Below are 230,822 nucleotides of genomic sequence, written 5' to 3' on the forward strand. Positions count from 1 at the left end.
ACGGGACCTTGCCTGGCCTGCTGCCCTAACTCTGCCTTTACAGTTTACAGTGTGGCATCACTGCATTCTGGTCAGTGAGGAACTGCATGTACAACAGTAGTCCCATAAGATTATAATGTAGTTGAAAAATTCTTATCCCCTAGTGACACCAAAGCTGCCCAGACATCATAAGGCAAGGCATGTGTTTATGGTGATGCCGGTGTAAACAACCCTACTGCACTGCCAGTTTCATAAAAGTATGGCACATATGATTATGTACAGTACATAATACTTGATAATAAACAACTATGTTGCTGGTTTATGTATTTACTATACTTTTTATTCTTAATTTATAATGTACTCTTCCTACTTACTAAAAAAAAAGTTTGGCACAGGCTCTGTGACTCAGTTGGGATGTCTTCCCTCACACCAAAGGGTTAAGGATTTGATTTGAAGTTAGGGCACATACCTAGGTTATGGGTTCCATCCTCACTTGGGGCATGTACAGGAGGAAAACTGGTAGATGTTTCTCTTTTTTCTCCTTCTCTTAAAACACACACACAAAAAACATTTGGACCCAGGTAGCTCAGTTAGAGAGTCATCCCTGATACACCAAGGTTGTGGGTTCAATCTCCATTTAGAGAACATAAAACAATCAACTGATGAATGCATAAATATGTGAAACAAATGGATGCTTCCCTCTCTCAAATCAATTTTTTTAAAGCAAAGAATTTGCTATAAAATAGCATGCTGTTACACTGCTCATACATCTCCTGTTTACTGCAACTCTTTTTTTATTTAATCCTCACCCGAGGATATTTTTTCATTGGCACCTCGACCTGAGATCTAACCTGCAACCTAGGTATGTGCCCTGAATGGGAATTGAACCCTCAACTTTTTGGTGCATGGGAAGATGCTTCACCCAACTGAGCCACCTGGCCAGGGCTATTGCAACACTTGATTGCATGCCTCATTTTCTCTTGTGCTTGGTTTAATCTCATGTTGCTTTATAAATTTGGTGTAGCCTAAGTGTATAGTGTCTATAAAGTCTACTGTGTGTAATGTCCTAGGCCTCCACATTCAGTCACTACTCTCTCACTGACTCTGAGAGCAACTTCCATTCATGGTAAGCACCCTATATCTTTTATATCATATTTTATTGTACCTTTTCTATATTTAGATATGTTTGGAAACACAAATACTTACCATTGTGTTACAACTGCCAACAGTATTCAGTAGAGTAACATGTTGTATAGCCTAGGAGCAATAGGCTATACCAGCAATTTAAAAGCGCTGTGCAGCAAGAATTTTTACATATACATACCTGACTACTTAGTCATAGGAACTGACCTCTTGTCCCTTAGATAGTCAAATAAAAAAATGACAACAGGAGATACCAAGATGGCAGCAGATTCAGTGGAAGCTACACTGACACTCTCCCGGGACCAAACTGGAATTACAACTAAAACATAGAAAAACCATCCTGAATAATCAACTGAAGACTGGCTGGAGAGAACCCTCATAACCAAGGACGAAAAGTGGAGATCACATAGAGGCTGGTAGGAAGTATGGAAGCCCGAAAGGGCTGGCTGGGCTCCCACAGGCAGCAGCTGAAGGTCCGGAGGATATCTCAGCTGTGGGCAGTTTCCACTTAGAATTCTGGGGTCTAAACCCCAAGCTGAGCTCCCCTGCCCAGAGCACCAGAACTAAGAAAGGTGCCCACATTACTGGCTGTGAAAAGCAGAGGGGTTCCTGTCTGCCAAGGGGAGATGGCTGGAAATGCAGGCACCCTATTAACGGGTCAGTGCAAAAACTTTCATGTGCAGCCACTCGCCTTGGAATCCAGCAGAGGGAGGGCACAGTGGACTAGAGTGGTATGAGGTGAATCTAGGGTTGCAGACTTGGAGCTAGAGCTCAGAGAGTGCCCCTCTGGATTCCTGTGCTGAGTCATTCCCCCATATGGCAGAGGACATCTTTCTCAGGCAGACATTTACCATCCAGGCAACTTTTGCCTAGGGGGAAGCAATTGCCCCATCTATTGAAAACCTCTCACCCCTCTCTGTGGAGTTTACTCCTTGCTGTGGTCTACAGCCTAAGGATCATTAAGAGACTATAAATAACAATCAGCCTCTGGGTGCTTTCAGTCTTTGCCTGATCTGTTTTTGGACCCAGGGCTTAGAAAAGCAGAACTTGGTGCACATCTTTGTTCTTTCCAAACACACCTAGCCCCAGCAGAGGGAGCCTCAAGCTGTGGAGTGCTAATACCTCCAAAAAGGGTACTGAAGTCCAGTCACAAACAGTGTTTGACATTAGCCTGCACAAGAGACCATCCAGAAAAACTGGGAGTCCTAGCAGATCTACCTAATACATAGAAACAAACCCAAATAGGTAGCCAAAATGGGGAGACAAAAAATCAAGCCCCAAATGAAAAAACAAGAGAATTCTGCAGAAGAAGAGATCAATGAAATGAGGATAAGCAATCTATTAGATATAGAGTTCAGAATGCTGATCATAGGGATGCTCAACAGCATGAGAAAAGAAATGGAAACTATGAAGGAAATTAAGGATGACATAATAAAAATAAAAAAATGCATTGGAAGGCATAAACAGCAGATTAGGGGAAGCTGAGGATCAGATCAGCAAATTAGAACACAGGGCAGAAAAAAATCACTCAATCAGAGAACCAAAGAGAAAACACTTAAAAACAGGAGGGAAGTTTAAGGGAGCTGTGGGACAACATGAAATGTAACAATATTTGCATCATAGGAATGCCAGAAGATCTAGAATGTAAGCATGGGTTAGAGACCATGTTGAAGAAATAATGGCAGAAAATTTCCCTAACCTAGTGAAGGAAAGTCACACAAGTTCAGCAGGCACAGAGAGTCCCAAGCAAGAAAAATCCGAAGAAGCCCACACCCAGACACATCATAATTAAAATGGCAAATATTAAAGACAAAGAATCTTAAACAAGAATCAAGACAAGAGAAAGGCAATTTGTTACCTACAAAGGAACTCTCATAAGGCTGTCAGCTGTTTTCTCATCAGGAACTCTACAGGCCAGGAGAGTATGGCATGAAGTATTCAAGGTAATGAAAAGAAAGAATCTAAACCAAGACTATTCTGTCCAGCAAAGCTATCATTCAAAATAGTTGGTGAAATAAAGAGCTTCCCAGACAAAAAACACATACACACAAAAAAACGGCTAAAGTTATTTATTACCACCCAACCAACATTGTAAGAAATGTTCAAACGACTACTGTAATAAGAAGTAGAATGCTTGGTGTAGCTCCCCTGTGAAACCATTGGGACCAGGGCTTTTTTTGGCGGGGAGTGTTTTGATTGTTGCTTTAATTTCTTCAGTTATTATTGGCCTATTCAGGTTTTTTGATTCTTCCTGATTCAGTTTTACATGATCTCACTTGTATGTGGAATCTAATGAACAAAATAAACTGATGAACAAAATAGATCCAGAGATATAAAAGCATGGAACAGACTGATGAATCTCAAAGGAAGGCAGGGGTGGGGGAGTGGGTGGGGAGAGATTAATCAAAAAACTTAGTTGCATATAGGCATAGCCCATGGACACAGACAATAGCGTGGTGAAGGCCTGGGGGTAGTTAATGTGGGGTGCAGAGGATCAGTGGGGGAAAAAGGGAGACATCTGTAATTCTTTCAATATTAAAGATAAAATTTTTTAAAAGAATCAGAAAATAATTTTAAAGAATAAAACAATAACCTTAACTATAAATGGGTTAAATGCTCCAATAAAAAGATATAGGGTAGCTGACTGGATAAGAAAACATGACCCAAATATATACTGTCTGCAAGAGACTGGCCTCAGAACAAAAGACTCACACAGGATGAGAGTGAAGGGATGGGGGAAAAAATGCCATGCAAATGCAAATGAAAAAAAAGTTGGGGTAGCAATACTCATATCTGCCAAAATAGACTTCAAAATGAAGACCATAATGAGAAACAAGAAAGGTCACTAGATAATACTAAAGGGATCGATCCAACAAGAGGCTATAACCCTGATAAATGTACATGCACACAATATACAAGCACCTAAATTTATAAAAAATGTTTTGGAGGACTTTAAGGGAGAAGTAGACAGCAAAACAATCATAGTAGGGAATTTTAACACCCTACTGACTTTACTGGATAGGTCTTCCAGACAAAAAATCAACAAGAAAACAGTGACCTTAAATGATACACTAGATCAGATGAGTTTAATTGATATTTACAGAGTTGCAGAATATACATTCTACTCAAGTGCACATGGGATATTTTCAAAGATAGAGCACATGTTAGGACACAAAACAAGTCTCTGCAAGGTCAAGAAGATTCAAATCATATCAAACATCTTCTTGGACCACACTGGCATGAAATTACATATCAACTATAATAAAAACACTAAAAGACATTGAAACACATGGAGGCTAAATAGCATGTTATTAAACAATGAATGGGTTACCAATAATATCAAGAAAGAAATAAAAAACTTCCTGGAAACAAATGAAAATGAACACACAGCAACCCAAAATCTATGGGACACAACGAAAGCAGTCCTGAGAGGGAAGTTCATAGCACTACAGGCGTACAAGAAAAAATTCTAATAGACTCTCCAACTGTACAACTTAAAGACTGAGAAATAGAACAACAAGGACAGCCCAGAGTAAGTAGAAGGAAGGAAATAATAAAGATCAGTGTGGAAATAAATGGCATAGAGACAAAAACAAAAAACAAACAAACAAACAAAAAAACAGTACAAAAGATCAGTGTAACCAAGAGCGGGCTCTTTGAAAAGATAAACAAGATTGATGAACTTTTCACCAGACTCATCAAGAAACAAAGAGAAAGGACCCAAATAAAGAAAATCAGAAATGAAAGAGGTGAAGTAACAACTGACCAAACAGAAATACAAAGGATTGTAAGAAAATGCTATGAACAACTACATGCCACCAAGCTGGACAACCTGGGCAAAATGTACAAATCCTAGAAAAATACAACCTTCCAAAACTCAATCAGGAAGAGTCAGAAAACCTGAAGAGACTGTTAACTGCTAATAAAGTTGAAGCAGTAATCAAAAAACTCCCAGCACTTGATAGCCCTGGTCTGGAAGCTTCACAGGGGAGTTTTATTAAACATTGAAAGAACTAAAAACTGTCCTCAAACTATTCCAAAAAATCCAAGAGGAAGGAAACACTGCCTAACTCTTTTTACGAGGTCAGCATTAGCCTAATTCCAAAACCAGGTAAAGACACTACAAAGAAAGAGAATTACAGGCCAATATTCCTGATGAACATAGATGATAAAATTCTCAACAAAATATTAGCATATCAGATCCAGCAATATATTAAAACAATCATACACCATGACCAAGTGGGATTTATTCCCAGGATGCAAGGCTGGCATAAGATTCACAAAGCAATAAATGTGATACATCACATAAACAAATTGAAAGACAAAAATCACATGATCATATCAACAGACCCGAAAAAATCATTCAACAAAATCCAACACCCATTTTTGATAAAAACTCTAAGCAAAGTGGGAATAGAGAAATCAAACCTTAACATAATAAAGGCCATATATGACAATCCTACAGCCAACATCATACTCAATGGGCAAAAAGTAGAATCATTTCCCTTAAAAACAGGAACAAGACAGGGGTGTCCCCTTTCACCACTCTTATTCAACATAGTACTGGAAGTCCTTGCCACACTGATGAGACAAGAAGAAAACATAAAAGGCATCCAAATTGTAAAGGAGGAAGTAAAACTGTCATTATTTGCAGATGACATGATATTGTACATAGAAAATCCTAAAGACTCCAACAAAAAACTACTAGATTTAATAAATGAATTTGGCAAGGTAGCAGGATACAAAATTAACACCCAGGTGTCGATGGCATTTTTATACACCAATAATGTACTCTCAGAAAGAGAAACTAAAAAAAAAATTTTTTAATTACTATTGCAACAAAAAAATTAAGATACTTAGGAATAAACTTAACCAAGGCGGTAAAATACCTGTACTCAGAAAACTGTAAGATGTTGTAAAAAGAGTTAGAGGAAGATATAAACAAATGGAAGAATGTACCGTGTTCATTGATTGGAAGAATTAACATCATTAAAATGTCTGTACTACCCAAAGCAATCTATAAATTCAATGCAATCCCTATTAAAATACCAAAGGCATGTTTCACAGATCTAGAACAAACATTTCAAAAATTTATATGGAAGCAAAAAAGACCCTGAGTAGCCACGGCAATCTAGAGAAAGAAGAACAAAGTTGGAGGGATCACTTTACCAGACATCGAGTTATACTACAAAGCCACTGTAATCAAAACAGCCTGGTACTGGCACAAGAACAGGCATATAGATCAGTGGAACAGAACAGAGAACTCAGAAAATGACTCATGCCATTATGGTCAATTAATATTTGACAAAGGAGGCAAGAACATTAAGTGGAGTAAAGACAGTCTCTTCAATAAATGGTGCTGGGAAAACTGGACGGGTACATGCAAAAAAAAAGAAACTAGACCACCAACTTACACCATACACAAAAAAAAACTCAAAATGGATAAAAAACTTAAATGTAATACCTGAAACCATAAAAATCCTAGAAGAAAACGTAGGCACCAAAATCTCAGACATCTCTAGTAGCAATATGTTTCCCCAATACATCTCCTAGGGCAAGAGAACCAAAGGAGAAAATAAACAAATGGGACTACATCAAAATAAAAAGCTTCTGTACAGCAAAAGAAGCCATCAACAAAATGAAAAGGGAGCCCACTGTATGGGAAAACATATTTGCCAATGACACATCGGATAAAGGGTTAATATCCAAAATATATAAAGAACTCATAAAACTTAACAAAAGGAAGAAAAACAATCCAATTAAAAAATGGGCAAAGGAGTTAAATAGGCACTTCTCCAAAAAGGACATACAGATGACCAAGAGACATATGAAAAAATGCTCAAAGTCACTAATCATCAGAGAGATGCAAATTAAAATGACAATGAGATATCACCTCACACCTGTCAGAATGTCTACCATCAATAAATCAATGAATGACAAGTGTGGTGAGGACGTGGAGAAAGGGGAACCCTAGTACACTGGTGGTGGGAATGCAGACTGGTGCAGCCACTATGGAGACCAGTATGGAGTTTCCTCAAAAAATTAAAAATGGAACTGCCATTTGACCCAGTGATCCCACTTCTAGGGATATATCCTAAGAAAACCAAAACACCAATAGAAAGAACTTATGCACCCCTATGTTCACAGCAGCACAGTTTACAATAGCTAAGATCTGGAAACAGCCCAAGTGCCCATCAGTAGATGAGTGGATAAAAAAGCTGTGGGACATTTACACCACGGAATACTATGCAGCTGTAAAATAGAAGGATCCCTTACCCTTTGGGACAGCATGGTGGGACCTGGAGAGTATTATGCTAAATGAAATAAGCCAGTCAGGGAAAAACAAGTATCACATGATCTCACTCATATGTGGAATCTAATGAGCAAAATAAATGGATGAACAAAATATATGCAGAGACATAGAAGCAGGGAACAGACTGAGGGATCTCAGAGGGAAGGTGGGCGGGGGGGGGGGGCGAGGAAGTGGTGGGGAGAGATTAATCAAAAACTTATAGGTATATAAGCATAACCTATGGACACAGAGAATGGTATAGGGAAGGCCTGGGGGTGAGGCAGATGGAGGGGATCAATGGGGGGAAATAGGGAACATCTGTAATACTTTCAACAATAAAGATAAATTTTCAACATATGTATATACTTAAAGAAAAAAAAAAATTTAAAGAACATGTAATACTGGCTATTCTAACCTCTTCCAATTAGTATACCTACTGGTTTCTGGTAGGTATACTAATTGAGCAAAAGCAGCGAAATTACTAAATAAGTTTAGAAAGAAAACTCCTATAGAGAAGTCTGTCCACTTAAAGGATTATAGGAAGCTGAAATGAGATTTAAAAAAGAAAAACAGAAACAAGCATAGGGCTGCTCTGAGGACTACAAGAAGGTGTTTTCCCTCCTTATTAATGGTTTAGGAGAAATTAAAATTACCATAAAAAGTGGGGGCTTATAATTCCATATATGAGCCCCTGTAATTCTTCTGTCCTTCCAATAAAACAGCCAAATGGAATAAGATGGAGATTTTTACAAAATCTGAGCTATAAATAAACCAGTTATTCCCAGACATCCTGTGTTTCCAAATCCACATACATTATTATCAGCCATTCCTGTAACTGCCAATATTTTTCATTAACAGATTTGCATAATGTCTTTTTCAGCATTCCAGTAAAAAAAACAGTTAATACCTCTTTGCTTTCACCTGGAAAAATTACAAGTTTACTTGGCCAGTAATGCCCCAAGGATATACAAAGCATTCCGTCTATTGTCTTAAATTGATTTAAATAATGTTAAATTTCCTAAATATTCCACTCTAATCCTAACTGTGGATGACTTAGTTTTATGCTCTAGAAAATTATTAGACTCCCCAAAGGAGAAAATATACCTATTGCAACAGCTAACTATAGAGAGACATGGATATCAAAAAAACAAGCTCTGATTCTGTTTACCTGAAAAATGCAGAGGAACCCTACCTTTTCCTCCCCCCCCCAAAAAAAAACCCACAAACAAAAACAAGAAAACAGCTTAGAGGATTCTTGGGTTTGACTGAATATTGTTACAATTGAATTCCAAATTTTTCATTAATGGCCCAGCCTCTATATGTACCTAATCCAATTCAGTGGAACTGAATTGGAAACAAACTATAAAATCTCTAAAAAATTATCTAAAGCTTCCACTCTGGGACACCTTAATTATAGAACTTTTAACTCAAAAATAGAGATCATCATAGACCTGTAGGCTATTATAATCAGCAACTAGACTCCGTAGCCAAAGGGCTCCCTCCCTGCATGAAAGCCATTTCTGCTACAGATATATTATGCAGACAAACAAAAATAGTTATGGGCTCTCCTTTGTTTATATTCCTCATTCTATTAAATCTCCACTGAATTCTCATTGCATTCAACACCTCTGTCAGCCTACTGGCTCTTGCCTTCTGCAACTAATTTCGCTTAAACTCAATGTAACAGTCTTAATCCAACAACTTTGCTACTTTCTTTGCAGAATGAAAACATCCACGATTACCTTTTGCTTACTGACCACCTTATTATTCCTAGGAATGCTTTATAGGAAACTCCTTAATAATGTTGTTTTAATTTGGTTTACAGATGGATCTTTTAAAATATATTTTTATTGATTTCAGAGAGAGGAAGGGAGAGGGAGAAAGAGACAGAAGCATCAGTTATTAGAGAGAGTCATTGATCAGCTGCCTCCTGCACGCCCCCTGCTGGGAATGGAGCCCACAACCCCAGGCATGTGCCCTGACAGGGAATCAAACCTCTATCTCCTGGGTCGTAGGTCAATGCTCAACTGATGAGCCACATCAGCTGGACATAGATGGATCTTTAAAGGATAAACAAAAATGTTACTGAGCTGGATATGCAGTAACTTCCACAGTGGACATAATTGAAGATTCTTATTTACCTGCCCAACAAACCTAATTATTCTAATTTGGGCTTGTGAATTGGCCAAAGATCAAATAGCCAATATTCACACTGATAGTAGCTACGCCTTCAATGTAACTCACTACTTTAGAATGTTATGGAAACAGCAAGACTTCTTAATTTTCTAAGGCAGCCCATAAAGAATGGAAAATATGTTACAAAATTATTAAATATCATACAAAAATTAAAACAATTGGCATTTATAAAAATTCCAGGACATTCTAAAGCTGCCACCATGGAAGGAAAAAAAATTATTTAGCTGATGCTAGAGCTAAACCTGTTTTACCATTCCCAAGGGAAATAGAGGTTTCATATATCCAAGCCTTTATGGCTCTCAGAGGCAACCCGAAGCTATATACTGTCTATAAACTTAAAAAAAAAAGTACTCAAATGGGAAAGAAACATTTCAAAAATGGATGAATAGGTTTGTTAGTCTGTCATCAACATTTGGGTGGCAACCCAATTGTTAAGGTTTAAAAAAAAGCCATATCTGAATAAATCAATTTAACCTATTTCAGTTATTCCTCACTAAATTAGTCAATTTAATAAAAGTTATTAAATATCTAAATATTTTTAAATAACATCAAATACTAAGACATTAGTTGCTAGACAAGTCTTAGGTTCACTTGCTTTTGGCTTTTGTCGCAGAGGGGCTGTGGAATAAATTTGGAGCTGTTAATAAATTTCCAGTGCTTAGAGGTGTGTTTCTTAAGAGTGTGTTTGTCAATAGAGAAACCTGTTTCTAAAGGTTATGAAATATGTTCATAAAAGTCAACCAATACTGGTTACTTACTTTTTTGGTTATCATTGGAAATTGAGATTTCTAAAAGTTAGAAATTCTAATTAAATTAAAAAGAAATTATACAGCCCAGCCGGTGTTGCTCAGTGGTTGACTATCAACCTATGGAACCAGGAGGTCACAGTTTGATTCCGGTTGGCACATGCCTGGGTTGCGGGCTCCATCCCCAACAGGGGGTGTGCATGAGGCAGCCGATCAATGACTCTCTCTCATCATTCATGTTTCTATCATCTCGCTCCCTCTCCCTTCCTAAACTCTCTGAAATCAATAAAAATATATTAAAAATTTAAAAAAAAAGAAATTATGCAATTTTGGTAATGGAAGACATGAGATATTGAAATTCACTTTTGAGGGAAAAGGAAAAAAGTGAGTTGTTCTAAGAATAGCTGTGTTTGAATGGATAAGGTTTGTAAAAAGTTGTAAAAGCTATAAAAGTTTGTGAAAATTTTAAATTTATAAAGAAAAGAAACCCAGCCTGGCTCTCTCCTGTTGTTTAATTCCTTAGATTAGAGCAAAGACTTTGTTTCCACCACTCATTCACAGCCCTTGAGGCTTTTACTGAGAGTCTCAATAGGTCTTGGTAATTAGGACCTTCCCTCCCTTTTTCCAGTCTTCTTAAAAAGTATCAAGGGCAAATTAAAAAAAACAACAACTTGAGTTTTCTGCAAAAATTAGTAATTCAAATTATGTGTACGGACTTTAAATAATGTGTGTCACCTATGTATTATATGCAGTGAATTTTCACCTCCGGATGGCATTGCTACGATATTATCTTTAAAAAAAAAAAAGTTTTTATTGATTTGAGAGAGAGAGGAAAGGAGAGGGAGAGATACAAACACCGATGAGAGAGAAACATTGATCTGCTGCCTCCTGCACAGCTCCTGCTGGGGATTAAGTCCGCAATCTGGGCATGTGCCCTGACTGGGAATTGAACTGACAACTGCCTAGTACATGGGTCGACCCTCAACCACTGACCCACACTGGTTGGGCTAGCGTATAATCTTTCACTGGCCTAAAGAAATTAAATACTTATGTAAATTAAGCAAAATTCTATAGTCTGGGCAAAATATTTAATATTAAAATTTTTTAAATTTAATTGGTCACTTTTTAAATTATTACCATAAAAATGTTTATTTCACCTAGGTTTGCAAAATTTATGTCATAATCTTTTGGTTAAGTTTGTTGGACAACCTTCCCAAAGTTTGAATTTTTTTTTTTAACAACCTCAGGTTATTTTTTCCATCACTTTTCAGAGAGAGTGAGAGTGAGAGAGAGAGAAACACTGATGTGAGAGAGACACATCAATTGGTTGCCTCCCACACTCACCCTGACTGGGGCCCAGGGATCAAGCCTGCAACCAAGGTATGTGCCCTTGGCTGGAATTGAACTGAGGACCCTTCAGTCACAGGCTAATGCTCTAACCACTGATCCAAAACAGCTAGTTTAAATTTTAAAGTAGTTTTTTACTGAGAGATGACTTTTGGTTATTCCAGTGGGCCCTGGAATACCTCAAGGATTTATTCTCTCTCCTCATGAAAGTTTTTAAACTAATTAGGCCTATTTAATATGCTTAAAGTTACATGGAAAGCTTTGCCAAATTAAAAAAATAACTGTTATATATATATATACATATATATATAAGTATATATGTATATACTTTTATTAAAATGAATATTCTAAAGATTTCAGCCTGCCATAGGGAAAAACTTGCAAAAATTCAAAGCCAAATTCAAACAAAAAGCTCCCAGGGGTAGCAGATGTCTTGTCAGTGACACTGGGCAAGCCAAAAGTAATGGTTCCCTGTGGGGGCATCCAGCAGTAATACTTAGGACATTGGGAGTTTATGAATTATTTCCAATGCTCAATGCACACTGATAACCCATGTACAGAGTTTTAAAATATTGTATATTATTTATTCTTTATATATTGAAATTATATATTAAATCTAAATATATATACAGACATATAGACTTTACATTATTCTCTATGTCATTTTATTTTTTTTAATTTATTTTTTAAATATATCTTTGTTGATTTCAGAGGGAGGGAGAGGGAGAGAGAGACAGAAACATCAATGATGAGAAAGTCATTGATCGGCCACCTCCTGCATGCCCCCGACAGGGGACTGAGCCCCCAACCCAGGCATGTGCCCTGACTGGGAATTGAACCCCGATCGCCTGGATCCTAGGTCGATGCTCAACCGCTGAGCCATGCCCGGCTAGGCCTCTATGTCATTTTAAACGGATTTCATATAGCCCACTTGTGTCTTCTCTTTTTATTGTAATATATTTTTTAAAATGCAAAACTGTCATTCTCTGGAACATTATCTCAATCCATTGAAATTTTGCTTCCTGACAATTGTCAACAGTTTGGCTCAAATAAACTCACAAAAATTCTCTATAGGTTTGAATGTTTCTTGACACTTCCATTCTTGTTTATGCCTGAGTTTGCAAACCCACTGATGGTGGGCTGCATTTGAGCAGCCTTTTGATTGGAAATATTTTTAAATGTGGATGAAAAAGGAGGATTCTAGGGCAAGTAACTTCACAGGGTGATCTGATCATAAATTGCTAACTAGGAAGGTCCTGGTGGGTAGTCACAGCTCAGGCATACAACTTCTTTAGTGAAAGGTTTATCTTTGCCTTAAGCAAGCCCTGCCCATTGTTTGTGCATCTACGGTTAACACACCTTTGAAATGACTCTTTTCAAAAGAGAGCAAATAATGTTAACTATCCTGTAACCCAATCCCCAACTTTCTTTCTCCCACCTCCATGTAATATTCCTTACTTCCCTTCTTAACTCCAAATGCATAAAAGAAGCTGCAAACTGTTATTCTGAGAATTTTCTCAGTCTGTTGACATCTTGCTTCCAAGTATATCCTCTGTTAGCTAAAATAATTTTTATAAAATTTTTCTACATCTTTGGAGGTTCTTACATGGACAAATGTCAGATTTCACAAGAAAGCCAGAAACCCGGCCTCAGGATAAATAAAGATCGAACAATGACCCTCCATTCCTCCAAGGCAATAAAATAAATATGAAGACTATAAGCATATGTTCACCTTTTGCCACTTCCCAGCCCACTTCAGTCATTTTTACATTACCTATCTGGCCTCGGGTGTGATGAATTAAATGCTTGGTCTTTCCACTGGATGGTCGTGAATACGTATGGGCTTTGGAGTCAAACACGAGTTCTGGACTTGACTGCTGCATGATGAAAGCCAGTTACTTCTTTTTAAAATTTTCTTTTTAATATTTTTATTGATTTTTAGAGAGAGAGGAAGGGAGAGGGAAAAATATCCATGTAAGAACAAAACATTGATTGACGGCCTTCTGCACGCACTACACTGGGGATCAAGCCCACAACTTGGACATGTGCCCTGATCAGGAATCGAACTGGCGAAGTTTCAGTGCATGGGAAGATGCCCAACCAACGGAGCCACACTGGCCAGGGCAAGCCAGTCATTTCATTTTTTTAAAAAATATGTTTTTATTGATTTCAAAGGGAGAAAGGGAGAGGGAGAGAGAGAGAGAAACATGGATTGGCTGCCTCCTGCATGTCCCCTACTGGGGATCGAGCCCACAATCCAGGCATGTGCCCTGACTGGGAATCAAACTATAACCTCCTGGTTCCTGGGTTGACACTCAACCACTGAGTCACATCAGCTGGCAAGCCATTCATTTCTTGAGCATCATTCATTCCAGCCACTACGTGATGGTAAAACGTAACAGGATCCCTGTACCCAGAGAGTAGCGCGGAAGTCAGACATTAAATAATAACATAAGCAAAGTTTATGAAGAAACAGTTCACTGAATAAGAAATACAAATGATTGTTAAACATATGAAAATATAACTTTGAAAAGAAGAAAACATGCAAATTAAAATTTCCAAGAAATACTTTCCACCTCATACATTGACAAAGAACTAAAATTTTCACTGGCATAGTTATGAGGAAACATGCATTCATCATCTGTGGATAGTGAGAATGTGAGTTGGTACAGCCTCCATCGAGTGCTGTTTGGCAATAATTACCAAAATTAAGAACACGCATATCCTTTAACTCAATTAGCTCAATTCTAAGAATTTATTCTATAGGTAAAAATGTGGGAAATGACTTTACAAAGTTATTCAGTGCAGCATTGTTTGTAATAACCAAAGCCTAAAAACAACCTAAAAGCTCAATAATTGAGGTTAAATAAATAATCATAAGCCCATACTATATGGTACATGAAAAAGAAAGAGGCAACTATATACATGTTGATATAGAAGAATTGTCAAGATATTAACAGATAAAAAAAAGTGCAGAAAAATGTATTAGTATCTGTGTTAAGAGAAGGCAAAAAATATAGAGCAATATTATGTACATAATCACTTATATACTTAGAAAATATCTCTGGAAGGATATTCAAAGCCAGATGTGGTTACTTGTAAGGAGAGATGGGTAGTAGAGGAACAGGGAAGGGAAGAGGCTTTATATTTTGTGTGCAATTTGAATTTGTACTATATGGATGTGTTACCTCTTCCATAATAGAGAAAAATTTAAAAGGACAACATAATTATATAATTAGAATTATGGTAAATGCGAAGGGGAAACATAGAGTAGTATGAGCAAATAACAGGGAGATTCAATCTAGACTTCTTTGGACAAGGAAATTTCCCTGGGTAAGACATGCTTAAAATGATACCTAAAAGATAAAGCATTAGTTTGGGGACTAGGGATGAGAAAGTGAGCAGGCCAGGAAAGAAGTCTAAGGCAAAGGAAGAGCTTGTGCAAAGGTCCTGAGGATGGAAAATTTGGGCCAGTTTGCAGCACAGAAAGACCAGTGTAGCTTGAAAGAGATGTATGGGGGAAAGTGTTGGTTGCAATAGGTAGAGAGGTAAGGAAGACTAGTGGTGCAGATCCACAGAAGCCATGTGAGCAATTTTATTCTAAGGACACTGGGAAGGGACTGGAGTTTTCAGCAAGGAATGACATGGTCAGAATGAACCTTTAAAGAGTTTGTGTTAGCCCTACCTGGTTTGGCTCAGTGGTTAGAATGTTGGCCCGTGGACTGAAGGGTCCCGGGTCTGATTCCAGCCAAGGGCACGTACCTCGGTCGCAGCTCGATTCCCGGCCCTGATTGGGGCACGTACGGGAGGCAACAATTGATACAGCTCTCTCACATCGATGTTTCTCTCTTTCCCTCTCTCCCTCCCACTCTCTCTGGAAGGCGATGGGCAAAATACCCTTGGGTGAAGACTAAAAAAATAATAAAGACTTTGTGTTAGACAATAAGTAGAGAATGGATTGAGAGGGGGACAAGAATGAAAAGATGCTGCAAATGGGATGAAGCAGTTCAGTTGACTTGCACTAGAGTGATGGGAAAAGAAAAAGTGAATGGATTCTCAAGAAATTTAGGAGGTAAAACAAACCTCCTATGGTGAAGAATTAGATATAAGGAATGAGAGAAAGGGAGATAGATATCACCAAAAGATCACTAGATTTCTAACTTTAAAAGCAATTGGATGAATCGTACAGTGAATTACTGAAATGCAGAGCCTTAGGGAAGGTGTTGGTGGACAGCTTATGGGCATTTTCCCAATATGTAAAATCTCCCTGAAAGGGTCCTGTGAGAAGTAAATGACATTGTTTATGCCTATGTTATTAAATAGAAGCTATTGTTGTTATCACTTGTTTTAAAACTTTCCTTTGACCCCAGATTTTAAGAGAAAGACAGAGGATTTTCTGTGCATGGGCCTTTTTCATAAGAAAGCATGTTGGTTTCTCAAATTGCAATAACCAGTGTGCTTTAATTATGTAGGTAATTAGAAAAATCTCCTAAAAAAACATAACATCTTCACAGAAAAATTGCAGAGTCACAGACAATGTTTCTTGTGTGACACATGATTCTTAATTTCCCTTAAAAAACCTCTTTGGAAGTAACCTTGCTGTTTATCAGGATCATTCAAGTCATACAGCTGGGTAAAAGCATTCTAAATAAAATGGCACCCCCCCATGGTAGGCGCTGAGAAAACGGAAGAGGAATTATGCATTAGTAACCTTTCAACTCCCTCAATATGTATATAAAGAAGTTACCATTGAGTTCCTACATTTTAAATATTTTAATATGTCATTCCTACTCTGGTAGGGTCTACAGCCAGTTCTGTTCTGATACACCTGCTAGGCATAAGGTACAGGGAGATTCAATCTAGACTTCTTTGGACAGGGAAATTTCCCTGGGTAAGAGATGCTTAAAATGATACCTAAAAGATAAAGCATTAGCTTGGGGACTAGGGATGAGAAAGTGAGCAGGCCAGGAGTGAGCAGTACCTTATGCCTCTTTGCGATATCCAGTCCTCCCACACCCTTTCCAAAACCCATACCTGCTGAGAGTCCAGCCAACACCTTGGGAAACACTTTAGAAATAACATGAAGCTCTAAGGGCCTTCATGAAGCACTTAAAATATTCCCATTCATGATACTATAGATATAGTTAACAGTGAATGTGGGCAAAGTTATATACACTGCATTGTTTGTGAGAAAAAAATACTGAAATGTCCATTACCAGGGATTGTTTAAATAAGCCAAAGTATATCCACCCTAAGACATGTTTTGTAGTCTTTAAAAGATGATGAAATAGTTATAAGAGAAAAGCAAAGTGTAGAAAATTTAGTATGCTTCTATTTGTGTTAAAAAAAATAGCAGGGAGATATTCATGTTTTACAAATTAAATTTTAAGAAGACATTGCAAGAAACTGGTAATAATGTTTATCTTTGTAGAGGAAGCAGAAAGGGCTAGAATGAGAATGTGACTTGCTTTTCACGGTTTAATATACTATCAAATTTAACTTTTTATTATCCATGTATTTTTAATTTTAAAAACTAATTACTAAAATATGTAAATGAAACCATTTGAAAATTCCCATTCATAGAACTCACTTCCGATTTGGATGTAGAAAAGAATATAGCACCCACTCTAGCAAACAAAGAAAAGGCCAGATTAACTAGAAAATAAAAATAAAAATTTTAACTCATTAGAAAGCTGGGGACATAAAGAAACCTAAATGAATAAATCTCCAGAAGTGCTAAGTAGTCCTTCATAGGCTAGAAGAGACCCATGGCTACTCAAAGTTCTAGTTGAAAGAGGAATACGTTATAGGGCAATAAAGATAAACCAGTAGAAACTTAACAAAATTTTAACAGCCTCATTAAGCCTGGCATGACATTATAATCTAGAGGACCCAATACCACAGAAAAAGCCTGCACCCACCAATCAATCCTACCTTTTGGATTGTAACCAAATACAGTGAAGTAATAGATCAAAAGTGTAAAGGGGATGGGTAATAGAAGAGTTGAGACAGATCACTCCTGCCCGTGAGGTGAGTGGAGCCTCTCCCAAGGGCAAGATACCCTTTCAAAATGAGGGGGCAAGGCAGGAATGCTGAGAAATCCATCAGAGGTACTCTTGAAGGCTAAGAATGGGGTTGGAGAGCTGAGAGACCCACTCCCAGGCACTGTAGGCATTCATTTTCAAAAGAGTAAGTGTAGGGCAAATACAGGAGCTGAGAAAAATACCTCCCCGCTTCTCTATCCCACTGACAAAAAAGAAAACAAAACAAAACCACCATCAGAAGAAAGAAACTTGGGAGCTAGGCTGTAAAGCAGGGAGATATCTCCCACATTTCCAAAAGCTGACAGCTTAGCTATGAAGCAAAGTTGTATCTCTGACACCTTGCCAATGCCCAAAACCAGGCCCTACTGAAAGTAAAGTTCATATTCTGCCTTCAAAATATTTGAAGCTAGTGGTTAACTGAATCAAACTAAAGCAGCAATAGAGCCCAGATATAGGCCAAATATACATCAGATTGATTGAGCCACTACTCAAGTGTCTGAAAGAAAAGTGGGCATGCCTCATTTAAAGGTAAGTAATATCTACTTGCCTGTTCTGTTTTTCTTTTTTTAACACAAAATGTCCAGAATTCAATCAAATATACCAGACATCTACAAAAGCAAGAAAATGAGATCCATGGTCACAGAGGAAGGGTTCAATAGAAGCAGAACTAGAGATGACCCAGATGTTGACTGAATTATCAGTTGGGATTGTTAAAATAGCTTTGATTAAAATGTTAAAAAATCTTGTGGGAAATGTTAACAACATGCATGAAGAAATGGACGATCTTAGCAGAAGCATGATAATTATACAAACATAATGAAATGCTAGAAATTAAAAATACAATGTCAGAAATAAATAATTCATTAGATAGGTTTAAAAGGAAAATATTAGGCAACTTGAGTACAGCTAAATGGAAAGTATCCAAATTGAAAACAAAAAGAGAAAAGAATGGAAGAAAATCATGTGAGATCTGTAGGATAACATCAAATCATCTAATATATGTGCAATTGGAGTCTCAAAAGAAGAGGAGAAGTGACAGAGTATGGAACAAAGAAATACTTGTAGAGATAATGGCCAGGAAATATCCAGTATTAATGAAAGACATCATAGATCCAAAGATTCAGTAAACTTCACACAAAGGAAAATATACCTATGCATATCATAATCAATCAGCTAAAAACCAAAGATAAAGAGCAGATGTAACCTTGGGGGAGGGAGGATATGAACCACATTTTGGATAAGTAAGCAAATAAAAATAATGGATGACATTTCACCAGAAACAAATGAAACCTGAGGACAAATAAATGACTTATTTAAAGTAGTGAGAGAAGAAATTAAAGACCAACACAGAATTCTATATCCAACTAAAATACCCCTCAAAAATAAAAGTAAAATATATTCTCTAATAGGTTAAAGCTAAGAAATTTATCTCTAGAAAAACTACAATAGAAGAAATGCTAAAAGAATTTCTCCCCACTCCTCTATCCCACTGACAAAAAAATTTGTCAGGTGGTACCTCAGATTTGCTGAAAAATATGAAGAGCAATAATAATGAAGTATTGTGGGGAAGAGAATAGAGCGCTTAGAAATAACTATACACACATATGGTCAATTGATTTTCGACCAAGATGCTAACCAATCTAATGGGTGAAGAAAACTTTTTAAACAAATGTTGCTGGAATAATGGAATATCCATGTTCAAACAAAATAAACCTCATTCTGTACACAAAAATTAATTTGAGATGGATCATATACCTAAATGCAAAGTTCCAAACCATAGATGTGAAACCTAAAAGCATTGAGATATATAATAGACCATCTATGATACATCATAGTAATAAAATCTCGAACCATAAATTTCTAGAAGAAAATATGTTCTTTGTGACCCTGGGGTCATAAAACCATAAAAGAAAAAAATTGATAAGGTGGACTTAATCAAAATAAAAATTCTTGCTTGTCATTAAAAAAGTGGATAAGCTATAGTCTACCAAAAAATAAAAATCAAAATCACAGCACGTATATTTGTCAAAAGACTAATATCCAAATTCACAGAATAACCACAATAGACAATCCAATTTTAAAATAGGAAAAGATGTGAAAGACATACAAATGTAAAATAAGCATATGAAAATTGATTGTCATTAATCATTAGGGAAATGTAATGTAAATAAAATCAGAGTTAATTCATACCCACAAAAATGACTAAAATAAAAGGCACTGACAACAGTAAATGTTGAGAAGGACAAGGAGCAATTGGAACTCTCATATTTCATTGGTGGGAGTAGGAAATGGTAAAAGCACTTTGAAGAACAGGAATGCAGTGGCTTAAAATGTTAAATGTACACTTACCATATGACTCAGCAATTTTCTACTCTTAGTATCCAAGAGAAATGAAAACATGTATCCATAAAACAAAAACAAAACAAAATCTTAGGAGAATTTATATAGCAGTCTTATTAATAACTGCCCCAAGTTAGAAACAACATAAAAAATCCATCAATAGGGGAATGAATAAACAAACTGTGGTATATTTATAAAATGAACTGCTACTCAGCAATAAAGAATAGTTTACCAATAGATAAAATACAGATGTCTTTAAAATATTATGTGAAAGCAGCCATATGCAAAAGACTAAATATTATGATTCCATTTATATGAAGTCCAAAAACAGACAAAATTAACCTTTAATGGTAAAATCAGCAAATGATCATTAGAGTAGGGAAGGGAACAGGAATGATTTGAAGGATGCGCAAGAAAACTTTCTAGATTAATGGTAATGTTCTATATCATCTTTTGGGTGGTTATAACAAGGTGTATACAGTTATCAAACTGAACACTTAAGATGTGCGCAGTTCACAATATATGTGTTGATTTCTATATAGAAACTTAAAGATGAGTGGAGGATTTCTACTTCAGGAGCATCTTTCCCCAATCCTTCACTGATCTGTTCTGTGATATTTGGGCTCTAGTCTGTTCTGGGCTAGGACCTTAATTATGAAATTTATCTTTGAAAGCACACAGTCCAGTGTCCTATTGAAACAGCATTTAGAGATCTGTGAAGCAATTTCATTTCCTCTGAAATTTGTTATTCATTGGTTACTGAACGAATTTGACCATTGTGTAAGGCACTGTCTTGTACAAATGTTGGATTTAACATGAATAGATTTAATGAGAGTTAACCTACTCTATTGCAAGCTAGTCAAAATAATGGAAAGTTAATTCTTCAAAGGCATGAAGAACACTATCACTCTTCATTAAACCCATTCTCTAGTATTTGCTCCATGACACAATGCTCCAAACCAGTCAGAGGAGTTTTGAATACAAAAATCATTTCCTATTCAAAGCAGGCATCTTTTCCAGAGCAATTAGACACTCAGGTCATTCCTTCTCCTCTGTTAGAAAACACTTTAGTATTTGCCCTTGTTATGTAGAAATGGACCACAAGTCAGGATCATATGGTAGAAATTTATACAAGCAAAACAACTTTGTTCATACCAGGAAGACTAGCAATTAGGTTATACAGTGGTACCTCGGTTTTCAAATGTAATCTGTTCTGGAAGACCATTTGAGTTCTGAAACATTAGAAAATTGAGGGATCAACAGGCGACAGCTAGGCCTCAGGATCTTGCACTGAGCAGAAGCCATGTGGCATGTTTGACTTCTGAGGCGTGTTCAAAAACCGAAGCATTTACTCCCGGTTTACGGCGTTTGTAACCCGAAATGTTAGCCAAAGGAGACGTTTGAAAACCAAGGCACCACTGTAAATGACTTAAGAGCAGATGTAAGAACTTACAATTTTAGAGCATTCCATTAGAATGTCTACTGCCTAAATGGGCCCACAAGAGGTCCTCCATAAATGCCGGTTATTTTATGCTGCACTCCTTTTGAGAAAATGCTGTGACCTGCAGAGGTGGAAGTACACATTGGGAGTCTCCTTGCAAGAGGAAACTGGGAAATTCAATAAACACTGGTGGTTTTGGGTAGGGTCCCTTAGAAAACTTAGGATGAAATCATGCTGTGTTTACTCCTCAGGAATCCCACCTTGCCAATTGATTCTGGAGAGCCAGATCCTCACTGCACAAGCCCCAAATTCCCAATTCTAAAAAAAAAAAAAAAGCCATTTAATGTGCAGCGAAGTGGCTCCTAGGACACTGCTCTGTTATGCATACAGAAACCAATTTTAGGCATCAGAAGGAAATCTACTATAGCGACTTGATTTTGTATTCTATAATCACCTTCCAAATTCCCACCCTGAATACTCCATGGCAAAAGGCATGCAGCTTGAAAAGACCAAACTTTTACACAGGTGTAGTCAGTGAGGCGGGATATACAGGTGCCAAGTAAGACACCAAGTCAGGAACTGTTACTTTGTGCAGAATATGAAGTCAAGTCATTAGTTTGAAATAGGTAAGACTGGCCCTCTGAAGGAGGTTTGGAAATGAGGTTTGCTTCTTAACTGTCATTAAAATGCTAGGGTGGCTCTCAAATGTAAGGTAGAAAATGTATAGGCATCTGAGGTTAACGAGACATGTTTTGAACAGAACCACCAAAAATAAAAATTGGTCAAGGAGTCTCCAAGGCAATCTAAGGCTGTAAGTTCCACCTAACCAACCTATGTAATTTTAGAGGGTGCTGCTGGAAAGCTGTTTGAGAATCAGCAGCTACAGTGTAATGAAAAGATTATAGCATAGTGGTCAAAATGTGCCTCCAGCTCTGCCATTAACTGGCTGGGTGACCTTGGTCAATCCGAGTCTCAATGTAGAAAACAAGGTTAAGAGCTTCAGACAAACCAACAGGCCCTTTTTTCACCGCTGTACCTCCAGTGTCTAGATCAGTGCACAATAGCATGGGTGTTGTCTGAAGGAACCTAGGTTTGAATCTTCATTCACCACTTACAAAATGATGACTTCTGGGAAATCACCTTCAAGCTTCTATTTTTTTATTTATAAAATGGAGATGTTAACTATCTCATAGGATTGTGATTTTTTAAAAAGATGAACATGAATATGCACAACCCAAGGACACGAACAATGGTGGGGAGATGGACTGGGGAGGGGGAAGGAACGGGGTGGAACGGGTCATTGGGGAGAAAAAGGGACATCTGTAGTACTTTACACAAAAATAAAATTATAAAAAAATGAACATGAAGCATTTAGTAATAATTTTAGTTCAGAATTATCTATTATATAGTATTCCTTACATTTATTTCATTTCAGGGCATTTTGGTTTTGTCCAACACAGCTTTTGTGATGTGCAGCCAACAAACCATGATCTCTGAGATCTGCCTCCCAACCCACAGGGTTAAGCCCCCCAAGAGCCACATTTTTATCAATGAGCTGGACCCAAGGGTCTGTTTGGTTCTGTCTACCTGTGTCTGGAACAGTTAACATGAAACACCTCGAGTTATAGGGTAGCTACAGGGAAAGCAAAGGCTGTCAGAATGATGTGGATGTACTGATGGCAAACAATGCCAGTTCAGGAATTCAAAATGGCTTTCTATGCATATATGCGTAACCCATGGACACAGAGGATAAGTGTGGTGAAGGCCTGGGGGGGGGGGGAGCGGGGTGGAGGTGATCAATGGAGGGGGACATCTGTAATACTTTCAACAATAAAGGTAAATGAAAAAAAAGCAAAAAAAATGGCTTTCTAGTTCTTGGACCCAATCTCATCCTGCCTTTGGGAGTCTATGAGACAGTTCTGTATCCTTATTTGTTGCTCAAATTAGTCCCAGTATTCTTACTGCCTGTAAGTAGGCTATTTTCCTATTGTTTTTGATCCTCACAATAGAACGAACATAAGGAATCAGACAAGCATGACCTTGCCATATATTCTCTGTAACTTCTAAGGAAGTTAATAGCCTACCAACCTGTTTCTCATTTATAAAATAGAATACCTACTTTGTCACAGGGCTGCTTAGAAGATACAGATAATATAAGGCATCTAAGCAGCAGCACAACCAATTATAGCTCCTATTACTATCCCCATTTTACAAAAAGGAAAACTATGGCTGAAATGTTGGTATCTTTCCACTATACCATACTGGGGATAAAAACAGGAAAATAAACTGTCTTAACACACAAGACCATTAAAAGAATTAAACAGTGAGAAACTTGTAACTTAAGTGCTCTGATTTGACAAATACTTAATGACAGCTTTGCTTATAACCATACAACTATGTTGGCTCAGACTACACTAATTTAATTTCCCAGCTAGATTTCTCTCCGTTGGGCAGAGAATACATTGCTACTTGATGTGGACATTCTACTCTGCTTGTCAGTCTTACAGTTCTCATAGTTTTGTGAATTTTCTTCAAAGTGGACCACTTACTGGACAACTAACAAATTAGACATTTCACACTAGACCCTTATAAGGCACCATTCCACAAACCCCATTGTTAGGGCCTGCAGTGTGGCCCTTTCCTGAGCATGTGAATTTGCCACGAGTCGATTGATTTTCCCTTGTGTTGAGTGCACATCTATACTCTTTGAAACTACAGAAGTGTTTTGATAAATGGCCTGAATTGTCTGCAGGTCTGCAACTGCATTGTACAATCATCAGGGATGGGGGTGGTGATAGGGCTTTAAAAAATTAATGCCCAGGACACAACCCAAAGCAATTAAGTCATAATCTCTATGGGGTAGGACTCAGGCACTCGTTATTTTGTTCTTGTTTTCTTGAAGCTTCTTGGTGACTCTAATGTGTGTCAGATGGACAGTAGCCTAAGTTGCAAGCTAAGACTAATGCAAGTTGAAAAATTCTATGGCACAAGTGCAGTTTTAATTTGACCCACATTTAAGAATATTGTAAATCAGTTGCCAACATTTCAAAATTGAGAGAATTCACAAAAAGTGTATTTCACAGGCTCCTATCAGAGCCCATTTGGCCAAGGATAGTCTAATAAAATATTTACCTCACTCTTGCAGACATCTGAGTTTGAGACTCCTGAATTCCTGTGGTAATAAAGTTGTGCTTTTGGCATTGTTGTAGTTGCTACATATCAATGTGTGATCAATTTATATACTAATTGGCCCCTACTCTAAAAATGGCCCTAAAATGCATATCTATGGTTTAATCATAGTCTGAAAATTGCTTTTCAAAAGAATCTATTATTTTCCCTCCCTTAAATGCTACTGACTAGAGAAAGATTAACAGTTGCCTTGAAAATTGGATTTAATTCCACAAAAAAGCAAAAATGTAAAACTCAGTTGTCTTAACTTTACTTCTACACTAGGCACAATTTGATTACTTCTAGTTGACCACTCGCAAGTTAGCTATTTCATCTTGGGTAATTGAGTGGAGAAGCAAATTCTCTAAAATAAACCAGAAATACACCAAAGAAATCTGGGTGTGTGTGGGGGGAATCTTAAGGGCCTACATTTTTTCCTTTTTCTGAAGGAGTCAAGATTTCCTCCAAATGCTTACTACTTATCTTCTTAAAGTGCCATAGAAGAAATGCTGAGAACAAATGGATAACAGCTGTTCTGTGTTTTACCAGTTATAAAAAAAATTCTGTAACAAGTACCAGGTGACTATTCAAAATTCTTTTTATCAGAAATTCATTTGTATACACACACACACACACACACACACATATATCTTTATGAGACAGACAGAAAGTCTTTGATGTGGTTTAACAGCACACCACCATAGCCAAGAACCACCTTTCCTGGTACTGAATGTTAGGTCATTCTGAGATCAGATTAAGAAAATATAATACAAAGCGGTAATGCAATGTTGATTGAGTCCCAAATAGAAGAAATTATGAAACCTTGGGCAAGTTACTTAACATCAGTGAACCTTATTTTCTTCTGTAAAAAAGAGGAATTCTTACCCCACTTGCTTTAGATAAGTTAAAGTGCTTTGAAGATAAAAGTGATAAATGAACTCTCATTATAGATCCAAATAAGACCAAGTTAAATTGTCCTAAAATCTGGACTTGGCTAGAATATCAATGACAACAATCTCCAACCTGGGACCTTCTTTAAGACAACTCTCTCCCCATTCCTATGGGAGATAGCTTCTAAGAGTGAGCTAAATGGAAATAACAGGAGTTTTGAGGTTGAGAATAACTTTTAAATTATTTCTTTAAAAAACTGACAAAGATATACTAAGCATCTAATATGTATCACTGTTACAACACAAATAGCAATCTAAATTCAACGTTCAAGACAGAGAAATTGGAAAGCTTTCAGAAAATGCTCTGAAGGCTTTATTAACGAAGTTAATTGTTGGGATGGTCTCATTCACAGTTCCCTGCAAAGAAATGAAACCAAATCTTAACATTTTATATTAAGTAGGAACAGTGAATAAGGCACATAATACAGGTGATTGTTAGACCACCTGTATGTCTTTTTTTAACTATAAAAAACATAAGTAACTAATGGAATAACAAAATAAAAGTTTATTTTATTAGAATTAGGAATGTTCTTTCCCTCTGGGCAACCTGAACAGTCCAGTTACAATGAAAATCTAAGAACAGTTATTTTTCCACAGCATAGGGTGCCTATGCACAAAATTACAGGGTTAGGAGCATTTAATCAATTTAGCGATCTGATTGTCTCACCAACCCGCCCCCTCCCATCTTCCAAGTGCTCTATACCCAGGATTTGTAACTAAAAGAATTGGTTATATTAAGTCCTTTTCTCTCTTGTATTAAATTTCAGTTCCTAATCATGGCTGAATCACATTTTACACTGCACATTCAACCATTTCAAATCAAGTCAGTCAATCTTGGATCTGTTATATATGTGTTTATGTATACATGTGTATTTAATATATTTATTTAAACGCACATAAAACACATACAATCTGGGTCGCAGCAAGTTACACAGAATTTAGTTTGATAATATTATATGCTACTCAGTTTTACCACTGTGGTTTGTATCCTGAGCTTTGGATCAAAATTTTATTATAAGTCATTTTAAGTCCATCTACTGCTCAATGAATTGTTCAAATGAAGCATGCACTTTTCAAGACAATGTAACTGCCCTCAATAAGAGGGAGACCCTGGTGCTAACGTGAATAGAGCCCTCTTGATAGAAAGACTTAGACAAGTGAAATGGGGAAGCTGTCATACAATATGGCTTGCCTATATCCCAGCTGGGGTAACAGAAGCTACTAACAATGAAAGCAATTAACTCAGGGAATACTGTCAAATATGCAGATAGTTGTTAAAAGATTGGAAGTAGAAAAGGCCAGTTCACCTTGATCCATACAAGTCAGGGAATGCACCCATAACTGCAATACCCTCAGAAAATATGCCAACACTGAAACTAGAAAGTATCTTTAAAAAGCACTGTTCCTCCATGGGTAGGGGCTGATATTACGAAGTGCACACACAGTTTTTGGATACTTGTTGCAAGGGGAGCGTGTAATGACACTCAAAACTAGATACTGCAGTTATCTGGTTAAGATTTTTAAAAAATATCACATATACACAAAACATTCTGATTAAGGGGCCCACATATATCTAGATAGCAACTCTGGCTGCTTTTCAGACACCAGGGAAAGGAACTTATTCAAGCTTTCTTAAAAAAAATCTCCTTAGTTTGATAAATGCCTTTTAAGATTGATGCAGTCATTTAAAATAAAGTTAAAACGTGGGAGAAGAGGACATCGAAGAAGCAGACACTGCATTCAGATTTGCACCTGAGGTGGCAAGGGAGAGGGGATTAATGGATACAGATAAAGTTGATCCTAAAGCAACAAGTGGTTTAAGGAAGCAGCATAATGTACTCAGCAAACATTCACTAATTTTTGATGGGAAAAGAACAGTTACAAGTACATCTCATGTAACAATCTTTTCTAAAAGGAAAAGTAGGATGATTCAGCAAAGCCTAACTTAGGCAAAAGGCCAGAGGAAAGTGAGCCTACTTCTCAATGGAGTAATAAGATGTACAATACAAGAGTAGACAAAGCTGCCTCACAAATGGTAAACACTCCCTAGGCGCAAGACATTTAAAGGAAGACAAAGAGGTCCTCAACCCAAACTGGTATTTAATATTAAGACCTCTTAATCTAGTTGCCTAGTTCACTCTGCACTCCTGTATTAAACTGAAAAGATTTAGTTAGGGATGCTGACCTGCTGAATACCACACCCAGAATGGCCTAAACAGGTATATAATTAATAAAACCACCACCATCCTTTACTTTTAACATAGCTCTTAGTAGAAATTTCATAAAAATGGGTATCACAGCTAAAATGCATTATTAATTTTCCTCTAAAATGCATTATTAATTTTCCTATTTGTTGACAACAGAAAAGAAGCACAGTCAGTGATTTCTGTTTAAATGCACTAGATGGGAATATCATGTTCTAGGGGTGTTCACCTTCAAACTCAACCCACAGCAACACACACAAGCAATTTTAGTATTTGCCATTTTAAATTCACAATCTGAAACTAAGTGAATGGCTATTTATTTATATTTATATTTAAAGCAAAAACATTCTATTTGACACCCTAATGTAAAGAAAGGGTGAGAGGAGAGCCACAACTAAAATCTTAAAGGCTCAAAGCAGCAATTAAAGGGGAAAAAATTGAAATGTTTCCTCTGGATGGATAGGGAGCCTAGGAAGCCTTTACCGGTGTGCATGACGTGAGCACACAAAGGCTGACATAGATGCATGAGGCCATGAAGGGGAATGAGGCTGAGGAATGGGTCTCTCTTGAACTGCAGCAACTAAGCCCTCTGTTGTTGCAGCCCTTACCAGGCCATGGTACTGTCAGAGCTTGACCTCCCTGGCCCTGATCAAAGCACTGGGAATTCAAGGCAAGAGGCCCATGACCAGCAACATATCAAAACCAGAAAGGGTAAAGTAATCTCAGGAAAGGAAAATCAAAGAGCTCTTGTCTTCCAGAGGTGCTAAACCAACATTTTTTTTTTTTTTATCCCAACCTTCAACACTGGAAAGATAAGAAAACTGAGGGGGAGAAAAAAGGGAAAAAAAAAAAAAAAAAAAAAAAAAAAGCACAGCAAATAGACATAATCTTGGAAGATTTTTAAAGAATAAATATTTTTTTGTAATTAAACATTATGCAAACACGTGCCACGCTTGCTTTGTCCATGCATATGCGCTATATACAATTTTGAAAAATACTGTGTTGTCCTCTTGTTTTAAAAGTCATATACAAAGTTTTTTTTTTGTTGTTTTTTTTTAATTCCGCCTGCTGCCTATCCCCTTCCCACCCCAAGAATTTTCTTTACAAGGAACTAATCATCATTCACTCATTACCTTGGGGTATGAGAGAAAGAGTCAGTCTCTGTGTATAGGTGTATTTGTATGTGTAGGGGATGAAGGGGAAGAGGTCCTTTACCAAAGTACAACAAAATGGCTGGTTTGGGCATGAAAAGCAGTGTCAAGGACCTGTTTTAAATTTTAACTGTACTATACTCAGGGAAAAGAAAAAGAAAAAAAACGAGTCAGCTTTGAGAATGAAGCTACAAGTTAAAGTTGGAGGGCTTTCAGTGTGGTTGCCACACTTTTGTTGGCGGCCTAGAATACTGTTGTACAATGGTTTATCTACCTTTTTTTATTACAATATAATTTACTTAAATTTTCCGTTAACAAACAGAATTCTGGTACTATAGACCAGCAGTGTCAGAATGGGCTTAGTGCCTCCTTGTTTGTGTTTGTTTTGTTTGTTTTAATTGCATGAGCACTCTAGATGGTAAAGTTTTCAGAGTTCATTTTATGCAGGGCCATTCTCAGTCCTCAATGTACTCCCACAGATCTTTTTCATAGCCTTCATGCACATGCTGTAACAAAACCCTTCGTCGACTCTCACAGTATCTGTAATCAGAGAGAAAAAGAAAACGTTGTCAGCCTCCAGTAATTAAAAAAAAAAACTTATTCTTTAGGTTGCCCCTACATTTTATCAAGACTTAGAACTACACACCTGTTTTTAATAGCACATTTTCAGGTTTAGATGTAAAGACACAACAAACTGTTTCTAATTTTAAAAAGGTATTTTTTAAGAGCCATGATTCCCAGTTTGGGAAATTTTAGAGCAATAAAATGTTAAAAATTCCTAAGGACCTTAGAAATCATCTGATTCAATTCTGTCATTCTACCTAGAAGTAAACAGTTTCAAGAAGTAGTAATTTCAAGGGTTATTTATTCACACTTATAAAATCTTTGTTAACTGTGAAAGTACCATAAACACAATGTAGTAGCTATAGTTGGCTAAGGGATGTAAAAATATTACTTAGGACTAAATCTCCAAGTCTTCCAAATTCCCAAAGGTTTCTACTACAATTAAAAAGGTATTAGTATTTGCCAGATAACAACTTTGGGGGAAAAACCTCCACATGGAGAAAGCAAATATTTTACATTTTAAGCTTAAGAGAGAGCATATCTTGAAGTGCTATCTACCCCTGCGACAAAGTAATCTCTCCTTAGGGCGGAAAAAAAAATCTAATAAAAACTCTAAAGAAAACCTGGGTAGTTCACTTGTCAATAACCAGGATCCCCAGGGTAAGACCAGCATCATAATCTCATCACTCATCCTAATGGCCATTTGCCCTTTTTAGGCTCTTCCTTGCAGGGCAGCAAATAAGTTGAAAGGAAGAAGCAAAATCAGCTGGCAAGATACTGCTGAAATGGCTGCTTTCCTCTGCTAAATTTAACTAGCACTACTATCTGTAATTTATTGCCCAAAGGACAGAAGTAACCTATGAGAAACATAGCAGTAGCTTAGTTAAACTGGATATGCTAAACCCAAGTTTCACTATTACCTAACTTTAGCACTAAGGCATACCAGACTACCAATGGCACAATCTTTTGCTCAAAAACTATTAAAAAATCTCACCTGTACTTATCTTGTACCTTCTGCTTTATATCCTGTAGAGAATCTTGGGAAATATCTCTTTCAAGGTAGCCCGAAAGCACCTCTGTGGCATTCTCTAGATCTGCTTGGTTATTCTGCAAGAGGAGGAAAAATATATAGTAAATTTTGGCTTTAAAAAAAAGCTGAAAGATAAACCATCTTAGCTGCTTCCTTACCTAGAGACTGTTTTCAACACAGATGCCATAATGTTCACTGGTGGTTTTAACTGCACCTGTAAAGCTCTTTATTGCTTTTGCCTCTAACAACTTGTTCTCTCTTTTCAAAGACAATCTGTTATGCCCTAGCTGGTTTGGGTCAGTGGTCAGAGCTTTGGCCTGCAGACTGAAGGGTCCTGGGTTTGATTCCGACCATGGGGACATACCTCCATTGCAGGCTCGATCCCTGGCCCTGGTCAGTGTTTTGGTGGGAGGCAACCAATTGATGTCTCTCTCTCTCTCACATTGATGTTTCTATTTATCTCTCTATCTCTCTCCTCCCACTCCAAAAAGCAATGGAGGGGGAAAAATATATATATCCTCAGGTGGGGATTAAAAAACAATAAAAAAAAAAGAAGACAATAAAGACAATTTGTTCTAAGTTAAAAGAACTAAAGATTTACCCATTACCTCTGAAAGAATATCAAGGACAATTTGAAAGGATTTGAAAAAGTCTTCAGGAATCTGCTAGTTCTGAGAATTGTTATTTGCTAAAACTAACAGGGAAACTTGAGGAAGAAACAGAAACCTATTCTTGCTTAGGTCTGGCCGCTCCTACTTCTTTTAAGAGAATGCTGTATGAGAGATTAAAACCTTGTTATCTCTTACTACAATGGCTAGTTCTATACATTCATCCACCTAAATTCCCATCTGCTAGTCAGTATTACTGTCTAGTCACCTATCGACACCAATGTTTCTTGCATCAATTTTAAACAAGCATATCTACTTGAAAACCTTTTACTGCTTAAAGCCCCCTTTAGTCATTAAATAACCACCATATTATCTTCTAACACCACATATTAGTTTTGCCTGAAAAAAGGCTTTTATTAAGAGCTATGACATACCAGGTGGTATAGAAGCAATATATATGGATTGCCTCACTTAAAGCTTATCTATAACATCCTAGAAAAGTATTATTTCCATTTTAAAACAAATATAGAAGAGGTTAAGCAATCTGCTTCAAGTCAACAGAGCTAACAAGTGATGAAGTCAAGATTCAGGTTCAGGGCTGACTCTAGAGCCTGCACAGTGAATTGCTAGCTGGCTAACACACATCAGTTTGAATGTAGTTTAGGACAAGAAATCTAAATTTTTTGTATTTTCCCAACAAATACTACATTTTATATCCATATTTTCTGAGCAGATAGGAACCTTTAAAACTCTCTCTATATAATCTTATCTATGAAAGACCAAGTAGTCCCTATGACACAGGTGGGCCCTTTCCCCCACCTGTGTAACTATTCCTACCTCAAAGATAATGGACTGGTTATTCTTTTTGAGGTAGAAAGCGAAGACATAAGTGTACATGAGTGTGGCACGACACTGGCAGAGGACATCAACTGCTTTCTTCAGGAACTGCACCTCGATCCAGGACATGTTATGCTGCTGCATCTCTTCCATTTTTTGCTTCACCTGAGCGTACAATTTGTGCTCAAAGCGTAGACTCTGCATGTGGTTCATATAGCGATTGCAGTAGAACAGGTACCTCTGCAGAGCTGCCCTAGATCGCTGGCCCATTAAGAAAAATTAAGGTTATATAATTATGACAAATGTAGTATATATAAACAAAAGCGAACAATCAATTTACTGATGAAAGTATAGGAATTTGGCTAAAATCAGGGACAGACATTTACTGCTAGCTTTGTTATTTAATATTGCTTTGAATGTCCCATAGCTGTACTTTCCAATATGGCAGCCAATAAAATGTGGCTACTTACATTAAAATAAAAAATTCAGTTCCTCAGCACTTAATGGCCATACATAGTGGCTATCAAATCAGACACTGATAATAAAGCACATTTCCATCATTACAGAAAGTTCTACTCTTCTACAGTAAGCAATAAAGTATAAAGCAAGAAGCATCACATTTTTGAAGTAGAAAACAGAGACACAGCCCTGGCCAGGTAGCTCAGTTGGTTAGTGTTGTCCCAATATGCCCAGGTTGTGGGTTCGATCCCTGGTCAGAATCAACCAATGAATGCATAAATAAGTTGAACAACAAATTGATGTTTCTCTCTCTCTTTCTCCCTTCTCCTCTCTAATATCAACTTTAAAATAGATTTAGAAAACAGAGAGACAACCAGACACCATATTGCTCCTGATATACTGCAATACACAGTTCCACCAGCTAAGAGTTTTATGTCCTTTCCACACCGTGCCTCCCCAAACTGAGACTGATTTCAAGTATCTAGAATTAACCACCAGGTTCAGGAAATACAGGGATAGAAGAACCTATTAAATGACACCAGGGAGCTGCAATCAGCAAAATGCGAATATGGGTAATTCTGTAAGACAAAATAACTTAGTCTCTTCAACAAATAAATGGAAAGGAGAGAAAAAAATAAATAAAAAATAAAGGAAGGACTTAAAGATTAGAGGAGACTCAAGAGGTATCAAACCCATTTTGTGGATCTGTGTGGATCTTGATTTAAAGCAACTATTAAAAAAATTTATGCCCAGCTGGCATGGCTCAGCAGTTGAGCATCGACCTGATACAGGAGATCGTGGTTTGATTCCTGGTCAGAGCACATGCCCAGGTTTTGGGCTCGGTCCCCAGTAGGAGGTGCACAGGAGGCAACTGATCAATGACTCTCTCATCATTGATGTTTATCTCTCTCTCCCCCTCTCCCTTTCCTCTCTCTGAATTAAGACATATTTGAAAAAATAAAATAAAAAAATAATGAGATAAATGGGGACATATCTGAACATTGGAGAGTTGACGATATTAACAAAGTATTGCTTTCAAACTATATACAGTATAATTTAAAAATAATGTTATAATATATAATAAATATATATATGGCACTGCAGTTAACAGTAAAAATTTTTAAAGATAGATGAAGTATCACCAAAGAAACAATATATCTGGTCTATATTTGTTTTATATTATTTATCACACTGCAAAAATAATTTACATAGCTCTCTCCTACTACAATGTAAATCTCCAGAGGAGCCAGATTTTTAAAAAGTAATCTTATTATGCCTACCTAATATGTAGAAAATGATTAATAAATGCCTGTTAAATGCTACCACTATGAAAGGGTTTCTTACAATATACATATTTCTTTTCTTTTACATCACCCCCTTTTCCTGTCCTCATGCCTTAAAGCCAACTAAGAACACAGACACTACTAGAAAATACTAACTCTGAATCACAAAATTAGCCAATCGCATGATCCAGTATCAAACATCGAAACATTTGAAAAACCTATACAAGCCAGTTACTTCAATAGTCAGATAGGTATCAAAACCAATGCTTATACGTTGGAAAATTATGCCAATTATATCCAATCATTATATTAAAAATAGTTATATGTTAATAATCTAAAAATTACAGCAATTATATGTAAAAATATGTCTGTGAAAAATAATCTGCTCAGCATTTTATCTCCCTAAAAAGCACTAATATTTTCAAGCCTGTCAAATTCTCAAGATGAAATGGAAAACTTTAATTACCATATTAAAATGTATGATATTAGAGGACTTGCTTTAATATGACCAATAATTCTGAAACAGCTTATTAAAATAGGTCTAAAATTCAACATGAAAGAAAACCCGTAAATCAAACACCACAATCTGGATAGAGAAATGTAACCAGTAACATGAAAATAAATACTCTAGAAAACAAACAAAAAAACCTGACTGCTTAGATCAGCTAGGCAAAGACAAATCCAGCTGCTGGCTGTTTTTTAAATGAAGTTAAGTCTGTGTTCTTAAGATACTTTAAGTTTTTATCAGGAAAAAAATCCTTTATTCTTTTTCTATATTCTTCCTGCACTATTCTATTTTGGCACTTGAGAATAATTGGCTTAAGTAAGGATCTCTTTGCCCGTAAGTTTTGCTTTATTGATTCACAATACACTTATTGAAATGTAATAAACTATTCATAAACTAGCAAAAACAACAACAAAAAACAACCAACCAACAAAAAAACCAGCCATATATAGCAGTCCATCAACAGTAATTCCCCACCCCCCCCAATTGGTTTTTAGAGAGAAAGGGAGAGGGAGAGACAAACATTAATGTGAGAGCAAAACATCAATTGGCTGCCTCCTGCACACCCCTTATCGGGGATCTAGCCAGCAACCCAGGCATGTGCCTTGATGGAAATTGAACTGGCAACCTTTTGGTGCACGGGATGTGCCCAACCAACTGAGCCACACTGACAAGGACTCAGTAATTTAATTTAAGCAAACAACATCTGTCAGATCCATTTTAACTTGAGTTTCACTAGTTTTGGAGTTCTCTTGGTTTGGTTGTATAGTTGTATAAAAGCGTAAGGGTTTACGGCTGGTTTCATGTTTAAATATATTTAAAGAAAATTATAATGAATATAATCTAAATCTACAATGGAATTTGTGGAAGTCTTTTTCCCTTTAAAAGGGCCACAAATATTGTGAAAATCTGTGTACTACTACTCATCAACAAAATATAATTTTCCAGTCTTAAAAAAAAAAGATACAGAACATTCACTTCTAACAGTATAACAAATTAAGAGATTTTATATACACATACACACACACACACACACACTCTTCTGTACTTATGGTATTTTTAATTGGAAATAAATTTTAAAAGAATATTTAAAAAGTAAAACAAGAAGCAACAGATCACGTTTTGGATTACATCCTGGTAAGGAAAACCACTTGGAAATATTTTGGGGACAAACTGAGGAATTTCAATAAGGGATGGATGGCATGTAAGGAATTCCAGGAGTCTACACTTATGACAGAATCACAGGCTGAAAGGAACTCAAAGTGTTGTTGAATCAAAATCTACACCTAGTGCTTGAATCCCTTCTATAATAGTGGTTGTGTTCCCCAATTCTGTGACTGGGAATTCCCCACCTCCTGAGGCAGTCCATTCCAAAAGAGCTTCTTGATGAACAATGAGGTTTAAAAAAAAAAAAGAATTAAAAATAAGTGAGACTGCATATAAATAAGAGCAGAGCTATTTAACAATTACTGTTCTCTAGTCTCCTTGCTGGGGAGGGAAAACCTTGACACCACGACTACTGAAACCTGGAATGTCTAGATTAAAAGAAAGCAACAAATCTATAAATAGAAATTCTCCTAATATGCATTTTGGATAAGATTCCTTTTCTAAATGTACATTCCCCCAATATTTACTGGAGTATATTTCCATAAATCTTTCAAAATTGAAAACTCCTGCTAATATATTCCCTAATAAACACAATGCACATCCTGTTCAACTGTTACCTCAAAATAAGTGTACTTACCTCCTGTGCGTCTCTTGCTGCCTTTGCGTCATCCTCGTTATAGCGGTTACAGTTGTACCTTAAAGTAAAGTAAGAGGATTCCATAAAGCCATAAATCAATAAAAAGGGAACAGAATTTTAGCCTGGATTGAGACTATCTAGAACCAATATTCTACTTTATACAGATATAGATAAACTAAGGTGTTAAAATACCCAGGGTTTTATAATTATAATGATAGTTACTACACTGAAAGATACTCAGTGTTTTGAATCTAATCCACACCTAGTGCTTGAATCCTCTTTGTAATAGAGTATCAGTCCTCTACCTAGTAATAAGGAAATTCCCTATGTCCTGAGGTAGTCCATTCCAAATCAGCTCACCTATAATCATTAGAAAACACTGTCATTCTAGAACTTCTATTTACTGACTTAAGTTTGAACTTCTAACTCAATTTCTGAAGAAAGAGATCATCTCATCTCCTAGGCTGACTATTATTTAGGTCAAATATTCCCAATTTTTCCAGAGTTACTCACCTCCTAATCTTCTCTTTTATAGACCAATGAACCAACAGTTGACGGAACACTACATAATAGACGCTGTGCTATATGTGCTCTCTATGCTATTACAGTTTAAAGAGTCACTGAAAATGGAATGGTAAACAAGGTGAGGAGCTGGGGGAAACCCACCCAGAGAAGTCAGCTCAGAGTAGCAATGGAAAGACTGGCACTTCCCTCATCCTGCTTACTCTCTACCTCTTCTTTTATGGGAGCTTAATTATGGAAACAGCTCGTATTTATTGAGTGCTTACTATATACAATACACTTACTACAAACTTTAAATGTACTATCACATTTAATTCCTGCAACCATCTTATGAAATGTTTGCTGTTATTATCCTCATTGAACAGACGAAGAACTAGGTTTTGAGAAGATAAGTAACATTCAAGGTTGCAAAACTAGTTTCAGAGCTGGGAATAAAACTCATGCATTGTCTGCCAACTGAGGCCCATGCTCTTAACCAGTGAATACACTGTTCACATGCTGTTGTCGTGACTCCAGAATCTTTTAACAGTGATCTTTGTAAAACTAAAGAAAATCTTGTTAAACTGGATAACTGTTCCAGCTTGCCAAGTTCTCCAGGATTTTAATGCTCTATATATTCAGCATCTCTCTTTGTGTATGTAAGGTTAATTTTAAGAATGTCATCAACAAGAGGAAAACACACACACACACACACACACACACACGAGGACGAAGCCTTTCAGCAAACCAATAAAGCATTCCATTAGGCTTAGAAAGGACACAAATCCAGTATCTGTACTCCTATTCAATTAATCCCAAATATCCCTCCTTCTCTGTATTCACAGCCTAAGCCACAAACTTTGCAGTTTACAATGAAGTATCTTGTTGAGATCTATAAAACATTCCCTGCCCTAGCTGGCTTAGCTCAGTGGTTAGAGCGTCAGTCCGTAGACTGAAGGGTCCTGGGTTTGATTCTGGCCAAGGGCATACACCTCGGTTGCAGGCTCCATCCCCAGTCCGGGTCAGGGTGTGTGCTGGATGGAACCAACCAATGTGTGTCTCTCTCACATCAATGTTTCTCTCTCTCTCCCCCCACCCACTCTCTCTGAAAAAGCAATGCAAAAAATATCCTCGAGTGAGGATTAAAAACAAAACAAGAACAAAAACAAAACAACATTCCCTAATCCATCATCCTAATACCATTGGATTCTGGGATTTAACAGAAGGGAAAAATTAAGTTATATGGCTCATATGTAGTTTATAGAATCACAAAATTTGGAAATTTGGAATTACATTTTATCTGCTTCCAGTCTTTGCTTCCTATTTTCCAAAATTACTCAAAAATGACTCACTGAGCTCATCTTCAAGTTTTTAAAATATCCCAGACCACAATTCACCTAAATCAGGAGATTTATTAATCTCCCCCCAGCTTGGGTTATAACCTTCTCTTACCAATAACTACTCAATTTACCCCAAAGATCACCTCCCCTTGTCCTCTACTGGTCAAATATTAACACCTCCTCTTATCTGATAGCCCCTAAAATTTTTCTTTCATTTTTGAAAAGGTATTTATAAGCCTCAATTAATTCTGGGCTTTACTCTGCCAAGATTATTAAGGACTTTAAAGTAGAAAAGCAAACAGGATTCATTTATACTTCTAACTCAGAAAACTTATGGTACTACTTGAATACTATTTTGAGGCTTCTGAGGCATTTTCAGATTTAAACAGAGTATGAATCATTTGCAGTCCTAGCCATGAGTAAAGGAAAGACACAGACAACTTTTCTGATACCACTGATCCAGGCCCTTCTTTATTCTTCTGTATCCACAATTTGTTTTGTACCTTTCTTAGTTTTCAATACAGCTCATTTCAAATTTACGTTGTGATCAGAGCTTACCTTACACACAGAAATATATCTCTTTAATAACTCTTCTTCCATATTCCCTCTCCCCTTCACTAGGCTTATTTAAATATATTAGAGTGAATTTAATTTCTGAACATTCTAATCCTCGTTTGCCTTCTTAAAATCCAGAGTACATGTCTGGCAAAAACCCAAACATCCTTTCTTGGCTCTGACAGTGGCAAAATCACTTTCTTTACTTCCAATTAGATTTTACCTGGCTCAGAATTAATTTCGGACAAGTAATCCCTCATACTATTCCTCTAACTAATGAAACTAATGAAAGTTCCAACAAAACTAATAGGGAAGACTTACCATTGTCTTCAGTTCAGATCCTCATCTTGTCTTGAACCTACAATTTATTCCCCTCCCATCTACTCTCTACAAAGCAGCCACAATCATGAGACAATATATGAAAGAACATAACAGGAACCTTCTCATCTAAATTATAGATCCGATTATGTCACACCCTTAAAATCCTCCTGATACTGTTCAAACTATTTTAGGTCCCAGTTTATGTTCTTTTCCTTTTCCCCACAAACTGAAAGGCCAATAGGGGACAGGCAGGTAACTCAAATCAGTGAAACAGGTCATTTGCATATTATAACACTCAGAAATAGTTTCACTCTTACCAAGAGATATGCTAGCTCCCATTTTTCTCAAAATTCAAGGCATCCTCAGTCTAACTTGCATTTTTCCAAATGAATAAGAAATATGCACGGAGCAAAGGTATATATTTCAACTAAATGTGCCATCATGATATATGCAAATGCCATTAAACTTCAGTCTTGGGGAAACATAAACTGAAAAGGAAAGGCTAGTAATCAATTCCAGATGATTGCTGCCAAGCAGAAATGCAGGCCTGTTCCAATGTTTCCAAGAGAAGCTAAAAATCTGAACTGCACTGGGCAATTTTCCAATTTTCAAAGTTTGGAACAAATTTTTTGTGTAATGGTGGGCAGGGTAAGTAAAATACAACTGCATGCTGGGTTTTGCCAGTAGTCCTTTAGTTTTCAATTACTGCCTAGAAAGAGACATATTAGACAATGCAACTCTTCTCTGAACAAGTAAGTCATGCACATTCACATCATTTTACCTTTGTTCATGCTGCTCCTTTTGCCCTGAATGTTTCTGTAACACTACTTCAACCAATGAACTCTTAGTCCTTAAAATTTATCTCAGTTACCTCCTCTGTGAAATATGCCTAACTAATCCCTCTCTCAGGGTATCTTGCATATATTTCTAACACTAATTACACACTGTATTCATTTAGCCAGCTCCATGAAGTAGAAACCTTATTTATAATATGCAGCATATATCACATACTTATGTGAACATATTTTCCCCTTCATTTCCCCAACCTACCAGGCAGATCCATGTGGTTCCCAAGGGCCAAGACACACCCAGCAAAACTCTGCTTTACAGTTCTGGTTACGACAGACCATGTGATTACAACCGCCATCCTTTTCAATTGTGACATGGCATTTGGGACATTCCTATGAAGAGAAACTATAAAGTTGGTGTCAATGCTACACTAGGTTGTATTACTAGTACTGAGGAGAAGCCAGTTCTACAATTGGTTTCTTTTTAAATACCACATTTACTGTGATTAATACATGTAAAAGCACTTAGAACAGCATGCAACAACAATTAATAAGCACTACTGAAAATGAGCTGTTATCATTATTACTGGCTTTTAAGATGAATAACAATTTAAGGGTTTGTTTTAGTGGGGTTGGAGGACAAAATATTTTTAAAATACTTTTAGCCACAGATGTGGTAATAATAGTTTTATGGGAGGTAAAACAGTTTGTTCATGTAAATATAATTATCTCTCTAGTGTCATCTAAAAATAATTACTGAGTACTTCCTCTGTCTCACATTGTTTCAGTGTTTCATATGCATTAATTTATAATCCTTAAAGTAGTGCTATTCTTATTTTCATTTTTCAGATGAATTAAACCAAGGGAGAGAAAATAAACAAACTAGTTCAAGATCATACAGGTAGCAAATGGTAGAGTAAGAATTCAAACTCAAGCAATATGGCCTCAAGAGTCAGGCAAATAGAATTGGTAAATCCTTTTTGTGGCTACCGAGTTTCCCAACTTCTTTCTGCCAAATATCCTTGTTTTAAATTCTCATTGTGGTCCATTCACACTGTGCTACAGAGATGATGATTTTTTGCCCCCAGTCTGTATCATTTTCTTCGTTGCTACTGAGCCAAGGTTATTACCCTGCAGGCCTATTGTTTTTCTCTCTTGAAAAATCAGAAAAATCAAACATACTCATTATTTAAAAGAAAATAATAAAATATAAAGCTTATATTTTTGCTGTATTTATTTGTGTTTGATGTTTGTAACTACCACAAGGGGGAAGTAGTATCCATAATATTATTTGTACAATTTAGCCTTGTGAAACAGACTACACTGCCCATAAACTACAGTAATTTGAAAAACATGGCAATTTGGTAACTTTAAAATATGGCAAATTTTAAATGAATTTTTTGAAATCACACACATAAGAAATTTTACATTTTCTCAAAGAAACAAATTCCAGGCCTAAAATATGTTTCACTCTACATTTCTTGTATATAATTAACCAAATAGTATTAAGCTCTCAATAGGTTAGGATACTATCAGCAATCTGCAAATCTGTTTCAAGCGCTGATAACAATAAAAGTTTCTGAAACTTCTCAAGAGAAAAACTCTTTAGCTTCACCCCAAAACTATCAAGTAGGTAACTTTCTTATCACAAATTGCCATTCTTCCTCAATAATTTACTTTCTAAACAAAGTCAAACATATTCGAGCCTATATTCCCTACTTAAACATCTTGGGGGTTTAGAGTATTTGTAATTTCTTTAGACTACAGAAAGTGGGTGAGAGAGTAATCAAACTATTTAGTGAAAATATAGCTACCCTATTCTAAATACTAGTTTTACAGAGCAAATTGGATTCTGGGGCCTTAACGAACATAGGAAATTTTTTAAAATAACAGAAGTAACCATATTTCCTGACATTACAGCAAGGTTTTCATGAGTGACAAGACAGACTTATGTTTATCATGATGGTTTTAGAGAGCACAAAAATATTTCAACCATATAGTCCTCAAAGATGTGGGCACTGTACCATGTGAAAAGACTCAGTTTCACTGCTAATGCTTTATGGGAGACAGAAATAAATATATATTTTTTAATCTTTTTGGGTAGAGCAGGATACTAATGGTATAAAATCATGTGTTAGCCTTCATTATTTAAGCACCCCTTATTACTATCTTATGATTGAGTGATGGAACTGTGCAAAGCTATAACTAACACAAGTTAAACAACTCAGTATTATTTAAAGCATCATCTTACATGTTAAAGGCAATACTAAAACTGAATAGCTCACTAATAACCCTATCATTCATAGCCCAAGTCACTTCCTATTTGGATGGGATATAAGACTGAATTAAATAAAAACTAGATATTTATATAATTTTCTATTCAGAGGTTGGTTGATACACAGTTGGGATTCAAATGCTTGCTTACTACTTAGTGATAGAAAATAAGGGTGTTCAAGATTAAAGTACTGTCATTTGAAAGATTTTTATCTAGTGTTCAAGAAGTGGTTCAGGGTCATAAAGAGACTGAATCTTAAAACTAGTATATTCTGAGCAATGCACTTCAAAAAATAAAACACACACACACACAAAATCAAGGGATACCCATATTACCCCCAAACTTGTATTTTCTCAAGTCTCATAATATCATATTATAGAAGTTTAACATGTTAAAGATATTTTATATATTAAAAAGTTACAGTCAAATTACTCTGATTGAATGCTGTTGTAAAAATGATCCCTTAAAAGTTAAACCCTGGGGACTTTTAAAGGCAGGAATACAAATTAGCCTAACAAAACCAAGTTAGGTGGAGTAAACTCAACATTTGTATACTAAAAGGAAGCCAAGAACTATATGAAAAGGCATTATAGCAAATGTCAGGGTAGGGAAAATTATCAGCCTTTTCTTCCATAGGAAACTCATGCTTTTCCAATAAAAGAAAATTTCTAAAGTAGAGTATGGTCCATATTACAGTATAGAACTCAATAAAATAAAACTCAAAAAGTAAAATAAAGAAAAATTATTAATAGACAGTCATTTTGGATAAAACAAAAACAAACCTTAATCGAGAAAATTTACCCTTAACCAGGTAAATTTACTGGGTTTTTTTGCTAAAGCTGCCTCATTACCACAAGTTTACTGAAGGAAAATACCAACCTTTGTGTTGGCTGCAATCCAATTAGAGGTTTCACTGTCATCATCACACTTTTTAATCCATTTCTTCAACCACTGTTTGGGGAAAAAAAAAAAAAACAACTGTTAGGGTACAACAAAAGACTTAATAATAAGGATAGTAAATTACTTCAACACTTAAATTTAGTCAAACTTAAATATAAAAGCCAAAGGACAAGATTATCACTGGGTTTACTTCCTTTTAAATCAAGGAAATCCTGTAGTTCTCATATCAAGTATATACAAAAATAAACCAAAGGAGGACTTTCTCTGGCTTGATTAGAATGCCTGCTCCAAGGTGGCTTCTCCTTAGCCAAATATAAAGCCTCCTGAGGAAGGCGCCTTAACTATAATTATCCTGATAATATCAGGAGCTGGCTTATTCCTAAGGGATGTTCTGAATACTTGTAATGATCATCTGAAATAAAAAGGGCAAAATAAAATCTTTTATCTATTGATGGGTAAATAACAAAATTGTCAGCTGTAGTTTTCAGTCAACAAATCTTAGAGGTGCTGTATATTAATTAAAAATGAAAATGCCAGACAAACTTACCTTACATTTAACAGGATCATGCCAATTTTCTCCACAGTTAAAGCTGTTAAGTGACAGAAGAGTTAAAAGAATTAAGTCCCACCTACTGTAAGTATGTAAACAAACAAACCACTTCCATGCTTTACAGTTCTTCAGTATTTTCACCAGTGATTGGCAAATACAAAGGCAGGAACCATGTCTACTTTATTCTACAGCAAAATTATTTAGAATTTAGTATTAGGGTCAGCATGTATTGGCTGTGTGTGAATGAAGTATGACCATAAGCACGAAGACATGTTTAGATGACCATTCCATAACAAATGACTATCTAAACAGCTATGAAACTGTTAAAGCAACAACAAAAAATCAGTTTAGTTAGATCTACATTTTTCTGACAGTTTTTAAGATGGCTCCTTGCTACAATCATTCTCTGAAGCCAAACTAAAATCATTTTCACAAATTTCAACTTAAATTTCAATGATGCTTCATTAGCATATACTGTCTTTTACTTAACACCTCAAATAAAGAAAGAAATCTGACACTGTAGGGTAATATATAATTTAGTACTGATGCACACGTGGGAAGCAAACAGGCCACATATCTGCATGATCCAAATGAGCATCAGTCCAGTAGAGGTAAATTGTAGCAAACAAGTTGTAAAACAAGAGTGTGACTAAATATTCTCTAAGAATATAGTAATTGCTAATGACTTTCTGTTTTCTAGGCAAATGGTAGTATATACATTTGTGAAAAAAGTATAAATTAAGAATAAACACAAAATGCCTGGCCAGCGTGGCTCAGAGGTTGAGCACTGACCTATAATCTGGGAGATCGAGGTTTGATTCCCGGTCAGGGCACATGCCCAGGTTGTGGGCTCGATCCCCAGCAGAGAGCTTGCAGGAGGCAGCTGATCAATGACTCTCATCATTGATGTTTCTCTCTGTCTCCCTCTCCCTTCCTCTCTCTGAAATCAATAAAAATATATATTTTTTAAAAAGAATAAACAAAAATTTTATGAAAATGTAATCATGGAATGGCTAAGTTAGTTAATCAAGTAATTTAGGAATGCCAAAAATCCTTTGCAAATGAGAGGAACAAAGTGCTATTCATTTAAATGAAGTCAAGATAATGGTTACTTCTGGAAAAGATGAGGAATGGGATGGAGAAGGAAACCAAGGGGGTTCAAACATGTCCCACTTAATAAAAACAAAATACTGATTTTGATTAAGCTGGGTTGTAGTTACTTAGTAAGTATTCATTGCTGTCATTTTGTATATTTAGTTGGTATTCAAGGTATTTCGTACTAAAAATATATTTGAAAGTAGGTATGGAATCAGAATCTACCCTGTCTACCTGATAAACTATAAACAATAATGTATATTTAATAATTACCAAAACAACATGTATTTTACACATATTTAATGTCTGTAAGTTTACCTGCCCTTTTTGGAAATATTTAATATTAATGATGTGTAAGTCTAATTCTGTAGGTGTTAAAAAAAAAAAAAAAAAAAAGGTATGCAATACCAATAAAGTGTCTAAGGACTACCTCTAGAGCCCCTTGGATTGATTGGCTTCTCATTCCTAAAAGATCAACAAAGGAATGGAAGATCATCTTAGTTCTCTAATATGTGGTATTATTGGAAGTTTCCTGGTAAGCTGAGTCTAGAACTCAAAGACTGAAGGGTATGCAAGAGAACTCCAAGAACCTAGGTTACCAGAGGGGCCACAGGAAAACTCAGTTAAAAAAGCACATCTAATCAACCATGTTTTACCTTTCCAAATTTACCTGAACATTTTCTTCTTAGGAGTAATTAAACTTGTAAGAGCAAAGGAAATTCTAAAAAAGCCCTAACTGTGTATTTTATTCCTAAGAGATAACTTGAAAACAGAGCAAGAGCCATAAAGGAACCAAACATAATCTGACAAAATAAGCAGTCAATCAGAAATGAGAGTAATTGAATTCTTGTCCCAGATCTGTAAGTTTGCTCCCATTTAACTTCCACTAGAACACACAAGAAAATGTGATAGCTGCACTTTTCCCCATAAGAAAATATATCTGAAATTTAGGGTGACAAGGAAAGAGGAATGCGACTTTTTAACTCTAATTGTTATTTAAAAGAAATACACACTATTTTAAACCAGTATCACCTCCCTTCCTCCCTACCTGAGGTAAAATATTTTTTCCTATTTTACTACTAAGAATAAATAGAAAAGCTATGTGCACTATTTCAATTTAAGAAATCACTTGCTTACCAAAACTGGCGCCCACATTTGCAGCGAACAGGCTTAGCATCAGGATATTGGACTTTAACAACATGGTGGCAATCTGGGGCAGGACACCACTTTAACAGTCGATTGCACTGAAATACAAGTTAGAAAATAAAAAATGACAAATTAAATCACTATTCAAGATTTCCTAGCACACCAACCAATTATTTATATTGCTTCCCTAGTATAAGGGGCAAAGAGGGGGTTGGTGAGACAAGCATATAAAAACCTGCCACCAATACTCAGTCCTTTACAGCAGTGCCTTTTGGATGCAGTTTTTCCTTCTCTTTTCTTTACTTACTAGATTACCAGTTTATTATAAAAGTATACAACTTAGTAAGGAAAGAGCGAAGAAATAAAATGGAGTCACTATAGTCAAGCTGCTATATTCCTAAAATCAAGTAGACTGAGGCATTAGGAAATCATGCATTGTTTTTCTAAGATTATAGATCCCCTGAAGAGCTGGTTTTATAAAATATATTACGTACTTCTTGTTCTCTTTTCAAAATACCAGAGAAAGTCTAAAATAATTACCTATTATGGGACCATTAACAAGTATCAATTTCTCTATGGTTCTATTTCAGGGCAACTTTGAAAGATGCAGGAAAACAATATATTCTCCAACTCAGGAATGGGGTTTAGATGACAAAGAATAGTTTGAAACAAGCAAAGAGATATACATGTAATTTCTCCATTTGACCATTAAAAACCCTTCTAAGAACAAAAGGAAACAGAACTTCTGGAGCATTTTTTGTTATGGAATAAAGCATGGCAAAACACTCTGACCAGAATTGAAGTTTATCGACCATTTCAACAAACAAACTACTATGCCTAAAATATGCTGTTTTCTAGAAGATCTGACCTTCAGTTTAATCACTAATAGAAATAAAAATTACTACAAAGTAATGTAACTCTAGAAAAAGTTAAAACATCAAGTTACACTGATGCTCCTATACTGGAGCTAGCAAACTTCTTCCATAAAGATCCAAAAAGTGAAGATTTTTGGCTTTATGGGACATAATGTCCTCTCCCACAACTATTCAAACTCTGCCACTGTAGCACAAAAGCAGTATAGAACAAATGAGTATGGTCAAATATGTCTTTATTTAAAAAAACAGGCATGCTCTAGTTTGCAGACCTCTGTTCTGATAAAAGAAAGACATTGATAAAAACATATAACTACAGGATTATTTATTAACAAAGTTTATTGGTAATGGAAGCTAAAACAAGCAGAGTTAGAATATCAAACGTGATTAAACATGACATCATTAATTCTCTGCTACAATTCTCTGCTAGGGATTAAGAAATATAAAGGAAGAATACTATAAAAATAATTTTATTATCAAAGCTCAAAATGTATGAAGAGACATCTATTTACTGATTTGTCACATTTCTTTGAGAATAAAGGTGTTTTGGTATGCTTCATACAAAAGTCTATAACTCATGTTATCGTAAAGGTGTCTCTTATTGTCCAGAGTACTTTTATATAAAAAATTAATACTTCTATTATAAAAAAGAATTCCTCTTATTAAAAAAGGAAAAACTTAAGAGAAATCACTTACCTCTACAAAGCTATTTGTTATTAAATGCTGATACTTTAATTTAACTTTTGAATCTGTGATGAGGCGCCTGAAAGCAAGAATAAAAATAGTTTATTGGGGAGTTTCAGCCAAGAGTATTTTCTCCATTTATAAAATAAAATTTCAATGCTAATGCTATAAAACTTCCCTAAATAGAAAATACTAAAATGCACATAGATTATCAACAAATGTAACTGGAGTAATCAAAACAATAATTTCAAAGTTTCTAGTTTTATTTTGGTAGACTTTCCCCTCATATTTCTTGTACTCTAAATATTCTATTTTTACCCAGTTTGTATTATGATCTAATGGCTTACCAACTACTGCCAAATTTAGGCCCCTTTCAGAGTCTTCTGACTATGATATCTTGCCCAGTTTGTATTATGATCTAATGGCTTACCAACTACTGCCAAATTTAGGCCCCTTTCAGAGTCTTCTGACTATGATATCAATGAGAAGATAATTTCTCATTGATCTTCCATCAGACTCCCTCCCCCAAATCAGTGTGTGAAATAAGAGATTTTGAGAGGAATGTTAAGAAATGGATCCAGGCTGTGCTATATATAGTTTTGAGGGCTTCCTTCTTCTTAGATCTCTCGGTAATTTACCAGAAAAACTTACTGATAGCAACCTGGCTTCTCTTGTCCACTTTGAATACTATAATTCATAACTATTTCTAAAAAACACAGGAACCCATCAAAATGAAAGATCCTGAAGCTTAGGTTTCATTAGTTTCAATGGTAAAAACTCCTGCAAGTACATTATTAAAAAATGGTGTTGCTGCGTCCCTGCAGAGCTGACTGCTCAGCAAACATGCTGCTGAATCCTGACCCTGCACAGTGACCCAGAGGCCCACCACCCAGGCGCACACAGAAATGCATTTTAAAGAAATTAAACAAGGGATTCCAAGATGGTGGTGAATGAAGTGGAAGCTACACAGACATTCTCCCAGAAACAAACTGGAATTACAACTAAAATATAGAAAAATCATCCTGAATAACCAACTGAAGACTTGCTGCAGAGAACCCTTATAAACAAGGAATGCAAAGAGGAGGCCACAATGAGACTGGTAGGAAGAGCAGCAGTGCAAGAGGGCTGGCTGGGCTCCCATGGGGAGCAGCTGAAGTTCTGGAGGGATATCTCAGCTGTGAGGTGTTCCCCCTGAGAACTTTGGGGTTTAAACCCCAAACTGGGCTCCCCAGAACAGAGTAACAGAACTGGGAATGGTGCCCACATAACACCTGACTGTGAAAAGCACTGCAGGTTCTGTCCAGCAGGGAGAGATGGTTAGAAAGGCAGGCAACCCCTTAAAGGGCCAACACACTAAATTTCATTTGCAGCCACTTATGTGGGCTCTGGCAGAGGGAGGGGCAGAGAGAACAAGAGCTGCATGAGGAGAGTCTGAGGTTGGTGGCTCTGGAGGGAGAGCTGAGAGGACAGCTGATGGGATCCCCTATGTTGAATAATTTCCCCATGGTGTAGCAGCTATCTTTCTCAGGCAGAGTTTTCCCATCAATGAAGCTTTAGCCGGGGAGGGGGGGGGGGGGGCGGTGGGCAATGGCCCCACCCACTGGGGTTTACACCCTGCTGAGGTATACTGCCTGAAACTCACTAAGTCACTGAGACTAACAATCAGCCTACAGGCACAGGCAGATCTCAGGGTGCTTTGAGTCTTTGCCTGACCTCTTTCTGGGTCCAGGGCTAGGAAGAGCAGACTGTGGTGTGCATCTCAGTCCTTTCTACAAGCACCCAGCCCCAGGAGAGGGAGTCACAAGCTATGGATGGCTGATAGCTCAAAAAAGGGTACTCAAGGCCAGTCACAAAGACCATCTGATATTAGTCTGCACCAGAGACCCTCTGAAGAGGTCCAAAACCAATAAATTCAGTAGCCAGTTTCAGACGACAGAGCAGGATCCAATAAGTTTCACAAACAGTATATCCACAGGGCAATGTTGGCAGGCTCCAAACCCTGCTGAGGTAAATATAATTTCCTGTAATAATCACCTGCAGAGCAGCCTGTACCCTGTGTTGGGGTTGAGCTTCACTGTCAGCAAGCCTGAGGGGTGAGCCCATGCACGAATCAGCCAATAGTAATCAGGACTCAATTACAATGGGAGGGCCCACACAATGTGCAAGAGAGACATTATTAGAGAATCCAGATCTGGTGATCAGGGAGACTGCAACACTGTGTCCCACAGGTCACCTACTACATAAGGCCACCCTACCAAAACTGAGAGTCATAGAAGATCAACTTAATACATAGAAACAAATTCAAACAGAGAGCCAAAATGGGGAGACAAAGAAACAAGCCCCAAATGAAAGAACAAGAAAATTCTCCAGAGGAAGAGCTAAATGAAATGGAGATAAGCAATTTATCAGATACAGAATTCGGAGTAATGATTATGAGAATGCTTAACAGCATGAAAAAATATAAAGAAACTATGAAAAACAACCAGTTGGAAATAAAGAATGAAAGCAGAAATAAAGAATACACTGAAAGGATTAAACAGCAGATAAGAGAAAGCTGAGGATCAGATCAGCGAATTAGAAGACAGGGTAGAAAAAAACTCAATCAGAGAACCAAAAAATATAAAACAATTAAAATACAGAAGGACAGTTTAAGGGAGCTGAAGGACAAGATGAAAGATAAAACTAACTATATGATAGAAGAACCAAAAGGAAGAGAAAGCTTCCTATCACTACAATAGGGAACCTGTTTAAAGAAATAATGGCAAAAAACCTCCCTAACCTGGTGAAGGAAAAAGTCACACAAGTTTAGGAAGCACAAGGTCCCAAGCAAGAAAACCCCAAAGAGGCCCATGCCCAGACACATAAAATAATTAAAATGCCAAAAATTCAAGACAAAGAGGGAATCTTAAAGGCAGCAAGAGAAAAGCATTTGTTACCTACAAAGGAGCTCCCAGAAGGCTGTCAGCTGACTTTTCAACAGAAACTCTAGAGGGTAGAAGGGAAGATCATGAAGTATTCAAGGTAGTGAAAAGCAAGGATCTGAAAGCAAGACTACTCTATCCAGCAAGTATATAATTCAAAATAGATGGTGAAATAAAGAGCTTCCTAGACACACACACAAAAAAGGCTAAAGGAGTTTATCACTACCAAACCAGCATTGCAAACAATGTTAAAGGGACTGCTGCAATAATAAGAAATAGAGAATCATAGAAAGAATAAAAATGGCAATAAATAAGTACCTATAAATAATAACCTTAAATATAAATGGATTAAACACTCCAATCCAAAGATGAAGGGTAGCTGAATGGATAAGAACATATGATCCATATGTTGTCTACAAGAGACCCACATTAGAACAAAAGACTCACAGAGAATGAGAGTGAGGGAATGAAAAAAATTTCCCATGAAAATGGAAACAAACAAAAAGGGAAAGGTAGCAACACTTATACCTGACAAAATGGACTTCAAAGCAAAGACCACAAGAGATAAAGAATGTCACTATCTAATATTAAAGGGATTGATCCAAGAAGAGGATATAACCCTGGTAAACATCTATGCACCCAACATATAAACTCCTAAATATATATACAAAACTCTTGGAGAACTTTAAGGAAGAGATAGACAGCAACACAGTCATAGGAGGGGACTTTAACACCACACTGACTTCACTGGAGAGACCTTCCAGACAAAAAAACCAACAAGGAAACAGTGGCTCTAAATGACACCCTAGATGAGATGTATTTAATTGACATTTACAGAATATTTCACCCCAACACTGCAGAATATACATTCTTCTCCAGTGCACATGGGAAATTCTCAAAGACAGACCACATGTTAGGACACAAAAGATGTCCCTACTAGTTCAAGAAGACTGAAATCATTTCAAGCACCTCCTCGGATAACAATGACATGGAAGCAGAAATGAACTACAATAGCCCGGCTGGGCGTGGCTCAGCAGTTAAGCCTCGACCTAGGATCCAGGCGATCAGGGTTCGATTCCTGGTCAGGGCACATGCCCGGGTTGCAGGATGCAGCCGATCAATGACTCCTCATTGATGTTTCTCTCTCTCTCCCTCTCTCTGAAATCAATAAAGATATATATTAAAAAAAGAAAAGAAATGAACTACAATAAAATCACTCCAAATCATTCAAACACATGGAGGGTAAACAGCCTGTTATTAAACAATGAATGGATTACCAATTAGATCAAGGAAGAAATTAAAAACTTCCTGGAAACAACACAACAACCCTTTATCTATGGGACACAGCAGAAACAGTCCTGAGAGGGAAGTTCCTAGCACTATAAGCCTAACTCAAGAAACAAGGAAAATCTCTAATAAACTATCTAAATCTACAACTAAAAGAATTAGAAACAGAAAAACAAGAAAAGCCCAGAGAAACTAAAAGGAAGGAAATAATAAAGATCAGAGCAGAAACGAATGACATAGAGACTAGAAAAAAAAATACAAAAGATCAATGAAACCAAGAGCTGGTTCTTTGAAAAGATAGACAAGATTCACGAGCTGTGAGGCACAGAGGACTTCCAGTTTCTTGGTCCAATCCATTCTAGAGGCACTTACATTAGTCAGATGTGTCTGGGTCCTTAGAATACATGTTCCCTGCCCTTTTTTTCTTTTCCTTAGGATAGATCAATTAAGTTTCTGAGTTTTTACAACAAAAACACCCAAACCAATACAGATGCTGAAAATAAGGTAAATCACAACCTCCCACTGATAGTAACAGAGAAAAATGGGGTGAGACCAAAACAACTGCTATCCAGTTGGAGATCAGCTTTAACATTTTTCCCAAAAGATAAACCTGGTGAAAGAGAAGAAAAAAGAAAATATTGATGAGCCACTAGCCAATCAAGAAACAAAGAGAAAGGACCCAAATAAATAAAAATATCGGAAATGAAAGAGATGAAATAAAAACCGACACCACAGAAATACAAAGGATTGGAAGAATATATTACAAACAATTATATGTAGGCAAACTGGAAAACCTGGGTGAAATGGACAAGTACCTAGAAACATATAATCTTCCAAAACTGAATCAGTAAGAAACAGGAAATCTGAATAGACCAATAACAACTAATAAAATTGAAGCAATGATTAAAAAAAAACACCTCCCAGCAAACAAAGTCCTTGATCGGATGGCTTCACAGGTGGATTTTAGCAAATATTCAAAGAAGAACTAACACCTATTCTCCTCAAGCCATTCCTAAAAATTCAAGAGGAAGGAAGAGTTCCAAGCTCTTTTCAAAGGGCCAGCATTATCCTAATTCCAAAACCAGATAAAAACACTACAAAGAAAGAAAATTATAGGCCAATATATCCCTGATGAACACAGGTGCTAAAATCCTCAATAAAATATTATCAAATTGGATCTAGCAATGCATTAAAAAGATCGTACATCATCACCAAGTGGGATTAATTCTAGGAATGCAAGGCTGATACAATATTTGCAATTCAATAATGTGATAATATCACATAAACAAAATGAAGGACAAAAATCATATGATCCTATCAATAGATGCAGAAAAAGCATTCAACAAAATCCAGCACCTATTTCTGATAAAACGGCCATAAATGACAAACCTACAATCAACATCATACTCAATAGGCAAAAGCTAAAACCACTTCCCTTAAAAAAAGGAACAAGACAGGGATGTCACTTTCACCACTCTTATTCAACATAGTAATGGAAGTCCCAGCTACAGTAATCAGACAAGAAGAAAACATAAAAAGCATCCAAATTGGAAAGGAGGAAGTAAAACTGTTACTATCCGCAGATGACATGATATTGTAAATAGGAAACCCTAAAGACCCCACCAAAAAACTACTAGATTTAATAACTGAATTCAGCAAAGTAGCAGGATACAATATTAACAACATCCAGAAATCGATGGCATTTTAACACACCAATAATGAACTCTCAGAAAGAGAAACAAACAAACAAATCCCACTCCAACAACAACAAAAAAAGATAACTTGGGGTAAATTTAACCAAGGAGGTAAAAGAGCTGTACTCAGCAAACCACAGGACACTGAAAAAAGAAACAGAGGAAGATAAATTATATATATATAAAAAATATATATATATTTAGAATATATGTATTCTAAATATAAGAATATACCATGTTTATGAACTGGAAGAATTAATATCATTAAAATGTCCATACTACCCAAAGCAATCTATAGATTCAACGAAATCCCTATTAAAATATCAATGGCATACTTCACAGATCTAGAACAAATTCTCCAAAAGTTTATATGGAACAAAAAAAGATCCCAAATAGCCACAGCAATTTTGACACAAAGTAGGAGGTATCACAATAGGGGATATCAAACTGTACACAAACCATTGTAATCAAGAGAGCCTGGTACTGGCAGAAGAACTGGAATAGATGAGTGGAACAGAAGAGAACTCAGAAATCAACCCACGCCTATATTGTCAATTACTATTCGACAAAGGAGACAAAGCCTACAATGGAGTAAAGACAGTCTCTTCAATAAAAGGTGCTGGGAAAACTGAAAAGGTACATGCAAAAAAATGAAACTAGACCACCAACTTACACCATACACAAAAATAAACTCAAAATGGATAAAAAGACTTAAATGTAAGTCACAAAACCACAGAAATCCTGGAAGAAACAATAGGTGGCAAAATATCAGACATCTCTTGTAGCATTATGTTTGCTGATACATCTCCTAGGGCAAGGGAAACAAAGGAGAAAATAAATAAATGGGACAACATCAAAATGAAAAGTTTCTGAACAATAAAAGAAACCATCAACAAAATGGAAAGGGATCCCACTGTATGGGAGAACATATCTGCCAATGATAGACCTAATAATGGGCTAATTACCAAAATATATAAAGAACTCATACAATTCAACAAAAGGAAGAAAAACAATCCGATTAAAAAATGCACACAGGACCTAAACAGACACTTCTCCAAAGAGGACATACAGATGGCCAAGAGACATATGAAAAAATGCTCAAAGTCACTGATCATCAGAGAGGTGCAAATTAAAATGATAGAGTGGTGTCACCTCACACCAGCCAGAATGACTTCCATTAACAAATCAACAAACAACATGTGCTGGTGAGGATGTGGAGAAAGGGAACCTCAGTACACTGCTGGTGGGAATGCAGACTGGTGCAGCCCCTGTGGAAAACAGTATGGAGTTTCCTTAAAAAATTAAAAATGGAACTGCCGTTTGAACCAGTGATCTCACTTTTGGGAATGTATCTTAAGAATCCTGAAACACCAATCAGAAAGAATATATGCACCCCTATGTTCATAGCAGTACTATTTACAATAGCTAAGATCTGGAAACAGTAGATGACTGGATAAAAAAGGCTTTGTATATTTACACCATGGAATACTATGCAGCTGTAAAGAAGAAGGATCTCTTACTCTTTGGGACAGCGTGGATGAACCTGGAGAGCATTATGCTAAGTGAAATAAGCCAGCCAGAGAAAGACAAATAGCATATGATCTCACTTATATATGGAATCTAATGAACAAAATAAACTGACCAACAAAACAGATCCAGAGACATGGAAGCATGGAACCGACTGACCAATTTCAGAGAAGAGGGAGAGGAGTGGGAGATTAACCAAAGAATTTATATGCACATATACATAACCCATGGACACAGACAACAGTGTGGCGAAGGCCTGGGGCAGGGTGGAGGGGTCAATGAGGGGAAAAAGGGGGACATATGTAATACTTTCAACAATGATGATAAACTTAAAAAAATAAACAAGAAAAAAATGGTGGTAAAGCAGATACAGATTAGGCATTAACAAAGCCAGTAAGAACTGTATCAAACATGCATACAGTTCCACCTCATTAAAATCGTTTAAATGAAGAACAAAGTTTTGTACAATCTGGCCTCATCTAATTTTTGAGCTTCTTATCATTCCACTGCTCTCCCATTCTGAACTGTGACACTTTCAGTGTACTCCTGTCTTATCTGTATTCTTTCAAAATAGTAAGTACCGCCCGGCCGGGCGTGGCTCAGCGGTTGAGTGTTGACCTAGGATCCAGGCGATCGGGGTTCGATTCCCGGTCAGGGCACATGCCCGGTTGCGGGCTCAATCAATGACTCTCTCATCATTGATGTTTCTATCTCTCTCTCTCCCTCTCCTTTCCTCTCTCCGAAATCAATAAAGATATATTTAAAAAATAACAACAAACAAAAAAACCCCTACAAAATAGTAAGTACCAGTATTCTTCAGGGGCTTTTGCTAGGAAAGAAAAGGAAAGAATATAATGATGGTAGGACAGCCTAGGTTTGCATACTGGCTTCACAATTTCTCTGACCTCTCCATTTTTCAGTACACTAATCTGTAAAATGGATAGCAGAAATAGAGTTGTGAGACTAGAAAAGTACCTGGCAAACTGTAAGCACTCAATAAATATTAGATGCTGCTTTTATTATTATTATTTTACTTCATAAAATACATTTTCAAGGAAGCGTTTTCTGACAATTCCTCACTCCAGTCTAGATACAGACCCCCTTAGTTCTCATGGCACCCTATACACCTCTCCTTTATAGAATCTGCCGTAATTTTCATTAGACAAATATCTATATAATATTTTAATATCTCCCTTCCTGTTCCCCTGTCCCCAACTAAACAATAAGATCCACGAAAGGATCCTTTGTGTCCAGCACACTGCCTGACCTGCAGAAAGTGGTCAATAAGTATTTTTTATGTGAGTAAGCCTCCATATTTCACAGATGTTGAAAAAGAGGTCTAAAAACAATGTACTTGGTGATTCCTCAAAAAGTTAAACACAGAATTACCACATGATCAAGCAAATCCACTCCTAGTTATATATATCCAAGAGAATTAAAAACAGGTGTTCACTAAAAAACCTGCACACAAATGTTCATATAATAACACCAATGTTTCCACAAAAAGCGGAAATAGACCAAATATCCAAGAACCGATGAATAGGAAAACAAAATATGGAGTAACCCTATATGGAATATAATTTAAGCATAAAAAGGAATAAAGTATGGATACATGCTACAGCATGGATGAACAATAAAAACATTGTTAGGTAATAGAAGCCGGAGACAAAAGATCATGCATTGTATGACTCATTTAAAATGAAATGTCTGGAATAAGTTAAATCCATACAGAAAAAAACCAGGTGAGTGGCTGTCAGAGCCTAAGGGGGGAGGAAATGGGGAATAACTATTTAATGGATATGGGATTTCTTTTGGGGGTGGTGAAAATGTTCTGGAATTAGGTAGTTGTGATGGCTGCACAATATATACTAAAAGCTGCTTAACTGTATACTTTAAAAGTTAAAATACGTGAAACTTACGTCACTTAAAAAAAGTTAAGGAAAGAACCATGGTACAAAGTCAAAAGCCTTGATTTCCAAACACACCTTATTTCTATTACCCATAATGATTTCTTATAGTTGACTCTAGCCTAAGCAGCTGTTTAGGCCTTGCTTGACACACCAGGACTGGGGAGAACAGGTAGCTATAGTTATGAGGCCAAGGTTATCAGGTCTTAGTCATTAGGCCATAGTTTATCTGGTGACAGGGAAGAAAAAAGTGACTTCTCATCCTAGAAAGTAAGTATACAAAAGAAGGCAAATGTCATCCTGACTATATTAATAAACTAATTCTCTTGATAAAGATCTGCTGCCATCATTTACGTTGAATATAGTTATTATGCCAACTCTCATAGGAAAGGCAACTCTTTATAAAGGCAGACAAAATGACTTCTACTGAATGCTTACTATACATTGTGAACAGTGTCAGATGCATTTAACCAGCCTTGAGTTTTGGGATAATTCTCCGTTTTTACAAATGAGATAACTGAAGAGCTATGATTTAAAACCAGGTGACTTTAACTACAAGAATTTTTTTTAATTAAATTTACTGGAGTAACATTGGTTACCAAAATTATATAGGTTTCAGGCATACAATTCTATAATACATCATCTGTATACTGTATTGTGTGTTCACTACCCAAGTCAATTCTCTTTAAGGATATTTTTTAGTATGCCAGGTACTAAACCATGCTTTCTGCTCATATAGCACCTTAAATATATCAATAATATTATGCTTAAATTTAGGAATAATGATAAAATATTTTCTTTAAAAAGTTTTTTCTCTCTCTTGACATAACAATTATAAAGTATAAAGGAACTAAAAATCACCTGTAAGTCTATCACTCAAGAGAAATAGCTACTCAACATTTTTATGAATCTGGATCTTTTCTCTCTTTTTTTGTATAAGTATAACATTTAATTTTAAATAGAGAACTTACTACATGTAATTTGATATCTTAGTATTTCACTAACATTATTATAGGCATTTTCTAATTGCATTAAAACAATTCACAAATCTTTTTAATGGCTGTTTTGCATTCCATCCTCCCCTACTGTTGGGCATTTGGATTGTAGGGTTTTGATAGTGTGATTAACATCTGTATAATAAATCTTTGCTCAAATTTCTGGTCATTAAAAATGAATATAGCTTTTTGCCTCATTGCAACTGAGAGAGCAAGATGGGTCACCAGAAGCTATACTGGAGTCATCCAAGAAAACAGCCAGGGTTCTCAGTCTTAACACATATGCTCAAACCAGGAAATATGGCCTCAATATGTGCAGCCAGTGTTTCTGTCAGTGCATGAAGGATACAGGCTTCATTAAATTGGACTAAGTGAACTTCCTTAAATGGGCCATTCAATATATCTACCCTGCCACAGAAATGAGGCTAGTTCTTTGTATAAAAAATTTAAAACAAACCAAAAAAACACTTCAATGAAAAAAATGTAATATTTACTAACACCTGAATTCCACTAATCACAATCAAAGGTAAAAATGATCTTACAGTCATCTCTACCTCATCCATCTCTCTCTCTCTCGTATCCCATTATCTAACTCTGACTTTACCTACTGCCATCATGTCTCACCAGAACTGCTGTACTAGTATCCCAATCTCTCTACTCCAACTTACAGTATCCTTTTATTTAAAAATTAAATTCATTGGGGTGACATTGCTTATTAAAATTATATAGGTTTCAGGGTTACAACTCTATAATACTATATGTTTGTATTGTGTTTACCACGCCAAATCAAATCTCCTTCCTTCCATCACCATTTGTCCCCACTTTACCCTCTCCTACCCCCCCCTTCCCTCTGGTAATCACCATACTGTTGTCTGTCTATGAGGTTTGTTTGTTTATTGTTTAATTGCTTCACCTTTCACCCCCTCCCTCCACCCTCCCCTCTGACATCTTGTCAGTCTATTCTCTGCATCTATGAGTCTGTTTCTATTTTGTTTTTAAGTTTATTTTGTTCATTAGATTCCCGATTTAAGTAAAATCATATGGCATTTGTCTTCTTCTGATTGGCAGCCAGAGTAACCCTCTCTGACCATGTCACTCCTCTGCTCAAAATCCTCTCATGGCTCTATCTTAGAATAAAAGCCAAAAACCTTATAATGGCCTATAAGACCCTACACAATCAGCTCCATGCATCCTTTCCACACACTTTTCTGCCTCCAATCTATAAGTTTACATTTATAGTTCAAAATCATTTTTTAAAGGTTTAACCTTTATAGGATGAAAGGGAACTTTAGTTCCTGGCGAGGAGTGGGTCCCACTGGCCAAATGGGAACTTTTGTTCCCACTTCATTTGAGTTATTTCTCGCTCCTTCTATGATGATGGTTGGAGTGCGTAATGATGTCAGGACTATATATCTCTATTGTTTGTTTATTTATTTATTTATCTCTTTATTTATTTATCTCTATCTGCCGTCTTTTAAAGGTTAAACTAATAATTATCAGTAATTTACTCCTACCTAGTATACACTTTGCCTCACTACTAAAACTTGACAAATCATTTCATTTTTCATGTTGATAATTTCCTATCAATATAGCAAATTATTTCAGTATAAACTTGAGCTGTGATCCATTAAGCATGTATTTTAAAACAGTATTCTACAGTTTTTGTGCTACATTTTCTACCTCGAATACTAAAGTAGTGCTTTTGTTTCATTGTGGAGAAAGGATGGGGGCATTCAATTTACTCCACTATGAGACAAAAACTCCAAAATCATGTCATTAAAGCAATCTCCACAAACTCTCAGTACACTGCCTTAATAATAAATACAACCTGATTGATTCCAAAATGGCAGCAGATTAAGTGGAGCTACACTGACACTCTCCCAGGACCAAACTGAAATTACAACTAAAATATAGAAAAACCACTCTGAATAATCAACCAAGGATGTAGTGTGGAGACGGCATAGAGACTGGTAGAAAGAACGGAGGCACAGAGAGTTGACAGGGTTCCCACAGGCAGCAGTTGTTCTGGAGGGATATCTCAGCTGTGGGGGGCTCCCAATGAGAACTCTGGGATCTAAACCCCAAGCTGGGCTCCCTAGTCCAGAGCACCAGATCTGAGAAAGGTGCATACAAAGCATCTGGCTATGAAAAGCAGAGAGGTTTTTGTCTGCCAAGAAGAGAAGGCTGGAAATGCAGGGACCCTCTTAAAGGGCCAATGCACACTTTCGTGTGTAGCCACTCACCTTGGGCTCTAGCACAGCAAGGGCACAGTGGACTAGAGCGGCGTGAGGAGAATCCAGGGTTGCGGCTCTGGAGATAAACCTCAGAGGGCACCCCTCTGGATTCCTGTGCTGAGTCATTCCCCCATAAAGCAGAGGACATCTTTCTCAGGCAGACATTTAGAATCCAGGACACTTTTGCCTGGGGAAGAAGCAATTGCCCCACCCATTGAAAACCTCTCACCCCACCCTGCTATGGTCTACAGCCTGAGGCTCATTAAGAGACAGAGAATAACAATCAGCCTCTGTGTGCTTTGAGTCTTTGCCTGATCTGTTTCTGAACCCAGGGCTTGGAAAAGCAGACCTTGGTGCACATCTTGGTCCTTTCCAAACACACCCAGCCTCAGCAGAGAGAGCTGCAGCTGTGGATTGCTGATAGCTCCAAACAGGGTATTCAAGACTATTCACAAAGAGCGTCTGACAGTGGCCTGTACCATATGCCATCCCAAAAGACAAGATGCCCTAGCAGATTTACCTAATACATAGAAACAAACTAAAATAGGCAGCCAAAATGGGGAAACAAACAAACAAAAAAAAACCAAAAAACAAGCCCTAAATGAAAGAACAAGACAATTCTCTAGAAGAGATCAATGAAATGGAGATAAGTAAATTACTAGATAACAGAGTTCAGAATACTGATCAAAAGGATGCTCAACAGCATGAGAAAAGATATGGAAACTATGAAGGAAATTAAGAATGACACAGTAGAAATAAAAAGTACACTGGAAAGAATAAACAGCAGATTAGGGGAAGCTGAGGATCGGATCAGCGAATTAGAAGACAGGGTAGAAAAAAAATCACTCCATCCGAGAACCAAAAAGAAAAAACAAAAACAGGAGGACAGTTTAAGGGACCTGTGGGATAACATGAAATGTAACAATATTTGCATCATAGGAGTACCAGATAATAAAAATTTTTAGAAAAATGTAAATGGTTTAAATACTCCAATCAAAAGATATGGGTAGCTGAATGCATAAGAAAACATGACCAAAATATAAACTATCTACAAGAGACCCACCTCAGAACAAAAGACTCACAAAGGTTAAGAGTGAAGGGATGGAAAAAAATATTTCCATGCAAATGAAAATGGGGGGGGGGGGGGGGAGGTGTAGCAATACTCTTATCTGACATGCTAAGCAAAATAAGCCAGCCAGAAAAGACAAATATCACATGATCTTACTCATATGTGGAATCTAATGAACAAAATAAACCAGTGAACAAAACAGGTCCAGAGTCACAGAAGTATGGAACAGACTGAGGAATTTCAGAGGGAAGGCGGGGGTGGGTGGGAGAGATTAACCTAAGATTAACCATATATACATAACTCATGGATACAGACAACAGTGTGATGAAGGCCTGGGGGGATGGGGGTGGGGTGCAAGGTGGAGGGGATCAAAGGGGGAAAAAAGGGACATCTGTAATACTTTCAACAATAAAGATAAATTAAAACATTAAAAATAAATAAATACAACTTTGGGGTTAAGCAAAGATTTCTTAAGTACCTAAAATAATAAATGGGGAAAACTGATAAATTAGATGCCATTTAAATGAAAACTTTTATTCATCAAAAATCACTGAACGAGAAACGGGAACCCATACACTGGGGAAAACAGTTGTGATACATATATTTCATAAAAGACTCATATCAGAATATTTAAAGAATTCTTATAAAGGTGATTAACAAACAGACAAAGGAACGAAGTTTTAAAAGGGGGCATATATCTTGAATGAGCACTTCAGAAACAGGAATATCCAAATGGCTAACAGAAAGGCATTCAACATTATTACCCACCAAGGAACTGCAAGTTACAACTGCAATGAGATATTCATACACACCCACCAGAATGGCTAAAATTATAAAGACTAGTGATACAAGTGTGGGCAAGGACTAGAGCAGTCATACATAACTAAGAGGGATATAGGTACAAGTACTTTGGAAAACCATTTGGCTGTATCTAATAAAATTAAAAATGTTACTTATGATTATACACCCAAAAGAAATTGATGCATGTCCATCTAAAGACATAAAGAAATAGTCTTTGTAGCTTTTTCACAGTAGCCAAAACCAAACAAGTAAAAAACCTCCTAATGTCTGTTATGAGAATGAAATTACTATATAGCAACAACAAAAAATAAAGCTAAAACGTATGGATATATTTGGCAACATGCACATATCTCAAACACATTAGTTAACAGAAGCAGATACTGATAAAAAGAATACATGCTATATGACTCCATTTAAATGAGGCTCAAGAGGCAGGAAAACTGACAGTAACAGAAGTCAGGATAGGTAGCCTGGTTAAGATGGATACTGCCTGGGAAGGGGCACAGAATGAGCATTCTGGGTACTGAAAAGTTCTATACCCTGATCTGGGTAGTTAGTAAAACAAACATACTTGCAAAGTAAAAATTAATACGTAGCAAGCCGAGCCTATTATACAAATAAGAATGATGTTTTTCCATTGTAAAAGATGAGATGTATACTACACTGTGATTAACACACGTATCAGAAGTTTAGTTTGTCTCTTGCCTCATACAGTAAAAATCATATGACTTCATGTAAGGGTCTAAAGTAACCCTATTTGTGATTTTTAAGATACCAATAGAATGTAAAAAATAATCATCTGTCTTGGATGTTTGAAGTATTCTTCCTGGAGCAGTACAAACTTATTGAACTATATTTACTCTCTCTAGATCCATTCAAGTAGTTGATTTTAAGTAATATTTACATAGCTATAATATTATAAAATTACCAGATTACAATTTTGTGACTAGACTTATTGACAAAACAAAAGAATCTCTTCCAGAATAAAAAGTAATATGAAAGGATAAATTTAGGCCCTAAACAACTACATAAAAAACTAACCAACTGCTAGGATAAACAGAAATAGATAAACAATTATTTGGTATGAAGTGATAAACAATTTAGAGAAATAAATTTCATTAATCTTATGAAAGCATCAAGGTCAGATCTTGGCACAAAGAAAAATCCTCAAAGTATACTGTTACTCTCCTGACTTTGGAAGGATAACTATATTGAGGCCATAGTGTAGGGAAGGTCCACTTAGCCAAGTAGCCTTGATGGTACCATAGCACAAATCAATCACTGAAGTTTGTAATGCTTATGAAAGCAAGAGAGAATAATGTATTTCCAGTTACTTATTTAATGAAACATGCCTTATTACATATCTGTTACTAAGGAATAAAAACGCAATCCATTGGCTCACTAATCATAAGAATTCATGACTCTAAGAAGCATTGAGAGTCAGTGAATAAAGACATTCAGTGTAGTGTTTCCAAGGTTAGAAGCCACACATCCTGAATCAAAGTAAAAAAAGGATTTAGTCAACATAAATAGGGTACCTAGGGTCATACAGCTTACAGCCTAAGAAGGAATACAGACAAGAATATGGGAAATCACAAAAGTGTATGGTAAGGAAAATATGGGGGAGCTAAGGAGCACACAGTATGTCTGTCCAAACCAAAATGAAAATCTAAACGAAGGCCTGAAGAATGACTAAGAGGATGAGTAGGTTAAGAGAACTGAAAAATAAAACAAGGGAGTACTGCATGGTAGAAAGTCAGGACACAATAGAGAAAAAAGTAAAAAACAAAAACAAAAAACAAACCAAATGCAAATAAAATGCAAAGTACTTTCTTTTTAAAAAAATAGTTTTGGGAAGTTGTCGGCACTGTAAGCAGCAGCACAGCGCCCCTGCTCCCAGCCATGGACACAATTTCCTCCTAAAAACTACATAACCAGCTTGAAAAAGACAGAGAAACACACGAGTGGACATACTGCGCATAGGGAGCAATGAAGAAACATCATAGAGCCTGGTAAGAGAGGGGGGCATAGAGAGGGGAAGCCCCCTAAAGCCTGTGCTGGGCTCTGAACCCCGAGGCTTAGAGGCTGCAAAGTTCCCTCCCTTTGGGAGTGTGGACCGGCATCCAAAAGTTGGGTTCTCGGACCTCAGCAGAGGAGAAGGGAAGGAGTGCCCCATGCGGAAGGCAGAGGGACCCAGGGCAGCAGTGAGTCAGCGAGGGGATGGCACCTTCCTAGCAAAACAAAGCTTCTAATGGCGGCTGCGACCTGTGTCTAATGCTCAAGGTGCTGGCCACAGGAAAGGCTGTCCTGGGGTGTGTGGCAACTGAGTAGAAAGGGACGAGAGGTCTGCACTGAGAAGCCATACACAGGGACCCTCTGCCTCTGCATTCCTGTAAGGCACTGTGTTGAGCCCCAGAAAGCATTTAATCTGTGTGGAGTGGGGAAGGGAAGGAGAGCCTTCCCGCCCTGAGCTCTGGTGCCGAGAGTCTGGGATTTGTGACCAGCCATGAGGGTGCCAGGGTGGCACGTGGAGCCGTCCCAGCTTTACTGAAATCAGCGGTTCTGACTTTGGGTCCCGGGCGTGCGAGCAGTGGGATCTTGCAGGGCGGACTCTCTGCTTGGGTGGTGCTTTGTGAGTTTTTGAGTTTCTGATTCACTGAACTGGCTCCCACCTTCCCAGTGTGCATTGGGAAGACAGACCAGCTGAGGCTGGGATTTGTGTCTGCACAGTAGACTGTTTGAGGAGCCTGCCTGGTATGACCAGTCAACTAGATCTGGATCTGGGAAGGGAGGGGCGAAGCAAGCCTGCCTCTCCTTCAGCCAGGGAGCACCACCCCCAACAGGAAAGGGGCTGGTCCAGATCACTGAGGCCCCAGATACCTCCCACAGGGCAAAGTCCTGAGGGGGTAGGGAGAACAGCTCACAAGAGGATATAACAAGAATAAGACTCTAAGGGACTGTTGTTTGAGATCTGGAGGAAAAGCAGAAAACCCCTGCTGGGGGTGGGGCAGGCAAAGGGCTCACCAGAATGTTTTTTTAATTGAACCCACTGAGCCCAGGCTGCTGAAACGGCCCATACAGAAAAGAACACCGGTTGAAATCAATCTGAAACTGTAGCAGGCCAGAGCATGGGGAACTAGAATCTGAGGACAGCGTAGGGACTGAGGAGCTGGCTATGGAGCAGTGACTAACTCCCTCACAGTGAGTGCTTGACAGGGAAACCTCTAAGTAAGGGGAGTGATACCCTGAGCTACACTAGCCATCCTGCACCCTAAAGACTCTACAGAAGACTCTGGAGTAAGACCAGGCAACTACAAGGTTGCAAAATAGCTGACAAAAGGAGGTGGTCCACGGAGAGCCTCAGATGAACAATCTACCTAAGGGCGCCAGAGCCAAACATAGACAGCTCCTCAAACTGGCTGATAAACAAGTACCTCCCAGGAGAACAGAAATCAGCACACACCAGAGAACCTCAGACAACATAAGCTGCCCAGATAGAAACTCACCTGACTTTCTTTATTCTCTTTTTCCCTTAAGAAGAGAAAGGGGGAGAAAAGTTTTTTTCTCTTCTTTTTAAATTTTATAATAAAAAAAATTTATTTTTAATTAATTTAAAAAAGTATATATATATATCTTTATTGATTTCAGAGGGATGAAAGGAGAGGGAGAGAGAGAGAGACAGAAACATCAATGATGAGAGAGTCATTGATCAAGCCTACAACCCGGGCGTGTGCCCTGACTGGGAATCAAACCCCGATCTCCTGGAGCCAAGGTTGACGCTCAACCACTGAGCCACGCCCGGCCGGGCTTTTCTTTTTTTTATTTTAAAGATTTTGTTTTGTTTAGCTTGTTTTTTGTTTTGTTTCTTTGCTTTGTTTTGTTTTATCCTTGCTTCTACTATCCAGAGTTTCTTGATATTCCTGCTTAATTGCTGGGACTTTATTATTATACCCAACAAGTTTACTGCTTTTCTCTGTATTTTCCCCAAAATCTCTTATTGGACTCCATCCCTGCCCAGGCTTTCTCTCCGTGTCTCCTCTCAATCCACTGGCATAACTTTCTTCTTCTTCTTCTTTTCTTTATTTCTTTTATTTTCCTCCTTTTTGTCTTCCTTTTTGTTCAATTGTTAGTTTCTCTTATTCTCTTTATTGTATTTTTATTTTTTCATTTTCAACTATTATCCTATTCCTATTCTCTCCCTTAATTTTTTCCTGGCCCTTCTTTCAAAATCTTTTTTCTCTGCCTCTTTTCTCTACTAGTAGCTTCTCTATTTTTTACATTTTAGTTTAGTTTATTATTATTATTTTCTAAATTTTCGTCACTATTAACAGCAATATACTTTTGTCTCTCTAAGCTTTACTTTTCTTCTTTTTTTTTTTTTTACTTTTTCTTTTTTCCTCTCCAAAATTTGTGTTCTCCCTTAACTCTCCCAGTTCTATTTTCACTTGGGCTGTTTTCACTGTGACTGTCAAGATATTTTGTAAGATATCCTTTGCTTCCTGGAAGTTTAGTTGTATATTGTCCTGCCCTGCCAGGACCCATACAACAGCTTACATGACGAGGTTGGGGCTGAGACACAGTTAGCCAACCTGAGAGTCGAGTCCTCCCAAGGACAGGTCAACAACAATCTAGACCCAACCACAACAGGAGGGACAAAGAACCCACAAAGGGACACCCACAAAAGAGACACACCTGGAGCAAATACCTCTGAAGTATAAGGAAAACACGCCTGTGGGCTCCAGGGGACTCAAAATACAAAATCCCTCCCCACGAGACTGGGAGACAATAAATATATTTAATATATAGATACAAACACTAAGAGCCACCAAAATGGGGAGACAAAGAAAAACCTCCAAACTAAAGAAAAAATTGCGAGAAAAAGACTTTGAGGAGATGGAGTTAAGCAAGTTATCAGAAACAGAGTTCAGACTAATGAGTATAAAGATGCTCAAGGAAATTAATGAGAAAAACAAGGCACTAGATGATAAGGTCGAGGATCTTAGTGAAAACATGAAAAAATAGATACGTAACATAAACAAAAATCAGACAGAAATAAAGAATGCTGTATCTGATATCAAGAATACACTGGAAGGAATTAAAAACAGGCTCAATGAAACAGAGACTAGAATAAGTGACTTAGAAGACAAGGTAGAAAAAAATCACTCAAACAGAGCGCCAAAAAGGAAAAACACTTAAAAAAGCATGAGGACAGTCTAAGGGAGCTTTGCGACATGAAGCGAAAAAACATTCGCATTATAGGAGTGACAGAGGGGAGGAAAGAGAGCAAGGGATAGAGAACTTGGTGGAGGAAATGACAGAAAACCTCCCTATGCCGGCAAGGGAGAAAACCACATAAGTTCAGGAAGAACAGAGGGTTCCAAACAAGCAGGACCCAAAAAGACCCACTGGAAGACACTTCATAATTAAAATGGCAAATGTCAAGGACAAACAGAGAATATTAAGGGCTGCAAGAGAGAAACAAGCAGTGACTTACAAGGGAACCCCTGTAAGGCTGACATCAGATTTCTCAACAGAAACCTTTCAGGTCAGAAGGCAGTGGCATGAATTTCTCAAAGTAATGAAAAGCAGAACATGCAACCAAGACTGTTTTATCCAGCAAGGCTATCACTTAAAATTGAAGGTGAAATAAAGAGCTTCCCAGACCAAAAAAAGGCTTAAAGGAGTTCAGTACCACTAAACGAGCATTCCAAGAAATACTAAAAGGACTGCTCTAAGAAAAAGAAGGAATAGTGAGAGAAAGGTACATTAGCATAAAGGGGGAAAACGGGATTAAATAAGTATATATCAATAGTAATCTTAAATGTAAGACAGAGTAGCTGAATGGATAAGAAAACAGGACCCTAATATAACTGTCTATAAGAGACTCACCTGAGAGGAAAAGATTCACAACGGGTAAAGGTGAAAGGATGGAATAAAATATTCCATGCAAATGGAAAGGAAAATAAAGCTGGAGTAGCAATACTTATTTCTGACAAAATAGACTTCAAAATAAAGACCGTAACAAGAGACAAAGATGGACACTACATAATACTAAAGGGAACAATCCAACAGGAGGAAATAATCCTTACAGACATTTATGCACCCAATATAGAAGCACCTATATGTATAAAAAATTTCTTGGTGAACTTTAAGGGGGAGATAGACAGCAACATGATCATAGTGGGGGACTTTAACACCCCACTGTGAGCACTGGACAGATCATCAAGACAAAAAAATCAATGGGGAAACACAGACCTTAAATGACTCATTAGACAGACCTAAAGGATTTAATTGACATTTACAGAACATTTCATCCTAAAGCAGCAGAATACACATTCTTCTCAAGTGCACATGGAATATTCTAAAAAATAGACCACATGTTAGGGCACAGGGCAAGTCTCTACAAATTCAAGAACACTGAAATCATACCAAGCATCATCTCAGATCACAATGCCATGAAACTAGAAATCAACCACCATGGCATACTAGGCAGCTGTAAAGAAGAAGAATCTCGTACCCTTTGGGACAGTATGGATAGACCTAGAGAATATTATGCTAAGCGAAATAAGCCAGGCAGAGGAGGACAAACATCACATGATCTCACTTACATGTGGAATCTAAAGAACTATTTAATAAACTGATGAACAGAATAGATTCAATTACATGGAAGCATGGGTCAGACTGATGAATCTGAGAGGAACAGAGGAGGGTGGGTGGGTGAAAAGAGAGAGATTAACCAAAGAATTCAAACACATATATGCACAACCCAAGGCCACGGACAATGGTGTGGAGAGAGACTAGGGCAGGGTGGGTCAGGAAGGGGTGTAATAGGTCATTCGGGAGAAAAGGGGGTATCTGTAATATTTTAAACAAAAATAAACACACACATAAAAAATAAAATAAGTTTTTATGGATTTTTAGAGAGAGAGGAAGGGAGAGGGGTAGAGAGATAGAAACATCCATTAGCCACCTCCTGCGCTCCCCCACACTGGGGATCAAGCACACAACCCTGACCAGGAATCGAACTGTGACCTCCTGGGTCCACAGTCAATGCTCAACCACTGAGCCACACAACCTGGGTGCAAGGTACTTTCATTCAACCAAGTTCTACATGGCTAGAATAGAGGACATGAGAAAAGGTGAGGCAAAAGATGAAGCTGCACAGATGAACAACATAAAATAGAAGTTATTTGTGAAGAACTGGAAGGCAATAAAAGTGGGTATAAGGAAATCATGAGCCAGTGGTGGATTCTCACCTAAAAGATGATGATGACCTGGATTAGGTTAATGGAAATAGGAACAAAGAAATGGATGGATTTAAGGGTATTAGGATGTGGCATTGACAGAATGTGGTACAAGGATTACTCTGGGAAACAAGAAAAAAAATGAATCAGGGATGTATCATCAAGGTTTCCTTAGGCAAGTCTTTAACATCCAGTGGTGCCATTCTTTGATACTTAGAAGCAAGAAGAAAGAATGAGTTTGGTGATGGTGGAAGTAGTAGGAGGGTTAGCTAGATAAGGCCTGAGGAATATACATACGAAGAATGCGTGACAAAGAGTTACATGGGTCCCAAGCTCAAAATAGAGTTGATCTAGAGATATAAATTTGGGAATTTCCAATGTATGACTAGGAATAGTGCATGAAGTGTATACAGGGAGAGGAAAGAGTGGGTTGAACACAACTCTGAAGAGCAATATTTTAGGAAGAGGCAGAAAAAGATGATTTTGCAAAGATCTACTCCATTAGAATAGAGCTGGAGTAGGCCTAGGGTGGTGGGCTTAGGGGTAGGTGTCTAGGATGAAGGGGATTTCACTGGAAATGAAATCATGGAAATAAAAGGCTATGGCAGTGGCTCTCCAACTTAAATGTGCATCAGAATCACACTAAGACAGATGGCTGTTCAGATTGCTGGGCCTCATTCCGGAGTTTCTGATTCAGTTAAGTTTGGAGTTGGGCCTGAGAATGCATTCTTAAAAAGTTCCTAGGTGATGCTGATACTACTGGTCAGCGGACTATATTTTGAGAACTAGAGGATTATGGTATAGAATGGACTATACATATGGACACTGAAATCCTACTGGATGATAGTAAGTTTTAGGGGAAGAAAAGGTAGTGAGTGAAGTATGAGCCCTACGAATAATTAAGTGGGAGTGACCAAGAAATCAAGTTGATAAAAGCACAAAGGGCTGTGATATATTGGGATGACACAATCCTCAAAGGATATGGATTTTTAAAACTGAAGTGAAGAAAAGGTCTGAAGACAGCATTTGCAACTAATGGGGACAATGACTTCATCTCCTGACCATAAGGTATATAGGGAAATATTTCTTCAGGAAAAATTGGGTTTCAATTTCAATGCAAGTTCCAAATGATCTAATTCAAATTAAAACAAACAATTTTTAATCTATCAAACTGGAAATTAAAAAATAACACCACCATGATTGGGACACATTCAGTTTCTTTCATACTAAACTGAAAGCTTTTTACAAAAATATTTTTATTGATTTTTATAGAGAGAAGGGAGAGGAAAAGAAACATTGATGTGAGAATGAAACATCAATTGGCAGCCTCCTGCACGCCCCCTACAGGGGATCTAGCCTGCAACATGGGCATGTGCCCTGATGGGGCATCGAACCAGCAACCTTTTGGTGTATGGGATGATGCTCAACCAACTGAGCCACACTAGCCAGGGCAAGAAAAAAAATTTAAGCACATTCCAGTTTCTGGACCTTAACATTAAACATTTAAAAAACATATTCTCTGATTTAGTTAAGTAACCCTTTAAATTCTACAAGTATTTATTTAAAAGAAAATGGAAGATACATAACAATAGTATACAATAATATAAAGTGAAAAGTAAAAATCCCTCTTCTTAATCCCCAACCCCCAGCTGATATCACTATTAAAATTCTCTTATAAATATTCTCAAAGTTTACTGTACATGTACCCTGCTGCATATCCAAAGAGCTCAAGAAACCCTAAAGAAGATAAACACAAAGAGAACCACATCCAGGTATATCATAGCCAAGCTGCCTTAATAAGGCCTAAGACACAGCAATTCTTGAAAGCAGCAAATAGAAGACAACATGATTAATAGCTGACTTATCAGAAGCAATGAAGGTAAAGAAGGCTGTAAAATAACATATTCAAATTGATGAAACTATTGGATGAGAGGTCAAAGAGCATACACATTTATAGAAATTGCCAAACTGCATTACAAAAAGCCTGCAACAGAGTTTATACTCCCTATTGTACTATATTCTCACTCACATTATCAAAATTTTAATCCTTACCAATATGAAATGTAAAAAGTTTTTTAAAAAGTTGGGCCCATGTTGCTCACTGGTTAGAGCGTCACCCCGCACACTGAAGGGTTGTGGGTTTGACCCCCGGCCCCTTGGGGCATGTGAGGGAGGCAACCAACTGATGTGTCTCTCTCATGTTGGTGTTTCTCTTTCTTTCTCCCCACCCTCCATTCTCTCTAAAAAAAAAAAAAAAAAAAAAATCAATGAAAAAAATATCTTCAGTTGAGGATTAACAACAAAAATAGCTGGACTATCTAATTCTGATTTACATTTACGTAACTAGGCATTATAGTTATTGTTTATAACCATTTACATTTCTTTCACTGTGCAACCATTTAAATTTATTTCACTGTGAACTGCTTTTTCATGTCCACTCCATAGAATTTTCTTCCTAATTTGTAAGAGCCCTTACAATATTAGCCATATTTGTATTAGGTGTTGGAAATATATTTTCTCTATTTTCCATCTAGTTTGCCCCCAAATAGAATTTCATGAAACAATAGCCTTCTTAACCACAACTCACAGCCCAAACAAGCACTGACTAAGGAATTAAGCAACTTGTGACTTTACCCCAGGGTCCGGAACTAACTATACTTGTTTCTTCCTCCCTTCAAAAGAGAACCTTTCACAAGGAGAGTAGATAGCTAACAGCCTCCAGCTGCAGTGACCTTGGGAGCTGTAGCAGTGTTCTAGCTGTGTATTGAAGCATTCCTCTGTGCTCAATCTAAGTAATGAAGCTCCTCACAGGGCTTCAGAAGACTCACAGCTGCATCATAATCTGAGTCTCTTCCTACTGAATTCCCCTTCCTTCTTTCTCTCCTTTAACACGTGTCCGACAGGCATAAAGGTCTGTCTACTCCTGCTCTTTCTCCACTTTATCCTGTACAGATGCTATCCCACAGTAAATCTCTTTCTCTTTTAGCTCTTTCTTGGCATCTGCTTCTCAGAGGAACTCACTGACACATTAACATATCTTAATTCCAAGGTTTACTGAAATCTCACTATCATGTATGGCCAAGTTTGCCAGAATAGTGATTGGGCTCTAAACCAAGTTTCAAATGGGCCTTGGTACTACTACAAAGGAATATAGATTAGAAAATCTCCTCACACTTTAAAAATTCCATCTCCTTTGAGGTGCTGAATAAAAATCAATTTGGTTGAATCAACTAATCAATATTTAACATGCAGAATCTATCAAAAATACTTACATAACTGTGTTGTCATCCACTAAGATATCACAACCATGAGCAGGACACGAAATAGTCTGAAAAAGATTGAAATTTATACTGTCTTCATTCAACAAATATTTACTGAATGCTTACCATCACCAGGCACTTTGCTAGGTTCTAAGGATACCTCAACATTTATAGGACCTTAATCATTCCCTTTCTATTAAAGGAAATATATGTGCACAAATGTGTTTATCACTGTAAGGCAACTAGAACTGCTGACCTGAATCGGTTTTTCAATATAAAACTTGAAAAGCAAAAGCAAGAGATCTGAGAAAATTGCTCAAGTTTAGCCTGATATACACCAATGTTAATGCCTACTGAGAAAACATTACTGAATTGGATCTTTAATTGGAATTTCACATTGGTAAACAGAAAAAAGTCTCAATTATCTTTTACTTGTTTTAATCTAGAAAAACAGCTCTCATGCAATTCTTAAAGCAGAATGCTTCACCTATTTATATTTGTAGAAGAGTCTAAACACTGTAGGAAATTCAACAAAAAATAAAATTTAAAAAATGGCATCTTTACCTGTCCCATGCCTTCTTCCATTATCTTAGTAGTTAAATATTCACTCCAGCACTGCATACAAAACTTATGTCCACATTCAAGGCCAGTGAAATACTGCAACAAAAATAATACATGGACCTTTAAAGGTATTATCAGAAAAATCACTATATTACATTGTGATTTATTAAGGCTTTTTTAGGTCACATCTGTCATAGCGGCCAAAATGTCCAATTTCACAAGACTAATCGGCTCCTAAAATGAACTTCTGGGTGGTGAATCTAGACATGGAAATACACTAAACACAAAACAATTAAGGAGAAATGGATCTATAGTATATATTTATAATTTTTTAAAACGACAGACAAGTTTGTACTAAATATAAGAATATACCATGTAGCAGTAAACATATGAAAAGATGCTCAATATCTTTAGCCACCAGGGAAATGTAAATCAAAACCACAATGAGACACCACTTCATACCTACTAGGACAGCTATAATAAAAAAGACAGATAACATCAGGCCAGTGTTGCTCAGTGGCTCAGTGTCGACCTATGCACCTAGAGGTCACTGGTTCAATTCCCAGTTTGGGCACATGGCCCGGTTTTGGGCTAGATCTCCAGGGGTTGTGGGCGGGCTCGATTCCCAGCAGAAGGTGAGCAGGAGGCAGCCGATCAATGTTGACATTTCTCTCTCCCTCTCACTTCCTCTCTCTCTAAAATCAATAAAAACATATTTAAACATGTGTGGTTTACTATGTCAGTCATACCTCAATAAAACTGGAAAAGTACTGTGCCAAAAAAAAAAAAAAGGGACAGATAACAAGCGTTGATAAGCATGTGGAGAAATCAGAACCCCCAAACACTACTGTAGGAACGTAAAATGGTGCCGGAGCTTTGGAAAACACTCAAGTAGATTCTCAAATTGAACAGAGTGACCATATGATCCAGCAATTCCGCTTCTAGGTATATATCCAAAGAAATGAAAATATGTACATACAAAAACTTGTACACGAATGTTCATAGCAGCATTATAGGGTCCCCAAATGGAAACAAACCAAATGTCCATCAACAACAAATGGATAAGCAAAATGTGGAATATCCATATAATGGAATATTATTCAGTCATAAAAATGAATAAAGTATTGATGCATACTATATAACATAAATAAACCTTGAAAACATTATGGTAAGTGAAAGAAACCAGTCACAAAAGACCACATATTGTTTGATTCCAGTTATATGAAAGGCCCAGAATGGGCAATTTCATAGAGGAAAAAAAGTAGGTTAATGGTTGCCTAGGGCTGGGGGGTTGGGGGAAAATGGGAAATGACTGTAAAAGGGTACAGGGTTTCTTTTCGGGGTTATGAAAATGTTTTAAAATTATCTGTGGGAATGGCCGCACAACTGTGGCTATACTTTAGGTGAATTGTATAATATGTGAATTATCTCAATAAAGCTGTTATAAAAAATATGTCACACAAACACAGAACTTAATGGAGCTACCAGAATGTAGGAAACCTAGAAAATAAAATACTACGGAAACCAAAGGATTTATTCAGACAGCTAAGAAAATAACATTTTGGTCTAATCATATATGATTTGAAATACTATTAATTTGAAGGATGCCTAAATAAAGTATGCTGTATTCTATAATAGATATGAAGCAAGTACTTTAGTATTAGAGAGTCTAGAGAACTGTATTTTAAAAAGACAAATGCCCGGCCAGCGTGGCTCAGCGGTTGAGCATTGACCTAGGATCCAAGAGATCGCGGTTCGATTCCCGGTCAGGGCACATGTCTGGGTTGCAGGCTCGATCCCCAGTCGAGGGTGTGAAGAGGCAGCTGATCAATAACTCTCTCTCTCATCATTGATGTTTCTATCTCTCTCCCTCTCCCTTCCTCTCTCTGAAATCAATAAAGATATATTAAAAAAAAAAAAAAGATAAATAATGGTTACATATTATAGATTAAGAATATTTTATAATAGCCCTGGCTGGTGTGGCTCAGTTGGTTGGGTGTCATCCTGTGCACCAAAAGGTGACTGATTTGATTACCAGTCAGGGCACATGTCCAGGTTGTGGGCTTGATCCCTGGTAGCGGGGGGTGCAGGAGGCAGCCAAACAATGTTTCGTCTGACACTGGTGTAAAAAGGGAATATTTTATAATATTTGCTACTAAATTATTTTTAAATGAATAAGTAATATAGGCTCATGGTTAAAAACAATTATTTAAAAGTATGAGTTTATGTTGGAAAATACGTTTCCCTCATCTTCATTCTTGACCTCTCCTTCTCTACCCAAAAGTAATCACTATTTCCAGTATCTTACATATTCTTCCAGAGATGTTCTAATGTACACAGGTACACACAGTAAGAGTACCACACACTCTATCCTGCATCTCAGTTTTAAAACATTATTATTATTTAATAGACTTAATGGGCATTTAGACTATATTTCGCCTACTATGCTACTGTCCTGATTATATATACATTGTTGTGACCAAATAACTGTATCTTAGGACAGATTTGTACAAATAACATAACAGGTATATATATATTTACGATTTGATAGATTATCAAACTTCACGCAGCAACTGATAAGGTTCATGACAACTTGGTTTCTCATACCCATATCAACATAGTATACTATCTAACTCCTTAACTCTGCCAATGGAACAGGTGAAAATAAACCAACATCATTAGCTTTTATTTTATTTAATTATGAGTGAAGTTTAAACATTTGAAAAGAGATTTAAGGCTATTTTTTTTCTGTGTACTCTCTTTATCTATTTTGCCCATTTTTGTCCCTATGCATTTTTTCTTAATGGTTTAGTGGGGATTTTAACTTATTTAGAAAATAAATATTTTCTTCCAGTTTACATTCTGTTGTCATGCAGATCTTTATTTTGTAGCAAAATGTACTTTCCAAATTTGTGGCTTCTAAATTAATTAACTTTGCTATAAGGAGTTAGGCAGAAATCTAAGTTTTCACCCCAGAATTGTTCCAACACCATTTACTGAATAATCCACCTGATCTGAAATATCTCCCCTCTAATACACTAAATTCTCTTAATGCATATTAGACTTTATCCTGTTCTACTGCACTGTCTACTCTTGTACTTGGTAGGGCTAATTCTCCAATCACTATCAATCTGTTTTTCTTTTTCAATATTTTACTATTACTCTACCTTTCCAAATACTCAAGTCACTGTTTTATTTCCCTCAGTATTTAAAGTTTTCTTCATATAGCTCTTTCACATTTCTTGCCAAGTTTATTCCTAGCTCTGTTGTTCATTTTGTGGCTCTTATAAGTGGTATTTTTAATTTCATTACATTTTCTAATTAGCTGTTATTTGAAATATTCCTATGAAATTTCTACAGTTGCTTGCTTATAATAGATGCAAAGTCAGAATATAAAATTCTGTATCACAGCACATCAACTACATTAAAAAAATGCCCAGAAGCAACCATGGAAGAAATGATATCAGAGTCTTGGGACTAGTTTTAAAGACCGAGTGAAATGGAAAACATTTATCAAGTTTAAAATACAGTGCCATTCAGATTGACGACGAGTCTAACTCATTCACAAAACAAATGTAGTGTTTTCTGCCATTTTTTGGTGCCATCATAATGGTGTACATGAATGTCCTTGGCTGATGCTCTCAAGAGCATAAACGATGCCAAAAAGAGAGGCAAACACCAGGTTATTATTAGGGCATGCTCCAAAGTCATCATTAGGTTTCTAACTATAACAATGAAGCATGGTTACATTGGCAAATTTGAAATCACTGATGATCACAGAGCTGGAAAAATTGTTGTGAACCTCACAGGCAGGTTTCAGCAAGTGTGAAGTGATCAGCCCCTGATTTGATGTAACTCAAAGATGTAGAAAAATAGCAGAACAAACTGTTCCCATCTAGTCAGTCTGGTTTCACTATACTGAGAATCTCAGCGGACATCATGGACTATGAAGAAGCAAGAGGGAAACACACACGAGAGATAATTCTGGGGTTCTTTTTCTATAGATGTAAAGCATACATGCAAATAAAATGGCTCAATGGAAAAACAAACAAGTGAAGCTAAATATTTGGGAAATGAATATTCTCATCCATGAAAAAAAGATCTGGGAAACAAAAGAATCTATTCTCATACTCTCCATCAGTGAAGGAGATGTGGCACTAACTTGTTATCAGATCACTAATGCAGAGTATTTGATTTTCAAGGTTATAATGAGAAGGGGCATTCTGTAAAGGACAAAATATAGTATAGTATTATATCAACAATTCTAAAATGTTTTATTCATATTTTAAAAACATATGCATTCTCATGTGCTTTATTCTTTATTTCAAATAAGAGTCCTTAAGACAGAGATTAAAGGTCACAATGTTTACTAAGTAATGACTACAAGCAACATCTCTACCTTTGGGACTTCATACCAGGGCGCATAAAAGCTCAAAAGATAAAAAGGAACTTTTTATCCTTTTAAGACTTCTTTTCAATAACTTTTCTGATTAAATAGATAAGACTAAAGATAAATAAGAAAAATAAATTACACATGCATGTCTAAAGATAAAGCAAAAACTAACCTGTGGTAAAAAGACATATTCATTGTGCTTAATAGTTGGGTACCTTCCGGTCTGTCTCATTTCCCTTTCCCCCTCCACCTTTGACATACTTGTTCCCTTACTACCTTATGGTTACTAACTTGGTTCCCTGAGACTTTCCCTGACCCAGGTGATCAAATTTTCTATTCATCAACTTATCCCTGTTTATATCATAAATAGATATGACCAAGAATACACTAAAAATATACGAAATATTGTCTACAATAAAAATTAATGGTCCTGGACAGGCCCTGGCTGGGTAGCTCAGTCAGAATGTATGCCAAAGTTGTGGGTTCAATCGCAGTCAGGGAACATATAAGAATCAACCAAAAATGCATAAATAAGTAGAAAAATAAATTGATGTTTCTCTCTCTCAAATCAATAAATTAAAAAAAATTTTAATGGGCCTGGCAGGCATAGGTTGGTGGTTGAGTGTCAACCTATGAACCAGGAGGTCACATTTGATTCCCGGTCAGCACACATTCCCAGGTTGTGAGCTCAATCCCCAGTAGGGGGTATGCAGGAGGCAGCAGATCAATGACTCTCACCACTGATGTTTCTATCTCTCTCTCCCTTCCCCTCTCTGAAGTCAATAAAAATATTTTTTTAAAGTTTTTTTTAATGGTCCTGAAAAGAACTGAAGGAACAATACACACTCTTAAAGGTTTCATTTATCTCTACCATTTTACACACACGGCAACTAATGTCAAACAGTATGAAGAACATTAAGAATTATCTTTCCTCAATCAGAAGTTGCCCATATAATCTCTAAAACCGAAACGATTGTTTATAAAAACTAAGCAAATAATCAGAATATCAGTTCCCTCATCTGTAAAATGGAATGTGTTAAAAGGAAGAGAGGGCTGGACTTAGATCATGTTTTCAGTGTTCTCAGGAGAAAAAAGATTCAGAGGTACTCGTGTTGGGGATGAAGGGTAGACTATACCTTCTCAATCTTCAACTTTGCCTTTATCTGTTTAACAAATCTTATTCTTAGAAAATACATATTCTTTACTTCATAAAAATGAGATATTGTAGCCCAAGCTATCTACATTTTCTAATAGAGTAAGGGTTTGGTACAGCTAGATCTTATTGATTTAAAACAACATTATTATAAAGTTGCCACAGGGTAATGGGGTGGGGAGAGAGAGTTTATCCTAAAAAGTGCTCCAAAGTCTCAGATAATTGTTTTGACCACCAAGGATAGTTAACCAAGCCATCAGAAGCATTTAGTAAAATGAGTCCTGTTTTCATGTGGCACCTTATAAAACTAAATTTGCTTTCTAGAAGGATAAAGGTATTGAAGATATACATTAATAATTAAAGGCAAGTATTAGTGTTTGAACAGAGTAGTGGAAATGGAAACACGGGAATTACAGAAGAAATCACCCAACCAATTAAAGCTTCAACGAAAAATCTCAGGTAACACTTCGTTCCAAAACTGAAGAGGTTAAAATTATCCTTCTATAGTAGTCTAAAAACTATGAGAAAATAAGTCCTAGTTTCATCATGATTATATTTTTCATAATGCTTGGCAGTTTCCAGAACTCTTTAACTTACTTTCCAAACCATATTGCTCTGTCTGCTTGCTTGTCCTGCCACTTACATAGCCAAACTTTCTTTAAAAGAGTCGTGTTTACAGTTACTGCCTCCACTTCCTTCCCCACCTTCAAGTCAATGACTCTGCAGCTAATGCAGTATGGTTTTACATCTTACCACACTATTCACACACTACTAAAAATAACTTCCCAAGATCATCAATAAACTTCATGTTAATTCACCTTTCAATAATTTTCACTGAAGCTTTTAGCACTGTTTACTATTCTTGGAAGTATATTTTCTATTCTCTTCTTTGGCTTCTGTATTGCTTGCTACATTCCTAACTATCAACAGCACTGGTGGTATAGTGATAAGCATAGCTGCCTTCCTCCTACCACACCTTCAGAGCTTAGTTCAAATGTCAATTTGTGTGTGAAGTCTTTCCTGATCCAAAATGAGGTTAGGAGTCTCTCCAACATGTTCCCACAGTATCGTGCACTATCAAATCACTTACCATACTTATCTGCCCAGCTAGCCTGTATATTATCTGAGGCAGGCATTATACCTTTACTCTCCATTGTGTTTCTAATAGTGCCTGTGTTGAATGAATGAATAGTGGGTTCTCCATCATTGGTTACAAGAGCGAACAAATCTCCCAGTCCTGATTCTCAGTTCTAATTGGCTGAGACTGTTAAGACAATACCAAAGGCACTGAGAAAGTTACAAGGGATATTTGTAAGCAAGTTAACTTCAGTACTCAAATTACATTTAAGATTTAAACTAAGGAGGAGGTGGTTATAATTGAGTAGGAGGAGAAATGCCAAGAAGTAAGGAAACCTTGTATAACCTGGGACAAATTAGTTGGGTCTAAGTATTACCTCACAGACATTTTAAAACTGTAACCACTATATAAATGTCAACTGGCAAAGAGAATCTGTTAAAAAAAGATAATAAAATGATCAAAACATGATTTTAATGAATTTTTAATACTAGTGCTAATTGTTTAATACTCAAGGTAGGGTTGTGATTTAAGGATAGGGAATACATACAATTCTCAGGCTAAACGATTTAAAGAATATCATATTCAACCCATTTGAAAGATAAACCTGAAACCCAATGAGATTAAATTATTTACTACCCAAAGTCAAATACCTAATGTTAGAGCTATTATAAAAACTTGAGAATTTGAAAACTCAATTCAGTACTTTATCAACTAAATATTTTAGCACATGATTTTTCTATTTTTCTAAGAGTTCTCAATTAACTTTCTCTTGAAACTTCTTTTCTAAGTACCTATACAAGTAAACAAATTAGTTCCCTTCAAATAAGTGTTTAGAAATACACATATAAAACTCTACATAGTAATTATTAGAAAGAGATGCTTAACTATTAAAGCAAAGAATATAAACAAGATAGTTATAATTATTGTAGAATTAAGTTATTTCTCAGATATCTTCAAATATCTTAAGAGGTAAATTCCAAGTAACTAAACACATCTATGCCACAAATATAATTTTTCTATGGTTACTAACAAAGTAAGGCCTTCATAGAAAGATGTTTATTTAACCCTAGACCTTCTTTACTAGACACGCTAAAGTAAATCATCTAAATTCAACAGATTTTAAGAGGGGTATTTTTACTTAAGAGGAACATCAATTAGTCCTAGAATCTCCTCCAACTCTGTCACTACTTGCTGTTTTTAATAATCTCCACTTGAATGCATCTGTGTAAGTGAAAGCCTTTTGTTATGAAGAATCCAGAAAGCTCCCTAGTGAAACAGTATTAGAGACATTTTATAAGTGTTTAGTATATATAGTTTAAAAACTTAGTTTTAAATCTGTTTTAATTTGGATGAAAAATAATTCTAATCACTGCTACCTATTACACAATTCTCCCAAGGTAAAATTAGCTCAGAAAAGATTGAGATGTGTAATGAAAACTAGGATAAATTGCTGCTTTAAAAAAAAAATGGGGGAGAAGGGGGCTCTAGAACAGGGTCTTATTCTTTCTCTTCCTTTCCATATCCTTCATATATTTACAGGTTACTGCTTTATACAATCCCAGACTCCCAGATATTCCTTTGTTTAAGTAATGAAAGATGATTTACCCTCTGAAATAGAGTTAGTGCTAGCCTTAAACTACCAGATACTCACCGAGTTAGGGTAGTTCAAGTAGCAGATCTGACAAGGCATATCCTGTGCTGATGACCTTGTATTCATCTGGCGTGTTCGAGACTTTTTACTTGGATTAATTACATGACACTCAGCAAAGAGCTTCTCCAGGTTTCCATCAAAGTACCTGCATTATTTAAACAGAAAGGATGAGAGCCCAGCAACAGCACAGTTAGAGCTCTCCAAAAACCTGATTTTCTATAGGGAAAAGTAATGAACTGAATTAAAACAAACCAAGATAATAACCAAAATTTTTGCTCAGAGGAAATGAGTTGTGTGGCTACAAACTGTAGCAAATGAAGGTATGTAAGTATGAAAGCAGGTTGAGTTTTTGTTGCTATTTTGATATTTTTTATTTTCCTTTTATCCTGAGAATTTAAACTATTAGTATTTTAATAGTACTACAACTAAAACTTAAAGATGAAAGTTGTACTATCTCTAGTGGTATCTTATGAGTAGCAACACTATTTTAAAAGGCTAGGCTATATTTTTTTACAAGGAAATTCACTTTATTAATAATTTTATTTATACTAGTTTAAATATATTAGCAAGTAAACCACCAAGCACACATGCCCCTCCAAATCATTTAAAAAATGAATTACATGACTCATTTACAAAACAGACTTGCTTTCTGAATATTTTTTTAAATAGTTTTAATTTACTAGGAAAGCAGAAAACAAAAAGTACATTTTAAAATGCTTCTATATCAAATAGTTTATATATTAGCTCTTCATAAAACATGTATGTAAATATATAGTAGTTCGCTACTTAAGATATCAAGAAGCGTGACATGACATGCTAAGTACTACCTACAGAGTTTCAATTAAACTGCAAATGGCTTGACAGAAGACAGTGGTAAATACTTAGCACAATATTTCCCATTAATCCCGCTGAGTCATGCTCCCTGTTCTCCTTAAATACCTTAATATTCTAAAGGGAAAGCAATAGGTAAAACACAACCTTTCAATCTGTCAATCAATATAAAAAGCAAAAATATTAATGTGGAATCTGGTCAATTAGTTTTTAACTTGTAAAGATTAGATTTCAATAACTACAATGTTCTTTACAAAGTTCTCGGGTTAAATAAAAAATAATCGATACTAAAAAAAGATTTCCAGTATTTTTAATGAAGATATTGTTCAGGCTTTGTGGCAAAGCACTTACTCTATCTCCAGAAAAAATCATTCAAATGAGAACAAATGCTCCTAAGACTAATAAATATATTTCTATAAATACATACTTTGACTATAGTATGTTTCAATAAAATGATCAAGTTATCAATCAAGATGTCAACACATTATAAAAGGGGAACTCATATAAAGTTAAAGTTGTTCCTGATAATTCAGCTAAACAAAATATATGAAGTGGACTATCAAATGCTTTCCCACAAATTTTATCTCTGAGAAAGCCTAAGATGCTAGGTTTTATCTAAATAGAAAGCATGTGAAGCTAACACTAAAAACAGGTAAATCAATTAAACAACCTTTTATAAAAAATATGCTCATAAGACAAGACAAACTTCTGTCATCTAAAATATGACTATACAAAATTGGTGACTGCTAATACTCCGGTGAACACTCTAGAGAGCATTCTATGCACACACAGCAAAACAGACATGTGCCTATAATTTCATAAAAATAATACTGTATTTCAGATTTATAATCTGCTTTCTTCACTAAACAATATTAACAGGTATCTTCGTCAATGAACATAGGTCTACATTGTTTTTTACCATTGTTGCACAATATTCCTTAGTAGGTATGTACTATAATTTACTTAAAAAACCTTATACTGAGGGACATTCAGCTGTTCCACATATAAACAATCCCACATTAAAGTCTTGGCCTGTCTAACAGGGGAAAATATATCTAGATTTGAGTAACCCTCTGTCTCATGGATTGGTTTCGTCTCTCAGTTTCTAACTTGCCTTTCAATCCTGTTTAATTGCCACTTTTAGTTTTTATGTAGACAAATTATCTTGCAACCTGTTGTGATTTCTGGATTTCACATCAAGCTTTAAAAGATCTCTATACCCAAAGATTATAAAAATTCACGATTTAGGACTTTCTATCAAAACTGTTTCTATCAAAACTGTTGATTCACATGGATATTATTTTTGTATAAAAAGGACTAAAGAAGGGATTCTATTTCATTTTAATCCAAATGGCTAACCATTTTACTGAAAGGTGTTTCTTCTCTTTAGGTCTCAGTTTAAACCTTACTTCCTCAGTAAGTCTTCTTTTGACAGTTCCTCCTACCCCTTATTCCCCAATTAGCCCAATTAGGTAAGATTCCCTAGTGTTACATCCTCTTGGTACTACTTTGTATTCCTGCTAATACTACATTACCAACTTTGTAATCCACTATTTTGTTCTCTGCTAGAATGTAAACCTCACGACAACTATTTTATTATTGTTGTAGCCTTAATGTCTAGAATAATCTTATTATATAAGCATTCAATTTCTTTTAAAAAAGTAATGAGAGTAACTTCTTAAACGAGAGTAATAAATCTGAATTCCTTTGCTTTAGAAATTTCCTTTAAGATAGCATATATTGGAGTTTAAAGCTTTTTGACTCATTCTAGAAGGTACCCAAGAACTTTCAAAAAATGCCCAGATAAACAGAATGGGGAGTTTACGAATCCACTCATATTGTTGGGCATAGTAGGCCTAGAAATCTTTTTCCTTTATTAGGTAAAGTTACATATTACAAGAAATGTAACATTTGAAAGTCTGTTTTTGTTTTGCTTTTATTTTTATTTATTACATGATCTGTCCAGCGATGACTCTGCAATAGTTTTATGGGACATACTGAAATCTAATTTTTTTACTGAACATAACAAACTCAGTACTTAAACCTATTTCTTAATTTGTCAACTTTAAATAATATATTGATTGTCCTTATATTAAATGACCCTACACTTAACTCTTGAGTTTTAGATTAGACTTCCTGTACCTTTTCCCAGCTAATTGTAAGTTCATATAATTTTTTCACTAATTACATCACTTTTACATTATACAGCTTTCTCCCACAAAATGAGTAACACCTTTTGTTTCCTAAATTTGATTATCCTAATTACTCAGACATAATTCAAATGTTTAAATGCATTCAAATGCTCACTTTGGCCAAATCCCCCACCCCACCCTTATATTCTCCCATCAATATTCTCTATATTGGCAGCATCCATTTTCTTCTGGTAGCTGTTGTTACTGAAGTCTGTGGTCAAAATAATTTTCATTTTATAATTCAAATACTTTTCAACTGGCACATATATATAGGTTTCTTCCTTCATTCTTTAAATTTTTAGTAGTTCCACAGGGTTTACTGTAGCATTTAACTCTCTCTTTTGAAATGCCATTCAGGTCTTACTTAAAAATCCTTTAGTTATTAAGACTGTGTCCTGCTTGACATGTACCCAACCCAGTCTTTGTTAATTTGCCCACTCTGTCTACCATTTGCTAATTCTTTCTTTGTCCTTTTCCTGTCTTACATGTCTCTATTTTTTCATACTATTTGCTCTATTTCTTGCTGCTGCCAATATAATTTTAGCTTCTGCAAGATTATTATCTGACCCTTCATTCCTTTTTTTTTTTTTTTTAGTTCTGTGGGCTTTCCTTTTAATTGTGTTCTATTGTTTTATCAGTTCATCTTTGATCCCTCATCTCTTAAGAGAAGAAGTCCCCCGCCCCAATTATGATAGTTTAGTTAAGGACTACTATGCCCAAGAACATAAGTGGACTCTCTTTTTTTTTAAAATATATCTTTATTGATTTCAGAGAGAGGTAGTAAGGAGAGGGAGAGAGAGATAGAAACATCAATGATGAGAGTCATTGATTGGCTGCAGCCTGCAACCCGGGCATGTGCCCTGACGGGGAATCAAACCCAGAATGCCTGGATCCTAGGTCGGTGCTCAACTGCTGAGCCACGCCAGGCTGGGTAATGTGTGGACTCTTAACTTCCCATACACTGCTCACCTCATCACTATCTTAAAGTTCCTTCACTTTGCTGGCTTTTATGTACACATTTGCTTGTGAAAAACAGGCCAAAATGAAGGGAGACTGATTCAGTGTGAAGCACTGTAGTTCCGATACCTTGTTTAATGAGCTAACATTCTCTCTGCTTCACTGACTTTGGTAAACATATGCAAAGAATATCCTGGGGCATTGCTTCCCTCCTTTCCAGCAACCCTTGCCCATCCTTTTAAGAAAACCATATTGATGAAAATAAATACAAAATGGCAGTGTGGTTTTTCCTTCAATTCAGCCATTCCTCAGTGGGGGAAGAGCATAGAGTGTCCTCATTGCTTTGATGGCCTAGATTTCTCAGCAGAGATTATAAATCCTCTTCTCTCTCTAGGGCTCTTTCTGTTCAGTTAGTACGTTTACAGACATATAGTTAAGCAAACCTGCACCTAAATCAGTCAACTTTCCAGAATACCTAGAACTTAATTTTTCATCTTTTGGCTGCTCAACAGATATAAATCAAATAATACAAATTAAATTTCAAGTCAGGAACAGTTACAGCCTAAAAACTAAGTATCATTGTGGGGAAGGGGGAGACTGATCCATAGGGTACATCACTAGCTAGTGTTTCTATAAAATCATTGTTTGCATGAAAATCAATATTTAATTTCACCATTAAGAATTTATCTTAAAAGCCACAAGGGCTTCATACTTCATTAAAAGGCCACCGTTGGAAGTACTTACTTTCACAAAAGAATCAGAAAAGGAGAAATGTTAAGCAAATTTACATAGTGGGCTTTTCTACTGTGTATTCTTAGGTTATCAGAGTTCAATACTCCTTATAAGTGTTTAACACTCCCATTATACATTTATAAAAAGTCAATAGTCTTTTGCTACAGCCATGAGAGGAGACAAAAATATGCCCCCACACTAAAATTTTTAAAATACATTATACACTATATAATATGCATGTATAAACATGCAAATATACACGCTTTTATTTCCAAATAACCAAATAATTTTTAAAATATATATATTTTTAAATTGATTTTAGAGAGAAAGGCAGGGAGGGGGGGAGATACAGAGAAACATCGATATGAGAGAGAGGTTCCACCCTGCACGTGCACCTAACAGGGATTGAACCTGCCACCTGGGTATGTACCCTGACTGGGAATCAAGCCCATAACCTTTTGGTGTATGGGACGATGTTCCAATCAAGCCAGACTGGCCAAGGCCCTAAATAATTTTTATTTCAACATTCTCGTGTGGCATTTTATGGGTATCAGACTTCAATTTCAAAAGGCTATGAAACTGTCACAATTATTCTATACCTTAATTATCATTCTGACAAAGCACTAAAAGAGATCTGTGACACCAGCATCTCTTCCAGAAATTGACATTTCAACTATCTTTTAGACTTACTGACCTGCTTCTAATGGCGTAATTTTTTCCACTTTTAACAAAAATGTCAAAGGAGCACAGGAACAGATTAAGTAGATTTAAACCATATGAATAAGAATTACCATCATAATCGTAAGAACAAAAATAACAGATAAGGCACGAAAACAAGTCTTAAAACAGCACAAAAAGAACAAGAGAAGACACACTTAGGTAAGGAAGATTTCTCCAGTCTTTACATATAGACATTAGTTTCACAGCTTAATCCTTATTCTATAAAAGAGATAGTAGATATAGTACAGCGGTATAGTATAGTGGTATTAGCAAGTTATCAAGAAATACTGAAGTAAACAGTTCTTTCTCTTGCGGGGAAAGACTGGAACTTAGGGTTTAGAGCGCTATTTTTCATTTGTAATCCTTGTAAAACTATCAAGACTGGTAAAAAAAAACCCATTATAATTGCATTACTTTGGTAAAAATTATAAAAAGGCTCCTAAAGTAGAATGTAAATTTTCATACAATTTAAAAGATTCAGTGCATCTTTTGTGGTTTTTAAAGCTATTCTTTCAAAAGGACTAAAACTATTATGTAAGATGACTGGCACACACATAAACCATAGAATTTCATAGAACTAGAACTATGGACCTAAGAATAGAAAATCTTTTTGTTTCTAAGGAAGACTTCTGACCATTAAACAAAAAACAAACAAACAAACAAACAATAAATTTTATTTTATTATTATTATTTTTTACAGCTGCTTAGTATTGCAATGTGTAAATGTACCAGTTATTTTATTCATTCCTCAACTGATGGGCACTTGGGCTGTTTCCAGAGCTTAGCTATTATAAATAACACTGCTATGAATATAGGTACATATATTCTTTCTAACTGATGTTTCAGGCTTCTTAGGACATACTCCTAGAAGTGGGATCACTGGGTCAAATGGCAGTTTGATTTTTAATTTTTTGAGGAAACTCTACACTCTTTTCCATAGTGGCTGTACCACTCTGCATTCTCACCAGCAATGTACTAGGGTTTCTTCCTGCCAATGATTGTTGTTTGTTGATTTACTGATGGTAGCCATTCTGGCAGGTGTGAACTCATTGTTGTCGTCCTCCCCCCCCAAATATGTTTTTATTGACTTTTAGAGAGAGAGGGAGGGAGAGGGATAGAGAGATAGAAACAACGATGAGAGAGAAACATCACTGATTGGCTGCCTCCTGCACACCCTCTACTGGGGATTGAGCTGGGAAACCGGTTATGTGCCCTAACCAGGTTCCTGGGTTGACACTCAACCACTGAGCACACAGGCTGGTCTCATTGTTTTAATTTTGTTATTTCTCTGATAGTTAGTGAGGGTGAGCACTTTTGCATGTCTCTTGGCCATTTGTATGTCCTCTTTGGAGAAGTGTCTATTCAGGTCCACTGTCCATTTTTCAATTGGGTTGCCTTCCTTTTGTTGAGTTGTAGTTCTTTATATATTCTGAAAATTAACCCCTTATCAGATGTATCACTGGCAAATATGTTCTATACAGTGGGTTCCCTTTTCATTTTGATGCTAGTTTCGTTTGCTGTGCAGGAGCTTTTCAGTTTAATGTAGCCCCATTTATTTATTTTATTTTATTTTTTCCTTTGTTTCTCTTGCCCATGGGGATGTATCTGTGAAAATTCTGCTATATGAGATGTGTAATACTTTGCTGCCTACGGTTTCTTATAGGATTTTTATGGTTCTACGACTTACATTTAAGTCTTTTATCCAGCATGCAGGGACCTAGAGAGTATTATGCTAAATGAAATAAGTCAGTCAGAGAAAGACAAATACCACATGATCTCACTTGTATCTGGAATCTAATGAACAAAATTAACTGATGAATAAAATAGATCCAGAGACACTGAAGCATGCAACAAACAGACATATTTCAGAGTGGGGGACGGGGGAGATTAATCAAAGAACTTATATACATAACTCATGGACAGACGATAGAGCAGTGAAGGCCTGGGGAGGGGTGTGGAGGAGGGTCAATGGAGGGGAAAAGGGGACATCTGTAATTCTTTCAACAATAAAGATAAATTTTTAAAAATCTAATAAGGACTTATACAAGCCTATAACTCTCTTTTAAAAAGCTTTGGGTTTCTCTCAAAGTGGATTAAAGACTTAAGACTTGAAACCATAAAACGTCTAGAAGAAAACATAGGCAGTAAAATCTCGGACAATTCTCTTAGCAGTATTTTCTCTGATATATCTCCTTGGTCAAGGGAAACGAAAGAAAAAATAAATGGGACCACATCAAACTATAAAGGTTTTGCACAGCAAAGGAAACCATCAACAAAAAGATAACCTACTAAATGGGAGATGATATTTGCCAATGATACATCTGATAAGGGGTTAACATCCATAAATTATAAAAACCTCATAAAACTTAAACACATATGCACACACACAAACCAATCCAATTAAAAAATGGGCAAAGGACCTGAATAGACACTTCTCCAAAAAAGAAATAAAGATGGTCAATAAACATTAGTGCTCAATGTCACTAATCATCAAAGAAATGCAAATTAAAACCACTATGAGATATCACCAGTAAATCCACAAACAGTGCTGGCAAGGATGTGGAGAAAAGGGAACCCTCATGCACTGTTGGTGGGAATGCAGATTGGCGCAGCTACTATAAAAAACAGTATGGAGGGTCCTCAAAAAACTAGAAATAGAACTGCCGTATGAATAAGTGATTCCACTTCTGGGAATATATATCCAAAGAAACCCAAAACACTCATTTGAAAGAATATATGCATCACTATGTTCAGTGGAGCATTATTTACAGTAGCCAAGATATGGAAGCAACCGAAGTGCCCATCAATGGCCAAGTGGATAAAAAAGTTGTGGTACAAGCCTGGCCGGTATGGCTCAGTTGGTTGGATGTCATCCTGTGCACAGAAAGGTCGCCAGTTCGATTCCCAGTCAGGGCACATGCCCGGGTTTGGGCTTGATCTCCAGTAGGGGGCATGCAGAAGGCTGCCAATCCATGCTGTTTCTCTCTCTATCCCTCTCCCTTCCTCTCTTTCTAAAAACAAACAAAACCAAACAAACCAATAAAAACATTTAAAAATAAATAAAAATGAAGAGAAATAAAAAATAAAATAAGTCATCTTTTAATCATCACTAAAAAAGGTTTTGGGTTTTTAATGCTAATCTAAAAAACAAATTTATTTCACATTTTACTATTAATGTATATGTGGTTTATAGGTAAGTAAACATAAGGATCACGTACTTTTAAGAAAATGTAGAATACTTTTTGAGATCGATATAAAACACAACATAACAAAGTCTCCTGAACTTGCTAAGCAAAAGAGTACTTGGACAAAGAAGCAACTAAATACTAATACTTTTAGTTGCAGAATACTGCTTTTATTGCATAATTTGAGAAACCTTCTGCAATTTGTTCCTCCATTCTTTAAAATCCTTTTTGGTTCTGAGCCATGATGAAAAAAACTGTATTAAGAAACTGATCACAGTGAAACAGAGGTAAGATAATTCCTTCTAGACCTGAATTATACTGTCTCACAAAAGGGCTCCCACACCCATTTATTACAGAAAAACTTAAATACAGTCATCCCTCACTTTGTGTGAGGGATTGATTCCAGGATCCTCCATGGATACCAAACTCTGTAGATGCTCAAGTGCCTCATATAAATGGCATTGTATCTGCAGATAGCCTACACACATACTCCTATGTACTTTAAATCCTCACTTGATTACTTATAATACCTAATGATTTTCTCATGAATTTGTTCAAGTGACCAATAATACTGAATTCTTTCAGGTTAAACCAATCTAGCATTCCTGAGATAAATCTGAGTTGGCCAAGCTGGTTGTTACCCTTTTTAAGCATTGCCGAATTCAACTTGCAAACATTTTAGTTTTTTGTTTCTTTGTTTGCATCTATGTTCATGTAAATTTTTCTTTGGGTTTTGGTATCAAGGTTGTAATAGCTATTTTCTAAAAGAATATTAACATTAGAGAATATAAGGATGGAGTTACTGTCGCATTAAAGGTTGGTAGAACTTTCAAGTAAACATATCTGGACTTAAGACTTTTCATTATAGAAAAATTCACTTTATAGTTATAGCCCCATACAGGTTTTTCTATTGCTATGTGAATTTTGGTAAAGTACAAATTTCTTTCTTTTTTAAAAAAATTTACTTATCTTTATTGTTGAAAGTATTACAGATGTCCCTCCTTTCCCCTTGATCCCTTCCTCCCTGCACTCCTCCCCACAGGCCTTCACCACATTATTGTCTATGTCCATGGGTTATGCATATAAGTTCTTAGGTTGATCTCTCCCAACCCACCCACCCCTGCCTTCCCTCTGAGATTTGTCAGTCTGTTCCATGTTTCTATATCTCTGGATCTATTCTGTTTGTCAGTTTATTTTGTTCATTAGATTCCAAATATGAGTAAGATCATGTGATACTTGTCTTTCTGTGACTGGCTTATGTCCTTCAGCGTAATACTTTCCAAGTCCCACCATGCTGTCTCAAAGGGTAAAGGATCCTTCGTTTTAACACCTGCATAGTATTCCATGACGTAAATGTCGAAGATCCTTGACACGATTTTAGTCTTCTTGAATTTGTAGAGAATTGTTCTGTGTTCTAACATGGGGTCTATCTTTGATAATGTCCCATGTGCACTTGAGGAGAACTCATATTCTGCAGCTTTGCAGTGAAATGTTCTGTAAATATCAATTAAATCCATCTGATCTAGTGTGTCATTTAGAATCACTGTTTCCTTGTTGATTTTTTCTCTGAAAGACCTGTCCAGTGAAGTCAGTGGGGTGTTAAAGTTCGTGACTATATTGCTGTTGATCTCTCCTTTAAAGTCCTCTAGAAGTTTGTTTTTGTTTTCAAGCCTGTGAGTCTTTTGTTCTGAGGTGGGTCTCTTTTGTAGACAGCATATATTTGGGTCTTATTTTCTTATCCATTCAGCTACCCTATGTCCTTTGACTGGAGTGCTTAATCTACTTATATTTAAGGTTATTACTGACAGGTACTTATCTATTGCCTCTTTCTCTCTCTGTCTCTCTCTTAAATCCTCAGTTGAGGATATTTTTCCATTGCTTTTTAGAAAGAGTGGAAGGAAGAAAGAGGGTGGTAGGGGAGAACGTCAATGTGACAGAGACATACTAACTGGTTGTGTCCCATACACACCCCAAGGGCCGGGCCTGCAACTGAGGTACATGCCCTTGGCTGAAACTGAACCCGGGTCCCTTCAGTCTCAGGGCCAACACTCTTAACCACTGAGCCAAACCAGCTAGGGAAACCATTTAATTTCTTTATGCCTGTTTCTTATTCTCTTTATTTCAATTTCTTATTACAGCAGTCCCTTTAACATTACTTGCAATGATGGTTTGGTGGTGATAAACTCCTTTAGCCTTGAAGCTCTTTATTTCACTATCTATTTTGAATGATAGCCTTGCTGGATAGAGTAGTCTTGGTTTCAGATCCTTGTTTTGTATTACCTTGAATACTTCATGCCATTCCCTTCTGGCCTGTAGAGTTTCTGATGAGAAGTAAGCTGACAGCCTTATGGGATCTCCTTTGTAGGTAACAAATTGCCTGTCTCTTGCTGCCTTTAAGATTCTTTGTCTTGGATTTTTGGCATTTTAATTATTATGTGCCTGGATGTGGGCTTCTTTGGATTGTTCTTGCTTTGGACTCTCTGTGCCTCCTGAACTTGTGTGACTTTTCCCTTCACCGGGTTAGGGAAGTCTTCTGCCATTATTTCTTCAAACAGATTCTCTAAACATTGCTCACTTTCTTCACCATCTGGCACTTCTATGATGCGAATAGTTACATTTCATGGTGTCCCACAGCTCCCTTAAACTGTCCTCCTGTTTTTCAATTCTTTTTTGTTTGGTTCTCTGATTGATTTTTTTCTACCCTGCCTTCTAATTTGCTGATCTGATCCTCAGCTTCCCTAATCTGCTATTTATTCCTTCCAATATATTTTTTATTTCTACTATGTCATTAATTTCCTTCATAATACCCATTTCTTTTCTCATGCTGTTGAGCATTCTTATCAGTATTCTGAACTCTATACCTGACAGACTGCTTATCTCCATTTCATTTAGTTCTTCTTCTGAAGTATTCTTTTGCCCTTTCACTAGGGCCTTTTTTTTGGTACCCCTATTTTGGCTGCCTGGTTGAATTTGTTTCTATATATTAGTTGGATCTGCTAGGACTCCCAATCTTTTGGATGGTGTCTGGTGCAGGCCAATGTCAGATGATGTTTGTGGTTGGCCTTGAGTACTATGTTTGAAATTTTGTGCACCTCACAGCCTGTGGTTCCCTCTGCTGGGGCTGGGTATGTTTGGACAAGACCAAGATGAACACCAAAGTGTGCTTTCCCAAGCCCTGGGTCTGGAAGCAAATAAGGCCTAAACTGCAAATTTCTAACAATTCTGACACAGTTACCCACAATATGTCATGAGTTTTAAAAAAACATCTGCAGGATTCAAAGTGACTTTTTCCCCCTATCCTGATACTGGTTTTTGTGTCTTTCTAATCTCACCAGTGTGCCAATGTTATCAGTTTAAAAATACATATTTTGGCTTCTAGATTCCCTTCTACTATATGTTTATTTTATATTTTATTAAATTCTGTTCTCTGTTGTTTCTTCTTGTATTTTGTCTGCATTTATTTTGTAGCTCTTTTTCTATCTTGACGCATCCAGCTCATTACTCAAGACTTTTAAGATGAATTCTTAGCTCATTACTTTCCTCATATATGCATTTAAGGTTACAAACTCCACCCTTAAGTACATCTTGGTCTGCACTCCACATTCCTTCCCCCCACTTAACATCCAAATACTTGCTTGCTTAAATAATTCTGAGTATATGAAACACCAATTAACATTGATAGAACTTTAACAAAGTGCTGCCTTAAAAAACACACACTGAGGCTAGGCACAACATAAAGCTGTTTATATTAATTAAAAGATAGCACTGTTTCTGAATACATTTTCCACGGACATAGTATTCTAGGTTGGTATTTGTTTTCCCTCAACTTACTGAGGTACCATCCAGCTATCATGTCCATTGTTGCTACTGAGAAATCAGCTGTTCTCTAGAAGATTGTAAGTATAATATATACTCCTTTATTTTTCTCTGTATACATTATATATACACATACACTTTTCTTTGTATCTTTATTTGTGCAATTTTACTATGATATAAAACGAGCGTTTCTTTCTACCATATTTCATAAGATCTTAAATGTGTTGGTACTGAAACTTCATGATCTTACCAGAAAGTGAAATGGAAAAATTTCTACATTAGTCAAAATTTCAATCTTGTTGGACTGTGAGGTGTCATTAATTGAAAGATACATTCAGATTTCAGACATGTCAAAATGTGAAAAGCACAGTGTAGGATTAATGAAATCGTATTTATTATATAGTAAAAAACAGATATAACGGACCAATTTGAAGTAAGGGGTGTCCGTTAAAGCTCAAAGTCCATTATATAATAAAGTAGGTTTCCTAAATGTTTATATTTTAAAAATTGACAGTTTAGTTTACCTATTTTTACTTGTGCAGACACTTTTGTGTAATTAAAATTATGTATGAAAAGTTTAATTTAGAGAAAAGTTTTCTCTATGTATTACAGTAACTTTAAATTTATACTGAATAGGTCTAGTACATGCATGCACTCACCAATCACCGTAAGTAAACAAATCCAGATGGCTGGGGCGTTGCTCAGCACACACTGGAACATTGGCCCACACATGTTAAAACTGCTGTCGAAATCACGCCACAACAACAGAACCAATTACCAGGAATAATGTGATCACAAACTAATCATTCTAATCATTCAACCAGCATTGTGCTTTTTTAAATGTTTTTACTGAATTTTAGAGAGAGAGAGGAAAGGAGAGGGAGAGAGGGGGAGAAACATCTATGTGAGAGAGAAACATTGATCGGCTGCCTTCTGCACAACCCCCCACCTGGGATGAGCCTGTAATCCTGGCATGTGCCGCGACCCGGAATTGAACCAGAAACCTTTTGGTGCACTGGATGACACTCAACTAACTGAGCCACACTGGCCAGGGCTGCCAAACATTGTTTATGAGAGGTGACTCTTGGGTTTAAATATGTAGACTACAGTTATAGATATGTAATATGTATGTTGGCCAAATTACTACAGTGCTTTTTCCAATATGAGATCTATTCATTAAAATTTGTTAAAAAATAACAGCGAATTAGTAACAACAAAAAAAAGCCTATTAATTTAATTATAAACAAGTCTTGGTTAAAAGCATTTTAAAATTAACAGGGTGTTAATTTTCATATATGACATATGGCCCAGAAATTAAGTTTGTTAAATAGAGGTCCACAAAATCGAGGGTTTACTGTAATGCATGGGAACTGTTTGGCTTCTTGAATCTGTGGCACTTTCATCTTTTACCAATCTGGAAAACTATCAGCTATTATATTCTTCAAATATTGCCTCTGCCTGTTACCTCCTCTCTTCCTAAGACTCAATGAAATCTCATTGAGTCCTGTATATTTCTTAACTTCCCCTGTGTATTTTTCATCTTTTAGTACATACACTTAATTGTGGATGGTGTTTTGCTCTTCTAATACACTAAACCTCTCTTTAGGTGTCCAAAACTAATTCACTAAGTTGGTTTTGCTTATTTTGTTTTGTAATAGAAATTGCCCCCCTCACCCCCCAAATCTGTATGACAGCTCATATTTTGTAGTTTCCTGCTAACAGCATACCCATTTTAGACAAGGCCTGATAATTCAAATATCTGGACTCCCAAGTTGGTATGTTTTAATTAGAAAACTAATTTGACAAACTAGTTTGAAGCCTTAATGGTCTTTCCCTAGAAAAGATACGCATTTGCTTCTGTCAAGTGCCTGAGCACATTAAAGTGTGGGATCATTATCTTAATTCAAGTTCAAGGCTTGAGTTTTCTGGGCCATTCAGATGACATGAATGCTATCTTCAGTCTTGGGGATTTTGGTTAATCCTCACCCAAGAATATTTTTCCATTAATTTTTAGAGAGAGTGGAAGAAAGGAAATGGGGAAGGGGAGAGGGAGGAAGAGAGACACATCAATTGGTTGCCTCCAGCATAAGCCCCAACCAGGGCTGGGGATCCAACCTGCAACCTAGGTAGGTGCCCTTGACCGGAAATTGAACCTGTAACCCTTTGGTGCTCAGGCTGACGCTCTACCACTGAGCAACACTTGGTGAGGGCCTATCTTCAGTCTTTAGACTGGTTTACCTAATCCTCACTCTTTGTGGGCCTAGACTCCAACTTTTCTTCATACTAACCAAAAGGCCAACAAAAAGGTCATATCTTAGTCTCTTCTGGATCAGCATATACTTCCAGGGCAAAGCAGAGTGGAATGCTTGGCTCATTATCTTAGATTTCCAGATTCTCTTAGGCCTTAATCTTCTAATTCCTAGTTTACTAATTCTTTGATGTCTTGATTTTTAAAAAGATGTTTCAATAGTCTTATCTATTTAGTGCACAGAATGATCCAAATTATTAAAAGTTTCCCAGAGTTTCCTATATTTTGTGTCTTCGTTAAATCTCTACCTTCACATCTCTCTCACCTATACTCTGTTTTTAGTTAGTTATCATCCTAAGCCACGCTAACATTTTTTTTTTTAAGCCTGGATTATTAAGATAGTTTTCCAATTGGTCTTCCTGCCTCCAATCAGCTCATACTGTTACTAATCCATGTCCTCCCCCACCACAATAATGCTCTTACCTCGCATTTCTCCTTAAAGCAACCTTCAAGGGCTTTCCACTTAACAAGAAAAATGTCCAAATTAATTTGCTTAGAATTCAAGGTCTTCCATAATGTGCTTCCTATTAAACATGTCCAATCATTTCCCCTTTATTCTTCATGTATTCCTGCCTCTTTAAGTCTCATTTCCGGTTCAACATATGCTCCTTAAACTTCCCACATCATTTGTTTTCTGAACCTGAAATGACTAGTTTCCACATCCCCCTGCCCTTTTAAGTCCAATCAAATGCCATCTTATCAATAAATCCTTTCTCACCTAAGCCAGAAATAACCTTTAATATATTCTCATGAAGCTTTATCTTTAAGTATGTTGGGAGTAGAAACTGTATATGATACATTGTTGTGTGTACCTACGTCTTCATCACCAAACCTCTGCTCAGTGTCGTACACATAGCTAATATTGAAATACATTCTTGAAATTTATGAAGTACTGAAATAGCAGGGAGACTAGAGACAACAGAATGGATAAAATAAAAATAACTTCACATGAGGTAACTAAGGGAGCATATTACTCCATGATTCAAACAGGCTAGTAGGTAGTGGAGCAGAGATCCCAAGTTCTTAACCACTACAGTATAATAAGACAATACATTTGCCACTTTCCATACACTGCTCTCCAATAATTCCTAAACTGTTTAAACAGGAAAAAACACACACTACACTGTAGAAGAACAGTGATGAGTGCCATCACAAAGGCCAGGCTTCTGTCAATCAAATTTACTTTCACATCTTAGAAGTTAATACGTAAAACAATATATTATTACTAATGTGGCAAAGAAAAGCTCCATACATATTGTCATAACAACATATAAGTGCTAACTCTAGTACCTATTCACTAAATGGGTATTAATGCTTCAGAATGAAAAATGAAAACCTATTTGCAACAAAGTCTTGGAAAGCTTGAAATCAGTCTTTAAGATTCTTTGATTACACCTGTCTATTAAAATTAGTAAGTCAATGACTACCTGTATTCCCTCCCACCTCAAACATGTCAGTTAAGTCATTAACAGTCACCTTATATATTATCAACTAAAATGAGTCTTAAAATTTTTATTAAAATAGGCCCATAAGGAAAGAAATCTGAATTGCAAAAGAGAAGATACTGAATTTTTACTTGTTACCAACTTGAAGAGCTCAATTTTGGGGGATTTGTCTCTAACTCCTGCCAAACCAAAATCTAATTTACATCCATGTCATAATTTCAATGAGAGGTCTATTATAGAAATGAAAATCTAAAAATGGCTGAACTTAATGAAAATATTTACTGAACACTGACTATGTATCAGTTATATTATGTTCTAGGAAGAAAAATGAGTACAATAGTTCCTGCATAAAGAAATCTAATATAAGTGGTGAAATAGTAAATCAAATACATATTAAAATGCAAAGGAGAGAGTGATTAACTTTCTTGAGAAATAATAAAAGCCATCTTAGAAGTAAAGTTTAAATTGGGTTTTGAAAGACAATTAGGGAAAAGGAACTTACATGACGGTACAATTTCAAAGGTGCTCCCTACATTGAAAACCACAGAAACTCTCTGTCAGACAAAGGAAACATTCCTAAAGGTTAGATGACACAAAAATTAATTTTGTGACCACCTTAAAAGTTTTATACTACTAAAGTGTAATTATGAGAACAGAAATAAAGATAAGATGCCAGAAAGGCAAAGAGAGAGGGATTTTTAATTCTTGTCATAAAAAAGAAAGGGAAGAAGGGACAACTCACTTTCCCAGTGTCTCCTGCTGGGAGGATTCATGCCTAGCAGGAACAGGGTAACCTATAGTTTATGAAAAAGCATAGTACTTGAAGAAGGTTCAGTGAGGAGTTCACTCTACACCAAAGGGGTAAGGAGGTATCCAGTTTTCAGAGGCTGCAGTAGCAGAAGTATTAGTCATAGTGTCACGTGCCCAATATTCATGATACTGTGATGCCTATGCCCAATAGCAGCAGCAGCAGCAGCAGCAGCGCTTCCATTGAAATAGTTTCACACTTGTGATTTTGGCATTTTTCTGGCTGCACAGCCTACATGGCTGATTCTTAATTTTTAATGTAACTTTCACTTAACCCAATAAAATTAGTTTACAACTAAAAATTCTGATTGATAGGAAAGGAAAAAGGTTCAAGATAGAACAGATGAAATAACAGAAACAGTATCCCACAAAAACTGTGATAGGATCAAAGCCCAGATGGAAAGGTTGGCATTAAAAAGTAGAAGGCCAGATACAGTAATTGCTGCAGTTCTGATTCTCTGATTGCTTCATCTGAAGGAGCATGAGAATAATCTAGTAGGTAGAGGAAATTCTATTTAATTTGCAAAACAGAAGAGAAATTAATCTAAAGTAAAAAGGCAGAAGGCTGGGTAAGAATGAAAGCGGCAACGGTCAGATAAAAGGGACCAAAAAATACAAACAGTCCTTTCTCCACCAGCCAGCCCCTCCTCCACCCTACCTTCACCAAAACTCTTAAAATATAACAAATCACTCATATTTAGGGTCAAGAGAAATTTGTTTAAACTGTTTGGGAGCAAATAAGAGGAATTTCTTTACACCTCTATTGCCCTCACGGACCAGGAGCTTCCAGGATGTTGGTACTGTTTAAAAGTTCTCACTTTAATAGTCTATCAGTTGATTCTCTTGCGTTCCCTAGGTAGATGATTATACTGTCTATATAAAACTTTCCCTCCTTTCTAATCATTATACTACTTTTGATTTTAATGGGCATGCTTCTAATGTTTCAACATTAAGTATAATTTTGCTGTAGATTATTGACACCCCTTATTCAGCTGAGAAATTACCTAAAAATTGTTTTTTTTCTAAATCATGGATAAATGTAAAATATTATTAAATGCATTATTGGCATTTATTATAATTACCTTTTGGTTTCTCTTCATTAACCTGGTAAAGTAGTAAATAATCGAGATGAATTTTTCCCCCGCTGGTGACCTGTTTTTCCATTCCTAGGAGAAATCCTGTTAGGCCATAAATTCATTCGATTCAATTAATTAATGTTTTATTTATGAATTCAACAGCTATGTTCATTATGAAAATGGTTTTCTTATGCTTTTCTTTGTCATTTTTTGTCAGATTCTGTAACCAGGGTTATTTTAATTTGGCTAGCATGAATTAATAATGCCTTACCTTTTTCTAGTTTGAAATAACTTTCAATAGGACTGGAAGTCCCCTTGAAGGTTTATTAGAAAGAACTTGTCCTTAAAAATCATCTAGTGCTTTTTGGGGAAGGAGAGGTATATATCTTTTGGTGTATTTATTACATTTTTCCATGATTATTTTTCTACTTCATCTTGGGGGTGGGGGCAGTTTAGATAATTTACATTTCTCAGCTTTCAAGTGTATTGGTAAAAGTGACACACAGTATTCATTTGTAATTTTGAAATATTTTTCCTATCTATAGTTATGCATTATTCCCAACAATATGCTTTGTTTATTTGTACCTTTTCCCTCTATACTCCCATTACATTTGCGAAGTTTATTTCCCCCCTTTTTCAAAAGACTTAACTTTTTAAAAAAGTTTTAAGTTAACAGCAAAACAGCAGAGAGCAGAGAATTCCCATATACCCCCGACTCCCACATGCACACAACCTCTTCCACTACCCACATCTCCCAAGAGAGTGGTACAATCAATGAACCTATGTTGACACATCATTATCACCCAAAGACTATCATTTACATCAGGGTTCACTTTTGGTACTGTACATTGCATGGCTTTAGACAAATGTACACTGACATTTTTTTCCACCATTAACAATTTTATACAGAATAGTTTCACTGCTCTAAAAATTCTTTTGGTTCCGCATATTCATCTTCACCACCACCTGGAATCCCTGGTAACACACACACACGTCTCCTCACCTGAGGATATGTTTATTGATTTTAGAGAGGAGGAAGGGGGTAGCAAGAGAGAAACATCGATCGGTTGCCTCCCATAGTGCCTTAATTGGAAATAGAACCAGGAAACTTTTGGTGTACAGGATAATCCTCCAACCAACTGAATCAACTGGCCAGGGCACCACTGATTTTTTTTTATTGTCTCCATAGTTTTGACTTTTCCAGAATGGCACACAGTTGAGATTATATAATATGCGGCCTTTTCAGATTGGCTTTTTTTCATTTAGTAATATACATTTAAGTTTCCTCCATGTCTTTTGATGGCTTGATAAGTCATTTCTTCTTAGCACTGAATAATATATTCCATTGTCTGGATGTACCAAACTTATTCATCCATTCATCTATTGAAGGATATCCTGATTGCTTCTAAGTTTTGGCAATTATAAACAAAGTTGCTATGACAATCTGTGTACAGGTTTTTGTGTGGATGGAAGTTTTTAACTCATCTGGATAAAAACCAAGAAAGCTGACTGCTGGATTGTATGGTAAAAGGTTTTTTAGTTTATGAAGCAACTGTCAAACTGGAAGCAAAATGGCTGTACAATTTTGCATTCCCTACCAGTAATGAATGATAGTTCCTATTGTACCAAATCCTCATCAGTATTTGGTGGTGTCAATGTTTTGAACTTTGGTCATTCTTACAGGTATATAGTGGTATCTCATTTTAATTAGTAATACCCAAATAAAATGATGTTGAGTAACTCTTCATATGCTTATCTGACATCTGAATTTCTTCTTTGGTGAGATATCTATTCAGATTTTCGCCCATTTTAAAAACTGTATTTTTTCCCTATTATTGGGTTTTAAAAGTTCTGTTTCTATTTATCAGATGTCTTGTGCAAATATTTTCTCCCAGTCTGTAATTTAGCTTCTCATTCCTGTGTTAATTCCTTTTGTTTTATTTAATTTTGTTCTCAATTGCATTAATGTTGCTTTATCATAAATACCTATCCTACTCTCTTTAGGTTTATTTTGTATTTTTCTAACCTCCTTTCAAAGGTTTAGTTCCCTACCTTTTTCTTTTTCTGATAAAGATACAAAGACTGTAAATTTCCCTGTACCTCTCCAGCCACATTCCTATTGTATGTACTCTCATTATTTAGTACTAATTACTTTATTAATTTCATTTTTGGTTTATAAGAATTATTTGGAAGTATGAAAATAAATGCGTATCAACTTAACTTGAAATTTATGTGACCAATTTGAAAATAATATACTCTGAAGGGTACCAAATACCAATGCATACTTTAAACTCTGTTTATTTACTGATAAACAGTCTAAAAGAGAATAGTGTAAGAATAGTTAAACGCCGAGAGAGAGAAGAGAGCTAGCACCCTCAAAACAATAATAAAGTTATTAAAATGAATAAAGTTGGATACTGTTAAAAAAATTGAAAATGGCTAACTAGGAAAATGGATGCAGAAAGACTAGCAAGTTAGTAATAATAATAAAAATAATTCAGCAGTTTAAACATTTCTCTGTAAAATGGTATATTCGTATCAGAATAAAATTTCTGATGCGTTTTTAAAAACTTAGTGAATTAAAGGCAAGCCTGAGGAACTTTCACAGACCAGAGCAGAAAGACAAAGATGATAAGTACAAAAGAAGAATTTTGAAAAGAATTAGGAAGAGTGAAGTCAGAGGATTGGCAGCATGAGAGATCCCCTTTGTCTGTTCTTTGAAGTTTCAACAATTTGAAAGCTATAATTCAACAAAGGATTCCCTGCTCAACTCACAAACACATCTGAGCAATCTGGGCACTGAAATATCTAAATTGGGCAAGTGGGAGCGAAAAGGGAGAAGAACTCAAAGGCACCACAGAGGCAGCCCTGCAGCCAGGAAAGAAGAGGAATCAGGCTGTGAATGGCACTCCCTTCAGCCAGGAGGCATAAAAAGATTTAGTCAGCATTCTGCCAAAATGGGCAGTAAGAGTTGCAGCTGAGACCAGTGATCTGGGCAGGGACGAAACACAAAGGTGTGGTCATGGTTGTCTGGCAATTGACACTGTAGACAAAGAAACAAAGCCACGGATCCTGGCTGCCTTCCCTTAACCTCCCAGAGCCTGCTTCCCCTCACCCTTCCAGTCGGGTTGCAGAGCACATTACCTGCAAACCCAAGAACCGGTACTATAGAAACACTTTTTCCAGGAGCAACAGGTGAAGTCTGCAACTAATCTCAGGGTTGGGTGGAGAAGGAGGGCAGATGTTGTGAGGTCCGAGGTCGCCACTGCTGGGAGGGCAAAGCAACAAAGGAGGCAGCTGAGTTCCCCCAGCTCACTCCACTCCAACACATCAAGGCTGCTGCACTGCCTGCGGGAGACAACACTGGGATTTCATGGATTTGGAGCCCCAACACCCACTGTTTCCCCTGCAGGGTTGGTCTCCTGGGACAAAAGCACCCACCCACCTTCGCAGGGAACACAGGTCATTTTCCAACACCCCACAGAGAGCTGAAAAGCCAGAGAAGTGCAAGAGAACTAAAAAAACCCACAAAACTTGTGATGTGGCACCACCTACTGGAAAATAATAGAAAGAATTCTTATCAATCTACTAGAGAAATGTCACTCACACACAGATGCCCAGACAGAGAAGGAATCCATGGAATACCATGAATAACAAAGCTAATGAGGCAGCTCAGAAAGAAAATGAAAAATCTACAGAAAATAAACTTAAAGACATGCAAATATGTGATTTGAACAGAGGTGTAGCCATGGCTGTCTGGAAATCGACATTGTAGACAAAGAAACAAAGCCATAGAACCTGGCTGCCTTCCCTTAAGCTCCAATAGCTTGCCTCCCCTCACTCTCTGAGTCGGGTTGCAGAGCACATTACCTGCAAACCCAAGAAATGTTGCAGTTCTTAAAAAACTCAGAGAGATGCAAGAAAACAGACAGGAAGTTTAATGAACTCAGAAAACAAATCAATGAAAACAAAACGAGTACTTTACCAAAGAGACTAAAACTTTAAAAAAGAATCAAATAAAAATTCTGGAGATGAGGAACTCAATAAAAGAGATCAAGAATGAACTGGAAAGTAGTGGTATCAAAAATAGAAATCTAGAAATGATGCAGAGGGAAGAAGAGACTTGAGCATAAAAAATATATAGAACTCTACAAGAACTATCTGACACCATCAGAAACAGCAATATAAGGCCCACAAGAACTATCTGACGCCATCAGGAAGAGCAATATAAGGCCCAAGTTGGTGTGACTCAGTGCTTAGGGCATTGGCCTACACACCAAAGGGTCGCAGGTTCAATTCCTGGTCTAGGACATGTACCTGGGTTGAAGGTTCAATCCCTGGCCTGGGTTGGGGCACGTGCGGGAGGCAACCAATCAATATGTCACTCTCACATCAATGTTTCTCTCTCTCCCTCTCCTCCGTCCATCCCTCCCTTCCTTCCATTCTCTAAAAATCAATGGAAAAAATATCCTTGGGTGAGGATTAACACACAAAAAAGAAGCAATATAAGCATAATAGGCATACCAGAAGAAGAGAGGGAGAAGAAAACAGAGAGCATGTTCAAACAAATACTTCAGGAGAACTTCCAAAACCTATGGAAAGAGCTAGATCCTCAAACCCAAGAAGCAAAGAGCACATCTAATTACCACATTCCAAAATGGCCTTTCCTAAGGCACATTGTATTAAACCTGTCCAAACTTAAGGCAAAAATAAATGAATGGGCCCATAGCAAACTAAAAAGATGCACAGCAGCCTGGCCAGTGTGACTCAACAGTTGAGCATGGACCTATGATCCAGGAGATCAAGGTTCAATTCCCTGTCAGGACACACGCCTGGGTGGTGGGCTCGATCCCCAGCAGGGGGAATGCAGGAGGCAGCCAATCAATGACTCTCATCATTCATTGATGTTTTTCTCTCTCTCTCCCTCTCCCTCCAAAATCAATAAAATTATATTAAAAAAAAAAAGATGCACAGCAAAAGAAACTGACAACAAAACAAAAAGGCAACTAACCAAATGGGACATGGTATTTGCAAACAACAGCTCTGACAAGGGGTTAATATACAAAAAATATAAAGAATTTATACAACTCAACACCAATCGAATTAAAAATGCGAAGAGGACCTGAACAGACATTTCTCCCAAGACGACATACAAATGGCCAACAGATGTATGAAAAGATGTTCAACTTCACAAGCTATTAGGGAAATACAAATCAAAACTACAATGAGACACTACCTCACATCTGTGAGAATGGCTATTATCAACAAGACAGATAATAACAAGTGTTGAAGAGGTTGTGGAGAAAAGGGAACCCGCATTCACTGCTGGTGGGAATGTACACTGGCACAGCCACTATGGAAAACAGTGTGGCAGTTCCTCAAAATATTAATAGAGCTACCATATGACCCAGAATCCCTCTGCTGGGTACCAACCTGAAAAAGCTCGAAAACATTTATTCACAAAGATATATGCACTGTTACGTTCATTGCAGCATTATTCTCGGTGGCTAAGACATGGAAACAACTGAGTATTCTTCAACAGATGATAGGATAAAGAAGATGAGATATATATACACACACAATGGAATACTACTCAGCCATTAAGAAAAGATGCAATACTGCCATTTGGGACAACGTGAATGGGCCTTGAGAATATTAAGCTAAGCAAAATAAGTCAGTCAGAAAAAGCCAAGAACCATATGATTTCACTCATATGTGGAATATAAAACTGAAACTCAGACATAGACAACAGTATGGTGGTTACCAGAGGGAAAGGGGTGGGGGCATAGTGAAGGGTAAAGGGGGCCAAATATATGGTGACAGAAGATGATCTGACTTTGGGTGGTGGGCACACACTGTAATATACAGATCATGTATTATAGAAATATACACCTGAAACCTATATATTAATCAATTTTGCCACAATAAATTAGAAAAAAGAAAAAAAAAATGTAGGAGACTTGGAAAAGAGATCCAGAAGTTTCAACGTTTGAAAAGGAATTCCTGAAAGCATTAAGAGAATGGAGAGAAGGTAATACTGAAGCAAGAACAGCTAAGATTTTCCCCAAACCAAAAATATGAGTCTGAAGAGTTAAAGGGTCCAAAGGGTATGTTTTCAAAATTCACCCCTAAATCTCAAAACATTAAGGATTTTTCTTTAGAGCACATGAATGATTATCACGTGTGAAATTTGACTTAATGACTAAAGGATCTATTCTAGAGTATAAAAGATAAATTTGGAGAAAACAGAATGCAATAAACAAATTAGAAAAAGAAGTTAAACACAAGTAAAAATACTTAATATCAAATGAAAATTTCAAATATTAGTTTATCAAGCTGAGAGGAGAAAAGGAAAGGATAGAGAAAAAAAGTATGCTATAATTTTTATCTTGTGCAAGGCATGGATATAAATACTATAAATATTATAAACTTATAGTTTTGTGGGATTTTTTTTGTTAGTCCTCACCAGAGGATTTTTTTCCCATTGATTTTTAGGCAGAGAGGCAGAGAGGGAGGGAGGGAGGGAAGGGGGAGCGGGGGAGGGGAGGAAAAGGAGGGAAAGATACATGTATTGGTTGCCTCCAGCCCATGCCAGGACCTGGGCTGCGGATTGAACCCTTTGGTGCTCAGACCAACGCTCTAACCACTGAGCAAGACCAGCCAGGGCCAAACTTAACAGTTTTAAGTATCCATACACAAATTCTAAGGATGGCTACTAAAAATAAAATATATAACTTAAAAATTATTCAGGGGTGAGGAGGCGGGGAGAGGAAAACTTGATGACAGCAACAGAATAACCAAAGACAAGACAAAGTAAATGTAAAGCACAACTTACACAGGCAGTAGTTTAACCTAAGAACATCAGTAATCATAAAATAAAATATGGTAGTGATAATATTAGACAATATAGGATACAATGTGAAACTCATTAAATGAGACAAAAACAGTACATATTTTAAAACACTACTTAAAAATTAATAGGTATCCAATAACATATCTTCAGAATATAAAAAACCAAAATTGAAATTAACAAAGGAGAAACTGAAAAGTTCACACAATCAGAAGTTTCCCAAAAGCCACCTACTTTTTTTTTTTTTTGTTAATCCTCACCCGAGGATATTTTTTCCATTGATTATTAGAAAGTGGAAGGGAGGGAGGGGGAGAGGAGATGAGGGAGGGAGGGAGGGAGGGAGATGAGGGAGGGAGATGAGGGAGGGAGAAACATCGATGTGAGAGAGACATCAATTGGTTACCTCCTGCACCGAAACCCAACTGGGGCAACGGAATGAACCTGCAACCCAGGTACATGGGCTTGACAGGAAATCAAACCCGAGATCCTTTGGTCTGAGGTCCAATGCTGTATCGCTGAGCCACACCAGCTAGGGCAAAGCCGCCTACTTTTTATTCATACTTATCGCACTTAAGCATAAAATTTATTTGAAATGTGTTTGAAGAAAAGCATTACTAAGAAACAAACTGTAAATAAGTCTAGTTCACTAGAAGAGTATCAGATATAAATAAGAAAACCCCCTTTCCTAATAGGGGTGCCATAAAATAAGCCTGAAAATAAATGTGACCAATTTAAAAACTATCTCTGACTTCAAATAAGATGGTGAGATCCATGGGGGAACAAAAACAAAAACAAAACTAAACTAGTCAAGGAACATTTTATTCTTTATGAATCATGGGAAAGGTGTACAGCACATGTTTAAGAACATAAGTTTAGGAGTCCAAAAAACCTGAGTTTGAATGTTAACTCCTTGTGTTACAAAACTGAGATTTAATATATTATTAAATCTAAGTCTTAGTTTCCAAATGAATTAAGTGGGTATAATAGTTTCTTAGCCCCATAAAGCTATCAAGATGATAAAATGAAATAATGACTGGCAAAGAGGGCTCAATAATTGATAGTTATGATGGTCACTATAAATTGTAGTTGTGTAAGAAATTGGGTGATATTCTTAATATTACCTAATGTGTTTTACAAAATGCTTTCAGTTTTCAAATCAAACGGGAAATATTTTTTATTTTTCACCATATTTGAGTTCTTAGTTCCCAATAACTAGTTGTAACTTTTTACTAAAATTAGGATTGTTAATTTTAGACTGAAAGAATAAGGCTGAGAGAATAGAGGCTATTAACCCTACTCCACCTTAACAAATGTTCTGAATTTCCAATCTAAGGAAGAGAAAAAAATTAAGAATGGCATCAGTACTGTTGTTCTCCAGTCCCAGTGATTTCTTCCCTTTTAAAACTAGAAACACTATCTGAGAGAAAATATTTTTAAAGTCTCCAATGGAATATAATCTTGCATCAAAACTAGAAAATTAGTTCAAATGGCTATTTTGGTGGCCAGGATAACATGAGCAACTTCTTTATTTTGTTTTACTGAATAAATGTCATTAACATACCTAACAGAGAATTAAAGGTTTATGGGCAAGAAATTTTAAATAGTTTTAAGATTTTATTCTTGTATTCCAAGAACGTATCAAGTGTTTTTGAAAACCTACTTTTAGTTCTCAGTACTCAAAAGGATATATATATAGAAGATACTAAAGCAGAGCCCCCCACTTCACCTCCAAAATAAAATAAACATTAAACCTGATTTCCCTTAATACTGAATTACTGCAAAATTTATGGATGAGGAATATAAGAGATTAAAGCAGATACTACTTGCACACTGGTTTGTTCACATACTGGCATATAAATCAACTTCCTTACTTGCTTCTTATAAATTCTGTTCAACGGGCGTTCTGTGTTACTTTTAAGTACAAAGCTGACATGATAGTTCCTTACCTTTCCATTAGCTTCTCTTTATCCCAATTGAAGTGGCTAAGGAGTATTCTTGTGATAGTTGCTGGATTCTAAAGAAGGGGGAAAAAAAGTCATTTTAAGGTAATAGCACTTCATTGACATTTAGTGACTTTTTCGGTTGAATTTATAACACTCCACCCCAAATTTCCTTTCCTAAGATATTTATCCCCTTAAAAAATACAAATTTTTAATTATAAGATCAAGATTATTTAAAAATAGTAAGCCACACCAATAAGGCAGGTTTCTATAGGATTCTAAAGCAGAATTCAAAATAAGCCAAAAAGGAATTAAATGAAAAATTACTGTATTATATCAAGCACTAGTGAAAATTAACTTTTTTGCTATTAAAGAGTTAACATCTGCCACATCAGCACACTATTAATCAATAAAATTTCTAACACCTTATGTATCAAATAGTTCAAATGATTCCAAACCATTTTTAAACCAGAAAGTCCTTCAAAGACATTTAATGAAAAATGACCAAAAAATCTGTACTGTGTAATAATTTATAGAGTATAATCTTAGGTTGGTATTTCTTTCCAGAAGAAAAGGCTAATGCCATGAAATAAAAGTTTTACTGCCTTATCACGATGCTGTCACAAATTTTTCCATTTCCTATAAAATTAGTGAGCTTACTGTCTGGGTACAGAATTTTGACTTAAAATGCAATGAGGGCTAAAAGATGAGAAAAGTCTGACTGGCTCAAAGATACTGGAGCTAATTACAGTATCAGAGTCTACTTATTTGTATTTAATGTATAATTTTATTACATCATATAGCATTTCAAAGAAGGTCTCTGTGCATAAAACTTTAATTTCACCAGTTAGACTACAGTATTAGTTAGCTAAAAAGTAACCCTATATAAAAATCATGTCACAATACAGACAGACTCGTAGAGACGAGGTTGACAGCTATGAGAGGGGCAAGAGGGGAGAGGGGAGGAGAGGCAGGAGGGAGGGGAGAAGAGTGGGGAGGAGAGAGGGGGAGCAAAAAGGAGAAAGTACTCATGGAGACAGACAACAGGTGATTGAAAGGGGATGGGTGGAGGTGGAGGAGGGCATAGAGGGGATATTCGTGAGGGGGAAAAATACAAAATAAAAAAAATAAAGGGGGGGAAAATCATGTCATGAAATAAATCTCTGTCCATTATTCTCAACAATACCATCCATCACAGGAAAATACACACATATTCATACCCCCAAAAAAGCCAAAGATGCAGCCATGGCTGCTCCCATACACCCACCACTCCAGGCACGTTATAATCCATCTAGTACTCCTTACTTCTAGGACCCAGACTTCCTCAAGAATCCTCCTTTAACACAGCACTACAGATAGACACCAGCAATCTACGAGAGTTATTTAATATGTGAAAAGAAACCTATTAACTGATCCTCAATTATAATGTGTTTATTTGTACAGAATATTTAGACATTGTCATGCACCCAGCTTTTTCTTAGAAATGTGATTCAACATTAAAAACAAAACAAAACTGAGTTTGGTAACAGGGTTTCACAATCTAAATATTCATTTAGATTTAGTAATATGTAAAATAAGGGCAATAATCCTATCAATTGGCAGAAGTCTAATAGTATTCACTAGAATCGTGTGACTAACTTTGTGGCACCCAATACACTATATTCTGTGCCACTAGACAGAGTGCCTGAAGGAAAATGTTTAGGAATTAAGTCTCAACTAAAAATGGGGGAGGAAGGCAAATGCCCTCTCTAACTTTATGCTGCTGGTGCCTTTTTGTTTGAGTTCCAGCATCAAAAATTGGTCCCACCCTAGCTGGTGTGGCTCAGTTGGTTGGAGTGTCATCCCATATGTAAACTGAAAGGTTCTGGGTTTGATTCCCTGTCAGGGCACATACCTAGGTTGTGGGTTCGATCCCGTCAGGGTGTGTCTGGGAGGCAATCGATTGATGTTTCTCTCTCTCAAATCAATGAACATGTTTTTGGGCGAGGATTGAAAAAAACTGGGCCCAGCCAGAGGTTCCCAAACCTATTACAGATCAAAAATTATTATGAAAAGTTCTATTAAAACATAGATTCCTAGGTTTTACCCCCATATATTTATTTATTAGGTATGGGGTAGGGCCTCTCCCATCACGAAAGGGATTAAAAAAATCACATCAGTGGTCCTCCAGGGTGAAGAAAACATGATTTCTTTTCTCTTTTTAGCTCATCCTTTAAAAATTTGTTTGTTTAATAATGTACATTCTATATTGGAGGAACATGCTCAAAAGTTTTCCCAACAGGATGCTACTGAAAAAAATTTGTCTAAACCACAGTGGCATGATAATGCCAAAATATATTCTGTCAGAGCTCTGAGCTATGGAACAGGGGATATTTCACAATACTAATGAAATATAATTGGGTTACTATTTCTGTACAGATGGTTTAAGTCATTTATGTGCATTGCATATAAGGAAAGGTGATAGGAGAATAATATTTACTGTGCATATACTGTATGCCAGGCCCTGTACAAGGTACTTTATACATCTCGTTTAATTCTCAAGGCACTCAACAAAGTCTATATACTTACCTCCCATTTTTAAATATGAGAAAACTATGGCTAGGCTTCAAAAGGTTACAAAAATTACCCAATACCATGCAATTAAGTGGAACAGCTGTGAATTCTTGCCTAGGGCAATCTGGATGTAATATTCCCTCAATTATTCCATTAGTAGAACCTAAAGGAATATTAAATATCTCATATAACTACTACTCATATGTCTAAATATCCTTTACATCCTTCACCAAAGGGTAATTCAGGGCAGAACGAGAAGAGAGCGGCAGAATGCAAAGAGGCACAAGGGAGTTTCTGAGGGACTGAAAGTGTTCTACTTTTCTTGTTGTTGTTAATCCTCACTTGAGGATATTTTTTTCCACTGATTTTTTTAGAGAGTGGAAGGAAGGGAAAGGGGGGGGGAGGGAAGGGTAAGAGAGAGAGAGAAACACTGATGTGAGAGGGACACACTGGTTGCTTCCTGCAGGCACCCCAATCAGGTTGGGGATAGAACCTGCAACCTAGGTACGTGCCCTTGACCGGAAATCGAACCCGCAACCCTTCTGTGCACAGGCCAATGCTCTAACCACTTAGCCACACTGGCCAGGGCATGTTCTATTTCTTAAATGTTTTCTCTTGTATAACCAACTATCACATTCATCAAAATTCAAACTATACACTTAAAATGGATACATTTAGTCAAAAAATTATACATCAATAATGTTGATTTATTTAAAAAGAAAACAATCTGACTTCTGATACTGGCAAAGATGAAATAATATAGGGTAATAAGCTCACTTTAGTGTCTCTCTCTTCCACTGATTATAACCAAAAACTCTGAACAAAATACAACTAACAAAGTACTCTAAAAAATAACAGCAGGCAGATCAGAGAGGGAAGTAAAGAACAACTAACAAAGTAGTGCTGAGTATCCTGGATTTTTGGTTTTTTTTATTTCTTGTTTTGACCCAAGGGTGAGCCAAACGGAAACTGCAGCAGACAAGATCAGCAAAAAGTCAGAGAAATTCTCTCTCTCTCTCTCTCTTTTTTGCCACAGGACTAGAGCAAAAGGCTCCTGGAGAATGTGGGGAGAATACATTTTTTCTTTCTCTTGTTTCTTCCCACCATGTGCTGAAGCTAGCCCCAGCCATCAAACTCCCTTCCTTGCTGCAGAGTGACCACTGAAAATCAAGAGAGAAAACATTGTTCTGAACAGAGGAAACAGTCAGAGGGTCCCTGCTGTGAAAAGAAGAGTGTAGAAGAGTCTGTTCTTTTCTTTTTCTCTCTTGCCACTTCACCTCAAGATACAGCAGGAAACTAAAACTGAGAGAACTTCATGTTTCTGGCTCTAGGAATGAAGAAAAGGGTCCCCGGAGCTAGAGAGTTCAGGGAACATCACAGAGAGAGAGGGAAAAGTAGATCTCTAAGTATGTGAACCAAGTTCTCACCTGTAAGTTGAGAACACAGCCAAAGAAGTACAAGAACAGAACTATGATATGAATCACTGTGCCCAAGTCCTAGACAACGTAAATGGGAATGGAAGGGGCAAATTCAACATAGCAAAGGCTTTGCAAACTGAAGAGAAAATGGAACCACTGCCTATGTAAAGTGAGAAAGAGCTTGAACTTATAACCTCACTGGGTTGGCTTGTGTACTAAAATTAAAAACCCCTCACCATCTCTAAAGGATTTTAATGGGATAGACTCTTAAAACATAATAGTCAAAATGTCCAAGACAGAATCCGAAATTATGACATAGCAAGAACAACAAAAAATCTCACCAGTTCTCAAGGGAGAAGACAACAGATATTGACCCCTAGATAACCCAGATGTTAGAATTATCAAAGACTTTAATAGCAGCTATTAAAAACATGATTTATTAGGTAATGGTAAAAACCTTAAAATGAATTTTAAAAATTCTTAGGAAAGAAAAAATTCTAAAAAAGAACCAATAGAAATTTTAGAACTAAAAAACACAGAAGTTCATTTGATGGGCTCAATAGGAAAAAGGGGATGACAAAGAAGTAAGTGAACTTAGAGATACATCAATAGAAATTATCCAATCCTAGCAATAGAAAAGGAAATTTTTTTAAAGAACAGTCTCCCGGGGTCCTGTGTGATAATTAAGTACCTGTCAGACTAGAATTCTACATTCAGTGCAAGTACAGTTCAGGGATGAAGAAAAAGATACTCTCAGACAAAAGAAAACTAGGAGAGCTCACTGCCAGCAGACTTGCTAAAGGAAATGCTAAAAGAAGTTCTTTAGGTGGAAAAGAAATGATAGCAGAGGAAAACTTGGATCTTTAGGAAAGAAACAATAGGAGTGGTAAATGGGTAAAATATACACTACTTTTATCCTCTTAAGTTCTTGAAAACATAGAAAACTGCTGAAACAAAAAATTAGAACGTGTCATGGTGGGGGGAAGGGTTAAAGGCATATAGATACAACACATAGCACAACTATAATATAAAGGGACTGGGGAAAAAATCATCTATATAGTTGTAAGGCTTCTATGTTTTACTTGGAGTGGTAAAACACTAATTCTAAGTAGAATGTGAAGACTTAAATATTTTTATTATAATCCCTAGAGCAACCACTAAAAAATAAAACTTTTTTTGTTTCTTTGTTTTTAATATATCTTTATTGATTTCAGAGAGAGGAAAGGAGAGGGAGAGAGAGAGAAACATCAATGATGAGAGAGTCATTGATCGGCTGCCTCCTGCATGCCCTCGACTGGGAATAGAGCCCTGAACAGGGCATGTGCCCTGACCTGGAAATGAACCCCAATCGCCTGGATCCTAGGTCGATGCTCAACCGCTGAGCCATGTCTGGCTGGGCTGAAACTGTTTTAAAACAAACAAAAAAAAAACCAACAAAAAACCACACCAAGATATGCCAATAGGTATATGTAGTAGAATATCTTTAAAATTTCAATCCAAAAGAAGTACAAAGAAAAATACTCAGAAGGCCTAAATCCAATTACATCAATAATCACATTAAATGTAAAATTATGTTGTACACCTGAAACTAATGTGATATGTCAAGTATACCTCAATTTAAAAAAGAAATGAAATGCTGCTAAATAAAATGAAATAAAAGACAAGAGATAGCTTAGTGTTTTTTTTCCCACAAAAGAAAAACTGTATGTTGTCCATAACAACCCATTATCAATGTAATGATATACAGAGATTAAAAAGGTCAATTCACCAAGAAAATAAAACAATCTTAAATGTATGCACTTAAACAAAGCCTAATAATAAAGCAAAAACTGATAGAAATTAAAGAAAAATAGACAAATACACAATTATACTTGGAGATTTCAACACCTCTCTCTCAGTAATCCAATAAACAAGAAGATAGACTATTTGAAAATTAAATCATCTTCTAATAACGCAAGGGGGTTGAGGAGGAAGTATTGAAGGCAATTAGAAAACATCTTGAACTGAAGCAAATGAAACTACAACACATCAAAATTTGTGGGATGTAGCTAACATTGTTTAGAAAGAAATTTATTGCATTAGTTAAAAAAAAGTCACAAATGCTTTTTAAAAAGGGCAAACTAAACCTGCAGCAAACATAAGAAAAGAAATAATAAAGATAAAGAGAAGTCAATGATACTGAAAACAGAAAGTCAATAAAACCAAAAGCCAGTATTGAAATCAATAGAGCTTTAGCAAAGACTAAACAAGATAAAAAACAAAAACACAAATGACCAATATAAAAAACGAGAGGGAAATATCAGTACAGATCCTATAGGCATTAAAAGGATAGTAAGAGAATACTTCCAAACAGCTCTTTGCTCATTAACTCACAACTTAGATGAAATGGACCAATCTCCTTAGGGACACTATTAAAATTCACTGAAGAAACAGATAACATGAATATTCCTATATCTATAAAGCAAATCAAATGTGTAGTTTTAAAACCTTTCCACAGCCTGGTCGGTGTGGCTCAGTGGTTGAGTGGCGACCCATGAACCTGTCGGATTCCCAGTCAGGGCACATGCCTGGGTTGAGGGCTAGATCCCCAGTAGGGGATGTACGGGAGGCAGCTGATTGATGTTTCTCTCTCATAGATGTTTCTATCTCTCCATCCTTCTCCCTTCCTCTCTCTCTAAATATAAAACAAAAAAACACACCACCTTTCCACAAAGAAAACTCAAGACCCAAATGGTTTCACTGGCAAAGTCTACCAATCATTTAAGGAACCAAAAAAATTTCTTCAAAAAAAAAAGAGGAGGAAGAAACACTTCCCAATTACTATTATAAGACCTACAGTGCCCTGATGTAAAAATCAGACAAAGCAACTACTATATAAACAAAAGTGTAAAATTCCACAACAAAATATTGGAAATCAAATCTAGTAATATATAAAAAAGATAATTATACCATAACAAAGTGGGGTTTATCTTAGTATTAAAGGCTGGTTAAACATTTTTTTAAAAAGTCAATGTTAACTGCCCATATTAACAGCCTAAAGAAGAAAAACCACAAGACCGTATCAATAGGATGCATACAAAGCATTTGATAGAACTCAATATCCAGTACTCATAAAACCTCTCAGCAAATTAGGAATAGAAGGGAACTTCTTCAATTTGTTAATCTAAAAAATACTCTGGCTTCTCTTCAGATGGCATAAAAGTTACAACTAACATCATACTTGATGAAAAACTATGCTTTTCCCTTTGGATATGGAACAAGGCAAGGATATCAATTTTCACCACTTCTATTCAACACTGCACTGAAATCCCACAAATGCAATAAGGCAAGAAAAAGAAAAGGCATATGCCATGTCCTCTTCCAACCATGTTGTCTGACAAAATCCGGACGTGGAGAGGAAGCTTCAAGGAAGGCGTCTTCTGGGAAGAGGACGTGGCATGTGGGTGGAAGTAACTGGCTTAATGGAAATATCCCTTCTCCTCCTTGGAGGGGGATTTTGGGCCATAAAATCAATAACTAACCTGGGAATGGTAAACAACGTTCTCACTTCTGAAGAAATCCCGACTTCCCCAAGTCCAGTCACTACCACATGTGCCGGATGCTTTAACAAATTGTTATTAGAAGTAGCCAGGAAAACTTCCCCTGGCGCCACCAGTAAGGAATTTATGGAAGAACTAGAGAAAGCTGAGCTCACGCAGCCGCCTATACTCAAGTGCCCCCGCCTATGAATGCAAGATTAGTCGAGGACAGGAAAAAGGCCATCGCCCCTTGCCTACTGTACAAGGACCACCCTGGGTAGCATATAGAATAAATGGCAGATTGTGGCATCCCCTGAAAGGGCTAACAGTATGGAAAGGCTACCAGACCCTCCTCTGCCTTAGACAGATGCTTAGAATGAAAACGGTATCAGAATAGTTAATGTAAATGGAAGGCATGTTCAGTATGAGAACTTGCCCTTCATGAAACGCTTGGCAAGGCAGTCGCCACGCTGGTGCTTGCTCCCAAAGAAACAAAAGAAAAGCATTCTTAAGCAGTTAATCAATAGCTATGGCAAAAGGCACTCTTTTCTTAGAAGAAAATGGCAAGAAGAATATAATAACTTATGAATAGGTCCATAGTTAAAATATAACCACAAGAAGTAGTAACCACAGGCAAATATTATATAAAATATCTGTCTCACAAGCTAATATATTACTGCTGCAAACAAAGCCGCATCTATCACTCTATAGGTCACTGATTTTTCCTTTCTCCTCTATTCTAAAAAATAAAAGTGAAAATTGTTCCGTTCTGATGAAATCAAAACTTGTATTGTTTAACCTGTGAATAATATTTCTTGCTTGCTAACCGAAAAAATGTAATCGTAGCCAAAAAAGAAAGTATAAAAGATTATGTTGATTCTCAATAAAGTGGAACAGTGTCACACCATCTCCGAGTCGTGTAGTCTGCTGTCTCCCAGCGCCAACGCCTTGCCCACCTTCGGGACCCCTGACTCCTGCTGCGGCTGGACCACGGCAGGCATAGAGGTCAGAAAGGAAAAAAATAAAGCTGTCTCTAGTCACATATAACACAACTGTCTATGTAGAGTATTCCATGGACATACAAAAAGTTCCTAGAACTAACAAATGAGTTTTACCAAGGTCTCAGAACATCAATAATATTTTTTTAAAAACTCAGCTCTGTTTTTATATACTAGCAATTAATAACTGAAAATTTTTAAAAATTAAAGTACCATTTACAAACACCACAAAAATGTGAAATATTTAGGTATAAATTTAACAAAATATGTGAAGTATCTGTATGCTACAAAATACCAATGAAGGAAATTTTAAAAAACTAAATAATGGAGAGATATACCATCTTCATGGATTTGGAACCAATATACAGTAGTCCCTCGGTATCCGTGGGGAATTGGTTTCAGGACCACCCATAGATACCAAAATCTGACAATGCAGGACCACCCACAGATACCAAAATCTGACAATGCTCAAGTCCCTTGGTGTAGAACAATGTATATAGTCTGCTCTCTGCATCCAGATTCCCAACCATGGACTGAAAATACTGTTTTCAAACCTTGGTTGGCTGAATCTGTGGATGCAAAACCTGTGGATCCAAAGGGCCAACTGCAGGTAAAATATTAATTCTTCCCAAATTGATCTATATATCCAGCTCAGTATCAATCAAAATCCCAGTTAGATTTCAAGAAAATGATTCTAAAATGTATATGGAATAGCAGGGAAACTGGAATAGCCAAAATAATTTTGAAAAGACCACCACCTGATTTCAAAACATACTATAAAACTGCAGTATTGGGGGGGGGGAAGGTAAACCCTCGACTTTGTGGACTTCAATTTAACGAACAACATTTCTAGTCTGTATGTCATATGTGAAAATTAATACTCTATTAATTTTAAAATGCTTTAAACCAAGATTTGATTACAATTAACAGGTTATTTTTTGTTATTGATTCACTGTTATTTTTAACAAATTTTAGTGAATAGGCCATATGTTGGAAAAAATACTGTAGTAATTTGGCCAACACAAATAAATATTACATATCTACAACTATAGTCTACATATTTAAATCCAAGAGTTGCTGCTGTAAACAATGTCTGGGGAATGATTGGCATGTGATAACACCACATGGCTCGAGGTCATTGGTTCTACAGTCGAGTGGTGTGACTTTCTACAGCAGTTTTAACATGTGCCAGCCGATGTTCCAATGTGTGCTAAGCCATGGCCCAGCCGTCTGGATTTACTTGTGGTGACTGGTGAATGCATGCATTTTACTAGACCTATTCAGTATCAATTTAAAGTTACTGTAATACATATGGAAAACTTTTCTGTGAAATTAAACTTTTTGTACATACTTAATTTTAATTACACAAACGTGTCTACATGAGTAATAACAGGTAAACTAACTAATTTGTGAATTTTTTAACACACACATTTGGAAAACCTACTTTATTATATAATGGACTTCTGGCTTTAACGGACACCCCCTCACCCAAATCAGTCTGTCACATTGAGGTTTTACTGTATTAATCCACAGATTAAAGGAGTAGAAGAGAAGCCAGAAACAGATCCATATAAATATGTCAAAGTGATTTATTACAAAGGTACTAAAACAATTCATTGGGCTAATCCAAACTGTGCTGGAATAAAAAAATCTTTATCTTTAAAAAAAAATTTAAAAAAAAAAAAAAAAATCAACTTTAACCTATATCTCAGATTTCATCAAAATTAATAATAAATCAGGCCTAAATGTAAAACCTAAGACTATAAAACTTCTAGGAGAAAATATTTGTGACCTTGGGTTAGGCAAATAGCTCTTAGAATGAAAAAACATGCCATACACTGGGAGAAAATATTTGCAAATCACGTATCTGACAAAGGACTTATTCGTGGAACATATATTTTAAAAATTTCTTGAAACCTAACAAGAAAACAAAAACTCAATTTAAAAAGTAAATGATTTCAATGTACTTCACAAAAGAAAATCTATGGAGAGGCATAAAAAATACATATGAAAAGATACTCAACATCATTAGTTATTCAGGATACAAAAAATTAAAACCACAAGTGGTACTACTACATGCCTATTTGAATGTGTGAGGGGGGTAGCAGGGCAATCTGACAATCCCACGTGCAACAGAATATGTGGTGCAACTAGAACTCTCTCATACACTACTGGTGGTAATGCAACAGTACAGCCAATAAGAAAAAGTTTAGCTGTTTCTTCAGTTAAACATATACTTACTACAACCCTAATATCTCCCTATTAGGAACTGACCCAAATGAAATGAAAACTTATGTTCACCCCAAAATCTGGAAGAGATTGTTAACAGCTTTATTTGTACTTGGTAAAAATTGGAAACAAAACAAACTGTGCTACATATCACCACAATGGAATACTATTCAGCAATAAAAAGAACTATTGATACATATAACAATATGAATAATCTCAAGTACAAATTTTCAGTAAAGAAGCCAGACTCAAAAGGCTACATACTGTATGATTCCATCTATGTGACAAGGTGGAAAGGCAAACTATAGGGATAGTGTAAAAATCCTTGGCTGCCAGGGATTAAGGGTAGGGGATGGTTTAAACAAATAAGGTATAAAGAGGGAATTATATAGGGGGTGATAATGGAACTGTTCTTGATTGTGGTGGTGGTGGTGGTGGTGGTCACACAACTCTAGGTATGTGTCAAAATTGATGGAATTATGGAACCAAAAGTATAAATTGTATTGTATGAAAATTAAAATATAAATTTTAAATATTAAAGAATAGTAATCTAACCCTCACTGGAGCATCTATAATGGAGTTCTGACTGTTAAAAGTACAAGTGAACATAGATGTGAAGTTATTTAGTGCCAAGCACTTTACATACATTTCATTTAATCCTCACATCAATACTTAATGCAAGGTAGGCACTATTTATACCTCACAGATGAGGTTAGAGAAGCTAAGAGACAAAATAGGTAAACAGGATTTGAAAATTAGAGGAAGTTTATCAAAATGTATGCCATAGCACCACCCTCAAAGATTCTGATTTAGGTTGCATTAGGTTGGGGCCTGGTAAAAGGAGAGAAATCCACCTATGTCTGCTATCAAAACTCATAATTAGTTTAGTGGAAAGCCAATTCAAGCTCTTGGCTGAAAAATATACCTCTTCATCTTGTTTTTGTTGATATTCCTCATTTTTTAAAGCCATAAACAATCCAAACAAAAATAGTTAATGAGCAAAATAACTAATTAGAAAACTAACAATAGCAGCTGTACCTTCAACTTTTAGGACAATAAAGCAACCTATAATCGCAAATCTTCTCTAGTTATAAGCTCTAGAACAATGGTTTCCCCATTCTGGCTACATATTAGAATCTCTGATTGTTTAGGGTGGGACATGAATATCTGTATTTTTCGCCCCAAGTTTTTACCTAAAGTTCCTCAAATAATAGTCATATGCAGCCAGAACTAGGAACTACTACTCTTAGTTTCCCCATTATGGGGGCTCTGAAAATTAAAGTATATATATATGAAATCCCATATGAATATAAAAGTATAACATTTTAGTAATTTGAAGATTATTACATTCTAGGGATACAGAAGCAGTGTGTTTTGAAAGTTCTGGTTCTGCTTTTTATAAAAAGTGGGTCTGAATATGCCAAATGTCCCAGCAGAGGCTTTAATATCAATGCACTATCATCCTCTAATCCTTTGATCAAGTAGTTGTTAACTTTGGTAGCACATTAGAATCATCTGAGGAGCTTTTAAAAAACTAATGTGCAGGACACACCCCAAGCCATATCAGAACCCTGGGGAGGGGCGAGGGATTTTTTTTAAACCCCAATTAATGTACACAGAAAGGCCTCCAAAGCCAGGCTTTTTATTTATCTCAAAGGTTGATCAGAAAAAGAATTAAATAAGTTATAGACTCCATCTAAAAACTCAGTTTGATAATTTTCTTACAGAATAGACTCATGTTTCTACATTATGTTTCTATTTAGCTTAATCTCTGAGCTCCATAAGAGAGCTGCTGATGGCCCAAACTTTATAGATTATTGTTCTGTAAAGCCTTCTTAAAAAAATATTAGAAACCCAAAAGTCATAAGGTACAAAACTTCTGTACAGATATGTCTGCAATAAAAGGTAAGTAAAAATAATATCTAAAAAGACAATCCAACAAAAATGGACAGTTTATGAATTCACACAATACACCTGGCTGGAAAACAAGAAAATACTCATCCTCCTTAGTATGACTGTTTTTAATCTCTGGGAATGGACAAAATCTTAAAAACTGATAATATTCAGTGATAAAGAAATGGGAAAGTGGCCCATAACATGTTAGTGAGATGGTTGGAACCTTTGGTAAAAACTTCTGTGAGAAATTCGGCAGAACTGCTCAAAATTTAAAATGCACATGACCTCAAACCCAGAGATTCCACTTCTAGGAACCTACCCAACAGAAATTTGCAAATGTACAAAGGTAAGACTAAGAAATTTCACATGCAAATTATTTGGAAATACAATTTGTTCACTTTGCATTTCTATGTTACATTTTGGTAATTCTCACAATATTTCAAACTTTTTCATTACTACTATTTGTTTTGGTTAACTGTGATCAGTGATCTTCGATGTTACTATTTTAATTGTTTTGAGATGCCATGAACTGTGTCCATATAAGATTTTGAAATTAATAAATGTGCCCGGCCGGACGTGGCTCAGCGGTTGAGCATCGACCTAGGATCCAGGCGATCGGGGTTCGATTCCTGGTCAGGGCACATGCCCGGATTGCGGGCTGCAGTAGATCAATGACTCTCTCATCATTGATGTTTCTATCTCTCTCTCTCTCCCTTCTCCTTTCCTCTCTCTGAAATCAAAAAAGGTATATTTAAAAAAATAAATTAAATTCAATAAAAAATCTTCTAAAAAATAAATAAATAAATGTGTGCTGACTGCTCCATCAACAGGCCTTTTCTCTTTCTGCTCCCTCTTCCCTGCCCCAGGTTCTCTCTTTTTCCCTATTACCTGGGACTCGACAATATTAAAATTAGGCCAATTAACCCAGTAATAACCTCTAAGGGTTCAAGTGAGTCACAAGTCTTTCACTTTAAATCAAAAGCTAGAAATAATAAAGTTTAGTGAGGAAGGTATGTCAAAAGCCCAGATAGGCCAAAAACTAGGCCTCTTGTGCCAACTAGTCAAGTTGCAAATACAAAAGAAGTTTTTCAAGGAAATTAAAAGTGCTTATTCAGTAAACACATGAATGATAAAAAAGCAAAACAGCCTTATTGTTGTTACTGATATGGAAAAAGTTTTAGTGGTCTAGATAGAACCTGTGACATTCTCATAAGACAAAGTTTGATCCAGAGGGAGGCTCTAACTCTCTTCAATTCTATGAAGGCTGAGAGAGGTGAGAACGCTGGAGAAGAAAATTTGGGAGTAGCAGAGGTTGGTTCATGAAGGGAAAAAAACCATCTTCAAAATATAAAAGTGCAAGGTTAAGGAGCAAATGCTGAAGTAAAAGTTACAGCCAGTTATCCAGATCTAGCTCAGAAAATTAATGAAGGTGGTGGCTACACTAAACAGATTTTCAGTGTAAACAGAACAGCCTTATACTGGAAGACTCCCATCTAGGGTTTCCTAGCTAGAAAGGAGGAGTCAATGCCTGGCTTCAAAGAATAGATTGATTCTCTTGTTAGGGGCTAATGTAGCTCCTGACTTGAAGTCAATGCCCATTTACCCTCAAAAAGTCCTAGGGCCCTTAAGAATTATGTTAAATCTACTCTTCCTGTGCACTATAAATGGAACAACAAAGCCTGGATGACAGCACATCTATTTACAACATGGTTCACGGAATATTTTAAGTCCACTGTTGAGACCTACTTCTCAGAAAAAAAACCACTCCTTTGAAAGTATTACTTAATACTCACTGATAGCGCACCTGGCCATCCAAGAGCTCTGATGAAGATGTACAATGAGATTAATGTTATTTTCATGCCTGCTAACAAAGTATCCATTCTGTAGCCCACGGATAAAGGAGTAATTTTTACTTTCAAGTCTTATTATTTAAGAAATACATTTTGTGGAGATTCCAAGATGGCAGCAGATTAAGTGGAAGCAACACTGACACTCTCCCAGGACCAAACTGGAACTAAAACTAAAATACAGAAAACCATCCTGAATAATCAACTGAAGACAAGCTAGAGAGAACCCTTATAACCAAGGACATAGCGTGGAGATGACAGAGAGACTGGTAGGAAATGTGGAGGCATGAAAAGGGCTGGCTGAGCTCCCACAGGAAGCCGCTGAAGTTCTGGAGGGATATCTCCCCTGTGGGTGGTTCCCACAGAGAACTCCGGGGTTTAAACCCCAAGATGGGCTCCGCAGCCCACAGCACCAGAACTGAGAAAGGTGCCTACATAACATCTCGCTGTGAAAAGCAGAGGGGTTTCTGTCTGCCAGGGACAGATGGCTAGAAATGCAGGCACCCTCTTAAAGGGTCAATGCACAAGTTTCAGGTGCAGCTACTCACCTTGGGTTCCAGCAAAGGGAGGGCAGAGTGGACTAGAGTGGTGTGAGGAGAATCTAGGGTTGCAGGATTGGGGACAGAGCTCGGAGAGTGCCCCCTCCGGGTTCCTGTGCTGAGTCATTCTCCCATAAAGCAGAGGACAACTTTCTCAGGCGGACATATACCATCCAGGCAGTTTTTACCTGGGGGGAAGCAATTGCCCCACCCATTGGAAAACCTCTCATCCCACCCAGTGGAGTTTATACCATCCTGTGGTCCACAGCCTGAGGCCCATTAAGAGACAGAGAATAACAATCAGCTTTACCTGATCTGTTTCTGAACCCAGAGCTTGGAAAAGCAGACCTTGGTGCACAGCTGTGAATTGCTGATAGCGCCAAACAGGGTACTGAAGTCTAGGCACAAACAGCCTCTTCTGACATTGGCCTGCGCCAGAGATCATCCAAAAGACTGGGAGTCCTAGCAGATCTATCTAATACATAGAAACAAATGCAAACAGGCAGCCAAAATGGAGAGACAAAAAAATAAGCCTCAAATGAAAGAACAAGAGAATTCTCCAGAACGACAGATAAAGGAAATGGAGATAAGCAATCTATCAGGTATAGAGTTCAGAATACTGATCATAAGGATGCTCACAGCATGAGAAAAGATATAGAATCTGAAGAAAATTAAGAATGACATAGTAGAAATAAAAATACATTGGAAGGGATAAACAGCAGATTAGGGGAAGATGAGGATCAGATCAGCAAATCAGAACACAGGGTAGAAAAATACTCAATCAGAGAACCAAAAAGAAAAAAACAATTAAAAACAGGAGCACAGTTTAAGGGAGTTGTGGGACATGAAATATAATACTATTCGCATAATTACAAGTACCAGAAGATTGAGAAAGTAAGCAAGGGTTAGAGAACCTGTTTGACGAAATAATGGCAGAAAACTTCCCTAACCTAATGAAAGGAAAAGTCACACAAGTTCGGGAGGCATAAAGAGTCCCAAGCAAGAAGAACCCAAAGAGGCCCATGCCCAGACATATCATAATTAAAATGGAAAAAATTAAAGACAAAGAGAGAATCCTAAAGGCAGCAATAAAAAAGCAATCTGTTGTTACCTACAAAGGAGCTCCCATAAGGCTATCAGCTGATTTCTCAGCTCTACAGGTCAGAAGGGAATGCCATGAAGTATTCAAGGTAATGAAAAGCAAGGATCTGAAACCAAGACTACTCTACCCAGCAAGGCTATCATTCAAAATAGATGGTGAAATAAAGTTTCCCAGACAAAAAAATGGCTAAAGGAGTCACCACCAAACCAGCATTACAAGAAATTTTAAAGAGAATGCTGTAATAAGTAGAAATACAGAAAAAGAAACATACACATAATTAAAATGGCAATAGGTATTTATCAATAATAACCTTAAATGTAAATTGGATTAAATGCTCCAATCAAAGGACAAAGGGTAGCTAAATGGATAAGAAAACATGCCCTAGCCCAGCTGGCATGACTCAGTGGTTGAGTGTTGACCTATGCACCAGGAGGTCAGGGTTCAATTCCCAGTCAGGGCACATGCCTGGTTGTAGACTCAATCACCAGTAGGGGGCACGCAGGAGGCAGCCCATCAATGACCCTCATCACTGATGTTTCTCTTTCTCTGAAATCAATAAGAACATATTTAAAAAAAAAAAAAAAATTAAATTAAATTAAAAAAAAAAAAGTGCTGTCTACAAAAGACTCACACAGCCTAAAAAAAAACACACACACTTCTGGAGGACTTTAGAGGAGAGATCCACAACAATACAGTAATAGTAAGGGACTTTTAACACCCCACTGAACTCACTGAGCAGATCTTCCAGACAAAAGATCAACAAGGAAACAGTGACTCTAAATGACACACTAGATCAGATGGACTTAATTGACATTTACAGAACAGTTCACCCCAAAGCTGCAGAATATACATTTTTCTCAAGTGCACATGGGACATTCTCAAAGACAGACCACATGTTAGGACACAAAACAAGTCTCTACAAGTTCAAGAAGACTGAAATCATATCAACCATCTTTTCAGACATTTACATCATGGAATACTGTGCAGCTGTAAAAAAGAAGAATCTCTTACCCTTTGAGACAGCAAAATGGAACCTAGGGAACCTGGAGAGTATCATGCTAAGCAAAATAAGCTAGTCAGAGAAAGACAAGTATCACACGATCTTACTCATGTGGAATCTAATGAACAAAACAAACCAATGAACAAAATAGATCCAGAGACAGAAGCATGGAACAGACTGACCAATCTTAGAGGGAAGGTGGGGATAGGGTGGTGGTGGTGGGAAAAGAGATCAACCTAAGAACTTATATGCATATATGCATAACCCAGGAACACAGGCAATAGTGTAGTGAGAGACTGGATGGAGGGGATCAATGGGGGGGGGGGGGGGGACGAGGATGGGGGACTAGGCAAGCATCTGTAATGCTTTAAACAATACAGATAAATTAGGAATACATTTCATAAGGCTATAGCCATCAATAGAGAGTGACTCCTCTGACGAATCTGGGCAAAGTAAATTGAAAACCTCTCGAAAGGATTCCCCATGCTAGGTGCCATTAATTACACTTGTGCCCTGGCCAGTGTTGCTCAGTGGTTAGAACATCAGCCCACACTCCCAAGATTCCCTGGTTCAATTCCAGGTCAAGGGCATGTACCTTGGTTGCAGTCGGAGCGGGTGGGGGAAGGGGAGGCAACCAATTAATGTCTCTCTCTCTCACAGCAGTTGTTTCTCTCTCCCCCCTTCCCTCCCTCCTGTCCATTCCACTCTATCTAAAATCAACGGAGAATTATCCTTGGGTGAGGATTAACAACAACTACTACCAAAAAAAAAGAAAAAGAATATTTGTGATTTACAGGAAGAGCTCAAAATATCAACATGAGCAGGAGTTTGGAAGAAGTTGATTCCAGCCCTCAAGGATGACTTTGAGGAGTTCAAGACTTCAGTGGAGGATGTAACTACAGATATGGTGGGAAAATCAAGAGAACTAGAAGTGGAGCCTGAAGATTTTATGTGAATGAACTGCTACAATCTCATGATAAAACTTTAACAGATAGTAGATGCTTCTTATGGATGAGCAAAGTGGTTTCTTGAAATGGACTGTACTTCTGGTGAAAATACTTTGAAGGCTGTTGAAATGATAACAAAGTACTTAGAATATTACATAAACTTAGTTGATAAAGCAGCAGCAGGGTCTGAGATGACTGAATCCAATTTTGAAAGTTCTACTCTGGGTAAAATGCTATCAAACAGCACAGCACGCTACAGAGAAATCATTCATGAAAGGAAGAGTTATTAAAATAGTAAACTTCTGTTGTCTTATCTTAAGCAACTGCCACAGTCACCCAAACTTCAGCAACCACCACCCACCTTGATCAGACAGCAGCCACCAACATTGAGGCAAGAACCTCCACCAGTAAAAAGATTATGATTTGCTAAAGGCTCAGATTATAATTAGCATATTTTATCAATAAAGTATTTTTTAACTAAGGTATGTACATTGTTTTTTTAGACACATGCTATTGTACACTTCATGGACTACAGTATAGTATAAGCATAAATTTTATACGCTCCAGGAAATCAAAAAATTCATGTGACTCACTTTATTGCAATATTCATTTATTGCAGTGATCCACAACCAAACCCACAATATCTGAGGTATCCTGCATTATGTAGCAATTAAAAAACCAAGAAGAAAAGTGATCTGTCTGCACTGATGTGGAAGGATGTCCATGACATATGACTTAGTAAAACAAAAAAAAGGCAAGTTACTGAGCAGCGTAGGGTATTCTATTTATGTGCAACCCAGGAATGTGCCCTTGACCTGGAATTCAACCTGCGATCCTTGGGTGTGTGGGCTGATGCTCTAACCACGGAGCAACACCGGCCAGGGCACGAATGTTATTAATGGCACCTAGCATGGGGAATCCTTTCCAGGAGTTTTTCAATTTACTTCTCCCAGATTCATTAGAGGAATCACTCTTTATTGATGGCTATAGCCTTATGAAATGTATTTCTAATTTATCTTTATTGTTGAAGTATTACAGATGTTGTCCCCCCACCATTGGTCCACTCGACCCTGCACCCCTCTCCAGGCCTTTACAACACTATTGTCTGTGTTCCTGGGTTATGCATATATGCATATAAGTTCTTAGGTTGATCTCCACTATCCTCACCTTCCCTCTAAGATTGGTCAGTCTGTTCCATGCTTCTGTCTCTGGATCTATTTTGTTCATTAGATTCCACATGAGTAAGATCACGTGATACTTGTCTTTCTCTGACTAGCTTATTTTGCTTAGCATGATACTCTCCAGGTTCCATTATGCTGTCTCAAAGGGTAAGAGGTTCTTCTTTTTTACAGCTGCACAGTATTCCATGATGTAAATGTCTGAAAAGATGGTTGATACGATTTCAGTCTTCTTGAACTTGTAGAGACTTGTTTTGTGTCCTAACATGTGGTCTATCTTTGAGAATGTCCCATGTGCACTTGAGAAAAATGTATATTCTGCAGCTTTGGGGTGAACTGTTCTGTAAATGTCAATTAAGTCCATCTGATCTAGTGTGTCATTTAGAGTCACTGTTTCCTTGTTGATCTTTTGTCTGGAAGATCTGTCCAATAAAGTTAGTGGGATCCTCAAGTCACCTACTATTACTGTATTGTTGTGGATCTCTCCTCTAAAGTCCTCCAGAAAGTTGTGAGTTTGATCCTTGGTCAGGGCACATATCCAGGTTGTGGATTCGATTCCCGGTTGGGGTGTGTTTGGGAGGTAACCGATCAATGTTCTCTCTCACGTCAATGTTTCCCTCTCTCTCTCTACTCCCTCTTCTCTAAAATCAATAAAAACATATCCTCAGATGAGGATTTAAAAAAATAAAAAATAAAGATAAGTAAAAGTATACAAGTATGCTGAGAGCTTTATACTAAGAATCACTAAAAGGCTGCAATATAATTAATGCTTGTTCAATGACATACAACAGAATAAAAATGACATAGTTTGCAAAATATAAAAATAGTATCTTGTCACCAACAGATGCTCTTGATTTCAATCAATCATGATTTGAAACCACTAGAGTTAGCTAAAAAGGGGAAATTGACAAAAGGAATTAGGTGCTTAACTGTTAGAGGACTGAGGAGGGCAGCTATAAAGTTCTGTCTACAAGAAATGATACCACAATATTACAAGACCAAATCACAAGCCCTCCCCCTCCTTAAGTCACCAATGGAACCACTAAATTCAAACAGCAGATAACTGTGATCCGAGAATAAAAGAGCTGGAACCAGGAAGTCACTACTGCCACTGCCAAAATTACTTCTAGATACCCACTAACCTTTGTTGTGATATACACAATAAAACAGAGGCTATCCTTTGCCACAAATGCCCCTTGATAACTCAGAAAGGTGAATGGACAGTACAATGCTGCATTTCTGCTACTGCAGAAAAACTTTACATCTTCACAACCCATCAAAAAAAGGGAGCAGGGCATAGAAAACAGAAGGAAAATGAACTTGCAAATCTCTCTCTCATACCACATATATACACACATTCATTCTCTCTCTCTCTCTCTCTCTCTCTCTCTCTCTCTCTCTCTCCCTTAATTCCAGCTACTATTTGACATCCAAAACCCTAAATGCAAATAGTTTGAGAAATAAAGTTTTGGCTTTCTAGCCCAGAGTAGACAGAGATACTTGAGGTTTGAGGAAGTCAATCACAGAATTCCCAAACCCTTTAAAAGTCATATGCCTATTAAAACAAATGTATAACTAAACAACACTAATCCTCAACATTTCCAGTTCTGAATACTTACTTCCAAGCTACCCTCAGAAGAAGGGAGGTAATAGAGAAAGGAAAAATGTTGGGGTTAATGTTCTTAAAAGACTTTCCCACTGAAAATACTTCCTGGAAGATTCAGCAAAAATTTTATACTTGCACTCACACATTTGAGGTTTATTTAAAACAAAATTGACTGCCCAGCTGGTGTGGCTCAGCGGTTGAGTATCGACCTATGATCCAGAAGTTCAAGGTTTGATTTCCGGTCAGGACACATGCCCAGGTTGCGGGCTCGATCCCCAGTACGGTGTGTGCAGGAGGCAGCCTATCAGTGACTCATCATTGATATTTCTCTCTCTCTCTTGCTCCCTCTTCCTTCCTCTCTCTGAAATCAATAAAAATGTATTTTTTTTTAAAAAGATCTGACAAGTTTTGACCTACTGTCTATAATTCTATAGATCCATGATACTTAGAAACTTGATGAGGTAAACATTTGAACTATGTAACTCTGATGTACCAAAACTTGTTAATGAATACATCTCAAACTTGGCTTCTCTATTCTTCACTTGCCCTTGTACATGCATTTTATGAATGACTTCTATGTCATCTCACATTTGAAGAGTCAAAGATTTCACCACTAGGGCATGTCAAGAATTTTATAAGAATTTAATGAAATAAATAAAAGGTTTCCTTAAATGGAAAGATATTATCACTGTGCATAATCATTTGATGTACTTAAGTGCAAACCAATGAAGGCAGGTGATGGAAGGGATATATTTATATAAACAGTAGAAATAATAAGTACAGTAAAACTTCGATTTTACATCAGAAAAACAAATTCAAGACTTTAAACAGAACTATATGCTTTAGTCTCCACTTGATCAAGAGCCAAGTCACCTCCAACAAACATAGCCCTAATTTTAAATCTTTACTATTACATGAGGCCCCATTCAGGCAAGATTTGCTTGGGTTTTAGTCTCCTAACTGTCTATTCCTTGAAAGAGGGAAAATCTTATAGATAAAAAGAGTAAGAACTGAAAATGTAAAGCCAAGAACCAAGTAACTTCAATTCCAAACTACCTTGGCATAATGGAGCTAGTCTAAACCACAAATGAAAATTCTATACAGATCACTTCATGCCATCTTGCAGTAGTTCAGAATTGTGAGAGATAATTATGGTTATTTAGTAACGAACCATCTCAGTTATCTATTCACATTCTCACCTCTGAGTTTCAATCGTCAAAACGAAAGTATTAGTATTTTATACTACTATTGTGGCACATGCTGAAAATGTTCCACCAAAACATCTGAATGAATTCAATGTACTGCCACTTCACTCAACACAACAGCTAGCCACCTCCAAACTACCTACAGATGGCATACAAAAATTAAATTAGTTCTGTAAAGTGAACTCAATACCTTTAAGAAGTCTTGTATGCAGTTACCTCTTCCACTGGAGGCACTTACAAAAAAAAGATACATATACATTCTCAACTACTACTTTAGTTTTAGAGAGAGAGAGTGGGAAAGAGGAAGGGAGGGGAAGCTAAGATGGAGAGAGAAAAACATCTGTGTGAGAGCGAGAGAGACATCAACTGGTTGCCTCCCACACATGCTCTGATTGGGGGGAGGGATCAAACCTGCAACCAAAGTACATGCCCTTGACTGGGGTGAACCTGAGACACTTCAGTGCACGGGCTGATGCTCACTATTTCTTAATGAATTTTAACAGTAATTGAACTAGGACTATTTCAAACCATCTTTTTACTAATATCCTTCCCTTCCCATCATAGCAACTCAAAATACCTATAATAAATGGTAGAGTTCTGATTAGCAAATCATTGACTATTATACTCTATGTATGTTCACATGGAACACAAAATTTTGAATCTCACACAGTGTTATTATTTGAAAATCAAAGCGCTTATTTAAAAAGAATGTCAAGGTTTTATTTAAGTAAATTTGCATCTCACAAACTGTTTTCTAAGAAAAACCCTATAAGAAAGCTATTGTAAATTTTTGTTTTAAATATATCTTTTATTGATTTCAGAGGGAAGAAAGAAGAGGGAGAGATAGAAACAACAATGATGAGAGTCGTCACTGATCAGCTGCCTCCTACATACCCCAGACTGGGGATCAAGCCCTCAACCTGGACATGTGCCCTGTCCGGAAATCGAACCATGATCTCCTGGATCCTAGGTCAATACTCAACTGCTGAGCCACGCCCGGCCAGGCTATTGTAAATTCTTAAAGCTCAAAAAGTAGTAATAATTCCAAATTATCTTGAAATAGACACAAGTGTACTCCTGTACTATTTAAAGAAAGTTTTATAACCAAGCTGTAACAGGTCATGTTCATCTCCAGTACATTCACTTGTCAACTGTTTTTTTTATTGTTTAAAATATTACAGATATCCCCTTTTTTCTCCATTGACCCCTCCTCTACCCCACACCCTCTCCCCTCCCCAGGCCTTCACCACACTATGTCTGCGTCCAGGGGTTATGCAAATATACATATAAATTCTTTGGTTAATCTCTCCCCACCCGCCCCCACCTCGCCTCTGAGATTCCTCAATCTGATCCATGCTTCCATGTCACTGAATCTATTTTGTTTATTGGTTTATTATGTTCTTTAGATTCCCAAAATACACAGCTCAATGATCAAGAGCCATGAAAAAGGAACATATCGCGTATACAATTAGAATCCTCCTTCATGAAGGCTTTATAATGAACACCTGGGCTAAGAACACCTCTACATATATTTGCTGAGGGAATTTTACAGAATGAAGATAACACTAAATATGGACCACCTTTGATGATGAGATTGCAATGAATCGGTTTTACTTTAATGTGTGTGCATAGTTTTAGAAATTAATAGTAACCCCCAGGTTTAATAATGTTCTTTGCCACATCTCAATCACTAGTAATTTTCAATTCTTTGAGGAAAACATTTTTAAATTCTTTTATAGTTGTTTCTTTGGTGTTTACTTTTATCATAAATGTTTATGCTCAGATAGCTACTATCTTTCCATTGGGATATTATCTATCACCTTCCTAATGTGAATGTGAAGATTTAGTAGTCCTACATGCACCTTCCCCCAATCTTTCTCGTATAATTTTATCATCATTTTCATTTAATCCATTATCCATTGTTTATCACAATCAACTAACAGAAATTCCAGAAAAAAAGGAGAGGGAAGAAAATTACCAACACAGTATTAGAAGTTAATTTCCCAAACCTATAAAAGGACCACAGTTTTTCAGTTGAAAGGATCCACTAAGGGCCCAATTAATCAGAACACCAAGGATAAAGAGAAAAGGTTGAAACTTAAAAAAAAAATAAAGAAATTGAGAACCAGACTGGTATTAAACTCATTAGTAGCAATGAGTACAGAAATCAGTACGTTCATAAACATTCCAATTGAGTTTCCCAGCTAGCCAACCTAGCAATCAAATTTAAAGGCAAACTAAAGACAGTATCAGGGTCACAATGAGTAATATTATAAGAAAAGTCATGTGTAAGTTAAGCATGTAGTCCAGCAAAATAAGATTAAATTTTTTAAAAGACATAGATCTAAGAAACAGGTTCTGACCCAGGAGAACAGTAATACAAAGTTCATGATTGATAGCTATTCAAGAGGTTTTGTGGGAAGAGAATCCTGATTAGAGAAGAGCAGGATAGAGGGCTCCAGGGGGAGTGTAAACACAATCCAAATGACCTCGATACCAAAAGCACTGTTGTTTTTTTGACATCCCTGGGTGGGCACTAAGAAGTACTGTTCTTAGAAGGGTCCAGAGCATTAGACATTAGGCACTTTAAAAAAAAAAAAAGTAAAAATAATAATCCAGGGGAGCAAAACTAATGCTTGGCTCAGAAGAGCAGCAGCAGCAGCAGTGCCGTGGCCACTGAGGGTTTCTCTGCCAGTGTCTTTCCCTCTGGTCTACAGCACAGAGAATATCTTTGTGAACCTCTTCAGGGGCCTTTGTGGAAAAAAGAAATGTGCCTTCTCATGATGGGCCTGAATACTGTGGGGAAGACCACCATCCTATACAAACTGAAGTTGGGTGAGAACATGACCACCATCCCCACAATAGGTTTTACCATGAAGACTGTGGAGTATAAAACCATCGGCTTCACTGTGTGGGGCATGGGTGGCCAGGACAAGATCCAGCCTCTGTGGAGCCACTACTTCCAGAACACACAAGGTCTCATCTTTGTGGCTGACAGCAATGACCAAGAGAGCGCTTGAATGAGGCCCAAGAGGAGGTTGTATAGATGCTGGTGGAGGATGAGCTCAGGGATGCTGTCTTGCTGGTGTGCGCAAACAAGCAGGACTTCCCCAACGCCATGAATATGGCCAAGATCGCTGACAAGCTGGGCCTGCACTCTGCGTCACAGGAACTGGTACATTCAGGTCACCAGTGGGGATGGCCTCTATGAGGGACTGGACTGGCTGTCCAATCAGCTCCGGAACCAGAAGTGAGCCGCACTCCTCTCTCCTCCCTCACCCTTGTTTTCCTCTCATGTGGCAGATGTGCCCCTGTGGTGTGAGTGCTAGAAGCTGTCTCCATGGTCAGTCCCTGTGTGCTTCATCATGCTGTACATGTGCAGACACAGCTTGTGAATGGGTTTTTATTTAATGTAAATAGCTATTGTTTCCAATGAGGCGGTTTCTGGTACTCCTATGCAATATCACTCAGTTTTTTTTTAATTGTAAAAAGAGAATCAACTTACTGTTTAGTACTGAGAAAGGATTTTAGGCACCTAGGGCCCCTAGGAGTCCCTGTCAGATGAACTCAATACTCTTCCTCTGGGCTTTAGATCTATGTTGAGATACATTTTGATGGTTGGATTTTAACCCAAGCTCAGTGTATTTTTAAAAATAGTTACAAATACAAACTAAGGAAACACCTGAACAGAGAGAAGGGAGAAATATGCCTAGTGTAGGTTCTGCAGTAATGGCTTGAGTCCAGCCTACCTGTGGTCTGTCTCCCACCTGGAGTGTGTGGTGGGCAGAACCACCCACAATACATTCCACATGGTCACTTAAGGTCCCCAATTCGCTCTCTCTCTCTGGGTCATTTGCATCCCACAGTATCTGTACTTGTACCTGTGCTCACACCACTGCCCAAGGGATGGGCTGGGGGCTGCGTCCAACACTCACAGGCTCCTTGGAAGGATCCCAGCCTTCCCTTGGGTCAGTGTAGGTACTTTGGTGGAACCCCTCTGGCCAGAATGGGAGCCCCCCAAAGTCCCCACACGTGCTCACTTGCTCCAGTAGTACGGACAGGTGGCTGGTCATCTTAGAGCCTAGCTCCTCAGAACCTCTGTCCACATGTGCTTTCATTACCTCAGCCTGCAAGGGTCAGATATGACATCAAAACAATCATCTCTACTTTTTTCTTTTGTATTTTGATAAACACTGAAGAAGGTGGAGCTGTTAAAATTTATTTTGGGGAAAACCTCAGAACTGGTTTATCTGGTGTCACGGAACCTCTTACAGCTTTTAATACATGATTAGTAATCAATTGTTTTGTATATTTGTTTTCAGTCTTCATTTCAACAAACAAGCACTGTAATTATAGCTATTAGAATAAAATCTCTTAACTATTACAAAAATAACAAAAATCCTAATATAGTACTTGGACTGTCATTGAATGATATTATAATCCAAAACACATTGTTCAATAGTGTCACTTTTAAACACTAAGCTATGAGCAAATTAAGACCTGACTATATGATCACAAGGCAAAAGGACTTTGATAACAAAAACTGAGCTGACATAAAGTGGGAATTTCAAAGGTGAAATAAGAAAGAGGAAAAAGATCCTGTCAAAAGGTGATTAAAAAAAAGGTATATTAAAGCAATGAATGTAATCATTTGAAGACATAATAGCTCTTTTTCATTTGTTACCACATACATGTATTACTCTCTTTTTAAAAAACAAATACCAGCCCTGGCCGGTGTGGCTCAGTTGGTTGGAGCGTCTTCCCATGCACTGAAGGGTTGGATGCTGGTTCAATTCCCAGTCAGGGAACATGCCTAGGTTGTAGGTTCCATCCACAGTGGGAGAATGTACAGGGAGGTAACTGATTGATGTTCCTCTCTCTCTCCCCCTCCCTTCCCTCTAAAAAGACCCAAAAACCTAAAAATCAAAAACAGATTGGAGGAAAGAGCAACCATAATTATCATACATTAAGAGAGCATTAAGAAAAGATACAGAATTTGAAAAGGCAATTCAGAGAACTGGTAAAACCACCAATAATATTTTTTTTTCTATATCAGACTAATGAAAAACTTAAGATTGTTAATAGTGACAGTAAAGGTATAGAGAAAATGATAGTTTACACAATGTTGGTGTAAAGATAAAACTCAATAGCCTTTTTTGAAAACAACCAGTTTTTTTAATAAAAACCATAAATGTCTATACCCAAACCCTAGCAAGCCCACTTCCAAAATTGGGTTTGGTCTAGAAAAGAAAAGGAAGGGAAAGGAGACACACAATACAGAACGAACAAAATGTCCAACAATAGGGAAAATGTTAAACTTACATAGTCATATGAGAAAATACTGTACAATTGTTAAATCAACAGTATACTGTTGAAGGACAGAAAACAGCAATTTGCAGAGTAAAGTGGAATTAGAGCAGGAATTGGGAAAGAGCACAAATATAACTCATTTTTCTTTTAAAATATGTCTGGCCAAGCGTGGCTCAGCGGATGAGCATCGACCTAGGATCCAGGCAATCGGGGTTCAATTCCCAGTCAGGGCACATGCCCGGGTTGCGGGCTCGATCCCCAGTCGGGGGCGTGCAGGAGGCAGCTGATCAATGACTCGCATCACTGATGTTTCTCTCTCTCCCCCTCTCCTTTCCTCTCTCTGAAATCAATAATGATTTATTTTTTTTAAAAAAATAAAAATAAATAAACAAATAATTTTGGTTGTAGATTTTTTTATTGATGTAAGGAAGCATACTTTTAAGAAATCAAATCTTAGCAATGATTTACGATCCAGTTAAACAGTTCCCATATTAACCAAATTTTATAAAGGTACCACCAACATGCATTTTAAGAAGAAACTAAATATTGAAATGTCAACATTAGAACAAAGGTAGGGCTCTAAAATTCAGAACTATTTTGCCTTATATTGAGTTGGACTGCCAGATCTGACAATTCTGAATAATTATAGATTCATGAAAATTATTCATTTTAATACTGTCACACTACAAAAGGTAAAAAATGAATTATGGTCTATTTAAACCGTGAAACACTTAAAATACATTTGGAAGAAGGTGCTAAATATGAAATAGGAAAGTAAAACAAGTTTACCAAAAAGATTTCCAGGACGGAAAGGGAGCCATCTTAAAACATACCAAAACATCGTTTTAATGCTACTGAATCAAAATACCTCTATTATGGTATACCAAGAAACTTGAATTCAAAATGTTTCCACATTCAAGAGACAGTAGACTAGCTGTGGCCTGTGTGCTCAGTGGTTAGAGCATCAGCCTGTGCACCGAAGGGTCGCGGGTTCAATTCCCCATCAAGGGCACGTACTTGGGTTGCATATTCGATCCCTGGCCCTGGTGGAGGAGCATGAGGGAGGCAACCAACAGACACTTCTTGCTTCCCCTCCCCCTTGCATTCTCTCTAAAAAAAGAGATAGTAGACTAAACTGCCTCAATGTAGTATATAGTTTATTAAAGTGTTAACTACTGCCCTGGCAGCTGTGACTCAGTTGGTTGGGCACTGTTCTGTCCACAGAAAGGTTGCCAGTTTGATTCCCGGTCAGGGCACATGCCTGGGTTGCAGGCTCGATCCCCCGTAGAAAGCATGCAGGAGGCAGCTGATAGATGTTTCTTTCTCCCTCTCTCTATTAAAAAAAAAATCAATAAAAAAAAAAGCCCTTTAAAGTGTTAACTACTAACATCAGCCTTTTGGGACAGAATTTAGGCTGTGGATACTTAAGATCTTAGGTCTTACAGTCATTCTGAAAACCCAGCAATCTTCAATGAAAACCAAATACAAACTTTTATCTGTCTTTTCATTTGGGAATTCTTGAGAAGCACTGTATTAACTTATTTGAAAAAACAAAGCCCCTTCCTTTTACAAGTCTAACAGCAAAAAAAATGATGCAAACTTCTGTATCATTCAGCTATCCATAATCCCTCACTTTGCAACCAATACTAGAGTAATATAAATAAGCAACCTAGCATTTCACAACTTATATACAAGCCTTCCATTCCGTTTTCTTCAAATGTTTGCACTGTATTGCCTAAACTCTTAAAACTTGCCTGTGACTTAGGTCTTAGGATTCAGCATAAAAATGCTACTGCTCTCATTCTAACCTAGCATTTAAAAAAAGAAAGAGCCCCTGCCAATGTTGCATAGTGGTTAGCACATGGGTTGGCACACCAAAGGGTAGGGGGAGTTTGATTCCCAGTCAAGGGCACATACCTAGGTTGCAGGTTAGATCCCCGGCCCAGTCGGGCATGTGCAGGAGGCAACCAATCGATGTGTCTCTCACACGGATGTTTCTCTCTCTCCCTTCCTCCATCCCTTCCACTCTCTCTAAAAATCAATGGAAAAAATATTCTCAGGTGATGATTAACCAAAAAAAAAGCAAGCAAGCAGCCAGGAACTGCTATTATAATCGCCATCACTAAGCAAGTAAACAAATACAAATATCTAAGGAAATAGTATAAATATTTAAATAGAAATTCTTGAGCTTCCTCATACAAGTTAGTTAAAAAGCAACTGTGAAATTTTAGATTATATCCATCAAAGTATTTCAGAATCAAATATATAAAAATATTAATATATAAATATACACACATAGGCATATCAATCTATCTTTCCTGCTTTTTCTCCTCCCACAGTTTTATAACAAATGGGATCTTTTGTCACCATAGTTTCTGAAATCAGCCAAGTCCATGAACTGAGCAAATACCATTAATATCCTACATTTAAGCATTTTTTTCTATTATTCCGCTTAAAAAAAAGTGGCAAACACCAATTTATTTTGTTGCCCAAGTACAAAAATAGCTTCTGGTTTAAAAAATAATAAAACCATGTCCTTTAAAAATACACATTACACTTGTCATTTCAGAACAGGCTTTCCATAAAGATTTATGGGACAAACAGTGTAAAATAAGGTACTTGCTGCCAATATATGTACGCGCATATATGTTTAATGGTCCTTTAGTGACTTGTCTTTGGAATGATTCTGTCCTACCTTTGCTGCTGCAGCCCGCCTGTCCTTTGCATCACTGAATTCATACTTCTGGAAGTACCCAATATGCACTGTAACAGACAGATGGACAGATCAATGGGCCACAGCGGCAAAGGCCAGACAGACAGACTTGATAAAAATTAAAATCAAGGTATCTAAGGGGAAGGGGGAAACCAGAAGATAACATATCTATCTATATTCTATAGTAAAATACCTGCTTCATGCCTGCAACCCACCCATACGCATACCCAAATAAACTATTCTTGATTTCCATATTACTCCCTTCTTTCAAGTGGAAATAGTACCACTTCAATAGGCAAAATAATCAGTATTTTTAATACCATCAACAGTTACAGGCACTTCTGTAATCATTCCACGCAATTTCTTCAAATAGATGTTGCTCTTTTCGTATACTAGAAACTATCATATCCAAAGACTTTCTATGCCAAAATTAAAATGGCAATTATTACATGCAGAAATTTTCTACTGTACTGCCAAGGTCCATATGATTAGAGTACACCTGAAATTACTGAATAAAAGTCAGATTTCAGCATTTTACCATTCTACATTTTTCTGTCTACGTAAAAATGGTTGCTAGCACCACATCTACATAAGATAATTTTGGGGTCTTAAAAGAATATATAATAGTGCCATTCAGGCCAATTACCAAGGTTTAGTAAAACATATACAAAATTACCAACAATATCTTTAAAAGTTACATAGAGTCCTGTTACCTCAAATCCATTCAAATGAGTATTCAAGTAGCTTCTAAAAGTTATATTTTTAAAGTACCTTAACATCTCAAAATGCTGGCTTGGCTCAAGCTTCATCCAAAGCTTATACCCATGTAAAAGCAATTTTAATTAAATATTTTATTTTGCATGCATCTAAAATAATATAGATCCATACCTCATATTTAAGAAAGATTGAGGGAAAATGTTTCCCCTTTTGTTTCCAGGGGAAAAAGTCTTTCATAAAATACCTACTTGTCTAGTCCCAGCTCCTATCACACTTCCCAATAATTGTTATTCCTATTGTTCATTCAGCATACTAGACCATTAATTGCTTCTGCCTTTGTATATTTTATTCATCCTCCTCTGTAATGCTTTCTCCAACCCATTCTGCCCGGTGAGCTCCTCTTCAGTTTTCAAAACCTAGTTTCAAAACCCATGTCTACCAGGTATACTTGTCAGTCCTTCACAGAAAATAGCATTAAGTATTCCACTGTAAGCTTCTAATTCTACTGTTGCACATATCACTGCACTGTAATTTATTTATACATGCCTCCAGTATCTATATTCCTCCAGCACAGTGTAGTAGCTAGAGAAATATTAGTTGGTAAAAAGAAAAATCAATCAAGTACTTGCTATATATTGTTCCCAATTAAACTAAAGTATTATTTTTTAGGGACTCATTACCCTCAGGAATTCATAAAATAATTACAATATGATATTTAGGGGTTGTTGTGTTTTTTTTAGTTTAGTTTACTGATTTTTAAAGGAGAGGGAGAGAAATATTGATGTGAGAGAGAAACATCAATCGGCTGCCTCCTGCACACCTACTGGGGATCGAACTACCAACCTTTTGGTGCACGGTATAACACCCAACCAACTGAGCCACACTGGCCAGGGCTGATATTTAGAATCTTAAATGAGGATAAAATGGGGGTAGGAGAAGGGTGATTCTACATTTAAGAGAAAAGTATTAAGAATGAACATATTGCGCTGGATGGGTGGCTCAGCTGGTTGAAGCACTGTCCCACACATGAAAAGGTTGTGGGTACCATCCCTGGTTGGGCGCACAGGAGAGACAACTGATTGGTTTCTCTCACATCAATGTTTCCCTCTCTCTTCCCCATTTCTTCTCTCTAAAATCAATAAAAACGTATCCTTGGGCCGTGGCTGGTGTGGCTCAGTTGGCTGGAGAACCGTCCATGCACCAAAGGGTTACAGGTTAGATTCCCCATCAGAGCACATATCTGGGTTGCAGATCAGGGCGCAAATGAGAGGCAACCAATGGATGTTTCTCTTCTCACATCAGTGTTTCTCTTTCTCTCCTCCCCTCCCATAAAATCAATAAAAACATATCCTTGGGTGAGGATTTTTTTTAAAAATGAATGAGCATATAATAGTGGTTACCTCTGAGGGAGGGAACCAAGTAGTTAACATATTTTTACTTTTTAATCTTTTGTACTTTGAGTTTTGAGCCAAAAAAAATATGCAGTCAAACAATAAAATTCTTAAATCCTAGAAAAAAGTTTATCAACTGTGTTAGAATACTAAGGCTGTTTAAAACTTCCTTTTTTTAAAATCAGAGGTTATTGAGGAGAGTTCAGTCATATTGGCCTCAGCATGCAACTTAATTATTTTGTTTTGGTTACAAAGAATGAAGAAAATCCTGATTCACAAAGATAAGATGTTTGCACTGCAATTTCAGGATATTCTTCACTTAAACTGACCCAGAAGTTTAATAAAGGTAGCAAAAACATTTTATTCAGAGCTAACTCATTAACACTGTCTAACAACTGCTTTTATTTTTATAAATGCAGTCAGAAGAAATGTACGGAACTCAAAACCCCAAAACTATTAATAAAACAGTAACATCAAGGTTAGTTACCTATTCACTTGTTACTGCAAAACCTGCCAGTGTCTGCAATGGGGGTATGAACAAACATACTTTGGCTTTTTTGACGTTATTTAACTGAACAGGGTGTACACATGTGCCTTATATAACTTTGCTTGAGCAAACATGCACAGGTCTGAATCCAAAATACCAGTACATAACAATCTCCCTAATCAACAATCCATAAGAAGTAAAGCAGAAGCTTTATTCTGAATTCTGCACAAAAAAAGTGTTAGCCTAGATATAGTTTAATAAATTGGTAGTCTCCAAAATGTTCAATAATTCTAAAATATAGAAAGGGTATCAGGAAGGAGGATTAAAACCAGGCAGTTTTCAGTAAAAAGCTACAGAGAAACAACATATGGAAGAACTCAAAATCAGAGCTGTTAAATATGAAAGGCGCTCACTTCTACAAGCAGCTATGGGGGTTTAAATCACTGTAGAGGTTTAAGGAATAGACTTAGGGACCACTTAACAGGGAGGCAGTACTTGGTAAGTGGTTGGCCAGGATAACCTTTAAGATCCTTTTCATCCATGTTAATCTGACTCTATGTGAATCAAAAACTGTTGACTCTGGTATGAAACAAAGATTAAATTGTAAAGCCCTATTTTCACCCCTTCGGCTTTACAGCTGGGTAGAGTGCAAAAATATAAATCAAGCTTCAGACAGTCATATATTTGGAGAACCCAGCTAGATTAATGCCATATGAACTGAGATGGTTATAGAAAACAGATACAATGTTTAAGGTCAACGAAACCAAATTATTACATTTTAAAAGTCAGGCTGTTGAGTAAAATTATGTATACTTTCTTTTCAAAAAAATATTATTTCCATATTAAATAACAATCTCAGGCCCGTTCTAAGAGTTTGCATCATAAGAACTGAAGTAATGAACAGTAGGTTGAAAGGTAAAGGCATTTCTTTACATCTGAATTTAAATGGTAGCAATAAGCTCCTCTGAGAACTTCACAAAGGAAAAATTTTCTCATTATTTAGTAAAATAAGGTAGCTACTATCCCTTTAAACATATCAAGCATTTGTTATCTAGCATATCCACAACAATTTCACAATACTATTCTTTTTCTCTGTTTTGCTTTTTAGAGTGGGGGAGAGAGAAAAAAAAACATTGATGTGAGACACACCAATTGGTTGCATTCCTGCACCCACTGGGGGTGGAACCTGAACCCAGGTACATGCCCTTGACGGAGAATTGAACCCTTGACCCTTTGGTGGGGGGGTCCAATATTCTAACCACTGAGCCACACCAGTCAGGGCTCACAATGTTACTCTTCCAGAATCTGTAGATGCTTCTGTCAGAAGAATACTGGGTTTTGTGGACCACTGATCTGTTTGAAACTCATACATACATCAGGAATAAATTTTACATAATATATATGCATATTATAATATAGGTAAAGTAGTGGATTTTATGTTAAAACTTTGTGTTTTTAAATGCTTACATTGGACTAGAAAATAGTAAATGTTGTAATGGCAATTTTGGCTTAAAATTTTCTTGAGGATGTTACATACGCAGGCTCTAAAGTTTAAGTGTGACCTGTATTAGAATTCTGATTCAATTCCACTCTTATTTATTTGGATTCATAGGTCATAGCAATGAAGTCACAAGTCAAAGCCCCAATGACACAGTCTATACAAGTCAATCGCCTGGGACATATAGCTGGATGGAGAAAAGTAGAGTGGATCTGGAGAGACAGACAAAAAATATCCAGCACAAAAGACAGCAACATTTATATATGGTTTATTTATATTTAATAATATAAAATACCGAGTTCTGACTCCAGCTATGAAAACCTGAGCAAGTTATTTAATTCCTCTTAGTCTCAATTTCCTTATCCATAAATAGTAAAAACACCACCTACTTCAGAGAATAGTTGTGATGACTAACATTTCTTTTTTTTTTTTAAATATATCTTTACTGATTTCAGAGAGAGGAAAGGAGAGGGAGAGAGAGACATAGAAATATCAATGATGAGAGGGTCACTGATCGAGCCCGCAACCGGGCATGTGCCCTGACCGGGAATCGAAGCCCGATTGCCTGGATCCTAGGTCGATGTTCAACCGCTGAGCCACGCCCGGCCGGGCATGACTAACATTTCTTTAAATAACTAGTTAAGAGGAAAAGACAGAGAGTATATTGAAAATGAGAGAAGAGTTAATTCAGTGAAGTCAACAGAAGAATGTGAACAATTCACAAGTGATAAAAATAGGGATAGTACCAAGATTTATTTTGTCAATAATAAATCAATAAGAAAGCTCACTCATATTTAATTTTGACTATTCAAAATCTGTTTATCAGCTATGTTCCAGGAACTATGCTAGTCAATGGCAATACCAAAATTAATACACTGATCCTACCCTTAAGGATTTCAGTCTATTTAGTGGAAGAGTAAATAATAGAAATAGAATTTTGGGGTTTTTTTTTTTAATTAAAAGTTTTCCCCGGGCCTGTGTGGCTCTTTGGATGAGCATCATCCTGCACACCAAAAAGTCACTGGTGTGATTCTTGGTCAGGGGAGTTACGGGCTCCATCCTCAGTAGGGGTACATGCAGAAGACAACCGATCGATTTCTCTCTCACACTGATGTTTCTCTCTCCCCCCTTCCCCTCTCTCTAAAAGTAAAAACATTAAAAAATAAACCTTAAAAAAAAATTTTTAATGTTGAGATTACTGCCAATGTCCCCATTTTCCTCCCCTTTGCTCACCTCCCCCTCCCCCCGGCCTTCGCCACACTATAGTAGGAGTCCATATATGTTCATATATGTTCTTTAGCCAATCCCTTCACCACCTTTATCCAGTCACCCTTACCTCCCTCCCCTCAGGCACCCATGAGTCTAGCCCTCAAAACAGACTCATGAGGTAAGAGCTTTTTAAAATAAAAGTATATATAAAATTTTGAGGCTCACTCCTAGGGAAGGATTCAAAGAGATGTTTAAGGTGGATCCTGAAATATGAATGAGTTTATTAGGGTATCAGGGGGAAAGCATTTGAAGTAAAAGAAAAAACCTTACAAAAGCACAGAAAAAAATTCCACAGGGAATATCATTATTTTGCTATGCAAGGATGAGTGTGAAGAAATGGCAAATAAGGTAGGTAGGAGTTGAATTATGAAAAGCCTGATCTAGCATGCTAAGGAATCTTTTATCCAAATCTGCATCCTCTTATCACCTAGTTACTGGGACTACTAGGCTCAGACCCATAGGCTAAGTAGATTCCTCATAAGCGCCATTTTCTACCCAATTCCCACCCCACTGCTTATCAAGAATGGTTAAAGATCTGATAAACTTTCTCAGGCCATAAATGTAAACCAAGTATGAACATTTCTGACACTGAATAGGATGAGGATGATCATCCTGTAAAAAAAGAAGACATGCAGCATAGGTACCAATTTCCAGAAATATCACTTTTCATATTCTTTTGATTTTTCTGATTTTGCCAATGAGAGTCTTCTAATAACCTCTAATAGCTTCTAACAAGACTACTTGCTACTTATCCTAAACACCAACTAGTCAATCTGGATGACAGGACTTTCCTTAAACAAGCAGCAAAGAGGGACCAACACTCAACAAAAGTGAAACACACCAGGGTTGGTGCTGTAAAAGTAACACTTCAAAAGTCAAACTAGTAGGTATAGGACTTCTGAGTAATGGCAGTACATACACTAAGATCCTCCACTTTGAAAACCAGACCAGGGCAAGTCCAGAAACAGGAAATTATTGAGATCAGGCTATACCTGAATAAAAGTGGGCATAGTGGATCCTGAGTTATTGCGTTTATAATCAAGTATTTATTTACACGTCTGCCCTTACTAGAGTAGGAGCCCTGGAAAGGAAAGGAATGTTCTCCATTCATCTCTATACCCCTACTGCCAAGCACATGTACCAAGGGGTGGCAATAGAGCCGAAAACTTTGAATACAGAATTGCAGAACATGGTGATAGGAAGATGTACAGTGGTATTAGGAATAGTAAAATCCAAGAGGATGAAGTTCAAGATAGACAGCAGCATTAAATCAGATGAAAAGGCGGCTTCGGTCTTGTAGCTTATCATGAAAGCATTCACACTAATTATTTTCTGTCACAGCTTGAGTTTTATAACTGGAAAAGCACTTTGAAAGTCATTAAGTCAAAATCTTTTCTTCTGTAAGGGCAGACTCAGATGAGAGATTGATTTACTAAGGTCACACATTTAGTATTATAGATGGGACTAGACTCTAGTCCTATACTATAAGGTACAAGTGTTTTATGAAATTTATCAAATGTGAACTAAATAGGCAAAATGACTGTTATGTACCTCAGAGCTTTATAAATACTTTTTGTCCCAAATATGGAAGAAATTTTTAAATACTGATTCTGGTAAACCTATTGTACTACGCAAAAGGAAGCTGCCTTACCCTCAGTTTGGAGGGCTTTCAAGTTCACTTTTTATTACTCACTAGGCATAACATCATTTTTTTTTTAAATCTCATAATCCTGGAACTAAAATCTAGCCTTACAGCCTTATCCCTGTATCTTACCCTTCTTTTCACATGGTATCTGTAGTAGCCAGCCTCCAACATGGTCCCAAATGATCCTGGCCTCCTGGTATCTGTGTAGTCTCCTCATACAGTGAACAGGGATGACTTGTGTAGCCAATAGGACAATGCAGGAATTACAAAGTATGACTTCCAAAGTCTAGGTCATAAAAAAACACTATCACAACTGTCTTGCTTTCTTTGATACCTGCCCTGGGAGAAACCACCTAACATGTAGTGAGGACACTCAGCCCTATGGAGAAACCCACGTGATAAAGAAATAAAGCCTACTACCAAGCCTTCAGACAAATGCAACTTCAGCTTACAGGATGACTACAACCTCCTCAAAGACCCTGTGGCCAGACCATCCAGCTAAATCACTCAAAACTATGAGATAATATGTATGTATTGTTTCAAGCCTCAACAAGCCACTTGTTGGGATAATTTGTTATATAGCAATAGATAACTAATATAAGTGACTCATTTAAAATCAGAGTCAATTAGCTACAATGAAAGATTATTTTAGTATTGTTTCCAGTATACAAACACAGAGAAAACTTACGTACAAAAATATGGCTTAGTCAAAAAGTTCAAATAAAGTCTGAAAAAAGTTTGATATAGCAAGAGGTTGTACTTTTAAGGGAAAAAGGGATCCATTTTCAATTACCTCCACTGGTCTCAGACAAACCCATTTTTCAGCTTCTCTAACTTCAATTTACCACTTTTGTCTGAGTCTCACCTTACATAAAAATGAAATTAGATCTTTTCTCCCCCTCCAACCTATTATTTTGCCAAATCAGGAAGATTCCTTATTCCAATCTTTGAAATGTCATACTTCCTAGCTGAAATCCAAGTTCAAAAGTGGACTCTACAGTTCACCAAGTGGTTGCTTGCTCCCACAGAATGCAAGCTTCAAAAATCCCCAAGACATAACCCATAGACTAAGGGTATTTAATGATTTTTAAAATATTTAGTCCTCCTTCCAGGTAGGAAAGAGTAGCTAAGAGGTAAGCCAGCATTCCCATCTAGAACTAGATAAGCTAGACAGTGCCCAGAAATCATCTGTCTGAAGGCAGTAGAGAGCTGCTGAGGCAACAAGAAAATAGAGGAGCTGGTGATCTTACAACAGAAGTGGCTTTTACTCTGGAGTGGGAGGGGATGGCACCTGCAAATTCTAAGAGCAAGCAGAGGGGTGCTATTGAGAGGCAGAATAGCAGTCCCACCAAAAATGTTCACATCCTAATACTTGGAACTTGTGACTGTTATGTTACAAGGCAAGGAGGAATTAACGTTGCAGATGGAATTAAGGGCGCTAATCAGCTGGCCTTAAAAATAAAGAGATTATCCTGGATTATCTAGGTCAACCAATGTAATCAAAGGGTCCTTTAAAGTGGAAGAAAGGGGCAAAAGTAGAGGTCAGGATCAGAGAGAGAGTGAGTTCAAGATGCTATGCTGCTAGCTTTGAAGATGGAGAGTAACAGGCCATTTACCCAAGAAGTGCAGGTGGCCTCTAGAAGTTAAAAAGGCAAGGGAAAGAGATTCTCCCCTAGAACCTCGGAAGGAACATAGTCTGTCAACACAGAGTTTAGCCCAATGTGGACTTCAGAAATGTAAGATTAATAAACTTGTGTTGTTGTTTTTAAGTCAGTAAATTTGTGATAACTTTATTAGAACAACAAAAAGGATATGAATACTGAGACTTGAAGGGGTATCTCAAAGAATGGTTAGTATTCCCCTCAGGACATCTGCTGAATCCGGGGATTGCACAGGGCCAAGGCTAAAAATCTAAATGTAAAAATCTAAATGTAAAAAATCTAAATGTAAGAATCTAAATGTAAAGCCTCTGGCCCTGGCCGGTGCAGCTCAGTGGTTAGAGTATTGGCCTGGGCACATACCTGGGTTGCAGGTTTGATTCCCAACCTGGGTCGGGGCACATGCAAGAGGCAACCAATCGATGGCTCTCTCTCACACATCAATGTTTCTCCCTCCCTCCTCCTCCCTTCCACTCTCTAAAAATCAATGGAAAAAAATACCCTCAGAGGAGGATTTAAAAAATAATAATAAAGATAAAGCCTCTGAAAAGCAGGTGGTGTTTCCAGTATTCCAGGGAAACAATGGTTAAAATTTGGGACCCCTAGGGGAATAGCTATTGAGAGTACAGCAGGTTCTTAGCTGAAGAATCTAAATGGCCAGTGGCAGATCACAGAGACTGAAACTGAACAGAGCTAGAACTCAGCCTTATTAAAGTGTCCATTTACCACTCTAACTGCCAATCCGAGGGAAGAACAAAAGTCCTCAATATTAAATGTAAACTATAATTGAAAAATAAATTTTATCCTTTCTGAAGTAATCTACCATTATCTAGAATCTCTAAAATATTTTATACACAATGTATGGCATGTCATCAACAGTATGCCAGATGACAGGAACACATGACTGAAAACAGAGGGAAAAAAATATAGAGAGACTAACGATAACATGAACACTGAAGTTAGCTGACAGAATGTAAGATTAATATGAAGAAAATTGAGCAAAAGATGAAAAACATAAAAAAGAAATCACCAAAATATTAGCATCTATTTTAAAAATTACATGGAAACTCTAGAATTGAAATAAACAGTATTTGAAACTAAGAATTAATTAAGAAGTGTTCGCTCCGCCAGGCTTGGCTCAGCGGCTGAGAGTCGACCTGGGATCCAGACAATTAGGGTTCGATTTCCAGTCAGGGCACACGCGCAGGTTGCAGGCTCCATCAATGACTCTCTCATCATTGACGTTTCTATCTCTCTCTCCCTCTCCTTTCCTCTGTCTGAGATCAATAAAGATGTATTAAAAAAAAAAAAAAAAAGTGTTCAACAGCAGATCAGATATAGGAGAAGACAGATTTGGAGACTCAGAAGGTAAACCAACAGAAATTATCCTAACTGAAGCACAGAGAAAAGAGGATGTACATAGAAGAGCATTAAACACATATGGAACATACCTGGAGTCTCAGAAGGAATGGAGATAAAGAAGGTCAAACTGAGAATTTCCAAAATTAATAAAAGACATCACCCGTACATAGTGAAAAGGATGTGAAGACCCAAAACAAGATAAACACAAAGAAAACCATGAGTAGGAACATTAATAGTTTTCTATTAGTCTTTCAAAGACAAAGTAAAAATCTCACAAGCACCCAGATTAAAGAAGACTCATTCATTAGCTTTCTCCCACCACAAACATGGGAGCAAGTAAACAATGTAATCTTAAAAGCACTGAAAGAAAACAACTACCAACCTAAAATTATATACATAACGAAAATTCTTCAAATGGAGGTGAAAGAAAAATATTTATACAAAAAATGTTTACTAAGTGCCTATTATGTATCAGGTACTATTCTGGGAGTACAGCAATGAATAAATAAGACAAAGCCCCTACTCTCATAGTGCTTTTATTTTAATGTAAGAACTCTGAATATAAACAAAATAAAAAGTGGAATATGTCAGGTAGTATCTCTGTTGCTCCTCCTTGAAAAAATTAAGCATCCAATCTCATTTCCAATCATTTTCCCCCAACTAGTCATCTTTTGATTCATATTCCTAGATTTTATTTTTCACGTATATTTCTGTTAGGACCCTCCACAACATCTAACACAGCTTATATATAAATGTTTCTGATTAATCAGTAATACTACTTCATTTGTAGTTTATAACTCAGTGCTAATTTAGAGTAAACTCATAGTGTGGTTGGTTCATTATATCAGAGGAGTGATCTCAACCTATTTGGTCTTGGAACCCTTTTTTAATCTTAAAAATTATTGAGGCCTGCCGTATCAGCATGGCTCAGTGGTTGAGCGTCGACCTATGAACCATGTAGTCACGGTTCAGTTCCTGGTCAAGGCACACACCCAGGTTGTGGGTTCAATCCCTGGTGAGAGGCTTGCAGGAGGCAGCCGATTGGTGACTCTCATTATTGTGTTTCTCTCTCCCCTTCTCCCTTCCTCTCTGAAATCAATAAAAACATTTAAAAAAATTATTGATGCCAGAATTTTGTTTATGTGAGTTATAACCATCAAAATTATGTTAGATATTGTAACAGAATTTTTAAAATATTTAAATTCATTAAAAATAACACATATGGCCCGGCCGGGCATGGCTCAGTGGTTGAGCATTGACCTAGGATCCAGGCGATCAGGGTTCGATTCCCGGTCAGGGCACGTGCCCGGGTTGTGGGCTTGATCAATGACTCTCTCATCATTGATGTTTCTACTTCTCTCTCTTCCTCTCCTTTCCTCTCTCTGAAATCAATAAAGATATATTTTAAAAAATAATAACAACACATATGGGACATACCTGGAGTCTCAGAAGATTTAACATAATAAACCTCATTATGTTACTACAAAGACATTTTTATGAAAATAAATATGTTCTAAACAAAAATTTAGTGAGAATAATGTGTTATTTCACATATTTGAAAGTCTTTGATATCTAGCTAACTAGAAAACAGCAGGATTCTCATCTGCTTCTGCATTCAATCTCTTGGATATGTTGTTTTGATTCAAGAAAGAGAATATGGCCTCACAAAGATATGTATTTGGAAAAAGGAGGAGTACTTTCAGCTAATTATATTCTTTTTGATATTACACCAAAACGCAAAAAGTGGCAATTTCTTAATGGCTAGCTGCAAGGTAGAATCTGAAACCATATCAAAGAACTTTCTCCCTGCCACTTTCCAAACTTATTAAAGAAAAAGCAATAATGGTAAATCTCTAGAACGTAGGCAATTTCCTGGGATTCTTCCCTTGAAAATGTGAGCATCTGATTTCCAAACACACGCCACGATATACATGGTTCCCAATCTAAGCAGGTGAGAAGCTGAAATCCTAAAATATTATTCTTCCAAATTTCCCCAGTTTGAGGACTTTGTCTTTGGATCAGCAACAATTGCCTTAACAGCTACTATGGCTTAATCTTTGAGCTCTCTGAGCTCTTCTATGTGCAGCAACTGCAGCATTTAAGCAGCTTCATTAAGAACTGAATCTCCTGTGTCAAAACCAAGAATATGCTTGTCTAAAGCAACCGCTTTAGTTTTGTTTGATTTGCTCTTTTGTTTGATTTGCTTTAGCAACTGCACCCTGTGTCAGGCACTCCTGGACCAAAATTCGAATTGCCTTAAGCATTACCAGGTAATTTTCACGGCAGTGAACTGAAGGTTAGACAAAGCCATTACAACAGCCTTAAAATCAAGATTTACATCTGAATTGATAAATGGCTCTGCATTTTTATCTGCAGTGGCATCATTTTTTGCATAATGAGGTACCAAGTCCTTATATTTTTCAGCACTATCTCCATATTCAAGTCTAATAGCTAAACCAAGAACAAGAAGCCAGTCAATTGCTTCTTGTGGATTTTGAATCTTGAAAGAACAGTTAACACCTAAATCTGAGATACTTTTCAAAGAATCTGGGCCAGTCACTGCTGTGGATGTTTCTTAAATTACCTGTCTTCAACCTTATAGTGTCTGATTTTTCTGGTCTTCAAGCCAAGCAATAAAGTTTCTAAATTCGGTTTCATCTTTGCAGTTGATGCCGGCAGGGCTGTGGTAATTGAGGGCTGTCAGCTAGTGCTGGAACGGGGTCCAGGCTTCTCTCTGGTCCCCTGGGCTTTGGCCAGAAGAGAGGAGAGGAGGCACAAGCACCAGCAACACTTCATACTCTTGTTCTATTAAAATCCAATGGCTTATTTTGTATTTTAAATGAATCACTTACTAATGCACAACTGTGAAATATCACAACTGGTCAATAGAAAATTGGTCACTTGGAAAATACTGGTTTATTATGTCATGCAGATCTTCTAAATGTTGATATAGTTTATTATACAATATCTCATCAGAAGTTTTTAAGTGCTAGGAAACTGTCAGTCTCACAGTGGCAGATATAAGGTTTCCAAAGTTCTAATTTTTTCTTTAAAACTTCAAATACTGAGAGCAGTTTTGCTTGAAATGACAGGTGTATTTCATTCATTTGAAGAAATATTAACCATATGCCTATTTGCTATTTGTCTAAATAAACAGTTTGACAGTCATTCTTTCAAGTAAAAATGGTGTTCCAACACACAAGCAGCTTGTTCAGGTCACAAATCAAACAAATGTTTTTCTTTGAGATAACCATTGTACTTTAGTATGCAGCAGTGCTCCATGCTTACTTCCAATTTTGTCACATAAGCTATTAAGATGTGTACTTAAGGGATAAGATATAAAACTAATAATTTTTATTGCTTCATCAAGGAAAATAAGTGAAACTAGTATTTTTTAATATGCGGCTGTGAAGAAAACAATAAATGCTAGTACAGTATCCTATGGCCCTACCCACCCATTACTTCTGTACCATCAGTACAAATGTCAGCACATTTAAAAACAAATAATTTCTTGCTATTATCATAAAAGTTTTTCTTTCATACTTTGAAAATTACTATATTAGAGTAACTTGTTTTTAACATCACTGTTGGTTTATATAAAGTGTGAGGGAGGGCCCTGGCCAGTTTTGCTCAGTGGTTAGAGTGTCAGCCCAGGTTTGATTCCGGCCACAGGCATGTACCTCAGTTGCAGGCTCAATCCCCAGCCTGGGTTGGGGCGTGTGAGGGAGGCAACCATCAATGTGTCTCTCTCACATGGATCTTTCCCTTTCTCTCTTTCCCCCTGCCCCCTACTCTCTCTAAAAAGCAATGGAAAAAATATCCTCAGGTGAGAATTAAAAAGTAATAATAATAAAGTGCCAGGGGAGGGGGGGGAGAATAAAGTGCCAGGGAACTATATGCAAATAATAGAGTTTATAAAAGGGTCACTATATGTTCAGAGGCCTTAAAAAGCTTGTTCTCTTGGAATTTAAAAACATTTTTCTTGCCATCTTCTTACACTATTACTGCGGCATTATCTAGAAATCATAAAATAGTTTATTAGTGCCATAAGAGATCTTGTCTACCTCTCTTTGGTTTACAGATAAGGATACCAAGGCAGTAAGCATTTAGAAGGCAAGGACAAACTTCAACAAGTTTGAATTTCTACTATGTCAGAGACTGTGTCAGTGTGCTGCATGCTATGAATGAAGAAGGCTCATCCGTCACTCCTCATGAGTCTCATATCTAACGACATTTAGGTATTGGAATGGCTATATTACAACCTTATGTATGCTACACCAAACTTTGCATGAACTGCTATGCAAACATAAGGAAGCAGTGGAAAGGTAGAGGAGAGGGGCTTGGAAAAGATATGGTAATATCTGAGCAGGGTCTGAACAGGAGTATGTAATGCAGTTAGGAAGAGAAAGAATAGCACAAGAAGGACCAACTTGAGCAAAAACTGGAAAACACAAAGGTGTATTACAGTATTCTATATTAAGGAAATAGAAGCAGTGCAATAGGGGTGGCAGCAAAATCAGGAACAGCAGCAGATGAGATTGAAAAAATTAGCTGACATCAAGATGGGGAAACCATGAATGCCCAATTAAGGAATCAGACTAGACTTATAATGGGGGGGGGGGGGCAGCAACGAAGTCTTTTTTAGCAGAAAAATGACTACTGTATTTGTATTTGGTAGTCTGACTGGAAGCCTAGAGGTAAGGAGGCAAAATAAAAAAAGGCTATAGATTAGGATTAGTTAGTAAAAATGTTAGGAATAACAAAAAACAAATTGCAGAGGTAACTTGATCAGGGCTAATTGAATGTGGGAAATGTGTGTGTGGGGGGGGTGATTTTTAAATCCCAAGAATGGTTAACTGGTAAATAAATCAAAGGTAGAAGAGCCTTGAGGACAGAAGGCAGTAAATTTGGGTTTCAAATGGGTTTCAGAGAAATACCTGTCCAAAATATCTCAAATTTCACTGTGTCCACATTAGAGACTTTTACTTACAAGTACTTACCAAAAATCAGAAAATATTTAGGTTACTTAATCTTTAAAAAAAAAAAAAAAGGATATATTATCAAGTAATTGGAGTCAGTTAACATGTGAATTATAACAGTTTCAAAGGAGATAGCAAAGCAAGCCTGGGGAGAAGTGACTGGGATTATAGCTTGTCTAAACAAATGTCTCAGTACTGAGGAAATGTTACCTAATACTTCATTATCTGCTCTACTTTCTGCCAAAATGTATTAAGTGTCAGGTCAATTGTGAAACTTCTTTGAAATGGAACACAGCAAAAAGGAAAAATGCTGTTGAACAATGTTTACATTTAAAAAAAAAAATTACATGGGAGGCCCTGGCCAGGTAGCTCAGTTGGTTACAGCATGGTCCCAATATGCCAAGGTTGCAGGTCTGATGCCCAGTCAGGGCACATACAAGAATCAGCCAATGAATGCATATAATAAATAAATGGAACAAATTGATGCTCCCCCCCAAATCAATAAATAAAAATAAAATTACATTTAATTTAAAATTACATGGGAAAACTCCCAGCACAGCATTTGGCATTTCTCATTTATACCCTCACAACTTTTTGGCCCTAATACCAGCATTCTCATTTTTAAAAATGAAAAAAAGTAGGGATCTAAAATGTTAATCTTCCAGGACAGCTGCTAGTTTAGTAATAACATTTTAAGCTGCCTTCTGAGATACCAAACTACCAATGAGGCATCTATTATGCACCAATATACATCAAGAAATGAGACACTATATCCAAGATCAAGCCAGATGACCAAGTATCAATGGGTGAATGAGAATTTAGGAAGAAAGCAAAAATTTAGGAAGATTAGAATATGTGCTATTATTTTGAAACTGAAGATTCAACATTGGCCCACATTTTAATTAGCTAAGGCAGTTTTGTTTTGCCTTTTTTTTTTTGACAGTCCTTTTATTTATTTTTGCTTTTATTGATTTTAGAGACAGGAGAGGGATATAGATAGAAACATGATGAGAGAGAAATATCCATTGGCTGCCTCCTGCAGGACCCCTACTGGGGATTGAGCCCAAAACCCAACCCAGGCATGTGCCTTGAGCCGGTGACCTCTTGGTTCATGGGTCAGCGATGTTCAACCACTGAGCCACACCAGTGGGGCTGTTTTGCTTACTTTTAAATACTATTCAGCTTTTGAAAACACTGAATATAAGGAAAGGACTTCCACTACTATTTCTATGGGTCTCATCGCAGGTTAGAAGTCTCTGATCATTCTCTCCTCTAATAATATGTGAACATCAAATGTTAGCCTAAAATTCTCATCCTTTAATTTATCACATCACTTAAAGGGTGTAATTAAGCTATTTATAAACGTACAGAGTAACCTAGTGTCAAGATCAAAGGATGACCTGGATACATATTGTCAAGGTCTTAGAAAAGTTATGGCCTGTGATATGGTGCCTGGTGGAAGACAGACAGTATCTAATGTTAAATAAAGAAGTAGGCAACGTGCATAATCAAACACATAGGTTCACTGTCATAAAAGAAATGAAGGAGGACTGATTAACTTCAGGAAGTTCTTCCTTCACGCTTCCAAAATAAGTTATGCTTAAAAACATTTTTTTTCATCCAAAGGGCCACCCTGAGAGCAATGCACATCAGTAAACATGAAAGCAGATTTTAATTTTAGTTCCACTTTTTAAAAAAATAAGGAGTTAAACATTGGAATGAGCTACATCACAAAATAGCTCAATCATTTATTTGTACTCAAGTAGAGACTGGAATGCTACAGAGAGGATTCTTTAGAGACATTAGGCAAGAACAGGGGTTCTCAACCCTGGATGTACATTAAAATAATACAGGGAAGGGAAGATTTTTTTTTAATGACGATGCCTACTCCAAACTCCAAGGCCCACTTTTAGTCTGGGGTGGGGCCTAAATGCCTGCATTTTTAAAAACCCTCAGGTAAAGAAATGTCAATAATACAAATAGATTGCATCATTGTCAACATATTGGTTGTGATATTATGCTACAGTTTTGCAAGACATTACCATTGCAAAAAAAAAAAAAAAAATCAGTAAAGGACATTTAGGATCTCTCTGCATTACTTCTTGCAACTGCATGTAAAAGCTGAAGTTTTAAAAAAAATCAGTGGAGTGGAGAATCTCAAATTCCTGCCAAATCTAAAAGACTATAAACTATTCTTTTAATCTTAGCCAATGAAAGGTAATTAGGAATGTTTATCATTTAATAATGCTTTGCAAAGCCAAATACAAATATTTAAGATTAATCCAAGTTAAAAACTTCAAAACTACTAAGTCCTCCCATTGGTATATAAATTGACTGAATAAACATTATACACAGTTGCAATTTACCTCTTGATTGAGCCAGGTACATATACAAAAATGATAGGCAGCCTCTAAGGTGGCCCCAAGGATTCCTACCTTCAAGTCTTCACACTTTTGTGTAATTCCCTCCTCTTGATTGTGGGCTGGATTTAGTTACTCACAACAAGTAGAATATGGCAAAGTGATGGGATGTCACTTCTGAGATGAAGTCATAAAAAGACAGTGGCTTCCATCTTGGGAGTTCTCTCTCAGATTCCTTGCTCTGAAGGAAAGCTGCTGCTGTGCTGTAAGCCGCTTTATGGAGAAGCCCACATGGCAAGGAACTGATGTCACTGGCCAACAATCAGTCAGTGAAAATCTAAAGCCTGACAACAGCCCCATAGGTGACCATGGAAGGGGATCTCCCCCAATCAAGCCTTGAGTCCTGCAATCCTGCTTGATACACTCTTAAAATGTGATATTCCTAAAGGTTACTGCCCTTCTCACTCTACTCATTCTCCCTGAGAGTCAAAATCATGACAGTGCATGAACTATGACTATTCTAGTGGTTCAGAACTATCATTGCAGTGGCTAAAAATACATAGATGCTCAGGCTCCAATTTAGACTTAACTAATGAACAACAATCTCTGAGAATGAAGCCCAAGGACCGCTACATGCGCCGAGGGCAAAAACTATGCCCTCTACTTGACATGGCAACTGAAACACAAGGCACAATCAGTATTTGCTGAACACTGTTGTGGAAACACAAAATGGCAAGTTTAAACATTCCTCAATTGCAGAATTGAGCAGTGTTTAATAAATTACCTAGCTAATTAGGCAATTACATTTAAAACAAATCTTACTTTTTTTTAAAAAAAAAAAAATATCTTTATTGATTTCAGAGAGAGGAGAGGAGAGGGAGTGAGAGAGAGACAGAAACATCAATGATGAGAGAGTCATTGACCGGCTGCAGCCCGCAACCCGGGCATGTGCCCTGACTGGGAATCGAACCCTGATCGCCTGGATCCCAGGTCGATGCTTAACCATTGAGCCACGCCCGGCAGGGCAAATCTTACTTTTTAATATTAGCAATACTAGTTAAGTAACATAGTAGGGTAAGTTGGTATAGGTTAAAGCTAAAGAAAATCCCTGTTTTCTCCCCCCCCCCCCCCCCCCCCCCGTTTTCTTAAAAGTTCAAAAAGTAAGCTAGGTAGCCACAAAGGACTTAAATAAAATAAAGCCAAATTAAACTGTAACAAGACAGTTACAGAAAGCCAGAAAACCAAGAGTTTTCTAAAAGAAAAAGTGCTGACTTACAACTACGAATAATAGTATATATCTATTGTTAGCCAGAACTACTTTCCCAGAAAAAGTAATCCAATTCCCAAGGAAAGATCAACTTGGTAACCTTATTACATTTCAATTGTTTTCTCCTGCAAATTTATTTTCAAATTCACTAATAATATACCTGATTTCATACTGAAAAGCAGCACTGGCAGGAGGTTTAAATTTTTTAGAATTAACAGTAAGCTCTCTAATTTGAACTAAGTAAAACAATGGTTTTTAACTTTATGAACTTAAAACTTATTGTCACACTAAACCAACATTAGTTTTTTAAACTGAAAAACCTAAACTGATATTTAAAGCCTCTATGAATATAAAAAGGTCTTATAAATCAATAAAAGATAAATATTCCAAAAGGGGGTAAATTTACATGAGCAAACGCAAAGGGCTATTTACAAAAGACAAATCAATGCCCAATAAACATGTTAAGAGTTCAACCTCATCAGTTTTTTTACCAGTTTTTTGTTAAAGTAAATTTTATCAATGATGACCACTTTATCCCATCAAGCACCAACTGGTGGGGGAAACTAGCATAACTCTTCTGAAAGTAATATGGTAATGTTTCAAGTGCCTTGAAAATGAGCAAATCCATTGACTCAACAATTCAATTTATCCTAAGAAAATATTCAAAGATTTAATCTATGAGGGTATTCCCAATGAGGTTTATAAAAGCTAGAAACTAGAAAATAAAAGAGGTCAACAATAACAGACTGATTAAGTAAATTAGTTTAGATCTGTGATCATATAGGCACTTGAAAAATATTTACTGACAGGAAAAAGTTGAGATGCCTTCTGCTTTTTTCTGCTGAAAACATAAACGTAACATACTGTACCATTCTGTTATTAAAAACACCTATAACTTATGCAGAGGGTCTGGAAAGAACTACAGTTATAAATTTTGATGTATCTCTCTGGGTGTCTCTTTTTTTCTTGCCCAGTTTTTTCTTAGAGTGTGCATGTATTAGCTGTGTAACTTTTAAAGTTTAAATCTATTAACATAAAAAACCTATAACATAATTAGAGCCTAGTTTAGATCTAGTGAGTATACTATTTGGAGAAAAGATGGTCTGGGATAAAATCCTACCCTTTGATTTACTGATATTTCTAAATATGAACTTTTAACAAGGGATAAATATATATTCAGGAATTCTATTTAAAAGTGTCCTTGACATAAAGTCGACTAGAAAAAAAAGAGTTTTCAAAATCAAGCATGGAAACATGGTAAAAGTAGGACACCTAAAAAATCTCTAGTATTTTGTAGGTCTTTTTAGTTGAGTTCATGCGTGTTTATTCTCTCCCCTAAAATCACAAAGAATGAATGATGTAGAGTGCAATACCTACATATCTGTTCCAGAAATGCCATAAAGAACTTGTAAGGTTTGGCCTCAGTGATTAAAACACACCTAAAAGCCAAGAAAGTTGGATGAGATTTAACTACATGAAAACAGACTATAAGTTAAAAAGTTCAATAATAAAATATCCATGAGTTTTTTTAAAGCTAATTGAAATGCCAATAAGCTAGGTGATGAGTTTGAAAACATCAGATTTTATATAGTTGCAAACAGTGAAAACAGAATTCAACGTTTTACTGTAAATTCTTTTGATAAGGTTTCCTTAAAAAAAGAAGAAATCTCAATTTAGTGGACTAAGAAGTCAACTGTCATATTCTGGGAATCAGAAAAAGAGCAGTAAAACTTATCTTTTTCCTACAACCCTTCAAATTCCTCCTTAGACTGCATTATCTATATGCAAGTTTGAGATTTCCACTGTTTAGTAATAGCACCAGATAGCACAGGTTTTTGCAGGGGTTTTTTGGTTATTTTACTCTAACTCAAAACACTGCCTTCTAATGGGCCTAAAAAGATTATTCAATTTCCAAAAAAAAAGTTGCTTACTAGACAATACAGTAAAAATCTGTTAATCGTGCAAACTCAACGAGTAGGCAGTGACATAATGCTAATGTGCCAGTGAATATTAGCCAATCAATTTTAAGGGGTAAAAATGTAATGATTGACATACAAGAAGGCAATAGTAACTTGCTATTCACGTATATAGTTTCCTTCCATGTAACTTGTGTTTTCTAAAAGTTGCATTGAATTGAGACTTCATTTTTATTCTTCCATCGTATACCTGACCCCTCATCATAAAACACTTATTTCCTAAAGCTCAAAAACGCAAAATCTGACTCTCAAGAAGATTTTTTTAAATGTTATCAAGTTAAATCAAACCTAACTTACTGACCACGAAATAGAAATCACCAACGAAAGGAGTCCAGAAGCAAAAAGCCTTTCTAAATCACAATAGAGTCTTGCCCAGTATCAGACAATAATACTGCGTTTTGTTGTTGTTTTAGCTGCAAGGCTGGGTATGCAATTTGCAGTAACTCTTCCAACAGATTCAAGTCAGTCATATATTACTACTGGGAAAAGTAACAGGTCCCAAACAAACAGGAAAGACGTGAAAAGATGCAAGCAGAAGCCTCACCATCGGAAAAAAAGGCCCATCAGCACCTCTTCCGAGAAACAGTTCCCTTCCCCCACCTTTAAGTAGGCACTTAAGACTGCCAAACAGATCCATTTCTTTATTAAGTGGTGCCCACTTGGGGCAACCGTACACCAAGCTGCCCTTAGGCCTACTCTAACCCCTTCCAAAAGTGCTCAAGTGAGGCTGAAGGCCGGGGTAACCCTCTCAGGAGCCGTTTTTCCTGCTCTCCTCCACCACCGCCCTCCGCCCAGCCCCCGTAGGCGTTCCTCCGGCCAGAGGAAGGATACCGGGCCCAGGGACAGGCAGGAACTGCCCGCAAAAGAAGTCTCAGGAGGCCGAAGGACTCCGCCATAGCAGGACCTGGAAAGCACCGCCCCAGCGCACCTCCCCACACCCGGCAACCGGCGAATGTCTGCTTTCGACACCCTGTCCCCAGCAGAAGCAGCGGAGGAGACAAGGGCGGGAGGCATCGGGCTGCGCTGCGCACCAGGCCCAGGCCTGCCCCTCCGGGCAGCCTGAATCTGCTCCCCGGTCCAGCCCGGCCAAGCCAGCGCGGCAGCCACACTCACCTGGATGACCTCGTTGACCTCCCGGATACATTCCACCATGTGTTGCAGAATCTGCTCGGCCGTGAGCACCTCGTAGCGGTAATCCTCCTCCTGCTCGTGCCCCGGCCCCCCGCCGCCGCCGCCGCCGCCACCGCCGCCGCCGGGCCCGAGAGCGCTGCCGCCGCCGCCGCCCGTCTCCCCGCACAGCAGTCCGTCCCGCTCCCCGCCGACGCCCAGCCCGGGCTCCACCAGCTCCACCTCGCCCAGATCCAGGTTATCGTCATCCGGTTCGTCCTCGTCCTCCTCCTCCTCCTCGGCGCCGCTGTCCTCCTCGCTGCACTCTTCGTCCTCGTCGAACTCGTAGTTATAGCCCTCGTCTGAGTCCATGGCGCGACGCGCGGGGGGCCCGGCGTACGCTGGCCCTGAGGCGGGGAGAGGGCGGGGACGCCCAGGCCCCGGCTCTCGCTCCGGCTCCGGCTGAAGTCCGGACGCAGGCCTGGCTCCCGCCCCGCGGGCCGCGGCTCCTCCCCTGGCGCGGCGGTTGGCAGTTGGCGGCCGGCGGCTGCAGGGAGGTCGCGGAGGAGAGAGGGAGGGAGCGAGGGGGCCGCTCGCCGCCCGCCTCAGTCAGACGCGGCTCCGCTCCGGCCTCCAAGAGAAAAGAGTCCCCAGCGCCACCTCCACGGCCGCTGCTACCGCTACTGAGCCAACAAAGGGGCGTGCGTCATCGCGTCGCGCTGCGTATTCACGTCACTACTCTTGGCGTCACCGCGCCCCGCCCCGCCGCCCCTGCGTGGAATGAGGGGAGACCCCACGGCCCGGCCCGGCCCGGTCCTGGGAAGGCGGCACCGCCAAAGTCGCGTTCTCGGTTCCGGCGGCGGTGGCTCGGTGGGCGGAGACCAGTGGACTCTGTACTGGAGGAGGCGGTAGGCTCCGGGTCAAACGAGAGCCCGCCCACCGAGGACCGCCCAGGGGGTGGATTTTGTCGCAGGCCTTGGGGATCTAGCCGCCTCCAGCAATCCCGTCGGCCCTAGAGTTATGGGAAGATCTCTCGCTGTTGAGTCAAAGTTCCTGTTAACCGGGCTACTAAATGGAAATCTGTTTTATGCAGAACCTCTAAACTGTGTGATAGGTGAATCTCATTTTGAGTAGTTTGATTCTGTACACCGGTACAGACGTGCAGTGGTTTTAAAGTCGCTTATAGTGACGTCATTTTAAAGAAACTTACTAAACTCCGCTCAACAAGCACCAATTAACTGAACGTTGTGTAAGAGCTTTACATATATTCGCCCCGTCCCCTTTGGAAATGGACTTAACCAAGACCACAGAACGCTGGCCCTTTTAGCCTCTGCGTGACTTAAAATATCAATCATAAAAATGCTTTATAATGCATAATATATATTAAATGCTACAGAGTATATAAAATGCATTTTAATACAACACGTCGGGCAATAATAGAAATATCTACAAGGCCCAAACATAGCAGAGAGACAGTGCTGGTCTCTTATCTGGAAATGTGCTGTGTCAGCTGAGGATTAAGGGGCACTGGAAGGTCGGGAAGATGGTCTAGCCTCAGGGAGTAAGAAGCAAAAGCAGTAGGTGTAAAGCAGTTTAGTTTGGGGAACTTAAAGTGTAAAGAGGGGTAAATGGCAAGATGTTAAATAAGTTAGGGGCTAGGGCAGTAAGGTAGTTTATGCTATTCTAAGAGTGGACTTAAATCTTTGTTAAGTAGGACAGGAGAGCCAAACAAGTGTTCTGAAGGAAGAAAAGGCATAAGAAAGCTCCCTCTTGGGATAATTTGAAAGACTGATCATATTGAAAATCCCTTCAAATCTGAATCCCTAACTTACTGATAAATCTTACTGTTCAACATACAGGTTCCCTTGGGAAACTGATTTTGAAAAGTTAAAAATTATATTATGTAAATAAGCCTCTACTAATTTGCCCACATTTTTGAGTTTTTAAATAATCAGATTTCCTAAACAGGATTTGGAAATTAAAGCTTTTAACATCAATGCTGGTAGGTCTTGGCCCTTTGATTCTTAGCAACTCTATGTTGTTGCCTCAACTGGGGCAAGCTAAGGATACTAGCAACCCTTCTCTCCACCCCCATTGCTATATACCTACAGAAAAAAATCAGTAGCATTTATCAGTACCCTAAACCCCTTTGCCCTATCTTTTTTTCATCATACCCCTACTTTGAATGACTCTGCCATCCATATCATCCACCTTTGGTACTGGAACAGCTGACCAATACTGGAGAAATTTGCATAACAACATGCATTCTATTTTTACTCTGTTTTACTTTTTAATCCTCACTGAGGGTATGTTTCTATTGAATTTTAGAGAGAGAGGAAACGGGGAGAGAGAGAGAAACATCAATCCATTGCCTCTTGTACACTCCCTGACCTGGGATCCAACCCACAACCTAGGTATGTGCCCTTACAGAGAATCGAACCGGCAATCTTTTGGTGTATGGGACAACATTCCAACCAACTGCGCATTCTATTATAAAGTTCCAGTCTCCATGCACAAGTGAATTCTCAACACCACCCAGCAATCCTGTTAAATTTTTCTGTATTGTTTTCCCACTTTAGACAATTCTTTCAAACCTTCACCATTTTTCTCAAACCCCCAAACTTTCTTATCCAAATCCTCTCAAGTAGATGGCTTTACATCACAGAGAAATTTGAAATCATAAGGACCAATGTGACTGAAGCATGCTAAGTAAAGAAGGGAGAGTTAAGGATTATGGTGACAGAAAGCAGATCAAGGTGGGAACCAGTAGGGCCTTGTAGACCATCTTAAGTTTACATCATTGCAGTGGCAAGCATTGAAGGATTTTAAGCAGAAGAATGAAACAATATGATCTGTGTTTTCTAAAAAAAATAAATATGACTGCTTTGTGAAGAATGCACTATGAAAGAGATCAATTAAGAGGCTATCTCAGTAGTCCAGGTGAATAATGATAATGACTTGGGCTAGGGTTGTGATAATGAAGATGAGAAGTGGTTAGATTCAGGTATAGTTTGAAAGTAGAGCCAACAGATTTGCTGATGGCTTCACTGTGGGGTTGATAGAAGAATTAAGGATGTCTACTAGATTTGGGGCTTGAACAACTGGGTGAACCATGGTACCATTTACTGAAACATGTTAAATTTGAGATGACATTAAGGTAGACGTGTTGAATAGGCAGTTCTATATGCTAATGTACAAGACTGAAGGTCAGAAGTTAGGGTTGGAGATAGAATTTCACCAGAGTTTATGTCAACAATGTTGAGAAGCAGCATAGGCTAAAGGTTAAGAGCTTACGCTTTGAAGAAAACAGAGCTGAATTTACCTATGCTTTTGCAGTTGCTATCTATAACCTCGATCAAATTACTGAACCTCTCTGAGCTTCACTTTAGAGAATTCTAATTCCTATTCTGATAGGATTCTTTGTGAGAATCAAGTGAAAGTATGTATTTAAAGCACCTGACACAATGCTTGGCACATAGTTAACTGCTCAAAAAACTAGACCTTTAAAAAAGTGTCATATATCTGCCCAGCTGGTGTTGCTCAGTGGTTGAGCATGGACCCATGAACCAGGAGGTCACCAGTTCGATTCCTGGGCAGGGCACATGCCCAGATTGTGGGCTTGATCCCCAGTAGGGGACATGCAGGAGGCAGCTGATTGATGTTGATTCTCTCTCATCGATGTTTCTCTCTATATGTTCCTCTCCCTTTCTCTCTGTCTAAAAATCAATAAAAACAAATTTTTAAAAAAATTTTAAAGTATCATATATCATCTTGCATCTGGTGGGGAAAAGTATAGCCAATTTGATTTATAACCTTTTAATGGATTTTATTTTAATCATGCATGTAAGTACATGGCCTGTGTCATCCCCCTTTTCTAGGGAAAAATATAGGTCTTTTTTTTTTTTCTCAGAAACCTTTTCCATTATCTCATGACTTCTTTTTTGGTGAATGTCATGGGAAATATCACAGTGCTTCAGAAGTTTGGGGTCTCCTATTCATGGATAAACCTCCATAGCCAGGCGTTTTCAGCAGCACTCATTCCATTGATATTTTGGAAATTATCTTAGAATCAGGTTAGGTTATAGTGCTGTTTAAGAAAACCAGTATAACAACTTCTCTCTGGCCCCAACTTCTGTCTATTGGCCTAGGACTGACCCACATACAATGTTTTTCTAAATGACTTGATTGTAAAGGTATTGCCTGTGTTACTGCTTTCTTAGCTATGGTGATTATGGGGTAGAAGTAGAGTAGTCTGTAAACAACAACAGGACAAGGTCCTTGAAAAACAGAATAGGCAAGTTAATATTTCCTTGGTGCCAAAAGAATCACTGTTGGTAATTAAGTACTCCCACTGTCCCCATGTCCTAATAAGGTAAAACATATTTGTGCATGTTTATTAAATATCTGTCCATGGAGGAAAACTCCACAAATATTTATATGCTCACCAAATGGTTATGAACAGAATCCCAACAGGAAGAATATGAAAGTGATATTCAGATAAATAGAAATTAAAATAGCACTGGAATTTTTCTAAGGGCGGATAATAGAGTTGTAAGCTATGGAAAAGCCTCTAGTAATGGCACGGCACATAGTGACCAACCATTCCAGTTGGAACAGAATAGGGGTTTCCTGGGATGTGAAATTTTTCATGGTAAAACTGGGAAATCACAAGCAAACTGGGATGGTTGGTTATCTTACAGGACACTCCACCAAAAATTCTTGTATGATGTCATTAAAACACTGTTTCCAAAACTAAGTGGAAAGAAATGACTTTTTGTCATTTTGTTTATAAAGTTTTTAAAATATGTCTTTATTGATTTCAGAGAGAGAGAAGAAACAAAGAGATAGAAACATCAATGATAAGAGAGTCACCGATCGGCTGCCTTCTGCACACCCCCAACTGAGGACTGAGCCTGCAACCTAGGCATGTGCCCTTACAGGGAATTGAACCGAGATCTCCTGGGTCGCTGGTCGGTTGATGCTCAACTGCTGAGCCATGCCAGCCGGGCTATAAAGTTTGTTTTAATGCAGCGTTTTTGCTTTGGTTTTTAAAAAATGATTTTGTTGTTTTACTAGGCATAAGACAAGAAAATTTAATTTAAATTTAATTTAAAATTAAATTTTAACGATAAGTGCAGAGATACTAATAAGCCAATTGAGTATTTTGCATTTCTTTAAAAACATCTGTGTATTTCAAATTTTGTTACAAACAACAATTAAGTATTACACCATTGTTGAGATGCTGATCTTATCACATTAGTTCTATGTAGTAAATAATAATAAAAGCTTAGAGAAACTGAGGTTATATGCCCCATTAGAAGTCTGGTAGAGATAATAATAACCGAAAATGGAACCTGAGATTCCTGACTGCAGCCCTTTCTCTAAGTTATCCTCTACTATTTTCTTCTAGAATAGGGATCTTTAGACTTTATTATTGAACCTGAGATTCTATACGAGTAATTATCTATAGTATGTGGTAAATTAATGCTGGAACCAGAAGTAGATAGATACATGCCCTCATACAACTGGGCAAATATACAAAACTGTGTATCTGTGTTCTTCTTAAATTGTAAAACACATTTGGCCTAAGACTGTGCTTATGCTTCAAGCAAAAACTAGCAAATGATCACCTCCCCCAAAGTGATAATATGTCCTAAGGAGTTAGCCACTTGAAGAAAAAAGTATATTTCAACAAAAGTTTGCAAAAGAAATACTTCTTTGTATTTCACAGTATCTCTAGTTTATCCTGTTCCCTAATGGACGTATTTGAATGAATGAGTGAATGAATGAATGAATGAATGAATGAATGGGCAAAAAGTGAGCAAATGTATTATAAGTCTCTACTGTATGCCAGAATAGGTGTATGTACGTTTAATTTACTCCTTATGATCTTGTGAAGTTGGAATTCTTAACCTCATGTTATAGATGAGGAAAAAGACTCAAAGATGAATAGTAATTTGCCAAAGTCTATAAGAAGTGGTAGAGCTTTGATTCAAATCCAAGTCTTTAGAGTTCAACTCCTCTGTTTTTAGCATACAACCTCAGGAATTGTAATAAGTTCTTATTCCTATTCTAATATGTACCTTTGTATTTGTTATAATGGAGTAATTGCTACCAAGCCTACGGCTGTCCAGGTTGGCAGCATAAACATTGACTGTGTGTAATGTTTGTTCCTCCTGGAAATAGATAATAAAAATAGAATAGTGAATAAATACATATGTTATCCTCTATTCACACCATCCTGTTTTATTCTTATAAATACAATCTTAGTATTTTTAATGAAAACTTAAAATACATATGTCATGATTTTTGTTGGTCAGCCAATCAGTAGTTATTTATTAATATTCTACTTAGTGAAAAACCTTTTTGGGCATTTTGGAGAGAGAAAACAGAAGAAACCTGCCACCTAAGCAATCATAATTTATTTAAGAGGAAGACAAATTTAAAAAAGTGTTTAACTATTAAAAATGGTAACTGTGCATTGAAAAGATGTCACAAGCCAAGAAGAATGGCACAGATTGTAAGTGCTGAAAGAGTTTAAAGGAGACAGAAGTCCCTAGCCTGGGGTGTTCTGAGAAATCACATGTTGAACTTCCTCATACATCCATGCCTTTGCATCTGCTGTTCCCTCTACCTGACATCCTTCCCAACCCCTCTTTTCCCCTCAACTAATCTGTATGCTTCAACACTACTTTTTTCCAAGCCATTCCAAACTTGATACCTAGAAAATAAGTCATTTGTGTATCTTCCATTCCTAACAAACTTCCAAGATTTGATAATGTTGGAGTGAATTAACATAAACCTAAAGCTGTAAACCAATGGGCATTTATCGTCCTCTTATCTCAAAGTGTGTTGAATTTTGCCAACATTATATCAACATTGGTGTTCTTACCTGTTGATTCTTCTAGGTCTCCATGAAAACTTGAAAACTGTGTGGGTAAGGACAAAGGGGCTTGACGTGCCTGTCCTCCCTGGCACCCCTTATCTAGGGCTTCTGTAGGGAAATGTCCATCTCGCCTCTCACATCCCCAGTGATACCTCAGCTTTCAGCGCTTCATGGCAAAAAGATTGATGTTGGCATTCAATGGATTGGACATAACTTTTACAATGCAGCCTGTTTATGAATGAGTGAAGGACTGCAGCAGGGAGCAAAAAAGGCAATGTCTTAAGGACCTGAGGATTAGAGTACCCAAGGGAACTCAGAAACAGTAGCACCTGACAGGTCCACCTGGCACCAAGGTTTTCACAAATGAAAAAGCTCTTCATTTTTAAAAAGTTTATTTTTTTTGTTTCTCTCTTTGCCCCTGCCCCCACCCCCATTTGTTTTGAGTACCATGATTTAAAAGGCATAGTCACCTTTTCCAGCTCCAGGAACCAGATGCCACTCCTTACAGTTATTTTGCAATGTAGCAAAGAACCGGTTTTTCAATTATGTCTTTCCTACTATACCCTCAGAGACATAATTAGTAAAGTAATAATGGAAGACTTGTGGTACATGACTTCTTGTCCAGAACTGTTTACGAGCTGCATCACATTTTGCTTTCATGAAAAGATAATTTAGCATGTTAGACGTGTGGTTTGACATACTCGAATGCTGAAACACTGAACAGAGTTCCCATTTTAAAAAGTTTTAAAGGTCAATAAAATAATTAAAATCATTACATTGTATCTAAATGTCATTAAAATGTAATAGTCTCAAAGGGTTTTATCATTGATTTTTTTTTTACATAAAACAAAGCCAGGTTTATGCAGACACAATTTGTTGTGAACAAACTGCATGTATAAACTATGAGCCTTGTTTTCTTCTCAGTAAGTGTATGTGGGAGGTTGCAGATCAGACAGAGGGATGTTTTGCAAAAGTGAATATCCTTACTTAGCTAACTTTGAGAGGCACTATGGTGTGTTACTACCACAGGCTCCACAGCTAGATGCCCCACTTATTAAGTATAATATTATATGACCTTAAGCAAGTTACTTAACCTCTTAAGAGCATATTTCCCATCTAAAAAATAGGAATAATAATAGGATTTTCTTCATTGGATTGTAACAATCAACTGACTTAATGTAAAGGACTCATTACATTATTATTATTGGTACAGAAAATGTACAATATTTTTCTTAGACCTGAGAATGTACAAAGATGATTATTCAATCACTTTTAAAGCAGTGGTCCTTTGAAGGGTACAGACCATTATTCATTTGTCAAATTGTTGTTAATGTTGCTCTGCTCTTCCTGATTTTTTATTAATTAATTCAACAAGTTGATTATTCACCAAAATTATGCCAGGCACTATGCTAGATGTTGAAAATGAGAAGAGAAATAAAAAACATGTAAGCTCTCAAGATGCTCAGAGACTAATGAGGGAAATGGACATGTAAACCATTAATTACACTATAATATAATAAGTACTGTAATGAAGTATGATCTGAATGTTAGGTAAACAAAAAGATAGGCATCTCAGTGTGGGAGGCAGACAAAGGTGTCAGGGAGGGCTCTAAGGGTGGCCTGAGCTGAGTATTGAATGAAAAAGAAATGATGTTCTGGAAAGAGGGAGTGTGTATATGCATATAAATATGAAAGAATATGGCATATGTGAACCATGACCTGTTTTGGGAATTGCCAGTAGGTTTACATGCATGAAATTTAGGTTGTATACAAGACTATTAGAAACCCCCTTGTCCCTTCTCTCAACCCTTCCCATATTCCTTTGCCTTTCCCTGTTCTTTTTCATATTCTCTTCCCCTCCTCCTTAGGTTACTTAGCTAAAGGTTCCACAGCTTGTGAATGGTAGGCGTAGAAATAAAAGTCCTGACTCATTTATCTGTCTCCAGAGAGTGTGCTTCTGCTATGCTACTTTAAAGATTTTTCACTCTTTTAATAAAGTTTGTTGTTATTTTTCTAGAATTTTAGTGAGAATGACTGTCAGGTTGCTTGCTTTACTAAACTAATTTTGATTATTGCATTTGGACTATACTGGATAATAGGATGGGTGCAAGGAGGGGAAGATGTGTTCCACTTTAATTCAATTAAATATACATTTATTGAATGCAACTGGACGTAAACTATTGTACTGGGTATTATTGAAAATACAAAACAAGTTACAGCCCTGGCTGGTGTGGCTCAGTTGGTTGGAGTGTCATCCCATTCCCTAAAAGGTAGTGGGTTTGATTCCAGGTCAGAGCACATACCCAGGTTTTGGTTAGATCCCTGGAGGAAGGCCACTGATTGATGTTTCTCTCTCTCTCTCCCTCTCCCTCTCTCTGTCTCTCTCTCTCTGTCTCTCTCTCTCCCCACCCTTCCTCTCTTTCTTAAACAAAGGGAGGGGAAAAGAAGGAAAAAAGACAGCATTATTCAAAAAACAAGTTACATTTCCTATCCTTAAGAAGCTTACAATCTAATATAGAAAATAATACAGGAAAAATTTTAATACAAGACAACTCATTTAACAGCTGTCTGTTAGGCTTAACACTAGGGTAGTGGTCTGCAACTTTTTTTTCTTTCATTATTAGCCTCTGAGGAACCTTTTTAGAGCTTTTATTCCTAACCACTCCCCCCACCATGAAATTTTAATACCACAGATATACTTACTATATATATACTTATGTACTGTATGTAGATCTGTACTTTATACATAAAAAGTACTTTTTTTCCTTCCCCCACATGACCCCAGGAAACAATTTTTGTCCTCTTGGGGGCAATATTGCCCATGTTGAGAATGTATACACTAGGCTAGGCTATCAAAATCTAAGATTAGCAATTAAATTCTAGTTTCAGAAATTTAGCAAGTATCCACCAAAGATTAAGTATAATTTAAAAATTAAATTTTATGAGTTAAACAAACCCATGGCACTAGATAAAAAATAAAATAACTGTGTATATTTATACTTGTGTGGCTGAGCTCAGGATTGCCACACTGTGTAACTCCAAGGGAGTATATTCACAATATAGTCTGTGATGGGAAGGGGAAAATGGAAAATAATTTGAAGCTATAACCATGTTGTGGTTAAAAGAGAAACTCAAGTTCATAATTTATTTCACCTTCAGCCCACTCTAATCATCTTAAAATTTTTCTGACACTCTTATCCTATACAGAATTATGTGTTTGTCCTCTGCAATATGTAATTAATTCTCTGTGAATGCCTTATTCATTCACATAACTTATATATAGGCCAGAAGTATATACCAACCAGAAAATTCACAGGGTATGTACATTCATTTTTTTTTTTTACTAAAAATTACTTTATTATTATTTTTTAAGTTTTATTATTGTTTAAAATATTACAGATGTCCCTTTTTCTCCCCAATGAGCCATTCCACCCCATTCCTTCCCCCTCCCCAGTCCCTCTCCCCACCATTGTCCATGTCCTTGGGTTGTGTATATATGCACATAAATTCTTTGGTTACTCTCTCCCCCTCCACCCACCTGCCCTCCTCCATCCCTCTGACCTTTATCAGTCTCATCTATGCTTCCATGTCATTGAATCTATTCTGTTCATCAGTTTATTAAGTTCTTTAGATTCCACGTATAAGCGAAATCATGTGATATTTGTCTTTCGCTGCCTGGCTTATTTCACTTAGTATAATATTCCCCAGGTCCATCCATACTGTCCCAAAGGGTACGAGATTCTTCTTCTTTACAGCTGCATAGTATTCCACGGTGTAAATGTCCCACAGCTTTTTTATCCACTCAGCTACTGATGGGCACTTGGGCTGTCTCCAGATCTTAGCTATTGTAAACTGTGCTGCTATGAACATCAGGGTACATATATCCTTTCTGATGAATGTTTCAGGATTCTTAGGATACATTCCTAAGAGTGGAATCACTGGGCCGAACGGCAGCTCCATTTTTAATTTTTTGAGGAACCTCCATACTGTTTTCCATAGTGGCTGCACCAGTCTGCATTCCCACCAGCAGTGTACTAGGGTTCCCCTTTCTCCACACCCTCGCCAGCACGAGTAGTTTGTTGATTTGTTGATGGCAGCCATTCTGACAGATGTGAAGTGATACCTCACTGTGGTTTTAATTTGCATCTCTGATGATTAGCGACATCGAGCATTTTCTCATGTGTCTCTTGGCCATCCGTATGTCCTCTTTGGAGAAGTGTCTATTCAAGTCCTTTACCCATTTCTTAATTGGGTTGTTTGTCTTCCTCTTGCTGAGTGCTATGAGTTCTTTGTACACTTTAGAAAATAGCCCCTTATCAGATACATCCTTGGCAAATATGTTTTCCCAGACCGTGGGGTTCCCTGGTATTTTGAGGCTGTTTTCTTTTGCTGTGCAGAAGCTTTTTAGTTTGATGTAGTTCCATATGTTTATTTTTTCTTTTGTTTCTCTTGCCCTAGGAGATGTATCAGTGAAAAGTCCACTATGTGGGATGTCTGTGATTTTACTGCCTATGTTTTCTTCCAGGATTTTTATGGTTTCATGACTTACATTTAAGTCTTTTATCCATTTTGAGTTTATTTTTGTGTATGGTGAGAGTTGGTGGTCTAGTTTCATTCTTTTGCATGTATCTGTCCAATTTTCCCAGCACCACTTATTGAAGAGACTGTCCTTACTCCATTGGATACTCTTTGTACATTCATTTTTGTCCTCAATCTACAACTAAGATACAAATGCTATGCTAATTTTTTACTCCATATAGACATTCTTTACAAATCAGTTTATCAAAGCTAAAGTACCCTCTCCGGGGCAAAATTTAATTCTCCTGGCCTATATGCCAAGGAACTGAGGGAGGTCTCCCACCAACAGCCTGTGAGGAACTGAATCCTTAGCAAGGAACTGAAAGCCCTCGTTCAAAAGCTATGAACTTATATGCATATTTGCATAACCCATGGACTCAGACAATAGTGTGGTGAAAGTCTGAGGAGGCAATGGGAGTGGGAAGGAGGGGATTAATGAGGGAGAAGGGGGGCATCTATAATACTTTCAACAATAAAGATAAAATAAAACTAAAGAACAACAACAATAAAAGCCTATAAGGAGCTGAATCCTGCCAACAACCAAGTGAGCATGCATGGAAGCGACTCTTCTGGCAGTCAAGCACTCAGGTAAGATTGCAACCCAGGCTAAACCTTGTTTGCGTCCTTGTGAGAGACCCTGAGACATGACTCAGCTTAGCCACACCCAGGTTCTAACCCACAGATACTCTGAGATAATAAATGTTTGTTGTTGTTGTTTTTTAAATTGAACTCTCCTTCACTTTAACCAAAATATCTCCCTTCAAACAGACATAAACATAAACTGAGATACAAATGTCCAACAAATGACAAAAAGGTCAACTTTATTAGTAATTGATATAAAAGTTAATAAGATTCTGTTTTTACCTGCCAAAATGGTAGGGATTTTATAAAATGCTAATATTAATTTTGATGGGAAAGAAGCAGGGACAGCTTGTAAGGGTACAAATTGATAACAGCTTTTCTAAGCGCAGTTTGTAAGAAAAATCTTAAAATGAGCATACCCTTTGATCAAGAATTAATTCTTCACTAGTAACTTAACCTAAGGAAGTTGGCACAAAAATTTAGCTGAAAAATGTTAAAGGAATGAATTGGTTAAACAAATTATAATATAGGCTCCAGCCAGATTGCTCAGTTGGCTGGAGCATCATCCCATGCACCAAAAAGGTTGTGGGTTGAATTCCCAGTCAGGGCACATACCTAGGTTGTGGGTTTGATGCCTGGTTGGGTGCATACAGGAGGCAGCTGATTGATGTTTCTCTCTCACATCATTGTTTCTCTCTCCCTTCCTCTCTCTCTAAAATCAATAAACATATCCTCAGGTGAGGATTTTTAAAAGTTATAAAAATAAAAAACTAAGCTACCATTGAAAATGATGTTATAGAAAAATAGGAATTAGTCTGGAAAGATGATCATGATATGTGGTTAAATGGGGGGAAAAGGCAGTTAAAAACAGTGTGAAAGGATGGTCCTATGGTGTATATGTGAATTTGCATGAATGATTTAAGGGGATTTTTTAAACTTAATATTAACTTTTAATTTACATATCCTAAGATTCACACATTTAAAGTGTGCAATTCAATGATTTTAAATAAGCTTACAGAGTTGTGCAACCATCATATTTCAGTTAAAGGAATTTTTTTTCTTATTTACCTGTATTTTCTTATACTTTTACAATAGGTATGTATAACTAGTAATTTTTAAAGTTAAATTCCTTCTTTGCTATTGACTTCTTAAAAATAAAAAAGACCTGGCAAAATATGAAGTGCCAAAATAATTATAATGGCAGTTAAAATGTTTTCCAAAGAACAAAAGAGTTAGCAAGCTAATAATGTTAATACTTATAGAGAGATTGAAGACTCACAGAGACTGAAGGACCTGCTTTCAGTGTGTATGTGTGTCTATTTACAAAAGGGCTTTACTCTTTTATCCCCGCTTGCCCTCTTTCTCTCTGACCTTACTGATCCTTTCAACATATTTCATTTTAAAGGAATAAGAAATTTTAGTTCTGGAGCCATTAAAATTTCTAATTCAATTTTAATGCTTAAAAGTAAATGGAATTAGGCTTGATAAACATAAGGAAAATGAATTTTTAAAATAAATAGAAACATGGAATCAGAAAAAAAAAATAATGGAGTGGATTGCTTTTTAAAGCAATAACCAGTAGTTAGAGCTATGGAAACTATAGGATTTGTACCAAGTAAACACTGATTTCTTGCCCTGGCTGATGTGCTCAGCGGTTAGAGCATCGTCCCACGTACCAAAAGGTCTTGGGTTCAATTTCGGTCAAGGGCACATACCGAGGCTGCAGGTTCGATCCTCAGCCCTGGTCAGGGCATGTGCGGGAGGCAACCAATCAATGTCTTTCTCTCTCTCTCTCTTTCTCATTCTCCCTCTCTCCCCTTCCCTTCCACTCTCTCTAAAAATCAATGGAAAAAATATCCTCTAATGAGGATTAATAAAAAACAAACAAACAACAAAAACAACACTGACTTCTTGGGCAAAACCACAATAATGTTCTACCTTTAAATATCTTATGCCATCATTGAGAGATTAGGTCTAAAAATGCCCTAAAAATAGGGAGAGATTTGAAATTTTCTAAAGTTTTATTGCACCCAAACACATGTTGCTCTACAAAAATAGAAACAGAACACATACCTCTGTTTCACTGTTATTACGTTAAGCTATTGCTGGAATTAACATGAGAATATTTGAGAGGAGGGTGCAATGCCCTTCTACATCAGGAAAAAATAAGATCCAAAAATACATTTTTCACACAGTAGGATTACAGAATATTGTGAAATGAAACACTAGTTTTCACCACTTCAATTCTTTATTTTGTGAATGAAGACAGAATGATTATGGTTTGCTAGTGAGTGTCAAAAAGCTTAAATCAAAACCCTCATTCTTTCTTCTTAATCTACTGATATTTTCTTTTAATCCTTGTTCATATTGGAGGCAATATAATGTAGGCTCTGCAACCAAAATGTTTGGCTTCTAATCCTGGGTCACCACCTAACTAGCTAGGTAATCTTGGGTAAGTCAATCATTAATCTTTCTGGGACTCATCTGTAAAGTGGAATAACTAACAATTTACTTCTTAGGCATTTGTAAAGATTGAGATATTACTATGCAGACTGCTTAGTACAGGGCCTGGCACATGGTAAGCGATAGATGTATTTATTATTCAGTATAAATAAAGTTTTTAAGTGATAACATGATAGGCAGGAGTGTAACTAAAAAATTATAGAACACAGGGTCAAAGAAGTTGAATTTGTGTGTGAAGGCGGGAAGGAGAGAAAGGGAGCATGGACGGGGTGGGAAAGTATAAATCAGGAAACTAGGATTGAGTTACTTAGAGCAAGATAATCAGAAGGAAGCTGCATCAGAGAATAATTTTAAATAAATAATAGACCAAAATCTCTGTAGAGATGTGGGCTATGGTAGAATTGGGAGCCTTGGGTCTTAGTAGTAATAGGGTAAAAATAAAACAGGATCCCTGAGCCAAGGTGAGAGAGAGAGAGAGAGAGAGAGAGAGAGAGGGAGAGAGAGAGAGAGAGGAGAGAGAGAGAGAGCTTTTTACACTTCTCTGCCCAGGGCAACTAAAGAAAAGAGCTGAAATCTGAAGTGTGACTAGAAATAGCAAGGGATTAAGAAGATGTATTTGGCTTCTTTTGGGAAACCTAGGTAGAAGAGAGACTGACAGGTGCACAGAAGCAATGAGGCTGAGACATGGTCAAATAAATGCAAAGAACCAAGAAACACTCTAAGACAAATATTCCTATAAAATTATTAAAAACTAATTCTTTATGCACTTAAAAAGCTGGCCTAAGTATGATGTGGTTTATAACACCCTATCCAACAGTTAAAGACCAGAATATTTGATCCTGAAGTCAGAGCCAAAACTGTTTCAGGTGGTAGCTGCAGGCATAACTGTTTACCATGGGTAAATAAGGAGGCTTTTGTCCAAGTGTTTATGGCATTTTGTCACTTTTTCCAGAGAGAGTTCTTCAAAGTTAGTGTAACCATGCCAGCACTCCTAAGAGTTTAAGATAGCCCTTATCCAGGGTTTCCTAAATACTTGTGAGGAACTGGTGCTGGATTTGCTGTAAAATATTATTAGTAGTACTTCTTAGAGATACATATCTTAGACTCCACTTCCAGAATTTTAATTCAGTATGGTCAGGATATGGAATCTGTATTGTTAGAAACTACTCAGTTAATTCTCTTGCTCATCCATGCCTAGGAAGTATTCTCCAGTCCAGCCTTTGATCAAATGTACCAATCCCATCAATACATTCATATAGCTTCTGCTTGAATACCTCCAATATAAAGTCTGTTACATAAATGTCTTTGATAGCATTATACCTAAGAATAGGAGGATGAGGATGGGGTTTAGATTCTGTTTAAACTTCAGAAACTCTACTGAAGTTTAAGCAGAGAAACAGGAATTCTCCACGTATGAACAATCCATTGGGCACAGAGGTCAGTTCACATAATTTGGAGCTCTTTTAATGGAAACATGGCAAGAGGCAGAAGATCTGTTGAATTTAATGGTAGGGCCCAGGAAGGTGAAGTCAACCATACCTTTCCATAAATTAATTCTGCATCCAGAATCAGTTGAACTCATACTTGTTGGCTTTTAGAATTAAGGTTTCACTATCAAATATCTCTGTGTATACAGCATTCTGAGGCTATCTGTGTATAGAAAAAGCAACAAATATATAATAAAAGCTATCATACTATTACAATTAATATAGATATATAATTTAGTTTATTTCTGAATTGATTCCCTTTTCTCCTTCCTAAGTACCCTATTTTTGTTCAACTATCCCTTTTCCCCTCATGAATTCTATATACAGGGTGTCCCAAAAAATGTATACATACTCTGAATAATTATTAATTTCAATGGGTTAAATATGAAAAGAAACATCAATTGAGCTATCAGAAAAAAGTGTGTATACATTTTTTTGAGATACCCAATCCTTAGTTATTGCTCCAGCACCAGGCTTAAGGCAGTCAGCACATACCATTCTTATGGTGACTCTTACTAGTCTGGGGTGACCTAAACTGATCCAATCAAAGTGAAGGTAAATACTTACATTCCATAGTAGGTGAGAGGTTTCCTTTCTCTCTCCACCTTTAAGTGAATAAAGATACGTGTTAGTACTAATGCTGCTGGAAGTCATCCTGTGACCAAGAAGGAATCCACTTAAGGGTAAACCTAATAGACAGAAGGACAGAGCTGTTAGAATTGCATAAAAATGGGGCCAGGCCCTGAACAGTGTGGCTCAGTGGGTTGGGGGTTCAATTCCCAGTCAAGGGCACATACCTGGGTTGCAGGTTTGATCCCGGCCCAGGTCGTGATGCATGTGGGAGGCAACCAACCCATGTGTCTCTCTCACATTAACATTTCTCTCTCTTTCTCTCTCTCTCTTCCCTCCTCCTACTCACCCTTCCACTTTCTCTCTAAATCAATGGAAAAAATATACCTTCGGTTGAGGATTAACAAACAAACAAAAAAAAGGAGGCCAGAATGTGATTATACCTTACCTAGATATACCCTAACCACTAGACTTCTGTTTTATGAGATAATAACATTTCATATTGTTTGAGCCTGAGTGAATTAAGCATCATATGCAGCTGAAAATACCCTAACTATCCATGCATAAAAAATAATATGAGGTTCAGCCTAACAAACACTTTGTTTTTCAATAAATATAATGTGATCAGCTCTAAATCTTCAAACTATAGCAAAAATGTATTTGATAATCTAATCAATGAGTATGTGACCTAGAGTCTTTGGGTCCCTGACTTTATCACCAAGTCTTCATTCACATGGCTGTTGTCTTACCTAACTCAAACTGTAAACTCTTATTGGGGGTCATAGTCCGAGAAAGGCTTTCTAACTCCATTCAGGAGCTAGGGCATAATGTTTATATTAGTATCTATTTAAGAATAAATAGGTAATGGATCTGCAAAGAAGATTCATTTATTTAGCACTTACTATGCAAGGACTGAAAGGTGTGGCCATTGAGGTACAAGTGAAACTTGGGAGCTGTAATGTCAAGAAAGCAGGAGGAAAAACTGTTTTGAGAAAGAAAGAATAATCAGCCGTTCATGTGCTGTTAAAAGCTCTTTTGGAATGTAAAATGCATTTGAGTAAGCAAAACATTTACACTATGAAACAAAAGCATATTATAACATTAAGTTGCATATAGTGTAGATGTCATGTAAATTCAGTCTGTATGTTATGGCTCCTTGCTACTCAAACTGTGGTCCATGGGAACAGCAATGTAAGCATCACCCAGGAGCTGTTAAAATAGCAGAACTTCTGCCCGGCTGGGCGTGGCTCTGCTGTTGAGCATCAACCTAGGATCCAGGCGATCAGGGTTTGATTCCTGCTCAGGGCACATGCCTGGGTTGTGGGCTCAAGGCAGCTGATCAATGGCTCTCTCATCATTGATGTTTCTATCTCTCCCTCTCCTTTCCTCTCTCTGAAATCAATAAAGATATATTTTTTAAAAAAATAGCAGAACTTCTTATGTCCAAAGTTGTAAAGAAATACAACTTAACACCAAAAACAAACAAACAAACAAACAAACAAAACCTCAAACAATCCAATTAGAAAATGGGCAGAGGACCTGAATAGACATTTCTCCAAAGAGGATATACAGATGGTCAATAGACATGAAAAGATGCTCAATGTCACTAATCATCAGAGAAATGCAAATTAAAACCACAATGAGATACCATCTCACACCTGTCAGAATGGCTATCGTCAATAAATCAACAGACAAAAGTGAAATAAATCAGACAGAGAAAGACAAATACCATAGGATTTCACTTATATGTGGAATATAAAGAATAATATAAACAAACAAACAAAACAGAAACAGACACATAGATGCAAAGAACAAATTGATGGTTGCCAGAGGGAAGGAAGTTTGGAGACTAGGTGAAAAAGGCGAAGGGATTAAGAAGTACAAATTGGTAGTTACGAATCAATCACAGGGATGTCAAGTACAGCATAGGGAATATAGTCAATAATATTATAATAACTATGGGCTATTACAATAACTATGCATTCCAGGTGGGTACTAGATTTATTAGGGAATCACTTTGATAAATTATATAAATGTTTAACCACTATGTTGTACACCTGAAGCTAATAAAAATAATATTGAATGTCAACTATAATTGAAAAACAAAATAAGAATCCTATACCGACACACATAAAAATTGCAGAACCTCATATTCCCAGAATCTATTGGACCAGAATTTTTCATTTTAATAAACTGATGAAGGCTGGCATTTCAGGAGTTTAACCTCGTGGTGTGCATTATGAACTAGAGAAAACAGCCTGAAGTAAGAGGATAAGCTTGATTTTTTTTTACAACTTCTCTTTTCCTTTTAATTGAAAAGTTTTATGTCTATATAATTTTCATATATAGAATTTATATATGAACAATTCTTATTATCTTTAAAAAGTTATACATACAATTTATATATAATTTGCTTTGTATGTGTATATAAATGTCATATATACAGTGTGTCCCCAAAAAATGTATACACTTTAACAGCTGATTCTATTACATTTTAAAAATGAAATGTATTTTAATAAACACTGCCTTTATAATTATTCAAAGTGTGTTCTTTCATTTGGGTCCTGTTTCTTTGAGTTTGTTTCTATGTATTGTATAGGAGTGCTATGACTCCCAGTCTTCATGGGGTGGTCTTATGTAGCAGGTGTCCTGTAGGATCCAGTGAGTGGTGCAATCTCCTTGATCTCCTGAGCTGGGTGCTCTAGGAATGTCCCTTGTGTGGGTTATGTGGGCCCTCCTGTTGTAATTGGGTCTTGACTGCTGTTGGCTCATTTGTGGGTGGGATCGACCCTCGGGCTGGCTATGAGGCTTAACCCTGACCACAGCATGCAAGCTGCTCTTCAGGTGCAGTCTCAAGGTATCTTGTTGGGCTCAGTAGCACAATCTTCTAGATCACCTGAGCTCCATGCTCCAGGAATGTCTCTTGTGGGTTATGTGCACCCCCTGTTTTAGTTAAGGCTTGATTGCTATTGGCCCTTTCGTGGGTGCAGTTAACCCTTCAGGTTGGGTGACTATATCACCCCTATATAACTCTGTATGAGGTGCTGTGCAGGGGCTCCCCAAAGCACGGTTGTTCCAGCAGGGTCTGGTGCCTGCCCAATCCCCCTTTGGGTATGCTGCTTGTGTGACTGGTTGGGTCTAGCTCTGGTGTGATCTGAAGCCTACCACTGGTTGTGTTGGTTCTTGGTCCACTGGGGTGGATTGCAGGTGCAGGTCTCTGTCAAAAATTGTATGTATTTGGCCTTGGACTACTTGTCTGTAGCTACTACACTGTTCACGGTGTCTGCATCTACTAGTCATCCATGTGCATGAGACAGGCCAATCTATCTAAAAGTGTTGGCTTCTTCCAACTTAGAGCTGGGGGCAGATCTGCGATAGGACCAAGGCTCCCTGAGGTCCGCCTCCACCTGTCAGCTACTCCACCTCCTCCCTGAGGTTGCCTGGTCTTCCTCCAGAGCCTTCTGAAAAGAGAGTTTAGGATGAACCCAGGCTAGCCGAGATAAGCCCCCTAGTTGGGGACCATGCAGTCAGGCACTCAATGAGGGGAAATTAGGCCCTGATTCAAAGCCAAACCACTCAGTTCTGCCAGTTCCCAACTCTAGTGCCCCCTAGCAGGGCTCACTGCAGGTTCAGGTTGGGTATAACCTGCAGTCTCCTCTGCAGGAGCAAGGTCAGCCACCCTGGGCTCAGGGGCATAGTTCATAATAATCTCCCACTGAGGATGATGCTGGCACCTCCTCCTGGTCTCAGACAGTAGCCTTTGGGGTCTCTCACTTTGAATGTTCCTGTCCTGAGCCTCTCTCCCTTCCCTGACAGAACTGTGCCCACAGTGAGTATCCAGGACTTGGCAGGGCAGACTCAAACATTCTCCTGTTGAGGGTGGTGCCTGCAACCTGTAGGAGGGAGGCAGGCATTTCCTCCCTTTCCCAGGGCAGCATGGGCTGAACTTGTAGGGGAGCTCTGATCTGTCTCCCCACAATGCAGCCACAGAGTCCAGCACTCTCCTATCTGACTCCTTGACAGAAGCCTCCCCAGGAGACACAGTCCAAGAAACCCACCTCTGTGTGGCTCCTTGGCATTCCTGCACCACCAAACCAAGCAGCAGGGGAACGAAAACCAGCCCTGCACAGCATTCCAATCTCTCCACAGGGCTGGTTTCAGCAAGGGAGGGCTGAAACTCCCAGCTGTGCTTGGGATCCTATCCCAGCAGGACAGGCCAAAAGACCAGCTCCCCTGGGCCATCAAACCGCAGGACTGGCCAAAAATCCCAGCTGTGCTGCTGAACCTAGCCCCACTGGGACAGGGCAGACCAAGCAGTTCAGCAGGTAGGGGGAGGGGTGCCGACCATGCACTCAAGGTGGGGGAGACAATCCTCTTTCCCAAGCCACAAAGTTTAGTCACTGACTGGCTCTCTGCCCAAAACCTTTCCAGACAATAGAAGGTCCCTCAAAGTCACTGCTGGCTGTGGGGAGCAGACCCCTCCTCAGGATCCAGTTACAGCAGCGTGGTCTTTCCAGCAGTTGGAGTTCAGAGCAAACTTCCCAGGCTGGTGCTGTAGCAATAGAAACACTGCTTCCCTGAGATGATGTGGTCTGAGTCTCCCAGGTGAAGAGAATCCCCACTGATTCCCACTGCCCGATGCTACCCGGGCTCCTCTTCCCATTTCTGTTGCTCTAGGCTTGGAATCCTTGCGTGGTGTTGACACCCCATGCTATTAGGGGGAGGGAGTATTGCAGTTGAGATATCTCTCCAGCTTCTCAGCCACAGCTCCTGGGTGCAGGGGCCAGCCCTTTCTGCCTTTCTGCCATTCTTATTAGTCTCTGACTTCTGTAAATCCTTGGTTATAATATTTCAGTTGAGCTAGGCTTCAGTGCTTATTCTGGTTGCTTGCTCTATAATTTAGCTGTAAATCCAATTTGGTGCTGGGAGCATGTGAATGTAACTCCCACCTACTATGCAGCTAACTTGGAATCCTTGTCAATGACTGTAATAGAAGATCAAAAGCACAATCCATGAAAGAAATAGTTGATAAACTCAACTTTGTTAAAATTAAAAACTTCTAGTCTGAAAAGCCGTAGTCAAAATATGAGAAAGCAAGCTACTGACTGTGAGAAAATATTTGCAAAGACACACTTGATAAATGACTGTTATCCAAAATATACAAAGAACTTTTAAAATTAAAACATAAAAAAAAATCTGATTTTAAAATTGTCAAAAGACATGAAAGTTACTCTTCAGAAGAAAATAACAGAGACTAGAGGTGCTACAATGTATAAAACATAATGTCTAGTAGTTAAAAACAAACAAAACTAAACCTGTGAAGAAACAGGAAAATATAATCCATACTCAAGAAAAAGACAGTCAAAAGAAACCAATCTCAAGATGACTCCTGCCAGCACCTCTGGATTCTCCTCACACAGTTCTAGTCCACTCCATCCTCCCTCCACCAGAGCTCAAGGTGAGTGGCTACAACTTTGTGCATTGGCCCTTTAAGAGGGCTCCTGCATTTCCAGCTGTTTCTCCTAGAAGACACAAACCCTGCTGCTTTTCACAGCCAGATGTTATGTGGTAACCTTTCTCAGTTCTGGTGCTCTGGGATGGGGAGCCCAGCTTGGGGTTCAGGCCCCAGAGTTCTCAGTGGAACTTCAGCTGCTGCCTGTGGGAGCCCAGCCAGCCCTCTTGCACCACTGCACTTTCTACTAGTCTCTATGCAGTCCCTGCTTTACATCCTTGGTTAGGAGGGTTCTACCCGGCTAGTCTTCAGTTGATTATTCAGGATGGTTTTTGTATATTTTAGTTGTAATTCCAGAGTGGTCCTGGGAGAGTGTCAGTGTAGCTTCCAATCATCTGTTGCCATCTTAGAATTGTTCCAGAGGTAACTTTTTGTCATGCTGATGTATCAGCATGAAAGGGTTGTCAGGCCAAGAATTAAATTTTGTTCCAAAATGGAGACATTTTTTTTCTGTGAACAACTTGGTTGAGAACTGAATTGTTTGAGGTGGGAGACGTTCAAGAACTGAAGTTTGCCCAGCCAGGCGTGGCTCAGCGGTTGAGCGTTGACCTGGGATCCAGGCGATCAGGGTTCGATTCCCGGTCAGGGCACAAGCCCGGGTTGTGGGCTCGATCAATGACTCTCTCATCATTGATGTTTCTATCTCTCTCTCCCTCTCCTTTCCTCCCTCTGAAATCAATAAAGATATATTTAAAAAAAAAAAAAAAAAGAACTGAGGTTTGACGCTAACTGGAAATTAACATAGTTAATATAATTTAAAACTCCTGGTCATTAAATGACACTATTAAGAAAATAAACAGGTGGGAGTTTCAAGATGGTGACAGAGTAGATGTATCCTTCATGCATCTCCTCCCAAAACAAAACTGTAAATAAAATTAAATCAAGGAATATTCACCCTCAAATACGAACTGAAGACTAGCTGAAAAGGAGACTTTTAAACAAGGAAAGGCAGAAACCACCTTGAGACTGGTAGGAAGAATGGGGTTGAGAGAAAGGCTGGCCCAGTTTCCAAGGGTGACAGGCCAAGAGTGTGGAGGAATATGTCAGCTGTGGGGGGGTTCCCCTGAGAGGAGTGAGGCCTGGACCCCAGTCTACTCTCCCCATCCCAGAGCACCAGAGCAGAGACCATTGGCCCTTGTAGTATCCAGCCCTGAAATGTGGCAGGGCTTTTATCTGCCAGGAAGAGACAGAGCCTACCAGAGACAAATCTACTTAAAAAAAAAAAAAAAAGCAGAGAACATTTTCATTCACAGCCACTCATCATGGGCTTGGCAGAGGGAGGGAGGTTTGGACTGGAGTCACTTGAGGGGAGTCTGGAGTGGGAGATATTGGGAGATGTGGAAGAGTGACTGCTGGGATACCTGTGCTCAGTCATCAACCACCCTCCCATACCTCAGCAGCCACATTTCCTGGGAAGCTCAAGCCCCTCCCAGCAACAGTAGCCTGGAGAAAGTCAATTACCCCATCCTCAGGATACAGCTCAAGGCTTACCCTATATTTTGACCCCTGCTGAGGAGGCAGGAGCAGAGGTGAAGCCTAGGCCTCTGGGCAGTCTTTGGGGTGGGGCCATTCCCACCATGTTTTCAGGAACCTAACTTGTAATTCCCCCTTTGGGAGAACTGAAACAAGATCCTGAGTTCCAGAGGACTCCACTGGCCTGCCTACCATGGGTTTCACCCTGTTGAGGTCAGGAAAATATTCTGGGAGAGACTCAGATATGTGGCTGTAAGACAGGGAATCACACCAACCATCTTCCCTGAAATCTGAATGGCACGTCCCCCTCATAGGAGACATAGAGGTCCCATCTTCCCAATTCTGCCAACAGCCCCTTAAGAAACAGCCTTTTCATTGATAAGGCCACCCCATGAAGACTGGGAGTCATTGAATTTCTATCTGATACATAGAAACAAACCCAATGAAACAGCTAAAATGGGGAGGCAAAGAAACAACCCCCAAATGAAAGGAAAGGAGGAATCTCAAGAAAAAAAGCTATATGAAACAAAGGCAAGCAGTTTACCAGATGTAGAGTTCATAGCAATGGTTATAAGAATGCTCAAGAAACTTAGTGAGAACTAAAAGAAACTTAATGAGTATTACAAAAAACTTAGTAAGAACTACATCAGCATGAAAAAGGACACAGAAACAATGAGTAAGAACAGTAGGAAATGAGGAATGCCATATCTGACATCAAAAATACACTGCAAGGAATAAAAAGAAGGCTAGATGAAGCAGAGGATTGAATCAACAATTTGGGAAACAAGGTAGGAAAAAAACACATTGAATCAGAGCAACAAACAGAAAAAAGAATTTAATAAAATGAGGATAGAGTATGGGAATTTTGGAATAACATGAAGCGTAACAATATCAGCATCATAGTTGTGACAGAAGGAGAACAAAGTGAGCAAGGTATAGAAAACAATTTGAATAAATAATGACAGAAAACTTTTCTAACCCGGTGAAGGAAAAATGTGGGGAGTGGGCTGTAAGCTGGCAAAGCCCTTACAGTCCCAGAGGCTGACCAAAGGCTAAGCCTCATTCCCGGAGGGTAGGAGACACTGAGTAATGCATACCAAAATGTGAGCAAACAGGTTTGCCCTCGCCTGGGGACTACCTGGGAGAACTGTAGCTGTGGCCAGGCAGAAGGAGAACAATGATATACAATTCCAAGAATGATTTAGAGATAAACAAGTGCTGTACAAAATAAAGCTGCAAAGCCTGTTTAGTGTCACCTGTATGTCATCAGCATGTGGTGAACCTCCTGATCCCACTTTCTGTCTCTCGTTTCTTTTTTCCAATCCCCCACCATTTCCACTCAGCCTGGCAGGAAGGAGTTACATAGGACGTGACAGAAAAAGTCACACAAGTTCAGGGAGCAGAATCCCAATCAAAATAATCCAAAGAGGGCCACAAGAGATACATCATAATTAAAATTGCAAATGTTGAATACAAAGCAAGAATCTTAATGGAAGCAAGAGAGAAACAGTTACCTACATGGGAGTTCCTAGAAGGCTGTCACCTGATCTTTTAACAGAAACACTTTAGGCCAGAAGGAATTGGCAAGAAGTATTCAAATTAATGAAACGCAAGGACCTGACACCAAGACTATCCTATCCAGCAAGGCTATCATTTAAAATTGAAGATGGAAAAAGAGCTTCCCAGACCAAAAAAAAGAAAGGCTATTGAAGTTCATTACCACCAAACTAACATTGCAAGAAATTTTAAAGGGACTTCTTTAAGAAGTAGAAATAGAGAAGGGAACATAGGTATAAAGAAAAATGTAGCAATAAATAAGTTACCTATCAATAATAACCTTAAATATAAATGGATTAATGCTCCAATCAAAGACATGGGGTAGCTGAATGGATTTAAAAATTAAAAACAAAACAAAACCCAGAAACCATATATATGCTGTCTACAAAAGACCCACCTCAGAACAAAAGATCACACAGATTGAAATTGAAGGAATGAAAAATAAAAACGTATACAAATGGAAACAACAACAACAACAAAAGCTAGGCTAGCAATACTCATATCTGACAAAACAAACTTCAAAACAAAGGCCATAAAAGAGACAAAGAAGGTGGCTACATAATACTAAAGGGATCAGTCCATCAAGAGGACATACCATTGTAAACATATATGCATCCAATAGAGGGGCACCTAAATATATATTTAAAAACTCTTGTTTTGGATTTTAAGAGAGAGATCAGCAGCAATACAGTCATAGAATGAGATTTTAACACTCCACTATCATCACTGCATAGATCTTCTAAATGAGCAATCAACAAGCAAACAGCAACCTTAAATGACACACTAGATTGGAGATGGATTTAATTGATATTTACAGAATATTTCATGCCAAAGCTGCAAAATATACATTCTTCACAAGTGCATATACAACATTCTCAAAGAGAGACCGCATGTTAAAACACAATATAAGTCTTAACAAATTCAAAAATATTGAAATGATATCAAGCATCATCTTGGATCATAATTGCATGAATTAGAAGTAACCTACAACAAAAAAACTCAAAATACTCAAACACAGAGAAGCAAAATAGCATGTTATTAAACAATGAATGCGTTACCAATGAGATCAAGGGAGAAATAAAAAAAATTACCTGGAAATAAATGAAAATGAACACACAACAAACTAAAATCTATGGGAGACAATGAAAGCAGTCCTGACAGGGAAGTTCAGAGCATTACAGACCTACATCAGAAGCAAGAAAAATCTCAAATAAACAATCTAACCCTACATCTAAAGAACTAGAAACAGAACAACAAGAAAATCCCAGAGTAAGCAGAAGGAAGGAAATAATAAACATCAGAGCAAAATAAAGACATAGAGTCTAAAAAAAAAAAAACCCACAAAAGATCAATGAAACCAAAAGTTGGTTCTCTTGTAAAGATAAACAACACTATAATATTGATGAAACTTTAGCCAGATTCATGAAGAAACAAAGACAGAGAACCTACATAAATAAAATAAGAAATGAAAGATATGAAGTAACAACTGACATCATAGAAATACCATAAACAACTATATGCCAATGAAAGGAATGATCTGGGCATTTTGGACATTTCCTAGAAACAGACAATCTTCAAAAACTGAATCAGGAAGAATCATAAAACCTGAATAGACCAATAAGAGCTAATGAAATTGAGGCAGCAATCAAAAAACTCCCAGCAAGCAAGAAAAGCCCCGGGGAAGTAGAAGGAAGGAAATAATAAAGATCAGAGCAGAAATTAATGAAATAGAGGCTAAAAAAACAATACAAAAAAATCAATGAAACCAAGAGCTGGTTCTTTGAAAAGGTAAATAAGATTGATGCACCTTTAGCCAGGCTCACTAAGAAACAAAGAGAGAGGACCCAAATAAGTAAAATCAGAGATGAAAGAGGCGATATAACAACTGACCCAACAGAAATACAAAGGATTGTAAGAAAATATTATGAGCAACTATATGCCAACAAATTGGACAACATGAGGGAAATGGACAAATTCCTAGAAGCATACAACCTTCCAAAGCTGAATCAAGAAGAGGCAGAAAACCTGAATAGGCCGATAACAACTAATTAAATTGAAGCAGTAATCAAAAAACTCCCAGCAAACAAAAGTCCTGGGCCAGATGGATTTACAGGTGAGTTTTACCAAACATTCAAAGAAGAATTAACACCTATTCTATTCAAACTACTCCAGAAAATTAAAGAGGAGGGAAAACTCCCAAACTCTTTTTATGAGGCCAGCATCATCCAAATCCCAAAACCAGATAAAGATACTACAAAGAAAGAAAATTACAGGCCAACATCCCTGATGATCATAGATGCTAAAATCCTCACTAAAATACTAGCAAACTGGATCCAGCAATACATTAAAAAGATCATACATCATGACCAAGTGGGATTTATTCCGGGGATGCAAGACTGGTATAACATCCGCAAATCAATAAATGTGATACATCACATAAACAAAATGAAGGACAAAAATCATATGATCATATCAATAGCGCAGAAAAAGCATTTGACAAAATCCAGCACCCATTTCTGATAAAAACTCTCAGCAAAGTAGGAATAGAGGGATCATGCCTCAACCTAATAAAGGCCATATATGACAGACCTACAGCCACCATCATACTCAATAGGCAAAAACTAAAACCATTTCCATTTAAAACAGGAACAAGGCAGGGTGTCCACTTTCACCACTCTTATTCAACATAGTACTGGAAGTCCTTGCCATAGCCATCAGACAGGAAGAAAACATAAAAGGTATCCAAATTGGAAAGGAAGAAGTAAAACTGTCATTATTTGCAGATGACATGATACAGTACACAGAAAACCCTAAAGACTCCATCAAAGTACTACTAGATTTGATAAACAAATTTGGCAAGGTAGCTGGATACAAAATCAACATACAGAAATCAATGGCATTCTTATACACCAACAATGAACTTTCAGAGAGAGAAACTAAAAAAGCAATACCATTTACCATTACAACTAAAAAAATAAGATACCTAGGAAAAAACTTAACCAAGGATGTAAAAGACCTGTACAAGGAAAACTGCGTGACACTGAAAAAAGAAATAGAGAAAGATTTAAACAAGTGGAAGAATATACCATGCTCACGGATTGGAAGAATTAATATCATTAAAATGTCCATTCTACCCAAAGCAATTTATAAATTTAATGCAATTACTATTAAAATACCAATAGCATATTTCGCAGACCTAGAACAAACATTTCAAAAATTTATATGGAATCAAAAAAGACCCTGAATAGCTGCAGCCATCTTGAGAAAAAAAGAACAGAGTGGGAGGGATCACATTACCAGACTTCAAACTGTATTACAAAGCCACTGTAATCAAAATGGCCTGGTATTGGTACAACAACAAGCATATAGATCAATGGAATAGAACAGAGACCCCAGAAATAGACCCACGCCATTATGGTCAGTTAATATTTGACAAAGGAGGCAAGAGTATCCAATGGAGTAAAGACAGTCTCTTCAATAAGTGGTGCTGGGAAAATTGGACAGATACATGCAAAAGAATGAAACTAGACCACCAACTTTCACCATACACAAAAATAAACTCAAAATGGATAAAAGACTTAAATGTAAGTCACAAAACCATAAAAATGCTGGAAGAAAACATAGGCAGTAAAGTCACAGACATCCCACATAGTGGACTTTTCACTGATACATCTCCTAGGGCAAGAGAAACAAAAGAAAAAATAAACATATGGGACTACATCAAACTAAAAAGCTTCTGCACAGCAAAAGAAAACAGCCTCAAAATACAAAGGAACCCCACGGTCTGTGAAAACATATTTGCCAAGGATGTATCTGATAAGGGGCTAGTTTCCAAAGTGTACAAAGAACTCAGTGCCCTGCAAGAGGAAGACAAATAACCCAATTAAGAAATGGGCAAAGGACTTGAATAGACACTTCTCCAAAGAGGACATACGGATGGCCAAGAGACACATGAGAAAATGCTCAAAGTTGCTAATCATCAGAGAGATGCAAATTAAAACCACAATGAGGTATCACTTCACACCTGTCAGAATGGCTACCATCAACAAATCAAGAAACAACATGTGCTGGTGAGGGTGTGGAGAAAGGGGAACCCTGGTACATTGCTGGTGGGAATGCAGACTGGGGCAACCACTCTAGAAAACAGTAGGGAGGTTCCTCAAAAAATTAGAAATGGAGCTGCCATTTGATCCAGTGATTCCACTCCTAGGAATGTATCCTAAGAATCTTGAAACATTAATCAGAAAGAATATATGTACCCTGATGTTCATAGCAGCACAGTTTACAATAGCTAAGATCTGGAAACAGCCCAAGTGCCCATCAGTAGATGAGTGGATTAAAAAGCTGTGATACATTTACACAGTGGAATACTACATAGCTGTAAAGAAGAAGAATCTCGTACCCTTTGGGACAGTATGGATGGACCTGGAGAATATTATGCTAAGTGAAATAAGCCAGGCATCGAAAGAGAAATATCACATGTTCTCGCTTATACGTGGAATCTAAAGAACTTAATAAACTGATGAGTAGTGACAAAACATCAGAGGGAAGGGGGAGAGGGAGTGGAGGGGGAGAGAGTAACCAAAGAATTTATATGCATATATGCACAACCCAAGGACACGGACAATGGTGGGGAGAGTGACTGGGGGGGGAGAAAAGGGAGGGAAAAGGGTCATTGGGGAGAAAAAGGGACATCTGTAATACTTTAAACAAAAATAAAAATTATGAAAAAAAAAGAACTTAATAAACTGATGAACAGAATAGATTCAATGACATGGAAACATAGATGAGACTGACGAATGTCAGAAGGATGGAGGAGAGCGGGTGGGTGGAGGTGGAGAGAGTAACTAAAGAATTTATATGCATATATGCACAACCCAAGGACATGGACAATGGTGGGGAGAGGGACTGGAGAGGGATGGGATGGGGTGGAATGAGTCATTGGGGAGAAAAAGGGACACCTGTAGTATTTTAAACAAAAATAAAATTTAAAACAAACAAACAAACAAACAAAAAACTCCCAGAAAACAAAAGTCCTGGACTGGATGACTTCTCAGGTGAATTTTACCAAACATTCAAAGAGAACTAAGACCTATCCTTCTCAAACTATTCTAAAGTTCAAGAGGAGGAAAGACTTCCAAGAACTTTTTGCAAGGCCAGTATTATCCTAATTCCAAAACCAGATAAAGACACTACAAAGAAAGATAACTATAGACCAATATTCTTGATGAACATAGATGCCAGAAACCTCAACAAAATATTAAGATCTAGCAATACATTAAATAGATCACTTACTATGACCAAGTGGGATTTATTCCAGGGATGCAAGGTGGCACAATATTCACAAATCAATTAATGTGATACATCACATAAACAAATAAAAAACAAAAATCACATTTTCATATCAATAGGTGCAGAAAAAGCATTAGACAGAATCCAGCACCCATTTCTGATAAAAACTTTCAATAAGGTGGGAATATAGGGACTATACTTCAACATAATAAAGACCATATATGAAAAACCTAAAGGCAAATCATATTCAATGGGCAAAAACTAAAAACATTTCCATTAAGACCAGGAAAAAGACAGGGATGTCCACTTTCACCACTCTTATTTAACACAGTGCTTGAAGTCCTAGCCAAAACAATCAGATGAGAAGAAATAAAAGGCATCTAAATTTGAAAGGAGGATGTAAAACTGTCATTATTCTCAGATGACATGATTTTATGTATAAAACCTTAATGATTCCACTAAAAAATTATTAGATCTAATACATGAATTCAGCAATATAGCAGGATACAAAATTAATATCCAGGAATCAGTGACAATAAAAAACTCTCAGAAAGAGAAACAAGACAATAATACCATTTTGTAATTGCAACAGCCACCACAACTAAATAGGGTACCTTGGAATATACTTAATCAAGGTGGTAAAAGACCTGGACACAGAAAACTATAGGACACTGAAGAAAGAAATAGAGGAAGATGCAAACAAGTGGAGGCATATACCATGTTCATGGATTGGATGAATTAACATCACTAAAATGTCCATACTACCCAAGGCAATCTATGGACTCAAAGCAATTCCTATTAAAATGCCAATGGCATATTTCACAGATCTAGAATAAATATTCCATAAACTTATGTGGAACCAAAAAAGACCCCAAATATCCTCAGCAATATTGAAGAAGAAGAAAAGTTGGGGGGGATCAAAATACCAGATATCAAACTATACTACAAAGCCACTATAATCAAGCAGCCTGGGACTGCCCATCCAGGTGTGACTCAGCAGTTGAGCATTGACCTAGGATCAAGGAGATCACAGTTCGATGATCAGTCAGGGCACATGCCCAGGTTTCGGGCTTGATCCCCAGCAGGAGGTGTGCAGGAGGCAGCCGATCAATGACTGTTTCATCATTGATGTTTCCCCCCCTCCCTCTCCCTCTCCCTCTCCCTCTCCCTCTCCCTCTCCCTCTCCCTCTCCCTCTCCCTCTCCCTCTCCCTCTCCCTCTCCCTCTCCCTCTCCCTCTCCCTCTCCCTCTCCCTCTCCCTCTCTCTCTCCCTCTCCCTCTCCCTCTCCCTCTCCCTCTCCCTCTCCTTCTCCCTTTCCCTCTCTGAAATCAATAAAGATATATTTAAAAAACAAACAAACAGAAAAAAAAAAAAAAAATGGCCAGAGACTGGCACAAGAATTGGCATTTAGGTTAATGGAACAGAATGGAGCCCAGAGATCAGCCCACACCTTTATGGTCAATTAGTATTTGGTGAAGGAAGCAAGAGCATACAATGGATTGAAAGTAGTCTCTTCAATAAATGGTGTTGGAAAAAATTGGACAGGTATATGGAAAAAAAATGCATCTAAGTCACTAACTTACACCATACACAAGAATAAACTCAAATGGATAATAGATTTAAATGTGGTCATGAAACCATAAAAATCCTAGAAGAAAGCATAAGCAGTGAAGTTTCATCTCTTGGAGAAATATTTTTTCTTTCTAATATGTCTCTGAGTGCAAGGGAAACACAGAAAAAAATAAACAAATGGGACTACAGCAAACTAGAAAGCTTCTGCACAGGAAAAGAAACCATCAACAAAACAAAAAGGGAACCCACCGTATGGAAGAACATATTTGCCAATGATTTATCTGAAAAGGGGCTAATCTCCCAAATACATAAAGAACTAATAAAACTCAACACCAGCAAGACAAACAATCCAATGTAAAAATGGGCAAAGAACCTGAATAGACACTTCTCCAAAGAAAACATACAGATGGCCAAGAGATATATGAAAAAATGCTCAACATCACTAATTATCAGAGAAATGCAAATTAAAACTAAAGTGAGGTATGAGCTCATGCCTGCCAGAATGATTGCCATTAATAAATCAGCAAACAACAAGTGTTGGTGAGGGTGTGGAGAAAAGGGAACCCTAGTGCACTGTTGGTGTGAATGTAGACTGGTGCAGCCACTGTGGAAAACAGTATGGAGTTTCCTCAACAAATTAAAAATTGAACTGCTCTTTGACCCAACGATCCCACTTCTGGGTATATATCCTAAGAATCCCAAAACCCCAATCATAAAAAAGAAGGAAATCTTACATTTTGCAACAGCATGGGTGGACCTGGGGATTATTATGGTAAGCAAAATAAGCCAGTCAGAGAAAGACAAATACCATATGATCTCACTAATATGTAGAATCCAATGAACAAAACAAACTGATGAACAAAATAGAACCAAAGGCATGGATACATGGAACAGGATGAAAAATGTCATAGGGGAGTAAGGTTGTGGGCGGGGCTGGATAAAGGAAGGTGAAGGGATTACCTAAAGAATGTATGTGCATAGCCTATGGACATAGACAACAGTGTGGGGAGTGTGAAGGGAGGGGGGAGGCAAGAGTTTTGTTCAGGTGGGCAAAGGTGGGGGGAAATTGGGCACACCTGCAATTGTGTAAACAAAAAAATTTAAAAGACAATGAACAGGCACACAGATTGGGGCAATGATTTGCAAACCATAGATGACAAATAACTTGTATCCAAAATACATACAGATGACAGAAAGGGAGAGGGTTTGGGGACTGGGTAAAACATGTGTAGGAATTAAGATGCACTAATTAGCAGATACAAAATAGTCACGGGACTATAAAGTACAGAATAAAGACTATAGTCAATAATATTGTAATAACCATGCATGGTGCCAGGTGGCTACTGGAAATATTGGATGAAACACTGTAAAGTATATAATTGTCTAAATACTATGCTCTACATCTGAAACTAATATATTGGATGTAAACTATAATTGAAAAATAAAATTTAAAAAATACATAAATAACTCCTACAACTAAAAATAAATATAAACAATCTAGTTTTTAAAATTAAAAAAAGAATTAATGACACTTTACAAAGGAAGATATACAGATGACTATGAAAAAGGTGCTTTTAAATCAGTAAACATGAGGCAAATGCAAATGAAAACAATACTGAGACACTTTTTTATGTGCGCTAGAATGGTAAATTTTAAAGTATTAAAAACAAATGTTGGCAAAGATGTGCAGCAACTAAAACTCTCAAACATTGCTGATGGGATAGTAAAAAGGTATAACTTTGCAGAACAATTTGGCAATTTCTTTTAGAATTAAACATACATGGGTTTTTCAAGATGGCAGTGGATTAGGTTGAAGCTACACATACCTTCTCCCTGGACCAAACTGGAATTACAACTAAAGTATAGAAAAATCATCCTGAACAACCAACTGAAGACTAGCAGGAGAGAAGCCTTATAACCAAGGACTTAAAGAGGAGGCCACAACAAGACTGGTAAGAAGTGCAAAGGTGCAAGAGGGCTGGCCAGGCTTCCACAGGCAGCAGCTCATGTTCCATAGGGATATCTCAGCTGTGGGGGGAACCTGTTGAGAAGTGTGGGGTCTAAATCCCAAGTGTGGTCCCCAACCCAGAACACCAGAATCAGGAAAGTTGCCCACAAAACACCTGGCTTTGAAAAGCAGTGATGTTTCTGTCCACCAGGAAGAGATGGCTAGAAATGCAAGCACCATCTTAAAGGGACAATGCACAAAATTTTATTTGAACCACTCACCTTGGGCTCCAGCATATGGAGGGCAGAGTGGATTAGAGGTGCATGAGGAGAGTCTGGAGTTGGTAGCTCTGGAGACAGAGCTAAGAAGACAGCCATGAGGATCCCTGTGCTGAGTCATTCCCCTATACTGCAGAAGCCATATTTCTCAGGCAGAGCTTTCCCATTCATGCAGCATTAGCTTAAGAGGAAGCAATGGCTCCACCCGTTGAAATCCCCCGCATCCCACTTGCTATGGACTACAATCAGAGGCTCATTAAGTGACTGAGACTAACAGACAACCTGAAGGCAGATGTGGATCTCTGGGTGTTTTGAGTATTTGCCAGACATGTTCCTGGGCCCAGGGCTAAGAAAAGCAGACCTTGGTGTACAGCTTGGCACTTTCCACATGCTCCCAGGTTCAGCAGAGGGAGCCACAAGCTATGGAACACTAAGCTCCAAACAGGTTGTCCAGGGCCAGTCACAGACAGCATCTAATAATGGCCTGCACCAGAGTACCTCCAAAGAGGCCCAGAACCAGTACACTCAGTGGCCAGGTTGTAATAAGCTTCACAAGCAGCATATCCACAGGCAGATATTGGCAGGCACCAAACCCTGCTGAGGTGAATTCTGCTTCATGTGATCAACACCAGCACAGCAGCCTGCACACTGTGTTAAGGGTTGAGCCTCACTGTCAGCCAGCCTGAGGGTTATGCCCAAGTATGAATGGGCCAATAGCAATCAAGACTTAATTACAACCAGAGGGACCACACAACATACACAAGGGACATTCTTAGAGCAAGCAGTTCTGGTGACCAGGGAGACTGAACCACTGGGTCCCACAGGTCAACTACTACATAAGGCCACCCTACCAAGAGTAAAAGTTGTAGCAGATCTACCTAGTACATAGAAACAAACATAAACAGGCAGCCAAAACTGTGAGAAGAAGAAACAGGCACCAAATAAAGGAAAAAGAGAATTCTCCAGAAGAAGATCTAAATGAAGTGGAGGTAAATAATTTATCAGATATAGAGTTAAGACTAATGATTAAAAGGATGCTCAACAACATGAAAAAAAATAGAGAAACCATAAAAAAGCACCAGTCAGAAATGAAGAATGCCATATCTGAAATAAAGAATACACTGGAAGGAATAAACATCAGGCCCAATAAGCAGAGGGTTGAATCAGTGATTTGGGAGACAAGGTAGAAAAAGTACTTAATCAGAACAGCAAAAAATAAAATGACTTTTAAAAATGAGGATAGTTTAAGGGACCTTTGGGACAACATGACATGTAGTAACATTGATGTCATAGGGGTACTAGAAAGAGAAGAGAGAGAGCAAGAGATCAAGAACCTATTTGAAGAAATAATGTCTGAAAAAATTCCCTAACTGATAAAGGAAAAAGACATACAAGTCCAGGAAGTGCAGAGAGTCCCAAGTAAGAGGGACCCAAAGAGGCTCACACCAAAACACACCATAATTAAAATTTCTAAAGTTAAATAAAAAGAGAGAATCTTTAAAGCCACAACAGAAAAGCAGTCAGTTACCTACAAGGGAGCTCCCATAATACTAACAACTGATTTTTCAACAGAAATATTTCAGGCCAGAAAGGACTATATGAAATATTAAAAGTGATAAAAAAAAAAACAACAACAAGGGTATACAATTAAGGCTATTTTACCCAGCAAGGCTATCATTTAAAATTGAAGGGAAGCCCAGCCAAGCATGGCTCAGCGGTTGAGTGCCGACCTAGGATCTAGGCGATCGGGATTCGATTCCCATTCAGGGCACATGCCCAGGGTGTGGGCTCGATCAATAACTCTCATCATTGATGTTTCTATCTCTCTCTCTCCTTCTCCTTTCCTCTCTCTGAAATCAATAAAGATATATTTTAAAAAATAAAAATAAATAAAATTGAAGGAGAAATAAAGAGCTTCCCGGACAAGAAGAAGCTAAAGGAGTTTGTTACCACCAAACCAGTATTACAAGAAATGTCAAAGGACTTGCTTTAAAAAGCGGAATCAGAAAAAGAAAAAAACGCACACAGAGGAACACAGATTAAAAAAATAAAACGGCAATAAATATGTACCTGGCAATAATCACTTTAAATATAAGTGGCTTAACAATGAGGCCCCAGTAGGATGGTTCAGTTGGTTGGAGTATCGTCCTATACACCAAAAAGGATGTGGTTGGATTCCTGGTCAGGGTACATACCAAAGTTGTGGTTCAATCCCTGGTCAGAGTGCATAAGGGAGGCAACAAATTGATGCTTCACCTCATATCAATGTTTCTCTCTCTCCCTCACTCTCTCAAAAATCAATAAACATACCCTCAGGTGAGGATTTAAAAAAAAATGTAAATGGTTTAAATGCTTCAATCAAAAGACATAAAGTAGCTGAATGGATAAAAAAACAAGATCCCCCTGGCAGCGCATGGCTCAGTGGTGGAGCTTAGACCTGGGATCCAGGAGATTGTGGTTCGATTCTCTGTCAGGGCACATGCCCGAGTTGCTGGTTCGATCCCCAGTTGGGGGCAGGTAGGAGGTGGCCAGTCGATGACAACTCTTTCATCATTGATGTTTCAACTCTCTCTCTCCCTCTCCATTCCTCTCTCTGAAATCAATAAAGATATATTTAAAAACAAAAAGATTTATGTATACGATGTGTTCAAAAGACCCAAATCAGAACAAAAGATACACATGGACTAAATGTAAAGGAATGGAAAAGATATAGCACACAAATGAAAAGAAAACAAAACTGGGGTAGCAATACTTATATCTGATAAAATGGACTATAAAACCAAGGCTACAGTAAGAGACAAAGAAGGACACTACATAAAGATAAAGGGACCAATCCAACAAGAGGATATAAACCTTGCACACATTTATGCATTCAACATAGGAGCACCTAAATATGTAAAGCAAATCTTGATGGACATAAAGGAAGAGACTGATAGTAATACAGTTATAGTAGGGGATTTTAACACCTCTTTGACATAAATGGATAGATCTTTGAGACAGAAAATCAACAGGGAGACAGCAGCTTTAAATGAATCACTAGATCCAATGGATTTAAGTGATATCTTTAGAGCATTCCACCACAAAGCAGCAGAATATACATTCTTTTCAAGACCACATGGAATGTTTTCTAGGATAGAACACATATTAGGACACAAAACAAGTCGCAATAAATTTAAGAAGATGACAATTATATCATGCATCTGCTCTGACCATAATGCTATGAAACTTGAAATCAATCACAAGAAGAAAATTGAAAAATATACAAAGTTGTAGACACTAAATAACATGTTACTAAACAATGAACGAGTTAACAACGAAATCAAGAAGGAAATCAAAAGATACCTTGAAACAAATGAAAATGAGAACACAACTCCAAATCTCTGGGACACAGAGAAAGCAGTCCTAAGAGGGAAATTCATAGCATTACAGGCCTATCTCAAGAAAGCAGCAACAGCTCAAATAAAAAATCTTACTTTACACTTAAAGGAACTTGAAAAAGAACAACAAATAAAGCCCAGAGTGAGATGAAGGGGGAAAAAATAAAGATCATAGTGGAAATAAATGAAGTAGAGTTTTAAAAAACAATACAATAGATCAATGAAACCAACTGAGGGTTCTTTGAAAAGATAAACAAAGTTGGCAAAACTTTAACCAAACTCATCAAGAAAAAAATAGAGAGGAGCCAAATATATAAAATCAGAAATGGAAAAAAAGAAGTAACCACTGACACCAAAGAAATACACAGGATTGTAAGAAAATATTACAACCAACTATATGCCAACAAGTTGGACAATCAGGAAGAAATTGATAAATTTTTAGAAACATACAATCTTCTAAAATTAAATCAGGAAGTATAAGATAATCTGAATAGATATATTACAACTAGTGAAATTAAAGCAGTAATAAAAAAAAATCTCCTATCAAACAAAAGCCTTAGACCAGATGACTTTACAGGTAAATTTTACCAAACATTCAAAGAATTAATACCTATCTTTCTCAAACTAGGCCAAAACATTTAAGAGGAGGGAGGACTTGCAAGCTCACTTTAAGAGGCCAGCGTTGTCTTAATTCCAAAACCAGAGAAAGACACAACAAAGAAAATTATAAGCCAATATCTCTGATGAACATAAATGCTAAAATCCTCAATGAAATATGAGCAAAACAAATCCAGCAACACAAGAAAAAGATCATACACCATGATCAAGTGGGATTTACTCTCGGCATGCAAGGTTGGTACCATATCTGCAAAACAATAAATGTGACTCACCACATAAACAAATTGAATGATAAAAACCATTTGATCATATCAATAGATGCAGGAAAAGCAGTGGATAAAATATAGCACCCATTTATGATAGTAAAAAAACTCTCAGTAAAGTAGGAATAGAGGAAAAATACCTCAATGTAATAAAGGCAATGTAAGATATGCACACAGCCAACATCATACTCAATGGGCAAAAACTACAAGCATTCCCCTTAAGACTGGGAACAAGACAAGGATGTCCTCATTCACCACTCTTTTTCAACATAGTACTAGAAGTCCTAGCCACAGCAATGAAAAAAAAGAGAAAATACAAGACATCCAAATTATGAAGGCATAAGTAAAACTATCATTATTTATAGATGACATGATATTGTATATAAAGAAGCCTAAAAATTCCGCCAAAAAACTACTAGAACTGTTAAATAAATTCAGTAAAGTAGCAGGATACAAAATATTTAAAAATCAGTTGCATTTTTTAAAAAGGTTTTTTATGAAATTTTTTTTTTTTTTTTTTTTTTTTTTTTTTAGAGAGAGAGGAGGGGAAAAAGAGAAAGAAGAAAACATCGATGTGAGAGTCAAACATCAATCAGATGCCTCCTGCTGAGTATGAAGCTCACAACCTGGGCATGTGCCTTGACCAAGAATCAAAGTGTGCACAGGACAACACCCTACCAACTGAGCCCTACCAGCCAGGGCTTGGTTGCATTTTAAAAAAATTTATCTTTATTGTTGAAAGTATCACAAGTATCCCATTTTTTTCCCTTATTGACCCCCTCCACCTAGCTCCCCTCCCTTCCCCAGGCCTCCACCCATTATTGTCTGTGTCCATGGGTTGTGCATATATGCATACAACTTCTTTGGTTAATCTCTTCCCACCCTCTACTCCTCTTCCCTCTTCCCCCTTCCCTCTGAAATATGACCGTCTGTTGCATGCTTCAGTGTCTCTGGATCTATTTAGTTTGTCAGATTCTTTGTTCATTAGCTTCTTCTTAAAGAAGACCCTTCATCATTTCATGTAGTACTGGTCTGGTGGTGATGAACTCCTTTAGCTTTTTCTTATCTGTGAAGCTATTTATCTGACCTTCAGTTCTAAATGATAGCTTTGCTGGGTAATCTTGGTTGTAGGTTCTTGTTTTTCATCACTTTGAATATTTCTTGCCACTCCTTTCTGGCCTGCAAAGTTTCTGTTGAGATATCAGCTGACAGTCGTGTGGGTGCTCCCTGGTAGGTAACTAACTGCTTTTCTCTTGCTGCTTTTAAGATTCTCTCTTTGTTTTTAACCTTTGGCATTTTAATTATATGTCTTGTTGTGGGCCTCTTTGGATTCCTCTTGTTTGGGACTTCCTGTGTTTTCTGGACTTGTAAGTCTATTTCTTTCCCCAGGCAGGGGAAGTTTTCTGTCATTACTTTTTCAAATAGGTTCTCAATTTCTTGCTCTCTTTCCTCTCCTTCTGGCATCCCCATAATGTGAATGTTGGGCCACTTGAAGTTGTCCCAGAGACTCCTTATACTGTCTTCATATTTCTGGATTCTGTTTTCTTTTTCCTCTTCTGGTTGGGAGTTTTTTGTTTCCTCATATTCCAAATTGCTGATTTGATTCTCAGCGTCCTCTGCTCTACTGTTGATTCCCTGTAAATTATTCTTCATTTCAGTTCATGTAACCTTCATTTCTGATTAGTACTTTGTTATGTCATTGATGAGCTCACTAGTTTTCTTAATAGTCTTATTAAGATCCTTGAGCATCTTTATAACTATTGTTCTGAGCTCTGTATCTAGTACCTTGCTTTGCTCTATTTCATTTAGTTCCTCTTTTGGAGATTTCTTCTGTTCTTTTCTTTGCGACATTTCTTTGCCTCCACATTTTGGCTGTTTCCAGGTGTTTGTTTCTATGTATTAGGCAGAGCTTCTATGTCTCTTGGAATTTGTAGAGTGGCTTTGTGTAGTAGGTATCGTGTAGGGTCCAGTGGCTCAGCCTCCCCCGTCACCTGAGCCGGGCCTTCTAGGTGCTCCCGCGTGTGAGCTGTTTGCACTGTCCTATTGTGGTTGAGCCTTGGTTGCGGTTGGCATCACTGGGAGGAATTGAACCCCAGGTCAATCTGCTGTGAGGACCAGCTGCAACTACAGCCAAATAGCTGTTGTGCTGGAGATGTCCCTATGGAGCAGGATTTACTTCAGTGGAGCTTTGGTGTTCACCAAGTGCTCCCCTTGAGTGTGTCATTCGTGGGTGTGGTAGGGTTGTAATCCAGTGTGGTTGAGTCTAACTACCAGGTGTACTGTCTTTGGGACCTCCCAGAAGGTGCAAAGCCAGCCTCTGCCTGTGCCTTGCCCAGGGTCACCCAGTATGAGCTACACAGCAAGCCATACATGCTTGGGCTTGGAGATGTCCAGGAGAGGCCAAGCTATGAAGCAATGCAGGCTGCTACCAGTTGCAAGCCTGGGGTCACTTATCAAGAGGTATTGGGCACACTGGGGCCAGCTGCTACTTGTTTGAGAGATTTTAGAAAAGTCCTAATCATGAGGCTAGAGAGGCCACTTGATAGAAAAGCCACTGGAAATGACTTGGATGAACTTGCAAGTAAGGAGAGGTGGGAGTCCCTGGGAATCACCAGGGCAGGGCCAAATGTTTGAGCCAGGTGCTGGAGATTCAAATATGGCACCTGCCTGCCGGTTCTGTGGGAGAACAGCTCACCAATGGAACAATGGCTTCTGTCACCTCTTCTGTCTTGGAGAAAGCTGCCCCCCCCAGCTCTTGCCCTGATTTCAAGCAAGTTAGTCCCTCCCTGAATGTTCCAGTTTCCTTTCAAGATGCTGCTCAGAGCTAGACCCCAGAAGGAAAGGGTCTGAGTGAGTCTGTGCGTGGGCCCTTTAAGAGGAGCTGCCTGAGACTCCAGCAGCCTCTGGGTCCCTCAGCCACAATCCCTGTGGTTTTTTACAGTCCCCTGTGGGGACTTCTCTTCCTGGTCTTGGAACTCTGGGCTGGGGCAACTGTTGTGGGGCTGGGCCCCTGGCTCCTCCAGGAAACCTCCACTGCTGAGATATCCCTCCTAGTTTTAAACCATGGCACCTGGGTGGGGGATCTCAGCCAAGTGTCCATGATTCAGCTTCGATCCACCTGTGTCTCTACCCCTCCTACCATTATCATTGCTTCTTCAGTTCCCTGGTTATAGGACTTCTGTTCAGTGAGATTTCAGGAGGTTCCAAGTGATGGTTGTTCTGTATTTTAGTTGTAATTTTGATGCGGTCATGGGAGGTGGTGTGTACCATGAGTATCTATGCCACCATCTTGCTGTCTCTGATGTCAGTTGCATTTTTATGTACCAATAATGAACCATCAGAAAAGGAAACTAAAAAAAGCAATGCCATTCACAGTTGCTTCACAAAGAATAAGATAACTAGGAATAAACTTAATTGAGGATGTACAAGACCTGTACCGAGAAAGTTATAAGACACTGAAGAAAAAAACTGAGGAAGATACAAATAAGTGAAAGGGTCTGAGTGAGTCTGTGCATGGGCCCTTTAAGAGGAGCTTAAATGTTCATGGATAGGAATAATTAACATCATTAAAATGTCCATACAATCCAAAGCGATCTACAGATTCAATGCAATTTTTATCAAGATTCCAATGGCATATTTCACAGAACAAGAACAAATGTTTCAAAAATGTATATGGAACCACAAAAGACCCTAAATAACAACAGCAATCTGGAGAGAAAAGAATAAAGTTGGAGAAAACATGCTCCCTGATATCAAACTATACTACAAGGCCAGAGTAATCAAAACAGCATGTTACTGGCATAAAAATAGACATATAGATCAAGGGAACAAAATAGAGAGCCCAGAAATAAACCCACAACTTTTTAGTCAATTAATATTTGACAAAGGAGTCAAAAACATAAAATTTGTCAAAGATAGTTTATTCGATGAATGGTGTTGGGAAAACTGGAAAAATGTGTGCCAAAAATGAAACTATAGCACCTTCTTTCACCACACACAAGAATAAACTCAAAATGAACTAAACCTTAAGTATTAGACTAAACTATAAAAATCCTAGAAGAAAACATGGGCAATAAAATCTCAGACATTTCTCATAGCAATATTTTGTCTATCTCCTCAGGCAAGGGAAGCAAAAGAAAAATAAACAAATGGGACTACATCAAACTAAAGAGTTTTTGCACAACAAAGGAAACCATGAACAAATGAAAAGACAACCCTCTGAATGAGAGAACATATTTGCCAATAATACATCTGATAATATGTTAATATCCAACATTTATTTAAAAAAAAACACAACTAATAAAACTCAACAGCAAAAATAACCAAACAATCCAGTTTAAAAAATGGGGAAATACCCAAATAGACACTTCTCCAAAGAGGACATACAGATGGCCAATAGACATATGAAAAAATGCTCAACATCACTAATCATCAGAGAGATGTAAATTAAAACAAAGAGATATCACATCTCACTTGTCAGAATGGCTATCATCAGTAAATCAACAAGCAACAAGTGTTGATGAGGATGTGGAGAAAAGAGAACACTTGTGTACTGTTGGTGGAAATGCAGATTGGTGCAGCCACTATGGAAAGCAGTATGAAGTTACCTCAAAAAATTAAAACTGGAACTGCCTTATGACCCAGAAATTCCACTTCTGGGAAGTTATCTGAGGAAACCTGAAACACTGATTTGAAAGAATATATATATATACATACATACATACATACATATATATATATATTCTTATAGGGATATATATATGAGAATATATATATATATATGGATATATATGAGAATATATATATTCTCATAGGGATATATATATATCCTTATGTTTAAAGTTATTTACAATAGCCAAGATTTAGAAGCAGCCCAAGTGTCCATCAGTAGATGAGTGGATTAAAAAGCTGTGGTACATTCACACAATGGAATATCACTCAGCTGAAAAAAGGAAGAAAATTTTACCCTTTGTTACAGCATGGATAGACCTGGAGAACATTACGCTAAATGAAATAAGGCAGTCAGAGAAAGGCAAGTACCATGTGATTTAACTCACGTGTGTAATTTAATGAAAACTGAACTACCAAGCAAAATAGATACAGACTCATCAACAGAGAGTAGGCAGACCACTCTGGTGTGCGGGCATTGGGGGGGGATTTGGAGGGGCTATCAAGGAATTGAACAAAAAGCAAAAAAGAGAGAGCACTCATGGACATGGAAAGGGGTTGGTGAGGTGGAAGAGGGCACGGAAGGGACAAATGGTGATGGAAATTTTTTTTAAAAGAATCAACAAGAGCATCCAACCAAACCCACCCCCTACAGGAGCAGAATGCCTGGCCTGCCCCACCACCTTGACCTGTGGCCCGCTTGGACACAGAGACCTGCCACTCAGACCTAGCATTCCTTACCTGGCACCCCTGAACAAACAGCCCTGCAACCTGATGGCCACCCAGTAGCTGTGACCTGATGCCCCCAGACACATGGACCTGCCCCTGTGACCCCATTTTCCTCACCTGGCTCCGCAGATTACTGGTTTGCTAAAATGGGGAGACAAAGAAACAACCCCCAAATGAACAAAAAGGAGGAATCGCCATAAAAGGAACAAAATGAATAGAGGCAAGCAATTTGTCAGATAAAGATTTCAAAGTAATGATTGCAAGGGTGCTCAAACAACTTAGTGAGAACTACAAGCAACTTAAGGAGAACTATAGGAACTTGAGAACTACGCCAGCATAAAAAGAGGGGCTGAAACAATGAATAAGAATCAATTGGAAATAAAGAATGACATAGCTGAAATAAAGAATTCTCTGGAAGGCCCTAGATGGCTTAGCTCAGTGGTTAGAGCATCAGTCTGCAAACTAAAGGGACCTGGGTTCAATGCCCACCAAGGGCATGTACCTCAGTTGCAGCTCAGTCCCTGGCCCTAGTCGGGGCTTATGCAGGAAGCAACCTATCGATGTGTCTCTTTCACATTGATGTTTCTTTCTCTCTCTCTTTCTCCCTTCCATTCTCTCTGAAAAGCAATGGAAAAAATATCCTTGGGTGAGGATTAAGAAAAAAAAAAAAGAATACCATGGAAGGATTCAACAGTAGGCTACAAGAAGCTGAGGACTGAATCAGTGAATTAGAAGACAAGGTAGGAAAAAAAAATCCATTCAGAGCAGCAATTGAAAAAAAATAAAAAGTAGGAGAAGAGTTTAAGGGACCTTTGGGACAACCTGAAATGTAACAACATCTGCATCATAGGGATGTCAGAAGGAGAAGAAGCTCATCAAGGAGTAGAGACCTTGTTTGAAGAAATAATGAGAGAAAACTTCCCTGATCTGGTGAAGAAAAAGTCACACAAGTTCAGGAAACCTAAAGAGTCCCAATCAACACAAACCCAAAAAGACCCACATCAAGGCAAACGCTAAAGACAAAAAAAGAATTTTAAAGGCCACAAAAGAGACAGACAGAGAGTTACTTACAAGGGAGCTCCCATTAGACTGTTAGCTGATTTCTTAATAGAAACACTTCAGGCGAGATGGGAGTGGGATGAAGTACACAAAGTAATGAAAAGCAAGGGACTGAATCCAAGACTACTCTATCTAGCAAGGCTATCATTCAAAATTGAAGGTGAAATTAGGAGTTTTGCAGAAAAAAAAAAAGAAAGAAAAAGGCTACAGGAGTTTATTACCACCAAACCAGAACTGCAAGAAAAGCTAAAGGGACTGTTGTAAGAAGAAGGAATAGAGAGAGAGGGAGGAACATAGGCATAAAGAATAAAAATGGCAACTAATAAGTGCCTATCAATAATAAGCTTAAAGATAAATAGCTTAAATGCCCCAATAAAAGACATAGGGTAGCTGAATGGATAAGAAAACATGGCCCATATATATGCTGTGTACAAGAGACCCACCTCAGAATAAAAGACTCATACAGGATGAAAGTGAAGGGAGGGGGGGAAATTTCCCATGAAAATGGAAATGAAAAAAAAGTTGGGAGAGCAGTACTAATATCTGACAAAATAAATTTCTAAATGAAGGCCATAACAAGAGACATAAAGGCCACTTCATAATACTAAAGGGATTGATACAACTAGAGGATATAATCCTGGTAAACATATATGCACCCAATATAGGAGCACCCAAATATATTTTTTAAAATTCTGAAGGACTTAAAGGGAGAGATCAGCAGCAATACAATTATAGTAGGAGAATTTAACACCCACTGACATCATTAGAAAGACATTCTAGAAAAATAATCAAGGAAACAGCAACCTTAAATGACACACAAGATCAAATAGGTTTAATTGACATTTACAGAACATTTCACCCCAAAGCTGCAGAACAAGTATTCTTTTCACGTGCACATGAGACATTCTCAAAGATAGACCACATGTTAGGACACAGACTAAGTCTCAACAAATTCATGAAGATTGAAATCATATCAAACATCTACTCGGATCACAATGGCATGAAATTGGAGATCAACTACAATAAAAACACTCCAAACATTTAAATGCATGGAGGCTAAATAGCATGTTATTAAACAATGAATGCATTACCAAGGAAATCAAGGAAGAAATTAAAAACTTTCTGAAAACAATGAAAATGAACACACAGCAATCCAAAACATATGGAACACAATGAAAACAGTTCTAAGAGAGAAGTTCATAGCACTACAGTCCTACTCAAGAAACAATAAAAATTGCTAATAAATTATCTAACCCTACAACTTAAAGAATTAGAAAGAGAACAACAAGAAAGGCCCAGAGTAAGTAGAAGGAAGGAAATATTAAAGATCAGAGCAGCAATAAATGACATAAAGACTAAAAAACAATACAAAAGATCAATGAAACCAAGAGCTGATTCTTTGAAAAGATAAACAAGATTGATGAACCTTTAGCCAGCCTCATCAAGAAACAAGAGAGAGGACCCAAATAAATAAAAACAGAAACAAAAGAGGTGAAGTAACAACTGTCACCACAGAAATACAAAGGATTGTAAGCAAATACTATGAAAAACTATATGCCAACAAGCTGGAAAACTTGGATGAAATGAACAAAATTTAGAAAAATATAACCATCCAAAACTGAATCAGGAAGAATCAGAAAACCTGAATAGGCCAATAACAACTGATGAAATTGAAGCTGTAATAAAACAAACAAACAAACAAACAAACAAAACTCCCAGGAAACAAAAGTCCTGGTCCGGATAGCTTCACAGGGAAGTTTTATGAAATATTCAAAGAACAATTAACACATATCTTCCTCAAACTATTTGAAAAATTCCAAGATGAAGGAACACTTCCAAGCTCTTTTCACAAGGCTTTCAGAAAGTTTGTAGATGTCTGGTTAAGGTATCTTCCAGCCATGGGAGAAGCAATGGGTTCATATAGCATGTTGTAAGGGTTTCAAATTACCAATTTACATAGAATATGAGACCTCATGAATTCCCCAGAATCCCCTGGCACCTCTCAACACCTCTGGGTGAGAGGTATTATCTCCATTGCTGTTCATTTCATTTTTGGTAATGATCTCCAATTCAGATTCAACAATATTGTCCAAGTACCTCCATCCATGCTCACAGCCACGCATAATAAGAAAATTTTCAAACAGAATTAGGTGACATTTTTCTCCATTGACCACTTTCGTCCATGAGACCCATGATGCCCAAAGAGATCTCTGATCCATATACTACATCTATTTCTAGTTTCTTTCATTCATAATCCTAAACACTAATGTTTTCTTACAGAATTTTTTTCTTAAGTGAGATTTCATTACTTTCTTTATGATTATCATACATATTTTGGGTTCAACACACACAAAGGACACTTCATCAGCTTTAATGCTGTCTCCATCAGTAATATGGACATGATATTAAGAGAGGGTGTTTTTTTTTTAGAGTCTGCACATTCATTTCCAACTCAGTGGCTTCTCCCCCATTTTTAAGACAAGCAGTAGCTGAGTTTTCCTATCACCATCACATTTCTGCATTTGATAGTTCTGCATTTGGTAGTTTTTCCTCTCCATCACTTGGAGATTCCATCTCAGACCTTGACACTTCATCTTCAGCAGGTGATACTGTAGTCACTGGACCAATCCCCAGCCTTGATATCTCCTTGGGAATCACAGTAACATTTTGATCAGGGGGAGGAGATCTGAATGTTATGTAATTGAGGAAGGAGATGATCCCTATTGGAGGAGAAGAATTTGAGATGAGTTACAACAGACACATTGTCTTTTGACTTTTAAAATTCTTATTCATCCTTTAAATACTCAGTTCAAAGGGCCTCTTTTCAGTGAAGCCAACCCTCCTCTACCCTAGCAGAATTACTTTGCTCTCCTATACTCCCATTCCATTATATTATTTCTCACATGGTTGGATCTCCTGAACTCAAATGATAGTTCCTCTGCTTTTTGTGTGGTCTTAGACAAGTCACTCAACCTGTGTATGGCTCAGTTAGTGGCAAGACAGATAACTAATTCTGTTTTCAATTTCATTCCATACTGCCTCTTGATGTATAATTTTCTAAATAAGAACAATCAGTGCTTCTATTTCTCCTAGATTCCACCTCTATATCAAGAATTGTTTCCCCCTTCCATCTTTTTAAGATAAGGCAGGAGACTGACTCACCAGCAAACATGTATAAAAAGTCACTCCACCAATTAAGATAATAGGTCCATAGAAGATCTGACTCCATGGCATCCCTGGTGTGCCAGTGAACCTGTGCCAGAAATAGGATGAGGCAGAAGAGCAAGCAGATGGCTAGGACCAGAAGAAAAGATGTCACAACCCATCAGTGTCTTCAGTCTGCCTTGACTGCCATCCCCAACTTTTCTTCTGCTTCCAGATGCCATTTGTATGGCAGGATCAAAATTTAGGGATTGACCAGGATATAAGAGAAAAAAGGTCTTCTACCTCTCATAAGTCACCTTCTACCCTGGCATAAGTCACCTAAAGTGTGTTTTATACAATAAGACAGGGCAGGTAGCTGGAAAATTGATCTAATAGTGAAAAAGAGACAAGAAAAAGAGGAGGAAAGCCCACAGAGAAACTTTGTGCCCTTCACAATTTTACCCTGGCATCACCCTGCCAGTCTATGTTTGTACCTGAGATGAAGCTGAGCATGGATACCTTCAGATCCAAGTTGGTGGTAATGCTCCCTCTTCTAGGGAGGCAAGAGCTTAAGAGCCAACCAAGACCAATGAGTATGGTAAGCACAGAGATTAGGAAGAAGGCCCTGGAATATTGGAGGTAATCTGCCAAGGAGAAGGAGAAAGAAAAGGCTTGGTTAGTCCACTGTGGAACCTCTATCAAGAAAACCAGGTAGAGCCCTAGCCTGTTTTGCTCAATGGTTAGAGTGTTGGCCTTTGGACTGAAGGATCCCAGGCTTGATTCCATTCAAGGGAATGTACCTCAGTTGCAGGCTCCATCCCTGGCCCCAGTTGGGGTGCATGTGGGAAGCAACCAATCAATGTGTCTCTCTCACGTAATGTTTCTCTCTGTGTGTCTCTCCCCCTCCCTTCCATTCCCTCAAAAAAAAAAAAAAAAAAAGGAAAAAAATATCCCGAGGTGAGGATTAACAAAACAAAACAAAAAAGAAAATTAGATAGAGTCTTCAAGAAGGAAGTGAGGACTAAGGAGATGAAGCTGAGCTTGCTATGTGGCATCTAGAAAACTAATAAAGATCTTCTTTCTCAGCTCTTCATTAATACTGTAATTGGAATTTCTGTACTATGAAGGCAAAACCCCCATTGCAAAACTAAAGATAATATACAAATAGTTTCTGGGTATGTTAACACATTAACTTAGATGTAAACTAGCTAATAAGAAGTATGACTTTTTAAAAAAGTATAACTTTAACATCACAACACAGATTAAATTTTTTTCTTGTTACTAATCCTAATTGTAAAAGAAATACATGTTCAATATAAGGATTAGGAAGACTACAAAAAGAAGGAAGAAAATGAATTACAATCCCACTACCCAGAGGCAACCATTTTGCAAACCATGGCTAGGCAAAATACTAACCATGCTAGTATTTTATTTTCTTTCTTTCTAGTATTTTTCTATCCTATGTACATACTAGATATAATACTCAATATCATCTATTCTTTTCCCTTAAGAATATATAGTAGTAACATCAGAGGAATGGCAGCATGAGAGATCCCCTTGGCCTCTCCCCCTGAAATTTCAACAAGTTAACTAACTATAATTCATCAAAGAATCCCCTTCTCAATACAGAGGCACACCTGAGAGACACATGCATTGAAACATCTAAAGGATGGCAACTGGGAATAAATGGGGAGATGAGAAGGGAGGAAAGCTCAGATGGCCCTCAGATGCAGCCCTGCATCCAGGATCTCATGGAGCAGCTGGGAGATGGGAGGAAGCCAGTGGTAGTATGTACTTCCTTTGGCCAGGAGGAACAGAGCTGTCAGGGCCTGTCCAGCAGGATGAACAGAGAGAACAGTGACTAAACCAGCAGACACCTGACAGAGAGCAGGGTTCTGCTGAGCAGCTGTCCACTGTCAGGCTGGGGTGTTTCTGACAAGGAAATGGAAAAACAGAGACCTGCCACCCCTTGGACTCCCAAAACTTGCTTCCCGTTGCCCTAAGTGTTGGACCGAGTAATATTTTATCTGAAAACCAAGAGGTATTGCAATGGAACCACTGTTTCCCTCTGTGACTGATCCACAGGTTTGACGTTTGGGCCTATACCCTATGGAGGTCACGGTCGCCATTATGGTGAGGGCAAAACAAATCCCACCCCAAGCAGCATGGCTGTACTGTCTTACAGAAGCTTGTGGAGGTCAAATATGGGAGATCGCAGAGGTTAAAAAAGAAAAAAATCTTGCGATTCATCGCCATCTACTGGAAAATAGTAGAAAGACCTTTCCAGAGAATGCTGCTATAGAGGTAACAAATACCATGTATAACCAACAAGATGATCAGGAAGAAAATGAAAAATCCTCAAAAAGCAAATTGGAACACATGGAAAATTTTCATATAAATGACAGAAACTTCAAGATTGCAGTTCTGAAAATACTCAGCTAGATGCAAGAAAATGCAGACAGGCAATTCAGTGCACTCAGAAAACAAATCAATGAACAAAACAAGTATTTTAGTAAAAAGATTGAAACTTTTTTTAAAAAAACAACAATCAGAAATCCTGGAAATGAAGCATGCAATTAAGGAGATTAGGAATGAGCTACTGAGCATAAAAAAACAGAGTCAGCCAGGTGGAGGAAAGAAGATAGTGATATTAAAGATAGGAATCTAAAAATGACACAGAAGAAAGAAGAGGGAGACCTGAACATAAAGAAAAATGAAAGAGCTCTATGAGAATTATCTGACTCCATCAGAAAAAGTAATACTAGAATAATAGGCATTGTGGAAGATGAAGAGAGGGAGAAGGGAACAGAGAGTCTATTCAAACAAATAGTGGATGAGGACTTCCCAAACCCATGGAAAGAACTAGATCCTTGAATCCAAGAAGCAAATAACACCTTGTTACGTCAATCCAAAGAGGCCCTCTCCAAGGCACATTGTATTAAAACTGTCAAAAATTAATGACCAAAAAAAAAAAAAAAAAAAAATTCTCAAAGCAGTAGGAAAAAGAAAGAAGCAACCTACACGGAAAACCCATCAGAATTTCATCTGACTTCTCAGCAGAAACTCTACAAGCCAGAAGAGAATGGAACCAAATATTCAAACGTCTGAAAGAGAGAAATTACCAGCCATAAACAATAAATATATCCAGCAAAATTATCCCTTAAATATGAAAAAAAAATAAAGATGTTCCCAGACATACAAAAGTTCAGAGATTTTATCACCAGAAAATCTCCATTGCAGAAAATACTCAGGGAGTTATTCCACCTGAATCAAAGAACATAAGGTCAAACACTATAAGTAAGATCACCAAAAATCTTACAGCATAAACAGGGATAATTTGTGACAACAAAAATATAAAAGGGGTGGGGAGAGGTGTAAAGGTCTGAATTGGCAAAATAGGATGAACATCAGATGCACTCAAAAGAAAATATGCAACCTTATTTTTTATAAACCTAATAGTAACCACACACAAAAATCTCCAAATCAGGACACATAGGTTAAAAAGAGGACACACAGGAAAGAAGTATGAAACACCACCAAGTAAGAACAACAGAAAGAAGTACAAAGGAAAAGAACCAATGGAGGCACAGAGCTACCAGAAAACAAAAGATAAAATGGCTATAGGATGCCCGGCCAGAGTGGCTCAGCAGCTGAGCATCAACCTATAATCCAGGAGATCGTGGCTCAATTCTCAGCCAGGGTACATGCCCATGTTGTGGGTTCGATCCGCAGAAGGGGGCATGCAGGAGGCAGTCAATCAATGACTCTCATCATTGATGTTTCTATCTCTCTCTCTCCCTCTCCCTTCCTCTCTCTGAAATCAATAAAGATTTTTTTTTTAAAGTTAAAAAATGGCTATAAGAAATCCTCAAACATCAATAATTACCCTAAATGTAAATGGTCTGAATTCACCAATAAGAAGGCACAGAGTGGCAGAATGGATAAAAAAAACAAAACCCAACCATATGCCGCCTACAAGAAACACATCTAAGCTGCAAAGACAAAGGTAGATTCAAAGTAAAAGGGTGGAAAAAGATTCTCCAAGCAAATATCCACCAAAAAGCAGGTGTAGTCATACTTATATCTGACAAAATAGACTTAAAGACAACAAAGATAACAAGAGACAAAGAAGGATAATTTATAACGATAAAGGGGACATTACATTAAGAAAACATAACACTTCTTACTATATATGCACCCAAGCAGGGAGCACTGAAATATATAAAGCAACTACTCACAGAAGTAAAGGGAGAAAGAGATTAAAACACAATCATAGTTGGGGACCTTAATACTCCATTGACAGCTCTAGACAGATAAACCAAATAGAAAATCAATAAAGAAATATCAGCCTTAAATGAAACACTAAATGGACATAACCGACATTTGCAAAGTCTTTCATCCCAGAATGTTAGATTATATACTTTCTTCTCTAGTGCTCATGGAACATTCTCAAGAATAGACCATATGTTGGGCCACAGAACTAGCATCAACAAATTCAAAAAGACTGAAATTATACCAAGCATATTCTCTGACAATAATGCCTTGAAATTAGTAATCAACTGCAAAAGGAAGTAAAGAAACCCAAAAATACATGGAGATTAAACAACATACTACTAAAAAATGACTGAGTTAAAGAAGAAATAAAACATGAGATCAAAAGATATATAGAGGCAAATGAGAATGACAATACAGCATATCAAAACTTCTGTGATGCAGCAAAAGCAGTAATAAGAGGGAAGATTATATCATTACAGGCTTATCTCAAGAAACAAGAGAAATCCTAAGTAAATAACCTAACATCACATCTTAAAGAACCAGAAAAAGAACAAAAGCAACCCAAAGTCACCAGAAGAAAGGAAATCATAAAAATTAGAGAATTGAATGAAACAGAGAACAAAGAGACTATACAAAAAAATTAATGAAACAAAGAGCTGGTTCTTTGAAAAGAATAAAATTGACAAGCACCTGGCTAGACTCACTAAAAAAAGGGGGGGAAAGACCCACATAAACAAAATCAGAAATGAGAGAGGAGAAATCACCACAGACATCACAGATATACAAAGGATTATACTAGAATATTATGAAAGGCTATATGCCACCAAATTCAATAACCTAAAAGAAATGGATAACTTCCTAGAAATATATAACCTTCCTAGACTAAATCATGAAGAATTGGAAAAGCTAAATAGACCGATCAGCAGGAGGAAATTGAAACAACCATCAAAAACCCTCCCAAAGATAAAAGTCCAGGACCAGATGGCTTCACCAGTAAATTCTACCAAACATTTAAAGAAGATTTAAAACTATCCTTCTCAGACTCTTCCAAAAAATTAAAGAAGCAATGCTTTCTAACACATTTTATGAGGCCAATATAACCCTGATAACAAAACCTGGCAAACATAACACACACACACACACAAAAAACTACAGACCAATGTCTCTGATAAATACAGATGCAAAAATCCTAAACAAAATACCAGCAAATCGAATACAGCCATACATAAAAAAGTAATACATCAGGATCAAGTGGGGTTCATTTCAGGGGCACAAGGATTGATCAACATACGTTAAACAAATCAATTTTATACACCCCATTAACAAAAGAAAGGATAAGAATCATATTTTCTTATCATTAGATGCAGAAAAAGCATTTGATAAGATACAACAATGACATGATTAAAAGAATAAAATAGGAATAGAAGGAAAGTATCTTACTATAATAAAGTCCATATATAATAAACCCTCAGCTAATATCATACTTAATGGTGAAAAACCAAAAGCTTTTCCTCTAAGATCAGGAACAAGACAAGGAAGTCCACTTTCACCACTCTTATTCAATATGGTTCTGGAAGTTCTAGCCAGAGCAATAAGACAAGAGAAAGAAATAAAAGGCACTGAAATTGGGAAGGAAGAAGAAAAACTGTCACTTTTTGCAGATGACATAATTCTGTATATTGAAAACCCGTAAGACTCCATCAAAAAACTAATAGACACTATAAACAAATACAGTAGAGTTGCAGGATACAAAATCAATGTACAAAAATCCATTGCCTTCCTGTAGCCTAACAATAAAACTTCAGAAAAAGAAATGAAAAAAAATTTTCTTTTGCAATTGCAATCAGAAGAATAAAATACCTAGGAATAAACTTAACAAAGAACGTGAAAGACTTATATACTGAAAATTATAAAGCATTATTAAAAGAGATTGAAAAAGACACAACAAAACAGAAAAATATCCCATGTTCATGGATTGGAAGAACCAACATAGTTAAAATAGCCATATTACCCAAAGCAATATACAGATTTAATGCAATCCCCATCAAAATACCAATGTCATTTTTTAAAGAAATAGAATGAGAAATCATTACGTTTGTATGGAAACACAAAAGACCTCAAATAGCAAAAGCAATCCTGAGAAAAAAGAATGAAACTAGAGGTATTATGCTACCTGACTTCAAATTATACTACAGAACTGCGATAATCAAAACAGCAGGAATTGGCACAAAAACAGACACAAAGATCAGTGAAACAGAATAGAGAGCCTAGATTTAAAATCACATGTACATGGGCAGATAATTTTCAACAAAGGAGCCAGAAACACACAGTGGAGTAAAGATAGTCTCTTCAATAAATGGTGCTGGGAAAACTGGACAGCCACATGCAAAAGAATGAAACTGGATTACGGTTTGTCCCCATGTACAAAAATTAACTCAAAATGGATCAAAGACCTAAATATAAGACCCAAAACACTAAGTTACATAGAAGAAAACATAGGTACCAAACTTATGGGCCTTGGTCGTAGAGAACATTTTATGAACTTGACCCCAAAGGCAAAGGAAGTAATGGTAAAAATAAATGAATGGGGCTATATCAAACTAAAAAGCTTCTGTGCAGCAAAAGAAACTGACAATAAAACAAAGAGGCAGCCAACTAGATGGGAGGTATTTGCAAACAGTAGCTCCAACAAAGATTTAATTTCCAAAATATATAAAGAACTCATAAAACTCAACACCAAACAAACAACCAACCCAATCAAAAGTGGGCAGAGGACCCAAACAGATACTTCTCCCAAGAAGACATATGAACAGCCAATAGATGTTTTTATATATTTAGGTGCTGCTATATTAGGTGAATATATGAAAGATGTTCAACCTCACTAGCAACTAGTGAAGTGTAAATCAAAACTACAATGAGGTACCACCTCACACCTGTTAGAGTGGCTATTATCAACAAGACAAGCAATAACAAGTGTTGGAGAGGTTGCGAAGAAGGGAACCCTCATTCACTGCTGGTGGGAATGTAGACTGGTACAACCACTATGGAAAGCAGTCTGGTGATTCCTCAAAAAATTAAGAATAGAGCTACCGTAGGGCCCAGCCATCCCTCTTCTGGGTATATATCCAAAAAACTCAAAAACATGTATTTGCAGACATATGCACCCATATATTCATTGCATCATTATTTGCGGTGGCCAAGACATGAAAACCATCAAAGTGTCCTGCAATAGAGGACTGGATAAAGAAGATGAGGTACATGGACACAGTGGAACACTACTCAGCCATAATAAAGGATGAAATACTGCCCTAGCTGATTTGGCTCAATGGTTAAAGCTTCAGCCCTCAGACTGAAGGGTGCCACATTTGATTCCAGCGAAGGGTATGTACCTCAGTTGCAGGCTCCATCTCTAGCCCTGTCAGATAACATGCACAAGGCAAATCAGTCAATGTGTCTCTCTCACATCAATGTTTCTCTCTCTCTCTCTCTCTCTCTCTCTCTCTCTCTCTCTCTCTCTCTCTCTCCCTCTCTCTCAATCTGAAAAGCTATCCTTGGGTGAAGATGAAATACTGCCATTTGCAACAAATTTGGATGGTCCTTGAGAATATTATGGTAAGCGAAATGTCAGTCAGAAAAAGCTAAGAACCATATGACCTCACTCATATGTGGGATATAAAACCAAAACTTATAGACACAAACAGCAGCGTGATGGTAGCCAGAGGGAAGGGGGTAGAAGAGGAAGAGATTCTTAATATATGGTGATGGGAGAATATATGACTTTGGTGGTGGGAACACAGTGCAATATGCAGATCTTGTAACATAGAAACCCACACCTGAAACCTATATTGTATATTAACCATCATCGCTCCAAAAAATTTAATTAAAAATTCAAGGCTACAAAAAATAAACTATTTGCTACTTTAAGTGCCAAAATATCAAGATTCTGACTCATTAAAATTTTAAATAATAATCTCAAGTCCTGAGTTTTAGCCTGAGAACAGTTACATAAATATAATTGCAACTTAATTTTTTTATAGTTTATTTATTTATTTTAAAAATTCATCTTTATTGTTGAAACTATTACAGATGTCCCTCTTTTCCCCCACTGATCCCCTCCACCCTGCATCCACCCTCCTCCCAGGCCTTCCCCATACCAATGTCTGTGCCTATGGCTTATGCTTATAAACATATAAGTTCTTTGATTAATTTCTCCCCACCCACTCCCCAACCCCCACCTTCCCTCTGAGACCCCACAGTCTGTTCCATGCTTTTATGTTCTGGATCGTTTTTGTTCATCACTTTATTTTGTTTGTTACATTCCACATATGAGTGAGATCATGTGGTACTTGTCTTTCTCTGACTGGCTTATTTCGCTGAGCATACTACTATCCAGTTCTCTCCATGATGTCCCAAAGGATAAGTTATTCTTTTTTATAGCTGCATAGTATTCCATGGTATAAATGTACCACAGCTTTTTTATCCACTCATCTACTGATGTGAACTTGAAAAGAATGTATATTCTGCAGCTTTGGGGTGGAACGTTCTGTAAATGTCGATTAAATCCATCTGATTTAGTGTGTCATTTAGGGTCACTGTTTCCTTGTTGATTTTTTGTCTGGAAGACCACTCCAGTGAAATCAGTGGGGTGTTATATTCTCCTAGTGTGACTATATTGCTGCCTATCTCTCCCTTAAAGTCCTCTAGAAGGTTTTTATATATTTAGGTGCTGCTATATTAGGTGAATATATGTTTATCAGGGATATATCCACTTGTTGGATCAGTCCTTTTAGTACTATGTAGTGACCTTTCTTGTCCCTTGTTATGGTCTTCATTTTGAAGCCTATTTTGTCCAATGTGAGTACAGTTACCCCAGCTTTTTTCCCCCCATTTGCATGGAAAAATGTTTTCCATCCCTTCGCTCTCATCCTGTGTGAGTCTTTTGTTCTGAGGTGAGTCTCTTTTAGACAGCATATATGTGGGTCATGTTTTCTTATCCATTCAGCTACCCCGTGTCTTCTTATTGGAGCATTTAACCCATTTACATTTAAGGTTATTATTGATAGATACTTATTTATTGCCATTTTAAGTCTTTATCCCTATGTTTTCCTTTCTCTCTAGTTCCACTTCTAATTATACCACTTCCTTTAACATTTCTTGCAATGCTGCCTTGGAAGTGATAAACTCCTTTAGCCTTTTTTTTGGTCTGGGAAGTTCTTTATTTCACCATCTATCTTGAATGATAATCTTGCTGGATAGAGTAGTCTGGGTTTCAGATCCTTGTTTTGCATTACCTTGAATACTTCATGCCATTCCCTTCTGGCATGTAGACTTTCTGATGAGAAGTAAGCTGACAGCCTTATGGGAGCTCCTTTGTAGGTAACAGATTGCTTTTCTCTAGCTTCCTGTAAGAGTCTCTCTTTGTCTTGAATTCTTGGCATTTTAATTATGATATGTCTGAGTGTGGGCCTCTTTGGATTCTTCTTGCTTGGGACTCTCTGTGCCTCCTGAACTTGTGTGACTTTTTCCTTGACTAAGTTAGGGAAGTTTTCTGCCATTATTTCTCTAACCCTTGCTTACTTGTGACCTCCTCTAGCACTTCTATAATGCAAATATTGTTAAGTTTCTTGTTGTTCCACAGCTCCCTTAGGCTGCCCTCCTGTTTTTTAATTGTTTTGTTTTGGTTCTCTGATTGAGTGATTTTTTTTCTACCCTGTCTTCTAATTCACCTATCCGATCCTCAGCTTCCTCTGATCTGCTGTTTATTCCTTCCAATGTATTCTTTATTTCTGCTATGTCATTCTTCGTTTCCTTCATAGTTTCCATGTCTTTTTCCATGCTGTTGAGCATCTTTACAATCAACATTCTGAATTCTATATCTGAGAGATTGCTTATCTCCATTTCATTTAGCTCTTTTTTTTCTGAAGACTTCTTGTTCTTTCATTTGAGGTTTGTCTTTTGGTCTCCACATTTTGGCTGCCTATTTGGGTTTCCTTCTATGTATTAGGTAGGCCTGCTAGGACACTCAGTCTTTTTGGAGGGTCTCTGATGCAGGCCAATGTCAGATGCAGTTTGTGACTTGCTCTGAGTACCCTGTTTGGAGCTATCAACAACCCTCGACTTGAGGTCTTCCTTGCTGGGGCTGGGTGCATTTGGACAGGACCAAGATGCACACCAAAGTCTGGTTTTCTGAGGCCCAGGTCCAGAAGCAGATCAGGCAAAGACTCAAAGCACTCTGAGGTCTGCCTCTTTCTGCAGGCTGATTAATCTGATTCTTTTAATGAGCCTCAGGCTGTAGAAACTCCTCTGGGTAGGGAGGGAGGTTTTTCAGCAGGGTGGGGAATTGCTTCCTGCTCCAGGCAAAAGGAGCAAATTGTCTGCCTGAGAAAGATGGGGGAATGCCTTGGCACTGGCATTCAGATGAGTGCCTTCTGATAGCACTCTCCAGATCCCACAACCCTTGGTTTTCCTCACACAGCTCCAGTCCACCCTGCCCTCCTGCGGCTGGGGCCCAAGGTGAGTGGCTGCATATGAAACTTTGTTTTGGCCCTTTAAGAGTGTGCCTGCATTTCAAGCTACCTCTCTCTGGCAGACAGAAACCCTGCTGCTTTTCACAGCCAGACATTATATGGGAACCTTTCTCAGTTCTGGTGCTCTTGGCTGGGAAGCCCAGCCTGGGGTTTAGGCCCCAGAATCCTCAGTGGAAACCCCCCATAGCTAAGATATTGCTCTGGACCTTCGCCTGCTGCCTGTGGGAGCCCACCCAGACCTCTCACACATCCACACTTCCCACCAGTCTCTACGTGGTCTCCACCTTTCCTCCTTGGTTATGAGGGTGATCTCCAGCTCATGTTCAGTTGCAGTTGATTATTCATGATGGTTTTTCTGTATTTTAGTTGTAATTACAGTTTGGTCCCGGGACTGTGTCAATGTAGCTTCCACTCTGTCTGCCGCTATCTTTAATCTCTCAATTGTAACTTAATTTTTATGCCTAAATATATTTTACTTCACTTTTCTAGAAATGGAATTAGTGAGGGTAAGTCTCTGGATACACTTAATCATATACTTTGGTTATACCCATTTACATGGTCCCCAGTGTGTATGGAAGTGTGCAGTACTGTATTTTACCTTTTTTAAAAATTGATTTTCGAGAGAGGAAGGGAGAAAGACAGAGAGTGAGAAGCATCAATGTGAGAGAAACATGGATCAGTTGCCTCCCCACCAGGGATCAGATCTCAAACCTGGGTATGTGCCTTGACTGGGAATCAAACCCATCACCGTTCTGTATACAGGTGATGATACAGCAAACTGAGCCACAGTAGCCAGGGTTGTATTTTACCATTTAAATATCTCTGTTAATGTCATGGTTGAAAAATTCTATCTAATTGTCCATTCAATTTACCTTTCTTTAATGACTCATTAAGGTTAAAATAGTTTTTCCTATATTTATTATATATTTATAGTTTCTATTTTGGGACTTGTCTGTTTACAGGAAATTTATTTATTTGGGTTTTTATCTTTTTCTTAATTATAATTTTATATATTTTTATATATTAAGGCTGTTAATCTTTTATCTTTCATACTTGTTGCATAGTTTTTCTTTTTAGTTAAAGATGCAGTTGAATTTTCTGCCAGCCTTTGATTTTAGTTTCCTCCCAAGATCTTGCTTTAGGATCCTGCCTCTTAGTTCCAAATGTCCGAGTCCACTGCCAAATAACTGATGCTCCTCCTCAGGGTTGGGCCTAGGTGCGCTCCCCACTCCCAGCATGTGGGGCACTCCTTCTCTGAGATGGAGAAATAAATGCTTTACTCGTGTATGTTTTCTTTCACAATATCTGTTTCTTTGTGTAAATGTATCTCTTGTGGATGATGGGGAAACTGTAATAGTGTAGTTATGTCTTTCCTCTAAGTCTGATAAAAAAACTTATGCATATGGTATCTTTTAGCCCTAGAAGCTTATTTTTAAATACTTTGTGTTGCATTTTTAGATTTACTTAAATTCACATAAAATTTGACATTAATAACTTACTCTAAATAGCTGGCATTTATTATACTACTTATCTGACATGCATTTAAGTTCTCATCTACTGTTAGCAGAAGAACAAGTTGACCTTGAAAGTTAAATCTGACGGAGTTTGAGACACTTTGTATTACCTCCCAGCTACAATCACTTCTATTTGTATAAGCCACATTAGAATACCAATCACAGTAACATCTTGTAAATGACAAAAGAGTTCTTCCCAGAGAGTATCAACTCATTATTTGGGAGAGGAAACAACTTGGGATAGGAAGGAGAAAGGATCCACTGAGGACACCAAAGAAAAGGATGGCTATATTCACAATCTGGTGAGATCCACCCTGGACTTGGAGATGTGAGGGCCAAAAGATCTTGGAGGAAAATGAAACCAATGGCAGAAAGCTCTGAAACTGTGGGCCCTGTGGCATTTAATTCATTGGCACTCACAGGGTGGCTTGGGTGTGTGGCTCCAGCACAGCTCATGGTGGCATGAGATCCAGAGTCCTGCGTAGAGCTCAAGGCCATTCTTGATCACCAGGAACCGCACCCAGTTCAGTGGGGACACGCAGATCAGCATTAGGAGGCTAAAACCACAGAGGCTGCCACAGAACATTCGGATGTAGGTGTGTGTCTGATCCACATGCTGCTGCCGCCTCTGGGGTGGCATGGAGGCACTCGGATGTTTGTTGGTGGGGAGGGTAGGCTACAAGGATGAGGGAAATATTGCCTACCCAAAAAGATAACCTTTGATCCCCAGGGTTTCCTACTCTTCTCTACCTTGAGTATCCCCATGTGGGTTTGATTTGTATCCACAAATCTATCCCTACCCCTTCTATAAAAAACAAAAGGGTGATCTCTTCTCTGTCTTTAGGACACTCTGTCAAGGCCCACCTTCAAGCAAGCCCTCTTCCTCCCATCTGACCTGTAATTAGGTTCCTCCTCACCCTTTGGTATTTCCGGTTCCCCTTAAGTTTGGGAACCTCGGGACTGTAGAAGGTCAAGACTAATTGTTCCCTCCTCTCCATCTTGGCAGCCAGTTCACTTTATAACTGCCACGGAATTTGTCTTAGCACCTCCTCACACATGCTGGCAGAATCAAAAGGGGCCAGAACCCATGGCATATATCCCATGTATATGTGATGCTCCCCACCCTCCCTTCTCTGACTCCTCCCAACTCTTCTTTAAAATAAATCCACAAATATTTTATCAGCAGCTGCTGTGTGTCAGGCTTTGTGTTAGGTCCTGGGATACAAAGATGAATAAGACATAGTTCTCTAAAAGCAAGTAAAAAAATGTAACTCGGATGTCTCCAGGACTCAGCTTGTGCTTATAATTAAGAAAATATATATATATAAATATGATTTTAATATACTGATATGTATATATACTAGTAGCCCAGAATCCATGCTCTTGCCTAGCTCTAAGTGGAAAGGCCCAGATGTATCTCAACAGGCTCATGAACCTGTCTGTCAACCACAGTCCTTCCATGCAGCATTCATCCTTTTATTCCCTTCTTGCTCTGGTTCCCTCTTTTTAATGCCCTCTACTCATGAAGTCATTTAAGAGTGCTATACCCCCTCCTACCCCCCTCCCTCCACGACTGCTACTGCTAATAGGGTCCACTGTGAAAATGCCAGTATTCCTATCTCAGGGGGCTACCAGCCAATGTGCTAAAAGCTGCCATTCCAGATGCAGCAGTAGTGTTGGTTTCTATTTGATGTGAGAAGAATGGCTTTCCCTGGGTCCACAGCCAGCACAATTTGTGCCCAGAGTATCTCAAAGTCTCCTTTTCAAACAACTCAGAGTTGGTCCTAACTCCTCTCTCTATAAGGGCTCAAAATTAATCCAAGATGCTGAACTGATGCCATCCTGTTCCACAGCGTAAACATTGATTCAAATAAATACCCAGTGGAATACCAGCTCTTTGTTTTCCACAAACAGATCAACTTTGATTCCTAAGCTTGGGCTGAATCAGAATGCCCTTTCACACTTTGCTAGCGTATTGTTATCCCTCCATTCCCCAGGTAGTGGGAACTACTGACAGTAGCCAGTAGTGTGTCCATGCTTTAGTATGTAGACCTCATTCTGTAATAGTGTTATTTGACTCTCTGTATCCTCATTCTTAGCCTAGTACCTGGAAAAAATAGTATTTAATGTTAAATGAATGAGTCAATAATACATATTTATATAAAGTACAAAGTTGATACAGAGGGCAGAATGGTTAACACTGTCTGAAGAAAGTTAGGAAAGATTTACTGGGAGAGGTGATGTCTTAGCTAGATTTTAAAGGAATTTGCCAGTTAATGGAGGTAGAAGGACATTTGAGGCAAAGAAAATAGTAGGCCTCAAGGCAGGAATCTATGAACAGTATGAGGTTCAGAGTACTAGAAGCAGTGTGGTTCTGCTAGGCACAAAATCAAAGGTAAGTAATCAAAGGTAAGTGTTGAGGGTTGCAGGTATAGGCAAGAACAAATCACAGTCTTTTATGTCACACTATGTGATTATATTGTGAAGTCTCAACTGCTGTTATACTCTAGCCTTACTGGCATGATTTTAGGAAAGACTTTTCTGTCTACAACAAACTGATTTGTACAGCATAACGGTTAGATACACATGCTGGCTATAGACCTAGATATAGAGTTTGAATAAGCAGGCCTGTATTTTCATCCTGGTTCTAATACTTACTTAGTTCCAACACTTACTGGTTAGGTTCCTTTGGGAAATTTCCTTAATTTCATTAACGCTCAGTTTCTTCATCTCTGAAACTGGGATAATATCATTCCTGCCTTACAGAAGCGCTGTGAAGATTAAATAAGATAATACACATAAAGATCTTTACATGGTACCTTAAGTACTCAATTAATTCTATTATTGATGGATATTGATATTATTGATAAATATATTATCTATATTAAGCAATTAATAGTGCTCAGTAAATACTATTATTATTTTTTTTAATTTTATTTATTTTTTAAAATATATCTTTATTGATTTCAGAGAGAGGAAAGGAGAGGGAGAGAGAGAGACAGAAACATCAATGATGAGAGAGACATTGATCGAGCCCGCAACCCAGGCACGTGCCCTGACTGGGAATCGAACCCCGATCGCCTGGATCCTAGGTCAACATTCAACCGCTGAGCCACCCCCAGCCAGGCACTATTATTATTTTTTAAACTCTCTTTGTAAGTTTGCTTGAGTATATTTTTAGTGCAGGCCACCCTGAAACAGATGAAATACTAAAGCTAATGGAAAAGATGTGTCACCCTTTAACCCTTCACTAGTGGCACTAAACAAGCACATTACCAAAGAGATTATTTTGTTGTAATGTGGGGTAGTGGGTCATTTTGTGAATAGTGTCTGATTTGGTAAATGATACAACTCTCTGTTAAAGGAACAGGTGAGGTACCATTCAACTCTCAGGCCTACTTCAGGTCTACCAAAAAGTAGGAAGAATGTTCTGGACAGCTAGGAACTTCCTAGGGTTTTTGATGCACATGACAAAACAAGCATTTATTCGTACCTGGTGGCTGTGTATGTTGCCATTCACCCATTTGCAAAAGAAATTTGGGGTCCCCAGCCTATGTGGAAGCCATTGCCCCAGAGCCTATGGGCAAGTGCAGTGGCTCCTGGAGGCCATGGGGTCAGGTAGAGCATAGCTACCAGCAGACCCAGCGCCTCCAGCACTGACCAGTCACTACTTGGAGCTGCTGCATAGAAGATATTGTGAAGGCTATTTATGCTCCCTGCTACTTCGGGCAGAATACCGGAACTCTGCCTCTGCGCTGAGGCTCTTCAATGCAGGACTGGCTCAGTCAGGTTAAGGACTTGGTCTCAGAAAACAACTGAACCGATGTGATTGCAGTTTTGGAAAAAAGTGTGGGCAATATATACTGTAGCAGTACATCGCATCAACCTGTGGCCACTGAACTATGGAAGGCCTGCATGCCAGCAGATGCTGGCCTATTCCTGGGCCCCAGATTGACTTTACAGAGCCCCAGGGAGGATGGAAAGCCAAGTGCCCCATGCTGGGGACTGAGAAGAAGTGGACAGGAAGCTGCTGTTAAAGAATAATCTGACTAAAAGATGGCTTATGAAAATCATTGATGACGGAGAAAAAAATTTGGATGACAAAGCATGTGATAATATCCATGAACTGGAAAATTATGCTGAAAATACACAGAACTTTCTCTTTATTTAACACTAGAAATATTGGGTGTAAAGTATCTTCATGCAGATGATGCCACAAGTCACACTGGAAAAGCACGAGGCGTTGTCACATGTTTGAGAGCAATGCCCTATCACAAATATTCCTTGGATATTTGTATGTTTGACAAATACAACACAAGGTGTTTCATAAAAGATTTTCTACAGATGAACCAAGATTAAAATGCAAGCCCTGCCTGGCCAGCATGGGACAGAGGTTGAGCATCAACCTATGATCCAGGAGATCGCTGTTCGATCCCTGGTCAGGGCCCAGGCCCAGGCCCAGGTTGTGGGCTTAATACCCAGCAGAGGGCATGCAGGAGGCAGTCAGTCAATGACTCATCATTGATGTTTCTCTCTCTTCCCCTCCTTTCTCTCTCTGAAATCAATAAAGACATATTTATATATATATAAAAAGTTGTGAGCCCTGGCTGGTGTGGCTCAGTTGGTTGAGTGACATCCCACTCACCAAAAGGTCTCTGGTTCGATTCCCAGTGAGGGCACATGCTCAGTCAGGGGCATGCAGGAGGCAGCTGATTGATGTTTCTCTCTCTCTCTTCCTCTCCCATCCTCTCTCTCTAAAAAAAAAAAAAAAAATCAATAAAACATCTTAAAAATGAGAGACCTAAGGCACACTTGCACTTAAAGCATGCTAGGTCCTTCCACAAAAGTATTCTTGTGAAAGCATTTCCTGTTTCTCTTCATGTTGCTCTGGAGGACTATTTTAAAAAGATTTACCAAGTGGATTTTGGTATTTTCCACCCATCTCTACAACAGAAGAATACATTATTTCCATTATCTTTGTATATTTAATCATGAAGAAAAATATATTAAAGTAATTTCATAGCACTGAAAATAAAAGCAATTGGGTTAGAGAAAAAAATGTAGAGTAGCATCTTTGTGACCTTGAAGTAGGACAAGATTTTTTTAAAAGCAAGACTTCTGTTCACCAGAAGAAACCACTGAGAATAAAAAGGCAATCCACAGAGTGGGGTAAGATATTTGCAATATGTATATCTAACAAAGGACTGTAGCAAGTATATATAACGAACTCTTATGAATTAATAGGAAAGAGAGACAACCTAGTAGAAAAATGAGTAAACAGAAAAGTTTCCATGTGTCCACCAAAAGACATATCACAGCAGCACTTTTCAGAATAGCCCCAAATTGGAAACTATCCAATTGCCCATCAACAGAAGAATGGAAAATTGTGGTACATTTATACAATTAATATTATACAGCAATATGAATAATCCACAAGCACACAAACAATAAGGATGAATCTTATAAACATAAAGCTGAGCAAAAGAAGCCAGGCGCAAGAGAGCACAGATGCATGATTCCACTCATATGAGGTACTAAACAGGAAAAACTAATCAGTGTTGGCAGACGTGAGAAATACCCCTGGGAAGAAGATGACTAGGGATTAGGAGGGGACATACAAGAGGGCTTTTAGAGTCCTGGAAGTGTTTATTTCTTGATCTGGGCGCTGATTACCAGAGATCTAGATATATATTATACTTTAATAAAAAGTTAAGAGCCCTAGCTGGTTTGGCTCAGTGCTTAGAGTGCTGGCCCATGAACTGAAGAGCATCGATTCTGGTCAAGGGCATGTACCTTGGTTGCAGATTCAATCCCTTCCCTGGCTGGGGTGTGTGCAGGAGGCAACCAATCGATGTGTCTCTCTCACATCAATGTTTCTCTCTCTCTTCCTCACTTCCACTCTCTCTGAAAAACACTGGAAAAAATATCCTGGGGTGAGGATTTAAAAAAAAAACTTGGATATATAAATCAACAATCTTAAAAATGTATCTTTTGTCTCAGTAATTTCACCTCTAGAAATCTATAAAATCAGTATTATTACAGCTTATTTATACAACCTCTTATCTACTAGGAATTGTGGTAGGTGCTTTATACACACTAACTTGCTTTTGTGAATCAAATTTTTTCATTTCATTTTCTCATTTTTTATTGCAACATAGATAAACTATTTTTTCTATGTATTTATCTTTTATCAAGCCACTTGAACGACTCTGTTGTTTTTTGTTTTACATGTATATTTAATTTCTTGTTAAAGAAGTGTCATACTATTTCTGTTTTATCAGGATTTTAAATTTAAAATGACTGTATTGCCCGGCCAGGCGTGGCTTAGCGGTTGAGCATCGACCTAGGATCAGGACATTGGGGTTCGATTCCTGGGTTGTGGGCTAGGCAGCTGATCAATGACTCTTTCATCATTGATTCTCTCTCTCTCTCCCCCTTCCTTTCCTCTCTCTGAAATCAATAAAGATATGTTTTAAAAAATAAAATTAAAAAATAAAATAAAATGACTGTATCAAACTCCTTATTAACCTCTAGAATATGGGCTTTCTCCTTTAATCTATTTCATGTAAACACTACCTTAACACATTTCCTAAAGTTTATCTAATTTTGCATTCCTGTAACAAAATGTTTGAACAGGATACATTATTATTCTGATAAATTGCTAGGATAATTTGTTTTTATAGTTGATCCAAGAATCATTTAGAATTTTTAAAATATATCCCCATATTGATATTTTTTTTCCAGTTTTAATGGATTATAGACAAAGAACATGTCCTACAAGAATTCAACTTTTTGCTTCTCATCACAAGAAAAAATAATTTTTAAGTTATATATGGTTGTAGATGTTACTGGACTATTGTGATCATTTTGCAATGTATACAAGTATCAAAGCATTATATTTTACACTTGAAACTAGTATAATGTTATATATCAATTATACCTCAATAAAATAAATAGTTATACTAGTTTGGAATTTAGAAATATTTTTTTGGCAGTTTTTCTCTACGTCCTATGGGTATTTAAAAACAATGTGAAAAACAAACAAACAAACAAAAAAACAATGTGTAAGATACAAAGTTTTAAATATATTTGTGTAGGATGTAAGATTCTAAATCTATTATATTTAACTAATTTTCTGCACTTGATAAAATATTCCCAGAGAAATGTTAATATTTTACATTATGATTATAATTTTTTCTTTTCCCTTAAATTTCTTCTGATTTTTGCTTTATATATTCCTATTTGTTTCTTGGTTGTTAGGGGGATAATGGTTCATGATGTCTCTTTTCTTTGTGAATTGTTCCTTTTCTCATTCAAAATATTCACCTTGTTCCACTTAATTTGTTTCACCTTGGGTTCTGCCAGATGTTAGAAAATGTTTCCCTAGCTCTATTTTTGTTTGCATCCTCTTGGTATATCTTTGTTATACAATTCTTTTACTGTCATCATTTTGGTATCATTTTAAATGTCTCTTAACAACATTTAGACTATTCTTTGCTCAATCTGAATCTTTGTCTTTTAATGGGGGAATTTAACCTATTTACATGAGTGTGATATTTAGATAGGTTGGGCTTATCCTATCTTCCTAATCTTTGTATTTTTTCTTAATTACACGTTCTTGTTGCTTCCTTTCCTTTCCCCTTATTTTGCAAGAATGATCCAGTTATCTTTGGTCCTTTTCTTTTCCTATAATGATGGGAAATCATGTATTCTGTTTTTGCCATGCAAGTGTGTATTTATCAATTTTACTAGTTATATCTTTTTAAAAATTAATTTCAAGGCATCAATAGTAGCAATGAAAAGATAACATTAATGTTGGAAGAGAGTACTGAAATGGACATTTTCACACTTTATTGGTGGGAATGTAAAATATTATCCTGTGTTTCCAAGTGTTTATTTTGAGGGGGTGAGGAAAGTAGCCCTGATTACATGGCTTAAGCCAGGGAACGCCTGAGGCTGTGGTCAATCTCATACAAGCTGAAAACTAAAGGATGAAATTTCCAAATGAAAAACAAGGTATTGGTAAGAAAGCATGAAAATAGATGCTGTCATGGCAACAAATATCCCCTATAATGGTCATTGTAGTATCATTTATAACTGAGAAAATGTGGATTCAACGTAAATGTGCATTAATAGGGAATTGGGTAAATAAATGATGGAATATCAATACTATTCCAATTCTCTATGTAATCTTGGGCAAATTACTTAACTTTTCAATTCTGATTTCCTTAAAATGGAAATATGAGGGCACCTATATCAATCATAAAGTTATAGTAAGGCTTAGACAAATTAATATATGTAGAGCCCTTACAGTAGTTTCTGGCACATGATAAATGCACAATAAATGTTATTTATCATTATTGTTATTATTATTCAGCTTCTAAAAACAATATTATGGTGCTGGTGAGAGAGAATAGAAGAAAGATGGTCAAAAGACACAAACTTCCAGTTCTAAGATGAATAAGTACTAGGGATGTAGTGTACAGCACTGTGACTATAGCTAACACTGTTGTATGGTGTATATGAAAGTTGTTAAAAGAGGAGATCCCTGCCCAGCTGGGCATGGCTCAGCAGTTGAGCATGGACCTAGGATCCAGGAGATTGTGGTTCAATTCCCGGTTAGGGCGCATGCCCAGGTTGTGGGCTGGATCCCCAGTCGGGGCCGTGCAGGAGGCAGCCAATCAATGACTCTCTCATCACTGATGTTTCTATCTCTCTCTCTCCCTCTCCCTTCCTCTCTCTGAATCAATAAAGATATATATATATATATATCTTTTTTTTTTTTAAAAGAGTAGAACCTAAGAATTCTCATCACAAAGGAAATAATATATGCAAATATTTTTGTATCTAGATGAGATGATGGATGTCACCTAAACTTACTATGGTAATCACTGCATGCTATCTGCAAGTCAAATCATTATACTGAACAACCTAAACTTATACAGTGCTGTATGTGAATTATATCACTATAAAATGGGGAAAAACCAGAATATTAGCTCTTTTACATAACATATTATTAGCTGAAAATCTTCAGAATAGTGGTTATTTCACACTCTAATTTTTTGTTGTTAAAGATTATGGATGCATGTATGCTGAAAATGGCTACACACAGAAACGACCATATGTATATGTCATACATATATATTATAGAAATACGTGCTAAAATGCCAACTTTCATTATCTTTTGGTTTTTATGTGTCCCTTGGCACTATAAAGGGATCAAAGATGGGAAGCAAGCCCAGGGAAGGGTGTAAACATCAGGAAGGACTGTGGCAACATCTCCTTGTAAACCCAGAAGAAGGCAGAAAATAAATTACTCTGGAAAACAAAGTTGTAATTCCTATATAGCTGAGTTTATGAAATGAGAGTCATACCTTCTACGCCCAAAATTATGTTGTTTGAATTTTTAAAACCAAATATGTGTTGCTTTTGTAATAAACGGCCATCATTGCCTCCCCACATATTCTCTTCTAAGTGAACACATTCTCTCACTAACACTGGTTCCATCTCTTCTTACCTGGGCCATTCTTATTATCTCTCTGGAAAATCTGAAACTGGAATACTGAGGGAAAAATTAGGAAGAGCAAGAAAATGAAGCAGATGCAGGGGTGGGGATGACAGACAAGATGGGTTCTGGGAGACCAAGGGGTAATGTCGATTCCTAATAGATATTTCAGCCCATTTGACCCTGGCTACCATTAGCCTCTTTTGTCTAGATGCAGGTGAAGATAATAAACTCTCCACTGTTGAGGTAGTTGTGGTTCTCTTCCTAGCAACTAAAAGATCTCTGACAAGAATATCAAGTGCTAAACCTTTCTAACCTAGAACGTAATCTTTTTAATTTCTGAAGCATTCTTATATTACAATATCATATTGGGAAAGATCACTGTTTCTTTGACATTTGTCTCCATGGTTAGAGCTCTAATTGCCTCATAATTACCTATGTGTTCACTTGTTGGCTCTGAAAAATTCTTTATCCTTCTACTGGCCTCCTGCCACTACCTGGCCTCCTGCCACCATCTGGCTCACAGGAAAAAGGTTAATGGATTTTAATATTTTCCTAAGCAAACTTTCCTTAGGAAGATAAGTCAGCTACTGCCAAGGAAGAAAAGCATTGGCCGAACACTGATTTTTAGATTATTTGCATCATTGCTTCTTTCTGTTTCTAAAGTTGATTGAAAGCTTCCCATGCACATTTTTTAAAATTAACTCTTTTTTTTTTTTATCGTTGGAAGTATTACAGATGTCCCCCTTCCCCCCTCATTGATCCCTCCACCCGGTATCCACAACCACACCACAACCCCCAGGTCTTCTCCACACTATTGTCTGTGTCCATAGGTCACATATGTATGCTTCTAAGTTCTTTGATTAATCTCCCCACACACTCCCCAGCCCCACCTTCCCTCTGAAATTCATCCGACTGTTCCGTACTTCTATGTCTCTGTATCTATCTTGTTCAACAGTTTATTTTGTTCATTAGATTCCACATATGAGTGAGATTATGTGGTACTTGTCTTTCTCTCACTGGCTTATTTCACTTAGCATAATACTCTCCAGGTCCATCCATGCTGTCCCAAAGGGTAAGAGATCCTTCTTTTTTACAGCTGCATAGTATTCCATAGTTTAAATGTACCACAGCTTTTTTATCCACTCATCCACTGATGGGCACTTGGATTGTTTACAGATCTTAGATATCTTAAATTGCGCTGCTATGAACATAGAGGTGCATAAGTTCTTTCTAATTGTTGGTTTGGGTTTCTTAGGATATATTCCCAGAAGTGGGATCACTAGATCAAATGGCAATTCCATTTTTAATTTTTTGAGGAAACGCCATACTGTTTTCCACAGTGGCCACACCAGTCTGCATTTCCACCAGCAGTGTACTAGGGTTCCCTTTTTCTACATCCTTGCCAGCACTTGTCATTTGATGATTTGTTGATAGTAGCCATTCTGACAGGTGTGAAGGGATACCTCATTGTGATT

General features: G+C 37.5%; 2 protein-coding genes and 5 pseudogenes across 2 annotated transcripts; 4 read left to right on the forward strand and 3 right to left on the reverse strand.

Annotated features, from left to right (window-relative positions):
• Positions 1-28,747: 28,747 nt before the first annotated feature.
• On the reverse strand, positions 28,748-160,179 carry ARIH1 (ariadne RBR E3 ubiquitin protein ligase 1). Its single transcript, XM_087824496.1, has 14 exons — positions 159,474-160,179; positions 107,699-107,766; positions 80,834-80,978; positions 72,562-72,654; positions 72,010-72,065; positions 47,071-47,137; positions 45,494-45,600; positions 43,259-43,301; positions 42,691-42,762; positions 39,799-39,929; positions 36,032-36,089; positions 32,041-32,301; positions 30,560-30,672; positions 28,748-29,541 (listed from the first exon to the last, which is right to left on the reverse strand). Exons 1-14 carry the CDS (start codon positions 159,837-159,839, stop codon positions 29,457-29,459), a joined length of 1,665 nt encoding a protein of 554 aa, XP_087680622.1. The 5' UTR covers positions 159,840-160,179; the 3' UTR covers positions 28,748-29,456.
• On the forward strand, positions 57,606-57,760 carry LOC148094279 (small ribosomal subunit protein uS14 pseudogene; annotated as a pseudogene).
• Positions 76,181-76,614, forward strand: LOC148094280 (small ribosomal subunit protein uS8 pseudogene; annotated as a pseudogene).
• LOC107528622 (ADP-ribosylation factor 1 pseudogene) lies at positions 132,512-132,982 on the forward strand (annotated as a pseudogene).
• Positions 148,880-159,256, reverse strand: LOC107528611 (tRNA-splicing ligase complex subunit RTRAF-like; annotated as a pseudogene).
• Positions 160,180-206,887: 46,708 nt separating the features above from the next.
• TMEM202 (transmembrane protein 202) lies at positions 206,888-220,837 on the reverse strand. The gene is made up of 5 exons (XM_016201832.2): positions 220,757-220,837; positions 220,260-220,515; positions 208,018-208,167; positions 207,542-207,673; positions 206,888-207,099 (listed from the first exon to the last, which is right to left on the reverse strand). The coding sequence occupies exons 1-5, from the start codon at positions 220,835-220,837 to the stop codon at positions 206,888-206,890; spliced, it is 831 nt and encodes a 276-aa protein (XP_016057318.1).
• A 2,825-nt stretch (positions 220,838-223,662) lies between these two features.
• LOC107528678 (NADH dehydrogenase (ubiquinone) complex I, assembly factor 6-like) lies at positions 223,663-224,849 on the forward strand (annotated as a pseudogene).
• Positions 224,850-230,822: the final 5,973 nt, after the last annotated feature.

This window comes from Miniopterus natalensis, chromosome 1, assembly GCF_054644295.1.
Source record: "Miniopterus natalensis isolate mMinNat1 chromosome 1, mMinNat1.hap1, whole genome shotgun sequence".
NCBI classification, from domain to species: Eukaryota; Metazoa; Chordata; class Mammalia; order Chiroptera; family Miniopteridae; genus Miniopterus; species Miniopterus natalensis.

Bases quoted from the DNA above. Each gene is read 5' to 3' on its own strand.
- ARIH1 (XM_087824496.1), bottom strand. From the start codon at position 159,839: ATGGACTCAGACGAGGGCTATAACTACGAGTTCGACGAGGACGAAGAG. The intron at 72,655-80,833 runs GTGAGTATCTGG...TTTTTGTTGCAG, and splicing joins ACTTGAACTACCCTAACTCG to TATTTCACTGGCCTTGAATG. The intron at 42,763-43,258 runs GTAAGTTTGTCT...TTCCCCAAACAG, and splicing joins ATGATCCTGTTAAATGTAAG to TGGTTGAAGAAATGGATTAA.
- TMEM202 (XM_016201832.2), bottom strand. From the start codon at position 220,837: ATGGAGAGGAGGGAACAATTAGTCTTGACCTTCTACAGTCCCGAGGTT. The intron at 207,674-208,017 runs GTACAAACATAG...TTCTGGTCCTAG, and splicing joins CATGCTCAGCTTCATCTCAG to CCATCTGCTTGCTCTTCTGC. The intron at 207,100-207,541 runs GTGAGTCAGTCT...CTCCTCCAATAG, and splicing joins CTTTTTATACATGTTTGCTG to GGATCATCTCCTTCCTCAAT.